The 216,170-nt window shown below is 42.6% G+C and overlaps 1 protein-coding gene across 12 annotated transcripts; it reads right to left on the reverse strand.

The window, feature by feature from the left end:
• Positions 1-20,895: 20,895 nt before the first annotated feature.
• On the reverse strand, positions 20,896-187,354 carry arhgap17a (Rho GTPase activating protein 17a). 12 transcript variants are annotated; one of them, XM_078240278.1, is made up of 22 exons: positions 187,021-187,345; positions 105,031-105,070; positions 90,584-90,688; positions 82,364-82,440; positions 79,640-79,751; positions 79,294-79,370; positions 78,044-78,161; positions 70,734-70,802; positions 70,475-70,556; positions 69,926-70,053; positions 66,345-66,456; positions 63,801-63,882; positions 63,608-63,688; positions 59,677-59,790; positions 51,000-51,091; positions 50,390-50,546; positions 44,091-44,318; positions 35,356-35,522; positions 31,177-31,809; positions 29,508-29,532; positions 22,587-22,634; positions 20,902-21,926 (listed from the first exon to the last, which is right to left on the reverse strand). In XM_078240278.1, the coding sequence occupies exons 1-21, from the start codon at positions 187,071-187,073 to the stop codon at positions 22,589-22,591; spliced, it is 2,598 nt and encodes an 865-aa protein (XP_078096404.1). In that variant the 5' UTR covers positions 187,074-187,345; the 3' UTR covers positions 20,902-21,926; positions 22,587-22,588. The 12 variants fall into 12 exon arrangements, with proteins under 12 accessions (XP_078096407.1, XP_078096412.1, XP_078096403.1 ...); XM_078240281.1 differs by lacking the exon at positions 29,508-29,532 and having other exon boundaries at positions 20,896-21,926; XM_078240283.1 differs by lacking the exon at positions 44,091-44,318.
• Positions 187,355-216,170: the final 28,816 nt, after the last annotated feature.

The following is a 216,170-nucleotide window of genomic DNA, read 5'->3' on the forward strand; positions in this document are numbered from 1 at the left end:
TGTCTAGGTCTTGCTGCATTTGGACATGAGATGCTTCAGTATCTGAGTCGTCACGAATGGGGCTGAACATTGCGCAGTCATCAGCGAACATCCCCACTTCTGACTTTTTGATGTGAGGAAGGTCATTGATGAAGCAGCTGAAGATGGTTGGGCCAAGGACACTACCCTGAGGGAGTCCTGCAGTGATGTTCTGGAACTGAGATGATTGACCTCCAACTGCCATCTTTTTGTGTCTGGTATTCCGTCCCCCCACCCCCCACCCCCCCACCGTCCGATTCCCATTGACTCCAGTTTTTCTGGAGCTCTTTGATGTCATACTCAGTCAAATGCTGCCTTGATGTTAAGACCAGTCATTCTCACCTCACACCTGACATTCAGCTCTTTTGTCCATGTTTGACCAAGCCTGTAATGAGGTCAGGAGCTGACTGACCCTGGTGGAATTCAAAATGAGTGTCTGTGAGTAGGTTATTACTCGTAAGTGTCGCTTAATAGCACCTTTGATGACCACTTCCATCATTTTGCTGATGATTGAAAGTAGACAATAGAGTGGTAATTGACCGGTTGGATTTATCCTGTTTCTTGTGTACGATGGCACAGTGGTTAGCACTGCTACCTCACAATGGACCCGGATTCGATTCTGGCCTTGCGTGGTTGTCTGTGTGGACTTCGTACATTCTCCCTATGTCTGCGTGGGTTTCCTCCGGGTGCTCTGGTTTCCTCCCACAGTCCAAAGTTAAGTGCATTGGCTATGCTAAATTGTCCGTTAGTGTCCAAAAGGCTGTAGGTTAGATGAATTAACCATGGTAAATGCGCAGAGTTATGGAGATAGGGTAGAGGGGAGGGCCTGGATGGGATGCTCTTTCAGAGAGTTGGTGTGGACTTGATGGGCGGGATGGCTTCTTTCTTCACTGTAGGGATCCTATGGTGCAGGATATACCTGGGCAATTTTACACATTGCCGGGTAGATACCAGTGTTGTAGCTGCGCTAGAATTGTTTAGCTAGGAGCGCAGAAAGCTCTAGAGCACAAGCCTTAGGACTATTGCTAGAATCTCATCAGGGCGCAGTATCCAGTGCCTTCAACCATTTGCTGATATCACATGGAGTGAATTGAATTGGCTAAAGACTGACATCTGTGATCATAGAATCCCTACAGTGCAGAAGAGGCCATTCGGCCCATCGAGTCTGCACCAACTCTCTGACTGAGTATCTTACCTAGGCCCTCTCCCCCGCCCTATTCCTGTAACCCTACACATTTACCATGGCTAATCCATCTAATCTATACTTTGGGATATTAAGGGGCAATTTATCTCCGTCTGGTTTCATTTCTTTTTATTTTCTTTGTAGTGGTTGAATACAACTGAGTGGCTTGCTGGGCCAGAAGGGATTTAAGAGTTAATATGTAGGCCAGACTAGGTAAGGATGGCAAATTTCCTTCCCTGAAGGACATTAGTGAACCAGATGGGCTTTTACGACCATCGACAATGGTTTCATGGTCATCAGTAGAATTTGAATTCCAGATCACCCATCATGGGATTCAAACCTGAGTCCCCAGAGGATTGTTAACCTGGGTCCAGCAAGAATATGACTGCACCACCACCTCCCCTTTATTCCATAGGCTTCAATTTACTGGCAAGCCAATTATGAGCCACTTTACCAAAAGCATTTTAGGAATCCACATTAAAAAAAATATTCATGGGACTTCGCTGGCTGGGCCAGCATTTATTGCCCATCCCTGAAGGCATTTAAGAGTCAATCACATTGCTGTGGATCTGGAGTCACACCAGGTAAGGTTTTTATCACAATCAACAATGGTTTCACCATTAGACTTTTAATTCCAGATTGTTTTTTATTGAATTCTAATTTCACCATTTGCCATGGTGGGATTCGAACCCAGGTCCCCAGAGCATTATCCTGGGTCTCTAGATCACTAGTCTAACAACAATACTACAACACCACCGCCTCTCCTTCATCAGCCTTCTCTGTTGCCTTATCAAAAATCTCAATGAAGTTACTTAAACGCAATTTGTCTTTCACAAATCTACATTGGCTGTTCTTAATTACTGTAATACTTGTTCAAGTGATTGTATTGTCTTGGGTAATTGTTTCAAAAACCTTCCCACCACAGTTATACTGACAAACCTGAAGTTGCTGGGTTCTGGTTCATCTTTTATGAACAAGGGTGTAACATGTGCAGTTCTCTAGTCTTCTGGGCCATCCCTCGATCTAAAGAGGATTAGGAGAAGATTATCGCTGATATCTGAACAATTTCTATCCTTACTTCCTGCAGCATGCACGATGCATCCCAACCAGTCTGGGTTCCGATCAACTTTTCATAGACAATATGATGGAATGGGTGAACACAGGGTGGATGAAATTGAACTCAGAAAAGTGTGAGGGGGTACAATTTAGCAGGGAGACTGAGGAAAGCTAATACAAGTTAATGGTACAAATTTAAAAGTAATCATCTAAAGGTGCACAAATCTTTGAATAGGTTAACAATAGTTATAATGACACATATGATTTTCAAGGTTTTAAAGGTAGACAGGCTGGAATTTTACTGGAAGCAAGGAAGGCCTGCCGCTGGGATCAAAAGCAGGTGGCGTGCCTGTGCAAGTGGAAGGCAGAGTTGCAATTGCAATATTCTCAGGGCTGGCAGGGGTTGACAGGTGGTGTGGGCTGTAGAAGTTGCAGAAATTCTGGTGCTGTCTTTAAAAGGCAGCCAGCAGGGCTTGTTCTCATAGCAGCCCCAGAGGAAGAAGTGCGGGAGCCCTGTCGACCATACCCATTGTTGAAATAGGATCATAGAATGATTACAGCACAGAAGGAGGCCATTTGCCCATCACGTCTACGCTGGTTCTCTGCAAGAACTTAGCGAATGCCACTCCTTGCCATTGCCTGTAGCCCTTCAACCTTTTCTCTTCAGATAATTATTCAGTACACAATTGAAAACCATGATTGTCTCCATCACACTCTCAGGCAGTGAATGCCAGATCCTGACCACTCACTTGGCCTAAGGGAGATCAAAAATCACTCAAAGAAAGGTACTCACTTTAGCTTCTCCAAGCAGAAAACTCGGCAGAGATGACTCAGACAACAATTGCTGATTGGCTGCACGCAGGAGGCATGCCTGTGATACCAAGTAGGGTGCCAGCTGCATAGGAGTTGTGCATCTCCTTGATGGCTGAGTAACAATGGAATTTATATGCTCATAGGTTTAAAAAAACCTCAGAATTCAGAGGAAAGTGCCAAAAACTGGAGGCGGCATGCCCTGTGTATCTATCCTTACTCCTATAGAAGAAGAGGTGGCACAGTGGTTAGCACTGCTGCCTCACAGTGTTAGGGACCCGGGTTCAATTCCAGCCTCAGGTCACTGTCTGTGTGGAGTTTGCACATTCTCCCCGTGTCTGTATGGGTTTCTTCCAGGTGCTCTGGTTTCCTCCCACAAAGATGTGCGGGTTAGGTTGATTGGCCATGATAAATTGACCCTCGTGTCAGGGGATTATCAGGGTAAATATGTGGGGTTACGGGAATAGGGCTTGGGTGGGATTGTGGTTGATGCAGACTCGATGGGCTGAATGGCCTCCTTCTGCACTGTAGGGATTCTATGATTCTATGAAGCTGGGAAAAATGGCAGCAGGATAGCAGTCTTAAATCGTGAGATGCATGTGGAGTCCTGAGAAATTGAGTGACCTAATGGATTGATACAAGACAACTTCTGGTGAATGTAAAGCATAGTACCCATGTGTACCACTGGTCATCTGGATGATGAGTAGTCAGTAGGATTTGTTGTTAAGCGCATTGCCCTCATCACTCCCCTCTGTTGCAGCCCACGGACAAAGGTAGTTAACATGTCAAGTCTGAGTGACAGCGCTTCACTTCTGAGGAGAAGACGCCAGAGTGTGCACTGTCACATCATTGCTTCACATCCGATACCAGAGCAGATATTCTTATGTAAATAGTTAATCAGTCTCATTTGGTTAGTAATGGGGGTCACAATCTGGTGCACACAGCATAGCTGTGCCCAAGCAGCTGACGGAAACAATGACAGTCAAGACCACTTGTATTCAAAAAGCTCTGAGGGTAACTGGGCTGGCCATCCTCAGGCTGATGGTATACCTGCAGAGCCATCCACAAGATGACATATTCTGAAGTTGCAACACAAGATGAACATCTGGCAGAGCCTCCAGCAGCTATGCACAGCTATGCAAGGATGATGGGGTGTCTGTCCAAGCAATGAATCCAGCTATGACTCTGGTAGATGCACGCATGGCTTTCTCCATCGGGAATTAGTGACCTTCATGGAGAGCCATATCCAACATACTACAAAGTGGATACTGCAAATGCATGTGACCTGCTTGCTTTCAGCCACTTCATGAGCTTTATGGAGCAATAGCCAGGTCCTCGAATTCTCAGATATGCAGTGAAGACCATATTGAAATTAAAAAGTAGCGAAATGGATGTCTGCAGTATCTGGGTGCTCCTCTCAGGGAGCTCCTGGTATGGATGGTGGCTACTCAGTCAATCTGATGGTGACACCAGTGCCTTAAGCTGTGGCAAAAACAGGAGTTTATGCACCTGCACACAAGACCTTCACGATGCCAAGGCCCTCAATGTTCAGGCTAGCAGAGGATGACCACCATGGTCATTGCCAGTCACTGAGCAGCAATGTCAGCAGCCCGTCTCCACCTCCGCTAACAGCAATGGAGGAATATCATGTAGGAAAATCTGCAAAGGCAAGAAAATGTCTACCTAACTGTACTTGGGTTTCCCAGTTTAATATTTTGATATTAGATGTCACCCGCTATGTGTGTCTCTTCAGTGAATTCTGAAATATGGTGCACCACTAAAGGAATCCTTTACTCTTTTAAACATTATGGGCCATTTACAGTTTCCTGGCTCCCACAAAAAGTGCGATGGAAAGGACCATGCTGGATGAAGCCATGCTGTTGCCTCAAGTAATGAAGGTTTGGGGAAATGGTAAGGACATTCATGGAAACGCAACAGGTTTGCAGACGGTTGAGGATTTATTTGGTTGACTGGGCGTATAAGTAAGACTTATGTGAAATGTACCTGCATTAGCAAGTTCCGAGTCTCCCTTATTTATACCTCATTGTGCCTTACCTGCTGTCCCTTGTGGTCTTAAACCTGTTGTGCATGGTCACCAGTCCCCTCCTCATTCATGGAAAAGGTACCACTTTTGAGGATATTCTCATTGTTCAAGGTTCCTCCTCTCTGTAGTGCCAGGTTGTGTCAAGCACAGTACACCACCACAATACGTGAGACCTTTACTGCAGTATATTGCATGACTCTACCAGATTTATCCCAGCAATTGCAACTCCATCTTTAGGCCTTTGGCATTTTCAATGGTCGCACAAGGTGTGCCATGGCAACTGTTGTATTTTACTGCTCATCTGTGCATGGGTTATTCACAGGCATAAGTAGCCATCTCTTCAATGTATACCCCTTATCACTCAGCATCCATCCTTGAAGGCATATGGGGGCTTGAAAAGATTGGGCACTGCCTCATAGAAACATAGAAAACTACAGCACAAAACAGGCCCTTCGGCCCCACAAGTTGTGCCGAACATATCCCTACCATTTAGGCCTACCTATAACCCTCCATCCTATTAAGTCCCATGTACTCATCCAGGAGTCTCTTAAAAGACCCTATTGAGTTTGCCTCCACCACCACTGACGGCAGCCGATTCCACTCGCCCACCACCCTCTGTGTGAAAAACTTCCCCCTAACATTTCCCCTGTACCTACCCCCCAGCACCTTAAACCTGTGTCCTCTCGTAGCAGCCATTTCCACCCTGGGAAAAAGCCTCTGAGAGTCTACCCGATCTATGCCTCTCAACATCTTATATACCTCTATTAGGTCTCCTCTCATCCTACGTCTCTCCAAGGAGAAAAGACCCTCAGCCTATCCTCATAAGGCATGCCACTCAATCTAGGCAACATCCTTGTAAATCTCCTCTGCACCCTTTCAATCTTTTCCACATCCTTCCTGTAATGAGGCGACCAGAACTGAGCACAGTACTCCAAGTGGGGTCTGACGAGGGTCTTATATAGCTGCATCATTATCCCCGGACTCCTAAACTCAATCCCTCAATTGATAAAGGCCAGCACACCATACGCCTTCTTAACCACCTCCTCCACCTGCGGGGCCGATTTTAGAGTCCTATGGACCCGGACCCCAAGGTCCTTCTGATCCTCTACCGTACTGAGAGTCTTTCCCTTTATATTGTACTCCTTCATCCCATTTGACCTGCCAAAATGGACCACGCGCATTTATCTGGGTTGAAGTCCATCTGCCACTTCTCCGCCCAGTCTTGCATCCTATCTATGTCCCTCTGTAACTTCTGACGTCCCTCCAGACTATCCACAACCCCACCAACCTTTGTGTCGTCAGCAAACTTACCAACCCATCCCTCCACTTCCTCATCCAGGTCATTTATAAAAATGACAAACAGCAAGGGTCCCAGAACAGATCCCTGGAGCACACCACTGGTGACCGACCTCCAATTAGAAAAAGACCCATCTATACACACACTCTGCCTCCTTTGGGCAAGCCAGTTCTGGATCCACCAGGCAGCAGCCCCTTGGATCCCATGCCCTCTCACTTTTTCGAGAAGCCTTGCATGGGGCACCTTATCGAATGCCTTGCTAAAATCCATATAAATCACATCTACCGCTTTCCCTTCGTCAATGTGTTTAGTCACATTTTCGAAGAACTCCACCAGGCTCGTAAGGCACGATCTACCTTTGACAAAGCCATGCTGAGTATTCTTGAGCATACTAAACCTCTCTAAATGCTCATAAATCTTGTCCCTCAGGATCTTCTCCATCAGCTTACCAACCACTGAGGTTAGACTCACCGGTCGGTAATTTCCTGGGCTATCCCTATTCCCCTTCTTGAAAATAGGAACCACATCCGCAATCCTCCAGTTTGAAGATACCGTGAAAGTTTCCCAGGAACCTTGTACAGACTTAAAGGATTCATTTGTGGTGGCTGTAGACTAGTTGTACATTGAGGAGTGGAAGCTTTTTCTGCTGATTAATGATGCTGCCTGGTCTCTCCTGCTTCCAAGCACATCATCAATGGGCTGGTAAAATTCAGTCCACGGAATACAAAAATCAGGAAGTTACATCAAGTACAAATTTGGCTCTGGTTGGAGTATTGCATCCAATTTGAGTGCTACACTTTTGGAAGCATGTGAAGGCTTTGCAGATTGTAGAGATTTATTATAATGGTTCCAGGGATGAGGGACTAGTTATGTTGCTAAATTAGAGAAACTGGGGTTGCTCTCCTTAGAGCAGAGATGGCAAAGAGGAGATTTGAAAGAAGTGTTTAAAATCATGAAGTAGCTCATTTCTTACCAGCTGCAACAATCCACTGGCACCATGTCCTCCTAACTTTTACTTTTAGATAGTTTCTCTTCATTTAGTCTATTTCCAATGGCTGAAGAGTCAATAACGTTTTGGCACAGATTTAAGGTGATTGGCAAAAGAACCAAAGGTGACATGAGGAAAATAAATTCTATACAATGGGTATTTGGAATGTGCTGCCTGGTAGGGTGATACATTCAGATTCAACAGTAACTTACCTTCAGATTCAACAATTACTTTCAGGAGGGAATTAGATGTATATCAGGAGAAGAAAATTGCAAGGATATGTGGAAAAAAGGACAAGAGGGATTAACTAGATTTCTCCTTGAAAGAGCTGGTGTAAACTCTTTGGACTGAATGGCCTCTGCCTTTGACATGCTGGCGGGTTTGATATGGTCTGTGAAGAAACACGTGACGAGCAGATTATTTGTGAAACCTCATTTTTGAAAGTAAGCTTCCCTCCAATTAATATTCTGCAACTCTTCTGCATCCTCAAGCTTCCTTAGAGCAAAAGCAATTCCCAGCAAAATGTCCACCCTACCAATATAAACTGTTTGATTTGAGAAAGAATTCTCTTCATTCAAAAGTGGAAAGAAAAATTAAATGTAATATTAAAAAATAGCTGCATAAATGCATCCAACAGCCAAATAGCATAATCACAATCTGCCCAAAGCACAGTTTAAAGAGAAATGCCAAGCGGCTTACCAGATGTACCGAGGGGACATTCGTGATGGACTTCAGCAATTAACCCCAGAAATGAAAAAGCAGGGGTTAGCCTTGTTTATACTTTTTTCAAGCTCTTAATGATGCTCACACACTCTAACTGAACAAGCCTTGTGTATCCTCAATGCAGACTGGTTAAAAAATCCAGGGCCTGATTTTGCTCCCCTTGGGTGCATGGGCTCGGAGGGCCAGGAAGCAGGCGTGAAATGAGCTACTGGCCGTGATAGGCCTTAAAACACGATTTCACTGGCTGGCCAATTCATGGGCAGCCAACCTGAAATGTGGAGGAGGGTGGGCATTGAGAAAAGGGAGGGTAGATAGGAACAGCCACTATGGAGCTGTCTCAGGGAACTGCAGACATGTACAAATTTAATCCCAATGAAAAAACACAGCAAACAGTGTCTAGGCAGCACATTCAACACAAACTTCAGTTCCCAGACACCTTTTTAAATTTTATTTTCAGCTCTTTTCATTTCATTCCACTCTTGATCGTGGTTGCAACTAAAACGTAAAGGCCACCTGGCCAATCGGCCTGCCCACCAACTGTAAAAATGGATGGGTCACGAAAAATTGCTTTCAACTTATTCCTTAATGGGTTAAATTGCCTACTTAATTGTCAGCAGGTGGTGCTTCTGATTCTCACTGCCCGACTGGGATCAGTGCTGGGACCTTTGCTGTTTGTAATATACATATATATATATAATATATAAATGATTTGGAGGAAAATGTAACTGGTTTCATTAGTAAGTTTGCGGACGACACAAAGGTTGGTGAAATTGCGGATATTGATGAGGACCGTCAGAGGATACAGCAGGATATAGATTGGTTGGAGACTTGGGCAGAGAGATGGCAGATGGAGTTTAATTGGACAAATGAGAGGTAATGCATTTTGGAAGATCTAATACAGATGGGAAATATACAGTAAATGGCAGAATCCTTAAGAGTATTGATAAGCAGAGGGATCTGGGTGTATAGGTACACAGGTCACTGAAAGTGGCAACGCAGGTGGAGAAGATAGTCAAGAAGGCATAGAGCATGCTTGCCTTCATTGGCTGGGGCACTGAGTTAAAAAATTGGCAAGTCATGCTGCAGCTTTATAGAACTTTAGTTAGGCCCCACTTGGAATATAGTGTTCAATTCTGGTCGCCACACTACCAGAAGGATGTGGAGGCTTTGGAGAGGGTACAGAAAAGATTTACCAGGATATTTGCCTGGTATGGAGGGCATTAGCTATGAGGAGAGGTTGGAGAAACTTGGTTTGCTCTCACTGGAACGATGGAGGTTGAGGGGCGACCTGATAGAAGTCTACAAGATTATGAGGGGCATGGACAGAGTGGATAGTCAGAAGCTTTTTCCTAGGGTGGAAGAGTCAATTACTAGGGGACATAGATTTAAGGTGCGAGGGGAAAGGTTTAAAAGAGATGTACGAGGCAAGTTTTTTTTTTAAACACAGAGGGTGGTAAGTGTCTGGAACTCACTGCCGGGGGAAGTAGTGGAAGCAGATACAATAGTGACTTTTAGGGGGCATCTTGACAAATACATGAAAAGGATAGGAATATATGGTCCCTGGAAGGGTAGGGGGGTTTTAGTTCAGACAGGCAACATGGTCGGTGCAGGGTTGGAAGGCCGAAGGGCCTGTTCCTGTGCTGTAACTTTCTTTGTCCTTTGTTGACTGAAATATTGCGTTATGATGTTGGGATACATACCCTACAAATTTTCGTGCAATTTCACATTCCTCCGCGTCGGGCGTGCACCCACTCTTTGAATGTAAAATTCTAGCTCATTTCTTACCAGCTGCAACAATCCACTTGCAACATGGTCTCCTACCTTTTACCAGAACCTCTTTGCTCTTCCCCACTCACCATCATCCCATGCACCCCCCACCCAATTGATCCTTTGCAGATGTAGTGTGTAGGGGAAAGAGTGTCCTTAAAATGAAACATGATGATCAGTTTATCCCCTGTATAAAAGGGGGAGGAAATGGCATAGGCCATAAAGAAAAGTGTCAGGAGCCACAATCACACATTGGAGTTACCTTTTTGAAGCTAGTGAATATGATTCTGCTTCACACTGCATGAATTGCAATTGTAATATCCATTTAATATGAAGTCAAAGCTGGAAAAGTACAAAGAATCTTGCTGATAAAGAAGCAACTTAAAGCCTTTTGTTAAGTTAAGTTGTGGCAGGTCACTTTTAAATATGGGTCAGAATTTGATCCCTATATTGAGTGAGAGAGAGAAATTATGACATTGTTTGAGATTGCAGGTTGTCTCAAGATTTAAAAGGAGGAACATTTATATTGCTTATATTAATTTTTCAACATAGTTCTTCGTACAGTGCTCATAAAATGGAAGCATTGGGAAATACATGGCCAAACTTTAGATTTCATCCACTTCACCATCAAGATCTGCAGAAGAGCAGAGGAGGGTTTCACTGTGGCTGGTTTTTCTTTGTCATTCCTACTGATTAAATGCAAACAAATGAAAAGTTTGATTCAGTTGTCTGGATATTTGTTATTTAATATAGCAGATAAGTGCCTATTACTATTAATCTCCAATTTTTGGATAAGTGACATTTTGAGATGTGATGCTCTAGCATCTAATAATTTTAAAGTAAGATGTTTCAGAGACCACACTTCCAGGTGGGACACCTTTAAAAGGTATAACAAGGCAAAAACTTCAACATGCAAGATTTTTAATTATACAGATCATTGAATGATACAGAATAGGAGGCAATTCGGCCCATCACACCTGTGGCATCTCTCTGAAAGAGCTATTAACTCCTGTTACATTTAATGACTCATTTACTCAGACGGCAATGCTTATAAAGTAACATTGAAGAGTAGACAAGTCTCGTGAACCTTGACCAGTATGTTAAATAGGCAACAGAAATCCTCCTTCCTTAATTTACTGGTGTGAGTTGCCAATGCTTTACCCAGAATTCTCCACAATCACAGTATGTATAGTTCTTAAAGGCACATTTGTTACTTCATGTAGTACCATCAGTCAGGGATAATCCATCACTAATCAATAACAAAAAGAACACAACACCCAGGCGATGAATGAATGTATAATTCATCTGTGAATCAAGACACCATCTTGAGATCCAGTGGATAATACCAGATTGCAAAAAATCAATGTTTGAAACAATAAACAAATAATGCAATACTCAGTTCCTGAAAATAGATTTAAGGATTTCTACCCAAGAAGTTAAAATATTTTTTCTCTTAAAATATTCAGGCCATGGCACTATACTGCCATCAACTGGTGGATTGCATAACTAACAAGCTTGCTGTCTTATTCTGTTCATTTAGTTCTAGTTATCAGGTACCAGCCGCTCTACTTGGCTGATGATGCATTAACACTGATGTCTATGCTGGAATATACTTAACTGACAGTGTGAAGTTTGTTAATTCGTTCTTTTTCAATTTGCAGAACTTGTTTGGCCATCTCCTCTTCATCTGTTCCTTGGGGATTAACAGATTCCTCTTGACTCTCTGTTTGAGACCAAGCAACCAGCTTCCTGACAGACTCCCTACACATTTAAACGCTTACAGTGAATTACAACTATTTTTATTATTACATTTAGCTGTTAGTTTTCAAATTAAATAATCTTGATCTTAAGCATCTACATAGTCATCTTTTGAGCTGTGTATGGATTCATTAAAGGGAGGAATCACTGATGACTATATGGTAGAGATATCCAAATGCTGTTGGAGAGAATTTCAGGATTTTGACCAGTGTCAAGAAAGGAACTGCGATATAGTTCCAAGTCAGGATTATGTGGAGTTTGGAGGGGAACTTGCATGTCATGGTGTTTTCATGTGTCTGCTGCCATTGTCCTTGGAAGTGGTAGTTATGGATTTGGAAGGTGCTGATCCTGGAGCCATGGCCAGTTTCTGTAGTGCATCTTGTGGATGATGCACACTACAGCCACTATGTGGCCATGATGCAGGGAGTGAATGTTTAAAGTGGTGGTTGGTGTGCCATCAAGTGGACTGCTTTATCCAGGATAGTTTCAAGCTTCTTGAGTGTTGTCGGAAAGGCATTCCTCAGGCAAGTAGAGATAATTCCATGACACTTGTGACTTGCACCATGCTGTTGGTTAACAGCCTATGTGGAGTCAGGAGCTGCCAGTCTTCCCAGCCTCTGACCCGTTTTTATATTTATATGGTTGATGCAGTTAAGTTTATGGTCAATGGTAACCCCGAGGATGTTGATGGTGGGGGAAGTCACTGATGATAATCTTGCTTAATTAATGTTAAAGGGGGATGGTTCAATTCTCTCTTGTTTGAAATGGTCATTGTCTATCACGTGCCGCTTATCAGTCTATGCCAAAATATTATCCAGGTCCTGTTGCATGCAGGCACCAATCTAGTTTGCTGTCTGAAAGGATGCAATCATCAGGGAACATCTCCATGTCTGACATTATGTTGAGGAGGGTTATGGATGAAGTAGCTGAAGATGGTACATGGTGGGCCTGGGACACCTCCCTGAGAAACTTGTTTTATAGCTGAAATGATTGGCTTCCAATACCACAATCATCTTCCTTTACGCCAAATATGATTCTAATCAATGCAGAGATTTCCCAGATTCCCATTTACTTCAATTTAGCTAGGCCTCCTTGATACCACACCCCATCAAATGCTGCCTTGTCAATGTCAGCCTCTCTCACCTCACCTTTAGCATTCAGACCTTTTGTTCATGTTTTGATCAATGCTATAATGAGGTCTGGAGCTATGTCACCATGGCAGAACACAAAAATAATTGTCATAGTGTGGCGAGCATATGCATTTGTTATGTCAAAACATTTCTTTCTAAACTCTCCTCTACTTATTTTGTGATTCTTTTACATTTGTGTACTTTTTAATGGCCCAAGTCTTGCTAGTTTCAAGGGCTCAGCTATTCTGTGGATAGAAAACCCCTGTTCAGTTTATGAGAGGGAATGAGATTCATTTTGCTTTTAGACTGTGATTGGTGATATCACCTGGTGTAATTAGCAAGATGTTTAACTGCTGCCCCCGAAAGCAGGAGAACAATAATCATCCAGCATTTTGCCTCGAACGTGCAATCTGATGCTGCTCACACACTTCATGGGCCTGTATAAGCGGTCCAGCTTGTAAATACAACACTTACCAAAATCTTCAGCAGACATATTGAGAACTTCAGTAGACAATGTCAATGCAGTACTATTAGTCTAAACCCTGACTAGCGTTATAGAGGTTTACAGCATAGAAACAGGCCCTTCGGCCCAACTTGTCCATGCCACCCTTTTTTTAAAAAAAACCCCCTTAGTCCCAATTGCCCACATTTGGCCCATATCCCTCTATACCCATCTTACCCATGTAACTGTCTAAATGCTTTTTAAAAGACAAAATTGTACCCGCCTTACTACTAACTCTTGCAGCTTGTTCCAGACACTCACCACCCTCTGTGAAAAAATTTTCCCACTGGACCCTTTTGTATCTCTCCCCTCTCACCTTAAACCTATGCCCTCTAGTTTTAGACTCCCCTACCTTTGGGAAAAGATCAAGAACAAAGAACAATACAGCACAGGAACAGGCCCTTCGGCCCTCCAAGCCCGCGCCGCTCCCCGGTCCAGGATTGAATCCTGAATCCAGGATCCCCGCCCAATTTTCCAGCCTATCTACATCTAGATCTTGACTATCTAGCTGATCTGTGCCCCTCATTATTTTATAGACCTCTATAAGATCACCCCTCAGCCTTCTACGCTCCAGAGAAAAAAGTTCCAGTCTATCCAGCCTCTCCTTATAACTCAAAACATCAAGTCCCGGTAGCATCCTAGTAAATCTTTTCTGCACTCTTTCTAATTTAATAATATCCTTTCTATAATAGAAAGTTGACCAGAACTGAACACAGTATTCCAAGTGAGTCCTTTCCAATGTCTTGCACAACTTCAACAAGACATCCCAAGTCCTGTATTCAATGACATCACATGACACTTCTTCATTAATTACACCTGCAGTGTAACTAGGCACAGCCTTTATATTATTTTCATTCTGTACACAGGGTTTCTCAGTTGTGTTTAGTTATAATGCAGCTACTATTAATAAGTAATATCATTGGTATATTAATGAAGTGAAATTTCATGCAGTCAGGCTGTACACTAACTACTGTATTGAATTCTCTGGAAAGCTAATCACTGAACTAGACAAATTATTGCTCTAAACACTCGTCATTTTATCTCCAAACTCATACCCATCTTTCACTGCTCTTGTATGCCTCCATCAATCAGCAATGGGAGACAGTTACCAGAGTACATTGCAACACATTCACTGATATTCATCTCTCCCTTGTCAGACAAGATGGCCCATAACCACAGGAAGCGGCAGAGAATAGACCAAAAAAGAAAATGCTGGAAAATCTCAGCAGTCTTGCAGCATCCGTAAGGAGAGAAAAGAGCTGACGTTTTGTCAAAGCTAAAAGGCATAGAAAGTGGGAAATATTTATACTGCAGGGTGAGGGAATGAAAGATGAGTCATAGACACAAAAACCAAGGAAATCAGTTACTAGTTGTCCACAGAGAGAATAAAGGATGTGAATGGCCAAACGGCAGAGAAGCTAAACTGAAGATGTTGGGGGGGAATGGATGAGACAGAGGCAAGATTTAGAAAAGGAGAAGCAAAGTAGGGGAAAAGAGTGGGAAGAAAAATGAAGAAAGACAATAAAGAAATAAAAGGTAGAGAACAGTAAAATAAAATAGAATGAGAGGAGTGGAGGTGGGGTAGAGCAAATCATCTGAAGTTGTTGAATTCGATGTTGAGACCGGAAGGCTGTAAAGTGCCGAGCCGGAAGATGAGATGTTGTTCCTCCAGTTTGCGTTGAGCTTCACTGGAACATTGCAGCAAGCCAAGGACAGACATGTGGGCATGGGAGCAGGATCGTGTGTTAAAATGGTAAGCAACCAGAAGGTCAGGGTCCCGATTGCACACAGACCGAAGGTGCTCAGCAAAGCGATCACCCAGTCTATGCTTGGTTTTCCAACATAGAAGAGACCACATTGGGAGCAGCGAATGCAATACACCAAATTGAAAGAGGTGCAAGTGAAACACTGCTTAACCTGGAATTAATGTCTTGGACCTTGGATGGTGAGCATAGAAGAGGTAAAGGGACAGGTGTTACACCTTCTGCGATTGCATGGGAAGGTGCCATGAGTGACGGGAGAGGTGTTGGGTATAGTGGAGGAGTGGACTAGGTTATCCCAGAGGGAACGGTCTCTACGGAAGGCTGAGGGATGAGGGTCGTAGCGTGGGAGATGGACCGCTCTTGAGGGCCCTGTTGACAACTGTAGGTGGGAATCCACGGTTGAGGAAAAAGGAGCACATATTAGAAGCCCACTTTGGAAGGTGGCATCATTGGAACAAAAGTGACCGAGACAAAAGAGTTGAGAGAAAGGGATGGAGTCCTTCTAGGATATAGGGTGTGAAGAGCTGTAGTCCAGATAGCTGTGGGAGTCAGTGGGTTTGTAGTGGATATTGGTAGATAGCCTATTGCCGGAAATGGAGACAGAAAGGTCAAGGAAGGGAAGGGAAGTGTCTGAGATGGACCAGGTGAAGGCGATGGAGGGGTGGAAACTGGAAGCGAAGTTGATGAATTTTTCAAGGTCTGGACGAGAACATGAAGCGGCGCTAAAATAGTCATCTATGTACCGATAAAGAAGTCGTGGGATGAGACCTGGGTAGGCTTGGAACAAGGAATGTTCCACATAACCCGTAAAAAGACAAGCGTAGCTAGGACCCATGCAGGTACCCATTGCTATTCCTTTGATTTGGAGAAAGTGGGATGAGTTAAAGCAGAGAATAGACCCAAGACAGGTATGCCTGCATCAACTGAACCCCCTTAGAGGAAGCAATGCTCCACATCATGGGTTGGTTGTGATCATGTTCTTTGATGCTGGCATCACTGAGAACATACAGGATGACAGTATTTTCCTGCCTTATGCCCCTTCTGAAATTCCATCTCAGCCGTATCCTGTTATCTGGCATGAAGTGCAAGCTGCAGATGGTGTACCAGTGAACATCTGGTTTTCCACCCCACCCTCCCCTTCTCCATTCTGGTTATTTATACACAAAAATGGTCACCTAGCCAGCTGTTGACACTGCAAGTACTTTAGAGGGATTTATGGTGAGTCACCTGGCATGAGTGGGCTGCAGCCATCCAAGGGAAAAGTATGCGCCAACTCAGAGGATAAGGTTGCAGATGAATTCTGTTGCAGAGAAATCAGAAGAATACATTGATGGGGTGGTATATAGAAAAACACTGATTTGCATGCAACTAAAAATGCTTGCCACATTGGCAGGCCTGCTACAGAACCATGTTGTTGTCAAGGAACATGGATGACTCCAGTTCAAACTTGGTACAGAACTTTCATGGAAAGATAGAAACTAGAAGCAGGAGTAGGCCATTCAGCCCACTCCGCCATTCATTTTGATCATCGAATTCAATATCCTGACTCCTCCCCCCCCCAACCACTTCCTCTCATATCCCTTTTTAGCCCAAGAGCGATATCAAATTTCTTCTTGAAATCAGATGCTTTGGCCTCAACTACATTCTGTAGTCGTGAATTCCACACATTCACCACCCTTTGGGTGAAGAAATTTCTCATCACCTCAGTTCTAAAAGGTTTATCTCTTATCCTCAGACTATGACCCCTAGTTCTGGACTCCCTGCACCATTGGGAACATTCTTTCTAAATCTACCCTGTTAGAATTTTATATGTTTCTGAGATCCTCTCTCGATCTAAACTTCAGTGAATTATAATCTGAACCGACTTAGTCTCTCCTCATATGACAGACCTGCCATCCCAGGAATCAGTCTGGTGAACCTTAGCTGTACTCCCTCTATAGCAAGGACAACCTTCCTCAGATAAGGACACCAAAACTGCACACAATACTCTAGGTGTGGCCTCACTAAAGCCCTGTACAATTGCAGCAAAACATGCCTATCCTCAAATCCTCTTGCTATGAAGGCCAACATACCATTTGCCTTGACTGCCTGCTGTATCTGCGTGCTTACTTTCAGCGACTGTTGCACAAGGACTCCAAAGTCTCGTTGAATATCCACCTCACTCAATTTACACCCATTCAAGTAATAATCTGTCTTCCTATTATTGTTACCAAAGTGGATAACCTCTCAATTATGCCCATTATATGGCATCCGCTGTGCAGATGCCCACCCACTCAGCCTGTCCAAATCACGCTGACGCATCTCTGCATCCTCCTCAGCTCACACTCCCACCCAACTTTGTATCATTTGCAAATCTGGAGATAATATATTAAGTTCCCTCTTCCAAATCATTAATATATAATGTGAACAGTTGGGGTGCTAGCACAGATCCCTGCGAACCCCACTAGTCAATCAGAAAAAGACCCATTTATGCCAACTCTTTGCTTCCCATCTGCTAACCAGCTTTCTATCCATCTCAAGACATTACCTGCAATCCCATGTGCTTTATTTTACGTAGCAGTCTGTTATGTGTGACCTTGTCGAAAGCCTTCTGAAAGTCTAAATAAACCACATTCACTGGTCTCCTTGGTCAATTTGACTAGCTACATCATCAATAAAATTCCAATAGATTCGTCAAGCATGATTTCCTTTTGCAAATCCATGCTGACTTTGTCTGATACCACTGCCTTCCAAATGCCAAGTTATGAAATCCTTGATAATACACTCTAGCAACTTCCCCAGTCCTGACATTAGGCTCACTAGTCTATAGTTCCATTTTCTATATACCTCCCTTTTTGAATAGCAGGCTTACATTAGCCACCATCCAATTTGTCAATAGGAACTATTCCAGAGTCCAAAGAATTTTGGAAAATAACCATCAATGGGCCTACTATTTGGTGACCATTCTTTCCAAATGAGCAAGTGGTGAGCAGCTCCATGATAGCACTTGTGGATGATGTCCCAGCTTTCACTGCAGAAGACTGTAGTCATGAGAGCAATGCAAGCTCAGACTGCTGCCATCATGGCTGCATAGATACCAATGATCAAAGGGACACAGACTCCTTCAGCAGTCTAGCAATTCGTCCTTCAACAGTTTATTGGGATTGTTGAGGTGCCTCACTCAGGCAGTGAAAGTGGTTCTGTGGTGAATGTATCTCCTGCCTTCTCAAAAGAGGACATAATTCATATTTCAACCACTGCTGCTCTATCTACACCCTCATTGCTGCCTCTCAACGAGTCAGCCGAGATTGCTGTCACCTATACTGACATCAAGTAGTCCAAAGCCAGGTTCACAAGAACTGCTTGAAGTCTTTGGGCAAAGCCATCTGCTATTTCCCCTAATGAAAGTCAACAGCATTCCATGTGACAGCACTGCATTGGAGCCCTGGGCCGATGAAGGCATCCATAAGTCAGGCACAAAAGGAATGCACTAGGGTGAATAGTTCAGTTTTGCATGCTTTATTGGAAGTGCCTTGGGTGAAGTTATGGAATAATTTATTGTGGATTTTATTTCCAGTTTTCTAACATGAGGATGCTGTGATGGTACAGAGCACATGCATTGAAAGGTGGGAAATTTGGAGCAATTTTGCTGACATCTCAGGGGAACTGGAGTCTGAGTATCCACGAGTTGATAACGTGATAATGTGTTGCCGGGCAAGGTGGTGGAGGCGGACACACTGGGAACGTTTAAGACTTATCTAGACAGCTATATGAATGGAGTGGGAATGGAGGGATACAAAAGAGTGGTCTAGTTTGGACCAGGGAGCGGCGCGGGCTAATTGTTCCTTGTTTCTCGTTTCAAGGCTTCATTCTATGATCATCTTGCTGGTGCCAGTACAGAGCGAGACTGCGGATAGTTGGGAACCTGTCTCGGGGGCAGGGAATTCATATGGTGTTCGTGGAAGTGGAAGTGACTAGGGTTGGGAAGCATTTTCCGATCAGAGCCAGTGTGATCTCCTGGACTCGTTTCGATCGCCTCAGGGGGTCGGAGAGGAATTTCCCAGATTTTTTTTCCCCCATATTGGCCCTGGGGTTTTCACTCTGGGTTTTCGCCTCTCCCTGGAGATCACATGGTCTGGAATGGGGGGGTGGGGGTGAGTTAATAGGTTGTGATGAACAAAGCATCGTAGCTGAGGGACAGCTCGGTGGATAGGATATTGGTATGTAGATAGGCTGAAAAATTGGGCGGGGATCCTGGATTCAGGATTCAATCCTGGACCGGGGAGCGGCGCGGGCTTGGAGGGCCGAAGGGCCTGTTCCTGTGCTGTATTGTTCTTTGTGTCCATAGTAGAGGTGTTCCAGATGCCTTCTCCTGAGGCAGTCTCCAAAGGCTGGTGGCAAGGACAGCAAAGTTGTGAGGATGCAGCAGACCACCACAAATTTGGGGACATGCTCCAGAGAGCACCACCAGCACACCGTGAACAGTTTAGGCAGCAGAATCACTGTTTCAGGATGCTGACTGCTTGCACATTGGCTCTCAATATTGTCCATCTGGGGTTGGATGGCAAAAGTGGTCATGAATCATGGCATAAAATAAGTATCCCTCATTGCCCCATGAGTCTTCGTAATTGACAAAAGATAGTGGTTACAGCTAATTAGCACAGAATGAATACATCTTGGCTGCTGCTAGCATAGCAGGCATTTACTGACAATCATGTATCAACCGGATGTTAATAGACTGGCAGCCCTTGCGGGTCAGGTATATCTCCTTATTAACATGAGGGACCCACTGAGCCATGCACGTAGTTGATTGTACCCTGCATCACTGACAATGCTGCTAGCTATGAGCTCTCTCTCCTTTCTGGTCAATGACAACACTATGAAATCCCCTCATACGCTGCCTCTGTCAGATTATTGATGTTGTGACCATGAAGGGACCACTAGCATAGAATGAACTAGGTGATCCTGATGGTCAATGACAACACCATCCTCACTCTGTTGTGTGGCAGAATGTAATACAGTTCAGTCACCACTGCTTGGTAAAATACAAACACCTACCTACCAGACAGCTCCTGGCTGAGGTGAAGTCATGCTTCCCAAAGATTCTTGGTGTGTTGGACCTCCTCCCTCTGCTGCTTGTGCATTAATTGCATCAGTAACTAACATGAAGCTTTGACTTCTACTTATGCACTTAATAAATAATTGTTTTCCACTATATGATGTGCGGGTTAGGTTGATTGGCCAGGTTAAAAATTGTCCCTTAGAGTCCTGGGATGCGTAGGTTAGAGGGATTAGCGGGTAAAATATGTGGGGGTAGGGCCTGGGTGGGATTGTGGTCGGTGCAGACTCGATGGGCCGAATGGCCTCCTTCTGCACTGTAGGGTTTCTATGTTTATATGAACAAAGTTGGCCTATCCAAGATTTGAGTACTGCTGTCACCTCTGGGACTTTTCTAATATTATACACAACTTGAACTAAAAGATTCTCTCTCAGGATAACTTTTCACAACTCTCCATTCTATTGAGATGACTGCAGTCAATGCACTTCAGAACTCTTCTGTCTTGTTTCTCAATCAGGAAATATATGGACCCACACACGCTTTCTTCTCACTGCATCCTCAATATGTTGACATGAAGATTACTTGTACTATCTGCTACTCATAACATTATTTTCCCCAGAACCTTAAAACTATGGAACTCCTTACCTTCAATAGTTTTCAGGGTTTTCCAAGTCCAAATTTGGTATGATCTATTCACCGCTTCCCAAGTTATTTTGCATCCTCTACTGCTCTTTCAGTTTAGGTGCTGTCTGAAAATATGAATCTTAGTCCTTCACCTGGGTGTGTCAATTTTTTTTTAAGTGCCATGAACACCAGGCACATGTCCAGAAGCAACCAGCTTAATGGTTTATTTTATTTCCTTTTTAGTACACAAATGTAATTTATACACATTTTCAGATGTTTATAATTCATAACAGATTTTCAGTTTAATGAAAACAGTAGTAAGATTATTTGTTCAGATTTAATCAGTTATAAAATTGCCTTGTATGCAAAACAAGACCGAAGGCAAGAAGTGCACTTTACATTAAACAAAACATAGCAAAGTGAATACCAACCGACTGCAATCAGTTTAGCATTAATCTTACAAGCAAACTGCATCAAGGATAAATACAAATGTACAGATTGAGCAGACTCAGTCTCAGCCCAGTACCATTTTCTCATACGTGTTGAACTCAACACAGAAATAATTAACATGTACAAAATCTGGATACAGCTCAAAGTACAACATTTAAAAAAGGGAAAAAAATGTAAAACCACAGTGAGTTTCCATCCAGAAACTTGGTGACAATTGAACAAGGCACTGTTTACCCAACTGTAACCAAATGATTGGCTGTTAACCCAGTCAAAATCCCAGAGAGAGATTTTCACGTAATCATAGTTACCTGCAATAAGTGAACGTCTTTCAGAAGCATCTCCTGTCTGAACCAAAAGCAAAAAACATAGGATCAGTCCAGAGATCATAATAGTGGCATTAATGAATCCATGATAGTGGCATTGATTAGATCATAGTGGCATTGATGAGACTGTGGTAGTGGCACTGATGAAACCGTTAATTATATTCCATGCAACATGAGCACATCCAGTAGAAGATAATGAAGAGGGATTTTTTTCTTGAGTTTTTTTGCAGATGGCATATCCTTAGAACAGCAGCAGAATCAAGCTTCTTAGAGGACAGTTTAGCGGTGCAAATGGCAGAGTGTTGGGACTCTTCACAAAGCAGTGCTCTCTGAGTCATCGTCAATGTCTTGCTGCTCGTGTTTTCTAAGTTCCATGTTGCCTGCAGCAGGCATCAACTCCACAGGAGACTTAGATTCGTTCGAGTCCTGCTCTTGAACAGTAGAATCAAAATCTAGCAACAAACACAAAACATCAGCGATATCTCATGAAATACTTGTACAGTCAGGATACCATTCCAGAATTATCTCCCCATAACCCAACCTTCTGAAACTTCCACCATCACAGCAAGGGCGAAGGCTTTAAAGACACACACCAAGAGGTAATTCAGTGAGTAGTGCACAACATTGAAAATCTAACCTTTATAAACTAAGAGAACATTCCTAGAATTTCACTACAAGTCCAGTTTATATAACTTTTCCCCTGGAAATAAAACATCATGGACTCTCTATCATCATAATTTTACTGTAGCATTTCTTGCACTTAACTGGTAGTATTTCAGCACCCTCCTACTGTATAGTTCATAGCACTAATATAACCCTATAAGGTATAAAAGTTGGTCACAATGATATTACACAGAAATTAAAGCAACCAAATTGCTGTCATTTGTACATTAGCCACTGAACAGCCTAGCTGGATGCTTTTAACAGTGTAAATAATTCAGCGTGTATGTAGGCATTTTTCCTGATGTCTGAGAATCTGCTTTACCCGTGCATCATTAGTACAAGTGCAGGCAAGCAGTGTGATGAATGGTTAGTAACAGGGCTGGAAAGCATGCACTAAATTAACATTAAATTAGCAGGATTAATTGGCCAATCACTTGCCTAAATCTTACCATTAACTCTCCCCATTCTGCTCAAACAGTACTTTCCTGGTCAAACATCTGCATTTTTTAATAAAATAGTTGACAATTAGAAGCCATATTGCTGAAAGGCTTTTTCATATTGACGGAAAGCCTATACAGTGGTTAGATGCACACTAATGCATATTACCATGCTATATGTATGCAATATCCAATGGCTCTGTGCCAGCTATAGGGCTGTCAGCTCTTTCTGAAATTAAAAAAATGCCAGTTCATCAACTATCAGGAAAGATCAACTTGTTCTCAGGCAGTGTTTCTTTGAAGTGATCACCATTGAAGACCTGGAAGTGCCCAACAGCCAACAGACCACAACTATCAGCACAGATCCACAACAGGGTAGCATGTTATTCAACTGGAGGCAAATTTGACCTCAAAGTAAAAAACTGAAGACTTTGAAAGCAACTTAACCCACTCAGCCTAAAGGAGCATAGAATTCATTGATTATTCAACATACACATCTTTTAATTCTGGTGTAGGGATCACACAATGTCTGTTCTAACATTACCTCCTGCCTCGTTACATATGAACAAGTGAATTAGGTGCAGGAGTAAGCCACTCAACCCCATGAGCCCTCTCCATCATTCAATAAGATTATGGCTGATCTGATTGCAACCTCAACTCCATATTCCTGCCTACCCCTGATAACCTTTCACCCTCTTGTTAATCAAAAATCGATCTAGTACTGCCTTAAAAATATTCAAAGATTTGTCTCCCATTGCCTTTTGAGGAAGAAAGTTCCAGACTCTCAACCCTCAGAAAAAATTCTCCTCATCTCCATCTTAAATGAGTGACACCTTATCTTTATAGTGATCCCCAATTCTAGATTCTACCAAAAGATGAAACATCCTCTCCTCATCCACCCCTGTTAACACCCCTCAAAATCTTAAAGGTTAAGACCAAGTCGCCTCTTACTCTTCTAAACTCTAGTGGGTACAAACCTAACCTCTCCAATCCTTCTTCAAAAAGCAACCTGTTCATTCCTGGTATTAGTCAAGTAAACCTTCTCTCAACTGTATCTAATGCATTTACAACTTTTCTTAGATCAGGAGACTAGTACCGTACACAATACACCAGATGTGGTCTCACCAATGCACTGTACAAGTGAAGCATAACCTTCCTAGTTCTGTAATCAATTCCACTCAATAAATGATAACATTCTATCAGCTTTCCAAATTACTTGCTGTACCTATATACTAGCCTTCTGTAATTCATGCACGTGGACACCCAGATCCCTTGGCATCTCATGAGCTTTGCAATCTCATACCACTTAGATAATAAATCTGCTGCCATCAGACTTTTGAATGGACCTACCCTGCATTCAGTTGATCTTTCTCTACACCTAGCTATGATTGTATCACTACATTCTTCACTCTCTCCTTTCCTTCTCTATGAATGGTATGCTTCGTCTGTATAGCACGCAAGAAACAATATTTTTCACTATATACTAATACATGTGACAATAGTAAATCAAAAAGTTTCTTTTTTATTCTTCCTGCCAAAATGGACAACTTCACATTTGTCCATATTATACTTCATTTGCCAGGTTTTTGCCCATTTACTTAACCTACATCTGTCCCTTTGTAGCCTCCTTACGTTCTCTTCACAATTTACTTTCCTATCTATCTTTGTGTCACCAGCAAATTTAGCAACCGTACCTTCAATCTCTTCATCCAAGTCATTTATATAAATTGTAAAAAGTTGAGGCACAGCACTGACCCCTGTGGCACGCCACTTGTCACGTATCTAAGGAAAGATATACTGGCATTGGAGGCAGTCCAGAAGTTCACTAGGTTGATCCCAGGTATGGAGGGATTTTCTAATGAGGAGAGGTTAAGTAGGTTGGGCCTGTATTCACTGAAGTTTAGGAAAAAATTGTCTTTTTTAAGACATATAGGATTCTCAGGGACATGTCAGGGTAGATGCCGAGAGGTTGTTACCCCTTGTGGGAGAGTCTAAGACTAGAGGCATAATCTCAGAGTAAGGGGTTGCCATTTGAAACAGATGAGGAGGAAATTCTTCTCTCAGAAAGTAGTGAATCTGTGGAATTATTTACTGAAGAGAGCTGCAGAGGCTGGGTTGTTAAGCGTGTTCAAGGCTGTGATAGACAGATTTTGACTCAGTAAGGGAATCAAGGGTTTTTCCGATAACACGGGGAAGTGGAGTTGAGGATGATCAGATCAGTCATGACATCATTGAATGGTGGAGCAGACTTGACAGACCGAAGTGCCTACTTCTGCTCCTATGTTTTACGGTCAGTCCTGCCAACCAGTAAAAGGCCCATTTATGCCAACAAACTAGTTTCCTAATAGCCAAACTTTAATCCATGCCAATATGCTACTCCCTATACAATGAGCTTTTATTTTGTTGCTCTACATTTTATCACCTTAATGGAGAAAAAAACTTGGGCAGGTAGTAATGGTTAGCTGTTTACCATGGGCTGCATGTTTTATATGAAGCAATCTTTTCTAAGGAGTCTTGAACCTTTGTGATGTCAGGGAGAACCTGATAATATGCAAACAAAAATGTAATATAAATTTTTAAGGCAACTGTACTCGAGTGGTCAGGAATCATCCCTTCTAAAATGTATGAAGCACTAGCAACTTAGCGAAAAAAATACAGATCATATAAAAGAATCACCACATCCAACAAGGCAAACTACAAATGCAAATCTTCAGGGTCTGGATGAAGCAAAATTTTTTTTGAAGATGGAAAGTTACTGTTTTTGGATTCTTACAATGATCTGGCTGATGCGCACTGAGGAGGTGCTGAAATTCTGGAATGCTAGAAAGATTTTAACATCTGAGAGCAGAAGGAAATCCTGTTCTGCTCTATTTAACAAAAACATATGCTTAAGCCTTCTGATAGCAAGAGTTTGATATAACTAATCTAGTTTAAACTCAACAAATATCCTCTGAATGATGGATTCAAAATTAGACTCAAATGATAAAGCATCAGGAGCAACATACATCCCCGGTACATTGAAAGTAATTGCTTTTCCTGCTTAGCACCTCATCATCTCATCAATGCACAGATAGCATCAATAGGCAGCTGATCAAAGTTTCATGGGGAGAAGGCATTGTGCATGTAGATGATGATGTAGAATTACGCTTTGTGAAGGGAGCTGTGAATATTTATAAGGTTTTATTTGTTTCAAATATTCAATTTAATTTGTCAACAATAAAAAGCAGATACTCGCTAGCAGCTGATTATGTTCAATAGTTTGACTGACATTCAGGAAAAGCAAAACAGGGTGCCTTTTATTATCAATTTTGACCCTAAAATGGAAAAATAAGCACTTGGTGAAAATTTTAAATAAACATATCTTGAACAATCTACTTAGCTTGTCAACCCTCCCAGTTTATTTTCAATCATTTATTTATAACTACCAAATGTAACCTTCATTTATTTCTATCATTAAGTTTAAAATGGCTTATTTACTTTCTTCACTGAGCTGCTTAGGTCCCATGTTTGAAAAACAGGACACCCAAAAACAGCCAAACAGGACTCCTGAGAGTACATTTTCATCGAATTGAGGTTTAGCAGTCAGCACTGTGAGCAGGTTGATTCCTACTGTGATCTCGTGTGTCTAAATAAGATCACCATGGGCAGATGTAACTAATCTGGAGTTAGTCATAAAGCCTGATTGTAATCTCTCATTTATGTGGTGTGAGGAAATACACTGAATACAGAATAAGCCCTCAATGACCAAAATAATTAAGAAAATATATGTGTACAAGTCACTGGGAATCTGTTGGCCCAAAACACCCAAAGAGTTAGTAGTGGAAGAAACTGAGGTTTTGAAACATCCACAATTCTCTGATGTATTATTCTCAGTAAGAAGTCTCACAACACCAGGTTAAAGTCCAACAGGTTTATTTGGTAGCAAATACCATAAGCTTTCGGAGCAATGCTCCTTCGTCAGATGGAGTGGTCTCTGTTCTCAAACAGGGCACAGACACAGAAATCAAATTACAGAATACTGATTAGAATGCAAACCTCTACAGCCAGCCAGGTCTTAAATGTACAGACAATGTGGGTGGAGGGAGCATTCAACACAGGTTAAAGAGATGTGTATTGTCTCCAGACAGTACAGCTTGTGAAATTGTGCAAGTCCAGGAGGCAAGCTGTGGGGGTTACTCATAATGTGACATAAATCCAACATCCCGGTTTAGACCGTCCTCATGTGTGCGGAACTTGGCTATCAGTTTCTGCTCAGTGACTCTGCGCTGTCGTGTGTCGTGAAGGCCGCCTTGGAGAACGCTTACCTGAAGATCCAAGGCTGAATGCCCGTGACTGCTGAAGTGCTCCCCCACAGGAAGAGAACAGTCTTGCCTGGTAATTGTTGAGCAGTGTTCATTCATCCGTTGTCGTAGCGTCTGCATGGTTTCTGTCACATTATGTCACATTATGAGTAACCCCCACAGCTTGCCTCCTGGACTTGCACAATTTCACAAGCTGTACTGTCTGGAGACAATACACATCTCTTTAACCTGTGTTGAATGCTCCCTCCACCCACATTGTCTGTACATTTAAGACCTGGCTGGCTGTAGAGATTTGCATTCTAATCAGTATTCTGTAATTTGATTTCTGTGTCTGTGCCCTGTTTGAGAACAGAGACCACTCCATCTGACGAAGGAGCATTGCTCCGAAAGCTTATGGTATTTGCTACCAAATAAACCTGTTGGACTTTAACCTGGTGTTGTGAGACTTCTTACTGTGCTTACCCCAGTCCAACGCCGGCATCTCCACATCATGAGTATTATTCTCACACATTAATTCAAGAATCTTCAACAAAAAAATGTTTTTTAACAGAAAAAAGTTAAAAATGTTAAAACTAAACTTTTCTTAAACAAGCTAACTAGATTTGTTTTACTTTGGCAGAACTATTTCTATCAGATGAATTTATTGTCAAATAGCAGATATAACAGGATCTAGGTACAGAAACTGTTGCAACTAAAGCTAAAGGGTCCACAAGATACACAAAATGCTGGTGAGGTCACATGCTCAAAGAAAGTAGAGGATTGCACAATTATTCTATATTATGGTAAGAGAGACTAATCAATATTAGAACATGCTCTAACATCCTCATGCAATATGTTGAACATTATTACAATTACAAGCAGCTGAAAATGCACTACATATCTCTTCAGGCATCCACAGAGCTGGCATTGCAGCCCATTCAATCCAAAAAACATTACTCAGTCTAGCACATCTGTGGTTAGGGCAGGGTAGGAACTCTAGCCTCTAGATTAGTTCAATACAGGGATAAAGACACAATACATAGGAATTTCAGAGGAAGAATCTGAGTTCCCAAATTTATTTGAAATATATCATTATAACACCCTACACAGTATTACAAAGATGACAACATTTCCAAAAATACCTAATTATCCGTAAAACACGAGTATTTTAAGGTTGCGAAAGGCATTCTATAAATGTTAGTATTTCCTCCTTTCACAACATTTGTTTGTGAATCAGCTGCCACAACACCATACTGTAACCTTTATTCTGCAACAGCTATTTTCTCTTCATCCTTGAATACCATCAGGTACCAAGTGCCACTCTCACTTCACACCAATGCTGATTAACATGGACTCCTAATCTCCAACATCTGTAAAAAGTTTGGATCTTTGTTTAAATTTTTCAACACCAATGCCATTAAAATCTCCATAACCTCTTCCAGTTCAGCAATATCTCATCGAAGACTCTCCTTTGACCTCTTGTGCATCCCCCTTCTCTTTACTACCACTGGCTGTTGTGCCTTCAGCCACCCTGGTCTCACTCTCTGTAACATCCTTCGTTTCCATGTCCTCTGTAAAACCCAAGCTTTTGATCACTCTCCTTAATCTTTCATGTAGCTCATGTCAGTATATCTCAAACTTCTGGGAAGCACTTTGGACATTTTTTTGCACAAAGGCACCATAGAAATGTAAACTGTTGGGCTTGTCTTCAAAGCTCCGAGTTTTGTTTTAGTTCTTTAACCAGTATGGATATCCTCGTGTGACATTAGAATGCTGAACCCAAACTCCTTTCTGTTCACAAATGCAAATTTTCAACAGGACCAACAGTAATGCATTCCGGAGGATAACCCAGTTTCCAGTGCCATCCAGTTGAGACAGTCTATGTCTAAACTTTCAGAGAGTGAAGCTGAGACTTTTCCAGTCTGCCTGCATGATACCATAACCCATTCTTATACGGAGCTGATCAGCAATGTGGTGTTTGGTGTGGGTTAGACATTTATTTTGAGGGGGGTGGGGTTACAAAAAGGAGCTGGAAAATAAGTTACAATACTGTTAAATGACACTACTCCATAAGTCCCACTCTTTATCATAAGACTCTGTTATAGGAATCTTGGACTCAAGAATGATTTCATATTCCAGTTGATTCTCCATTACTTGATCCTCCCTTTCACACAACAAAAATATGACATCTCCAGAATTCTAGGTTACAATACAAAATATTTTTTTTATTGTAGGCTTCATTATTGGGGTAAAGGTTGTATGATTTCACTTTCCTCTGCTCTCCCCAACATAGCCCTCACTCCACTTATACACTCCACTTATCCACAGGGTTGCTTAGTGAAAGGGTTGTACCTTGTAAAGGGTTGTAAATCATCACGAAACATAGCCATTCATATCAAGAGTCACAAAAACAAGCCTTTCACACTTGTCTCATGAGAAGTTATTCTAAAGGGAAGAATAGTACAGTACGAACATTGGGGAGCTTAATCTCCAAGTGTTGGACTTTACTTTGAACACAGATGTTGCAAAAAATAAATCAGGCGCTAATTTTAGCATGAATCAAAAGCACATCAGACACAACTTTGACAAAGCATTGCCCAGCGAGCAATAGCAGGGACTAGTTGCTAGTGCAAAGGGTTTGAAATTTACAAACCTCGACGCAGAGTCTCCTCCAAAACCTGTGAAGGCATTGGCAGGTAAAATTATTAGTCATGAATTAATCCACTGTATTAATATCAACTCAATCATATCTGGGAATGAATTTTCTTTAAAGACTAATCATTTCTAATGATTAAAAAACACAAGTTAAATTCTAGCTTTAGTTTCCAAGCATAAAAATCCAAACTTGAATCTATACAACTTCTTCAGGTGCCCCTCATTGAAACAATTTTTCAAAAATTCTTTCACTGTATCTGGGCATTGCAGGGCTAAGCCTGCATTTGCTGCCCATCTCTAATTGCCCTTGAGAAGGTGGCGGTGGACGACCACCTTCTTAACCGCTGCAGTCCATGTGGCATAGGTATACCCACACTGCTGTTAGGGAGGGAGTTCAGTATTTTGACCCAGTGACAGCGAAGGAACAGTGATATAATTCCAAGTCAGGATGGTGCCTGGCTTGGAGGGATACTCAGAGATAATGATGATCCCATACATCAGCTGTCTTTCTAGGTGTTAACAGAAGTCGTGGGTTTGGACAGTGCTGTCAAAGGAGCCTCATTGAGTTGCAGTAGTGTATCATGTACGTCAGTGGCAGAGGGAGTGAACGGGCTGCTTTGTGCTGGATGATGTTGAGTTTCTCGAGTGCCAATAGAGCTGCACGCATCCAAGCAAGTGATTGTGTTCCATCACACTCTGGACTTATGCTTTGTAGATGGTGGACAGACTTTAGGGAGAAAAGAAGCAGTGTTACTCACTGCAGAATTCCCAGCCTCTGACCTGCTCCTGTAGCCACTGTATTTATATGGCTAGTCCAGTTCAGTTTCTGGCCAATGGTAAATCTCAGAATGTTGATAGTGGGGGATTTAATGATGATATGAATGTCATGGGGAGATAGTTTGATTCTCTTGTTGGAGATGGTTATTGCCTGGCATTCGAGTGGCGTGAAAATTATTTGCCATTTATCAGGCCAAGCATGAATGTTGCCCAGGTCTTGCTGCATATGGACAGGAACTGTTTCAACGTCAAAATAGTTGCAAATGGTGCTAAACATTGTGCAATCATCAGTGAACAACCTCATTTCTGACATTATAATGAATGAAGGAAGGTCACTGTTGAAGCAGCAGAAGGTGGTTGGGCCTAGGACACTATCCGGAAAAACTTCTGCAGTGATGTCCTGGTGCTCAGATGATCGACCACCGACAACCACAACCATCTTCCTTTGCACCAGGTATGTCTCCCACCAGTACTTCTCCCACACATCTCTCACCTTCTCTTAAAGCACATATCCTAATACTTCCTTCTCATTCAGTGGCACCATTAGAGTCTGATCAATCATTTACTACCCTCCTATTCCACAGAATTTTCTACCTTGCGAAATGCCCCTTTGTCTTGAAATGTTTCCTTATAAACTTTTGGTTTTGGTGTCTTCCACTCCTCCCTATCATTGAGGAAGGTTTAAAGACCCCTCCAGAATTCCTGCTGTTAATTGACCTAATAGTTTAACTTTTCCATTTAACACATTCAATTTTCAAAATTAAAAGTTTTAGATTTCTTAGAAACATAATACAATTGTACTGGAGTGAGAATCTGGCGCCCAATTATTTCCCGTTTGCACATGTAGACAACAAATTATAAATACCTGCTGGTTATTTGAAAATACTCACCAGTAACTATTTTTGAAGCTGTAGCTGCCACACTTGATGCGTGCTCTGCAGGAGCAGAACAATTTGTTGCAGGGGCTGTTACAGGTGGCTGTGGAGGTGGTGGAACATTGGGTCGACTTCTTGGTTTTGGTACTGGTCGCGCTCTCGGCAAAGTGGCAAACTGTGGGGGAAGCGGATGTTGGGAATACAGGTCTTGATTCGCTGGGAAGACTTGGGCGTGTGTGGAGTGCTGAGTTAGGTTGAAGTTTGCACTATGTGCCCCTAATGGAGGCGTGTTTGGGGGGGTTGGTGTGCCAGGTGGGCTACTGGACGACTGATCCATTGCTTGCTCACAAGTTGCTTTACATGGATATGGATTGATCGGCTGTGGGGGAGGTTGAGGTGGGGGGTGACTGGGGGCATGAATAACCATTTGATTACTGGAATGCCTGCGTGGCTGGATTGTAGGTTGAGATAATGGCGGACCATGGGATTGAACAGGACTCCAGTTTCCAGGCTGACCAGCAACTTGGTTAGGCTGCTTTGGTGAATGTGAGGAAGCTTGGTTAGCAGGCTGGTTTGTTCCATGACCCATGGGCTGTCCAGGAGGTGGATTTGAAGGTTTTGGCGGAGCAGGAGCAGGCTTTTTTGTTGCTTAAAAGGGGAAAAAAAAATTCATATAGTTTGAACATTGAAGACCCACAAGATTACAAGTTAATTGTAGATGAGGAAAGCATTCATGTCATTTTAATTCATTTATTGTGGAAAAACTCTCAAGTCTCACAATAGTAACATCCAATTGTTTTCTTAATGATTCCTAAGTTATCCATACCCCATCTGTTCCAGTAGTTCGTTATGTCGGCAAAAAAGATTGTTGATCTCAGTCCCAAATTCACCATTTACTAAAATAAGCTTGTTTTCCAATATTCTGCTCTTGTAATTTAATTTAAAGTTCATGATTTACTTTCATCCATTCCCCAAACTATCATATATGGGTCTATTTGAGCACCCCTCTGAAAAAGGAAAAAGGAGGGAAGGTTAGGGCTTTTTCCAATGGAACAGAGGAGGTTTATGGCTCTGTTTATGAGGGAGAGACCACTGAATTTTTTTAAAAGGAAGAGTAGGTAAACATCTGAAACAAAGGTAATTATACGACTATGATGGAAGCATTCAGATTGTTTCAGAGTATTCTAAGAAAGTGCGAATACTTGATCTGGGATCTCTTAATCATAGGATAGCAATCCCCCACTCCCACTCTTTTCTTTCTCTATGTCCTTGCGCTTCTCTGGCTGATTCATGTAACCGCAATCCTTCAACCATGAACCTATTATAAATCTCTTTCCACCTTCTCCAAAGGCTTCACATGTGGGGTTATGCTGCAACTGTACAGGACCTTGGTGAGACCACATTTGGAATATTGTGCGCAGTTCTGGTCACCTCACTATAAGAAGGACGTGGAAGCATTGGAAAGAGTGCAAAGGAGATTTACCAGGATGCTGCCTGGTTTGGAGGGCAAGTCTTATGAGGAAAGGTTGAGGGAGCTAGAGCTTTTCTCTTTAGAGCGGAGGAGGATGAGAGGTGACTTAATAGAGGTTTATAAGATGATGAGGGGAATAGATAGAGTGGACGTTCAGAGACTATTTCCTCAGGTGGATGTAGCTGTTACTAGGGGGCATAACTATAAGGTTCATGATGGGAGATATAGGAAGGATGTCCGAGGTAGGTTCTTTACTCAGAGAGTGGTTGGGGTGTGGAATGGACTGCCTGCTGTGATAGTGGAGTCAGACACTTTAGGAACTTTCGAGCGGTTATTGGATAGGCACATGGAGCACACTAGAATGATAGGGAGTGGGATAGCCTGATCTTGGTTTCGGACAAAGCTCGGCACAACATCGAGGGCTGAAGGGCCTGTACTATGCTGTACTGTTCTATGTTCTATGCTTCCAAAAGCATGTTGCTCAGAATTAGATACCATACTCCAGCTAGGATCAAAGTGCTGTTATATCCAAGTTTACTACAACTCCCTGGCTTTTGACCCCTTTTATAAAGTCCAGGGTCACATACACCTTATTAATTCCTTTGTTAGCAAAATCATTTGTGCAAAAACATATCCCAGGTCTCTCTATTCTTGCATTACCTTTGAAATTGCACCATTTAATGTATTGTCTCTTCTCATTCTTCCTATTAAAATGTTGCTTCATGCTTCTTTATAGTGAAGCTAATTTGCCACACACTTCTCATTCCTCCTTTTGAAGTTGAACTTCCTCACTGTTTACAACACTTACATATTTCATCCCATCTTCAACTTCAAATAAAATAATGAATGCCCTTTACCCATCCAGTCAAAGTTTGTGATGTATATCAAAAATAGAAGTCCTAGCGCACAGAGGAACTCCAGTGTAGATCTTCCCCCAGTTCAAAGAGTCATTCATCACAACTACCCAGATGGAATTTAATGTCCTCCCTGGTGGAGTGTTTGGTGGCAGCAATAGGTTGGGGATTTTATCAGGCAGGCAGGTGGGGGGCACCTTCCCACTTTCAACCTGATAAAGACTTATGGGCTTTCCCCTTTTCCTCCATCCCCTTCCTTGGCTTAAAACCTGTTACATCTCCAAGTACTTCTAAATCTGACAAAGCATCATCAACTTGAAATGCTGGGCAGAATCTTAAGCCTGTTGAAACATTTCCAAGTCCTGACCCATGTGGCTCAGAGACGCATTCACAGTTGGGATCTTCCAGGACATGCATAATTAGTAGCCTGCCACCTCATCAGCCTCAACAGGAAGGTCATCTGACATTGGGAAGTTGGCACCAGTTCTGGAGCTGTCATCTGACTGAGGCTTCAGTTGCCCTAACAGAATGCCAGGCAACGTGGAGCCAGTTGTCGATTCCCACTGTCCACTCACAGTATGATCAAATGGAAACAGGAAGATGTGGAGGGACTATCCCAATGCATAATTTTTGAAAATTCCTTCTCCCTACCCATAAACCCCCCGCCTTTCTCCTGACTGCCTGATCAAATTCAGCCTGTAAACTGATTTTCCATGGATGCTGCATAATATGAATATTTCTGATTTTACTGCCCTTAACCAATCCATACTGGTTCTCTTTTATTAGTTAATGCTTGTACGAACACGAGAAACAGAATGAGTAGACCATACAGCTCTTCAAGCCTGCTCTCCCATTCAACACACTCATGGCTGATCTTCTGCCCAATTCCACCATCTTGCCCACTCCCAAAGTCCCTCGATCCTGAGATACCAAAAAACTATCTATACTGAACAAGGGAGCATAAGACTGGCTTATTCTTGTACTCCAATCCCCTAGCAATAAAGGCCAACATGCCATTTACCTTCCTAATTGCTTTCTGTACCTGCATGTTAACCTTCTGTGTTCCTTATATACCAAAGTCCCTCTGAACACCAACATTTCAAAGTTCCATGCCTTTTAAAAAAGTAATTTGCTTTCTCACAATGCAAAAGTGAATAACCTCACATTTCCTGAAATTATACTCCATCTACCATCTTATTGTCCACTCACTCACTGTCTATCTTTTTTTGCAGTTTCTTGAAGCCATCCTTACTTCTTAAATTTCCACGTTGTATTGCCAGGGTAAACCTAGATACATTATATTGTCCCAGTGGCTGTTAATTTTCTAAAAGTTTCCCATCATCAACTTTAAATTGACTGACCAGTAATTGCTAGGTGCAATATTCTCCCTTGTTTTAAACAAAGGTGCAATATTTGTAATCCTCTGGCGCCATGTCCTTATCCAAAGAGGATTGTGGCCAACACCGTGACAAGTTTTATCCTTACTTCTGGAAACTATATGGTTACTTGAGGGAATTAATTTTAGGCTATGAGGATAGACTGATGGGAATGACTGCATTGCACTACCAAGTGCTGTCATTGACTCGATGGGCCAAATGATCTATTTCTATGCTGTGATGACTCTATGACTATATTTCTTTCAGCAACCTAGGAGGCATTCAAAACAAGTGAGATAGCACTTTAATTACTTGTACATCCTCTTTATTTTTGTCCCATTCAGCATTTTAATAAAGCTTGGCAAAGATGCCATAGCAGTGAAATCTTCAACTTTAATACTAAACAAAAATCAGCTACATTACATGTTGTCAAACATACAACATGGTCCTAGTACATAGTTATAAATGCTAGTCATTTGTAATGAAAACTCACCTCTTCTGATTATATGTGGACTAGGACCAGTTGTAATTGACCCTGCTGCAACATTCAGCTGATTGGGCCCTGTGCAAGTTGGTTGTGACGGGCTGTGTCCTGCACTGGCCGTGCTAGCTTCATTTCTCACAGGTGGAGTGCTAGCAACATCTTTGGTCTTTGGAAGGCTGAAGGAAAGAAAGAGTATTGATACAAGATCTGAAAAGAATGTGAACTCTATAAAATACAACATTCCACAAAAGGCTGGAAGATCCAACTGTTTGATCCAGATACTTGGTTCTATTTTAATTATCCACTAGAATAATTGAAGATGCTTAAGTATTTAAAGTTCCTGGATCCCACAACTGTTAGAACTAAATAAAATCACTTTTAAACATCACCAAGGGTGAAAAGAGAGAGAGAGATCAAGTCAAATGTGTATCAAAAATAACCAGACATTTAAGTTCCCCTGAGAACTGCCTCATTAAATCCTGTTAAAGATACAGTTCAGCAATGCCATAATCGATGGCATGAGTGCAGGACAAAAGCAATTTTCTGAAATAATTTGTTTCCTAATCTATCACTAACATGATACAGTAACTAACGTGCTGATGAAAGGCAGTACAAGAATTCTTTGCCAGCTACAATGTGGGGTTAGGCACTGAAAAGATTAGGAGAAAAAGAGGACAAGAAAGGTAGGGATGGGTTACAAACCATAGAATCCCTACAGTGCAAGGAAGGAGGCTAATTCAGCCTATTGAGTCTGTACCAACCCTCCCCCCCTCCATCCCTGTAACCCATTGCATTTACCATGGCTATAAATCTTTGGCGTCTAACAACACCAGGTTAAAGTCCAACAGGTTTATTTGGTAGCAAACACCACTAGCTGGCATTTGCTACCAAATAAACCTGTTGGACTTTAACCTGGTGTTGTTAGACTCCTTACTGTGTTTACCCCAGTCCAATGCCGGCATCTCCACATTATAAATCTTTGGACACTAAGGGGCAATTTAGCACGGCCAATCCATCTAACCTGCACATCTTTGGATGAGGGGGGAAACCGGAGCACTCAGAGGAAACCCACGCAGATGCGGGGAGAATGTGCAAACTCCACACTGTCACCCAAGACCAGAATCGAACCCAGGTCCCTGGTGTTGTGAGGAAGTGGTGTGCCAGCATGCCGCCCTAAATACATTTCTATATAACCTAGTAAACCAAAAGGGGGAAAAAAAACAGATAAAAGATAATCAGTGAATGATTTGTTTTTAAAGAGTATAACTTTAGTGGAAATTTAATAGAGTTTATAGCAGTTTCTAGCCAAGCTTATATATTACACCTATCACAAAGGTTACACAAGATAGACCAGGCATAACTCACTAATTTGGTTTCAGAAATTGTGATGAATCTCATTCAAAACGAATCAACCTTTTCATCAGATCTGTAATCTGTCTCGATTTCACTTTAACATTCCCAGTGTTGGTAGCTCTGTCCCACCTTCATGAAAGCTACATAACACCCATCCTCCCATAGCATTTCAACACATCTTCAACTTTGAAAGCAAACACAGCTGGTCTTTCCAGTAACACTGGTAAAGCAAGTTTTTGCAAATTTGTACTCTGGGTTAGAATATACCCTAGAGTGGAACGAAAGCAAAGCAGAACATGTTGATGCACAGAAGCAACAAACCAGGCCACTGACAATCTCAGAACGCCAGTGAAGTGCTGAGGGAATGCCACAAATAAGTTTGGCTTGATTAGAAATAAAAAGACTACCTGCTGAAATGGGTAAACTCTTTTTAACCTTATCCATCCCATTGGAAACTACCCAGCTAATGGAATGGAAATGTAAGCCATTACAACAAGGCAGTTTAGAGGAAAAATCTACCATTTGTGTATTTAAGCAATGCTGGTAGTGTCACATTCAAGTGAACCCTTTTAACAGTTTAAAAATACCTGAAGAATTTCTGTAGTTGCATGAATCATGTCTCCATAACCAGTTACGCAAGAGAAAGCATGCCTATTTTACCCAATGCTGGAAATTGAAAATAAATTAAATTGAAATGCGGTTGCTATAACGCTAGCTTGAGCGAGGGGTCAAATATTTATGATTTTCATTTAAAATAAAAAACATCTGGAATTTTCATATTTCTTTAAAATATACTGGCCTAGAATTTCTTTGAGCCTGCGGTATATGTGAAAGCAGTAAGAAGTCTAACAACACCAGGTTAAAGTCCAACAGGTTTATTTGGTAGCAAATGCCACTAGCTTTCGGAGTGCTGCCCCTTCGTCAGGTGGAATGGGAGATGTGCTCACAAACAGGGCACACAGAGACACAAACTCAATGTACAGAATAATGATTGGAATATAATCAAGCTAATCAATGCTAATACAGCTAATCAAGTCTTAAAGGTACAGACAATGTGAGTGGAGGGAGCATTAAGCACAGGTTAAAAAGATGTGTATTGTCTCCAGACAGGACAGCTAGTGAGATTTTGCAAGTCCAGGCAAGTTGTGGGGGTTACAGATAGTGTGACATAAACACAAGATCCCGGTTGAGGCCGTCCTCATGTGTGCGGAACTTGGCTATCAGTTTCTGTTCAGCGACCCTGCGGTGTCGTGTGTCATGAAGGCCGCCTTGGAGAATGCTTACCCGAAGATCAGAGGATGAATGTCTGTGACCGTGACCACATCTCCACATCATGTATATGTGAAAGGACAGGATTTGGATATAGCATCTGAGTATGCCAGGTCTCTGTCTCAAAGTAGCCGCCACATGGATTCCAATTGGGAATGCTATACTTGTCCAAAGATGTGTGGGTTAGGTTGATTGGTCATGCTAAATTGACCCTAGTGTCAGGGGATTAGCAGGGTAAATGTGTGCGGGGTTATGGGAATAGAGCCTTGGTGGGATTGTGGTCGGTGCAGACTCGGCTGAATGGCCTCCTTCTACACTATAGGGATTCTATGATTGTTACCTCTGCCTCTCTCTGATGCATTAAAAAACAAGATCAGCCAGATTGGTCCAGCAGATGACACCATCTGTTGTGCCCCTGCATGTCAGGAAGGGCAGAAGTGAAACCTGCAGAAATGTTGCAGACTAGGTTCAGACTGAAACACACCAATTCAAGAGTTCCTCTGGTCCCAGTGTAATTGGCCTAGTTGCAAAGGAGATGCTTGACATGCGCTCTGCGTTTTCAACTAGGCCTATCAGACATGCCTCATGTAGCCTGTTTAGTACTGCTCCCCATCTCCAAGTAGCTGCCCAGAAGTTAATACCGGTGGAGCTGCCATTATGCATATGGTCTTACCCCAAGATCTTCAACTGTGTCAAGGGCTTGGGACAGCAGCAGGGCTAGTGGAGCAGGGTCACTTATTTTGAGTCCACTAATACATGATTTCAAATATCAAGTTCTAGTTCTTTTTGTTCAATGACTTCTGCACTTAGTGTAATCTTCCACAGAACAGCAATCAACTAAACTTGGGACAACGATGACTTCTAGTTGGTAAAAAGAACATTCCATGTCATATAACTGATATAAAAATATTTGATATTCAGTCTGCTGACGTTCTAAACTTGTTGCCACCATAAAGCTAGAAAAACCAGGCAAAGACCCAAAAACTTACCGTCACAACATCCTGCAACCTACAAGATGGTCAAACATTTACCATTTACTAGTTAAAATTGGTTTTAGAAGCCCCGCTCCCAAATGAGCAAGCGATCTTTAGAGGAGGAGGAAACTGCTCTGACGAGGTTGAATTTTGCACTACCAATGAGTTCCAGAAGCAGTTCAGACTGGAGCTGCCTTCAGAGTCTTGTCATACAACATTGGTGTGAAGGTCTGCTATTGAAGCTTTCAACAAGTATTCATTGCTGCAAAACTGGCCTATTGAGCAACTGGAAGTTCCATATCTTTGTTAAGACCAGTTGAATACAGATGTTCACAAACTGTCTGCCATAGGGTTCAGTGTGAGCATGCAAATTATTTTCAAAATCGATACGGAGAGTATGGCCGAGATAAAATCCTAGAATTTCACATATGCTGATGCCATAGCACTATTGGCATGGGCATCAACATTTGAGGAAGCAAGCAGGATGCTCACTAGTGACCTGGACTACTGCTTCTGTGCTTGGTGCCTCCACCCCAATTCAAAGTCAAAGTGTGTTCGCATTTCATTTTTGGAACAATACTTTCAGGTAAGAACTCATATTTCCTCTGTGGAATGCAATTTACCCATGACCCCCACGCAAAATACCTAGACACTCCCTTTGACAGGAGTCTCACTTACTAGATTCACCTCACCACCACTGTCCAAATGTAAAAAACAGCATAAAACTGATTCCAAAACCCACTGGAATGACATGGGAAATTAAGCACAACCAGAATATATCATACTTTAACAGTGGCTCTAGTTTATGCTGTAGAATAATACTCTTTTGCCTCATGGTCTTGTAGCCATGACACAAAGATCGTAGACCAGCAGCTAAATGTGGCCATGATGTTGTTTCAGGAATTCTCAAGTCCATTTCAACTAAGTGGCTCCCATTTTATCTCTCAATGCCCAGGTTGCATTCAGTGCTATCATGTTCCATGGGGTGAAACAAAACCATGGGCAAAATCATTGCTCGTGAAGACCTAATCAATCCATCAAGAAAACACCCAAAATTGTGCTAACCATTTTGAGAAGCAGCAGCTGATATTCATGCAGCTGGTATCAAACCACTATTCGGATAGACAAAATAATGGTACAAGGCAGCATAAAGAACCAGCATCTCAAAGCTGTACCATTGAAGACAATGGACAGCACTCAACCAAATCCATACAAGCCATGGACAATGCAGCCACTTGTTTTACAACTGGACAATGAGGGACAACCTGGTGAGATTGCAGCCAGGAGTCTCTGACCATGGAATACATTATGTTAAATTTCCAGCTAAGATCTGTTGCAGATGGCACTTTATTTCTCCACTTGGCATCACAGCAGACCATCAAGTGGATAGCCAACCAGATGTCCTATTATAAACTTTCCCCGTCATACAAAAGTAGTTGTACACTGATAATATTTTGCATCCGAGGAAAAGTTATTTTTAAACTTTAACTCCACCTAATTACTTTCATGTATTTAGCACTAAAAGATCTGTTGCAACAAATCTGCAAAATACAGTCAACAAACTGGATTGGATATTGCTATGACTTGTTGGACTGCTCATTAAATACACAAAGCCCTTTGGACAGATTTCAGGTAGTCAGTTTCATAAAGGATCCAATCTGACTTTTTCCTAGGATTGTTAGGTTAGGATAGGTGTTTGCATCAATTTAATGTGTTTGGATCCATTCCCAACCATACATAAATGTCAAAAGATCACATGCAGCATATCAAATATTGCAATCTGAAAATACCAACATTAATAGAAACCAAAGAATGTGATGGCGAGTTGCTGAGCAGTTAATGTTAAACATGAACTATTTGACTGTTTCTACAGGAGTGCATGCACTGACACACATAAACATAAGAATTTGAAAATCTAATTGCAGTGCGGGGACAATTCTAAATGGTTTCTATTAGAATCAATCATAAAATTATCTCTTTAAAAATGAGCTATTTGTGACTAATCAAGTGTGATATTAGAGGAGGTGGTGGCAATGTCACCTCCAGGGGCCTTGGCTAATGCTCGAATCCCATCATGGCAGCTGGTGGAACTTAATTTCAGTTAATAAATCTGGAATTAAAAATTGCCCCATCTGGCTAAAAAAGAAAATCTGCCATTCTTACCTACATGTAACTCCAGACTCTCAGCAATGTGGTTTACTCTTAACTGCCTTCTGAAATGCCACTCAACTATATCAAACCACGACAAAGTCTACAAAAGGGAATGAACCTGGACAGACCACCAAGCAACCATCTAGGCACCATAAATGACTATATAAATGACGAGGTCAAATTTAGCCCTGTCGATCCTGTAAAGTTCTCCAAACAGTGCAAGGAGAATGCAGTAAACAGAGTTAAGCACCATCAGATCAGGTCTAAGCTCTGCAGTCTTGCCACATCTAGATGTGAATTATGATGGACAAACAACTAACTGGAGGAGGGTGCTCCACAAATATTCAAATCCTCAATGATGGGAGAGGTCAGCACATAAATGCAAAAGACCAGGCCGAAGCATTTGCAACAATCTTTAGCCAGCAGGGTCGAGTGGATGAAACTCAGCCTCCTCCTGAGGTCCCATGCATCATAGCTGTCAGTCTTCAGTCAATTCATTCCACATGGTATAAAAAAAGGCTGAAGGCATCGGATACTGCAAAGGCCATGGGCTCTGACAATATTCCAGCAATAGTACTAAAAACTTGTGCTCCAGAATTAGCTGCACCCTCACCTAAGCTTAGGACAAAACAGAACACTGGCATCTACATGAACACTGGAATCTACATGGCAATGTGGAAAACATAATATAACAGCCAGATGTAGATGGAATTTGCAATTGTAATTTAATCCAGATAAATGCGAAGTGATGCATTTTGGTAGAACTAATGTAGGGTGGAGTTATACAATAAATGGCAGAGCCATCAAGAGTATAGAAACACAGAGGGACCTAGGTGTGCAAGTCCACAAATCCTTGAAGGTGGCAGCACAGGTGGAGAAGGTGGTGAAGAAGGCATATGGTATGCTTGCCTTTATAGGATGGGGTATAAAGTATAGAAGCTGGAGTCTGATGTTGCAGTTGTATAGAACGCTGGTTAGGCCACATTTGGAGTACTGCGTCCAGTTCTGGTCGCCGCACTACCAGAAGGACGTGGAGGCTTGAGAGAGAGTGCAGAGAAGGTTTACCAGGATGTTGCCTGGTATGGAGGGTCTTAGCTATGAGGAGAGATTGGGTAAACTGGGCTTGTTCTCCCTGGAAAGACGGAGAATGAGGGGAGACCTAATAGAGGTGTACAAAATTATGAAGGGTATAGATAGGGTGAACAGTGGAAAGCTTTTTCCCAGGTCGGAGGTGATGATCACGAGGGGTCACGGGCTCAAGGTGAGAGGGGCGAGGTATAACTCAGATATCAGAGGGACGTTTTTTTACACAGAGTGGTGTAATGCGCTGCCAAGTAGGTTGGTGGAGACAGACACGCTGGCATCGTTTAAGACTTACCTGGATAGTCACATGAGCAGCCTGGGAATGAAGGGATACAAACGAATGGTCCAGTTGGACCAATGAGCGGCACAGGCTTGGAGGGCCGAAGGGCCTGTTTCTTGTGCTGTACTGTTCTTTGTATGTCAGGTCTAGCAATAGTTCACCAATCACTTTACAAAAGAGATTTGGGCTTTAAATGAACAACCAACAAGATATCGTATTACAATGAGTTTTAGGACATTTGGCATAAAGGTATAATAAGAGACATCCACCTCTAGTTGATAAAGGAGAAACATCAATAAATGTAAGGTTCAAAGCACAACTGCCAATGTAAAGAATTACAATGATCTCCATAAAAAAATGAGAGAACAAGTAGGAACTGGCACACATTTATGCAATTAATTTAAGATGGCTCCCGAAAGCAGCGGATATTCAAATAACAGTATTTAGTATGTAGAGAAAAGGCAAGGAATTAGGATAAAAAAGACAAAGCTGCAAATGGCTAATAAAAATGGCAGAGCAGGATTTTAGAGTCAAGTTGGCTTTGTCCTGTTGCTATGATCAGAACAAAGTTTACAAATGCAGAAGTTCAGGACACATTATCAAAGTCTATAACATTCAATGTAACTGATGAAATAAACCCAGATTAGTACTTCTAAGTAAAAGGGGGGGGGGAGAAGAGTAGTTGTAGAGAGTAGATTCCAAAAATAGGTAAAGAGTAAATTTCAGAGTAATAGGATTTTGCTTCATGCCTGCATTAGTTTACTGAAAGAGCTATCCATTTTGTTCCACTGCCCTGACATTTCCTCATACTCTTAATATTTTCATTTTTCAAATTTGCATTCATTTCTCCGAAAGGGTATTATGAATGCTGTTTCCAACACTGTTTCTGGCAGAACATCTCTGTGCAAATATTCTAAACTCTCCTCCAAATTTATTTGATGATGCACTTTGAAGACAAACTCATGGAAAAATGGAAATACTTTTTCTCTATTTAGATTATTCAAACCAATTTAAACCAGTTCAAATTTTCAACATCTCCATGACCGAGAATCATAGAAGTTTACAAAATACAAGGCGGCTCAATGCTGGAACAATCACAAACTAATCCCATAGCAATCCAAAATTAATCCCAAAATCTCTTTACTCATATAACAATGAATATTGGAAATAATCTTAGGTGGAGAAGACAAAAGGACTAGGGTCATTCAAAACTCAACCAGATTCTTGGGATTTCGGAAGGAGAAACTTTCATGGATCAGATAGCCTCTTATTATTCCTAAATATTCTTTTTTGAAACATTATTAGGTTTTAGTCCATCATGTCCTGTACCAATCAGATGAAGCTACTTTTGCTCATTATCTTCAATGCAGGACATGGATGACAGTCAAGAGCGACAATGTACATAGGAACAGAAGAAGAAGGAAATTCAACACCAAGCCTGTTCTGCTTGCTACATTCAGTTTAGGATTGCTGTGGGAGGGGAGAGGACAGGTGAGGACACATCCTCAAATCTTATCTATACGGTCGATTCTTCAATGGGGATTGTCCTTCAGATTTGACGAGTGACGAAAATTCCCAGATTTCCCTTAATTGCTTTTCTTCTAGTACAATGTCTCCAAGTGGCATTTTCTTACCTGTATTCATCAGTTTCTTGAGGCTGAGGCTCAGTCACATTAGTAGCAGTAGGAAGAGCAGCAGCTGCTGGGTTAGAGTCAGGGCCCAACCCCGATGGCTGCTGCTCATTGTTAGGTACAGCCTCGATAGGAGGGGGAGGCGGCTGGACAGTTGGACATGTGTGCTTCCTGATCAGAGTACCAGCTCTGCGAGGATTCAACTGAGTCTCAATAACTTTTACACCCAGGCTACAGAGAGAAGAGAGAGTGAACACAGACCATGCATATCACAGCTAACAAAGTATTTCAAAGACAGGTACAATGAAGTGCCAGACAAGGGAAGAATGCACAGCACAACAAAGCTTGGACTTGGATGTGGGAAAGCTTTTAGTCATGATCTAAGGATGCAAGTTAATCCATACAGCCCACAGACTGGATGATTTGACTTGAACATGACAATTTCAAAAAAGCACAGGCACAAGCAGATGTGGAACATTACTGGGGTTTAAATAAGCAACATTGACAGGCTTCCCATTTGAGCTGCTTTCCAACAAGGATGAGCCACCAAGGCAAAAATCCAACTCCTCTTTGTTAAACATTAAAAGATTTGTGTCTCCAAGTTGTCTGCACATCAATTTCAAGTCGGAGCTGAACATTTGGACACCTATGCCATGGACTCAGTTGCTCAAACAGAAGATGCTTGGCCTTTTAAATCTGCTGTCTGTATGCCCAGGCATGCATCAACACATTGCTTTTACCATTAGCCACATAGAAGAGAGACACCCTGCAAAACATGGGGAGAGCTCAAATTATAATACCTTGATACCTTCCTTATGCTGCAAGAAGGGAACATTTTTTTTGGGGGGGGGGGCGGGGGCAGGAGAGGGGCACATAAAGAGAACAGTTATTGACCACCTGTATCAAAACAAATTAGTGAAACATTTATCAGTGTTAAGGTACGAATCAGAAACCCCAAGGATGTCATGAAGGCTGACCAGACCCCAACAGTTTTTCTGTTTTGGCATAAGCGCGAGGATAAGATGCTTCACTCTAGGTGTGATTCTAATGACACACTGGAAAGCTTTTATCAAAACAAACTTTATGTAGCAATACAGTTTAACTATAACGAATGAATTAGCTAAACATTTACCAATTGAAATACATAAACATACAAAATACAATTTTTAACTGCTAAACTATTAGTTTGAACTCAAGTAATATTCCTCTTACAGACTTAAACTTCTGTTCAAAATCAGTTAGCAACACGGAGGCTTATGTGCTTGTACTTCAGCTGCTAGTTCTTGAGCCTCCAGAACTCTCTGGAGAGTTCTGGGGGGGTGGGTGAGGGGGCACGCGAGAGAGAGAGAGAGGGAGCACAAGTGCACGAGAGAGAGAGAGGGGGGGCGCGCGCGTGAGAGAGAGAGAGAGAGAGAGAGGGGGCGCGTGCGAGAGAGAGGGGGCGCACGCGCGAGAGAGAGATAGAGAGGGGGCATGCGCGAGAGAGAGATAGAGAGGGGGCATGCGCGAGAGAGAGAGAGAGGGGGGGGCGCGCGCGCGAGAGAGAGAGAGAGGGGGGCGCGCGTGCAAGAGAGAGAGAGAGAGGGGGGAGGCGCGCGCAAGAAGGGGGGGGGGGCGCGCGCGAGAGAGAGAGAGAGGAGGGGCGCGCGCGCGAGAGAGGGAGGGGGGGCGCGCGTGCAAGAGAGAGAGAGAGAGAGGGGGGCGGGCGCAGAGAGAGAGGGGGGGTGTGCGCGCACGCGCGAGAGAGAGTGAGAGACAGGGGGCGCGCGCTAGAGAGAGAAAAAGAGTGGGGGCGCATGCACGAGATAGTGAGAGAGAGAGGGAGGGCGCGCGAGAGAGAGGGAGGGGGAGGGCGCGCGAGAGAGGGAGAGAGAGGGGGGGCGCGCGAGAGAGAGAGAGAGAGAGGGGGGGCACGCACGAGAGAGACAGACAGACAGAGGCGGGCGCGCGAGAGAGAGGGGGGGCGCGCATATGAGAGAGAGGGGGCGCGCATGAGAGAGTGAGCGCGCGCGAGAGAGAGAGAGAGAGTGAGACGGGGGGGCGCACGCAAAAGAGAGACACGGGGGGGTGCGCGCGAGAGAGAGAGAGAGACAGACAGACAGGGGGGGGAGGGGGGTGCTCGAGAGAGAGAGGGGGGGGCGCGCGAGAGAGAGAGAGGGGGACGGCGCGTGCGCGAGAGGGGGGTTCGGGCGCGTGAGAGAGAGAGAGAGAGAGACGGGGTTCGGGCGCGAGAGAGAGAGAGGGGGGTTCAGGCGCGAGAGAGAGAGAGGGGGGGGACGGGGGGGAGGGTTTGGGCGCGAGAGAGAGAAAGAGAGGGGGGGACGGGGGAAGGGTTCGGGTGCGAGAGAGAGAGAGAGTGAGAGAGAGAGAGGGGGGCACGGGGGGGAGGCGGGTTCGGGTGCGAGAGAGAGAGAGAGAGGGGGGGACGGGGCGCAAGAGAGGGGGGGCCCGAACTCTCCCAGCAGATTCCAAACAGCAGCCTCCAGAGAGAAAGATACCTCTTACTTCTTTCAGGACGAAGGAGGAACCACGTGCTTTTCCCTGTAAACTCTGTCAATCAACCTAATCAAAACCCTACTCTGAAACCCCAGGGAAGAAAAACAAAATAAATAAAATGCATTAAAACAAACACATACCTCGCTAAAATCAATCATTAACCTGCATTCTCAGCATATTTGGCATAGTGTAAACAGCCGAATTTTAAACATATCCCTCACTAGAAACATGATATCAGTCCGAAAGACGTGCTGGTTAGGTGCGTTGGCCATGCTAAATTCTCCCTCAGTGTCCCTGAACAGGTGCCGGAGTGTGGCGACTTGGGGATTTTCGCAGAAACTTCATTGCAGTGTTAATGTAAGCCTACTTGTGACACTATTAAATAAACTTAAACTTCAGGCACAGTGTCAACACATCAGTGACGTTCAGAGCAGAGTATAGCTCACTCACTTGAAACAATTCCCAAGTTACACCTGATGGAGTTGCAGGACTGCAGTGTGCATTTAATAGCTTCCTCCTGACTACCTTGTACAAGCAAGGCACAGGAATCGTGGTTAAAGTCTTCACACAATCTTTCTGAACCTTGCAAAGAACACCTTGTTCAGATCAGTACTCAGCAGCAGTATCAGCCTCTGTACCAACTCAAAGGCTATGATACTGAAAGCCACTTATTTGGCAGAGGATTTGTGATGGCAGGCTGGAGCAAGCCCATGCGTTCATCACACATTGAATCAACTTTACGTGAACCAAGAATTTCAATTCTATTGCTTTAAAAATTCTTTAAAATAACCAAAATGTACGTAAGCATCATAATCCTTTCCCAATGTTTAATGGGAATTATTTTGTAACTTTGTCTATGAAAATAAATGAGGCAAATAGATACAATGGAGAATTAAGTGAAAAATTCTCCAGTAAAATTTTTGGCTTTTCTGCAAATTGAAAAGCTGTTCCAGACTTGAGTGAAGTGGTGCATTTTTTGGGAAAGGCAATTAAACATAGTGAGGGTATAAAACTGCAAAGTACAAAATGAGCAAAAGCTTCCCTGCACCGTCAGTGCAATCTCTACAGATTTCTTGAATAAATGTAGTCTAAATCTAGTTGCCTGTTTTATGTTAGCTTAGTTTAATTGGTATTATCCTCAGCATAGAAGGTTGTGGGTCAAACTTCTGCAAAGATACAGGCATAAAATTCAGGTTAGCACTTCAGTGTTCCATCAGAGGTGCAGTCTTTCACACTAAGAATTAGACTAAATCATAAATCGAATCAAACTAGGACCCTTATCTCCTGCGGAAATTAACAAAGCGTTCCCTTTGCACTATTCAAAAAAGGCAGTCCTCCCAGTATCCTATACTGCCACCGTCAAAGGCAGATTATGTGGTTATTTGTTGATTGTAGGAACTTATTGTTCACAAATTGGCTGCTGCATTAGAGCAGTGATGCGCACTTCAAATAAAAGAATTGCAAACCATATTGGGACATTCCAAGGTGCGATATGATATTACACAGGAATGTAAGAATTAATAACAGAAATAGCCCATATAGCCCATCCATCCTGCGTGGCTATCAAAAAAGATCACGGCTGATCTCCAACTTCAACACCACTTTCACATTCAATTCACACATCCCTATATCGCTTGATTCTCTTGAAGTTCAAAAATCTTTTGATCTCAGCATCAATATACTCAACAACTAAGCATCCACATTTGTCTGAGGTATGGAATTCTAAAGATTCACAACTCTCTGAATTAAAAAATTTCCCATCTCAGTCCTAAATGGTCAACCGCTTATCCTGAGACTATGTCCACTAGTTCTAAAATCTCCAGCCAGGGGAAATAGCCTCTCAGCATCTACCTTGCCAAGATGCACTTGAGTGGGATCACCACCAATTTCCTGGAGGTTAACATTGACCAGAAACTGAACTGGTCTAACTTTATAAATACAATGGCTACAAGAGCAGGTCAAAGGATAGGAATCCGGGGAGAAGCAGCCCGCTCGATTGGTCCCCCCCCTTCCAAAAACATCATGGGGGTAGCACAGTGGCTAGCACAGCGCCAGGGACCCGGGTTCGATTCCCGGCTTGGGTCACTGTCTGTGCGGAGTCTGCACGTTCTCCCCCGGTGTCTGTGTGGGTTTCCTCCGGGTGCTCCAGTTTCCTCCCACAGTCTGAAAGACGTGCTGGTTAGATACATTGGCCACGCTAAAATTCTCCCTCAGTGTGCCCAAACAGGCAGGGGATTTTCACAGTTACTTCATTGCAGTGTTAATGTAAGCCTACTGGTGACACTAATAAATAAACTTAACATTAAACTCTATCCACCACTGATGTACTATGGCAGCAGTGTGTACCATCCACAAGGTGTATTGCAGTAACTCACCAAGGTTCCTTCGACTGCTCCTTCCAAACCCAGGCCATTACCATCTAGATGGACAAGGGCAGCAGAAATCTGGGAACACCATCACCTGGAAGTTCCCATCAAAGTCACTCACCATCCTGATTTGTAAATATTTCGCCATTCCTTCGCTGCTGTTGGGTCAAAATTTTGGAACTCCATGACCCCATCTTTCCCCACATTATATTCCACTTGCCCACTCACTCAATTTATCATGAGCCCATTTTCTATTGCACCAAACCTTTGAGACACCCCTTATGGAATGCCTTTCAAAAACCCAAATATACTACATCCACTGGTTCCCTTAAATCCACCCTGCTATTGCGCAAACACCATTTTCCTTTCAGAAAACTAAGCGAAAACCAAAATGATTTCTGCAGCCACCTCATTCAGAATGCAAGCCTGTTTCAGCAGACTTCTATTGTTAGCAAAGAAAATGTGCCATAGAAATTAATTACTTTCTCCCTTATTTCCCATCTCTCATTAGACACTTGCTTCCCCACTATTTGTTTTTTGTGTCTTCTGCTGTGAAGATGGACACTAAATAGCTGTTGATTTTCTCATTACCTATGACAGTTGTTCCTGTCTTTGCCTCTAAGGGACCAATGCTTACATTCCCCACTCTTTTTTTGCATTCTTCTTGAAGCCCTTACAATCTATTTTAACATTACTCGTGAGTTTTCTCTCACATTCTATTTTCCCCTTTTGTCAATTTTTGATCAATCTTCTATGATCTCTAAAACTCTCCCAAACTTCGGTTACAACTCTTCTTTGCAGTAGTAAAAGTCTCTTCTTTTAGTCAAATACAGTCTTTAATCTATTTTGCTGGCCAGGAATGGATCATTTTTCCCCAAACAATTTATATTTATCAATGAAAAGTATATTGAGAATTGTGAAATGCTAAAATGTTTGCCATTGCTTTCCGATTATACCTTTTAATATAATTTCTTAATTTACCTTAGCCAACTTGTCCCCTCATCTCTATATGATTATCTCAATTAAGTTTAATATTCTAGTTTCAGTCTTATGTACATCACTTTCAAACTCAAAATGAAATTCTGTCATATTACGACTATCCTTCCCCAGAGGGTCCCCAGAAATGTGATTACTAATTAACCCTGCCTCATTACACAATACAATATTTAAAATAACCTCTGCCCTGGTTGGTTTTATGGTGCATTGTTTTAGGAAACTGCTCTGAATGCATTCCATGAAATCTCCCAATCTACTTTGACAACTTGATTTGCCCAATCTATATGTAGATTAAAGCTCTCTACAGTTATTGCAGTGCCTTTGTCACAAATTCCCTTATTGCTTGATTAGGACCTGTCCTACAGTATGGCCCATATACTATCTATAAGCATAAATAAATTCATACATAAATTTAAGCTGTTTCCTTCGTACTAGCAAACATACCTTTCTTTTTTCAGTAAATCTTCAACTACTCCCACACTTACAGGCCTCTTTCTCTCCAGTGTGCTACTATCATAATCACCTCCAATACTGGATAAATTATTAAGGTGATTGGCAGGAGTCATTGGTGTAAACATGCCTGACACATTGAAATCCAAATCTATTGAAACAAAAGGAAAAAAAGGAGTAAAAACCTCCAAGTGCCACACAGCAGTCGTTAAATCAGTTTAAAAGAAACTGCAGCAGCAATTCACAAGCGAACAAATTGGTGAAAAGAAATGGTACTATTAAGATAAAAGCAAAATACTTCGGATGCTGGAACCAAACAAAAACAGAAAATGCTGGAAGATCTCAGCAGGTCCGACAATGTTAATGGAGAGAATAGAGCCAAAGTTTCACGTCTGAAAGCTTCTTCAGCTCTAACAAAGGGCAGAGTTCTGACGAAGGTTCATCCAGATTCAGAATGTTAGCTCTGTTCTCACTCCACAGATGCTGTCAGATCTGCTGAGATTTTCCAGCATTTTCTGTTGTTGTTGAATGGTACAATTAACATTGCTTGTCACTATATTGCCAAACAAACCAACACAAAAAGACAATACCAGTTAGTACTTACCATCTGGGAAGAACCAATCTGCATGCTGGATTATTGGCTCAATGATCGTAACTACATGGACAGAGGTAGCTGCGGCCATGTCTGCAAGCGTGCTTCGAAGAATAAAAATTGGTGCATGTTTATAAATGTTCAAAGATATAAAATTTGTTCATACTGGAGATCCCAAAATTATCATTTGCTCAATATCTGTGTTGCAATTTTCAGACACACATTATTCCTCTGAGGACACAAATAAGTGTACACAAAATGGGATTTGTGTTTGACCTCCAGAAATCCTGAAATGTTCATGTAGTTTGCCATTCAAATATCACCATAGTTGATGAGCTGGATCATGAATTCTATTGCAGCAGCTAATCTGACAATACTGAGCTTGCCAATACATAACCAACAGACGAATAAATCAAATGCTCAGAAGCTATGTATGCATGTGCATGAATGTGTGTTCCCATCACCCTGCTTACATGAGCTAGAGTGGTCTTCGTGTTCAGTCTCCCTGCTACTTTCTCACATTTCTAAAACATATTATTTTAGGGGAGAAACATCACTCACTTGATAGCAAATGTGTAAAGATTACAAGTTGCAGCAGGTTAATGGGGCTGGTCAGACTGGTCAGACTGCACTACGCAGAAGTAAAAACAAATTGAAGAAACAGATCAGGTGGTTAAGAAAAGAAAATAGGTAAGCAGGTGGCCATAATAAAGGCCACAAGTCAGGTCTCTGATTTGTGCTACATTAGCTGATCTCATTTGGGGTAGTTCAGAGGAATCGTGCAATTGACCTTAGACACCCCAGGAGAGGAAGAGTTTTATTTTTAATTCCTTCAAGGGATTTGGCCAGCATTTACTGCATACCCCTACTTCCCCCTGAGCTGCTGGTGGTGAGCTGCCTTTTTGAACTGCTACAGTCCATGTGGTGCAGGTATTAGCCAGTCTGCCCTTTCCAGTTCTGTCTTTAACTTCAGTGTACAGTAACCTGCTCAAACCAAAGTTCCTGTTTTCCTTTTCAATCTTCCCGAGAACCTCTCTTCTTTCCCTAGTTTCTAGAACTAACTGTCCATTAATTTCTGAACTACTTCTTGCCCATTTCTCCATTGATATGATTTTCCTGTTACTAGCAGAACTGAGAGCTGTTCACTCTCTAGCTTCCAAGCTCCAAATGCTATGAGTTCAATTAAAACACAATCGCAGGGTCTGTCTTTGCTAAAGTGGCTCAGGTTATGAAACATCTCATTCTTTCTCCAAGCTCCTGTTTACTTTTCACATCGTTAACTCTCTCAACACAATGAAGACACAATTTGAACTGAAACCAAAAAGCCCCATACGTACAAACACCTTCGTTTATAACATGAATCCAACTAGAATTTTACTGGTTCTTACCCAGAAACACTAAATTAAACCCACTGAAAATCTATATCTAATTTCTAGTAATGTTAGTGAGAGGACTACAATACAAAGCAGGGATGTACTACTGAGACTTTATAGGACTCTGGTCAGATCACATTTGGAATGTTGTGGACAGTTTTGGGCCCCATATCTAGGGGAGGATGTGCTGGCCTTGGAGGGGGTCTAGAGGAGGTTCACGAGAATGATCCCAGCAATGAAAAGCTTGACATGAGGAGCATTTGAGGATTCTGGACTTGTACTCAATGGCGTTTGGCGGGTTGAAGGGGAGATCTCATTAAAACTTAGGGAATATTGAAAGGCCTGGATGCAGTGAACGTGGGAAAGATATTTCCATTAGTAGGGGAGACTACAATCCGAGGGCACAACCTCAGAGTAGGGGGATGACCCTTTGGAACTGAGATGATGAGGAGGAATTTCTATGGAATTCATTGCCACAAAAGGCTGTAGAGGCTAGGTCATTGAGTGTATTTAAGACCATGATAGACTGGTTCTTGATTGGTAAGGGGATCAAAGGTTACGAGGAAAAGTCAGGAGAATGGGTTTGAGAAACATCAGCCATGATCGAATGGTGGAGCAGGCCTTTATGGGCTGAATGGCCTAATTCTGGTCCTATATCTTATGGTCTTATGGGAGGGAGTTCCAGAACTTTGACCAAGTGACAGAGGAAGAACACTGATACCACTGAATAGTCCTTATGGAGATAAAGTCCTATCTTCACATTGAGGATACCCTCCATCGTCCTGTGTGGCACTACACTGTGCTAAATGGGATAGACTTTGAACAGATTGAACAACTCATACTGGGCATCCATGAGGCGCTGTGGGCTTCAGCAGCAGCAAAATTGTACTCGACCACAATCTGTAACCTCATGGCCTGATATGAGGTGTCAACCTGGTGAAGCTACAACATAGGATTACTTGCATGCCAAACAGCATAAGCAGTAAGTAATAAAGCTAAGCAATTTCACAATCAACAGATCAGATCTAAGCTCTGCAGTCCTGACACGTCCAGTCATGAATGGTGATGGACAATTAAACAGCTAACTGGAGTAGGATGCTCCACAAATATCCCCATCTTCAGTGATGGAGCCCAGTACATCTGGGCAAAAGACAACGCTGAAGCATGCGCATCAATCTTCAGCCAGAAATGCCGAGTAAATGATTTATCTCAGCTTTGTCCTGAGGACTTCAGCACTGCATGTCAGTCTTCAGCCACTTCGATTCACTCCACATGATATCAAAAAATTACTCAAGGCATTGGATACTGCACAAGCTATGATCCCTGACAATATTCTGGCAATAATAGGAGTTGTGCTCCAGAACTTGTTGCACCCCTAGTCAAGTTGTTTCAGTACAGCTACAGCACAGGCACCTACCTGGCAATGTGGAAAATTGCCCAGCTTTGTCCTGCACACAAGAAACAAGACAAATCCAATCCAATCAATTACCCATCAATCTACTCTCGATCATTAGTACGGTAATGGAAGGGGTCATCAACAGTACTATCAAGCTTAGCAATTACCTGCTCACGGACGTTCAGTTTGGATTCTGTCAGGATAACTTAGCTCCTGATCGCATTACAGATTTGGCTCAAACATGGACAAAAGAGCTGAATTCCAGAGGTGAAGTGAGAGTAACTGTCCTTGATATCAAGGCAACATTTGACTGAGTATGGCATCAAGATGCCTTAACAAAACTGGAGTTAATGGGAATCAGTGGGGAAAAACTTCTGCTGGTTGGAGTCATACCTGGCATAAAGGAAAATAGTTGTGGTGTTGAAGGTCAATCACCTCAGTCCCACATCATCACTGCAGGAGTTCCTCAGTGTCCTGGGTCCAACTATCTTCAGCTGCTTCATCAATGACCTTCCTTTCATCGTAAAGTCAGAAGTGGGGAGGCTTGCTCATGACTGTGCAATGTTCAGCGCTATTCAGGACCCTCACATATTGAAGCAGTCCGTGTCCAAATACAGCAAGATGTGGACAGGCTTGCCCCCCCCCACAAAACATCCTGGGGGTTACCAGAAACTGAACTGGACTAGCCATATACAAGAGCAGGTCAGAGGCTAGGAATTCTGTGGCAAGTAACTGACCTCCTGACTCCCCAATGCCTATCCACCATCTATGGGGTACAAGTCAGGGTGTGATGGAATACTCTTAGCTTGCTTGGTACCCCTTCTAGAAACATTCAACCTCTCCACCATTGATGAATAGTGGAAGCAGTATGTAACATCTACAAGATGCACTGCAGGAATTCACATGGCTCCTTAGGCAACACCTTCCAAGGGCAGCAGAAGGACAAGGGCAGCAGAAACCTGGAAAGACCACCACCTGGAGGTTTCCCTCCAACTCACTCACCATCCTGAGTTGGAAAAATATCATTTTTCCTTCACTCTTGCTGGGTCAAGATCCTGGAAATCCCTCTCTCACAGAACTGTGGGTGTTTCTACACCTCAAGAACAGTAGTGGTTCAAGAAGGCAGGTCACCACCACCTTCTCAAGGGCAACTAGGGATGGGCAATAAATGCTGGCCAAGCCAGCGACACCCACATATCAAACAAATACGAAAGATAATAATTCCAAGTCAGGATGGTGGGCTATTTGGAGGGGACATTCCAAATTGCAGCGTTCCCATCCACCTTCTGACCTTGTTCTTCTAGCTGGTAGAGGTTGTAGATTTGGAAGATTCTGTTGAAAGAGGTACGGCAAATTACCACAGTGCATCTTGTAGATCAGGGGTCTCCAAACTTTTCAGTACGAGGGCCACATCGCATATTTTACACATTTTCGGGGGCCAAAGAAAAAAAAAATTAGTTTTATAAATGAACTGGCGAAGATTAAGCCCGTGAGATCGAATGAAATTCACTGTTGAAACAACAGGTTTCAGAACGGAAGACATATCCACATATTTTCCGCACAATGCTTGTTGATGGATAATGCAATGCAGAAACATGGGCTTTGAGAATCCACCAACCTCAAGCTTTTGTGATTTGTCCAACCAAACATTTCTTCACCCCAAACATGTTCTTTCCTCCATCAATTGTCACGCATTGCAGTTTATTCCACTCCAGGTTATATTCTAACAGTCTTTTGCAATTCTTTGAAGATGTCTTCTCTAGTTACTGTGCTGTGCATGCTATGCACTGATGCTAATTCTTGTGTCACATTAAATTCACTGTCGACGCCACGGATGAATACTAGGAGTTGTGATGTGTCACACACATCAGTCTATTCATCAAGTGCGAGAGAATACAACTGAAAATTTCTTGCTGTGTCTGCAATTTGATGAAATATATTGCTTCCTATATCCTCAATTCTACGAGCTACAGTATTTGGCGCAAGACTGATGATTTTGAACAGATTTGCTTTTTCTGGGCATAACTCTTCCACTGCTTCCATTATACACTCTTTGATGAGATCTCCATCGGTGAATGGCTTTCCTCTTTTAGCCAACACATAAGCTAGTTTGTAACTGGCCCTGGTTAAAGCTTCATTTTCAGTTATGTTCTGCGTAAAAAATAGCTTGTTGGGAAAGTAATCTGCGTTGCATTGATTCCAATTTTTCCGAACGCGGTGTTCCTGTGAATTGGGAATAACTTGGTTCATGTTTGGTCTCATAGTGCCGACGTACATTGTACTCCTTCAAAACTGCAACAGTTTTGTTGCATATGACACACGAGGCTTTATCACCTGCTTGTACAAAAGAAGTACTTTACACCCCATTCTTCATTAAACAGGCAGCACTCACTGTCCACTTTTCTTTTTTCCTTCCATAACTGAATTGGTCTTGAGTTGCCACCATCATTGTCATTGTTCTCGCTCATTTCAGACAGATGGAGCTTACTGATTGGATAAAGCAGCTGTCACTCAGTCAATGCAGAGCGGCAATTGGATAACAGATGTCTCAATTGCTGATTCGTTTAATGAACTGTCCGTCACAGGACGGCAGCTCTGATTGGACAATAGGCCAGTAAAGAGGGCGGGGATTCCCATGGGTCCATCAGACACCGCGCGTAGTGGCAGAAATGTCTGGCCTGTGGCTTCCATCCCCGCGTCTGGATCCTGAGTCAGCGGTGGGGCTCCGGACGCGGGAGTGTTTTTGGCAGCGGGAATCCTGTCCCGCCCCACTGGCTGCAAGCCAGATGTTAGCCCACTGCGGGCCCGATGTGGCCCACGGACCGTTGTTTGGAGACACCTGTTGTAGATGATGCACACTGCTGCCGGTGATGGAGCGCATGTATGCTTAAGGTTGTAGATGGGTTGCTAATTAAGTGGGCTGTTTTGTCTCAGATAGTGGTTAGCACTGCTACCTCACAGTGCCAGGGATCCAGGTTTAATTCCAGCCTTAGGTGACTGTCTGTCTGGAGTTTGCATGTTCTCCCCGTGTCCGTGTGGGTTCCCCCCGGGTGCTCCAGCTTCCTTCCACAGTCCCAAAGATGTACAAGTCAGGTGGATTAGCCATGTTAAATTGTCCCTTGGTGTCCAAAGTGTGTTAGGTGGATTAGCCATGGTAAATGCGTGGGGTTATGGGAATTGGGGGGCTTGGGCAAGATGCTCTTTCAGAGAGTCAGTGCAGACTTGATGGGCCCGAGGGCCCCCGTCTGAACTACAGGGATTCTATGGCTGGTGTCAAACTCGAGTGTCACTGGAGCTGCACTCATCCAGAAAAGGGAGGAGTATTCTATCTGAATCTTGATTCATGCCTTGTAGGTTCAGTGGAGTAAGGAGGCAAAATACTTTTGCAGAATTCTCAGCATTGACTTGCTCTTATTACCACACCATTTATGTGATGGGTGCGATGATACTGTGCTTTTGAGAAATATTTATTATGTTTCTTGTAAGGGGTATGTTTAAAATTCAGCTGTTTTACACAATGCCGATTTGTTTGCACCAGGCAGCTCACATGTTGAGAATGCAGGCTAATGATTGATTTTAGCTAGAGATGTGTTTGATTTAATCTGAGTTAATGCATTGTTGTTTATTTTGGTTTTTCTCCTGGGTTTTCAGGGTCAGGTTTTTATTATGTTGATTGACAGAGGCAGCGTTATGAGAATGGGCAGGCCTAAGCTTGTGGGGAAAACACACAGCTCTTTTATTTTAAAATAGTCAGTTACTGCCTAGTCCTGAAAGGAACAAGAGGTTTCTTTTTATCTCTCTCTCTCCGGAAGCTGTTAGAAGACAGGTGTCTCTCTTTCCACAGGTGTTCAAAAGGCTCTAAGACTGTTGAGCATAAACACGTAAGCCTGGATATTGCTAACTGATCTAGAGGGCTTTTAAGTCTGTAAGAGGAATATTGCTTGAATTGGAACTAGAGATTGATTAGCAGTTAAGAACTGTATCTTGTCATGTTTAAGTACTATTCAATTGGTAAATGTTAAGCTAATTAAGTATTGTTCAATAAAGTTTGTTTTGATAAAAGCTTCCCAATGTGTCAATAGAATCACACTTGGAGTGAAAAATCTTATCCTCACACTAATGCCAAAATAGAAAAACTGTTGGGAATCTAGTTGGGCTTCATAACATACTTTGGGGCTTCTGCTCCAGTACCCTAACAAAGGTCCAGTTAAGTTTCTAGTCAATGGTAACCGTCGGGATGTTGATGATAGGGGATTCAATGATGTTAATGCCAATGAACGTCAAGGGGATTCTGTAAATTCGGTCTATTTGGAGATGATCATTGCCTGGCACTTGCATTGTACAAATGTTACTTGCCATCTGAATGTTGCCCAGGTCTTGCTGCAGTTGATGCAGACTGCTTTGGTATCTGAACAGTTACAAATGGAACTGAACACTATGCAATCATCAGGGAACATTCCCACTTCTGACCTCATGTTGAAGAGAAGGTTAATGATGAAGCAGCTGAAGATAGTTGGACTTAAGATATTACCTTGAGGAAGTCTGTAATGATGTCCTGGACTGAGAAAACTGACCTCCAATAATCACCACTATGATTGCAGCCAGTGAAGCCTTTACCCGATTCCCATTGATTTCACTTTGACTCGGGTTTCTTGACACCATATTCCGACAAATGCTGCTTTCTGTAAATCTACAATCATTCTCTCCTCACCTCTGGAATTCAGCTCTTTGTCCATCTTGTAATGAGATTTGGAGCTGTGTGGTCTTCGCGGAACCCAAAAGGAGCATCAGTGAGGTCATTGGTGAATAAGTGCTGTTCATAACTTCCATCACTTGACTAATGTTTGAGAGTAGTCTGATTGAGCAGCAATTGGCTGGATTGAATTTGTTCTGCTTTTTGTGGACTTGAACATATTTGGCAATGTTCCATGTTATTGCACAGTGTAGCGATACTGGATAGGGGCATGGTTAGTTCTGGAGTACAAGTCTTCTGTTTTACAGCTGGGATGTTGTCGGGGCTCATATCCTTTGCTGCACTCAGCCATTTTCTTTCTTTATTTCACTGCAACAAAATCAAATTGAAGACCATCTGTGGCTCTGGGGATCTTGGGTGGAAGCAGAGACACATCATCCATTTGGTACTTTAACTGAAGATCGAAACAAATATTTCAGCTGTAAACCTTTTATGTGCTTGAATCCATTATTGAGGATGAGGATGTTAATGGAGTCTCCTTCCCCCCCTCCCATTAATTGTTTAATTATCCACCACCATCCACGATTAGGTGCGGCAGAACTGTAGAGCTTTGATCTGATTCATTGGATGTGGATCACCAAGCTCTGTCTCAACTCCAATTGCTTTTCAGCAACCTTTGTGTGAAGATAGAATCAAGCCAAGTTCTGATGCAGCTACAATTTTATATCCTCTAAGCTTACACAGAGGGAATAGAAAAGAGCAACTGATGTCCAAGGACCAGAAACACACATCATACATTCAGAGTGGTACCAGTGAGATATTACAACCAAAGGAGGTACAGTTCAAGCCTAGACTGAGAGAAAGCGACGGTCATCAAAACCAATTTAAAAATGAAACCTACATACAAGCCAGTACAAAATTGAATAATCCAATAAAAGAGAGAGTTTGATCATCTCACCCATGGATTTCTTTGTAATATCCTTTTTTGGGATATGGATTCTTGCAATTTTATTCCTCAAATACCCTGCTTTAAACTAAGGATCAATATTCCAGAGAAAGTATACATTAACTTTGGCTACATTAATAAATTCGAGTTCTGCTGCAATTCAGTCTCTGCTGTCCTCTGTATTCAACAAGCTCTTTTTCCATTAAGCCCTAATAAGAAAAGCGCCCCAAAGAAAACAGGCTATCCAGTGCAACACAATAATAAAAGCAGTAAACTCTTACCCTTCATTTTTAGCCCACAATAGGTTGGGCCCCAACACAATTGCAATGTTGCTAGGAGTCATTTTGTTGATGTCACTATTCTGTGCAAGTTTTGCGAGGAATTTTATAAGATACCTGTTCAACAAAGACAATTTAGATTACACCTCTGAGAACATCTCCATTTTGTAAGAATGCTCGAGTTTACAAATACTAAATATATTTTACTTATGTTTGAGGTCCCAGATACTTACGAAGATAATAAAGCTACAAGATTTCATGGTTTCTGAACAAATAAATAAACTTTACAAAGACCAGTGAAACAATTTTCAACATATATTGTGTACTCTCAACATTCAGAAGTAACACGAGGTACATGTGAATTAACAGCCAAACTATGGTCAAACCCGCTACACTATGCGACCAAGACAAATTCCATCAATTTTCCAGCAACCCAACCAGATATCAGCATCCACTGAGAGTTACACAATCTCATTAAAATTCTGTTTCCTTCACAAGGGATTTCGAATCTTTTCCTTCCTAGATCTAACCCTGAATTCCCTCTAGAAGCTGCTCTGACTTGGACTGCCTCAATTACATTGTCTACATGGACTTTAGCAAGGCCTTTGACAAGTTACCACATGGTAGGTTGTTGCACAAGGTTAAATCTCATGGGATCCAGCGTGAGGTAGCCAATTAGATACAAAATTGGCTTGACGACAGAAGACAGAGGGTGGTTGTAGAGAGTTGTTTTTTCAAACTGGAGGCCTGTGACCAGTGGCGTGCCTCAGGGATTGGTACTGGGTCCACTGTTATTTGTTATTTATATTAATGATTTGGATGAGAATTAAGGAGGCATGGTTAGTAAGTTAGTAAGATGACACCAAGATTGGTGGCATGGTGGACATTGAAGGTTATCTAGGATTGCAATGGGATCTTGATTAATTGGGCCAGTGGGCCTATGAATGGCAGATGGAGCTTAATTTAGATAAATGTGAGGTGACGCATTTTGATAGATCGAATCGGGGCAGGACCTACTCAGTTAAAGGTAGGGCATTGGCGAGAGTTATAGAACAAAAAGATCGAGGAGTACAGGTTCATAGCTCCTTGAAAGTGGAGTCACAAGTGGACAGGGTGGTGAAGGCGGCATTCGGCATGCTTGGTTTCATTGGTCAGAATATTGAATACAGCAGTTGGGACATCCTGTTGAAGTTGTACAAGGCATTGGTAAGGCCACACTTGGAACAGTGTTCAGTTCTGGTCACCCTATTATAGAAAGGACATTATTAAACTAGAATGAGTGCAGAAAACATTTACTAGGATAGATTGGGACTTGATGGTTTGAATTATAAGGAGAGGCTGGATAGACCGGGACTTTTTTCCCTGGAGCGTAATAGGCTTAGGGATGATCTTATAGAGGTCTATAAAATAAGGAGGGGCATAGATAAAGTAGATAGTCAACATCTTTTCCCAAAGGTAGGGGAGTCTAAAACTAGAGGGCATAGGTTTAAGGTGCGAGGGGCGAGATACAAAAGGGTCCAAAGGGGCAGTTTTTCACTCAGGTGGTGAATGTCTGGAATGAGTTGCCAGAGGCAGTAGTAGAGGCTGGTACAATTTGGGCTTTTAAAAAGCATTTAGACAGTTACTTGGATAAGATGGCTATAGAGGGGTATGGGCCAAATGCGGGCAATTGGGACTAGTTTAGTGGTAAAAATTGGGCGGCATGGACAAGTTGGGCCAAAGGACCCGTTTCCATGTTGTAAATCTCTATGACTCTAACGACTGTTCCCCTCCCAGGGTTTCAATCGTGTCTCCAGAGACTACGTGCCCCTGGATTCCTAAATCTGCACACCAACACCAACTCTCAGGCACAACTCCATCTCATCAACTGTGTCGAGCAGAACACTGCTGCTCCAAAGGGTTCAGCACCTTCGTTCTAACGCATCGCAGCACAGAATCACCAACTTTCTGCAGCCTTTTCAGCTCTCTAAGGTTTTTAATCAAGTCTTTGCTACTTGTAGCCTGCCAATAGCTGCACTGTTACTGCTTGGACCCTCTTTCTTTCCTCCTCTCCTCAGTAGTTCCTATACTTGGGTCTCCTCCTCCTGGTCCTCTCTCTCTCTCTGGGAACTCTCCCTGGATTCCCACTTCCTTGTCCTGGACTCTTTGGTGTTAGGGCTCCTGATTGAGATTTCACACTGTTTTGTATCCCACACAGGCGCATTGGGCACTTGTGCCTGACCTGAAGATCTCACAATACTGAATTGCACATGGTTAAGATCCGATTTCAGAATTATACAAACAATGGAAACAACCTGGTTTATAGAATTTAAAAAATGCTTACAAGAACATTTTTTTCATTGTTGATTAGTAACAGTGTTCAAGTCTTAATTGTGACACATCATTTCCATAGGCTCGAATTTTAAAATAAATTTTTATTGAAGATTTTTCCCATTTTTACACAAATACAACAAACCCTCCAGGATTGGTTCAGCATAGCATAATCATTTCTCCATACCCGCAACCTCGGCATCAAACCAGCCACCCACCTTGCTGCAGTGGCACCACTCATATTAGTCATGACAACAGCAAAGGATACCACATAGCATATACCACTATTATAAATGCAAGGGTTATAATGGATAAACATTGCAGTGTCTAGTGTCTTACAATCTACCCCGCGTGCTCCCAACACTCTCAAACTCTAAGCATATTAAACCACAAGTAGTCAATTTTGACACAGGACCAGAAGCAATGCAGGTAGTCCCCGCGCCACCTTGCACCCCTGGCACAACGAGGCTATAGAAGGGTCAAAACTGGGTCTTAAGCTTGTAGTAATTAAAGGAACATACTGACGGATACGTTCCACTATAAATAAATGGACGGCCCTGGTTTTCAAAGGGTGACAGGTGGAATTTCGCCTCGGTGCTCATATTAGATCTCCTCTGTCAACATAAATAATATCACAGAATCAAAAAAAGGAGTGTAATGACAAGGCGTTAAGTCCAGGATTAGCAATGAACTGCAGATTATGACTCCAAATTATTTCCACTCTGAGTTAGAGAGACCAAAGCCTCAGTAGGATTGTCGAAAAGCCTCAAGGATCCATCACATGTCACCCTCAGGGTAGCAGGATAAAGAAGGGCAAACAGCACTCAGATAGCTCTCAGACACTCTCCAGCTTCATCAAAACCTCTGCGACTGAAGCCATGAAAACCCTTGATTATAGGCCCATGATCAGGCCTTGCAAACAGGATACGATGTGCCCCTTAAAGGTTAATACACCCAGCTGCTGTGTCAAGATTGAGAAAACATGGTAACCAGTTCTCAAAAGATTTAACGAGGAGATCACCCTCAGCTCCTCCTGGAAAGCCGGTCACATGACACTCCTCCTCTGGCCCCAGCTCTCCAGATCGATCAGAATATCTGACATGCCATTTAGCTGATTTTCCAAGGATTGAAAGTGGGCATCAACTGAGGAAGCGACATTCTCAACAATACAGATTTTTTCCTCCTCTTCATCAAGCTTCTTATTGGTACTCTGCCGTTCAGCAATATGAGCATTGAAATTCTGTGCCATAAAGCCGAGTTTGTCTATAACCTTAATCATATGGTAGTCATCAGCAACAATGCCTTCGACGTCGCCAGGTTGAGAGCCTACTCACTGACCAAATCAGTATTTAGAGAGCTTGGCTCCATCCCAGCTGCCTCCAACTGTTTCTTTCCATTGAGGATTTTCATGACTTTTCTTGGCATTTTGTCCCAAAACTTAACCACAAGTCTTCTAAGGACACAATAGAGTTCTCACTCCAAGGCTAGGTACCTACAGGCTGTGCATCAGGATAAATGAAAGGATTAAAAGGGGAGTAGTGCCAGAGCTCACAGAAACATAGCCACTCCCATGTTCACATCTGCCCCAGATCATAGGCTCTATTTTTAGATTTAGAACATGTACCTGAAGTTGGAACTGTTTGACTTTGGCATTTTGCTGCAGGTTACCCAGAGGGCTTGTAACTTCTTGTCAGATTCTGGTACACTGTAACGGAATAGAACTGAAGTTGTAGTCATTGGGAAATTCAACATATCAACACTATTTACACAACACAGCATTGCATGAAATGCAAGTGCAACATGTGCTTAGTCCTCACCTTGCAGCCTGGACCCATTCATCATAGAGTTGGAATGTCATTAAAGGTTCTGGCAGCTCTCTCAGATATGATTTCAAGGCACCTTAAGGTAAAAGAGACGAAGGCCATCAGGAAGAAGGCACTCATCAAGCAAATCTAAATGTGGCAATGGTTTATTTTTATATGCACAACAGACACATTAATGAATAATGCAAGACAACAAAATGTGCCTCACGACACGAGTTGAAAGGGTAATTATTGTTACTTCAATGCTGCCCCCTTACCAAAGGTTGCTGGCTTATGCCAGGACATGTTTCCAATGGCATCAGCTGCCTTTCAGTCTCTCTCCCAAGTATCCATTCTTCATGAAGGAGCCTTAGTGAATACTGTTAGTGTTCAATCAGCCCCATCCATCAGTTTTTAATCCGAAATGTGGCTCAAATGTTCTATTCTGCTAACACTGTTGCCTTCCCAATCAATGGCATGGTTAAAGACTAAAGAAGTCACTCTCATTTTCTTGCTCCTCCCCAAATTATTAGTGTCCATCCTGCCTCAGCCAAAAGAATCTAATACTGCAGAGATGTGTGGAAAGTTAAAATCCATTTATTTGGCTGTTGGGTTTAACTACTTCACACTATCCCAAAGACATCAGCATCTACGACAGCAAATTTTCAAATGTCCTCTCCATTAACCTTCCGAGGTGTTGCCAATGATCAGTCACTGAGCTGGATCAGTCACATAAATACTGTGACTACAAGAAAAGGTCAGAGTTTGGATATTCTGAGACAAGTAATTCATCTCCTGACTCCCCAAAGCCTTTCCAACATCCACAAAGCACAAACAAGAAGACTGAGATAGAATATCCTCCCACTTGACTGGAAGGGCACAGCTCCAACAACACTCAAGGAGCTCGATACCATCAACAAAAAGCAGCCCACTTGATTAACACCCTATCCATCACGTTAAACATTCACGACCTCCACCAATGGCACAACAGGGCTATAGTGTATTACAAATGCACTGCAACAACTCACCAAGGTTCCTTTCGACATCACCTTCTAAACCCATAACTTTTACCATCTAGAGACAGCAGCCTCATGGAAACACCATCTGTATTTTCACCTCCAAACACCACCCCAATTTGGAAACGAATTGCTGTCCTTTCATTTTACGAGGTCAAAATTCTGGAACTCCCTATGGAACAGCACTAGAGTACAACCTATGCCACATGGACAGTTATGTTAAGTTATGCCCCTTGGCCAGACCCCGGGACATGGACTGGGAGATGTCTTTAGGAACCAATGACGGTTTATTTAAAGTAAATGAAGGTTGAGATACAAGACACCTACTTTTAGATAAAACCACAAGATTCCATGGCTCTTGAACATACAAAAACAAACTTTACTATTCAAGTTCAGAAAAATAAAACCTTACAATGTATATTTTACACTCTAATATTGAAGGTAAGAGGTACAGGTGAATTAACAGAACCATAGTTGAACACATCACACCACAAAGTAAATGACAGATGCAACTAAGACAGAGTCCATGGATTTCTCATGATCCCACCTAGATGTCAGTAAACAATCTCAGCCTCCTTTTTTTAAAAATAAGGATGTCACATTTTCCACATTCCAATCCACTCCCCACCACCATCATTCGTAACCTGCAATGTAAGCCATACAGCCGTCAACTTACGTCAAAGCATTGTCAGCCTTTCTAGGAAATCCTGCTCATCAGTTTTGCACCATACATTAAGTCAAACAATCTCATTGAAATCTCATTTAGGGATTCCCAGCGTCGAATTCGAAGATCTCTCCTTGGAATTCTCTCCAAAATGGGCGGCATGGTGACACGGCCGTCAGCACTGCTGCCTCACAGGCTCCAGGCACCTTGGTTCGATTCCCGGCTTGGGTCACTGTCTGTGTGGAGTTTGTACGTTCTCCCCGTCTGCTTGGGTTTCCTCTAGGTGCTCCAGTTTCCTTCCACAGCCCAAAAATGCGCGAGTTAGATGCACTGGCCATGCTAAATTGCCCCTTAGTGTCCCGGGATACATAGGTTAGCAGGATTAGCAGGGTAAATATGTGGAGTTACGGTGATAGGGCCTGGGTGGGATTGTTGCTGGTGCAGACTCGATGGGCCATATGGTCTCCTTCTGCACTGTATTGTTTCTATGATTCTATGAAAAGTTACCCCCTCCACTCAAGACAGCTTTAACAATGGCCCACCTCACAGGGATTCAATCTCACCTTCTGAGATGCCTTCTCTCTAGATTGGAAGCACACTCAAAACACGAGCTCACAAAAACAATTTCAGATCTATGGCCATGCCAAGCAGAACACCACTGCTCCAAAAAGGTACCTTTGCCCCAGTGGCCCTCTTCACTTAAACTCTGCTCCTTGCAGCCCTTTCACTTACTTAACTGGACTTGTTTCTATCTCTTGTGTATTTGTGACATTTGTTGGCTGGTAGACTGTCTCAAACCGATTGCGTCAAGAGGAGCTGTTCACTGACCCTTGAACTGGTCATCTTCAAAATGTTTGGACCTTTACACAAGTAACCTACCTGCAACAGCGTGTTGATCAGAATAGAATTCCTCAAGCTGGGAAGTGGAGCAGTCCAATGCAGCTTTTAGCTTTTTCAGTTTGGAGGCTCCAGCAGCAATCCTGAACAGCCCCTGAGTTACAACAGGGAAATGATCATCACACATGACGAGGGAGACAGAAAATATGATGAAATTAAAAAAGAGGATGCATGATGTACGTCAGGTGAATTCTTCAAGTGAGAACCAGGCCAAGAACAATCAGTTGAGAGGGGAAGTGAAGACAAAAATAAGACTGGCCAAGACGGAATATGAGAATAGAATGGCAATTAACATAAGAAAGGAAGCCAAAGTTTTTCTCCCAGCATGTAAAAAGTAAGCAGGCAGCAGTAAGAGGTGAGATAGCGCCTATTAGGGACAAAGGTCATATATGCTCAGGAGTACAGCAAGGCAGGAATGTATGATGAGTACTTCGTATTAGTGCTTACTAAGGGTGAGGATACTGACAAAAATATCTGTTGGAATAGAGATGGTTTGGAGGTAATGTATGGTGCAAAACTGATGAGCAGGATATACTAGGAAGGCTGACTATGCTTAGATGGGTAAGTTGACGGCTGTATGGCTTACATTGCAGGTTACGAATGGTGAGGGGGGGGGCAGTGGATTGGAATGTGGAAAATGTGACATTCTTATTGAAAAAAGGTGGATATGCCAAGTAACTACAAGTTGATCAATTTAACATCAGTGGTTAGTATGGTTTAGAATTAATCAAGGAAAATGAACACTTGGTGAGGTTTGAATAAGTTGAGATCATTCAGATTTTGTTTGACTATTCTGAATTAATTTTTTGATTAAGTAATAGAGAAGGTTGATGAAGCAAATGTGATCGATGATATTGATATGGTTTTTAAGAAAATGTTTGACAAAGTACCACTAAAAGGCTGGTTAGCAAAATTGAGGCTCATGGAATAGAAGTCTGTCACCAAAATAATTGGCAAAAGGATGAACGGCAAGTAGTGACAAATGATTAGAGGATAGGACACAGTGATGTTCCCAAGGATGAATGCCTGAAACATTGTTTTTTTTTGATATGTACATAAATGACTTGGATATTGGAATACAGAGTAAAATGTCAATATTTGCCCATGGTGCAAATATGGAGGCATGGCAAATGAAGAACATGTTACCAATTGACTACAGCAGAACACAGGCTAACAGAATGGGGGCCAAGCAGGAGATGGAATTCAATACTGAGAAGTGCGAGGTGATGCACTTCGCCAGAAGGGAAAGGAGGAGACAATATAGACTTAAAGGCACCAGTTTAATGATTGTGCAGAGACAGAGGGACCTCGGGGTTTTGCTTGCAAAAATCTTTGAGGGTGGTAGGACATACTGAGAGAATATTTAGCAGAGTATATAGGATCATGGGTTTAACGAATAGAGGGACCAAGTACAAAAGCTGGGAAGTTGCACTGAATCTTTCTAAAACTCTGCTTAATTCCCAAACAGAGTAGTGTGTCCAGTTCTAGTCACCAGAATTTAAGAAATAAAAACAATTTAGGAAAGATCGCAGGACTTTTGTGAAAAGGAGATTTATCAGAATGATTATGAGAGCAGTAATTTTAACTGTACGTTTAGATTGGAGAAGCTGGAGCTGTTGTCCTTGGAGTAAATGAGGTTGAGGGGACAATATTATGACAGGTTTAGGCAAGTAGGCAAAAAAGCTGTTCCCATTAGCTGATGGTACAAGGACTAGAGGAAACAGATTATGGGTTTGCGCAAAAGATGCAGGGGTGTAAGAAAGAACATTTACACACAGCAAGCACGACCTATTTCGTGTGGTGAAAGGTGGGTGATGAAAGCAGAGATGATCAATAATTTCAAAAGGAAAACAAACTTGCAGGATTATGGAGATTGAGTGGGACTGACCGGATCACTCTACCAATGGCTGCCATGGGCATGAGGGGCCAAATGGCCTTCTCTGCACTGATATGACTCTGATATTAGAATATCTTTACAAACTGCACTTTCCAAATGCGAACCCAGTAGGCCTATGTGGGCCAAAATCTCCCAAGCATGGTGTCTGCATTTAGTTAGACTTGGCCTTGCCAGTGATATTTTGCACTGCAAGTTGCTGGGGGTGTAAGATGGAAACGATATGGCACCCTCTACAGGGCAAACAACCATCAGACTGAAGCATTGTAAAATTAATAGTGCAATGACTGAGAAGGGTGTGTAAACTAAAATGGCTAATTTAATAACAAATAAAGTACAGAAAGAGAAATAAAGAGGAAAAAGCAAGACTGGATTGAGAGAGAGAAAAAGAGAAAGTAAAAAAAAATTAAAATTCTTCAACAATTAACACCTGAAAGAACGAATCTCTACACTTCTAATAATTATAATTCTCAGTGCCAGAATGTTTTACTAGCACGATTTAACTTTTATCACAACTTAGCAGAATACTTAGACATAAAATTACTTCACTTAACTCTCTGTGGCGCGTTTACCTCATATCTATGTTGCAAATATAGAAACTTCACACTGCTTAATCCACTTCAATGCTGATCGAGGTGCTGCTTTCATGAGTTAAGTTTCACCTCTGAAAGCAACTTTTGGATATATGTGTTTAATTACTCTGTTGTTCTCACCCGAGGTTGCTGTTAAATTTGAGCATAAATAACGGGTGAATGCTATGAACCTTGCTATAATTTTAACAGCAAAGTTTAGACCATACATATTTTGGACCGAATATGAAATTTATATCAGTTTCTCCTCTCTCCTATAGAGGTAGTTTGTTGTTGGGAAATTATTCCACTAATGTAGGTGCTCATGAGTGAACATTCTTCACGTGAGACCCCAAACAGTATCCTACTATAAGGATATTAAATCATTAGGCGTCACAGTCAAGGCTGACTCTTTTCCCTACAACATGCACATACATCCATTCTCAGCTGGGCTGCACTTACTCTCATTTGCTGCAATTACAAAGCCAAATGCAATTTTGCCACAAGACATCCTCACTGAGTTAGTTAAATTACTAGAAACCTGAACCCAGGACTTTGCACCAGTATGTTAATGTCCATTCGTTTATATTTCAAGCTAAATTTAGAGAATCTTAACATATATTACATTTTATGCAAGGATTTTCCTTCTAACAGCAGCTGTTGGAGTGAGGTCCCAGCACATTCACAGCTGAATGAATAAGCACTGTAAAAATAACTGCGCTTGTTAATATAATCAGATCGCTGAAACTGCTGCATCCAGGTCACATATTACACACATCAAGCATGAAAATCTCTGCTGCAAGTTTAATAAAACCCATGTTTGAAAGCTAAATTTGAACTGCAAAAGTGAACCACACAGAGATGGAGCAATGTAGCTCCAGCTCTCTTATGTGACAGGCAGAAAGGTGGAGCTGATATGCAAATCAGCCAAGATATGAATGAATGATAGAATAAGTTTGAGAACCTGCTGTTCCTAAAGTTTCTAAAATTGAATGCTGATTGTTAAAGAAAGAGAAATGGGATGCATATTCCTTAGAAAGGAAATGGGAATTTTGATTAGTCATGCTCGTGCAGATATGTTTTAAGCAACCAGCACTCACCTCCTCTTTCATACCAGTTTCTAACAACATCATCACACAAGCCTCCATAGGGAGTGCTATCTCACGACCACTACGCTTGAGGTGTTCCTCTAATGCTGTTCCAAATGCAGGCTTCTCTGTCCATGTATCTAAGTGAGATCAAGCAAAGGCAAATTAATCTGCCAATTAACAAAATAATTGCTTGAAGTTCCAGTTTATTCAGGCATCTCTGTAATATTTATTATTTAAGCATGCAGGTTACTTGAATTAGCCAATGTGTTACACAAAATACTTCCAATGGGGAGTTCACAGGTTCTCGACAGATACCCAGGAAATTTACCAAAACCGTTTAATGCTGTAATTAATTGATTTATTAAATCAAAATGGAGAAAGTACTAATGACTTCATATTAATCAATCAGAAAAAGAACTGGCTGAACAATCAGGTGGAAAATCGCAGAAAAAGAATTCATCCAGAGTAAAGGGCATAAAAGTAGTAAGAAAATAATACACAATTGAAGCTCATACAGGAATAATGCAACTAAAAAAGTTATTTTAGTTGATACTGTACCTTGCTGAGTTTGGATTGTAGGGAGAACTCGCTCTAAGACTGCTAGTGATTTTCTATGGTAATCTGCTTGTGCTTCTAATAACTGAGAACAGAACCGACATTGTCAACAAAAATTCCATTAGCTCCAGTGCTTACAAAAGCAGTAACCTTAAGTCTATCAAAAACAATTCTGGTAAATCTCAGCAAAAATCTTAAGGCTTGATGAATGAGAGAGCTAAATAATGTGAGTCAGTACCAATGCACCATGCAAAACACTCACCGTTACAAAATATCTTGCATAATCCCCTTCTTTAGAAATGAAGTTGTACATATCAGCTGCAAGTTGATCCTGTGAACAGAAATAACTTTTTTTGGAATTCTAAAACACATAGCGCACAGGTTTGATTGGTTAAAAATGGTTTTACTAAACAATCTATTAATGAAATAAAAAATTAGAAGAACATGCTGTTGCAGAATTTATTCCTTCACATTTGAAAATAATTGCATCCTATACTCATTTAAAAAAAAACAATACAGAAGTGATTAGTTCACCTTATAAGAACATAAGAACTAGGAGCAGGAGTAGGCCATCTGGCCCCTCAAGCCTGCTCCGCCATTCAATAAGATCATGGCTGATCTTTTTGTGGACTCAGCTCCACTTACCCGCCCGCTCACCAGATTTAACCTTTTTTTCCATAGAACCTATATCATCTCTCACTACCGCCCTGATATCATCCTTAAATATCAGAGCTACACCACCTCCCTTACCTTCCTGTCGGTTCCTCCAAACAGTTTGATACCCCTGGATATTCAACTCCCAGTCATGACCATCCTGCAACCATGTCTCTGTAATGGCCACCAAATCATACTCGTTTGCAATGATTTGTGCTGTCAACTCATTTACCTTGTTTCGAATGCTACGAGCATTCAGATAAAGTGCCCGTATGCTAGTTTTTGTACCTTCTTTTTGAATTCTAACACTTCCATTAATAACATCTCCTGAGTTCTCCTTCCTTTTAACTTTTTTTCTGATTTTTGATGCAGTTGGAACTTTCTCCCCACATTTTGTCCTTGCTCCCTCCTTCTCGGACTCCTTACATAGGTTCCCATCCCCCTGGCATATTAGTTTAAACCCTCACCAACCGCTCTGGTAAACACTCCCCTGAGGACATCAGTCCCACTCCTGCTCAGCTATAACCCGTCCAATTTATACAGGTCCCACTTCCCCCAGAACCGGCCCCAATGCCCCAGGAATCTGAAACACTCCCCCTGACACCATCTCTTCAGCCACGTATTTATCCGATATATGCTCTCATTTCTACGCTGACTAGCAAGTGGCACCGGTAGTAATCCTGAGATCACTACCTTTGAGGTCTTAACTTTCTTCCTCGCTCTCTGTATTCTGCTTTTAGGACCTCATCCCTTTTTTTTTAACCTATGTCGCTTGTACCAACGTGTACTACGACCACTAGCTGTTCGCCCTCCCCCTTGACCCTAGCACCAGGGAGGCAACATACCACCCTGGAGTCTCGTTTGCGGCCACAGAAACGCCTGTCTATTCTCCTTACAATTGAATCCCCTATAGCTATTGCACTGGCACACTTTTTACCCCTCCCCTCTGCAGCAGAACCAACCGTGGTGCAACGAGTTTGGCTGCTGCTGCTTTCCCTTGAGAGGTCATTCCCCTCAACAGTATCCAAAGCGGTATATCTGTTTTGCAAGGGAATGGTCACAGGAGATTCCTGCACTACCTGCCCATCTCTCTCGCTCTGTCTGGTGGTCACCAGAGGTTAGAGGTTTATAATTACAACCCCCAAAAACAGTCCAATGAGATGTAAAAAAAAAATCTCAAACATAAACCTGAACCAAATCCACCCCTTCTAGTTTTAATGGGGACAGGGCAGAGGAAGGTAAACAAACAGCTTCAAGAAGCAGTCCACTCATTTAAATATTTCCATCTGGAGACCCGTCCCGGTTACATTTAATCCTGGCTAGCTGGGTTTTCCAGACCATGGGAAACCTAACAGCTGGAGTGAGGGAGGCAAAACCTGCCGGATGGAAAAGCTAAGTGCCTTTCTGGTAATGTCTGTGGGGCAAGGGAAACAGGAGTGGTTCATCTCCAACTCCTCAAGCTAACCTGCTTCCATCCCTTTAAGCAGACCCACCCTTCCTTATGATTACTGACCAACCCTCATCCCCCAACTGATATCCAACATCCATGGTCAACCACAACCCCGATTCCAGCTCAAACAAGCCACTCTTTACTACCCCATAAAGAAACTAAAAGCTTCCATTTACATAGCGCTTTTCATAATCACTAAGCATTTTACAGCCAACTATGTACTATTTGAAGTGTAGTCACTATTGTTACGTAGGAAATGTGGCAGCCAATATGAGCAAACTCCTGCAAACAACAACATGATTATGGCGATTGGCTGTCAGACAGAAGGCAGAGAGTTGGGATAAAAGGTTCTTTCTCAGAATGGCAACCGGTGACAAGTGGTGTCCCGCAGGGTTCAGTGTTGGGGCCACAGCTGTTCTCTTTATATATTAACGATCTAGATGACGGGACTGGGGGCATTCTGGCCAAGTTTGCCGATGATACAAAGATAGGTGGAGGGGCAGGTAGTATTGAGGAGGTGGGGAGGCTGCAGAAAGATTTAGACAGTTTAGGAGAGTGGTCCAAGAAGTGGCTGATGAAATTCAACGTGGGCAAGTGCGAGGTCTTGCACTTTGGAAAAAAGAATAGAGGCATGGACTATTTTCTAAACGGTGACAAAATTCATAATGCTAAAGTGCAAAGGGACTTGGGAGTCCTAGTCCAGGATTCTCTAAAGGTAAACTTGCAGGTTGAGTCCGTAATTAAGAAAGCAAATGTAATGTTGTCATTTATCTCAAGAGGCTTGGAATACAAAAGCAGGGATGTACTTCTGAGGCTTTATAAAGCACTGGTTAGGCCCCATTTGGAGTACTGTGAGCAATTTTGGGCCCCACACCTCAGGAAGGACATACTGGCACTGGAGCAGGTCCAGCGGAGATTCACACGGATGATCCCAGGAATGATAGGCCTGACATACGATGAACGTCTGAGGATCGTGGGATTATATTCATTGGAGTTTAGGAGGTTGAGGGGAGATCTAATAGAAACTTACAAGATAATGAACGGCTTAGATAGGATGGACTTAGGGAAGTTGTTTCCATTAGCAGGGGAGACTAGGACGCGGGGGCACAGCCTTAGAATAAAAGGGAGTCACTTTAGAACAGAGATGAGGAGAAATTTCTTCAGCCAGAGAGTAGTAGGTCTGTGGAATTCATTGCCACAGAGGGCTGTGGAGGCCGAGACGTTGAGCGTCTTCAAGACAGAAATTGATAAATTCTTGATTTCTCGAGGAATTAAGGGCTATGGGGAGAGAGCGGGTAAATGGAGTTGAAATCAACCATGATTGAATGGTGGAGTGGACTCGATGGGCCGAATGGCCTTACTTCCGCTCCTATGTCTTATGGTCTTATGGCCAGATAATGCTTTTCTCGTGATGTCAATTGAGGGATAAACAATGGCCAGACACCAGGTTTAACTTGCTTGCTCTTCATTGAAATAGTCTCATCGAATCTTTTACATCCACCAGAACTGGCAGATAGGGTCTACGTTTAACAGCTCATTCAAAAGACCGTGTAGCTCTCCCTCAGTACTGCAGTTTTGATTTTTGGACACAAGCCCTGGAGTGGAGCATGAGCGAGAGTGCTACTAACTGAGCCATGGCTGACACCACTTCCTCAATTGCCACTCCAGCAACACAACCTACCTGTTCCTGTACTGCGGCTTCTGCTGCAGCAGTCCTGGCCTGACAGGAAGCCAAACCCACAAGCCAGGCAGGCCTACAGGCAGGGGTCATATTTAAAACAAAACACATGCTCTAGAATCAAAATCTGGCTGTGTCTGGGACTTTTGATCGGAATTCCTCCCGCCTGGCTTGGAATTCCTGCATCAATAAAGATAGTGGCCTTTCATTGCCATATTCAAACTAGAGGAAGTCCATTCCTGATATTAAAATCACTCCATGTAAAAGATTCTTAGGCTTAGGGAAAAGTTGGTTGGTCCCAACAGGAGTTAAAAGTCAGTTCAAATATGAATAATGTCTGATCCTGAGTCCAGTCCCTGCATTAAAATGTGGTATTTTCAATGAAATACTGAATCCCCCCCCCTCCCCAATTTAATTCAGGAAGCAACGAACCTCACTGCAATCATTTTTGTAGCTCAAACTACTTATCATATTCCTCGTACCCTTTGTGGTCCAAAATGCATCTAATTTTCTATTGAACATTCATAAAAAGAGAGATTTTTTTTCTGGAAGAAACATCATGATTTCTTAAATCTGCTGCAAGGTTTACCTGCAACATCAAATCTGAGAGGATACTGTTGCAATTAAACTTCATTTGTTTAAAATCCTTTCGCATGAATCAACAAAAGTTAGAATACAGATACAGCAAGTGATTAGGACGGTAAATGGAATGTTGTCATTTATTGCAAGGAGAATGGAATATTATAGAAAGGATGTTTTACTGCAACTACATACGACCTTGGAGAGACCACACTGGAGTACGGTGTACAGTTTTGGACTCCTTATTTGAAAAAGGATGTAATAGTATTGAAAGCAGTTCAGAGAAGGTTCATTCAACTCATTCCTGGGTTGAAGGGTTTGAAGAAAGGCTGAACAAGTCTACACCCATTGGTGTTTAAAGAATGAGGGGTAATCTTATTGAAACATATAAAATCCTGAAGAGATCTTTATAGAGTGAATATCAGGAGGATGTTTCCTCTTATAAGGAACATAGTGGATAACATGGATTTACAAATGGGAAATCATGTTTGATGAACTTGGGAGTTTTTTTAAGGATGGTACTAACGAAATTGAGAAAGGAGAGCCGATTATATTTGGACCTTCAGAGGGTTTTGCTGAAGTCCCCCATAGGAGGTTAATTATAAAAATAAAAGCACATAGGATAGAAGGCAATTCACAGATATGGATTAAGGATTGGCTAACAGGCAGAAAACGAGTAGGAATAAATGGGTCATTCTCATGTAAGCAGACTGTGGTTAGTGGGGTACCACAAGGATCAGCACTTGGACCCCAGCTGTTCACGATATACATCAATGGTTTGGATGTGGGGACCAAATGTAATATTTCCAAGTTCACGTATGATACAAAGTTAGGCAGGAATGTATGTTGTGCGGAAGATGTAAAGCAGCTACAGGCAGATTTGGATACTTAGTGAAAGGGCAAGAATGTGGCAGATGGAATATAATGTGGAAAAATGTGAGATAATCCACTTTTGTAGAAGGAACAGATGTGTAGAGTATTTCCTAAATGGTAAGAAATTAGAAAGTATAGATGTACAAAGGGACCCGTGTGTCCTTGACCATAGTCACTGAGCACTAACATGCAGATTCAGCAAACTATTAGGAAAGCTAATGGAATATTAGCCTTTAACACAAGAAGACTTGAGTACAGTAGTGAGGTCTTGCTTCAATTGTATAGGGCATTGGTTCGGCTGCACCTGGAATAGTATGTGCAGTTTTGGTCTCCTGATCTCAGAAAATATATTATTGCCAGAAAGGGAGTGCAACAAAGGTTCACCAGACTTGTTCTGGGGTTGGTGGGACTATCTTATGAAGAGAGATTGGGCAAACTGGGCCTGTATTCTCTAGAGTTTTGAAAAATGAGGGGTGATCTCAATGAAACCTACAAAATACTTAAAGGAATAGGTAGGATAGATGCAGGTAAATTATTTCCTTTGGTTGTGGAGTCTAGAACCAGGGGGCACCATTTCAAAATAACCACTTAGGATTGAGATGAGGAGAAATTTCTTCACATAAGGGGTTGTGAATCTTTGGAATTCTATACCCCAGAAAGTTATGGAAGCTCAGTCATTGGGTATGTTTAAAGTAGAGATTGATAGATTTCTGATGAACAATAACAAAGGGTTATGGGGATAGTGTGCGTAAAAGGCATTAAAGTGTCCAATCAACCATGATAGTATTGAATGGCAGAGTAGGTGCGATGGACTGAATGGCCTACTTCTGTTCCTATTTTCCTATGTTTCTAGTAGGCCACTCGGCCCCTCGAGCCTGCTCCACCATTCAATAAGGTTGTGGCTGATCAAATTACTCAACCACAGGGGACCCAAACTTGTACTCTTTTCTCCAGAAAACAAAGCTGCTTAAGGAGATCTGATAGAGATCTTTAGCTTTATGAAAATATTTGCAAAATAGATGCAAAGAAGTTGGTTCCACTTGCGCATTAACTGGAGGCCACAATGATATGATAATCACAAATAAATTCAATGGGGAATTCAGGAAAAGCTTCCTTATCAGAAAATGGTTAGAATGTAGAACTTGCGAAAACAAGGGAGGAAATTTTATGGCCCCTTCCACTGGCAGGATTTTCCAGTCCTGCTGAACTTGATGGACTTTTGCATGGCTCACCTCATTTTATAGCCCCTGAAATTCCACCCAAGGAGTAGTTAAGGCAAAGGGCATCAATCCATTCAAGGATAAACAAAATAAACACAGAGGAGGAAAAGGGATAGGTTGATATGTTGGAAAGAGGCTTAATTGGAGCATAAAACATAAAACAACAGCATAGTCTTGTTAGGCTGAATGGTCTGCTTCCATAAGATTAAATACTTTGTAGTATATATGAAAATATTCCATCTGTAACATTGCATTCATACAACCATCTCATATTCACTTGGCAATTGGTCAAAATTTCACAAAACTGCACAGGGTTTTGTCAGGTCTCTCCAGTCAATGCTTCTTTTAACACTCCCCACCTATCTCCCCATCATCTTGGATTATGGTTTGGCTTCAGGTTCTAGGTGGAGCTGATAACTCTGAACTGGGAGCTTCAGTCAGGAGCAATCTGTATTTGGACTTCACATGTAAACTGTCAAGATTTGATTTGGTCAAGAAAATTAAACTACCGACAGTATCTGCACTCACACATGCAGAATGACCATTTGGGTGACACTGGAGGACACCATAAGAACCATTGTCGCAGCAATCAGTAATTTCAGAGGGGAGAAATTTGGAGGGCAAGGGAAGAATGTAGGTGTTATTCAAACACAATCCCTAGATAGATATCATTTTAGCCCCTTCTAGATATTAGTGTTGTTTGTAACTGACCACGTGAACACTTCAATCTCTTTCACATAATACAGATTTACTGTACTTGTGAAAACAGATTTCACAGGGTAAGAAACTATAATTTTGATCTTCATTTAAAAATACCTCCAAGCAATGAGCAACGGTTTTAAACCTACCCATTGCCAAATTGAGAAAGGTCACCCAATAAGTCTATCTTCTTTTGCATAATGAACATAAGCTCATATTTGGAAGTCTTCCCTCAAAATGTAGGATCAAGGAATTTTCTGCAACCCTCTGTACCACTAAGTTACAGAACAAATTACTAATCAGGGAGTGGTAAGAGATCAAATGGGTAGTTTGGTGTGTATTAAAAATAAAACCACTAAACATCAACGGTTAACAAAACACGCTTTGATGTCTGCATTCAGATTGCCATGTAAACATACCTTACACAGTTCTACTTTATTTCCAGCTTCATCCATTTCCTCTCTGAGTGAGTCCACCTTTGCTGCTACTGCTGGGAAATTAGTTCCTGAAAATGCAGCTTTGTGTGCTTGATTATATCTGAAACAAACCAGGCTCATGCAATTACATTCCAAATCAAGTCCATTTCCTCAAAGCCCAAACCAGACTGCACCAAGCAAACTAAGAGCCCTGAGCTGAATTCATAACAGTGCATTATTTTCTTAGGCCTCAAATGCAAGCCTGTTCCCAATTCACCAAAACTCTAAATTCAAACTAGTCTGTTCACCCTTAAGGAACAGATCTAAACCCAGTTTCACTTTAAGCAGCTCATTTTTCATCTTTCACAAATTCTTTCAAAAGCTCATTTTGGGTTTTTTATTTTTTTTAAAAATGATCCTTAGTTTGGTTTGAATACAATGATGAAATTCATCTTAGAGTCATCAATGGCTGTTGTATTGTTACTGATGAGAATGCTGGCTAGTGTCAAAGCTGAAAAAAACATTTATAATTGCGTAACAAAATATTTTAAAACTTCAAAATCTAATCTCATTCCAAAATGTTACTTCTGAAAGGGTTAATAACCACACAAGTTTAAAAATAATAAGCTGCAAGCTACTAAACTCAGTCACACAGGGAAACTATGAGAAAACCACAGGTCTTGATTAAAGCAGCCCCAGATTAGCGTCAAGGGCCATAAAACTCCTAGTAACAAGTGAGGACTCAGTCATACAGCATACACACAGGAGCTCCATTGGATTATATACAGCTGTAACTTGTTCGTGCCTGTTCTAACAAGAGACAATGGGACAGGGCAGTTGATAAACTATTGGTTGGAAAGATAACTTCATTATTGTGTAGAAAGAAATATGTGCTTGGTGATATTATAATTAGGTAGATGTGCACAAGTTGAAATTGGACAAATAATTATGAGTGGATATAGATAACTCCTGTTTCAAATGTATATCTCTGATTGGTATATGCTAATTACTTGAAATCAAATCTGGAAGTATATCTGTTTGTATGAAGCTGTATCCAATGCCACCAGTTGGCATACTGGAGCCCTAGCTATAGCTTGTAATAAAAAGCCAATTTTAAAATTCCAAATTCTTCATCTGGTCACTTGAAGGGAACAAAGTTTGTAAACAGCTGAACACCATAGAGCCCCACTACACTTCCAACTACGGACTTTGGAGTACCTCTTTAAATTAAATTACAATGCAAAATCTCTCACCGCATTTTTGCAGAGTCCCAGTCTAGTACTAGTTTAGCCAACTGTTTCCTCTGTTTTTGAATGTTAGGAATCTCCAGCTATAAAAAAAAGAATAAAAGCCATTGTAACGAAACAGATATTTGCTTCCATTCCTTTCAGTATTATGTTTTGGCCTTCTGTATGAGCAATAAAAATAAGTGGCCTCAACCTGAAAATCTGGGCAATAAGTCCAAAGGTGGAGCTGGAGTGTCATCCACAGATGAAAGGTTATTCTGAAGCTGAGTGACTTAGAGATAAAACAAAAGCTAAACTTTAACGCAACTGTTTTGGGAGAACAAAAGGGGGAAGCATCCAAAGATTTACTCACTTCAGCCAGATTGCTGAATGGATCAAGGATATCTCTTTCAATTTGTGATTCGTAAGAGGCAAGCTCAAATGCCAGTTTATTCTCTGCTTCAGTGCATGTTTCCAGCAATTTCCTGAAACCAAAGCAAACATTACCATGGTCACAAAGTAATAACATTGACATTGCTCAGGAAAATATTCTTTCTGGACCAGCTCTTGTTTAAGAATTTCCCAATGCAAATGAAACTAGTGTCAGATTTTCCTTCTCCGTGTTTCTCCACTACACAGCTTTATAATGCTGACAGATATGAATACATTCAAAAGAAAATCCTAAAATCAGAAAAGTTACAACGATTCACCATGAAAGGAGATTCCTTAATCAACAGAAAATCAAACAGAAAGAAACTGCAGCAATGAACTATACAGCAAGTAAATGTACACGCAAGCTATTGGTTTGAATTGGAGACTTGGTGACATACACATCCAGGCCCAGAGAGAAAGTTGTCACTTTGCCTGAATAATCTACCACAAAATAAAGCAAGAAGAAAAATACTCATTTTTATCGAAGCTACATGGCCAATGACACTTGAATAAGGTGTCCAAGATGCGTGCACAAACTTCCAATAGGAAGTGGCCAGCCACAGGAGTTCCCGTGAGCACATAACAATGACTGGCATCACGTAGATGAGGCAGATTATGACATTAATTAGTGTGTAACATTGATTTGACATCAGTGCTACTATTTTCAAATTCCATATTCCAGCTTACACCCTTCCTTAACCTCACACAATTGAATACATCATCAAACAGCATAAAGCAACTTAGGCATAACCCCACATACCAAAAGTGTGGTATTCTCAAAAGGAGAGCTTCTAGTTATTCAGAAGTATACAGGATTTGATAAAGCAGAAAAAGAAAGCTTATAATAGTCACAAAAGAATGATACCCGAGAAAGCCTTGGATCATAGAAAGCAGAGAGATTGAGTAAATGTTTTATCAGTACTTAACAGCAAGAGAACAACTAAGTGTAGGGGCTATCAGGAAAGTGCAAGGAAACTTCTGCATTGATGCAGAAGTTTTGGACAGAGTTCTTAACGAGTACTTCACCTTTGTGTTCACTAAGGAGAGATGATGCAGATTTTTAAAAATACTTTTCCAATTCAATCAAATCAAGTCCAATTCAGAGTCTCAACAAGTTGAGACATTTCCGATCCAAGCTGACAAGACAGGGTATGCAATCCCTGTCTTGGGCCTGATCTACATGAGCCGAGCTGATTGGAGGAGGCACAGGTCTTCCTCCTCCAAGGCTTGATCTCATTTGCATCTTAGCCAAAAGGCCGAGATGCCGCTTTTAAAAATTGCTTCATATGAAAATGAAGCTTAAATGCAACCCAATGGCCATGACCAAGTGCAGCATCAGCAGACCACACTTGATCTTAGCCAAAAGGCCGAGAAGCGATAAGACAGATTTTAATTTTTTTTATACTTTTCCAATTCAATCAAATCAAGTCCAATTCAGAGTCTCAACAAGTTGAGACATTTCCAATCAAAGCTGACAAGACAGGGCATGCAATCCCTGTCTTGGGTCTGATCTACATGAGCCAAGCTGATTGGAGGAGGCGCAGGTCTTCCTCCTCCAAGCTTGATCTCATTTGCATCTTAGCCAAAAGGCAGAGATGCCGCTTTAAAAAATTGCTTCATATGAAAATGAAGCTTAAATGTAACCCAATGGCCTCAACCAAGTGCAGCATCCGCAGAACTACACTTGATCTTAGCCAAAAGGCAGAGAAGACAGATTTTTTAATTTTTTTAAATTTTTATATACTTTTCCAATTCAATCAAATCAAATCCAATTCAGAGTCTCAACAAGTTGAGACATTTCAGATCCAGGCTGACAAGACAGGGCAGGAGACCAAAACCACCCTGTCCTGGGCCTGATCTACATGAGCCAAGCTGATTGGAGAAGGGGGAGGTTCCTCCAAGACTTGGGCTCATTTGCATCTTAGCCAAAAGGCCGAGATGCCGCTTTTAAAAATTGCTTCATATGAAACATATGAAGCCCCAGCGCAACCCAATGACCTCAACCAAGTGCAGCATCCTCTCCATGCTACACTTGATCCTAGCCAAAAGGCCGAGAAGCGATGCAGAGAAGACAGATAGACAGATATTAGGAGAAATCTTTTCTCTTGAAGGTCGTTAATCTGTGGAATTCTTTTCTCCAGGGATAGTGGAGGCAGGGTACACATTTAAGGCAGAGTTTAGATAGATTCTTGATTAATAAAGGAGTCAAAAGTTATCAGGGTAGATAGGAAAGTAGAGTTGAGGCGACAATCAGATGTGTCATGATTTTATCATATACCAGCACAGGCTCCAGGGGCCAAATGGCTACTCATGCTCCTAATTTACATGTTCTTATGTATGTTCCATAGAAAAACGACTTTAAATAAAAACAAAAAGAAACTGAAATACATAGTAGGTCAGGTAGAATTTATAAAGGAAGGCAGATTTTGACTTCTTTGCAGGAGAGGAACAGCGCATGCATGCATATGTCCTTCATCAAGATCCCAAAACATCAATCTGTGCTTTCTCTTTAGATATTGAATGATCATTTATGTTTTTACAACAATTGTTTCATTTCAGATTTCCAGAATTTATAGATTTTCCCCTTTATTTGAAGGTGCGATGTTTTGATACAAGTATCCAAAAAAAAGCTTAAAAGCAGCTTCAACTTAGTCAAGTTACTTACACGATGAGAGAGTCATCCCCCAAGTAGGTCATTCCTTCCTGCATGCTTTGGGAGAGAGCCATCAGCGGCAACTTTTTCTGTTAACATTTAAAAAATTCAAATCATTGAGGAAGAGCATTTGAGATCAATCGCTTTGATTACTTTGTTAAGGTGTCGGCAAATCATATTGCCAACTTTACACAGTGGTCATCCCACAATTGACTCTTCACACTGAGTGGAGCAAACTCATCAAAAGATTTTGGATTGAATGGCAGAATATTTAGAACTCGATTTATAATTTTGTGAGTGAAATTCATATACCACGTTATTATTCTCTGCGATAGGCAGTGTCTTATTGGCTTGATGGGGGCACTCTGATGGTGAAACGCCACTCGTGTTGCCACTGTAGTTCTGTGGGGGGAGGTGGTGGTGGTATTGAACCGGTTATGTTTTTATGATATTCCTGATAACTTCATGGTCACTTATTGACCAATTTTGTTTTATTTATTTCTGTGGATTATTATTCCAGTACCATACCTGTGTATAAAAGGCAGGATCGGATTTAACTTTTTTTTGGTCAAGTTTGTATTTTGATTGATGGATTTTTTTCGATATTACAGGAGAAAGACAGTGCAAGTACAAATTGAAAACCATGGAAAAATTGAGCCATTTCCTGTCATAATTTCGTTTGGGCAACACTTGCGATTTCTAATGAAAATGATGATTTTATAGGTCCTTATACATTTCTCCAAATCCATTTTCAAATTTTCAGTACAATGGATTTAGAGTGATGTGTCATCTTAACAGCTGAAAAGTATCACAATACATAAAGCTGGGCAACATCTTTTACCATGGATGGTATTTAGAGGTAAAGCCTCTCTCAGTATTATGATATCCTGCAACTTGGTGAAATTGATGGTGAATAACTCGTACCATGTTGAGTAAATGACTACAGTTAGAAAAGTTATTCCCTGTGTAACTGCATTGAATTTCCCAACTCGTCTTGCTCGCTCTCCTCAGAGCTCACCACCCTCCTGTCCTCCCTAATCTCCACATAAATCTTTTCTATCCATAAACATGACCAACCCCTTGACCTTGATACCTCACGAAGAGTTCCTATTCCCATTATATGGATCACGTACCAGGGCATCAATTATGATCCCAACACCCATCACCGCTCATACCCTTACAACCTCAATTCCTTCTTGGCATTGAAAAGAATCCCATCCTTACAACAATACATTCAAACTCCCAATTGTCTGGTCTTCGGCCCTCCAATCACTGTAATAACTTCTATCATTATCACTCTGCTCAGGCATTCTCACCTCCACCTTTGACCCCAGCAAAACTCCTACTCTTTCCCATCCTGGTTGTTTTCCTATCTTTTCCCTATTATGTTCAAGAGGCACAGATTCTGAACATAAATTATATTATAAAAATGACAGGGAGACTACTGGAGAGGCTACAGAAAAGATTTATACAAATACCAGACACACATGGGTGCACATATCGGAAAGGATAAACAAGCCAGGTCTCTTTTCTCTTGAAACAAAGCTGAGGGGTGAACTAACAGAGCTCTTTAAACTTATGAAATGTTTCCTCTGGGGAGGAGCATAACTAGAAACAATCAAAATAAGAATCACCAAGAAATTACTAGGAATTCAGAAGAAACTTCTTTATCCAAAGAAGGGAATAGCATAGATATATTTAAGAGGAATCTAAACAAGTATATGAGCAAGATGGGAATAGATAGTTTGGTAGTCTTAGGTGAAATAGATAGGAGGTTTGAGTGGAGCATAAATACCAGAATGAACTGGTTGAGCTGACTGGCCTGTTACCATCTATCGTGCATATATAATGTACAACTCGTTTAGCCATTCATTACCAGGCCTATCATCAAACGCCATTGAGTTCTAAGTTCTTCATCAAAACTGCTCACTACACCAGATCAGCCTGGAATGCAAAGATAACCCCTCTTCCTCACCATGAACTGTGCCCTTAAAGGAAATAAGTAAGGGCCAAAAGGAATAGAGATGGTGCCCAAGTGGGAATTTAGCCTCCATCAGCTGGTGAGTCGTCTTCTTTTGTCCTCAAGCTAGGAGAGTGTCACTTTCTATTACTTTAGCTGTGCAAATGAATAATTGACAAATTAAATAAAGTAAGGCAGATGTGGCAGTGTGCTATGACTGCAACATGTGGGAACCTGTGTAAACAAGGGCAACCCCAGACAATCATAACCCCAATGTGCTCACAGAGTCCGAGTTACATACATTGTGAGGCATCAGGGAAGGGGAGAGTTACGTGGACACTTTGATCCAGGAGGCAGTCACACCCCTTAGATTAGGCAGAAGTTTAGAGTTGGCCACTGGTCAGAGGGAGGGTTGAGTGACTGAGCACCAGGCAGGTGTGGGGAACAAGCATGTAGTGACGGTGAAATGTCAGCCAACGACTTCAGAGGTAGGGGGCACTGGATGAAGTAAAGAATTGCAGGGTGGATGAGTGAACTGGAACTAACTGTGGCACCAAAATGCAGGGTAGTGGGAGAAGTGAAAAAGAATGCAGTCGTGATAGGAGACAGGAGAATCAGGGGATAGATATTATTTTCTGGAGTCAGAATTAGGTGCACCAAAGGTGTGTTGCCTACCCAATGCCGGGGTTAAGGTACCTCCTTGGGGCTGGAGACAAACTTGGGAGGAGGATCCAGTTGTTGTGGTCCACAGGGGAATCTAAGACATAGTAGAACCCAGTATGATGTTCAGCTGAGATAGTTTGAGAAGTTAGGATCCAAATTAAAATGCAGAGCATCCAAGGTAATTATCTCTGGATCGCTATCTGAACCACGCATCAATTAGCATAGGGTCAAGCAGAATAGAGAACTAAACTGGCTAAAAGAGCAGTGTGGTAAGAAGTGGTTTCAAGTCATGGACACTCGCACCAATACTCAAAGAGGGAGCTATCCCATTGGAATAGGCTCCACTAAAACCCCATAGGGCTAGTGTCCGAGCCACTTTTTAAAAATGAGGACTGTGGACATGGCTTTAAACTAACAGAGCTAGGTGGGAAGGTTCAGGTGAAGGGAGATGTGGAAATCCAAAGAGAAACATTGAGGCAATCAAATAGTGTAATGGTATGGGTAAAAACAAGCAGAGGGGCACAGGAAGAATCTGAGTGCATCACTGAGTAAGATTCATGCCAGGGATAGTAATAAAAAGCTCTTATCTGAATCCACAAAGCATCCACAATAAGATGGATGAACTAGTGGCACAGAATGGAAAAGCTGATTAGATTGAATTGCTATTGCAGATTCATGTTTACAAGATGATCATAGAATCAAACAGTGCAGAAGAGGCCCTTTGGCCCATCGGATCTGCACTGACACGTGAGAAACACCTGATCTCCCATCTAATCCCATGTACCAGCCCCTGGCCATAGCCTTGAATATTATGATGTGTGCTCATCCAGGTACTTTTTAAAAGATGTGAAGCTACTTGCCTCTACCACCCTCCCAGGCAGCGCATTCTAGACTGTCACCACCCTGTGGGTAAAGAAGTTTTTCCTTACATCCCCCTAAATCTCCTGTCCCTCACCTTGAAACTATGTCGCCTCATGACTGACTGAAGAAGGGGATTCCTAACCAGCTAATAAGGTTCATAGGCAAAATGCAGTCTTTAACGGAACAAGGGATCAGTAAAGAGTTAAATGATTATTAGACAAGCTAACACAAACAGTTTACACATGTGAATGCAGTAAATGAATCAAAACAAGTACTTATGATTTTAAAACTGATATGCTGATATTTTAAATGCATTGTTCACTTTGATCAAGCAAGGTTACCGAAAGGCATGGTGGTTAATGTAATTAGTTTAAACCTAGAGGTCTGGGAATCAGCTAGTCAGCAGTAGTCATAGTGGGAGGATTCCTATGAGAGGACATACTTTGCAACATTAATGAATAGGTACATTCACTGCCCAGACAGAAGGATAGATATGCCTCTGGACGCAGGAACACATGTCTATTCAACTTGGCAGTGTGCCATTGAGAATGTTCACTTTGACCTTACAGTAGCATCTGCCGTTACCAGGCAACAGTGAGATAGTTAGAACCAAGAAGGGAGGTGACTTCCGGACTTGTTGGACGAATAAAATATCACCATGCTATTAAGTATCATTTGGTTGGCTGAGGTACTTGACAGAGATTTGTATTGATGTACAACTGCTAAATGAAATTGATTTTAAGCTAATGAGAGATAGAATTATTGATTAGGAAACACTATAATTGATCTGTATTTGACTACGTAGGTCAGATCTCTCGGAGAGGTTCTTTAGCTCTATTCCCAGAGCCGTTTAACCCTTTGAGTGTCTCCGGTCAGCAGTATGTTTGTTCCATGTAAAATAAATTTGTTACATGCTTGCAGAGATATTTGTCTTGTGAGTTTTGAATTGTCTAAGACACAATTGGCCACCTTCAAATTTCCCCACAACACTGAACCTTCAACTAAGGGGAACAGCGGCTCCTTATCCACTCTGTCCATGCCCCTCATAACCTTGTACACCTCGATCAGGTCGCCCCCTCAGTCTCCTCTGCTCCAATGCAAACAACCCAAGTCTACCGAATATCTCTTCATAACTCAAATGTTCCATCCCAGGCAGCATTCTGATGAATCTCCTCTGCACCCCCTCCAGTGCAATCACATCCTTCCTATAATGTGGCAACCAGGACTGCACACAGTACTCTAGCTGTGGCCTCACCAAATATCTATACAACTCCAACGTGACTTCCCTGCATTTTTATCTGTACCTCGATTGTTAAAGGCAAGTGTCCCATTGGCCTTTTTCGCCACCCTATTAACATGCCATTCTGCCCATGGGCAAACACGCCACGGTCCCTTTCTTCCACAGAACTTCCAAGTGTCATGCCGTTCATTGAATACAACCTTGTCAAATTACTCCTTCCAAAGTGTATCACCTCATACTTTTCAGGGTTAAATTCCATCCACCACTTATCTGCCCATTTGACCATCCCATCTATATCTTCTTATAGCCCAAGACACTCAGCTTTACTGTTAACTTTACAGACAATCTTTGTGTCATCTGTAAACTTACTAACCCTACCCCCCACAGAGTCACCTATGTCATTTATACAAATGACGAATAATAGGAGACCCAGCACAGATCCCTGTGGTAGGCTACTGGACACTGGCTTCCAGCCCCTAAAGTAGCCTTCAGTCTCCTACAACGGAGCGAATTTTGAACCCACTTCACCAAAGTTGATTTGATTTATTATTGTCACATGTATTGGGATACAGTAGCTGATTGTGATGCAGAACGATGCCAACAGCGTGGGTTCAATTCCCGTACCGGCTCAGGTTATTCATGAAGGCTCAGCCTTGCACGAGATGTGATGACCCTTGGGTTAAATCACCACCAGCCTATAGTCATCTGGAACTATGACGAATTTACCTTTCTGGGTGGCACAGTGGTTAGCACTGCTGCCTCACAACGCTAGGGACTCAGGTTCAATTCCTGCCTTAGGTCACTGTCTGTGTGGAGTTTGCACATTCTTCCCGTGTCTGCGTAGGTTTCCTCCGGGTGCTCTGGTTTCCTCCCACAGTCCAAAAGATGTGCGGGTTAGGTTGAGTGGACACGCTAAATTGCCCCTAGTGTCAGGGGACTAGCAGGGTAAATGTGTGGGGTTACGGGAATAGGGCATGGGTGGGATCGTGGTCGGTGCAGACTCAATGGGCCAAATGGCCTCCTTCTGCTTTTAGGGATTCTATGAAAAGTGTTGTTTCTTCCACGCTATACAGACAAAACATACCATTCATAGAGTACATAGGGGAGAGGGTGGCGAATATAGTGTTATAGTCATAGCTAGGGTGTAGAGAAAGATCAACTTAATATATGGTAGGTCCATTCAAAAGTCTGATGGCAGTAGGGAAGAAGCTGTTCTCGAGTCTGTTGGCACATGATCTCAACCTTTTGCATCTTTTTCCTGTCAGAAGTAGGTGGAAGAGAGTATGTCCAGGATGCATGGGGTTCTTGATTATGCTGCCTGCTTTTCCAAGACAGCGGGAAGTGTAGACAGAGTCAATGGATGGGAGGCTGGTTTGCGAGATGGACTGGGCTACATTCACAACCTTTCGTGGTTCTTGCAGTCTTGATCAGAGCAGGAGCCATACTGCGTTACATCCGGGAAGGATGCTTTCTATGGTGCATCTGTAAAAATTGGAGAGAGTTGTAGCGGACATGCCGAATTTCCTTGGCCTCCTGAAAAAGTAGAGGCGTTTGTGGGCTTTCTTAACTATAGTGTCGGCATGGAGGGACCAGAGCAGGTTGTTGGCGATCTGGAGACCAAAAAACTTGAAGCTCTTGATCCTTTCTACTTCATCCCCATTGATATAGACAGGGGCATGTTCTCCTTTACGCTTTCTGAAGTCGATGACAATCTCCTTCGTTTTGTTGACATTGAGGGAGAGATTATTGTTGCCGCACCAGTTCACCAGATTCTCTATCTCATTCTTCTACTCTGTCTTGTCATTGTTTGAGATCTGACCCACTACGGTGGTGTTGTCAGTAAACTTGAAAATCGAAGTGATGGGGAATTTGGCCACACAGTCATAGGTGTATAAGGAGTATAGTAGGAGGCTGAGACTACAGCTTTGTGGGGCACCTGTGTTGAGGATGATCGTGGAGGAGATGTTGTTACCTATCCTTACCGATTGTGGTCTGAGAGTTAAGAAGTTCAGGATTCAGTCGGAGGGGGAGGTGCCAAGGCCCAGGCCTCGAAGTTTGGAGATAAGTTTCCTGGGAATAATGATGTTGAAGGCTGAGCTGTAGTCAATAAAGGGGAGTCTGATATAGGTGTCCTTGTTATCTAGGTGTTCCAGGGTTGAGTGCAGGGCCAGGAAGATGGCGTCTGCTGTGGACCTGTTGCGGCGATAGGCAAAGTGTAGTGGATCCAGGTAGTCCGGGAGGCTGGAATTGATTTGTGCCATGACTAACCTTTTGAAGCACTTCGTTATGATGGATGTCAGAGCCACCGGCCGATAGTCATCAAAGCATGCTGCTTGGTATTTCTTAGGTACCGGGATGATGGTCATCTTCTTGAAGCAGATAGGGACCTCAGATTGTCGTAAAGAGAGGTTGAAGATGTCTACAAATACTCCCGCCAGCTGATCCGCACAAGATCTGAGTGCTCGTCCGGATACCCCATCCAGGCCAGTCGCTTTCCATGGGTTGACCTTCAAGAAAGCTGCTCTGACCTTCAAGAAAGCTGCTCTGACATCTGCAACGGTGATCCTAGATACAGGTTCATCCAGGGCTTCCAGGGTGGAGGGTATGCTCTCGCTGACCTCTTGCTCAAAACGGGCGTAGAATGCATTGAGCTCATCAGGGAGGGATGCGTTGGAGCCGGCGATTTTACATGCCTTCATCTTGTAGCCTGTTATGTCTTGCAGACTTTGCCATAGTTGGTGGGGGTCGGTGTGGCTAGCCTAGGACTCTAGTTTGGTCCAGTGCTGTCTTTTGGCATCTTTGATGGATCCCCTTAGATCATATCTGGCTTCCTTGTATAGATCAGGGTCGTCTGACTTGAAAGCCTCAGACCTGGACTTCAGCAAGCAGTGGATATCCCTGTTCATCCATGGTTTCTGGTTGAGGAACACACGGATTTGCTTCTTTGGCACACAGTTTTCTACACATTTACTAACGAAGTCAATTACTGCAGTGGTGTAATTGTTCAGGCTGGTCACAGAGTTTTTAAATACGGACCAGTCCACTGACTCCAAGCAGCCCCGTAGGAGATCATCCGATTCCTCAGATCAACATTGCATGACTTTCTTTGATGGATTCTTGTGTTTCAGTTTTTGCTTGTAAGCCGGGAGCAGGAGCACGGCCTTGTGGTCCGATTGTCAATAGGGTTTCCCGTTGAATTCATCCCTTGCCGCCGTGACACCTGCGGCAGGAGTACACTGTCAGCAGGACTGAAGATCGTGCCAACGTGAATGGCCAGAAAGCTCTGACCATTAGCTTTGACCACTAATCAGTGGAACAAGGTTAATAGACTGTAAAACTGCTTGGGTTCCTGTTTACGGAGGAATTAAATATATTTAAATAGAGAATTGAAATACAACCCACATTCACAAAGACTTTGTAAACTTTGTTCACTGTACTTAGTGTAAAATACTTGTGGGCACATCTCTTATGCCAGACCCCTGTTGTTCAGTGTGATTGTATTACTTACGTGTCGTTTCTCCACTTCTGTGCCCTGCTGAACTTGCAAACATGCAGCCAGTCTCTTGTGGGTATTGTGGGAAATAATTCTTATTGCATCCATGCGCTTCTCAATCTAAACCAGAAACAAAAAGCAAACAACAGTTTAATCACTCTTAGTTTCGCCTTCTGCATTTCTTAATCATGGAATGGTTACAACAAATAAGGAGACAATTTGTTTTTTGCTGGCTTTCTGCCAAGTGCAACTCAGCCACTCTCACTCCCCTAAACCTTTTCTAGAGCTCTGCAAATAATTTCTTTTCAAGTGCTTATGCATTTTCCTTTTGAAAGCCATGATTCTGTCTGCTGGCCATTACACACACAGGCAGAGTGTTCCAGGTTGTCATAACTCTCTGCTTAAAAATGGTTGTCCTCCTATCATCATTGTTCCTTTTGCCAATCGCTTTAAATAGGAATGGCAATGTTGCCACAATCCCAGATGACCATTGGCTGCTCGTCCCTTTGAGGGGGAGAGTTGACAGGTGGTGATTTAACCTGAGGATCACCACACTTCAGGCGAGGGGCAAGGTTGAGAAGGCTGGGCCTTCATGAATAACCTCAGCCGGTACTGGAATTGAACCCGCGCCATTGGCGTCGCTCTGCATCATGAACCAGCATCCAGCCAACTGACCTAACCGACCCCAAAAATTGGTATCCTCTGATTCTCAACCTTTCTGCCAATGGAAAATTCTAGTGAGACATCATGATTTTGAAAATCTCTATCAAATCTCTTCTCAAATTTATCTTTGCTAAGAACAATCCCAGCTTTTCCAAACTACCCATGTAACAGAAGTCCTTAATCATTAGAACAATTTCCTGCGCCCTCTCTAAAGCTTTCACACCCTTTCTAAAGTGTGATGGGGTCCAGCAGCACAATATGGAAGTTTAGGCTGGACCAGCATTTTATAGAGGTTGATCATAACTTCTTTGCTTTTGTACCCATTGTTGCCACTTTCTCTACCTGCCCTGCCATCATCAAGGATTTCTGCACATTTACTCCCCAGGTCTCTCGGCTCCTGCACCCTCTTTAAAATTGCATCCTTTATTTTGTATTGACTTCCCTCATTCTTCTATGCAAAGTGCATCAACTTCACTTATAATGCATTAAATTTCATCTGCCATGTATCCAGGAACTCCAGCAGCCTGAACATATCCTGCTAAAGTTTGGTGTAATTGGGATTTTTCTGGTAAAACAGATTCTGACTTGGAACTTTAAAACTCCAAGCTAGTTAAGATACCTAGTTAATGGAAACTGCTTGGTAGTGGCAGACAACTGTCAATCAACCGACAGTGGTCACCTGAATAAGTGTTAATTACTGTGGCAGGAAACTGATTTCGCAGTCACTTGGGTGCGAGTCCTGTAATCCCTCCATAAACGTTGACAGGTTTCGCTAGCACATAGTGACAAAAAACAATGCTTTGTGAACCGAGTGCCAAGTTGGGAATTTGGAGCAGGGCAAAAAGTTGCTGCTACTGTTTATTCTTTTCTCAGCAATTCCTCTTCTCTCTCCTAGCTTAGAAGCTTTGTATTACTTTACTTATTGAATTAGTAACTAATTGACAAATTAAATAAGGACAGGCAGACAGACATGGCAGGAATGATGGTGCTTAGTGGCTGCAAAATGTGGGATCTGTGGAATGCTTACAGTCCCAAACAACCATATCTGTAATAAGTGTCTGAAGGTTGAACAACTTTGGCTCAGAGCTGCTGGCGTGGGCTGAGTTTCAGACACTATGGAGCAGCAGAAAGAAGGGAAGAGTTACCTGGACACTTCGTTCTCCGGCGTTTGAGCCTCTTGGTTGCAGTTCAGTAAAGGAGACACAAGTTCTGCTTCTTCATAAACTACCTTTATTTCTTTGATTCAACTCCACATACAATTCTCGCAACACCCAGTGCCATCTGTAACCTCTTTATATATCCCAGTGACTTCCATTAAATAATTAACATCCAATATAGAACTCAAGTGGAAGGTGACTATTAACCCATTCCTAACAGTCTCCCCTTTTCCATGGAGAAAAAAAATATTTTGATGAATATTGTTTCCACAGAAAAAACAGAAAACACAAAACACACTATTTCCCCTTCCCAGGAAAAAAACATACATTCGCAAAGATTCACCCTTCCTTAATGTCCAAAAGTTTCTTCGAACTAGTCCCTCTCTTAGTCAAACAATCGGATAACTGACAGCTACTATTAATCCATTTTATTTTTGATATTTCCCCCTTGTCCAACATTTGCTTTAAGCTGGCTATATCTATCCGCCACCTTTTCTCGTTTACACTCTCTGTAGAGAGCACATTTTCCCAAAGGAAATTATTGTCAATGTGACACTCGATGGGTATTTTACCCAAAACCCCTAACCTAAAATTTCTGTCAGTATCTGGGATATGAAAAAGGCCATATCCACTGCCTCTACAGGGCTGAGTGTCCCGGCTGCCAATGTGCTTTTTACCACTTTCCCTATTTTTTTTGCTTCCCATACAACAGGGCAACATTTACCATTTTCCCCCAAAAGAAAGATTATAAAATCTCCCGCGCTTGAAAACTCATCACACAAATTGGCATACGATGCATCACTATAAACTGAGTTTCAGGTGCCAAGATCACCCAAAAATGGGAACCTCAAAACACGCGCCTGCATTTTTATTTTGGCCAACGTTTTGTTTGCTCTCATTATGTCTTCCACCGTAGGATCATTCATTTTTGTAGTCAACTCTAGGATATCAAAACTAGCATCCGGTCTGGTCTGTCTGCCTAGCCAATTCAGTTGCCCAATCAAATTTCGGAGTTCCTCCTTTTCCGTCATTCCTTCTTTTCACCACGTCCTTTTGTGAAGTCCTACTGTGACTAATTGCTATTGGGCTGATATTCTCCAAATAAAATTGTCGACAAAGTAACACCTAACTCAGTCTGTCCAATTTCCAGCCCAACATATTTGAAAGCTCCTGAAGCCTGACTTCCAATCCTGAATTCCTTCCTCAGACCAGATATGAAAATAGCTTCAAAATCACTACTACCACCCCACAAAAAAAATCATCTACATGTATTATAAAGATACAGAAAGCTTTCCTTCATAGTGCCAGTAAAACATCACAGGATCTGCTTTCAACTGGCAACAGCCTAACTTTAACAAAATCGACTTTACTGAAAAATACCAAACTCTAGACACATCATTTAGCCCATATACACATTTATTTAAATTCCAGAATACCCCTTGCGTTAGCTGCCTCTTTAAGACAGAGGAAAATATCTCTCTCAAGCTGAAGCCCCTGCAAAAAGGCAGCTTTAATATCTATAGATTTGTATTCCCATGCTTTTGTAGCCAAGATGATCTTCAAAACGACCTTTTCTGCCGTAGGTGAATCCACTCTTAACTCCTGGTCTCCTAAATTTTCTTCAAATCCCCTTGTCATAAGCCTGGCCTTTGCCTGATAAGTTCCATCTGGAAGCATCTTTTCCGTGCAAATCCATCTGAGAGATAGAGCTCTTTGTCCCCTATCTGGTACCTCTGTGTATACCCCAAATTCTTGCTTTTTGGCATCTTTTATAACTTTTTCATCCAATTTATTGGAAGCCACCAAAGCCTCACAAGCATGTGGGCTTCTACTCCCAGTAGCATTGTAGTCTTACCCATGTTCCGAGACCTTGTGAAGCTACTCCCCCATCCTGTCAGATATCTCATTCTGAATTACACTGCTTGATCTTTCCCTCCTGTTGTGGGATGTTCTTTCAATAGTACTTTATCTCTTCCTGTGATCACGTTCACTATTGGGCTTACTCTCCGAACTGACACTACGTTTCTGTGCCCTCCATTTTTGAACTTCATGTTCCCAATCCATGGTCCTGACGGCCTCCCCTGTATTCTGTACATTCAACCAGTGTTTATATTTTCCAGTGGCCTTCCCTGCTCTATTAATGACAGCTGTATCCGTCCATTGACTAGACCCTTCAGGCAAGTAAGTCACTTTTGCACCAACCTTTGGCAGTTGTCCTTTAGCAAAAATGGCCCGTTTGAGTGCATCAGAAATATTGTGTTCCTCTACAGATACCCTGTCTATTTCAGCTAACTGGTCCTCATAATTCTGTAACACGTGAGTTTCAGATGACCCTGGTTCCTCATCATGTTCAGCTACTCTTTCTAACTTCGCAAGTTTGTAATCTGTACCCATTATCCTTAATGAATGTACCCTAACAGTCTGATTGCCATGTTGCAAAACAATTGTTTTGCCATGTATGCCCATCAGTTCCCTGGGCCTTTCCATTCATTAAAATTGTCTCTCTTGTAGTATACTATGTCTCCTTGCTGAAAAATGGTGTTTGATGGCTGTACATTGTGCCTTAAAGCTCTGTGAATTCTTTCAGAGACTTCTGCTTCCAAAAATGTTCTTCTACTTATATGCAATGCATTTAAATGCTCAACAAAGGCAGAGCTAATTTTAGTCCCTTCCCAAGCTGGAGGATGGTCATTCAAAATGGACGGAATTTTAGGATTTCTACCAAATACTAATTGACACAGACTATAGCCTCTGACCATCTGCAATTCTTTGCATGTACCGCCCATGCTAGGACTGAATTTAACTAGCAACTTAGTCTATCTGCCACCACCCCGCGCCCCCACCATTGTCTGTGTAAATTGTAACCAATTATTTGTAACCTTTATTTCTTTGATTCAACTCTCCACATACAATTCTTCCCAAACCCAGAACCACCTGTAACCTCTTTATATATCCCATAGAGTTCTATTATATGATTAACATCCAATTTAGAACTCAAGTGGAAGGTGACTGTTAACCCATTCCTAACATCCATGGCAGTCACATTCTCTCAGTTGAGTAGAACTTTACACTTGATCAATGGAGAATGAGACTGTGAATCAAGCAGGTATGGGGATCCAGCATGTAGTGATGGAGGAACCTGAACCTTTTATTTTGGCCAACAGATACAAGGTACTTGCTACCAATGTGGATGAAAACAAAGACTGTAGGTGGATGAGAAAACTGATCATGCATTGTGTGCAGGATGCCATTCAATTGGGGGGAGTGAAAAGGAATGTAGGGATGAAAGGGCATTGTCGAGTTGAGGGATAGGAGATAAATACTTTTCTCTCCAGCCATAGCCTAGCCATGAGCTCCAAAGGTTGTGAGGTCAGCCAGCTGCCAGGGTTAAGGACATTTGCTTATGGTCAGAAGTAAAGTTGAGTGGGTGGGGGAAGTTCCAGTTGTCATGATCCATTTAGGAACCAAAGACTTGGTGCAATGAGGAATGATGTTCTGCTAAGACTGTTTAAGGAGCTAGGGTCCAAATTAAAATGTAGAATCTCAAAAAGTCTCAGGAATGAGATCCAGGGCAACATACCAATTGACATCGGGTCAAGCAGATTAGAAAACTAAACGCATGACTCAGTATATGAGAAGAAGGCATTTTGATTCATGGGGCAGTGATACCAGAAAAGGGAAAAGGAAGCTGTTCCAATGGGATAGGCTCCACTTAAACCAGGCTTCGACCATCGATCTGGCAAACTGAACAATTAGGGCCGTGGATAAAACTTGTAATTAATGGAGGGGTGGGGAGTTTGGAGGAGACAAGGTCGGGTGTAGGAAGATTTTGAAATCTAATGAAAAAAGTTGAGACAATAGAACATTGTATCAATTTGCATAAATACAACCAGAATAGAACGCAAAGAGGGAGAGTTTAAGGGTAATAATTCATGAGTAAGGTCTAAACAGAGAAAGTAATTAAAAGAAAACTTTAAAGGCTCTTTATTTGAATCAGTGAAGGACCTTCAATAGAATAAATTAAACTAGTGGTACAAGGAATAAGTGGTTTGGATCCATTTGCCATTACAGAGACATGGTTACAAGGTGACCAAAACGGAGAAATAAATATTCCAGGGTACACAACATTTCAAACAGACAGACAGATAGAAAAGAGTGAGGGATAGTCCTGATAATGGAGTCCTTGAAGAACATCAATAAACTCAAATTTGCCTTCAACAATACATACGGTCTTTCCCAAGTATCCATACTTGGCAAAATTACAATGTTGTTTTGGATTATTGTTTCTTATCATCAATGTTAAACTGACAGGTCTGTAGTTGCTGGGTTTATTCTTGCACCCCTTTTTGAAAAAAGGTGTAAGCAACATTTGCAATTCTCTAGTCCTCTGGAACCACCCTCCCTATATAAGGAAATTTGGAAAATTATGGCAGTAGCTCTGCTTTCCACCCTTCCTTTCCTCAGCATCAAAGGATGCAGCCATTCCAATTCTGGCAACTTATCAAATTTAAGACAGCTTGCCTATCAGATACCTTCATCATTTTCTATTTCATTCAAAGATTGGTACAATATGACATTTCATAATGTCAAAATATTGTAGAAATTACAGAATTAAATACAAATAAAATATGTGGAAAATGGAGTTGAAACTGTTGCCGCTTTTAACTGGCCACCACTTGCAAATGAAATATAAGAACACAAGAAACATGCTCCACCAGTCAGTACAATCATGGTTGATCTTGAGTTACAACTCCAAATTCTTGCCTGCTCCCCATATCCCTCGAGTCCAGCCTATTGTGTCTATCCTAGCCTTAAATGTATTTAACGATGGAGCATCCACAACCCTCTGGGGTACAGAATTTCAAAGATTCACAACTGTTTGAATGAAGTATATTCTCCTTAGTTCAGCCCAAAATAATCCGGGACCAGTGCCTCCATGCTTTAGATTTCCCCAACCAGCAGAAACAATCTCAGCATCCACCCAATTAAGCGCTAGGGACCAATTTAATGAACCTTCACTGTACCAATGCAAATATATCCTTAAATGTAGAGATCAAAACTACACAGTTCTTCTGCTAAGGTGTCACCATGTAACTGCAGCAGGACTTCTTTATTCATGTATGCCAATCCCCTTGCAGTAAAGGCCAATGTGCCATTTGCCTTCCTAATTGCTTGCTGTACTTGCTAACTTCCTGCATTCTTTGTATAACCACACCCATGTATCTCTAAACATCAACACTTACAAGTTTGTTACCTTTTTAAAATATTCAGCTTTTCTATTTTTACGACCAAAATGAATAATTTCCCATTTTCGTACAGTCCACCTGTCATCTTGTTGTCCGCTCACTTAACCTGAATATATCTCTCTGCAGCCCGCATCCACCACCTCCCCGCCATCCCCCACTTGCAAAGCTAGGTGGGAGGATATTAGCAAACTTAGATACATTACTCTCTGTCTCTTCATCCAAGTCATTAATATAGATTGCAAATAGCTAAGGCCCCAACCCTGATACTTCTGGTACTCCACTATCACTGCCTGCCAATTTGAAAATTCTCTATTTATGCCAATTTTCTGCTTTCTGTCTGTCTACAAATTCTCTATCCATGCTAATACATTACCCCAAGCTCCATGAGCTCTTATCCTGCTTACTAACCTTATTTGTGGCACCTTAACGAATGTTTTTTGGAATTGCAGGTGAAATACGTTTACTTTTTTAAAAAATCTACCCCACCAGTTAGATCTTCAAAAAAAAACTCAAATTTGTGAAACCATATTTCCCTTTTATAAAACCATGTTGATTTGTTCTAATTGTACAATGCTAATCATACAATGCTTTACTAAGTACATTGTCATGTCTTTCTTAATAATAGATTCCAGCATTTTCCCGATGACTGATGTTGGGCTAACTGGCTTGTGGTTCACTGTTTTCTCTCTCTCCCACCTCTCTGGAAAAGCCAACATTTGCCAACTTCCAATTCAATGGGACTATTCTTCAATCTAAGAGATTTTGGAAAATCATAGCTACTGCATCCACTATCTCTGCAGCCATCTCTGTTCGAACACTAGAGTGCAGGCCATTAGGTCCTGGGAATTTGTGGAATCCAGTCAGACCACTATTGCCAATTTGATTGTCCCAGTTTAAGATAAAAACCTCCCACAATTATCACATTGGCTGGAATTTTCCAGCCATTCATGCCAGCGGGATTCTGGTGACACACACGTCATGGATTTCCCAGCAGCGTGGGGTGGCTTCAATGGAAATTCCCATTGACAGCAGCAGAACCAGAGGATTCCGCCGCCAACGAACAGTGCACCACCGAAAACAGCTGAGGGGAGGTCAGAGTATCTCACCTATTGGCATTTTCTTTACAAGTTCCAACTGTACTCTTTCATTTAGAAAGAAGAAAAAGAGATTGACAATCCCCACTACAAGATATTCAAGTACAATTGAGCAGTATGTTTTAAAGACCATCCTGCCCAAAAGGCTTGCACATGCACATTAGTGATAGCGTGCAGAAGACATTTTTTTAAAGCAAAATACGCACAACACCACAGTCCATGTTCCTGGTCACATCCCCTCCCTTTGCAAGCTCCATTGGCTTTTACACCCCAGATAATTTACTAAATTCTTATCCTAAAATCTCTCCAATACTTGCCCCTCAGTATCTGTGATTTCTTCTTGACTTATGTCCCATTGCACTCCCATCCCTAACAGCACTATGGGTGCACCTACAGCATGGCGATTGCTGCGATTCAAAAAAGCAGCTCACCATCACCTTCTCAAGTGCAATTAGGAATGGGCAATAAGTGCTGACCAAGTCAGCAATGCCCACATCCTGCAAATGATTTTTTAAAAACTCTTTGCTCCTCCAGAACGAGAACAAGCAAATCTTTTATTATATTCTTTGCTCATTCTGCTCCCCAATCAGTGGCAATTTGTCCAGTCACTGTGTCCCTAACTCTGCATCAGGATATTATTTTTCATTCTTCACAGTGAGCTGAGTCTAAATGGTCACCCCTTCACCTCCTCCTACTTGTTCATGTCTATCATGTTGTAAATTGTTCTGTATATGAAGATTGCTACAGATATATAAATTGTTCTACATTGGAACAACTATGCACCACTTAGTTCCTTGTTACTCTCAATGTAAAAAGATTGCTATCATTTTAAAATGTTATTTGAAGTCAGGAGACTAATCATTAAAGAGGGGAGGTTTAAAAAAAAAGGAAATGCAATTGAACATGTATTTTTTTAAGTTACTAAATTAGGAATATTCGATTGGCATCTCAGAAAATAATTTTCTTCAAAGAGACTTTTAGCAAAGAAATTCTGTGGACAGAGTTCAATATCTGATGAATTAAAAGAAGAAAATTAGAAAACGGGGTTAACTATTTATTTCAGCTAAGTGATTCACACTGAAAGGTGTTTGGTGCAGGGAGAGAAGATGAGAATCTGGTCCTAGACTCTATTCCTAGTCAATGTTGAGTTATGTTACCCCTGGCAGGACAGTTCCTGTTGCAAATATGATTGGTCTCACTTCTCCTAAGAAAGGGTTTTGTCAAAGTTCCTGATCTGTTGGGTGATTGTCAGCTATGGTATTCTCTATGCTTCAATGTCCTACTGACTTCTGCATTCTTAACACAAATTAGTCAAACAGCAGCCTGGCTTGGAACTATGCCACCGTTCCTTCACCATTGCTGGGTCAAAATCCCGGAACTCACTACCCAACAGCATTGTCATCACATGAATTGCGGCTCACCACCACCTTCGCCGGGTCAGGGTTAGACAGGGGACCAGGCCGATGCTGGGTTAGACAGGGGACCAGGCCAGTGCTGGGTTAGACAGGGGACCAGGCCGGTGCTGGGTTAGACAGGGGACCAGGCCGGTGCTGGGTTAGACAGGGGACCAGGCCAGTGCTGGGTTAGACAGGGGACCAGGCCGGTGCTGGGTTAGACAGGGGACCAGGCCAGTGCTGGGTTAGACAGGGGACCAGGCCGATGCTGGGTTAGACAGGGGACCAGGCCGGTGCTGGGTTAGACAGGGGACCAGGCCGGTGCTGGGTTAGACAGGGGACCAGGCCGGTCTGGGTTAGTCAGGGGACCAGGCCGGTGCTGGGTTAGACAGGGGACCAGGCCGGTGCTGGGTTAGACAGGGGACCAGGCCGGTGCTGGGTTAGACAGGGGACCAGGCCAGTGCTGGGTTAGACAGGGGACCAGGCCAGTGCTGGGTTAGACAGGGGACCAGGCCAGTGCTGGGTTAGACAGGGGACCAGGCCGGTGCTGGGTTAGACAGGGGACCAGGCCGGTGCTGGGTTGGACAGGGGACCAGGCCGGTGCTGGGTTAGACAGGGGACCAGGCCGGTGCTGGGTTAGACAGGGGACCAGGCCGGTGCTGGGTTAGACAGGGGACCAGGCCGGTGCTGGGTTAGACAGGGGACCAGGCCGGTGCTGGGTTAGACAGGGGACCAGGCCGGTGCTGGGTTAGACAGGGGACCAGGCCGGTGCTGGGTTAGACAGGGGACCAGGCCGGTGCTGGGTTAGACAGGGGACCAGGCCGGTGCTGGGTTAGACAGGGGACCAGGCCGGTGCTGGGTTAGACAGGGGACCAGGCCGGTGCTGGGTTAGACAGGGGACCAGGCCGGTGCTGGGTTAGACAGGGGACCAGGCCGGTGCTGGGTTAGACAGGGGACCAGGCCGGTGCTGGGTTAGACAGGGGACCAGGCCGGTGCTGGGTTAGACAGGGGACCAGGCCGGTGCTGGGTTAGACAGGGGACCAGGCCGGTGCTGGGTTAGACAGGGGACCAGGCCGGTGCTGGGTTAGACAGGGGACCAGGCCGGTGCTGGGTTAGACAGGGGACCAGGCCGGTGCTGGGTTAGACAGGGGACCAGGCCGGTGCTGGGTTAGACAGGGGACCAGGCCGGTGCTGGGTTAGACAGGGGACCAGGCCGGTGCTGGGTTAGACAGGGGACCAGGCCGGTGCTGGGTTAGACAGGGGACCAGGCCGGTGCTGGGTTAGACAGGGGACCAGGCCGGTGCTGGGTTAGACAGGGGACCAGGCCGGTGCTGGGTTAGACAGGGGACCAGGCCGGTGCTGGGTTAGACAGGGGACCAGGCCGGTGCTGGGTTAGACAGGGGACCAGGCCGGTGCTGGGTTAGACAGGGGACCAGGCCGGTGCTGGGTTAGACAGGGGACCAGGCCGGTGCTGGGTTAGACAGGGGACCAGGCCGGTGCTGGGTTAGACAGGGGACCAGGCCGGTGCTGGGTTAGACAGGGGACCAGGCCGGTGCTGGGTTAGACAGGGGACCAGGCCGGTGCTGGGTTAGACAGGGGACCAGGCCGGTGCTGGGTTAGACAGGGGACCAGGCCGGTGCTGGGTTTGACAGAGGACCAGGCCAGTGCTGGGTTAGACAGGGGACCAGGCCGGGTCAGCGTTTGAATCCCGCCACGGCAGATGGTGGAATTTGAATTCAATAAAAAACATCTGGAATTGAGAATCTACTGATGACCCATTGTGGGAAAAACCCAACTGGTTCCCTTTAGGGAAGGAAATCTGCCGTCCTTACCCGGTCTGGCCTCCAGAGCCACAGCAATGTGGTTAACTCTCAACTGCCCTCCAAGGCCAACTAGGGATGGGCAATTACTAGGGGGCATAACTATAAGGTTCATGGTGGGAGATATAGGAGGGATGTCCGAGGTAGGTTCTTTACTCAGAGTGGTTGGGGTGTGGAATGGACTGCCTGCTGTGATTGTGGAGTCAGACACTTTAGGAACTTTCAAGCGGTTATTGGATAGGCACATGGAGCACACCAGGATGATAGGGAATGGGACAGCTTGATCTTGGTTTCGGACAAAGCTCGGCACAACATCAAGGGCCGAAGGGCCTGTACTGTGCTGTACTGTTCTATGTTCTTAAGGGCAAGTAGCAATGGGCAACAAATTTTGGCCTTACCAGCTATGTTCACATCCCAAGAACAAATAAAAACCAGTTCACAGAGTATTACAGTACAGAATGGCCCATTCTGCCCATCAGGTCTGCTCAAGTGTCTTTCTTCATCCAATCTAATATAACATTTCTGCTCATTTTCTGTGTTTTTGCATATTTCCTTTTCATAAACAACTATTTAATTCTATATTAAAAGAATCTATGGATGAGAATGGTCACCAAGGTGAAGGACAGATGGCATTTGTGCCTGTTGAAATAGCAAGAGACAGTAGTTTTAGGATAGGAGGGGGAAAAAGTGTTCAATACAGTGCTTTGAGACTATTCTGTGCATTGAAGCCATTCAGGATATTTAAAGCACCCTGAAAACATAGCTCATCTTCAACCTTATTTTTAAAATGACATTGTGAATATTCTGGAGACAGCTCATACATAACTGCATAGTTTCCTATTTATATTGGCACATTTTTAAAAAAATGGAACTTCCATATAAGTCAGCATTTCAAAACTGATTCTGAAAACCAGAACCAAATAATGTCCCACATGTGTATTTTAGGTCACTTAGTTCAGTAAAATTCAACTGGGGCCTCCATTCACTTTGCTGTAACATTGGGGTCTGCACCCATTGTATTCAAGTATTCAAAATTGTGTGCAAGTACATATGAGAGTGGTCATATATCTTCAATTATTAATTAGTATTGGTAACAAACTGCTAACAACTAGAGTAGAATTTTCCGGCCAATGCGTAGATTTTGCACTTCAATCTGTGAATTAAAAGTACAGCTAGGTAAAAATGTGATTTGTACTGTAAGAGGGAGGATTCTTGCAAACTATAATTACAAATGAAAACAAGTTTGCAGAACAATACAGAACTAAATTAAACAATGATTTTATCAGAAGTCCACAGAAATGATTGCTTGGAAACCATGTGCAAAATACACTTTCCACAGGATAATCCAATCCCCGATGGACTTTAGTTACAGAGAAGCTCATTATAAATGTCTCTCATTTGGAAGTCATGCAGAGAAATTAAAGCGATTTTACAGCTTCTTTATGTTTTTCATAAAGCCACCTGGAAAGTTCCAAAAGCAGCAAGTTATGCTGAAGTTTACACTAACCCTCCTCTCAGTGAGTTATGCCATAATTTCCATTTAAAAGTGACATATTTTACAATACAAAAAGTTGCATCAAAAATTGAAACTGTTAAAATCATCAGGATCTGAGGAAAATTCTAAACTTATACTCCTTAATTTCCTCTCCATGTATAAAGATTAAAAAGATAGTAGAGGTGTACAGCACAGAAAAAGGCCCTTTGGCCCATTGCGTCAGCGCCGATTAAGGTACAGTAAAGGTACATTCAAACAACAAGGAAAGTTGGGACAAACAAAGTCAAAACTTGCTGAGTTTCCCTTGAGAGGGAAGATGAAACACAATAAAAGATGCTTATGACAGATCTCAGGTCGGCAATGCACATAGTGCCAGGCTGAATGTAGAAAGTTTGGAGGAGAAGTGAACAAAGTAATGACAGAAACAAAGAGTGTGTGGGGGAAAGGAGAACACTATTGCCCCAAAAGGAGTACCTCTACCCCCAACAGCCTGCAGCACAGGGTCACCAACCTTCAGCTGCCTCTTGTGTTACTCCCGAGCCCTCTTCAATTACCAGACTCGGATGACATCAACAGAGGCCCACCTCAAGGGTTTCAATCTTGTTTTCCGAGATTCTGTCCCCCGGCATTCCCGAGTATACACCAGAGCACAAGATTGCAGGCACAGCTTCAGAACTTAGGCTGTGCCAAACAGAACACTACTGCTCCAAAGTGGTGCCATTGCCCCAGCTCTCTTGAATGCCTTCGCCCCACAGCCCTTTCTTTGTTTCTTTCTTTTTACTTAACTGGAAGCCTTCCTGCATCCTGTCTTTGCTGTCCAAGGTCCATCAGGACTTGGAATTTCCAATCTGTGTACTCAAGATTAAGGGGTAACTTGGGTTTCATAATGAGACCAAATGAGATGTATTCCAGTTTTTGGTTATTTTCTAGGTTGGCAACTGCATCATAGATGCAAGAACCATGCAATACCTGGAAGGAGGCAACAAACTAATTACAGCAACCTTCCTTCACCCAGTTTATTTGCTTACCCCAGTAAATGCCACATTCTTCAGATGTTGCATTACATTTATGGTAAGTTGCTGTTCAGTTCGCGTTTCCCATGACATTCAGGACTATCAATCAAGTGAGCTGAGCAAAATCTGGCATCTGAAAGGGCAATGTCTAGGCTGTACATGGAAGACATTCACCATCTAGTACTATAAATGGAATAACAAAATTGGTAGTAATAAAATTAAAAACTATTTATCATCCTAACTCAGTCAGCCAAATGGGTCAATACTTTCAAATATCCAGAATCCAGGCCTTCCTCCATGACAAAAGAACATCTCTCTCATGTGCCCACATATTTTTAATTTTGCCTCAAATATATACACAGACATAAATATATACATACACAATGTTAATATAGGAAAATCATGACTTTCATAAGTGTGCTTAGTCATATATTTGAACCAATGTTTGTATCTATACTGAGGCTCTTCCCTCAGATTCAGCAAGCTTTTAATGCTATTCTCAATGCTGGGCAAATGTGTTCAGTTGCCTGACACCTGAAATCCCAATCCTCAAAACACAAATCAAAACGAGATGCTTTACCTGCAGAAGGTCCTCACTTAGTACCTCGGTTTTCTCAGCCCTGAAATATAAAAGTATGAGTGATTAGAATTGTCTGTTAAGTTCACAGGATCATAAGGAAGTTTGGTTACACAAATACCCCTCCCCTTTCACTTTACATGCACAGCTGCCTCAAATGTGGACTTTTTCCCCTCCACCTATGGCATTCATACTTTTACCTCAATCCCTAAGGAACTCAATCAAATCCATTAATATCTGGAAATTCATGATTCTCCTTCTTGATAGACGGTGATCAAGTTTTGTTCTCAGGGCAATTATGCCTGGTTTTGTGCCAGAAGTTACATATAGTCAAATCTATAAACTGATTCCTGTGGTGCCATTGGCATTTAAAGCACAACTGCCACTGTCACACAGGATGTCGAGAAAAAAGTATTGCTTAAAATACACACACTAAGGGATACTTGCTGTGCAGTCAGTAAAAGCCCTTTAAAAATAAATCTTCTAAGTACATTGAGCACTAAGCTGTCAGTCACAACCTGTACAAGAGCTAGGATGATGTTGAAAATCAGCTTTCAAATAAATTCTTTAAAACTTACTGAGAAAATGCTGTTGCAGCAATGAGGGGTTCCCTGGAGCGTATTCGAGACTATGTAAGAGACTTGATCCTAGCCACAAAGCACCCCTTTGAGCTATACAAGTCTCAAAGTATTCAATTCTCAAAAGTTACTCTCATCTCCTATCATCAACCACATTCACTACATCTTCAACCAGTCAAGTCAGTATAGATAAAAGTCAGTCAGGTCAGTTCTTCCATTTGCCTGACATGTCACTGCTTTAAACCCTCCTGCACATCAGCAGAAAGCAATACAGTTCAAAAAAATTACAAAAAAGACCCATTTCCCTATCTCAGCTCCCACAACCATAGCATAACACCATGTTAAAATCCAGAAAATCAGCTGGAAAGGAAAAACTGGAGTCAGTCTTGACTAATTTTTTATAGGCATTTATTGACAGATACATATTACAAACACGTGCCTCTTTACCCAACAGCCACAGTTTCAGATTGTTCCCATTTCTAGGAACAAGTGAATCCCCAATTAATGTCAATCACATGCAAACAATTAATATAGAAATAATATTCCCATCTTCTGCTCCACCTGCTTGTCCTTAGCTTTCGATTCCCTGGTCGATCCCCTCACATACTCCTGATGGAAGATATGGATGTGGGCCATGCCAACATCCTACCATTGGCTCAAGGAGGCTTTGCCTCCCTGCTTCCTTCTTCAGTCACCACAGAATCAATGGAAAAATCCCAGAATATATTTTCTTGCAGTAGCAGGTTGTTAAAATGCCAGCATTCAGACACAGCCCTCAAGGAGTTGAACTTCATCCACACAGAGTGATGGTCCAAACACAGGAATAAGTCAAGTGGAACACAGATTATGTATGCCGGAGAAATTTAAAGGCAGTCAATTCTGGAAGTAGAAATTATAGAATTGAGGTTTATATGGATTTTAGCAAGGCGTTCGATAAGGTCCCCCATGCAAGGCTTCTAGAAAAAGTGAGAGGGCATGGGATCCAAGGGGCTGCTGCCCTGTGGATCCAGAACTGGCTTGCCCAAAGGAGGCAGAGAGTGGGTATAGATGGATCTTTTTCTAAATGGAGGTTGGTCACCAGTGGTGTGCCCCAGGGATCTGTTCTGGGACCCTTGCTGTTTGTCATTTTCATAAATGACCTGGATGAGGAAGCGGAGGGATGGGTTGGTAAGTTTGCCGACAACACGAAGGTCGGTGGGGTTGTGGATAGTCTGGAGGGATGTCAGAAGTTACAGAGGGACATAGATAGGATGCAAGACTGGGCGGACAAGTGGCAGATGGACTTCAACCCAGATAAATGCGTTGTGGTCCATTTTGGCAGGTCAAATGGGATGAAGGAGTACAATATAAAGCAAAAGACTCTTAGTGCTGTGGAGGATCAGAAGGACCTTGGGGTCCGGGACCATAGGACTCTAAAATCGGCCCCGCAGGTGGAGGTGGTGGTTAAGGCGGTGTATGGTGTGCTGGCCTTTATCAATCGAGGGATTGAGTTTAGGAGTCCGGGGATAATGATGCAGCTATGTAAGACCCTCGTCAGACCCCACTTGGAGTACTGTGTTCAGTTCTGGTCGCCTCATTACAGGAAGGATGTGGAAAAGATTGAAAGGGTGCAGAGGCGATTTACAAGGATGTTGCCTGGATTGAGTGGCATGCCTTATGAGGATAGGCTGAGGGAGCTCGGTCTTTTCTCCTTGGAGAGACGTAGGATGAGAGGAGACCTAATAGAGGTATATAAGATGTTGAGAGGCATAGATCGGGTGGACTCAGAGGCTTTTTCCCAGGGCGGAAATGGCTGCTACGAGAGGACACAGGTTTAAGGTGCTGGGGGGTAGGTACAGGGGAAATGTGAGGGGGAAGTTTTTCACACAGAGGGTGGTGGGCGAGTGGAATTGGCTGCCGTCAGTGGTGGTGGAGGCAAACTCAATAGGGTCTTTTAAGAGACTCCTGGATGAGTACATGGGACTTAATAGGATGGAGGGTTATAGGAAATGTACACATTGAAGTGGCATGACCCCAGCCAGAGGTTGAGATGGAGCAAATGGCCTGGCACAGGGTCCTTGATGTGGAGATGCCGGCGTTGGACTGGGGTAAACACAGTAAGAAATTTAACAACACCAGGTTAAAGTCCAACAAGTTTATTTGGTAGCAAAAGCCACACCTTTTGAGGCTTTTGCTACCAAATAAACCTGTTGGACTTTAACCTGGTGTTGTTAAATTTCTTACAGGGTCCTTGACCATAAAGATCTCTGGCTGAAAATAGAGAGAGTCTGCAAGATAACCATCGGGCAGAATTGGAGGAAAGTTGCCTCCTGCAGACCCCTTCTTGCCTCTTCACATAGCCTTGTCTGCCAGAACTGTGTGGGTTTCCTATAGGAGCGCACCATATACTTCCCTTCCTTAACATGCAAGAGATTGAGAAATCTGTTAGGTCTCTTTCATGTCACTTCAATGTGTACATGTCCCAGACTGATATGGAGCATGTGCACTTCTTTGCAGAAGTGTTTGCTTTCTTGTCTTTGGTGAATGCGTCATCTTCAATGGTATGGTGGATTTCAAATGGCATCTTCGAGTTGAGGGACCAGATGGGGTCCTATGATTTGGTGGATGTCTGGTAGAATCTCCACCTTAATTCTATCATTTCTACTTCCTTGAATTGTCCAGAGGAGGGTCCAGAATTGACTGCCTTTAAATTTCTCTGGCATACATCTGTGTTCCACTGGCTCTTGACTCATTCCTGCGTTTGGACCACTACCTTGTCTGGACAAAGTCCATCTCTGTGTTGTCATTAATATGGAGGTTGACTGTACTTGTCTACATGCTAACAGTGTAGTGCAACCACCATCGGACAATTGATAATGGGCCAAGTGGATCTTGGCATAACGATCTCGGCAATTGTTATGACCAGAGCAGATGTTATTTGCTGAGCAAACCAGATTCCAGAGGGAAACCTGTCTCACTGATCATAAACTATTTTCTTATATTTTGAAAACAAGGAGAAAAAGCTACTGACCTCAAGAGTATAGGACTCCTGTAACAGCATTAGGATTTTTAAAAATTAAAAGATTTAGTAACCAAAAAACTTGCACACAGAAGATTAAAGTTATACTGTTAAAGCAATCTTACAGAACAATCCCCCCAAAAAAGTCAAAATACACAAGTAAACTACCTTCTTGGCAACAACTCCCTTATAGATTTTAATTATAAAAATCCACTAATATTACCCAAAGCAAAGAATTGTTTTCACTTTAATAAAAGGCATTCCACATGACATGGAGGTCTTGTAGACAGTATGTCGTATCCTTGCCTCAGAGCCAGAAGCTCCGGGTTTGAGTGCACTTCATGCTGGTGACAGACCAGCGACTTGTTCTGGGAATTACTAGCTATGGAAACAGAAAACAATCTGCCTTAGTGCGCCACTAGGTGCGGGAAAAGAATTGAAATACCACATTACTCCTCCAATGCTTCCACTCTAATGTGAAAATCCAAAATGTAGGTTCAGAAACAAATTGTTTTCTGAAAAACAGACTTTTCTGGCTTGAAACTAGCTGGCTGCTTCAAATTCACAACTTTCACACCTTCTTCCTAAATAGATCCAGTCTCCAGGACATTTTCCCTACACAGTGTTGTACCTGTTAATTCTCAGATACTTTCAACCAGTTTACTTACTCCAAGGTTTTATCCCAGTGCCCTTATTTGCAAGATGGACAAAGGACAAATACAAGTAAAAGTTCAACAAGTTCATGAATAATAACACTATTAACCCTCAAATTACCCACATAAAACAAGAGGATACCCCAGCAGATTCAAGTATACTACCCATAAAGATGGTTTGGTTGAACTGCAGGTCCGATTCTCTGAGTCCCTCTGGTCCGTCGTCACGAAGGTGAGTCTTGATGGCCGCTTCTTCCTTCCTTCCTTCTCTGGTCAGTCTTCCGAATGGTCATGGCCGTCTCCCCTGTCGAGTCTTCGTGTGCTGTGTGTCTGAAAATGTGTCCCTTTATCCCCCAGCCTGCTTGCCTTTCCAGAACCTTCTCTGGCTTCTGGCCAATGAGGTCCCAGGAGGGGGTTCCAATACCCAGTGGGTTTCTTGATGTCTGCCTGACAGGACACCAGGGTCCGCCCCCCAGGTGTCCATCTCCATGTTGTTGAACTTGTTATCAGATAAGGTATCTACAGGAACTCTTGGTGACAAAGTCTGGCTCGATCTGTGCTTCTAACAATAGGCCGATGCATTTCAATGAGGTGCCATGATCTCCTGCTAAGTCTCAAGTAGAGTGTAACGACCTTTGATGGGTGGTTGATGGGTCAGGCCCAGACACATTTGTGTATTGGTATAATTGGCCTGCCTGAGGTTTGACTGTGTTTGATTTCAATATGTCCAATTCTTTAATTTAGGATATCCAATTTTATCAGCCTTAAAACTAGGCCCTGTTTATATCACCACAACAGCCACCACAACCCAGCTAATCATCTGTTCTTAAATATCTTTTTCTCTTTTCATCTCAGATTCCATTGTCCTCTTTGAACTCAACTTATTCAAAACATAAATATCTTTCACGTTTTTCTACTTTGTCCTTTTCAATGCTCCAAGACTTCAGACTTGTACTTTTAGGCAGCTGTTCTCTGCTACCATGTTCTATTCCAGAAAGCTAGTGGCTGTAATAAAGGAACTGGTGCCATTATTTACAAACCTTTTTTGTAAGCACTTATTTACAAAGATACACATTACAAAGCTGCCCCTCCTATCCAAGTAACCTGCTTCAATCTATTCCTATTTAGAGGCACAAGTGAATCCCCAGTTAATGCCCACCAGTATAAAATTAATACGCCCAAGTGGTTGACTTTACTGGACCAGGCAGAAGGGAATCTTGGGACTTTTGAGCCACTCCCAAATCTCTGACATCAAAAAGCATTTCAACAATTACTGAGCTTCCAGTTATTGTCTAAATGTGCACATGGATCAGCGCACGATGCAGAAATTACAAAGGAAATCCTCTACGTCTCACACAAATAGCCCCAGTGATTACCCTGGAAACCACAGAACAGTACACATTTTAGTCACTTTCCCGCACATAATCTCAATGTTCAGCTAACTGGTTTGTGATCAGATATCAGTTTAATTTATTTGGGAGAACTCTTTTAGATACAACAGATAATCTGACAGGAATATACTTTATTACTGATAAAAGTTGAATCAAAAACAGGAAATATGGAAGAAATTGCCAAGACTGATGGTTTGGGTTTTCATGGAAACAATAAGAAATTAATCAACTTATTCAACTACTGTAAATCAGCAGCCCTAGTTAGTCATCAAGTGCTTTTATAGTTTGCTGAAATGTGTCAGTAGGAGAGGCTGTGGCATAGTGGTATTTTCACTGGACTAGTAATCCAGAGACTCAGGGTAATGCTCTGAAGACCCTGGTTCAAATCCCAGATTGGCCACTCAATCAATAAAAAAAAACGTGGAATTAAAAGTCTAATGATGATCACGAAATCATTGTCAATCAGATTCACTGGTGTGAAATCTGCCCTCTTGATCTGGTCTGGCCTATGTGACTCCAGATCCTCATCAACCTACATGCTGTAGATGCTTCAGTCCATGACAGTATCAGTCAGAGTGACTACTGCACAGTCCTTGTGGAGACAAAGTCCCGTCTTTACAGAGAGAATAATCTCCATTGTGTTGTGTGGCACTACCACTTTGCCAAGTAGAATAGATTTCGAACAGATCTAGCAACTCAAAGACTGGGCATCCAGGAGATGCTGTGGGCCATCAACAGCAGAGTTGTATACTCAACCACAATCTGTAACCTCATGGCCTGGCACATCCCCCACTTTATTATTACTGCCATGCCAGGGGTCAAATGGGAATCAGGGAAAAAATCTCTACTGGTTGGAGCCATATCTTTCACAAAGGAAGATGGTTGTGGTTGTTGGCAGTCAACCATCTCAGTTCCAAAACATCACTGGAGGAGTTCCTCTGGGTAGTGTCAAAAGCCCAACCATCCTCTGCTCCATTATTAATTACCTTCCCACCATCATAAAATCAGAAATTGGGATGTTCAATGATGATTGCACAATGGTCAGCACCAACTGCTCAGATACTGAAGTAGTCCATGTCCAAATGCTGCAAGGTCTGGACAATATCCAGGTTTGGACTGATAAGTGGCAAATAACATTTGTGTCAGTCAAGTCCCAGGCAATAACCATATCCAACAAGAGAGAATCTAACCATTGCCCCTTGCTATTCAAGGATATTGCCATCACTGAATCTACCACCAAAAACAAACACCTGGTGCTTACCACTGGCTAGAAACTGAACTGGACTAGTCATATAAATACTGTGACTACAAGAGCAGATCAGAAGCTAGGAATTCTGCAGCGAGTAACCCACTTTCTGACTCCCAAAGTCTGTCAACTATCTACAAGGCACAAGTCAGGAGTGAGATGGAATACTCTCCACTTGCCTGGGTAAGCGCAGTTCCAATGACACTCAAGAAGCCTGACACCATCCAGATTAAGCAGCCCTCTTGATTGGTAACCCATCTACAAACATTCACTCCCTCCACCCCTGACGTACAGTGGCAGTAGTGTGTACCATCTACAAGACACAGTGCAGGAACTCGCCAAGCCTCCTTAGATAGCATTGTCCGAACCCACGACTGCTACCATTTAGAAGGGCAAGGATAGCAGACACGTGAACCCTCAAGTTCCCCTCCAAGCCACACCACCATCCTGACTTGGAAATATATCACCGTTTATTCACTGTCCTTGGGTCAAAATTCTGGAACTCTCTCCCTAACAGCACTCTGGGTGTACCAACACCACATGGACTGCAGCAATTCAAGAAGGTAGCTCACCATTATCTTTTCAAGGGCAATTAGGGGTGGGCAATTAATGCTGACCTAGCCAGCGAACTCAAAAAAATTAAAAGCTAGTCTTTAATAAAGCATATTTTAATAATCCATTGTTAAAGAAATTTACTATGTTCAATCAATACAAGTTCACAGGAGTCAGAACAGATCATTCACCCTGGGAATAAAGTTGTCCATTCCTCCAGGAGTGTGATAGTTAAAAACTTCCACAATTAATTGAATTTAAAATTGAATCAGGATTAAACCAGTGTGTGGTCAGTGGGTCAACCCACAAACTGTCATACATTTCAGTTTCCCAGAAGTTACCTAGACTTCTGCAATCTCAGTATCACAGAAAGTGAAACTGTCACTGACACATTAAATGGTACAGTTGGCACTTCTAAGGAAACTCAGGAATCAGAGGTAGGTTTAAGTGATCTCTATTGCTAAATATTAGAAATAACATATAGATTTAAGTGATTTAATCTAGTATGTGTGTGTACAGAAGGGTACAACTCTAGTTAGATCCATGTTAAACAAAAAATGTTTGCATGTATGGGGGTTTTGGTTTCAGTTCAAGCTCTGTTTCTATTGTGTTGACAGAGTTTATGATGGGAAACGTAGATGTGAGCTTGGGGAAGAATGAGATGTTGTTTAGCAACCAGGAGCCACTTTTAGGGAAAAGACCTTTTTGAGTGTAGTTTTAGCTGGAAGCCAAAAAAGCCAAAGTTCAGGTGCTCTGGTTTCCTCCCACAGCCCAAAGATGTGCAGGTTAGATGGATTGGTCATGTTAAATTGCCCCTTAGTGTCCCAAGATGTATAGATTAGGGGAATTAGTGGGGTAAATATGTGAGGTTATGGGGATAGAGCAGGAGGCAGGTTAGGGTGCTCTGTTGGAGGGTCGGTGCAGACTCGATGGGTCAAATGGCCTCTTTCTGCACTGTAGGGATTCTAGAAGGAGCTTAGCAGTCAGAGTAAAAACTTTGCTCAAAACCTTGCTACAAGAAAAGCCATACAATGGAGTAAGGGACAAGGAAACACATGCCAGAAATCTAAAGAACAGCTAGTTAAAGGAAACTAGTAAAATGAAGGGAAGTTTCCAGCAAGCCTGAAGTTAAAGGAGCAGTGGAAACTGGAAAAGGGTACTTCATCAAAGTCACAGATGAGGGCGGCACGGTAGCACAATGGTTAGCACTGCTGCTTCACAGCTCCAGGGACCTGGGTTCGATTCCCGGCTTGGGTCACTGTCTGTGTGGAGTTTGCACATTCTCCTCGTGTCTGCGTGGGTTTCCTCCGGGTGCTCCGGTTTCCTCCCACAGTCCAAAGATGTGCGGGTTAGGTTGATTGGCCATGCTAAAAATTGCCCCTTAGAGTCCTGAGATGTGTAGGTTAGAGGGTAAATATGTGGGGGTAGGGCCTGGGTGGGATTGTGGTCGGTGCAGACTCGATGGGCCGAATGGCCTCCTTCTGCACTGTAGGGATTCTGTGAAGTTGAGGAGTTGGCTAGCGAGAAGCCAGAAAGATACATGAAGTGATTCTAAGGTTTGTGATTTCGTACTACAGCCTGTGAAGTGATAGTTGAAGTAATTGCGCAGCAATTGGTGGCTGGATCCATGTAGTAGCATTCAAGACAAATGGGGGGGGGGGGGGGGCGGGGGGTGGGATGATGGCTGAGGGAGGATTGTAGTATTATAGTCAACCTTTCCATGGTTAATAAATGTTTTTCATTGTTGAAAGCTCATTGGCATTCCTGTGACTCTGTTCCTCCACGTTTTCTAAAACAGTTATGATCTTTGAACCAAGGTTTCAGTCTAGGATCTTCCCACCAAACTATGACAAAAACTGAGATCATAACACTGGACTAACTTTAAACTTATATTGGCCAAGAACCAGCCAGTTATGCTGGATATCTTGTTTGTAAATAGAATCAGAATTAAAAGGTTAAAAATTAAAAATCTGATGTCATAGAATCATAGTCATCGAAGCTCCCATTAATAGCCAGTCTCACTAAAGAGAAAGACAGATATATCATAGGAGATATTTACTTCAAAAACCACCAATTTTGTAGAAGGCAGTAAACACCAATACATGCAAGGTTCTAGATAATATTGTATTTTAAACATTGGGCCAAATTTGTCAATGTGCTATCACTAGTTTTAAAACACAATCTATGATTGCCATCATCTACAAATGAGCATCTGTGTTATGCAGCCAACTAAGATTAAAAACTGTAAAACAACCTTTTTACTCCCTCCACATCTAATGAGAAGAAAACTGCTTCAGTTATACAATGCTTTTTGTCACCCATGCCAATCACACTGGGAAAAGACACTATAACTATGCATATAATTTCAATAACACCATGAGTGAACACCAAATTTGCCTGTACCACAATCATTCAGCGTGAGACATGGTACTTCAGACTGATCTTCTAAAGTTTCAGCCAAGTAAAAGCATCTTTTATGTAGCCAGACTAAGATTGAACAATGTAAAAGAGCCATTTCAGCCCCCACCCCTAATAAAATCACACCATGAGTAAACTCCACCTGTGTGCCATTAATTGTATGCATGTATGACATTTCACCCTCCATTTCCATCTTTCCCACGAGCATGCTCACTTGAGTGCACTTCATTCCAGGTGGATTTCACAGATCCAACGTGGTGGAAAGCTGCAGGTGAAATGGAAGTCGATACTGTGAATCCAACAAATGCCTCAATGACAAGTTTACTGTACTATCCTTTGTTACTTTTGATGTTAGTGGTTATGTGGGCACTGAAGATAAAGTCACTGAACAACAGCAGTTCAAAATGCTCAACTTTAAAACATTTCTCATACAAACGTAATTTGGTGATTTGGTGAAACGTGTTCACAAAATGAAAAAACAAGATGATTTTGGAAAAATAATTAATAGTTGAAATTGCAGCTAAAATATATCAACTGACGAATTGGAATGGATCAATGAGAAAGTATTCTTAATCAGCTCTTACAAGGTATGACATCACCTGGGAACTGTTAACCGTTCGAGTCCAACAAGTTCAACCTGTAAAGACAATGCTGGGGAAACACAACAAATAGTTCGACAAGCACCATAAAGATCAGGGAAATGAGTGCTGACATCATAGTTAAACATTTCAAAGAAAAAAATCTGGATAAAGTTGCAGCATGAACAGCATTGCTTCAAATCAGTGACACCTCCAGCCCATTCTTAATTTCTACCAGGGATCATGTGAGAAAAATCTCAATTTCGTAAACTCAAATGCTGTTCTCCAATTTTCTTCAGTGCAGGGAGAGGGAGAAGAAGCAGGAATTGATGAAGTAGAAACCCTAAAAGGGACTATGACAAGAGAACCATTATCTTCAGGACAAAGACACAACAGCTCCCCAATAAATGCCATAGGTAGAGCTGTGCTCTATTATAATGAAGCATACTGTTTTTGAAATTTTACAAAAGCAGATCAACCACAACATATGAAGTTAGCCGGAGTTAGTCAATCTTGCAGGACTTTTCAGTAGTGCCATTGTATATGCGCTATCTGGAGGAAGTCAAAAATTAAGTCACTAAACAAAGGAAAAAGTGAAGCAATCGAAAAGACAAAGGCAATCATTCTGAAGCATAATGTGGTATGCGCAATGATCTGTCGAGACCCGGCCATGACTTTCCAAACAAGCAAGCACCGTGTCCCTGCACTTCTAAACATAGCCTCTATGTCCAGTTGAAACAGAACTAAATAAAAAGGAAGTACTTTAGAATTACAGTGCTGACTTTAGACTTCAGGATGTATAAGCAATGCAGCTGAAAATACTCTTGTGCAAAATGAAACTGCAGCTTTTAAATGGCTGGTTCTGTTTTGGTATAAACTCAAGAGAACAGAAGTAGGGTCTTGTAGGAAAAAAATGCATTGGCATTCATCCCCAACACCAACACTAAGATTTTGCATTCACAGTAACCCTGGAGTATTTTGGAGAGAAATAATCTCAAATTACAGATTGGAAATACCATTCAGTGACCTATGATCCTAGTCCCAATTTTTTTTGGATTGATTACAGCTAGGTAAATGTCACACATTTATTGCATTACTGCTTTAACTATTGTGTTGAATTTTCAGCATCTTAGACATTTAGCTGTCATACAAGTGCAAATTATCCAGAATAGGTGCTTGCACTGGTTTGACTTCACATTAGTTGCTATACAAATGTAACTGACTCCATAGGAATTAAACTGAATAACACTAAAAAGGGTACAAGTCCCATGCGATGCAGTTAGCTTGTTAAATTCAGGCTGCTTCCTTCAGTTTTAAGTGGTTGCTACTTGCAGCCAGTGTTGCTTGCACTATTAATTGGATGCACACACCAGCAAGATGCCCAACCTTGTGAGTGGCCTGTGATAGTTAAAGACAACCTTCATCTTTTCTGATGAAAGGTCATCAACCTTAAAATGTAATAACAGAAAATGCTGGATAAACTCAGCAGGCCTGGCAGCATCTGTGAAGAGAGAAACAAATTATGTCTCTCTCTCCACAGATGCTGCCAGAACTACTGAGTTGATTCAGCATTTTCTGTTTTTATTTCACATATCCAGCATTTTGCTTTGTATTAATGCATTTAACATTGCTAATGATTATTCCAAGCCATTTGCTTCTTATACATGAAGAAACTTGTAATTATATACCATCTTTCATATCCTCAGGGTGTCCCAAAGTGCATTATTGAACTACTTTTCAATTGGAGTCACAGCAGTTTCGTAGGCAATCCTTGAAGCAAATTCACACACAGGTCACAAAATGCAATGTTTGATGTTAATTAACAAATGAACATTGGCCAGGATACCAAATAGCTCCCTGCTCTTCCTTAAAACCATGCCACAATATATTTTGAGTTGACCTCACTCAAGATCTAAAATGTGGTCTCAGCTTAACATTACATCTGAAGGACTACATTTAGCATTTCTGATACTGTAGCAGTCAGTACTGACAGCAAGTGAAAAGACGGCCTAGATCAGTGATTCCCAAACTTTTTCCACTGGGCCGCGCTTTCGGAATAAAAATTTGCTCACGCAACACCAAATTGTAAGAAATACATTCAAAAACAACTCCTAGCAGTGCTTGATTCATAACATAGAACACAACTACTTTATAATATCATGGGACATCCAGAAAGTATAAAACAATCACTTTGGAAAAATATCTAATCCATGTTTAAATGTTTCTTTGATTGTCCTTGAATCTTCCTGCCACACTTGCCATCCTCTCGCCACACCAGTGTGGCGCGCCGCACCCTTTGGGAACCACTGGCCTAGATTGTAGGGTTTGAACCTGAACTTTCTGACTTAGATACATGTTACCACTAAACCAAGCGAGCCGGCACACCTATTTACACAACAGTAAAGAGTGGGCAATTTCTTATTTGTTATTAAGCCTGGTTTCAAGAGACTATTTCACTCCAAGGTAAAACTAAACAATTTTCTCTTTAAAAAAAAAACTAGTACAAGAAACCAAAACCACAATCATGAGCAGGCTGTCTACTATAATAAGCAAGTCTTTCCCTGCTGAATAATCAGTAGTATTCACACCTGTCTGCAGATGTTGACAAGTTTACTACCAAGGCATGGACTAAAATCTAGCTTTCATTTAAAGACTATGTTCTCAAATCTACATCCTTGGCCTCCGACTGAGTTTTGGGGTGGTGGAAGGTATTACACACCAGGCACATATCCGCTGCTTTCTTTGCAGCAGTGATATCGAGGTGTCAGGGTGTCCGTCTGTGGAGAGGCTGGCAGTTCATTAACATATTTAAATTAAGCACTGATCATAGAATCCCTACAGTGCAGAAGGAGGCCATTTGGCCCATTGAGCCTGCACTGACAACAATCCCACCCTGGTCCTCACCCTGTAACCCCACATATTTATCCCATTAGTCCCCCGGACACTAAGGGACAATTTAGCAAGGCCAATGAACTTGACCTGCACATCTTTGGAGTGTGGGAGGAAACCGGAACACCCGGAGGAAACCCACGCAGACATGGGGAGAATGTGTAAACTCCACACAGACAGTGACCCGAGGCTGGAATTGAACCCAGGTCCCTGGCGCTGTGAGATGCTGCAGTTCAATCAATTAAAGTCTACTGCAGCTGCATAGGTTTCCCATGGTTAGAAAAACTGCAAGAAAGGGATCACCATCTCCATATAAAAATGCTTTCATCATCTTCAACTACAGTGAACAAAATGCTGTACCCAATACTATTCAGACCACACTACGAGTACAATATAGCTGCTCGAGACCTATATAGTGCAAAAGATTACTCTCTTGAGCAAGTTCAATGCCAGGCAAGCTTACTTCGTTAAACAATTACTCGCAATATACCATCCTCTTCCAACTGGTCACGTTAGTAAGCTAGCGTGTGCGTGCATGCGTGCGCGCACACACAGACACTTTAAGAGCTAGAACAACCACCTACAATCTTTAATCCCCATGCACACGAAGGATTCATTTAAAGAAAATCTGTTTGGGCACTCAATGGGTGGAATTTTACGAGAAAAATTCTAAGTGTCCAGCTAGTGTGAAAATGGGAGAGTTGCAGATCTGTTTTTTGGGCGAGTTTTTAGAAACATGGAAAATAGGTGCAGGAGTAGGACGTTTGGCCCTTCGAGTTGCACCTTCAATATTATCAGAGCTGATCCTGCACTTTCAGTCTCCCACTCTTGCTTTCTGTCCATACCTCTTGATCCCTTTGCCCACTAGGGCCACATCCAGCTTGCTCTTGAACCTATCTAACGAATTGGCCCCAACAGCTTTCTGTGGTAAGAGAATTCAGTAAGAAGTTTAACAACACCAGGTTAAAGTCCAACAGGTTTATTTGGTAGCAAAAGCCACACAAGCTTTCGGAGCTCCAAGCCCCTTCTTCAGGTGAGTGGGAATTCTGTTCACAAACACGGCATATAAAGACACAGACTCAATTTACATGAATAATGGTTGGAATGCGAATACTTACAGCTCATCAAGTTTTTAAGATACAAACAATGTGAGTGGAGAGAACATCAAGACAGGTTAAAGAGATGTGTATTGTCTCCAGACAGGACAGCCAGTGAGACTCTGCAGGTCCAGGCAAGCTGTGGGGATTACAGATAGTGTGACATGAACCCAATATCCCGGTTGAGGCCGTCCTCATGTGTGTGGAACTTGGCTATCAGTTTCTGCTCAGCGACTCTGCGCCGTCGTGTGTCATGAAGGCCACCTTGGAGAATGCTTACCCGAATATCAGAGGCCGAATGCCCGTGACCGCTGAAGTGCTTCCCAACAGGAAGAGAACAGTCTTGCCTGGTGATTGTCAAGTGGTGTTCATTCATCCGTTGTCGCAGCGTCTGCATGGTTTCCCCAATGTACCATGCCTCGGGACATCCTTTCCTGCAGCGTATCAGGTAGACAACGTTGGCCGAGTTGCAAGAGTATGTACTGTGTACCTGGTGGATGGTGTTCTCACGTGGGATGATGGCATATCTGTCGATGATCCGACACGTCTTGCAGAGGTTGCTGTGGCAGGGTTGTGTGGTGTCGTGGTCACTGTTCTCCTGAAGGCTGGGTAGTTTGCTGCGGACAATGGTCTGTTTGAGGTTCTGCGGTTGTTTGAAGGCAAGAAGTGGGGGTGTGGGGATGGCCTTGGCGAGATGTTCGTCTTCATCAATGACATGTTGAAGGCTCCGGAGGAGATGCCGTAGCTTCTCCGCTCTGGGGAAGTACTGGACGACGAAGGGTACTCTGTCCACCGTGACCCATGTCCGTCTTCTGAGGAGGTCGGTGCGGTTTTTCACTGTGGCGCGTCGGCACTGTTGATCGATGAGTCGAGCGCCATATCCTGTCCTTATGAGGGCATCTTTCAGCGTCTGGAGGTGTCTGTTGCGATCCTCCTCATCCGAACAGATCCTGTGTATACGGAAGTCTTGTCCATAGGGGATGGCTTCTTTAATGTGTTTAGGGTGGAAGCTGGAGAAGTGGAGCATCGTGAGGTTATCCGTGGGCTTGCAGTACAGTGAGGTGCTGAGGTGACCATCCTTAATGGAGATGGCTGTGTCCATGGTGAGTCTGATGGTGGGATGGAACTTGTTGATGTCATCATATAGTTGTTTCAGTGATTGTTCGCCATGACTCCAAAGGAAGAAAATGTCATCGATGTATCTAGTGTATAGCATCGGTTGAAGGTCCTGTGTGGTGAAGAAGTCTTGTTCGAACCAGTGCATGAAGATGTTTGCATACTGAGGTGCGAATTTGGTCCCCATGGCTGTTCCATGTGTCCGGATGAAGAATTGGTTGTTGAAGGTGAAGATATTGTGGTCCAGGATGAAGTGGATGAGTTGTAAAATTGCATCTGGAAACTGGCAGTTGTCGGCACTGAGGCGGTTGCAGCAATGCCATCGTCGTGGGGAATGCTGGTGTAGAGTGCCGAGACATCCATTGTGACGAGGAGCGCTCCTGGTTCAACTGCTCCATGTGTGCTGAGTTTCTGTAGGAAGTCCATAATGTCGCGACAAAAGTTGGGGGTTCTTTGTACAATGGGTTTCAGGGTGCCCTCGACATAGCCGGAGAGGTTCTCGCACAGGGTCCCATTGCCCGATACAATGGGACGGCCAGGTGTGTTTGCCTTGTGTATCTTCGGGAGGCAGTAGAGATCTCCAACGCGGGGAGTACGTGGGAGGAGAGCACGGAGGGTGTTCTGAAGGTCCGGATCAAAGGTCTTGATCAGAGTGTTGAGTTGACGGGTGTGTTCTTTGGTTAGATCTGCGGGTAACTGTCTGTAGTGTTCCTCGTTGTTTAGTTGTCGGTACACTTCTTTGCAGTAATCCATTCTGTTTAGTATGACGATGGCCGCTCCTTTGTCTGCTGGTTTGATGACAATGTTGCAGTTGGTCTTGAGTGCGCGGATGGCGTTGCGTTGTGCTTGGGTGATGTTCGGGGCTGTCTTGCGAGTGCGACTGATAAATGCGACTCATGCACACATGAGAACAGCCTCAACCAGGATATTGGGTTCATGTCACACTATTTGTAATCCCCACAGCTTGCCCTGGACCTGCAGAGTCTCACTGGCTGTCCTGTCTGGAGACAATACACATCGCTTTAGCCTGTCTTGATGCTCTCTCCACTCACATTGTTGTATCTTAAAGACTTGATTAGCTGGAAGTATTCGCATTCCAACCATTATTCATGTAAATTGAGTTCGTGTCTTTATATGCCCTGTTTGTGAACAGAATTCCCACTCACCTGAAGGGGCTTAAGGCTCCGAAAGCTTGTGTGGCTTTTGCTACCAAATAAACCTGTTGGACTTTAACCTGGTGTTGTTAAACTTCTCACTGTGTTTACCCCAGTCCAACGCCGGCATCTCCACATCGTAAAAGAATTCCACAGGTTCACAAGTCTCTGAGTGAAGAAGTTCTTCCGCATCTCAGTCCTGAACGGCTCACCCCTTATTCTTAGACTGTGACCCTAGTTCTGCACTTCCCCAACATCGGAAATATTCTTCCCACATCCAGCCTGTCCAGTCCCATCAGGATTTTGTGTGTTTCTATGAGATCCCTTTCTTTCTTCTAAATTCCAGTGAGTACAAGCCCAGTCAATCCAGTCTCTCTTCACACGTCAGCTCTGCCATTCCAGGAATCAGTCTGGTGAACCTTCGCTGGACTCCCTCAGACTAGGAGACCAAAACAATACTGAAGGTATGGTCTCACCAAAGCCATGTATAACTGCAGGAAGACATCCAATTTCATGTACTCAAAGCCTTTTGCTAAGACCACCAGCATGCCATTAGCTTTCCTCACTGCCTGCTTCAGCGACTTCATGACACCCAGGTCACGTTGCATGTCCGCTTTTCCTAAGCTGCTGCCAGTCAGGTAATAATCTTCCTTCCTGTTTTTGCCAAGTGAATAACCTCACATTTATCCACGTTATATTGCATTTGCCAAGTATTTGCCCACTCAGCCAGCCTGTCCAAGTCACCCTGCAGCCTCTTAGCATCCTCCTCACAGCACACACTGCCACCCAGCTTGGTGTCATCTGCAAATTTGGAGATATTGCATTCAATTGCTTCATCCAAATCATTAATGTATATTGTGAATAGCTGGGGTCCCAGCAGTGAACCCAGCACTAGTCGCTGCCTGCCACTCTGAAAAGGACTCATTTATTCCCACTCTCTGCTTTCTTCTGCCAACAGTTCTCTATCCACGTTAATACATTACCCTCAATCCCATGAACTTTAATTTTGCTCACTAATCTCGTGTGTGGGACCCTGGCAGAAGCCTTTTGAAAGTCCAGATACACAACATCAATTGGTTCACCTTTGTCCACTCTACTGGTCATATCCTCAAAAAATTCCAGAAGATTTGTCAAACACGATTTCCCTTTAGTGAATCCATGCTGTCTTGGACTGATCCTGTCACCGCTTTCCAAATGCTCAGTTATTATATCCTTAATAATTGACTGCAGCATTTTCCCCACCACCGATGTCAGGCTAACCCAGTCTATAATTCCCTGTTTTCTCTCTCCCTCTTTTTAAAAAAAAAGTGGGGTTACATTAGCTACCCTCCAATCCAATGGAACTCTTCCAGAGTCAATAGAATGCTGGAAAATGATCACCAATGTGTCCACTATTTCCAGGGCCCACTTCCTCAAGTGCCCTGGGATGCAGAGCATCAGACTCTGGGGACGTATCAGGTTTTAATCCCAGCAATTTCCCGACTAATAAGGATTTCCTTCGGTTCCTCCTTCATAGTAGACACTCTGTCCCCTAAGTATTTCTGGAAGGTTATTTGTGTCCTCCTGAGTGAAGACAGATCCAAAGTATTTGTTCAGCTGGTCTGCCATCTCTTTGTTGCCCGTTATGAATTCACCTGATTCTCATAGAATCATCGAATCCCTACAGTGCAGAAAGAGGCCATTTGGCTCATCGAGTCTGCACCGACCACAATCCCACCCAGGCCCTACCCCCATATCCCTACATATTTACCCGCTAATCTCTCTAACCTACACTTCTCAGGACACTAAGGTGCAATTTTAGCACAGCCAATCAACCTAACCCATCTTTGGATTCTAAATGTAAGCGACCTACATTTGTCTTCACTAGTCTTTTTCTCTTCACATATCTATAGAAGCTTTTTGCAGTCAGTTTTTATGCTTTCTGCAAGCTTACTCTCGTATTCTATTTTTCCCTTCTGAATTAAATCCTTTGTCCTCCTCTGCTGGAATATAAATTTCTCCCAGTCCTCAGGTTTGCTGCTTTTTCTGGCCAATTTATATGCCTCCTCTTTGGTTTTAGCACTATCCTTGATTCCCCTAGTTAGCCATGGCTGAGCCACCTTCCCCGTTTTACTCTTACGCCAGACAGAGATGTACAGTTGTTGAAGTTCATCCATGTGTTCTTTAAATGTCTGCCATTGCCTATCCACTGTCAACCCCTCAAGTACCCTTTGCCAGCTTATCCCAGCCAATGCGCATCTCATACCATCAAAGTTAACTTTCCATAAGTTCAAGACCCTAGTCTCAGGCTTTACTCCCAATCTTGTGCACTTAGTGCATGAAAAATGGTCTAGACAAGAGGCAGTGAGCGGGGCTTAAGTCACCAGCCAGCAGCAGAGAGTGCTATTGCACATGTGCAGACATCTGTCCCTCTGTCTTCCTCCCCTCCCCCACATCGATCTGATGCAGAGTGGCAGCAGGTCCCCCCTTCCTCCGATCTGACACAGAGTGCGCCACTCTCCCTGATCGGGCCACCCGGTCGCTCCACCCTCCCTGATCGGGCCACCATGTCCTGGCCCCGCCCTCTCCAGGCCCCACCCTGCGGACATTGCCAAGGTTCCAGGTTGACACTGCCCAATTGGGAACCCCCCCCCCTTGCCCCTGACCTCCCTGGGCGGATGGGCCTCAATGGCCTCCGATTCTATCGAGACTGTTCCCCATTCATGGGAAGCAGGTGTTTTCCTCGCTGGAGAGAATCTCTCCTGGCAAGGCCATAAAGTCAAATGAGTCCGGACAATTGAGCGCTGGGCTCACTAAACACATACAAATGAACACTTAAATATATTTAAATAAATTATTCGGCCTCTCACTGGAAATGGGTGAGGGGCTAAATGCACCGGATATCCGGTGCCGGTACGGTTGCGAGAGCCGAGAGATCGATGCACGATTTTGATTTCTCAGCTATCGTGCGATTTTACCAGCTCAGTCAGCCCGTCAATCGGCAGGATGAGCCAGTAAAATCACAGCCAACGTGCACTTCCTGTGAAAATTCCTTGGTCAATGACTATGGGAAACCTTACGAAGAACCAATGCCTTTTACAACACTCTTTGTGCACTAAAAGTAGGAGTGCTTCCCCCAAGTTCACCAAAAAATTCTCAGCTACTTTCCCCTAATCACGGGCCACTTGCATTCCAATCGTGATCCTCTTTGCCTCCCGATCCTGGTTCTACCCCCTTGCAATTGCCTGGAACCATCTCCAAGGATCCCCTGCTGCAATCACCTTTCTCTGGTGTCCTCTCCATCCTGCTGGCCAAATTGTCCATTTGGTCAGGTACCTTGCAGGAAACCGAGCTAAAAACTATTAATGAGCTGCTACCACTAACTTTGGCAGACCCTCAGTGACCTTGCCAGGCTCATTGGCAGTTTACTTGCATAATGTACATGCCCTATAAATCGAGGCAAATGTGTTACTAGAAAGTAAGAAATCGCTGCGAAACTTAAACTAACCCTGCAACACAGAGACAGAAAACAATGCAATAAATACAAATCAAGATCAAGAGTGAAACAAACTGGTTAACGAAAAGCACACAGACCCCATCAAGAGTATGAAAGACCGCTCCTTCCCATAGAAAACAATTAGTATTGTGTCTGCTGCGAGCACCACAGCCAAGTAGTGTTTACCCAACTCACACAAGAACGCTGCCTTAACAATAACATAATAGTTAGCGATTACTTTGATTTCTATAGCTAAAAACTGATAATGTAACAATGGTATGGAACAAAAGAATGATTGTGATGTCTAGATGCGTTTCATGTTAAACAGACCCAATATTTTATTGAAGTAATGGACTAACAGAAAAATAAACACAAAAGCTCTGAATCATTGATACCTTTCCCTAAAAGACATTAGTGAATGATTTAGATTTTTTGGTTATTGCAAGCTACTCACAGATACAGTACTTATTGTACTTCTTTACCCTACAATCAGAGGTGGGTCTGTAAACACAGAAGCATGAACACAGCTCAATAAATATACCAAATTTCATGAGAAACTTCTGGTAGCATTGTAGATTGAACACATTGAAATTTTACCTGTGACAAAACAGTGCATGTCTAGTCATTTTAAGTAACTCAGATCAAATTAATTAGTAATTACAAAAAAGCTTGTACTTGTATCTTAAGGATGCCCAAAAGGAGTTTACTGCCAATGGGTTACTTGCATATTAACTCCAGCTGTCTCATCCAAAACAAGGCAACTCCTTAACTTCAAAATGTCCCCAGTTCTACACTGAATCAGCCCAGATCACAGTCCAGAAAAGTACAATGCTTGCTATTTTTGATGCTGACAGGTACTCAGTTTTGTGGGCTTTTCAGCAGAGATTTGTTCTAACCTGGTGTGCTTTCCAGCATGGTGCTTCGACAAGACATCTGTGGCGTGAGAGAACAGAGCAAGCAACTGTATGATTTATTAATTAGTCAGATTAATGAATCCTCAGTGAAAGGTACATTTTAAACTAGGATGTATAAATGAGATTTAAATCAGGTATAGAAAGTAAAACAGAGGAAGAAAAAGGAAACAAAAAAGTTTAAAAAGTGAATTATTTTTTTAAAAATCAACACTAATTAAGTTCTGAAGGATGAACAAGACTCCACATTTGTAATATTAAATTTTCAGGATGAGGGGGATTGATTGGCAGTAGCATGACAGAGCACATCATTAAAAATTAATTTATACCCAAATGCACCAGCCCTTTTGCTGTGTTTGACTGGTAACTCGTAGGCCAGTATAACAACTTTGTACCCTTGCGTGGATTTCAAAGCAGAACTTAATATGGAGGTATTAGCGAGAACGAAGCAAAGCAATTTGGACAGCAACTTCTGGAATGCCATGTTTCATTGCACACGGAGAGTCCTAAAAGTTGCTGTCTAATGTATGCTATAAGTGAGCACTCAGCCTCAATGATTCTCAATGCAAAGTCGGAGCTTGAATGCATTACATTCTCAGAGTGCATTATCTACTGAGCTAAGTTTTACTTCTATTTGTCCCTTCCACACTTTCCTGCTCCGTTTTTTCAATATGGAAATATTTGAACAGTGCAAAAATACTAAAAGCATTGTACACTACAAATATCTGCCCTAACAAAACCAAAGCATATACAAAGAACAGGAACTATTCTGATTTCTCACCAGCAACAGATCAGATTGAAGGTCTGATGTCCTGCCACATCCAATTGTGAATGGTGGTGGACAATTAAACAACTAACTGGAAGAGGGGGCTCCACAAATATTCCATTCTCATTGATGGAGGAGCCCAGCACATCAGTGCTAAAGACAAGACTGAAGATTTTGCAACAATCTTCAGCCAGAAGTGTCGAGTGGATGATCCATCTCAGCCACCTCCGAAGGTTCCTAGCATCAGGAGATGCCAGCCTTCAGCCAATTCGATTCACTCCGCATGATATCAAGAAATAGCTGAAGGTACTAGAAAGTGTAAAAGCTATGGGTCCTGACAACATTGCAACAACAGTACTGAACACTTATACTCCAGAACTAGCTATTGCAAGCTGTTGCAGTACAGCTACAACATTGGCATCTACCCAATAACTTTGAAAAATGTCCAACTATGCTCTGTTTGCAAAAAAAGCAGGACAAATCCAACCCAGCCAATTACTACCAGATCAGTTTATTCTTGATCATTAACAAAGTGATGGAAGGAGTCATCAACAGTGCCATCAAACAACACTTACTCAGCAATAACTTGCTCGTGGATGCAAGTGTTGTTTGATGGCACTGTTAATGACTCCTCATCAGAAATGCATAATACACTATATATTATTTCAAATGGACTTGTATATAAATAAATGGCAATGCGTAATCCTTTAGTTCCAGTGCTCCTTGGTCTGAAGACAAAACTGCTAACCTATCACTTGAGGTACTTCCTATTCATTTTAGCCATCTTATAAATCTTAAAATGCTGAATACTTCAAAAATTCACTGAAAAATCAAAATAAACATATTTGTAAACATTAATAGAAAGTTTTGAAACAGATCACAAAACATTAACTTGATTACATATATTTCAAAATATGTAAAAACATATAGAAATCTGTGACATTCAAAATGTACTGACTACAAAAATCACTCCATATTGTTAGCATGTTTAAACTTCGTGGAATTAGAAAAAAATATCCTCTCAGATTGATAAATTAGTAAAAACTCAATTTTCAAATTCCCCAAATGTGTATTTCACAATCATCACTTGTAACACAATGATCTGATATTACTCAAAAGCAAATGTTCATTTTCAGCAAATAAAGCACTGAGTCAATTAGGAAATGTTTAAAATGTTTAAAGTAATTTATCACTATAATAAATTGCTGTTTCCAGAAATAGTAATAGGCACAGAGAGTTTCTTCCTCTGCCCATGTCAGAATATTGAGGGTCGCCAATGTAAGAGTTTTTAAGCAAATTGTTAGTTGTTACTATGGTGGCTGATGAGATCAATCCATGGCCTAGTACTATGACATGATCTCTGACTTGAAACATGTCAGCAGAATAGTGAACAGCTCCAGGACTTCTGTGGTGAAGCAGTCTAGACAAGTGTCTCTATATTCTGTTATCAACTGAACACATCGGTTTGGAAAACAAGTCTGCTTCCTGCTAGAATGAGAATCAAGTTTATTCTTCAACTTTCACATTAAGGCAAGAATTAAGCAAATGCATTCAAGGACATGGATTTAAGGTTTTGGGAAAAGAGATGCAAGAGGAATGTTAGAAGGAGCATTTTTTTATACAGCGAGTGGTAATGAATAATCTGAAACTCACTGCCCATTGGGTGGTGGAAAAGGAAACAGCCAATGATTTCAAAGGGAAATTAGATGGGCATATGGAAGTCAATAAAACTACAGAACTATGGAGATCGAGTGGGAGAGTGGGACTGATTGGATTGCTCCACAGAGATCTGGTATGATCTCAATGTACTGAATGGCCTCTTCCTGCACTGTAAATGACTTTATGACTCTTTTAACTGGTAAAGTTGCTCTTTTAATTTTAAATCACAGAATCCAGTCTTCTGCCAATTTCCCTCCACATGAAATATGCTGATGGGAACACATTTTCCTGGTCTTCCTGACCCAAACCTGCATTAAATTGTACACTGCTATCAAATCTCCCCTCAATCTCTTTTGCTCCAAGGGGAACAAATTCAACTTTTCCAACCGAACCTTGTAAATTAAATATCCCATCCCTGGAACCATTCTAGCAAATCCCTTCTGAAACTCACAAGGAGCCTCATATCTTTCCAAACATGTAGTGCCCAGACTTGGATGCAATATTCTAGTTTTGGGCCTAACTAGACCTTTATAAAGATTAGCACAACTTCCTTGCCTATGTACCCAGCGGCTTTATTTATGAACTCCAAGATTCCATATGCTTTGCTAACCATCCTCTAAATATGTTGTGCCATCTTCAAAGATTGGTGCACTTGCGCTGCCAGCTCCCTCGGTTCCTGCACACTGTAGAATTGTGCCATAAACTCTACATTGCCTTTCTTTACCCATTCTGCCAAAATGCATCACCTGACACTTCTCCATACAGTAATTCCTCACTTAAAGTTGTAGAAGTTCCTGAAACGTCCAATCAAGATGAAACGACATTAAGTGAATCAGATTTTTCCATTAAAATCAACGTAAAAGCTTTAGTTACGTTCTGTAGGACATTTCCTGTCAAAAAATATTTACAAGGTAAACCCTGCAAACTTAATACTGTACACTGCTAAATTACTATATTCAAAAACAAAATAACTTTCGTTCAGATACAGGTACTTGCACCCTATTTGCTGCCTCTTTTGCTCCTCTTCTCTCCTGTTTCCCCACCGTCTGCCTCACCTCTCACCTATTTCTGACACTCCCGCTGGCTCCTTTCCTACAAGCCCACCCTCCTGCTGATCGCTTCCAAGCTCCCAAATATTTGCTGTGAGCGAGCGCTCAGGAGATAAGGGGCAAAAGGAAGCAACTTAGGAGTTGGAGGGTCCGGAAGGCAAGCTGCAAGCTAGAAGGATGGCAAGTTGGAGAAAGAGTTGGCTGAACATTGGGAGGTTCGGCCAACAGGAAGTCACAGGCAGCTCCAAAATGGCAGAGATTAGTTCACACGACCCAACATCGCACCCAGTACAGAACAACAATGTTAATCCACAACACCAAGCGTGCCCCCTTAAAAATAATGTTAAACTGAAACAACTTAAAACAGGACAAATTAGGACTTACTGTATTAAATTCCATCTGCTGCTTGCATGCCATTCTTTCTGCTAGCCTATGTCATGTTGCAGGTGATTAGTATTATGTTTGCCACTCCTCCATCGGCAAATTTTGAAGTTCTACCATGTATTTCAAGTCATTTATTTGTAGCAAAAAAGCAGCAGTCCCAGCACTTCTAGAACACCGTGGTCTACCATCATCCAGTCCGAAAAATAGCCATTTAGCACAATTCACTGTTTTCCGTCCATAAGCCAATTTTTATCCCATCAGACACTGACCCTCCTATTCCATGATCCGCAATTTTGTTAACCAGCCTTTTGTGTGGTACTTCATCGAACACTTTCTTAAATTCATATAATGTTATAAGATTCTTGAGGAGTGTTGGCCATTTAGTCCCAAAAGACCTTGGGAATTTCGCACAAGTGGGCTGGGAATGGGTGGCGCACACACAATCCAGCAGTTAAAGAGTTCACCCATCTTTACAATGGTGTGCCTGTGTAAAAACAGAACAAAAAAGGTGCAAAAGCCAGTTACATGACCAGGAGTGACGCATCATAGTCAAAAAGGCTGAGGGGACAGGGAGGGGCCCCAGTTAAGAAGAAAGAGGAACAGGGAAAGAGGCTCCAAGCCAAAATGGGCTGCAGGTGGCAGACTTTAAATGGAGGGAGTTCAGGGGAAGCCCTGGCGATTAGAGGGCGCAGGAAAAGCACAGGCAATCAAAGGATGCAGCAGAAGGTTGGTGATTCCATTCTGAGGGCTCCGTTCTGAGGGCTGTTGGGGCAAAGGTACCCTTTTGGACAATAGGATTCTGCTTGGCATGGCCAAAGAGCTGTAATTGAGATTGGAAACTGGTGCTGGAGTGCAGACTTGAAAATCCTAGGGAATAAGATTGAAACCCTGCAAGGTATGCCGTCAGTGAAGTCACCCAAGTTGGAGCGTTCTTTGGAAAGAATTTCAAGGTGAGATCTTCAAAAGATGAAGACTGGAAACCCTCGAGTGGGAGACAAAGTTTCAATGAGATTGGTTGGTTGTGTTTACTGATTTCTAAGTGAATTGTTGAGAAATCCATTGAATCTCTCTTTGTCCCACCTGCCATTTATTGTGCAGGGTGGTGTGTTCAACCACCGTTAGCCTGTTAATTCACAAACATCTCATTAACCCTGAGAGTAAGACTATGAGATATTGTACATTTTTGACCTTGCATAGTAATGTTTATTTTTGTTCAAAAGCCATGGAATTGTGGGGCTTTATTCTCTTAGCTAGTCTCTTGAGCCTCAAACATAATAGACTTTAAACAAAAAATGACTGGTCCTGAATGATACCAAGAACTTGGGGGTCTGGTCCAAGATCATCACAACAGACAACATAAGAACATAAGAACATAAGAAATAGGAGCAGGAGTAGGCCATCTAGCCCCTCGAGCCTGCCCCGCCATTCAATAAGATCATGGCTGATCTGACGTGGATCAGTACCACTTACCCGCCTGATCCCCATAACCCTTAATTCCCTTACCGCTCAGGAATCCATCCGCGCTTTAAACATATTCAGCGAGGTAGCCTCCACCACCTCAGTGGGCAGAGAATTCCAGAGATTCACCACCCTCTGGGAGAAGAAGTTCCTCCTCAACTCTGTCTTAAACCGACCCCCCTTTATTTTGAGGCTGTGTCCTCTAGTTTTTACTTCCTTACTAAGTGGAAAGAATCTCTCCGCCTCCACCCTATCCAGCCCCCGCATTATCTTATAAGTCTCCATAAGATCCCCCCTCATCCTTCTAAACTCCAACGAGTACAAACCCAATCTCCTCAGCCTCTCCTCATAATCCAAACCCCTCATCTCCGGTATCAACCTGGTGAACCTTCTCTGCACTCCCTCCAATGCCAATATATCCTTCCTCATATAAGGGGACCAATACTGCACACAGTATTCCAGCTGCGGCCTCACCAATGCCCTGTACAGGTGCATCAAGACATCCCTGCTTTTATATTCTATCCCCCTCGCAATATAGGCCAACATCCCATTTGCCTTCTTGATCACCTGTTGTACCTGCAGACTGGGCTTTTGCGTCTCATGCACAAGGACCCCCAGGTCCCTTTGCACGGTAGCATGTTTTAATTTGTTTCCATTGAGATAGTAATCCCATTTGTTATTATTTCCTCCAAAGTGTATAACCTCGCATTTATCAACGTTATACTCCATTTGCCATATCCTCGCCCACTCACTCAGCCTGTCCAAATCTCTCTGCAGATCTTCTCCGTCCTCCACACGATTCACTTTTCCACTTATCTTTGTGTCGTCTGCAAACTTCGTTACCCTACACTCCGTCCCCTCCTCCAGATCATCTATATAAATGGTAAACAGTTGCGGCCCGAGTACCGATCCCTGCGGCACGCCACTAGTTACCTTCCTCCAACCGGAAAAACACCCATTTATTCCGACTCTTTGCTTCCTGTCGGATAGCCAGTCCCCAATCCACTTTAACACACTACCCCCAACTCCGTGTGCCCTAATCTTCTTCAGCAGCCTTTTATGGGGCACCTTATCAAACGCCTTTTGGAAATCCAAAAACACCGCATCCACCGGTTCTCCTCCATCAACCGCCCTCGTCACATCTTCATAAAAATCCAACATGTTCGTCAAGCACGACTTTCCCCTCATGAATCCATGCTGCGTCTGATTGATCGAACCATTTCTATCCAGATGCCCTGCTATCTCCTCTTTAATAATGGATTCCAGCATTTTCCCTACTACAGACTGTATTCTCTTCATCACGGTTTCTTCATCAAAATATTCAATTAGTCTTTGAATGATCTTTAAATTTTGGGCTCTCCTGTGTTACTGTTATAAATTTAAATAGTCAGTGAACAAGAATTCTGTGCATGCACTGCACAACCTCTGCTTTCCCCAACACAAACAGACAATGTAAATGCTGATCCCAAGTTGAGCTACTCAAAGGTACATACCAGAAATTACACAATTTGCAGTGAGATTAAAACATAAACCAAGATAGAAGTGCAATTATCAAAAGCTCATCATTCTGAATGTAAATGTAGTGCTCTATTTCCTACCACTGCACACTTCCTGCTTCCAATCATTCCACTGTTTGTTATGACAACATAACAAGACAACTTAGAAATAGTACTTGTTGGTGCAATGACACCAAGGAGTGATTCGTCATCATGCGTGGGCAGGGAAGATACCAATTCTCTGGTTGCTCAGGATTTATGACCTGAAGGGATTTTGCTAAAAACATTAACCTCTTGCTCTTTCTGATATTGACCAGCTTGCTTTATATTTCCAGCACTTTTATTTCAAATTTCCTGCATTGGTTGCTTTTCTTTTTATACGAATAAAAGAACAATGGCAGATAGGTCTGGTCCAGCCAGTCTGTCCCACACAATTGTGATAATACTTACATTCTCCACCCCAAATCCAAGTTGTTTCTACTACTGGTAATGTTTTAAAAGACTATACAATTTTTTAGCTCCAGTGAGCCAAAGGATAACATAAGATTCGATTCTATCAAGCCCAACACACAACGCAAGAATAGTCAAAGCTGATACAGATTTCAGTCCATTTTCCCCAGCACTCAGCATGCGAACAAGATTTTTAAAAATGCGGTCGAGCTGCAGTGTAAAGGAAAATAGGACCGTTTTGGGGAATCAAATAGTACGCAAACTTCCGTATTACTGATATGACATCAAAGATGCTTTTTCTTAGGGAGTCTTGGGATCAAGAATGACTTGCTTCTATTCCAGTTCAATGGGTATTGAGATGGTTGATAAATTCAATTTGCAGACTCTACCACATGTGGAGCAGGTGGTGCTTGGAGGATTGGGTAAGAGGTTTGTGCACTCGCTTTGATGCCTCGACATCACCTTTGTGTGTTTTTGATGAAGTCTCTAATGTGTCTGAATTTATTCCAAAATAAACCTTTTCCATTTTAGTTGGTCACAAGCCAGAGACTCCCGTGAGCTAGTGGGGATGTTTGAACTCTTCAGAAAGGCTTTGAGGACACCCCTAAAGCATTTCTGTTGTCCTCTTGGGAGTCTCCTGCTGTGACCTGGTTGTGAATAGCGCAGTTATTCCGGGAAGTTAGTGTCAGGGATACAAAGAACACATCCTACCCAACAGTTGTAAGTAATCAACATCTTCTTGGGAGAGAAACTGCTGGTGGATTGCCTTTCTTGCCACCAGATTTGGGGAATCTTTTAAAGTGACTGCTGGTGATCCTTCTCCAGTGTTTTGAAGTGCTTGCTCTATGTATGTTCTCCAAATCTCCAAAGCAGAGAATCACTGCTGTACAGCAAGCCATGACCTCAGTCTCAACTTTGAGGTCCTAGTCCTCAAATGCTCTTTTCTCAACTGACTGAACCTTTCCAACCTTGTGACCATGGCAATTAAATCTGAATGATTACCTCTATTTGTGCCATTAGTTGACCTATCTTATTGTAGATGTTGCTTTGTGCACTCATATCAAGAGCCTTCAATTTCATTTTTTGTATTGCTATTCCCTACATGGACCTTACTCAACAATGCACTGTTAAATTCTCAGTCGCTTCCTATGCCACTCTGCATGTCTTCATCTGCATTGCTAGATTGTTCCACTGCCTTGACTTTTTATCTTTTGATTTCTAAATTTCCCTTTACCTGAACCTTTACCCGCACCAAACCCCCTCCAATTAGTTTAAAGCCCTGTCCACAGCTCTAGTTATTTGATTGGCCAGGATTCTGGTTCGAGCCTGGTTTAAGTGGAGCCCATCTCAACAGAATAGCTCCCACTTCTTCGAGTACTGACACCAGTGCCCAGTGAATTAAAACTCCTCCTTCCAACGTTTAATTCTCTAATCTGATTGACTTTATGCCAATTGATGCATGCCTCAGGTAACAATATTTGATTGTCTTGGATGTTCTGTACTTTAATTTTGACCCCAACTCCTCAAACACTCTCCTAGCAGAACATGTTATTTGCTCCCATGTGGACCATGACAACTGGATACTTCACTCCCATTCCATCATTATCTCCAGCCCAAGGGAATGTTCTTAATTCTAGCACCGAGTTAGCAACATAACCTTTGGAGTTCCTGGTCACGGCTACAAGTATTATCCACCAACCTGATTCCCCAGCTTGGGTCACTGTGCTGAATTTGCACCTTCTCCCTGTGTCTGCGTGGGTTTCCTCTGGATGCTCTGGTTTCCTACCACAGTTCGAAAGATGTGTTGGTTAGGTGCATTGGCCATGCTAAATTCTCCCTCAGGTGTAACCGAAGAGGCGCCGGAGTGTGGTGACTAAGGGATTTTCATAGTAACTTCATTGCAGTGTTAACGTAAGTCTACTTATGACACTAATAAATAAACTTAAAAACATATTTAAACTATTGTCCCCTATAACTACCACATTCCTTTTCACTCCCCTCACTTGAATGATATCCCACATCATAGTAGCATGGTCAGTTCACTCTTCCATTCTGCAGTTCTTCTCCCACTCCACCCAGGTAGCAAGAACCTAGTACCTGCGAGTCAAATCCCCAGCTCCAACCAACTGTTTCAACCAGACAGAAAATTTCTGGGTCCATGAAGCTGTCATCATTTCCTTCATCAATCGAGGGATTGAGTTTAGGAGTCGGGAGATAATGATGCAGCTTTATAAGACCCTCGTCAGACCCCACTTGGAGTATTGTGCTCAGTTTTGGTCGCCTCATTACAGGAAGGATGTGGAAATGATTGAAAGGGTGCAGAGAAGATTTACAAGGATGTTGCTTGGGTTGGTTGGCATGCCTTATGAGGATAGGCTGAAGGAGCTCAGTCTTTTCTCCTTGGACAGACGAAGGACGAGAGGTGACCTGATAGAGGTGTACAAGATGTTGAGAGGTATAGATCGGGTGGATTCTCGGAGGCTTTTTCCCACGGCTGAAATGGCTGCTACGAGATGACACAGGTTTAAGGTGCTGTGGAGTAGGTACAGAGTAGATGTCAGGGGTAAGTTTTTCACTCAGAGGGTGGTGGGTGAGTGGAATCGGCTGCCGTCAGTGGTGGTGGAGCCAAACTCGATAGGGTCTTTTGAGAGACTTCTGGATGAGTACATGGAACTTAATAGGATTGAGGGTTATAGGTAAGCCTACATATAAGCCTAGGTAGGCAGGGATGTGACCGGCGCAACTTGCGGGTCGAAGGGCCTGTTTGTGCTGTATTTTTTCTATGTTCTATCATGCGAAATGTTTACAAAAAGGACTGGGATAAATGAGAGAAAACCATGCACCTGCCATCAGCCGTACTCTATGCCCTTGATTTTCAGATCAAGGGCATAACATATACAGATGGCATGATCTTAAAAGTTGGCAGTTCCTTTCAAATTAAATATTAATTTATTTTGTTATTAATTTGTTCAAGTTGAAGACTAATGAATAAAGTATTTACATCATTTATTGAACTTTGAATTAAAATATCTACAAATATGATCCTATAATACTGTCTCTTGAAAAAGTGCACAGTTTGTCAATGCATGGGCCCAGAGTTTAACCACAATTTGATCCAAAAAAGTAGCAAAGTGAAAAGGCCTGGCCACTTACAATTTCAGTCTGCTACTAAATTCTACCTTTACTTTTAAGTCTTCAACCACAAATACATAAACATGAAGCAACTGCTACATTTGATTGTATACACAGCCCCAATGCAATTATTAGCTAGGTTTTCACAGGAACTACTAACCACAGCTTGCACTGAGAGCAATTAAAACAGTCTTACCCAAGCAACTTTAGTGTTAAAGTTTAAGCTCTCATCTCACGTACTGAAAGTTATTTCTATAAGCAGTTTGAAGCTATATTGTCCAATATCTAACAATATAGGAGCTTAACCCAGGAATATAACAGTTATATTGGTGTCCCATGAAACTGTAATGAATGGTAATCATATTATCACAAGTGCAGAAATCTAAGTTTTTCCTCTTGTTCTCCATCAAGCTTCACACATGCAATGCCAACATTGAATTTCTATCCTGACTTGGTGTAAAGAGATATTAACAGCACCTGGAATAAAACAAGCCATCTCGGGCAGTGAGGTAGAGGTATCATTTGCCCTTGAATTGAACCTGGATCAAATTTGACCTCAAGTATCACAAACGGGCATCATCCAAAGTGATTGTCCAAATGTAGGAAAGGCTTAGTGTTTGGCTGTGATGCAAAATCAAAGAGGCATATACCTAGAAACCAGAGAACTACAGGTCCGTCAGTCTAAACCTCAGTGGTAGGGAAACTGTCAGAAATAATCCCGAGAAACAGAATTAATCTGCATTTGGAGAGGCAGGGATTAATCAAGAACAAACAGCATGATTTTGCTAAGGGGAGATCATATCTGACCAATTTGATAGAATTTTTCAAGAGGTGACCAGGTGCGGAGATGAGGACAATGCATCTGACGCAGTCTTCTTGGGCTTCAGCAAAACTATTGACAAGGTTCCACATGGGAGACTGATAGCAAAGATAAGAGTTCATGGGATCCAAGGAAATTTGGCAAATTGGATCCAGAATTGGCTGAGTGGCAGGAAGCAGAGGGAATAGAACAAAGAACCGTACAGCACAGGAACAGGCCCTTCTGTCCACCAAGCCTGCGATCACGTTGTCCTAACCGCCTGTATCCCTCTCTACCCTGGCCTGTTCATGTGCCTATCCAGATAAGTCTTAAATGTCACTAACGTATCTGGTTCAACCACCTCACTTGGCAATGCATTCTCGGCCCCCACCTCCCTCTGTGTAAAAAACTTCTCCCGCACATCTCTACTGAACCATTCCCCACTTACCTTGAACTTGTAGCCCCTTGTGATTGTCGTTTCTGCCCTGGGAAAAAGCTTCCAACTGCTCACTTTATCTATACCCCTCATAATATTATAAACTTCTATCAGGTCATTCCTCAGCCTCCGTGTTTCCAGGGAGAACAATCCCAATTTATTCAATCTTTACTCATAGCTAATACCCTCCATACTAGGCAACAGCCTGATAAACCTTTTCTGTACTCCCTCCATAGCCATCATGTCCTTCTGGTAGTGTGGCAACCAGAATTGGACACACTATTCCAAATGTGGTCTAACCAACGTTTTATATAGCTAACATAATTTGCCAACTTTTATACTCGATGCCCCAGCCGATGAAGTCAAGCATGTCATATGCTTTCTTCACCACCTTTTCCACCTATGCTGCCACTTTTAAGGATTGTGGACTTGTACTCCCAGATTGCTTTGTGTGACTATGCTCCTGATAGTTCTGTCATCAGGGAGATGTTTTTTTGTCTAGAAGACTGTTTCCAGTGGGGTCAGTCTTGGACCCTTGTTTTATAAATGATTCAGACTTGAACGTAGGAGGGTTGATCAGTCAGTTCGCAGATGATACGAAGTAGGGTAATGGATTGTGAATTCTGAAAGACGTGCTGGTTAGGTGCATTGATCTGAACAGGGGACTAGGGGAATTTCACAGTAACCTCATTGCAGTGGTAATGTGAGCCTTACTTGTGACTAATAAATAAACTTTACTTTAAAAACTTTTTTAAAAAGGAAGATAGCCTTGGATTACAGGAGGATATAGATAGGCTGATTTTAACTATAAGTGAATTAGCTTAACTTTTAACAATTGAACAATACTTAAACATGACGAGATACAATTTTTAATTGCTAACTTATCCCTATGTGTTACAATCAAGTAGAGTATTATGTACAGTTCTGGAATCAACATTATAGGAGGGATGTGCTAGCACTGGAAAGGTTGCAGAGGAGATTTACCAGGATGTTGCCTGGACTGAAGAGTTTTTGTTATGGAGAAAGATTGGATAAATAGATTATTTTCCTTGGAGCAGAGGAGACTATGGGGAGACAGGTCATGATTGAGGTATATAAAATTATATGGGGCATAGATAGACAGAAAGAAACATTTCCCCCTTGGTGGAGGGATCAATGACTAGTGAGCATAGATTTATGGTAAGGGACAGGAGGTTTAGAGGAAAAACCTTTTCACCCAAAGGGATTCTGCAATTCACTCCCTGAAAAGATGGTGGAGGCAGAGGCCCTCTAAGAATTATTTAGATGTGCATTTGCAATGCCAAGGCAGACAAGGCTATGGGCCAATGCTGGAAAATGGGATAAGAATAGTTAGGTAGTTTGTCTTTGACCAGCACAGATGCGATGGGCTGAAGGGCCTTTTTCTGTGCTGCATGACTCTAAGCCTATGTATTCTAGTGAATTTCCTAACATACTGAGCAGATGGGACTTCCAGCAGAATGGACAGCTTCCCTCATGATCACTCTACACTGTTGAATATAGGACCATTTTTTCATAGCCATGGAACTTCCAACCAAAATCACATATGATTTCAGGCCTTTTCTTTTTCATGTGCCTGTGACAGATCAGGCCTAGGTCAGCAGCAGCCTAGGTAAAAAGTCACAAATAAAATTGGAAATTAAAGTCTGGTTACTGAAAATTATATCTACATCAACCAAAATGGACACAATTTACAGTTTCATTGATTTTGATAAATGGCTGCAATATTATTGCACATACTTTTCTGAAGATAGTTGTTTATCTGATTTCTCATCAGCAACATCTTTCAAGTGACACATGAAATGAGGAAAACCTTCAAGGCATAGCGAAACAAAGCCAAATTCAATTTCAAGTTTCCCATTATACATTAGATACAGTTATTCTGGCCTTGGACGAAGCTCTGGACATTTATTACAGACCTTCAATAAAGAAAGCCCAAACAAACATCAGTATTTAAACTTGGGTCAATTTCCATCATCTCATTACTATAGCTGTACTAATCCTACTTCAGTTCCCATTACTAATTTATCCAAAGTAGACAGCAGATATTAACCAATATGCATATGACACCCCTAGAGCATCCATAACTTCTGACCATGTATACATGGTCCCCTCAATAATAACAAAACCATACAGAGCATTTTCTGTAACATAGATACAGCAGATCTTATACATAATCACCTCTTACTGAGATATTCAAAATAATGAAGGGCATAGATAAAGTAAGGAGAAACCATTCCCACTGGCGGAAGGATTGAGAATGAGAGGATATTGATTTATGATGATTGGCAAAACAACCAGAGGCAACATGAGGAAAAACATTCTGACTCAGCTGAAAGTGAGAGAGGCAGCTTCAAATGTGGCAATCAAAAGTTAATCTGAAACGATTTTCTGGGGCTATGGAGAAAATTCAGGGGGTGCAACCGGCTGAGTTGCTCTTACACAAGTAGCACGGACTTCCTTTTAGAACAATGAACAATACAGCACAGGAACAGGCCCTTCGGCCCTCCAAGCCCATGCCGCTCCCTGGTCCAACTAGACCATTCTTTTGTATCCCTCCATTCCCACTCCGTTCATATGGCTATCTAGATAAGTCTTAAACGTTCCCAGTGTGTCCACCTCCACCACCTTGCCTGGCAGCGCATTCCAGGCCCCCACCACCCTCTGTGTAAAATATGTCCTTCTGATATCTGTGTTAAACCTCCCCCCCTTCACCTTGAACCTATGACTGGATTTATACTGGAAACATTCTATAATTCTATGATACTGACTTTCAAACCTTCAGAGATATATTCAATGCATCTGTAGCTCAGACAACTATACAAATCACATAGCATGAGGTCGATTTTTAAGTAAAGAGATGAAGAATTGAAGTTTAGAAAGAGAGATCATAAGTTTCGGTTTCTTAGTGAAAAAAAATCACAATTAAACTAGTATTTCATGTGCTGAATCATTTCAAATGGTTTATGCTCAAAAGAAGATACAACAAAAATGTGTAATCAGAAACCTTACTTACAAATTACTCAGTGTAACATCTATAGAAAAGCATCTTTTTAGAATAGTGAAATTATGACAAATTTGTTATACTCTAACTATTTGGATGTTTGAAGTTTGAAGTGTCATATGTATCTCAATGAATTGCCTAACACAAAAATATCACACTTCATGTTGTCCCAGACAACAATAAGATAGAGAGAGATGCATCAATGCAGCTAGCAAACACTCATGCTCAGTGCTGGATTGCAGGTAGGATACAGAACCACCATCAGTTACAGTTCACTGACAACCTAGAAGGGCCTTTAACTTGAAACGTTAATTGAGTTTTTCCAGCGTCCTCTGTTCTTGTTTCAGATTCCAGCATCCGCAGTAATTTGCTTATTTTAAACCTTTATGATTTTCAGAACAAGTATAGTTGATTGGTTCCACTTGATATTGTGGCTTTTAAATTGTAACGATAAAATCATAAAAAGTATGTGATGCCTTTGTTGCCATTTTGAATTGAATTTGCATCTTAACAACGTGATTAGGATTGCTCTTGCTTCAGATGCCAGAAATAGCTGATCAGCAAGAACAGGAAACCAACAATACATAATAGACGAAGCAACAGAGTAGAACAGAATATTTATCTTTGCATGGTTATCTGAATTGATTATTCTAAACTATGCCACTTGCTTTTACACAAGTCCAGTATGTCAGGTGACAAGGGATTTGTCAATGTTAGAGAATAGAACCCATCAAAACAAACAAAGAAAAGTACAGCACAGAAACAGACCCTTCAGCCCTCCCAGCGTGTACCAATCATGATGCCCTAACTAAACTAAAAAAACCTTTTGCCCTTACTCAGTCCATATCACTCTATTGCCTCCCTATTCATGTATCCATCCAGGTGCCTCTTAAATGTTGCTAATGTGCCTGGTTCCACCATCTTCTCTGGCAGCGCATTCCATGTGTGTGAAAAACCTCCCCCGCACATCTCCTTAAACTTTCCCCGTCTCACCCATGCCCCCTTGTAATTGACACTTCCACCCTTGGAAAAAGCCTCTGACTATCCACCCTGTCTATGCCTCTCAATTTTGTAGACCTCTACCAGGTCTCCCTCAGCCTCTGTTTTTCCAGTGAAAACAATCTTAGTTTATTCAACCTCTCCTCATAGCCAACACCCTTGAGGCCAGGCAACATCCTGGTGAATCTTCTTTACATTCTCTCCAAAGCTTCCACATCCTTCTGGTAGTGTGGTGACCAGAACTGAAATGGCAGAGATGCTAAATCTATACTTTGCCTCAGTATTCACGGTGGAGGACACAAGTACCATTCCTATAGGAACGGGCAAGTCAGAGGTAATAGAAAGGGTAGAACTTAGAACAATCAACATAGATAGGGAAAAGGTACTCAGCAAACTATTGGGATTGAAGACAGATAAGTCCCCCGGGCCTGATGGCCTACATCTTAGGGTAATAAAGGAAGTAGTGGCAGAGATAGTGGATCCATTGGTTATAATTCCCTGGACACAGGAAAGATTCCAATGGATTGGAAAAATGCTAATGTAATGCCCTTATTCAAAAAGGGAGGGAGGCAAAATGTGTGAAATTACAGACCAGTTAGTTTAACATCTGTTGTTGGGAAAGTGTTAGAATCAATTATCAAGGAAGCAATATCAGGACATTTGGAAAGTCAAAATGCTATTCATCAGAGTAAGTATGGTTTTATGAAGGGTAAATCATGCTTGACTAATTTGCTCGAGTTCTTCGAGGAGATGTAACAAGCAAAGTGGATAATGGCGATCCTATAGATGTAGTATATCTGGACTTCTGGAAGGCGTTTAATAAGGTGCCACACAAAAGGTTAATTCACAAGGTTAGATCACATGGGATTAGGGGTAATGTATTAGCTTGGATAGGTGACTGGCTGATGGAAAGACAGGATAAATGTTTTTTTTCCTGGATGGCAAGAAGTAATTAGTGAGGTGCCACAGGGTTCGGTCCTTGGGCCCCAGCTATTTGCAATCTATATTAATGATTTGGATACAGGGATAGAAGGCTCTATAGCCAAATTTTGAGATGACACAAAAATAGGCAGGACAATAAGTTGCAATGAGGAAATAAGAACCTTACAGATGAATATTGATAGGTTAGGAGGGCAAAAATGAGGCAGATGGAGTTTAACGTGGATAAGTGTGAGGTCATGCATTTTGGTTGGAAAAATGGAAAGGCGACTTATTATCTAAATGGGGAGAGACTTCGGGGTGCTCCGGTGCAGAGAGATCTGGGTGTCCTCGTTTATGAATCACAGAAAACTAGCATGCAGGTACAGCTGATAAGAAAGTGAATGGAATGTTGGCATTTATAGCGAAAGGAATAGAATATAAAAGTAAGCAAGTATTGTTGCAACTATACAAGGCATTAGTGAGGTCGCACCTGGAGTATTGTGCACAGTTTTGGTCCCCTTATTTGAGGAAAGATGTAGTGGCATTGGAGGCAGTTCAGAGGAGGTTCACTAGATTGATTCCAGAGATGAGAGGTTTGTCGTATGAAGAGATCGAACAATTTAGACCTATACTCTCTGGAATTTAGAAGCATGGGGGGAGATCAAATGGAGGTATACACGATTATAAAAGCTATGGATAAAGTAGACGTGGACCGAATGCTTCCTCTTGTGGTGCATTCTAGGACGAGAGGTCAGAGTCTTAGGACAAGGGGTAGCAAATTAAAAAACAGAGTTGAGGAGAAACTACCTCTCCCAAAAGGTTGTGAATCTGTGGAATTCGCTACCACAAAGTGCAGTGGATGCTGGGACAGTGAGTAAATTTGAGGAGTTAGACAGATTTTTAATTGGTAATGGGTTGAAGGATTATGGGTAGAAGGCAGGAAAATGGGAATGAGGAGCATATCAGCCATGATCGAAAGGCAGAGCGGACTCGATGGGCTGAATGGTCTAATTCTGCTCCTATATCTTATGAACTTAACACAATACTCCAAATGCATTCTAACCAAGGTTTTATATAGCTGCAACATGATTTCACAACTCCTGTACTCAGTGCCCTGGCTGATGAAGGCAAACATGTCATATGCTTTCTTAATCATCTTGGCCACCTGTGTTGCCACTTTTAGGAAACTGTGGACCTACACACCCAGATCCCTTTGTATGTTAATGCTCCTAACGGTTCTGCCATTTACAGTATAATTCACACCTAAATTTGATTCTCCAAAACGCATCACCTCGCACTTGTCTGGATTAAATGCCATCTGCCATTTCTGTGCCCAAGTCTCCAATCTATATCCTGTTGTATCCTCTGACAATCCCCAGCATTATCAGCAACTCCACCAATCTTTGTGTCATCTGCAAACTTACTAATCAGACCACCCACATTTTCCTCCAGATCATTTATATATACACAAACAACAGAGGTCCCAACACTGATCCTTGTGGAACACCACTGGCTACAGATCTCCATTCTGAAAAACACTCTTCCACCGCTACTTTGTCTTCTATAACCAAGTCAGTTCTGAATCCATTTAGCCAGCCCACCCCAAATCCTATGTGGTTTTAGTTTTTTTTTAAACCAGTCTGCCACGACCATATCAAACGGCTTATCAAACGTCCATATAAACTACATCCCTTCCCTCATCAATTATCTTTGTCACCTATTCAAAAAACTCAATCAAGTTGGTGAGGCATGACCTTCCCCGTACAAAACCATGCTGCCTGTCACTAACTAGTCCATTTTCTTCCAAATTTGCATATAATTTTCTTCCAAATGTGCATATGTCCTATGTTGCACTAAACCCCCTTCCCTCCATCATTTAGACCCAATGTCTGAACAGAGTCAGTGCAATCACAAAGCACAGCAACACCAGACTGGATTCCGTGCTCATGTCTAAGGAATGAGTCCTGCACCCATGACCTGTGTATGATAGAATAGCTTCCATGATGAACAAGAGATTCACTGACTAAACATAGTTAGTTTCAGAAAGGAGCAAAAAGCAAATTGCTTTCATCTTAAGTGCTTTTAAAATGCTGAAGCAGTTAAACATATTCTTAGTGCATGGAATGAAAATTATACTGCTGAACGGCAAAGTAGAAGTGAAAAGAGTACATCATTCCAGGCGGTCCTCCTATTTAAAGCTATACAGTAGCTTTGAAAGAGAACTAGGAGGTGGCTTGACAGATAACACTTTAGTTTATTCCTGAGCTATAAACGGTAAATGTACAGTTCAAAACACAGCAGTCATTAAGAACTGATGTGTGTTTTAATTGCGCACCATTATACCAAATGTATGCTAATTTATTCCAATTCGATCTTAGCAAAGATCAGGAATACCTACTCACAGTAGGTGTTATAAATACCACCATGCACCCAATTAAAAGGCAGCTAATTCAGGCAGGAGAAAACAAGAACACAGGATTGAAGTCAGTAGAAACAAAATAAGCATCAGTAAGATGTGCCCCATGAAATTGCAAGTCCTGGCTTGTTAGAAATGAAGTAGCTTATTATTTACTGACAGTTGAAAGTTACATTCAGCAACATACATATTACAGAACTTAACATGAAGCACACCTTTAGAAACTCTAACTCAAGTTCCAATTTTGAATTACTGTACTGGAACTTTTTCTAATAGTAATAAATCAGAGCATTAACTTTACCTGATTGTCAGATGCTTCACAACATTATACTATTTTAAATCTGTTCTATGCAGATGATTGAACTCCCCTGTTGCATTATTGTTACGCACAGCACCCCATTTTTTTGTTTCTTGACTCTTGTGTACTTATTCACCAGAATCAAAAATACGTTTAGCAGCAAGATTTCTAGGAGTCTGCAAGAACACTAGAGTTCACCAATTTTCTTGGCCTCAAAACGAAGAACAACAACTTGTTTCTTGGAAGCGTTAACTACATATTTCTGATAGATTGCCATTATTGATTTAGAAATAGATTGACAATGGAATAAATTTGAGCCACCTGACCACCAATCTTCACATGAAATAATGCTGACTCCAGCACTCCTTTCTTTGCCCAAAGACCGAACTGATTCTAACACTTTGTACTCAATGTGTCCAATTCTATTCTCTTTCTCCTGGATGTGCTAATTTCTTTCTGGAATATGGTTCCTCAAGCACTTTCAAGTACCCTATCCAACCAATCATTATTTGTGCATGAACTGCAACAGTGACGAGCCTATCACAGCGACGAGCCTATTTAAACATGGGGACCTTATATCTATACACATGTACACACACGCACAGTTACACAACACTAGATAATTATCAGCAACTATTTTCCTTTCCCGAACTCAAAGCAGTATACATAAATTGATATGTTCATTATATAGCATAGTTATGGTATTCCAGTGTAACGGACTCCTTCAAATGGCCAAAATAAAACTCAGATTTATTGTATTACATAGTTCTACCATTCAAACATCGTCAGTAGCAGTTAACAAATAATGATGACAGAGTACACAACTATTTTTGATTTATTACAGAAGAGTTTTGTAATTCTGTATTGTCATTGCAGTTAATATTCAAACGCCTTTCAAATCCTTGGCTGAAACTGCACTTCAACATCAATGCCTAGATAGCTGAACTCATCGCTACTGGTTTATACAAAATGGAATTTATGTTTACACCACAGTAAAAGGATTCAGCCAACAACATCATTTCATTTTAAACCCTGGGGTTCCCAAAATATTGTGAATCCTATGCCATACAGTAAAGCAACAATAAATGTGTTGTGCTATATTTTCTAACATGCTATAAAAGTCACATACACAAGAGGCCTATGCAAATGCAGTGCTTGCAAACCAGTTTGGTTCGACAAGCATTTTTACATGATACAGGACTGCATACTGAAACTGACCATAAACCTACTGCTCGTATCAATACACCTGCAAGCTTCTGGTATACAACCTTTGCAAGAGAATGCAAAAGTTCAGTAACATTAGTGAAGTAAAGATTCTTCAGCCTGGAATGATGAATGTGGATAGCTGAATCAACCAACATATTTTATTTAACTTACCAAAGTTGCAAAATAAATTCTGCATATGAGTTAGCAGGTATGATGAAGCATTAGAGGATACTGCAGAAGTCTAAAAATTACAAATTCAGCCATTTTAGACATCCTAGCAATTTCCTTTGGTTAATTTATGAAGGGTGTCCAGCAGGGGCCATTGCTCTGAATACAGATTTTAAAACAAAGAATCCTTTGGGATTATATAATTTGTTAATAGCTTTGCTTTTCCTAAAACTTGGAATAGTCTCGCTGAAGCTTTCTGCCTTACACACACACATCATTCAAAGTTTATCAAACATGCATAGGTTAGAGGGATGAGCAGGGTAAATATGTGGGATTGTTGTTGGTGCAGACTCAATGGGCCGAATGGCCACCTTCTGCACTGTAAGGCTTTCATGATTCCTATGATTTATATTTTTTAAATAAAGTTTCAATTGTTCCAAAACTGTTAATGTATAGAAGCTGTGGAGTGGAATTTGGAGTTTGATTTTCGAATAAACATTTGTAAAATAGCATACTAAAACTGACACTCTTATTAAACCACAAAATATCTGATGCTGAACTAAAACTTACTGCGACACAAGCATATGAATAATAGTTGTTTTGTAATAAATTCAATCCAAGGTTTGTCAAAAGTTGCTATTACTTATTCAAAACTGATCAGAGGCTATTCACCACATGGCATAAAGATCACAATCAAGATAATTGCTGTTGTATTACTCCTCATTGCAGCATTTTCCCGCAATACTGCTACACGACATCTTTGTATTTTAGTTCACTTTTATTGTACATGCCTACAGTGCCAATACATTAGCCATGAGTCACATGTGGTTAATTGGAGAACTATATGAACAGGTGTAGGCCTGTTCTGCCATTCAATGATGTCATGGCTGATCTGCATTCTTTCACCTGCCTCGACTTCATTTCCTTTTCCACTTTCAAGCAAAAATCTATCATACTCTCAGACGTAAAATTATTTAAAAAGCATCTACTACTTTTTTTGAGAAAAGGTGCCACCACTTCAATCACCTTTCCCAATTCCAGTGACCCCCACCTCTTATTTCTCATCTAAATGCTGCACCTCAGCAACATCACCCAAAAACAGTGTTAGTTTTCACATGTACGCTGACGACGCCAAGTTCTACACGACCACCCATCACTCTTCTCAATTCCTTCACTGCTGCTAAAATATTAAACTGCTTATCCAACATACAGTACTGCATGAGCAAGAATTTCTTCCAATTTTGGGAAGACTAAAGCCATCGACTCTGGACCCCGTCACAAACACTTAACTTGTCACCCGAATGGCCTTACTCTTGTATTAGACACATTTCAGCAGAAGATTCTCTGCATCTACCCTATGAATTCCTTTCAAGGTTCTAAAAACCGCAACTAAATCACCCTTAAACCTTTATATTCCACAGAATGCAAGCCTAGCTCACTCAATTCTGCATCATAATATAATAGTTGTAGCCCTTGTAACATCTGGTGACTCTTCCTAGACCGATGGTCCTTTCTAAGATATGTACAAATTGTTACAGATGTGGTCCTTTTTTTCAATAATTATTTTTGAGTTTTTTCCTTTTCTTTTATAAGGAATACATCCATAAAACTAATACAGGTCAGCACAATCATTTCAAAGTATAGGAAAAAGAAGTTGGTTCATCTAACCCAGTGCTTCAACATAAAAAAAACAAATGAGAGAAAAAGAACAAAATACAATGAGGGGGAGAAGGGGGCACACACCCTCATGTACATTATATTAGGGACAGTGCTACATGTTCTACAGAAAGCCTTGTAGGAGTTAATCTGACATTATGGAACCTGTATAATTCAGATAGGGGCCCCGTACTTTTTGGAATAAGTCTGACTTAAATCAAAGCATACAAGTTAGAAATTCCATTGGAATACACTCCATAATAATTTTCTGTCAATTCTGTACAGAAGGTGACTTGTCATTGATCCAAGAACAAGAAATATTTTCCCATGCTGAAAATGTTAGAATATTATACAATCTTTTCTCATTGACATCAATTATATGTTTATCTGGAAGCTCCAGAATCAAAAACACAGGGTCCATCTCCAAGGTCAATTCAAATATTTTTCCAGCTCTAAGTATACCTGACCAATAGTTTTTTTATTTTGACACAAGACCAGAGTATCGTCCCCTATTTTTGGTGGGGTCCGGGTCCAGGTCCATCTTATGTCTTAAAATGGCATAATGTGCAAACGATGTAGAATTTTTAGTTGAATCGCCTTTGTTCTGTTACAGACAGAAGTGTTATCTGCATTCTCCCAGCTAACCCCCCCAGATCTCTTCATTAATATTCACTGCGAGGTCCCCTTGCCAAATCCACAATTCCTCTTGCATATTCATATTGGGTCTAGAACATAACTTGTCATGAAACGTATTAATTAATAGCTTTGGTTCTGTGAACACTAATTTTTTTTTATGGGAAAGACACTGGCATTAAGATGTAAAGTTGCTTTATTAAGAATAAAGTCCAAGTTGTAGGTATCTTAAAAAAAAAGAATGTCTGGGGATATCACATTGCTGACACAGTTGCCCAAAAGATAAGGATGCCCCTCTAAACAGATCCACCAATCTTGAGAATTCACAGAATCCTACAGTGCAGAAGGTGGCGATTCGGCCCATCGAGTCTGCACCAGCCACAATCCCACTCAGGCACTATCCCCATAACGCCATGCATTTACCCTAGCTAGCCCCCTGAAACTAAGGGGCAATTCAGCATGGCCAATCAACTTAACCCGGACATCTTTGGACCGTGGGAGGAAACCGGAGCACCCGGAGGAAATCCACACAGACACAGGGAGAATGTGCAAACTCCACACAGATAGTGCCCAAGCCGGGAATCGGACCCGGGTCTCTGGCATTGTGAGGCAGCAGTGCTAACCACTGTGCCACCGTGCCGCCCTAATCACTCCAAATATCAAAACCACAGTCCATGAGACCTGAAGGGAAATCAGGGTTCTCCTGTATAAGAGTGAGAGCAGAGGTTAACGTAGATCTTCCCTCTAAATCATTTTCCAAGCTCTGAGTATTAATAATTATTGGATTCTCACATTTGGTACGGTCTTAAAATCTCTAAGAAATAAAAGGATTTTTAAAGAATATTCAGTCTTACATACCTCAATATCAAGACAAATGGAAGAGGGAGCCCTTCTTATCCATTCTCACATAAATCTCAGATGAGAGGTTAGCTGACAATCTTATATTCAGCACCCCAAGTCCCCTTTTTGAACTTGAAATTTGCAATTTGGCCAGTTTTAGTGAGGTTCCTTTTTATTACAAATAAAAGAGTTAAACCCCTTCATTGAATTCCTTCACAAACTTAGCAGAAAGTAAAATTGGCAACATCTGTAGAGGGTAAAGCAACCATGGTAATATATTCATCTTAATCAATGCTATCCTGCCCAGCCACAATATAAGTAAAGATGATGTAGATCACACTTTTAAAATCTGAGTAATGGGGTAAAGTTTGCCTTGTACAACTGACAGAACGAGGGGGTAATACAAATACTGTACCTAAATGAGTGAGAGATCCTATGTATGCTTAGCCCTGTTTGCTTCAGTCTATGCAAAGACTTCATCAATGCAAAGACTTCATTTTAAGATATTTCTGCCTATGCAATTATTTAAATGCTAGACTGTAAGGGTTAACTAACACTTGACTACATTTTAAAACTTAGAAGACATGCTGGATTAGCTGAAAATTGATCGCATTCCTGAAAAGTACACAGCAAGCAAAACAAGTTTTGATAACAGCTGCAAGACCTGATTTCTCGAGACAAAGACAAATGCAAAGGACACACACAATAATGAGATAAGAATTAAAATATAGTTTGGAACTGTCTGTTCAGTTTTCAGTTTGTTTTTCAAGATCCTGTTCAAGCTCAGTTCAGTTTTCGCTCATCTCAGTACGTCTTTTTGTAAAGGGCTGACAGTAAAAGCCAGTCTCCAACTTCTCTCTTTCTTTTCGCTTCTGTAATGTTAATTTTAAGTTTGTTCAATAAAAGAAATTCATCATACCAAGTATTGTCCTCTCATCTATTTGAATGAATGAATGAATGAACCCTACAATAAGTAATAACAGAAAGGGGCCATCTGAAGGGGAAGGGAGCAAGGAGAGTGGGGCTGCCCTCTAAGCCTTCCTAACAGCATTGCCTCAGACTTGGCAAAAATTTAAGATCAGGTGTAGTTTTGTTATCCTGCACTTGGTTGAAGTCATGGGGTTGCACTGAGGCTTCATTTAAAGCAATTTTTTAAAAGCGGGATCTATGCCTTTTGGCTAAGATGCAAATGAGATCAAGCATTGGAGGAGGGGTAATGCCTGCTCCAATCTGCTTGAATCATGTAGATCAAGCCCAAGACAGGAAGTGGTAAGCCTGTCTAGTCAGCTTGGATCTGGAATGTCTCACTTGAGACTTTGAATTGGACTTTGAATGGATTGAATTGGTTATAAACAAAAAACATTTTTTACAACCTGAGGAGCCGCCAAACCATTCAATGTCAAGCATAGCGGCAACTGAAATTTCAATCCTATTCTGCCAATAACCAAGACCCCTTTATCAATCACCCAGTTCTCAAGTCTAAATGGCAGGTTTTTATGAATCAAAATCGCGACCTTTCGGCTACTAGTCGAAAATGAGGCAGAAACCTCTTGACCAACCCAATCCCATTTCAATTTCAGATGTTCTTTGTTGTCTAAATGTGTCTTTTGTATCAGGCCTATAATCAACTTTTTCCTTTATGAGAAAACAGAGAATCTTTCTTCTTTTAATAGGATGATGTATACATACATTCCACAAGCATTCTATTTCTATTTCTTCTATTAAGCAGATTTTCAGTGTAGCTACTGCCATTACTTATTCAATAGAAAAGAATGTAGGATATCGATAAAAATAAATTTGGCCTTTTACCCCACATTAAATTTCCCCTCCCGCTTGTGTGCACGCCAAAAGTCTTCACCCACATCCCCAGTCACGCAAGTGCCAGCGACATATGTAGTCATTTTCTAACAAATTAAACTGGTCCATACATTTACAAGAACACCAGTTACCAACTAAAGAGTCTTCAAACCCAAAATAAAGAGAACACACAAGAATTATTTTAAACAGAACAAACTATCTTAAGCAGTTAACTCTAAGGAAGTTTTTCTCACCGAATGCGAGGCTTTGTTTGACTAAACGAACATACTTTCCATATTTATAACAAGGAACCGCTCTCAGAAAAGAAAAATTGAAATGTAATATAAAGAAAAAGAGAATGAGGCGCCATCTCTGTAATCTAACTGCACCTATTGACTGAAGTCACACATCCATCTCCCAGCAGTGACGCCACTCATATTTAACATATTACAAGAGGAGACAGATAATATGTACAAAGTCACCATAAGTATATATATTTTTAAAAAGCCATTTTTCATACAGCCCCAGTATCATACAACCTGCAAAGCATATTCCTTGACTATAAAAAAGTACATTGCGAAATATTATTCAAAGTTATGTACGAGTCCCAGCATTTCTTAAGTACAATATGCACAGTAGTGCTGACTTACTAGGCCATCACCGTCAAAATGATAAGTACAAAATAAAAGAAAATAATAAAAAGGGACAAAGTCCAAATTTTACAGTCAACTGCAACCTGTTAATAATGTCATTAGCTGAGGGGCCCGAATTATTGCCTTCCACGGAGTTCATGAAAAACATGGCTTTAGCCAAGGTATCTAATGTTTCTGTAGAGTTGTTGAATGTCACCCTCAGTATGGCTAGATACAGTAGGGCATACTGTGCTCCAATGGCCTTCAGCCATCTTCTAACTTAGTTGAAACCCTCGTGTCTCTGTTGTATCACCACTGAAAAATCTTGATAGAAAGAGACACTGGATCCATCATGGAGTAAGGCCCCGTTACTTCTAGCTGCCTCCATCACTTTTTGGTGACCTCTGAAGTTGCGGAAACACAATTATGGGCGGTGGTCATTGATTATCCCTGAGTCTAAGAGCAAGTGGGCGCTGTGCCCTTTACAGTTTATGTGCCCAGCTTTTGCTTCTATGCTGAGAAAGCGTGGTAGCCAACTCTCAAATAAATTAACTGTAAGCTTACCCGTAGCTCCTTCTGGTAAACAAACAATTCAAACATTTTTCCTCCAGCCTTGGCTCTCTAGGTGTTCCGACATTGTGAGTAATTGTTTTTCAATACATTACCGATGATGTCGCATTTTTCACAGTAAAAACACTCCGCAGCTTCATCATCTTTTACAAGTATTCTGTAATTCTATAGCATGAGGACTGATGTTTTGTGCTAATAGACTGCGTTTCTTATCAATGACTTTGATAATATTAGTGATCAGTTGTAGTGCCTTTGAAAGTGACAGCTCAAGAACTGATTCAGTCGTCGAGCCGCATGTTGAAGAACCGATTCCTCTTCAGTTGACTCTGGCTGGTCTTTCCTGTCGTTGGTTTTCTTAGCATTTCTCTGCATTTTGTCAGTAGAGTTTGATCTAAAATCCTCCAGGGACATATGGAGTTTTCACTCCCGATTTAACTGTATGAGCACAATAAATGAAAGGATTTCTAGTAGAGCAGCAGTAGAGCTCACAGGAATCACAGTTATTCCCATGGCTCGCATCACATCCTCCCTGCACCCTCCTCCACAGATGTGGTCTAACCAAAACTTGGTATATAGAACATAGAACAGTACAGCACAGAACAGGCCCTTCGGCCCACGATGTTGTGCCAAGCTTTATCTGAAACCAAGATCAAGCTATCCCACTCCCTATCATCCTGGTGTGCTCCATGTGCCTATCCAATAACCGCTTAAATGTTCCTAAAGTGTCTGACTCCACTATCACTGCAGGCAGTCCATTCCACACCCCAACCACTCTCTGCGTAAAGAACCTACCTCTGATATCCTTCCTATATCTCCCACCACGAACCCTATAGTTATGCCCCCTTGTAATAGCTCCATCCACCCGAGGAAATAGTCTTTGAATGTTCACTCTATCTATCCCCTTCATCATTTTATAAACCTCTATTAAGTCTCCCCTCAGCCTCCTCCGCTCCAGAGAGAACAGCCCTAGCTCACTCAACCTTTCCTCATAAGACCTACCCTCCAAACCAGGCAGCATCCTGGTAAATCTCCTCGGCACTCTTTCCAGCGCTTCCACATCCTTCTTATAGTGAGGTGACCAGAACTGCACACAATATTCCAAATGTGGTCTCACCAAGGTCCTGTACAGTTGCAGCATAACCCCACGGCTCTTAAACTCCAACCCCCTGTTAATAAAAGCCAACACACCATAGGCCTTCTTCACAGCTCTATCCACTTGAGTGGCAACCTTTAGAGATCTGTGGATATGGACCCCAAGATCTCTCTGTCCCTCTACAATCTTCAGAACCCTACCTTTGACCCTGTAATCCACATTGAAATTAGTCCTGCCAAAATGAATCACCTCATATTTATCAGGGTTAAACTCCATTTGCCATTTTTCAGCCCAGCTTTGCATCCTATCTATGTCTCTTTGCAGCCTACAACAGCCCTCCACCTCATCCACTACTCCACCAATCTTGGTGTCATCAGCAAATTTACTGATCCACCCTTCAGCCCCCTCCTCTAAGTCATTAATAAAAATCACAAAGAGCAGAGGACCAAGCACTGATCCCTGTGGCACTCCGCTAGCAACCTGCCTCCAGTCCGAAAATTTTCCATCCACCACCACCCTCTGTCTTCAATCAGATAGCCAGTTACCTATCCAATCGGCCAACTTTCCCTCTATCCCACACCTCTTTACTTTCATCATAAGCCGACCATGGGGGACCTTATCAAACGCCTTACTAAAATCCATGTATATGACATCAACTGCCCTACCTTCATCAACACACGTAGTTACCTCCTCAAAAAATTCTATCAAATTTGTGAGGCACGACTTGCCCTTCACGAATCCGTGCTGACTATCCCGGATTAATCCGCATCTTTCTAAATGGTCGTAAATCCCATCCCGAAGGACCTTTTCCATCAATTTACCAACCACCGAAGTAAGACTAACCGGTCTATAATTACCAGGGTCATTTCTATTCCCTTTCTTAAACAGAGGAACGACATTCGCCACTCTCCAGTCCTCTGGCACCATCCCCGTGGACAGTGAGGACCCAAAGATCAAAGCCAAAGGCTCTGCAATCTCATCCCTTGCCTCCCAAAGAATCCTAGGATATATTTCATCAGGCCCAGGGGACTTATCGACCTTCAGTTTATTCAAAACTGCCAGATATCTATAGCAAGACTTCACTACACCCCCACCTTTAATTTTTAAAATATAGCAGCCAGACCAACATGTAACTAATTGCATTTCTGATCTGTGAATAAAAAAGTTAGCCATGTGGGGAGCGATTCTCCCAGCCCACTGTACTGCTCGAGTAACGCAGCGGGCTGGGAGACATTAGCGGGAGCCGTTTCACAGGCTTCCCGGTGGGCATCATGGCCTCCGCATGTCTCTGGGACCAAGACTTTCAGCATCGTCAGCCCCACGATGTTTGAATATGGAAATCAGTATTTGTGGGCCGGGCCGGGCCCACTGAACATTGGGCCTGGTGCCACTCTGCAACTGTGAGCGCCAGCAGAGGGAGGGAAGAGGGCAATCAGGGCTGGCCATCCAGGTGGGGCTGGCCCAGGAGGCCAGAGATGGGGGGGTTGTGGGGCTGGCCAGCAATCAGGAGGCCGGCAATGAGGGGCCACTGCGCATGCGCCAATCTCGGCATGCGCAATGGGCCACTCAGCACTGTACTGCCGGCCTCTCAGGTGGCAATAAGCCCCATCTCAAGATTTCCAGAGTGAATCCCGCTAGGGAACTCTGATGTACAGAGTGTCAGAGATTCATTCTGGAAATTAGGCTGAAAAAACCAGTGGGATTTACTCCCATTTTCCCACACGTTGGGAACTTAGAATTTTTTTGGGAGAACTCCAGCCGTGATCTCAACACTCATATTTGCGTGGTTTAGAAATACATCCTTTAACCTATTTTTGAGTTTGTTGACCCTGCTTGTAGAATACACACTCCACATGAAAGGAAGTTTCATGAACCTCTAATTGAGCCAGTCACTATTCTCCTGAACCTATTGTACAATTCCAGACAAGGATTTAAAGAAATATAGATCGATTGAGTCCAGTAAACCACAATGCTCTCGGCTGATGCATCATGCAGCAAATCCTTGCATAGATACTACGTTCACTTTCCAAACTATATCCATGAATTTAGCTTGATAAATTGTAACTGCAGTAATCATCTGTGTCATTGTCAAATTTGTGAAGTTGAAAAACTTGTTTTAATACATCTTTAATATGGTCAAGTGCTCCAAGGTGCTTCAAAGAAGCATGAGACATAAAACGTACAGAGTTCGAGTCAAGATTCTACACAATATTTCTTCAGTCATTTGTGGTTTCCCAGTGGTTTAGAACTGATTTATTGTCTCTACTAGGTATGACATATGCCTTGACGTATATAAAAATTGCTATGACAAAATGCCTGCGAATTCATGATTCAGCAGACACCACAGATTCACTTACAAGAGACTGGTGCATTTTTGCTCAGCAAAGATGCAATCTTGAATTAAGATCACTTCTCATTCCCACTGAAGCAAGTGATCCATAAAGCAATAAATGCCGAGTCAGACATCGGTTTCTGCAGACTGCATGATCGAATGCTTCCATTGGCCAGCGCATGGGACAACTGCCAGTTAGAAATAAGTTCGATGCGAACAAAATTCATTTGGGAATGTATTTGAGAAAATCAAATTAGTCACAATACTGTAAAGGAAGAATTCCTGGAGTGTATATGGGATGGTTTTCTGGACAAATACATTGAAGAACCAACTAGAAAACAGGCATTTTTGGACTGGGTATTGTGTAATGAGAAAGAAATAATTGGCAATCTAGTTGTGCAAAGCCCATTGAGGATGAGCGACCATAATATGATGGAATTTCTTCATCAAGATGGAGAGCGACATGGTTGATTCTGAGACAAGGGTCCTGAATCTCAGTCAAGGAGACTACGATAACATGAGGCACGTTTGGCTATGATGGACTGGGAAACATTACTTAAATAGATGACGGTGGATAGGCAATGGTAAACATTCAAACAGCACACGGGTGAACTGCAATAATTGTTTATTCCTGTCTGCCGCAAAAGTAAAGTGGGAAAGATGGTCAAACCATAGCAGACAAGGAAAATTAGAGATATTACATCCAAGGACGAGTCATACAAATTGGTCAGAAAAAAAACAGACCCGAGGAGTGTGAGCAGTTTAGAATTCAGGACCAAGGGTTGAGCGAGAAGGGGAAAATATAATACGAGAGTGAGCTTGCGGGGAACATAAAAACTGAGTGCAAAGTTTTCTGTATGTATATAAAGAGAAAAAGGTTGGTGAAAACAATTTAGAGTCAGAAACAAGGGAATTTATAATGGGAACAAAGAAATGGCTGACCAATTAAATACATACTTTGGTTCTGTCTTCACAAAGGAGGACACAAATAACATACCAGAAATGTTGAGGAACACAGGGTTCAGTGAAAGGGAGGGACTTATGAAAATCAGTATTAGTGGAGAAAAAGTGGGAGGAAATTGATGGGATTGGAGGCTGGTAAATTCCCACAGCCTGATAATCCACATCCCATAGTACATAAGGAGGTGGCCCTAGAAATAGTGGATGCATCGGTGGTCATAGCCAAAGATTCTGTAGATTCTGGAACAGTTCTGACAGATTGGAGGGTGGGTAATGTAGCTCCACTCTTTAAAAAGGGTGTTGGAGAGAAAACAGGGAATTATAGACCAGTCAGCCTGATGTCAGTAGTGGGGAAAATTTTAGAGTCCATTATCAAAATTTAATAGCACAGCATTTGATAAGCAGTGGTAGAATCAGACAGAGTCTGCACGGATCTGCAAAAGGGAAATTATGCAGGACAAATCTACGAGAAATCTTTGAGAATGTAACTAGTAGACTTGATGAGGGGAAGCTAACATGTGGTTTATTTGTCAAAAGCCTTCTGAAAATCCAAATAAATCACATAAGAGGTTATCACGTAAGAGTAAAGTGCATGGGATTGGGGGTAGTGTATTGAGATGGTTAGAAAACTGGTTGACAGACCAGAGTTCAATTCCGGCCTTGGCTGATTGTGTGAAGCTAGCACATTCTCCCAGTGTCTGCGTGGATATCCTAAGGGTGCTCTGGTCCTCCAACAGTCCAAAGATGTGCGAGTTAGGTTGATTGGCCATGCTAAATTGTCCCTTAGTGTCAGCATGATTAGCAGGGTTGATGGAATAGGGCTTGGTGGGACTGTCGTCGGTGCAGGCTCGACTGACCAAATGGCCTCCTTCTGCACTGTAGGGTTCTATGTTCTATTGAGCACTGCAACTACCAAAGAAAATTCCTGAAGTTGTAAGATTCACTCCCAAGAGCTTAAGCTTAAAGTTAAAGTTTATTTATTGGTCACGAATAGGCTTACATTCACACTGAAATGAAGTTACTGTGAAAATCCCCTAATCGTCACACTCTGGCGCCTGTTGGGGTACACCGAGGGAGAATTTAGTATGGCCAATTCCCTTAACCAGTTTATTTGAAATAATCATTTACCACACCAGGTTTCTACACCCACACTGCACCCACCAATATATTGGTTATCTTGAGTAGAAAGCACAAAAACGCAAAACAATCCTTGGGAGTTAGCAATTTCAGGATTTGAGCAACAGGTAAAGCTAGCCATTTCACACTGCTTCTAAGGAGTAGCAACATCAGTGGTATATGCTTCTGGCATCCAAAAAGACATTGTCTACTACATAAATGAACAATGTGGTAAATGGATTTTGATGCCAGTGCGATGCCAGCACATTCCAAACACTGGGGAATTGTATCAAATGGCATGTCCCTTTGGCTGTTCACGATAGGTAGAGTACTAACCAAACAGTAACTTTCATGCCACACAAGTGTCAGGCAATGGCCATCTCCAACAAGCGAGAATCTAACCATTGCGCTTTGACATCCAATGGCATTAGCATCGCTGAATCACCCACTACCAACATCCTGGGGAATACCATTGACCAAAGAGTGAACTGGACTAGCCATATAAATACTATGGCTACAAAAGCACGTCAGAGGCCAGGAATCCTGCAGCAAGTAACACAATTCCTGATTCCCCAAAGCCTGTCCACTATCTACAAGGCACAAGTCTAGAATGTGATGGAATGCACTCCACTTGCCAGGACGAGTGCAGCTCCAGCAACACTCAAGAAGCTTGATACCATCCAGCACAAAGCAGCCAATTGATTGGTACCCCTTCCACAAAAGTTCACTGGCTCCACCACCGACCGACAAACAGTGGCAGTAATGTGTACCATCTACAGAATGGACTGCAGAAACTCACCAAGGCTCCTTAGGCAGCACTTTACAAACCCATGACCACTTCCATCAAGGAGGACATGGTCAGTAGACACATGGGAACACCACCACCTGGAAGTTCCCCTCCAAATCACTCACCATCCTGACTTGGAAATATATCACTGTTCATTCACTGCCACTGGGTCAAAATCCTGGACCTCCCTCCCCACCAGCATTGTGGGTGTACCTATATCACAGGGGCTGCAACGGTTCAAGAAGGCTGCTCACCACCACCTTCCTGGGGGCAATTGTGGGGAGGGGGGCATTAAACACTGGCCTAACTAGCAATGCCCACATCCTGTAAATTCAGCAGAACTCAAAGATATACCACTGTACAAAATAAGTCACAGTGAAAAGAATGTTGCAGCTTATTTTCATAAATCTATCAAATCAACACACAACACAGCATGTGATTAACAAGTCTGAATAAATTATCAAATTAGTTTGTCCTCCAGAGGCATTTGAGTAGATAAACCCAAGGGTCAGATGATGGAATCCAGTCACATTTTTGTATGTACCTATTCATCATCCTATCCCAAGTACATTTTATAACATGGATTCAACCTTTCAAAGCTCAACACCCAAGATAGAAACTACAGTATTAGGTTTTAATTCTAGGATACTCTCAGATCACCTCACATCAACTTTAAATAGTCTTGAAAACTTGCATATATAAATCAAATATTACTCAAACAGCCAATTTACATAAACAATTCAAGGACTGTTCCAACTGCCCTCAAATGCTACAACTGAAATATGCATTTTTTTCAGAACATACCAGAGTGATGCCAAAATCAGATGGTGTCTAGAAGTAGGAAATGGTGGCTATTCTATCAAAGCAAAATAATGATGGGCTTTACTACAAATCAGATCTTTGCCAGAAATCAATAACTACTATCCAAAGTTTGGACTACCAACAAACTAGCTGTATGGTAGTTGAGCAAGCAACCGACGTGGGGTGGGGGTCAAATTGCTCTCCATTTCAAATATATTAATAAATTATTAGGTGGGTAAAGCACATGCTTTGAAAATAAAGCAATCAATTGTGCCTTTCACCAACTCACATATCCCTCACCTGCTTCAAATTATTAAAGACAAACTGGCAGAGCACAACAAATCCCAAGAGCTTTAAATGAGACCTCGAACTCCAAATGCTCATTACCACTGAGATCAGACAATAGAGCCATTTTCTATGCTCTATAATACTGGTTTATTTGTCTTTGGAAGTAAGATAGTATCTTGCCACACTCTGCCCACACCAAAAAAATGTTCTTCCACTTATTTGCAGCAACAGCAGGAATTATTATAGAATCATAGAACCGTCACAGAGCAGAAGGAGGCCATTTGGCCCAGTGAGTCTACACACTGAATCTCTGACAGAACATCCCACCCAGGCCCTATTTATTGCCGTAACTTAATGTATTTATCCCACTAATCCTCCAACTGACACATCTTGGGACACTAAAGTGTCATTTTAGCATGGCCAATCCACCTAACCAGCACATCTTTGGACTGTGGGAGGAAACTGGAGCACTAACCAGAAACCCACGCAGACTCCGGGAGAACGTCCAAACTCCACACAGACAGTTACCCAAGGCCGGAATCGAACCCGGGTCCCTAGCACTGTGAAATAGCAGTGCTAACCACTGTGCCGTCCACATTGTTATTTTAAATCAAGGGAAATATGCATATCGGACCAGGCACGTTAGGATTTCATCCCAAAGGTCTTACACAAACCCCCCAAGAAACAGTCTGCGCAGTACTGGATTGCTGAATAGAATTGGCTCAGCAATCTTGCTCTAGAATGCAGATGGCAGTGGCAAGAGGTGGCAAAGGACAGACAGCCTTCTTGTGGATTGTGGCACTCATATAAAGGGAAGTATATCAAAATCTTACCTGTTGTGCATGGCCTTCAGTGGGTCCTGGTGACTTGTCCACCTTTAGCCCCTTAATTTTTCCCAATACTCTATCCCTTGTGATTGGGATTTTTTTTAAAGTTCTACCATATTATTTGAAATCAGCCCATCTGAGATCTTAGGGATATCTGAAGACAGTGAAGACAGATGCAAATATTTTATTTAGCATATCTGGCATTTCTTTGTTTGCTGTTACCAATTCACCAGTTTCGTTTAGTAGAGGTCCCATATTTACCTTAGCCACCCGCTTCCTATTTTTATATCCATAGAAACATTTACTGTTTGTTTTTATGCTGTATGCAAGTTTCCTTTCAAAAATTATTTTCTCCCTTCTTATGAGTTTTTTTTTAGTCTTTTGCTACTGGATCTGAAAAACTTCCAAGCCCTCTGGTCTACCACTATCCTCTGCCGCTTTGTATATCCTGCTTTTCAGGATACATCTTTGACAACCTTTGAGAACCGGGGCATGCGTGAACGCCAGCGAGGCCAAGGCGTGTCTGCGTGAGTATGAGACAGACAAGTGTGTGAATGCGATGGAGACGTGTGTGAATGTGAGACAGCAACCTATGAGAGTGAGACACAGTGATGAGTGAGAGAGAGAGAATGGGAGGGAGATGTGAGCGTGTGGGAATGTGAGAGAAATGTGCATGTGTATGAGGCAAAGACATATGCTTGTGTATTTGAATGCGAGACAGATGTGTGCATGTGAGAGAGAGAGAGAGAGACATGGGTGCACATGTGTGAGACAGATATATGCATGAATATGATACAGATGAGATGAGAGAGGAACAGACAGACAGACATGTCTCCTATACTAGAGTCATTTTTCCAGTATCATTCCTCCCATTAAAAATGAGACATAATTGTTTTTAATCAAGAGAACTTATTAATTATTACCAGATTAATATATGCATAGATATAGTTAGAAAAGAATTGTTTACATTTGTTTTCCATGTTTGCACCTATTTTGCAACAAAACAAGGGGTGTCAACATTATGAGAATGTAAGGGGTACCCTGATGCTCTTGTGAGGTCACTAGGCGTTCTGCAACTCAAAGTTTGGGAAACCCTGTGCTAGATCTAACCAAATATCCCAGGAACTTAGCTTAAGACAGGCAATGCTTTTCTAAACTTCAGATTAACCCTTTAAATTACAGGACCCGCTCAGATCTCACAACCACACTTCCTCATCAGGAGGGCAGCAACCATGACTGTAGTCAGTTCAGGCACAGTACTTGCTCTTTCCGGTCAATCCAAGAATAGAGCGCGAGAACAATATGCTTCCTTAACAGTTTGCTTACTCAAACCACTCCAATTTCACTGAGATGTCTGCAAATAAAAATAGCGACTTTGCTATTCATCAAAATCGAAGCATTCACTGTTATTCAGTGATGGACTGCAAAAGATGGTGAAATGTCAAACAGAAAATCCAAACTATAAAAAATATATCATTTACAATGTCTTAAATATGAAGACATTATAAAGTATATACATCCATGGCAAAAATAGAATAGATCAATCAGTTCCTGTTTTGTTTAAACCAAGCCAATTGTGCTCGTCTCAGCCACCACTGAAAATGCCAAGACCAAAAGTAAAATATGCTATGCAGAGCCATATGATTTTGTTAAATCTGTTATGGAATTGTATTACATTCAGTGCTAGTTTTTACAACAGAAAGTTTATTTCAACCTGGAACCAGATTGTTTGAAAATAACATTTCCATTGCAACCCATTAATACATAGAACAAACAGGAGCACCCTTGCCCTAACAGTATGTCACACCATTCTCTTATCATCAGAGCATAGAAAGCACCCTTTCCGGATGTATCATAGCTTGACATGGCTCCTGCTCTGACCAAGGAACTCCAACTTCTTTCCCTCTCTCCTATGTACTCTATGAACGAAGCCCTGCCCATCACGCAAACCAGCCTCACATCCATTGACTCTTGTCTATACTTCCCGCTGCCTTAGAAAAGCAGCCAGTATAATCAAGGATCCCATGCACCACGGACATACTCTCATCCACTATCTTCCGTTGGGAAAAAGATACGTGACCTTGGACTTTTGTACCAACTGACTCAAGAACAGCTTTTTGCTGTCAGACTTTTGAATGGACCTACCTTATATTAAGTTGCTCTTTCTCCACACCCTAGCTATGACTGTAACACTACATTCTGCACCCTCTCCTTTCCTTCTCCCCTATGTACTCTATGAATGAAATGCTTTGTCTGTATAGCATACAAGAAACAATTCTTTTCACTGTATCCCAATACATGTGACAATAATAAATCAAATCAGTTCCCAGAAAGTATATGGCAGGAAAAGGAGCATTGCCCCCTAACATTTAAACATGCTCAGCAAAGGACGCTCCTATTTGATGCTTTACATATTGAAGCAGACACAAGGAGAATGGAATAGCATAGTTAGCATACTGGAACCTTTCACCTTTGAGATCGGAGTGTGAAGTGAGCAATGCCATTAACAACTTTATGGCATTGTTAACATTTCACAGTCTAATGGTGAGACAATCTTCTGGCCTCATATTTGTGCCATCACTAAGACCACTTATTTCTATCTCCATAACATGCCCCAATTTCATCCGTTTCAGCTCATCTGCTGCTACAATTCTAATTTGTGCCTTTGTTACCTCTACACTTGACTATTCCAACATACCTGACTGCTCTCCCACATTCTACTCTCCGTAAACTTGAGGTCACCCCAACTCTGCTCCCCGTGTATAACTCGTAGTAGTCCTGTTTCCCCAACACCGTTGTGCGTAACTGACCTACATTGGCACCTGGTCAAAGTAAGATTTTGATTTCAAAATTCTCATCTATCAAATTCCTCCATGATCCTGCCTCTCCATATCTTTAATCCCCCCCTAGATATCTGCAATCCTCTAATTCTAGCCTCTTGGGACAGCCCTAAATTTAATTATCCACTATTTGCGGCTGTTCCTTCAGTTGTCATGGCCCCAAGCTCTGGAACATCCTCCCTATACCTCTCCACCTTACTTTTCTCCTCCAAGGCACTACTTAAAAATTCTTTGACCAAGCTCTTGGTGATCGGACTAACATCTCCAATGTAGCTCCTGGGAAGTGACTTGGGACATTTTATTATTTTAATAGCACTACATAAATCGCTGCTATTGATATAGTAAAATATCCCAAGATGCTTCACAGAAGAATGTCTCAGGTGAACTTACCTCAAGAAGCCAGAGAGATATTCAGTGTTTTTTTTTAAAGTACACTGCAGTAAGGAATGCTCATCTGAAATTGTAATGTACAATGTTGCTGTACTGTAGGAGGAGCTAACTTGTGCTCTACTTTGGGGTGCTTAATGGTACAATGTAGAGGAAACTTTATTCTTCATCAAATCCATACAGTACGTGACATACAGGTGTTTGATGGGAATCAGAGAATGCATTACTTCTAAGATATCCTGCATTTGACCTGGGGGTGCTGCCATCAACACTGGGCGGCAGAAGGAAAAGTGTTCTTTTTTACAACAAATGGCTTCAAATTTGATGAGTACAAGTGAAGGGATATCATACCCGCAAAAAGAACAGGAAGTAGCCACAAACTGAATTCAAGAAGCCAGAAATAATGCAAATATCTACCAGGCATGTATGCAGCATATCGTTAGTGTTAGATTAACCTCCCCGTACAACTATGAAGTTGAACCTGATCTTATTTCAAGTATTAGTTGCAGCTTTTTCAGGAAACTTTAAACATAATCCAGACACAGCACCCCAGGAATTTAGAATCAACTCAATATTCCAACAGGGACAAAGATCGTTAAGCTATAGTAATAGAAGTTCTTGCTGTGATAGATTTGACTGGAACCTGAAAATGTATCTGACATCTATCATTAAAAACATGGGAAACATTCACAAAAACTTCAAATTGAACTTAATGAAGTCCAAATAGCTAAAAGCTATCAGTGACTATTGTTGTTAAAGAGACAGCCTTTTTAAAATTCAGAATACTCATTTTACAGGAAAGTTTGAAATTTATGAAAATAGGATTGATATATTTAAAACAAATTTCAATTTTCATTTCATGCAGACCCACAAGTCTGGGTCCTCTCCCTCCTAAGTCAATCAATGACATCAACAGCTTTCTACACTCATCCAAAACATCTCCATAGCATCCACAACTGAAGACCAGGCCGAATTAGAATGTGCTTGACCCCAGGAAACCACGCTGCTGTGTGGGTCTATTCTGATAGTGGGGAGTCAGTTAGCTGGACAGTTGGCTCGCGATGCAGAGTGATGCTAATGGCACAGATTCAACTCCTGTCCCTGAGGTTATTCATGAAGACCCACCTTCTCCACCTTGCCCCTCACCTGAGGTGTGGTGATCCTGATGTTAAAATCACCACCAGTCAGTTCTCCTCACAGGGGAGAGCTGCCGATGGTCATCTGGGACTATGGCAATTTTACCCTTTTTTATCTATTTTGATAGACCAATGAGGGTGACCAAGTGCCCCAATACCAAAGAATCACACCTATGCCCCTCTAAGAGCATGTTTAATAGAATCAGACAAAAAGATGCTAAAATAGGAAAAACTTTTACCTCCAATAATACAATACTCTCTCAGTACTGTACTGGATCATCAACCTAGATTAGGTACTTCAGTGCTAGGATGTATCTGGAGTATGCAACCTTCTCGCAGAGCCATCAACAGAGATAAGCGACCATAAAGTTCTGGATAGACAAAATTGCTTCATTTTGTTTCTCAACAGCCTCTTAGCTACAAACTGCTCAAACAAATTAGGAAGGAATAGATGCATGGGAAAGAGATGGAAGTGTTTCAGCAAAAACTTTGAATGGCTCAATACATCCTGTCTGATGTTCCAGTCTTACATGGTTTCCCATGTGCCTTTCTATGGGGGTGGGGGGGAACGAAACAAAAGTAGGTGCTTTCATCATTAACTGTGTACTTTTGAAATACATGAATGCAATAGTATCAAATGATCCAATCAGCAACCAGAGGTGAAAGAGAAGTCAATCCCCACCCCAGGCCCTGAATCTTCATCTAGTTTATGAGATCAGCATTCTTTTGCTGAGATTCAAAATGTCAGCTCTCCTGCAAGGGAAGGATCAAGGTCAACAACACCTTTCATTTATTTCGCACCTTTATCATCGTAAAACATCTCAACAAGCACCAAGTCATTACATTAGGATAGGTAACCAAATACTTGATCAAAGTTTTAAGGAGTGTCTTAAGAAGGGAATGTGAAAGCTTAGAGCCTAGGCAGCAGAGTGTACAGCTGCCAAAGATAAAACATTTAAAATTGTGATGCACAAGAAACCAGAATTGAAGGTTAGAGATCTCAGAGAATTGTAACACTGAAGGAGTGCACAGAGATAGGGAAGGACGAGGACATGAAGGAATCTGAAAATTGTGTTAAGTATTTTGAAGCAGAAGCAACACTGAAACCAGAAACCAATGCAAGCCAACTAGCATAATAATACGAGTTAGGATACAAGAAACATAGGAACACGAGTAGGTGATTTAGCTCAAGCCTGTTCCTCCTTCATGGTTGATCTATGACTGAACTCCACATATCCACCTTTACCCTATATTTCCCTTAATACCTTTGGTTCACAAAAAGTAATTGCAGATTTGAAATTAATAATTGATCCAGCATCAATTACTGTTTGTGGAAGAGCTCCTCCCTTTGTTTATTAGGGATCAGAGTGGGTGAAGACAAAAAGACCTCACTTGTTTGTGACAAAGGATCGTGCAGCATTATAGTGCAAAGTAGCAAAGTTATTGCAGTGTGAGGGGCCAGAAAATTACAGCACTTTTTTGATCTGTAGTGAAATACAAATGCTTCTAGGACTTTTCCAATGAGTGGAATTATTAGACTTCAAGTGGATAGAAACATTCGTCTTCTCTTTATTTACTTTCCATTACCGTCAAGATTGTGGACAAATGTATTTGTAAAATCGCTGGAGTGACCTCAGTATTTCAGCTTCATTGCAATTAGAGCATGTGCAGTACGTTTGGATGAAGTCCATACTAACAACCAAACGTATCTTTGCTGGAGTACGTCAAAACAAAACAAAGGACTATGGATAGGGGGAGCAGAAGTTGAAAAAACATTTTGAAGGGCAGAATTCCTGAAAGGGCAGAAATTTCTCACCCCTAGTTTATGGAAGTTCACTCCAAAGTCTGGCTCCAGTTTTTAGACCATATCTCCTAGTCCTAGACTCCCCAGCCAACTGAAATAATGTCTCATGACTTAACTTATCCAGTCCCCTCAAATATCTTGAAAACTTCAATCAAATCACCTCTTAACTTTCTAAATTCTAGGGAATGCAGGTCTAGTTGATGTGAACTCTCCTTGTAATTTAACACTGCGTATTAATGTTATGCATGCACATACTTTTGGTTCTTTGCCTACCTCAACTCATCCATTGCTGAAGTCTTCATTTATGAATTTGTTACTTCTTGACTTGACTGTTGATAGCCAGGAGACTATTGGCTAACACCTTTCAATTTCATAACCTAAGTTTATTTAAAAATCTGCTAAATCTACTTTGCACTCTCAAAGGCCAATATATCTTTCTTAAGGTGATGCCAAAGTATCTTTTCTAACGAAACAACAGATTTTTAAATAAACTTAGGTTATGAAATTGAAAGGTGTTAGCCAATAGTCTCCTGGCTGTCAACAGTCAAGTCAAGAAGTAACAAATTCATAAATGAAGACTTCAGCAATGGATGAGTTGAGGTAGGCAAAGAACCAAAAGTATGTGCATGCATAACATTAATACGCACAGTAGCCAGGGGCAATTCTGAAATGTACATACTAAGAGTACATATACTCACATACACACTAATCGTTGTCTTTTGGAGCAAAGGAGGTCAGATAGATGTATACAAAATTATGACTGTTTAGGTAAAGGTAGACAAAGAAAAACTGCCCCCATCAATTTAACCTATCCACTCCACTTAATTATCTAGGGAACTCAGATTTATGGTTCTAGGCAAAAGATACAGGGGAATGTGAAGAAAAACGTTTTGATGAAGCAAGTGGAAATAACTGGAACTCACTGCCTACAAGGTGGATGTAGAGACAGTGAATGATTTCAAAAGGAAATTCAATGAGCATTTGAGGGAAACAAACTTACAGAGCAATGGAAAGAGTGGAGAAATGGATTTGATTAAATTGCTCTACAGAGAGCCTACATGGCCTTGATGGATGAGCTGTCTCCTTCTATGCTATAATGACACTATGTTCCAACATCTCAGAGTGTATGTAATAGATTGCCCATCTTCAAGAATTAACCCACCTCAGAAAGTTAAGCATACTACTTTAACCTAAGTGTCATAAAATTTAAAAACACACTTCTGCATTTAACTGCCATACATGTAAACTCACGTTGTTCAGTAGCTAAGTGAAGTAGACATGATACACTCCCCCTAGTTAAAATGTTGAGTATTGGAGGCCGAATAACAATGAGCAGCAGACAGGCAGCTCAACTCAATCATGTGCTGACCAGGCGACAATAATCTAATTTGTTTACCTTAACAAGCAGAGAGAAATAAATTTAAAATGTCGTGTACTACCAAGCTGTTGGTAGAATTGGCACTCCATTATAGGGAATACTTGTCAAATGCAATAATTTCTAAAATATCCAACAAAGATTCTCAGGAAACTATGGCCAGCATTTTATGGCTCTTACCTTGTTTGGGGGGGGGGGGGGGGGGGGGGGCACACAGGCACAGCGGGGCCATAAAATCTTGGCCTACCAGCAAACAAGTGCTTACCATCTTTGAACTAGCTAACCCAAAATCAGTACATTCTGGTGCAATTCATGATGTTTTTTTTGTCCAAGTATGTGACACAGTAAAGCAGCATACTGTAGGTTCAAACTGTTTCAATACATTTTCCTTAAAACTAACTAGAAGGTCATGTGCAGTAATAGAGCTGAAGATCCCCGAGTTTGCTGATCAGAGAAGTAGTGGGATGAAGAAGTTGGCTTTGCATGCTGGGTCAGCAAATTAAAAAGAAATTGGCCAGTTTTCACACTCCAGTGACTCCTACCAGCAAATGCATATGAACCTCAAATGAAGGCAACACCATCAGGTCTGATTGAGTATATCCTTGAATAGCCCACTAATACTCAATATCCCCACTCACGTATGGGGAATTGGTTATGATAGCGGAGGCCAATTGCTGGATGTGAAACTGAACCCCCAATAAAAGCATTGCTTCCTGGAAAGGAAGTGATAGACCTGGCAGAAGACTTACAAACAATCTTCAATCTATGGCTATGAACAGAATCAAACCTTTTCTCTACCACAACAGTGTTGAAGAATGAGAAGTTATTGAAAGAAGGCTCGACAGGTTAGATACTGAGAAGATGTTTTCCCTCAAAAGGAACCTATAACTAGGGGACATTGCTTCAGAATAAGTGTCATCCATTTAAAACAGAGACGAGCTTGAGTTTCCTCTCTCAAAGTTGTGAACCTTTGGAATTCGCTATCCCAGAGATGCTGGGCTGCTGAAGATATTCAAGGCTGAGACAGACAAGATTTTTTGAACTATAAGTCAAGCATTATGGGGAATAGGTGTTGTTGAGTTGAAGCCAAAGGAAATCAGCCATCATCTTGTTGATTGGCAGAACAGGCTTACAAAGTTGTATGGTCTCCTCCTGCTCCCATTTCTTATGGGGCAAACTTTTCCTCTCATGCTATTTTAATTTTGACATGCTTTAAGTAGAAATCATCCCAAGAGAAACAGGTTACTAGATTAAACAATGACACGGAGCACTACCACCATGAGTGGCAAAGTGCCATTATTTAACAAAATGGTGCAGAAAAGAGTCACCATAAAATAGTATACTAGGCAGTTTATACTGCTGGCTACTGACTTGTCCAATTAACAACTGAATGTGGTAACAGCTGAAGCAAATAATGTTAACACGCTGATTAAAACAGTGAACTTTGGTAACATTAATAAGCAATATTTTTATACTCCCAACTATAAATTACCATTAATACCAGATCATAACATTGTATAGTAGTACATCAACATAAAAAGCACTCGGGATAGCAGTGACAGGAGAGACTGACTGTTTTTCCTACACCAACGGTAGATTTCACTATCCAGTTGTACAGTGCAACATTACCAATTTCGCAATAAAAATAATTGTGAAATAGGGCACTGACCATTAGCTAGCTATGACAACAGTATAATGAAATTTCATTCCAAAATCCTCCCATGCGCGGAGGCCACAGATGATCGGAGGGTAGTCGTATGCATTCTTTCAAAGCCAGGAACATTAATTATTAATTAAGCAAAGATGGAGACCAGAGTTTGTGAATAAAATAAAAAATGCTTGCAAGGAGGGTTATGGAATTCAATTGTTGTTTAGGTCAGAAATTGTGGAGAGTAATGAGTTGTTTGTGAAGATTAGTTAAAACTGCAAGATGAAAGCATCAAAAAAATTGCAGGAGCAACAAAAACAAGGGTCAAGGAGAACGTATTGAATAAGCATATGGCAGTGACCAATTATGGCTGGCAGCAAGTGAAAGTAAACATTTAGAGAACATGTAATTGGGGACGGTTTCATTAATATTTGGAAGTGTACTGCATATTGAAAGGCGGTTGCAAACAACTTCACAAACAGGAGTAATACCCTATTACTTCAACTCAGAAGCCTACAGAGAATGATGGGAACTTCTACAAAATGCACATGTTTGAAATCCACAAGTGAGGGCAAAATACTCTCTGGGAGTAAACTAATATTTTATCTAGGTTTTGCACAAAATATATAATTTTTGAAGGGTCTTTGAGAGATTTTCTAGAGGGCTACTTTTTGGTATCCAGGGTTTCCTTCTTCGTAACGACTTTGTTCAGTGATGCAGTTATGTAGCGACAGCTACTCTATTTGTGTTGAATTTTTAAGATTGCATAAAGATTGTATATATACATATATTAAATATTTTAACCTGAAATACTTCAATAATATGTTTTTTTGTTAATTTATTATAAATAAATCTCCCATACTCGGTTTCCAAAATGAAAATTCTGACTACTTGGCACAAAATAATTTACAGGAAATAAGTCACACATCTGCAGCCCCTTTTAAGATTTAATTCCAAGCAATTAGCACACTCCAGCATTCTTTGAGCTTGTTCTGCAACTTTTCAAGTTTCTTTCCCCTCAATACTTCTATTTAGAGTAATTGCTGATGTCCAAAGGAAGAGGAATATACATTATTTAATTCTGCAGCACCAAGCTAACCATCAAATAATGACTGGTTTAATTCACATCTACATCACATTTCAGTCATTTTTTTCCTAATGCATATCCTCACATGATCATCTGCACTTTAATGAGTATATATTGAATGGATAAAAGCAACATGAATTATATTTCTCAGTACCCATATTAAAAACAAGGGACAGATGTTTTATTCTTAAGTGGAACTGCATGAGGAGAACTAATATTTCACGAATTTGAAACAAAAGGGACTCAAATGAAACACAGCTGCAAGAGATTATAATTCCACAATTTGCATGTAAATATGAAAATCTGTGTTTTAAAGGTACTTTGTTAGAAGTTGTATTATATATTGGTGTAGGTTTCAGCTTAGCTCTCCATTTTCCCTGGTGACAGAACATTCAATAAAGCTGCCCCCTGCCCAAAAAAATTGTAATCAGCTCCTCTCGCCCCACAAAAATATATAATTTTTGAAGGTTCTTTGAGAGATTTTAGATGGTTACTCTAAAAAAAAAACCCCCCCCTCTTCCCAATCGCTCAGCAGATGAGACGCCGGATCCAATGTCACCCACCACCCAACCATCGCTCAGTCAAGATTCAGACCAGAGTCTTAACCCTTCCCCCATCCCACCAAGATCGGCTATGCCCTTGCCCCCACCCCCTGGTCGATATACAGGCCTGGTACCATTCTTGTGACCAAAACGTGCCTCGCTCTGGGCACTCACCCGCTTGATAACCTGAGGCTGAACGATATTTCCTACGGGCCTGTTCCAGCCTTGATACCAGTAGAAAGTCCTGCCATTTATTTCATTTTCTGATTCTTCTCTTCGACCTCCTAAAGGATACTTAACAATTGGTGATGGCACAGTCAAAGGTCTCCTGCATGACAACCGCAGGATTGGCCAGATTAACTCCTCCAAACACAAGCTTCCTCCCTTCCACTCTTGTTGCTCCTCCAATCATGGATTCTGTCAGGAACAGCAAGAGTTGAAGAAATGGAACGTGTAATTGGAGAAGCTAGCATGGGAAGAGACAGAATCTGTGACTGGAGCAGCAGCTTCTGACAGGCTGAGACTCTCCCATGTACAAACCTTTCCCTCATTGAATTTCTATTGGCTCGAGTAAAAACTACCCCCGCCCCCCATTTAGCAAAACTCCCTAGCTTTTGTACTCTGCCTCGAATTATAATACTCAGGATTCTGGATACCTTGAATTATAATATTCAGGATTCTGGATACCTTATTAGCTGCTTTGTTAATATGCCCTGTCATCATTAAAGATTTAGTAAGTCTCACAACACCGGGTTAAAGTCCAAGTAGTTTATTTGGTAGCACGAGCTTTCGGAGCGCTGCCCTTCATCAGGTGAGTGCAGGATTTGTTTCAGAAACAGGGCCCACATAGACACAAACTCAATTACAAGATAATGGTTGGAATGCAAGTTTCTACAGGTAATCAAGTCTTTACAGGTACAGACAATGTGAGTGAAGAGAGGGTTAAACACAGGTTAAAGAGATGTGTATTGTCTCCAGCCAGGACAGTTAGTGAGATTTTGCAAGCCCGGGCAAGTTGTGGAGGTTACAGATAGTGAGACATGAACCTAAGATCCAGTTGAGGCTATCCTCATGTGTGCAGAATTTGGCTATCAAGTCTCTGCTCAGCGATTCTGCGTTGTCATGTGTCGTGAAGGCCGTCTTGGAGAATGCTTATCCGAAGATCAGAAGTTGACTGCTCTTGACTGCTGAAGTGTTCCCAGACAGGGAGAGAACACTCCTGCCTGGTGATTGTCGAGCGGTGTTCATTCATCCGTTGTCATAGCGTCTGCATGGTCTCGCCAATGTACCATGCCTCGGGACATCCTTTCCTGCAGCCCATCAGGTAGACAACGTTGGCCGAGTCGCAAGAGTATGTACCATATACCTGGTGGATGGTGTTCTCACGCGAGATGATGGCATCCGCGTCGATGATCCGGCACGTCTTAGAGGTTGCTGTGACAGGGTTGTGTGGTGTTGTGGTCACTGTTCTCCTGAAGGCTGGGTAGTTTCTTACTTATGGTACATGCAGACACTATGACAACGGATGAATGGACACCACCCAACAATCACCAGGCAGTAGTGTTCCCTTCCTGTCAGGGAACACTTCAGCGGTCACGGGCATTCAGCCTCTGATCTTCGGGTAAGCGTTCTCCAAGGCGGCCTTCATGACACACGACAGCGCAGAGTCGCTGAGCAGAAACTGATAGCCAAGTTCCACACACGAGGACGGCCTCAACCGGGATCTTGGGTTCATGTCACACTATCTGTAACCCCCACGACTTGCCTGGGTTTGCAAAATCTCACCAACTGTCCTGGCTGGAGACAATTCACACCTTAGAAACACAGCACAGAAAGAGGCCATTCGGCCCATCGATTCTGCACCGACCACAATCCCACCCAGGCCCTACCCCCATATCTCTACATATTTACCCACTAATCCCTCTAACCTACGCATCCCAGGACACTAAGGGCAATTTTAGCATAGCCAATCAACCTAACCCGCACATCTTTGGACTGTGGAAGGAAACCGGAGCAAACCCACGCAGACACGAGGAGAATGTGCAAACTCCACACAGACAGTGACCCAAGCCGGGAATCGAACCCAGGTCCCTGGAGCTGTAAAGCAGCAGTGCTAACCACTGTGCTACCGTGCCGCCCATACATCACACCTCTTTAACCTGTGCTTAACCCTCTCTCCACTCACATTGTCTGTACCTGTAAAGACTTGATTACCTGTTACGCCTCACATTCCAACCATTATCTTGTAATCGAGTTTGTGTCCATATCTGCCCTGTTTGTGAAACAAATCCTGCACTCACCTGATGAAGGGACAGCACTCTGAAAGTTCATGCGACCAAATAAACCTGTTGGACTTTAACCTGATGTTGTGAGGCTACTTACTGTGCCTACCCCAGTCCAACGCCGGCAACTCCACATCATCATTAAAGATTAGTTCACAAACACCCCCAGGTCTCTGACCCCTTTTGGACTGGTCGTTGATGGGTGTCCTGCTCTTGGCCGATGCCATCCAAAGCCTTAAAATGGTGATGCTTGGCCCAGATGGCACACAAGGTCAAGGGCGCTCAGGTATGCGCTGGACTCCCGTCTGAATATACCCCTGCTTGGTCCGAATGTCACAGCGGCCCAAGCCATGAAACTTCCCTGAGATTCGAGTGCCACACAATGAGTTGCCTCCCATGTCCTTTAGTGTGGCACAGAGGGGTCCCTGGATCGAATGTAGACTGATGGAGTGTTAACTGGCTGAATTGGATTTTCCTGCTTTTTATGAATAGGACATGCTGGAGTAACTTCACACATTGTTGGATGGATGCCAGTATTATACCTCTTGTTGGCAGCAAAAACCAATAAAGTGCTCCATGTAAAAGTACACTACTAACTCACTTCAACAAAAACAAATATTTTTGAAGGAAATTAAAACTGGATTTCCAATGTTGATGATGCACTCCAGCCCTGGGTCACTGAAGGTCTCAAGCGTACTGGTGGATACTGCAAGCTTCCTCTCCAGGGACACCTGAAGTGGACTTAATCACGGAACAGAGGCAGTCAGACCAAATGACCCTCTTGGCCAGGTCCAGGAGCAGCCCCACAAAAAGAGGTTCTCTGATCTCCCTGTCCATCCTCCACACAAGTGGCTAAAGATCATGACTGCACTGGGTGAAGTACAACCAAAATCAGAAGCAGCCCCTTGATGCCAGTGTTATAGTTGTACTAGAATAGTTTTCATAGGAAAGTGGGTAGTTCTGGAACACAAGTCTTCAGTATTACTGCTGGCACACTGGCTGTAAACACTGCTTACTGCATTCTTGATATCATGTAGAGCGAATTAAATCAGCTGAAATCTGGCATTTGTGATGCTGGAGACTTCAAGAGGAAGCAGAGATGGATTATCCACTCAGCAGTTTTTGATCCACTTTGGCAGAAAATTGTTACAAATGCTTCAGCTTTGACTTGTCTACTGATATACTGGGTTCCCCATTGAGAATGGAGATACTTGGGGACTTTCTCCACTGATTAATCATTTCATTTTTTTCCTTTATTTTCACTCAAGGCATCGGCATGCCGATTAGGCAGCATCCTTAATTGTCCATGAGAAGATGGTGGTTGGCCACCTTCTTGAACCACTGAAATCCATGTGGTGTAGATACACCCACAATGCTGAAAGGCATTACTTTCAGACTTTATAATGGTTTTTGATACAACCGAGTGCCTTACTTGGCTGTTTCAGAGGGCATTTAAGAGACAACCACGTCGTTATGGGTCTGGAGTCGCATGCAGGCCAGGCGAGGTAAGGATGGCAAATTTCCTTCCCCAAAGAACAGTGGTGAACCAAATGGGTTTTAACAATTCATTATGGATTGATTGAAGCAAATTATATTTGACTGACTTGATGTAAGTTTTTTTGATAGGAAGTGATGATGACATAGTGGTAATGGCACTGAACTAACAATGATGTGGAGATGCCGGCGTTGGACTGGGGTGAACAAGTAAGAGTTTTAACAACACCAGGTTAAAGTCCAACAGGTTTATTTGGTAGCAAATACCATTAGCTTTTGGAGCGCTGCTCCTTCGTCAGATGGAGTGGAAATGTGCTCTCAAACAGGGCACAGAGACACAAAATCAAGTTACAGAATACGGATTAAAATGCGAATCCCTACAACCAACCAGATCTTAAAGATACAGATAATGTGGGTGGAGGGAGCATTAGGCACAGGTTAAAGAGATGTGTATTGTCTCCAGACAGGACAGCCCAAAGCCGCAAGTCCAGGAGGCAAGCTGTGGGGGTTACTGATAATGTGACATAAATCCAACATCCCAGTTTAGGCCATCCTCACGTGTGCGGAACTTGGCTATCAGTTTCTGCTCGGCGACTCTGCGCTGTCGTGTGTTGTGAAGGCCGCCTTGGAGAACACTTACTTGAAGATCAGAGGCTGAATGCCTGTGACTGCTGAAGTGCTCCCCCACAGGAAGAGAAGAGTCTTGCTTGGTGATTGTTCAGAGGTGTTCATTCATCCATTGTCGTAGCGTCTGCATGGTTTCCCCAAACATGCCGGATCATCGACACGGATGCCATTATCTCACGTGAGAACACCATCTACCAGGTACACGATACCTACTCTTGCAACTAGGCCAACGTTGTCTACCTGATACGCTGCAGGAAAGGATGTCCCGAAGCATGGTACATTGGGGAAACCATGCAGACGCTACGACAATGGACGAATGAACACCGCTCGACAATCACCAGGCAAGACTCTTCTCTTCCTGTGGGGGAGCACTTCAGCAGTCACAGGCATTCAGCCTCTGATCTTCAGGTAAACGTTCTCCAAGGCGGCCTTCACGACACACGACAGCGCAGAGTCGCTGAGCAGAAACTGATAGCCAAGTTCCGCACACACGAGGACGGCCTAAACCGGGATGTTGGATTTATGTCACATTATCAGTAATCCCCACAGCTTGCCTCCTGAACTTGCGGGCTATCCTGTCTGGAGACAATACACATCTCTTTAACCCGTGCTTAATGCTCCCTCCACCCACATTGGCTGTAGGGATTCGCATTCTAATCAGTATTCTGTAACTTGATTTTGTGTCTCTGTGCCCTGTTTGAGAGCACATTTCCACTCCATCTGACGAAGGAGCAGCGCTCCGAAAGCTAATGGTATTTGCTACCAAATAAACCTGTTGGACTTCAACCTGGTGTTATTAAAACTCTTACTGAACTAACAAACCAGAGGTCCAGGCTCTGGGGAGATAGGTTCAAATCCCACCACAACAGCTGGTGCAATTTAAATTTAAATAATTAATAATCTGGAATATACAGGTAGTCTCAGTGATAACTGCCAATTGTCATAAAAACCCATCTGGTTCACTAATGTCCTTTAGGGAAGGAAATTTGCCATCCTTACCTGCTCTGGCCTAGATATGAGGGGAAGGTGGTGTCTTAGTGGTAATGTGGTAACAAGTAAAGCAGAGACCCAGGCTAATGTTCTGGCGATATGGGTTCAAATCTTGGCAGCTGATGGAATTTAAACTCAATGAACAAATCTGGAATTAAAAGCTAGTTTTAGTAATGGTGACCATGAAACCATTATCGATTCTGGTCAAACCCAAATAAAAGCAAATATTGCAGTTGCTGCAAATCTGAAATAAAAACTGAAAATGCTGGAAAAACCCAGTAGTTTGGTAGTGTCCATGGAGAGAGAAGCAGAATTAACATCAAATCTGTGTGACTTTTCAGAGTTCCTAAAATCTTACTAGCTACCACTACTAATTGACTGACCTGCAGTGTCAAGTTTATTCTCCTCTTTTTGAGGGCACAATATCTAGTTGAAGCCTAAGCTGTACCTTGAAGACAAAACTTTAATGGAGATATGAAAAGACTGAAGTCAATGCACTTGATAGGTTTGTACATATTATAATGAAATATGATAATTGGAGGTTTATATTGTTTAAAACCTTATTTTGCAAATTATAAATTTCAAACATCAAAAAAGAGGTAGATTTGTTTTCAAAAAGTATTTGACTTACTTTCTTTCATTGGTAAATTCTCCTGACTAGTCATGAGATGGATTCCTTTCAATACTTTGAAAGTATTCAATGGCAGTACTCTAGATACTTTTGAAATGTGCGTTCCCTATTTGTGTGATTTGCTGTTATTTTTAAAAATATATTTTTATTGAAGACTTTTTATGAATAATGCAGCAAATTCTCAGTGATTGGTAACATGCAGCAAGATCATTTTCAAAAAAGTACACGTAGGAAGAGACAGAAAAAACCCAACACAGTTGGTTTGCAATATTTATTGTATCCAGCGGCTCCCATCCAAATAATAAAAGGATACAAACGGTAAAGGTAAAGTCACTTTAGCCCCAAGCGACCATGGGCTGCTCTGCCCTTTCGAAGGGGAGAGCTAATTGATGGTGATTTAACCTGAGGATCACCACACCTCAGAACGAGGGGAAAGGTAATGACAAGCTCAGCCAGTATGGAAATTGAACTAGTGCTGTTGGCGACGCTCTGCATTATGAAGCAGCTGTCCAGCCAACAACCCCCAATGAAAGGATAGATCGAAGGATGGAGGATATCAGGATGCAGCCACATTTGGCTCAGCGATGCACAACGAAGCTCACAGGATAACCGCAACTAATCTACAGAACTTATGGAAAACAAATATTTAAAGTAGCTACTACCATTGATTTTCCAACTATAGAAAACACAGGATATTAGCACAGGTAAAGCGCTAACGATTTTCAGGCTACATTGCACATATACCAAAGGATGCTTCCCCATCCCCAGTCACTTTGGCAGTGCCAACAATATCCAAAACAGGAATCAGAGATTCTATAACAAAACAACAAATGCAAAAATACGCCAGCCCATAAGTTCTAGAGGGGGTTTCCTTACCTGCTGTGAAGACCTATAGGGCCCTATCCACTACCTCCACATTAAACCACTTGCCCACCTCCCTGCAATGGTTTTACTCATTTTAATCATAATTGTAGTAAAGGATATCAGATGAAAAAGTCCACCACTTTATATGCCAGAATTATAAGAGAAGACTGATATTTTAAAAATCACACAGCTCTAGTACCATACAATCTGCAAGACACACTCCTCAGAAACGAGAAATACATTGCATGATGCAATCCATGAAGGATAAATGGATGTCACTAAATTCACCAGGACATCAGATGAAAATTCGCTACCATGCTCACATGGATCCACCCTATCAAAGGACGGCATGGTAGCACAGTGATTAGCACTGCTGCCTCACGGCGCCATGGACCTGGGTTTGATTCCTGGCTTGGGTCACTGCCCATGCGGAGTCTGCACGTTCTCCCCGTGTCTGCGTGGCTTTCCTCTGGGTGCTCCGGTTTCCTCGCACAGTCTGAAAGATGTGGTTAGATGCATTGGCCATGCTAAATTTTCCCTCAGTATACCCGAACAGGCGCCGGAGTGTGGCAACTAGGGGATTTTCACAGCAACTTCATTGCAGTGTTAATGTAAGCCTACTTGTGACACAAATAAATTAACCTTAAACTATCAATGTGATCTATCACAGAACAGGATCAATTAAGAGATAAAATTGCAGGGGCCACATTCAAGGATTAACAAAGAGCTGCAGAATATGACCCTAAATAGGATAATCGGTGAGATTCACCTCAAGCTCAGTTACTGGATTCCCCCCATCAATATAAAAAAAAGCACAGTACAGGATCAACACAAGGATATTACAGCGGATACAGTTCAGGATTAACGAAACCTGATTTTCTCAGTGCAACAGGATAACAAGTGACAAACGCCTTTGTGCTTGTATATCATACACTCTTGTCAGGATAAAAGTTAATATCACAAGGGAACGAAGTTCGTGATTAATAATAAACTGCACGATAATATAACCATCCATGGAGCTTGAAAAAGCAATAACAGGATAATTGAGCAATATCCAGGATCCACCTATAATTTGCCATGTCGTTGTCCTGAAGACCCATCGCTTCCGGCTGGTCCCAACACTTCTGGACGACACAGAGGACACGTGGTTGGAGTCTTCGACCAACCCCAGGCTTCGAAGATAGGATACAACATGTTTCATCAAACTCAAAACACCCAGCTTTCAAATTGTGATTCTGAAAGTATGGCAGCCCATTCTCAAATTCAACTAGGAATTCATTCCCTGCTCCCCTCTAGAGACTGAGCGCATGGATACTCCTTCTGTAGCCCCAAATCCGAATTCAGACAGGAAGTTCGACTTACCACGCAGCTAGATTTCCAAGGACTGAAGGTGAGCCCCCAATGAGGAAAATGTCGTCACCACTGACAGGATTCTCTTCTCTGCTTCATCCATTCTCTTTAGGAGACCTCATAAATGTGAACACCAATAGTCTGTGCTGGGGAGCTGAAACCGTCGTCCACAACTTCACTCACAATGGCAGCCATCATCTTGATGTCTATGACACTGTCAAAATGTAGGCCCACTCACCAGCGAAACCGCAACTGCAAACTAGACCCCACACATCTCCTACCGCCTCAACCAAATTGGGATTTTCCTGACTTTTCTTGGCTAAACTTTGGTGACGGGGAGCCAAGTTCTTACAGGAACGAAGCATAGATTATACACATCAGGATCAATTAATTATGGGTTGTGCATCAGGATTTTAAAAAGGGATTAAAAGATGAGTAGTGCCAGAGCTGGTGAAAATGTAGCTACTACTGTGCTTACATCACATAACCCCCCATTTGCTATTACTTTACTTTGAGTTAATCAACAAAATATGCAAGTGTTATAGGGAGTAAATAACACTTGAGGAAATGTGCACTATTTACAAAACCTTTACTATATATAAGATGTATGAAATCTACTGTTGTACTATACAAAGTAGTTTTAAAAATATACTGGTTAATAAGATCAGTACATTATACTATATAAAGTGTGGCTCTGTATCCCATTCACTTATGTTTAGTAAATGCTAGGCTCAAACAGAAGTCAATTAAGAGAATGCAGTTAAATAATAATTGGGTGAGTTTATACAGAAGCCAATGAAGGCATCCAGAATATAACAGTGCTTCTGACTTTTTGATTTGCTTCTTTATAATTTGTTTTTTAAGTGGGGCATGCAGTGAGAGAGAAGCTTGATGAACAGGAAATTCTTACTAATGATGCTCCTGTGAAGCATCTTGGAAAGAAGGTGCGACACGACTAAAAGCACTGTATTTGCAAGTTATGTTGTTTGACATACTACTTGTATAACAGTTACATCAGTCAATTTCCTGTAGCATCAGAATTGTTGATTCCAGAAGTGCAACACTACAGGATTTCAGTGCCAGGTGGGTTGAAGGAGAGATAGATATTGTTAGAGGTAAAGCGCGCAGTTCTTGTGATGGGGAGAATAACTATGGGAGTTGAATGCTCTGCTCAGGGATAAAGAAAGGTTTTAAATTACTAGTTCAGTCTGAAATGGTGGCCAGAGGGGCAGATGGAATTTATGTAAAGATTGTTTGTATCAGAGACTGAAGATAAAGGTTTTTACAGAAGGTTCGGGATTTTAAATTATACTACAGATACATGAACACATATCCTCGTCCTCCTAGACTTGCATGAGACATATGGCCACAATGGACAAATATAGTTCCACTATTTTTCAGACTCATGAGAAAATGTCAATTGACCCCTTTAACCACATTTTAGTTTGATGTTTTAAGTCTCCTTTCTATTTTGTCTTTTGTTTTGGGCGGTTGACAGAGGGGAACCAGTGGATGTGGCGTTTTTAGATTTCCAGAAAGCATTCGATAAGGTACCTCACAAAAGGTTGCTGCAGAAGATTGGGGTAAACGGAGTTGGGGGTAAGGTGTTGGCGTGGATTGGGGATTGGCTATCTAACAGGAAGCAGAGAGTTGGAATAAATGGGTGCTTTTCTGGTTGGCAGTTGGTGACCAGTGGCGTGCCGCAGGGATCGGTGCTGGGGCCTCAACTGTTCACCATTTACATAGATGATCTGGAGGAGGGGACTGAGTGTAGGGTATCAAAGTTTGCTGATGACACCAAGATGAGTGGGAAAGCGAATTGCGTGGAGGACGCGGAAAGTCTGCAGAGACATTTGGATAGGCTGAGCGAGTGGGCGAGGATCTGGCAGATGGAATATAACGTTGGCAAATGTGAGGTTGTCCACTTGGCAAGAAATAATAGTAAATTGGAATATTATTTAAATAGAGAAAAATTACATCATGCTACTGTGCAGAGGGACCTGGGGGTCCTTGTGCACGAATCGCAAAAACTCAGTCTGCAGGTGCAGCAGGTGATCAAGAAGGCGAATGGAATGTTGGCCTTTATCGCGAGGGGGATAGAATATAAAAGCAGGGAGTCATAGAGTCATAGAGGTTTACAGCATGGAAACAGGCCCTTCGGCCCAACTTGTCCATGCTGCCCTTTTTTTTAAAACCCCTAAGCTAATCCCAATTGCCCGCATTTAGCCCATATCCTTCTATATCCATCGTACCCATGTAACTATCTAAATGCTTTTTAAAAGATAAAATTGTACCCGCCTCTACTACTACCTCTGGCAGCTTGTTCCAGACACTGACCACCCTCTGTGTGAAAAGATTGCCCCTCTGACACTTTTGTATCTCTCCCCTCTCACCTTAAACCTATGCCCTCTAGTTTTAGACTCCCCTACCTTTGGGAAAAGATATTGACTATCTACCTTGTCTATTCCCCTCATTATTTTATAGACCTCTATAAGGTCACCCCTCAGCCTCCTACGCTCCAGAGAAAAAAGTCCCAGTCTATTCAGCCTCTCCTAGTAACTCAATCCATCAAGTCCCGGTAGCATCCTAGTAAATCTTTTCTGCATTCTTTCTAGTTTAATAATATTCTTTCTATAATAGGGTGACCAGAATTGCACACAGTATTCCAAGTGTGGCCTTACCAACGTCTTGTACAACTTCAACAAGACGTCCATACAAGGCACTGGTGAGGCCGCAACTGGAATACTGTGTGCAGTTTTGGTCCCCTTATTTGCGAAAGGATATATTGGCCTTGGAGGGAGTACAGAGAAGGTTCACCAGGTTGATACCGGAGATGAGGGGTGTAGCTTATGAGGAGATATTGAACAGATTGGGTCTGTACTCTGAGTTTAGAAGGCTGAGGGGTGATCTTATAGAGACATATAGGATAATGAAGGGGCTGGATAGGGTAGAGGTAGAGAGATTCTTTCCACTTAGAAGGGAAACCAGAACTAGAGGGCACAGCCTCAAAATAAGTGGGGAGCCGGTTCAGAACAAAGTTGAGGGGGAATTTCTTCTCTCAGAGGGTAATGAATCTCTGGAATTTTCTGCCCATTGAAGTGGTGGAGGCTACCTCGTTGAATATGTTTAAATCACGGGTAGATAGATTTCTGATCGATAAGGGAATTGAGGGATATGGGGAGCAGGCGGGTAAGTGGAACTGATTCGCTTCAGATCAGCCATGATCTTGTTGAATGGCGGGGCAGGCTCGAGGGGCTAGATGGCCTACTCCTGCTCCTATTTCTTATGTTCTTCAGAGGTTCAAAAAATGTGTGGGTTAGGTTGATTAGCCATGCTAAATTGACTGTGTCACAGGGATTAGCAGGATAAATGTGCAGAGTTACAAGAATAGGGCTTGTGGTCGGTAGATTCTTCTGTAGTGTAGGGATTCTATGACTACTACTTGCGGCAAAAGTGCAAGGTAATGCATTTAGGGAAGGCAAACAAAGCAAGGAAATTCTCAACAGGAGGCATTGAGAAAAGTTGAAGTGAGACACCTTGAGTACACGTATATGGTTCCCTGAAGGTGTCAGGTCAGGTGGATACGGTGGTAAAGAAAGCATTTATTTATTGAGCAAAGTACTGATTCAGGGATGTAATGCTGGAACTGTATAAAATGCTGGTTATGCCATGGCTGGAATTGTGTACTCAGTTCTGGTCACCACAGTGCAAGAGGGACATAATTTCTCTGGAAAGTGTACAGAGGAGATTTACAAAAATGTTGCCAGGGCTTGAAAATTGCAGCTATGAGGAAAGATTGGATAGGCTAGGGTTGTTTTCCTTAGAACAGAGGAGACTGAGAGGTGACTTAATTGAGGTGTACAAAAAGACAGGGAGGACCTGTTTCCCTGAGCCGAGGGGTCCATTAGCAGGGGACACAAATTTAAGGTGATTGGTAGAAGGATTAGTGGGGGCATGAGGAAAAGCGTTTTCACCCAGAGGGTGGTGGGTGTCTAGAATTCACTGCCCGAATTAGAGATTAAGGTTGAAATATTCAACCAAAGACACCTGGAACTGCACCTGAAATGGTGCAACCTGTAAGGCTACAGGTCATGTGCTAGAAAGTGGGGGTTTAAACGAGCGGCTAGTTTATTTTCGACTTCTTTCTTGGCCGGCACAGACAATGACTGAATGGCCTCTTTCTGTGTCGTTACCTTTCTGTGGTTCTCCAGTACATGGTCTTCATCCAAAAACTTTGCGTCTGTATTTTGAAATGCATATTAAACACAAAGGTTTCCTGCATGATCAGATCAACAGGAAATGTCCAAAAACAGGATTCTTTTCCCATATACTAATTTCAGAGAACCAGCCAATACTGTATTGGACAAAACCATTTCCCACCTGGCAGATATCCACAAAGAATCACAGTTTAAAAAATGATGGGTCATAGCCTTGGATGGGGTGCAACTTTTGGAAAGTTGGGCCAGCAAAGTGATTTGCTGTGTAAAATCTGAGATTTGTTTTTAAATACACTCTATTAAGGCAGTTGATACATATTAACACAATGTAGGTAGGTGGAATAATCTAAAATTTTCAGCTTTCAAGAGTCTGGCCAAATGTCTATAGTTAAACAGATAATGGATAACTTATTTCTCCTATATAGATCTAAGCTCTGGATCGCTCATCGTTTGTGAAAATTAAATGCATTATGGTGTTACTATAATACTGAGGTCATTGCAACACCTCAAATTGGTGTTAATGTGATTGCAACTAAGGCTCAGAAAAATATGTTGCAGAAAAGCAGGCCTAATGATGTTATTCAATCCAAGACTCAAAATAAATACCAATCCATCTGACTGTGGTACAGATATGAAACCTGATCAAGGCTGGGTCCTTTACAAAGCACCCAACGTTACGTGGTTCATAACTGTTTTGCTGCTATTATTCATGGCAATCTTCTTGACAAAATAATAATGGCCAACACAAGATTTAGTCTCAAACCACTGAGCAAATCTATGCAACACATAACCCATGATACGTGGAACAAATCCAAACTGGGAGACTCAAATGTGCAAAGAGGAAGCACACCACGATGAGCAGATCTGTTCCCACTGACTGGTTTCCTCCACAACCAGTTCCTGTTAACCTGTTACGTTTGTCAACATGAGCCAGAATTTTCCAGCCATTCATACCGACTGGATCTTCTGGTCCGCCAACGATGTATTACCGCTGCCGTTTTCGCGGCGGCAAGGGGTGCATTCAGTAGGAAACCCCAAAATTGATGACGGCGGGATCTTCTGGTCCTTAACATCGCGCCATCAACCAATGATGAGCCACCTCTGCTGCCACAAAACACGCAGCGGGTGTGCAGAAAATCCCGCCCCATAATCTATGCCGAAAATTTAAGATATTATTGCACCCTTGTGATGGCCCTTTTGAAATCTTTGTAACGTTCTCAGATATTTTACGTATACAGTATATTTTTACAAAAAGAAACTTTGCAAGCAGATTCTCTGCAACAATACATTTTAATGTTCCTGTAAAATATATCAAAATAGATCCAACTTAATTTCAGGTTCATGACACTTAAGCCATTTGAAAGTCACTCAATTTGTAACGCTGATTAAAGTCTCCCACACAACTCGGTTATTTCCTTCCTTGCACACATGACCACGTCAGAAAATCTCAATTTTTTGTTTCCCCTCAATGTTTATTCTTTAGAATCGTCAGCTAGAAGGCGAAGTGACCGTGTATAATTTGCATTCCATTACTAACAGCAATAAAATAGGCACTATTGAGAATTCCTGATCGCACATAAAAATCTGATATCAGAATAAAATTCACCTCAAGTTAACCGAAAGAAATCGTCGGATTTATTTCCACTAAATAGGACATTTACACTCAATTATTACCCAAACCGTGCACAATCGATTACAAGGCGTGAGACAAGAGGTGTTCAGGCAACTCTGTCCCAGGCTGGACAAACAGTAAGGTATCCCAACTCTAACTGGGTTCCTGCAAGGAGGCAGAACCGAGGACCAGCCAAACGAGGAGCCTGGAGTAGAGGGCGGCATCTAAAGGGGATCTGGTCTGTTGCTCAGAGCCCGGAACTATACGAGAGAGATCCTTGGATCACTTCTTCCACTCGGGGGTGAGTCAGCGCTTTGCGAGCCACAACAGTGCGGGTTGCAAGTTTAATTTCAAAGTCCCAACATTTCAACTTCCGAAGATAGACCAAACCACTCGCTCTCAAAGCGCACCACAACTCGTGAGCCACTAAATATAAACCCACTGCCGCCACTTTCTACAAAACTGTTTTGCGATGCTACCCAACTCAGAGTCGGCCTCATTTTGTGCACCGACATAGGGAGTCTGAGACTCTGATGTGCGTCCATCAACACTGCAGACAGTTTAATTAGCAGACATGCAAATCACCTCAACAAAGACAACAGGGCCGAGTGGCGAACCAGCTACTTTATTTAATAGCAAGATTTGCATTGCAAGTTACCATTTGATCTGCCGTCACCTCACTACTTTACATGAAGCCACAACATAATACATGGAAAACACGGAAGGCAGATAAACATCATCCTTAAAATCCAAAGTTCTGAGGCCTCCACCCTGCGGAAGGGAACTTTGAGCCAAGAATCAAAACTGATGCACCGAGTCCACCTTGGGGGTGACCACAGGCTGAATCAAACTCCAGCCGACGCCTTCCCAAAACGCGGAGATGAACGAAAGAAGCCAGCTGGAAGTTGTAGATATTTTACCCCCTCTCCTCCCCAGGAAGCGGAGAGGCGATACCACCACCATCCACCCACCCAACTGTACAGAGACCCCCCCCCCAACCCCCAACACGGCCCCCCAAAACTTGCTGCCTCCTCCGGAGGAGCTCGGGGACGGTACTTGCCTGCCGACAGTCTGGTTGGCGAGCTGCCGCATCCGATTAAACTGCTTCTTCATTGTGTCTGCCGGCCGTCCGGTTCCTCTGAAGTTTTGTTGAGTTTTAGTTAGCGCGTCCAGGCCGCTCTTCACATCATGGTTTGCGGCGCTGGCTGTCAGCGCGCCGACACTCGGGCTCTCGCCAGCAACTGAAGGCGGGAAACTCGGGCTCTGCTCATCGACCGACTAACTTTTCACCCTGACCCACAGCGGCTCCTCTCTCTCTCTCTCCGGTTGCTGTGAGGAGACACCGACACCCAACTGAGGGCCCGCCGGAAGTTCCTCTACCGCCCACTTCCGTTACCCGGGGGGGGGGGCGGGTAAACAACAACAAAGCTCGGCGGGGCTCGCGCAACTTCAGTTTACCATCAAAATCTCCAGACTGAAGTCCTTGGTCTAACCGTATTCCGCTAGAGAGTTAAGAGAACATCCATTGTTGTCAACATTTTCACAACAGTATACAGAATGGAGAAATTCCGGTCATGTTTCGTAACGTGTGTGTTTTTCATCTTCCAATAATGTTTTTTTTTCAAAAATGAAGTGAATTGTGTACTTGTGAAAAGGAGTGTTAATTTTGGGTTACCTCCAATGATTAGTAAGAGTGAAAGACGAAAGTACATTCCACCAGCAGAGTAACATCAGTTATACTTCCCCTGACTATTGCTGCAATTGCCTGAGTTTTTTTAAATTCCTTATAGCTGTTTGAGCATTCCATTTTCTCTCAAGTATACCTCTATAGAATGGGATTAGAATAGTTAGGTGATTGTTTTTCACGGTGCATACGTGATGGGCCGAAGGGCCTTTTCTGTGTTGTGGACCTCTATGACTCTATTTGTTTATTAAGATGGCCAGAAATAACCCATCTCCATCCATCCAGCTAGTTTCAAAGGCCAGAAACTCTGCCATTTCATCACTGATATCCTTCAATACACCATCCTGACTTGGAACTGTATTACCATTCCTTCACTGTCACTGGATAAAAATCCTGGAACTCTCCTGTCACTGGATAAAAATCCTGGAACTCTCTTCCCAATGGCAATGTGAGTATACCTACATCACATATATTGCAGTAGTTCAAGAAGTCATATCACCACCATCTTAAGGCCAATTAGGAATGGATAATAAGTACTGGTGTAGCCGGTGATGTCCACATCCCATGAACGAATTTTTAAAAAGTTGTCTTTCAAAAATCCTTTTGTGTGAACTTTGAACATCACTCTATGATCCAGCATATCCCCTTGAAGATTTTAAATGTAACAATAAAAACACTTTCCATCTTACGTAAACATACACATTATCTTTAGATTTTCCTCACTGTTGCCCAGTCAGATTTATCAACTCTGTTGTACTTCTTTGTACTCCCTCCAGGGCTAGGATATCTCATGAGGTACAGTGCCCAGAATTATGTGCAATATCATGATGGAGGAAAACCAGTACAAGCAGTCTAAATTTTTATTTTATTCTTTCATGGGATGTGGAATCGCTGGCTGGCCCAGCATTTATTGTCCATCCTTGAGGGGCACTTAAGTGTCTACCACATTGCTGTGGGGTTAGGAGTTACATATAGGCCAGATCAGGTAAGGATGGCAAATTCCCTTCCCGAAATGACCTTCGTGAATCAGATGGGATTTTACGACAAGCAACAATGGTTCCATGGTCAACAGATTTTTAAAAATAAAATTCAAATTTCATCATCTGCTGTGATGGGATTTGAAGTGGAGATGCCGGCGTTGGACTGGGGTAAGCACAGTAAGAAGTCTCACAACACCAGGTTAAAGTCCAACAGGTTTATTTGGTAGCAAATACCATAAGCTTTCGGAGCAGAGCTCCTTCGTCAGATGGAGTGGATATCTGTTCTCAAACAGGGCACAGACACAGAAATCAAATTACAGAATACTGATTAGAATGCAAATCTCTACAGCCAGCCAGGTCTTAAATGTACAGACAATGTGGGTGGAGGGAGCATTCAACACAGGTTAAAGAGATGTGTATTGTCTCCAGACAGAACAGTTGTCTGGAGACAATACACATCTCTTTAACCTGTGTTGAATGCTCCCTCCACCCACATTGTCTGTACATTTAAGACCTGGCTGGCTGTAGAGATTTGCATTCTAATCAGTATTCTGTAATTTGATTTATGTGTCTGTGCCCTGTTTGAGAACAGATATCCACTCCATCTGACGAAGGAGCTCTGCTCCGAAAGCTTATGGTATTTGCTACCAAATAAACCTGTTGGACTTTAACCTGGTGTTGTGAGACTTCTTAATGGGATTTGAACCCAGGTCCCCGTTTCACCCAGCATTACCTTGAGTCTCTGGATTACTCAGTACCACTACGCCACTGCCTCCCTTTATGTCAGCTTGGTTTGTGGTACCATTCTCAAGTTTCATTCAGAAGGTTGTGAGTTCAAGCCCTAACTCAAGGAATTGAGCATGTTGATTGTTCAGTGTACAACTCAAAGCCAGCCTCATGCTGTTAAAGTTAATTTATTAGCTGGAAATGCCTTCTTTCAAATCAGATATTAAACCAAGACTCCATCTGTCTATTGAGGTGAATATAAAAGATCCATTGATACTTTTCTTCAAAAAGACCACAGAATTCTGGTAAAGGCCTACACAAATGACCAATTTCCATTCTTCAACCAGCACTAACAAGACCGCCTGGCCAATTACCTCATTGCTGCTTTCAGGATTATTGGGCATATTTCAGCTGTCATGTTTGCTTCATATCAAGGACATATCAAAAATAATTTGTTTGTTGTGAAGCACTTTGAGATAGAGGACATGAAATGCACCAAATAAAAGAAAGCTCCTTCCTCCCTGGAACTTGTGCTCTAGCCATTTAGTTATACATCTAAAGAGCCTGATTAGCCTGCATATTCCTTGATCATGGAAAAATGTTTAGCAGATTAGGGTGTGCCTCCCTGAAAGGGACAGAGCTTCACCAAATAAATTAGCCTCCTCTACTCTAACCCTGCATCCACAAGCAGCTAAATTACCCCATTCTTATACTTCATCAAGTAAAGCCAGCAGGCATTTCAATTTTCCCTGCAGTAGCAGCACTCGCAATAGAGATCGCTGTGCAAGTGACAGAGCACTATATTTTACCCTATGTCGATGAAGTAATTCTCTATACATTAGATTCCCTCACTTCAATCCTCAACATCAGTAACTATTAAATTATTTGAAGCTTACAAGGTACAAAATAAACAGGAGCCATGCCAGTCACCCAGTGTCCTCCAACATTAAAAGCATTCTCTTTCAAAGGGTAGTTTAGGATTAATACAATCCATGCGCACCAAAAACTCAACAAAGGCCAATTTTCATGATTATTCCCCATGGCTTGTTGGCCCTGCAATGAATGTAGGAATGTTGCTATGTGCAAATCTTTGTCTTCTTATTTAACAAAAATTGAAATTTTTACATACCTTTTTTTGTTTGTTTTTAACCACAGTAGAAAAATGGATACCATCAAATAAGTATTCATAAAAATTGGAATGCCAAAGGACTTATCATTGATCAATCGTCTGTCATGTTAAAATTTGGTAAGAAGTCTCACAACACCAGGTTAAAGTCCAACAGGTTTATTTGGTAGCAAAATCCACTAGCTTTCAGAGCACTGCTCCTTCGTCAGGTAAGTGGGAGTTCTGTTCACAAACAGGGCATATAAAGTTTGTGTCTTTATATGCCCTATTTGTGAACAGAACTCCCACTTACCTGACGAAGGAGCAGTGCTCCGAAAGCTAGTGGATTTTGCTACCAAATAAACCTGTTGGACTTTAACCTGGTGTTGTGAGACTACTTACTGTGTTTACCCAAGTCCAACGCCGGCATCTCCGCATCATGTTAAAATTTGACAGTTGCCTTTCCTGCCATCTAATGGTATTAAATGGTATCACACAGAGTTATGATTAAAATAAGTGTCCTCACAAGTTCAGAGTACAAGTATCCCCAACTCGATCAAAACAGTTTCACCTATACTAAGGGTACCTGATCTACCAATGAAAATAACTAATTATTGCTTGTGCTTGGTAGTGTAAGTAACATGAACACTGATTCATAACCAGCCAAGAGAAAGAAACTAAAAGGTAGTCTTAAGCAAACCTTTAGAATTATATGAGTCATGTGCCCGAAGAGTGTTTTTTACAGCCACTCATTTATAAATGATCGAGATATACAATTTCAATCATTCCAGTATAAGTGGCAGACACCAAGAGGTTGGAGGTGCAGGCAATGAATTCAGAGGGAATGTTTGAGATCTTATAAAGTCCCTGTCCCATCCTGCTTTCATCTACTTGAATGACTTGCACATCCACTGTAACTCATCTATCAATGCTCTGTGACATCGTCATGCAACTACCCCTAGGTCAACCACTCTTTCTGCTGCCCTCTTCTTTGCCCTCTAGAAGAGATCTTTCTAGCTTTTTAACTTGAATCAAATGGCCAAAATGTTAAATTTTCTTTTCTGGATATCACTTAGAGTGCTTTTTGCTCTTGCAATTTCAAGCACCTCCTCATTTATCTTATGATCTGCAAATGAAATGTTAAGCATACCTCTGAGCATTAAGATTTCAACAACCTCTATTTTTTCCCACCGATCTTTGCTTATTGCCTGAGGAATACAAGAAGGTGATCTTATGGGAGTTTTCCTTGTTTCAAGCTTGAGTTAACTGATCCTTAATCTTCATGAAATTACTTCTGGCTATCTCTATCCCTCTTTTGACTTAAGCATTGCATCTACCATTTTATCACTTGTCCTAAGTAGGCAGACTTATCTATTTGTTCCAGTGCGATACCATTCAGTTCAATCATCGCTCTTATAATATATTCCTTCTGACAATCATTCATAGAAATCATAGAAACCCTACAGCACAGAAAGAGGCCATTCGGCCCATCGAGTCTGCACCAACCACAATCCCACCCAGGCCCTACCCCCATATCCCTTCATATTTGCCCACTAATCCCTCTAACCTACGCATCTCAGGACACTAAGGGCAATTTTAGCATGGCCAATCAACCTAACCTGCACATCTTTGGACTGTGGGAGGAAACCAGAGCACCCGGAGGAAACCCACGCAGACACGAGGAGAATGTGCAAACTCCACACAGACAGTGACCCAAGCCGGGAACCGAACCCAGGTCCCTGAAGCTGTAAAGCAGCAGTGCTAACCACTGCGCTACCGTGCCATCTTTCTGGTGTTCAGACTCAATCCATATTCTAAGCTTCTAGATTTTAGTTGATCCGCATTTTCTGATTCTGCAAGTAGTGCATCAGCATATGTTTATGTTCTTGCCTCCAATTTAATTTTCTTCTTTGACGGGATGTGTGTGTCGTTGGCAAGGCTAGCAATTGTTGCCCATCCCTAATTGCCCTTGAAGTGAAAGGCTTGTGAGGCCATTTCAAAAGGGCAGTTAAGTGTCAACCATATTGCTGTGGTTCTGGAGTCACATGGAGGCCAGACCAGGTAAGGATGATAGATCTCCATCCATAAAGGGTGTTTGCGAGCCAGATAGGTTTTTAATGACAATTTATAATAGTTTCATGGGTCACCATTTATAGCCCAGATTTTATTCATTTATCTAGTTGACATGGTGTTTCCAGAGCTTTAACCTCATTCTCTGGATTATTAGTCCAGTGACATTACCACTGTGCCACTGTCTCCTCCAAAACTACATCTGATTCTCTGAATATTTGTTATTTGTATAGATTGAATAGTTGAGGAGATAGTAGACAGCATTGTCGTACTCCTCTCTACATATTATATAATGATAGAATGGTTGCAACACAGGAGACCATTTAGCCCGTTATGTCTTGCCTGCTACCTATAAGAGTTACTCAGCCAGCACCAGTTTTCTGCATTTTTCCTGTCGCCCTGAAAATGTTTTCCCTTCAGGTAATTACCCAATTCCTTTTTGAAAGTCATAATTGAATCTGCCTCCACCACACTCTCAGGCAGTGCATTCCAGATCCTAACTACTTGCTGAATTATGAAGTTTTTCCTCATGTTGGCATTATTTATTTTGCCAATCACCTCAAATTGGTATCCATTAGTTCTTAACCCATTTACCAATGGGAACAATTTCTCTCTATTCTGATTGTGAAAGCCTCCTCTCAACCTTCTCATCTGTAAAGAGAACAATCCCAACTTCGCCAATTTATCTTCATAACTGAAGCCTCTCATCCCAAACCATTCTTGTAAATCTCTTCTACATCCTCTACAATACCATTACATCATCTCTAAAGTGCGTTGCCAAAAAGGGACACAATAGGGGCGATTCTCCCAAAAACGTACTAAGTGCTGAATTCGCGGGAAAACTGGTATAAATCACGATTGTTTTTTCAGTGGGAGTTCAGATCCGAATCTCCTACACTCTGTACAATGCAGAGGTCACAATCGTGAATCTTATTAAAAGCTCAGGGGGCGAGGCCTATTCACGCCAGAGGCAGACAGTTCCTGGCCTCTGCCCACACACAGTGGCCCCGATCTGTCAGCCTCTGATTTGCTGGCCAAAGAATTAGCGGGTTGGGATGGGAGAATCGCTGCCAATACTCTAGTAAAATCCAATTTTTAAAATAAAAGTTTGCCATGACTTTCTTACTTTTGTACTCTATGCCTTTATGTATAAAGCCTAGGTTTCTTTATGCCTTATTAACTGCTTTCTCAACATTCCGTCGCATTCAATGATTTATGCACATATACCCCCCAGTATCTCAGCTCCGGCATCCCTTTAAAATTGTATCCTTTTATATTACCTCTCCTCATTCTTTCTACCAAAATGTATCACTTCATTTTCTCTACCATGTATCACCCATTGCAGCAGCCTGTCTATGTCCTCTTGAAGTTTATCACTTGCCTCTCCACAGTTCACAACACCACCAAAAATTTTCTAACTTTATAAATTTAGATGGACTGGAAGCTTGACAACTTTTTTGTTAAAGTTTATTTATTAGTGTCACAAGTAGGCTTACATTAACACTGCAATCAAGTTACAGTGAAAATCCCCTAGTTGCCACACTCCGGCGGCCGTTCGGGTATATTGAGGGAGATATTAGCATGGCCAATGCACTTAACCAACACGTCATTTAGACTGTGGAAGGAAATCGGAGCACCCGGTGGAAACCCATCCAGACACAGGGAGAACCTGTCGACTCCACACAGACAGTCACCCAAGCTGGGAATCGAACCCGGGTCACTAGTGCTATGAGGCAACAGTACCATCCTAATTCCTACTGATCTCATTATCGTCACATTTGGAGGAGTGGGTAGGCTCAGTTGCTTTGGGAAAGATCTGTTGGCTTGGAGAATAAAGCGCAGCATTCTGTGTTTCTGGCACTTGCTTGCTTCCATCTAACCTTTTTGTGCTCCTTGAAATTGAACATTTCCTTATCAAGGACCCATCTGCTTTATTCAGTCACCTTAGGCTTGTCCCGTTCCTTCCATTACAATCCCAGTTGATTTTAGTACTGGACAAGATAGTCCCAGAATGGAACCCTGGCTCAGAAGACCGTAGCATGTTACTTTTTTTAGAAAATGTGAAGGAACAGAGTCACAAGGATGCTACTTAGCTTTTAATTACAAATAAAAATTATTAAACATGAAAAGTTTGACTATAATACAACACTCATTCACTTTCACTTATCTTCACAAATGTTCACAGGTTAACACAGGTTACACAATATGAAGTTTAAAGTTTATTTATTAGTGTCACAAGTAGGCTTACATTAACACTGCACTGAAGTTACTGTGAAAATCCCCTAGTCACCACACTCCGGCAGCTGCTTGGATATACTGAGGAAGAATTTAGCATGGCCAATGCACCTAACCCGCATATCTTTCTGACTGTGGGAGGAAACCGGAGCACCCAGAGGAAACACATGCAGACATGGGAAGAACATGCAGACTCCGCACAGACAGTGTCCCAAGCTGGGAATCGAACGCGGGTCCCTGGCACTGTGAGGCAGCAGTTATAATGGTCTCAATAACCACATAGTCCCTCTAACCCCATAGGCTGACTGTGGTCAGACACACTCCATTCTGAAACCAAGTGGCAAATGCCATTCTATCAATGTTCCATGGATTTCTCCTCAAGATCCCCCCCCCCCAGATAATTGTCACTCCAAACTCCACTCTCAAAAGGACATGCTTCTTCTTTCAAACATGTCCTGAGGCATGGTACATTGGGGAAACCATGCAGACGCTACGACAACGGATGAATGAACACCGCTCGACAATCACCAGACAAGACTGTTCTCTTCCTGTGGGGGAGCACTTCAGCAGTCACGGGCATTCAGCCTTGGATCTTCAGGTAAGCGTTCTCCAAGGCGGCCTTCACGACACACGACAGCGCAGAGTCGCTGAGCAGAAACTGATAGCCAAGTTCCGCACACATGAGGACGGCCTAAACCGGGATGTTGGATTTATGTCACATTATCAGTAACCCCCACAGCTTGCCTCCCTGGCTTGCAGAATTTCACTGGCTGTTCTGTCTGGAGACAATACACATCTCTTTAACCTGTGTTGAATGCTCCCTCCACCCACATTGTCTGTACATTTAAGACCTGGCTGGCTGTAGAGATTTGCATTCTAATCAGTATTCTGTAATTTGATTTCTGTGTCTGTTTGCACTGTTTGAGAACAGATAACCACTCCATCTGACGAAGGGGCAGCGCTCCGAAAGCTTATGGTATTTGCTACCAAATAAACCTGTTGGACTTTAACCTGGTGTTGTGAGACTTCTTACTGTGCTTACCCCAGTCCAACGCCGGCATCTCCACATCATGACTACCATGGAACTAACTAGACAGTGCAGACTCGATGGGCCAAATGGCCTCCATCTGCACCGTGGATTCTATGGTTCTTTAGGTTCTGGACTTGTTTTCTTGCTAATTACTCCATTGTATAACTTTTCTGATTCTAGTAGAGCTGAGAGCTGTTGCCTCTCTAGCTTCCTAGCTCTGACTACCTGGATTCAGTTAAACGGTTAACTCAAAAAGGTCTTTTCCATAAAAATGGCCCTTGATTGCTAAGCAACATTTCATTCTTTTCCCAATTTCTTATTTACTTTTTAGGTTGTAATCTCTCTGAGCACAATGTAAATACAGTTTGGACTGAAACCATGCAGAAACTTTTGTTTAATGTGAATCTAACTATAGGTTTACCCTTATGCAGAAACACTAAATTAAACTCACTTCAATCTATATCTTTTTTCTAATATTTAACAATATATATATTCCTTAAAATGTTTCCTGACATTTCCAAAGGGAGTGTTCACTCCATTCCCTCATAGTATGAACATGGGTTTTCTTTGTCCTTGGGGTCCACCATGATCTTTCTGGGAGATGAAGTTGTATCTCCATTCTGTTCGAATATTTCTCATCCATGAGTTCAACCTGCAATTTATCTTTCATCGCTACAATGTGTTCTTTTCTGAGCCCTTGTACTCATTGAGGTGTACTCTGATGAGTTGACGGTCACTACTCTCCTGCTCCTGCATTGCCTTGTTGCTATGCACTTCTGTTGAAAATTGCAGTTTTGTTGCCATGGTCCCAGTTGTGTGACAGTAACTGTTGGAACCTGAGATTGGGGCTCATCATTCTGTTGCTGGTCATTCTCATGTATATCTTCCACTCAAAGTATGGTGGTACTTATCTGAAAGTTTGGCTTGTCTGACCAAAGAGGAGCTTTTGTCGTCTGCAAGGGAATTGGACAAACCGGCACTGCAAAGAATGAAGACAATTCAGAGCTGAAGTCCCACTCAACAGTCTATTCACTGGTGGACCTCTTGGGAACTGGTAGTTCCATGTAGTTGACAACCAAGTTTGTTTTGACGTCTTCTGCCATTTTAAGGTGGCTAAGGGCAACACAGACTTCCTGCTTGCAAGAAAACAGGATTTGTTTTGGATGACATGCAAAATTTTGAATATTTGCTTGTCATCATACCAGAGTGGTTCTAGGAACATACCAATGACTGGAAATCTAATTCCTCCAGGGTCATAAAGCAGTGTGAGTGTCATTCATAACCAGAGGTCTTTCAGCCATGGTTCCTTTTCCGAGAGGACCGAAATACTGGCTTCCATGTTTAAATTGAAATTGGTGAGGTGACCATTTACCAATATATCAGCATTCCAAAAGGAGCATCTGGGATCCTTGATATCACCCAAGAATCACAGTTTGGACCTCTTCCTGGTGCTGAACCTCAAACTCATAGACTGTTTTGGGATCCACCACACATCTCAATGTCTTAGACTTGCAAAGTATCCCACCTGGTTGCAGAGATTGCTGAACGTTGCTCTTGCCTGTGAGGTCTTATGGCTCCTGTTGCAAGTCAGTTTGGATACTTCAAGGTGTTCTCTGAAGATCGCCTGACCTGTAACTTTTTACATTGAATTTGGCTAGGATGAGCATGAGAGGTTTCACTTCAGGTGTGATTCAACTGACCCACGAGGAGCTTTCATCAAAAACAAAGTTTAATTAAGAATATTGTTGACATGTATAGTAAGACAATTAGCAAGAACTTTTAACAATTACAAACAAGAAACACAACAACCACGATAATGTATAACGCTTCAGAAATATCTCTAATGTGTTCCAACCAAAGCCAATATCCTATATACAAAACCCTCCAAATAAGCACAATACGGCATAGGTTAATGACCACTTGTTAAAGGAATCCAGCCTCCGAGGTTGAGTGCTGAAAATCCTTTGTGAAGAAACTCAGAAGAGGTTGTAATCAAATATGTTTCCCAAAACACAGCTTCTTTAAGACAGGATGCTAATAAGCCTCTCCTTCAGCAAACTGATAATGTTTCAGAACCAAACAAAGAGAAGAACAGGGAGAGAGAGAGACACTGTTTCTTAGGTTTCTACTAAACTGCTTTCAACACACCCCAAAATGAAACTGAAAGCCCAAAGGAAAAAAACCCTATCACCTGATTGCCACAGCTTAGCTCCACCCCCCAATGACATCGCTGAAGCTGGAAGCTGTAAGCTGCATGATTTTTTAAAAACTTTCTTAAAGGTACACTCACATGACACTCCACAAAGCTGACATGGGGCCCTATTTTACCATTTTGATTCTAAGTTCTGGGCGGACTTGAAACTGGGAGTGTTTCAGATCCGACGTTTAGACCCGTTCTCAGGCGCCCCCATATGCATTCTGCCTGAAAAAATATCAGCAATTCTGAATCGCGATGCACAAGCCTGTGGGCGGGGCTTAATGCACCCAAAATCCTGCAGCTCCGATCGGCGCTTCCAACTACGCATGCACAGAAAAAAAAAATAGAATGCAGCTCCCCTGCCACTCTTTCCCAGACCAGATAATGCCTCCCCATGGCCCCCCACAGACATTGCCCCACTCCCACAACATAAATGAACCCCTTATCCCCCCACCCCCCTGCCACCTAGACCGATCATGGGCTCCTCCCCCCCCACCAATCTCAGGCAGAGTGGCAGCAGACCCCCTTCCCCCCACTGATATCAGGCAGAGTGGCAGCGAACCCTCCCTTCCCCCCTACTGATCTCAGGCAGAGTGGCAGTGGACCTTCCTTCCCCCCACTGATCTCAGGCAGAGTGGCAGCGGACCCCCCTTCCCGCCCACTGATCTCAGGCAGAGTGGCAGTGGACCCCTCTTCTCCCCCACCAATCTCAGGCAGAGAGATCCACCCTCCCTCCTCCACCCTACAGATATCAGGCAGAGTGATCCCTCTCACCCCCACCCCTCCCGCACAAGGCCTCCATCTCTTCCGGACTCCGATGGCTGTGTGACACCTCCCTCTCTCTCCCCTGTCCCCAATCATTGAGGTACTGATCCAACCCCCCTTCCCCATCAGCACACCTGCAAGTGCTCACTTGCCTTCCTCTCAATGCTAACAAGTAAACTGCATGTAACTTAAATGCTCTGCCAAACTGCCTGCAGCTGATCTGCCCTAATGAGGGGCAGCTCCATTTAAAACTCAAGAATAGACAGGCAGGCAGGCATTCCTGCACAAAATATGTGCACGACCCGATTTACTATGGGCGGCCTTGGGAGGCTGCTGGATGCAGCAGAGGTGAGGTGGGACACCCTCTTCCCCTCAGGAAGTTGCAGACCCAGGGACTCTGATGGAAATGTGGCCTGGGAGGAAGTCGCCGCCTCGGTCAGTGCCAGGGCACTGGAGCCCCGAACCGGGAAGCAGTGCCAGAAAAAACACAATGACCTCATCCGTGCAGCAAGGGTGAGTGCTGAACCCCATCTTGCATCTTCCCCCAAATCTCCCCAGGCCCTCCCATCCCCAACACCCTGCATGTTTCCAGCCCCTGACCCCCAAACAGCTCCTTCCTATCCCTCTCAGGAGCCCCACTGCGCTTGCCTCTAAGGGCCACAACCTGATACTCTGCAGGAGTCACGCCACCATTTCTTTCATGGCTCCTTCTGTCTCCACAGGAGAAGACCGACCATAACGCCTGTGAGATGATGAAGACAGGGGGTGGTGAGCCAGACCTCCGGGTCCTCACCCCCTTTGAGGAGTGGGCGCTGGAGCTCTCAAGAGAAGGGGAGATGCGGGCTGTCAGTGACAGCATGGTCGGGCTGCCGTCAAGACATGAGCACCTGTCATTCCCCCACTCACTTTGAGGCAACTTCTCGGGGGCACCAGTTTTGGGTGTAAGGGGCAAGGTTTAAAGGAGATGCACAAGGCATGTTTATTTGCTCAGAGAAGTTAGTGGGTGCCTGGAACTCCCTGCCGGGGAAGGTCATGGACTTAGATACGATAGTGACCTTTAAGGGTGTCTTTACAGCTATGTGAATGGGATGGGAATAGAGGCATTTGGTCCCCGGAAGGGTAGGGGGTTACAAATCAGATGGGCAGCCTGGTCGCTGCAGGCTTGGAGGTGCGAAGGGCCCGTTCCTGTGATGTAATTTTAGACCATAAGACCATAAGACATAGGACCAGAATTAGGCCTCTCGGCCCATCGAGTCTGCTCCCCCATTCAATCATGGCTGATATTTTCCTCATCCCCATTCTCCTGCCTTTTCCCCAAATCCCCTTATTAATCAAGAACCTATCTATCTCTGTCTTAAAGACACTCAATGACCTGGCCTCCACAGCCTCCTGCGGCAAAGAGTTCCACAGATTCACCACTCTCTGGCTGAAGAAATTCCTCCTCATCTTTGTTTTAAAGGATCATCCCTTTAGCCTGAGGTTGTGCCCTTTGGTTCTAGTTTTTCCTACTTGTGGAAACATCCTCTCCACGTCCACTCTATCCAGGCCTTGCAGTATCCTGTAAGTTTCAATAAGATCCCCCCTCATCCTTCTAAACTGCAACGAGTACAGACCCAGAGTCCTCAACCATTCCTCATACGACAAGCTCTTCATTCCAAGGATCATTCTTATAAACCTCCTCTGGACCCTTTCCAAGGCCAGTACATCCTTCCTTAGATATGGGGCCCAAAACTGCTCACAATACTCCAAATGGGGTCTGACCAGAGCCTTATACAGCCTCAGAAGTACATCCCTGCTCTTGTATTCCAGCCCTCTCGACAGGAATGCTAACATTGCAATTGCCTTCCTAACTGCCAACTGAACCTGCACGTTAACCTGAAGAGAATCTTGAACAATGACTCCCAAGTCCCTGTGTGTTTCTGCTTTCCTAAGCATTTCCCCATTTAGAAAATAGTCTATGCCTCCATTCCTCCTTCCAAAGTGCATAACCTCATATTTTTCCACATCATATTCCATCTGCCACTTCTTTGCCCACTCTCCTAACCTGTCCGAGTCCTTCTGCAGCCCCCCTGCTTCCTCAATACTACCTGTCCCTATACAAATCTTTGTATCATCTGCAAATTTAGCAACAGTGCCTTCAGTTCCTTCCTCCAAATCTTTAATGTATATTGTGAAAAGTTGTGGTCCTAGCACTGACCCCCGAGGCACACCACTAGTCACCGGCTGCCATCCTGAAAAAGACCCCTTTATCCCCACTCTCTGCCTTCTGCCAGTCAGCCAATCCTCTATCCATGCCAGGATCTTACCATTAACACCATAGGCACTTAACTTATTTAACAGTCTCCTATGCGCACCTTGTCAAAGGCCTTTTGGAAATTTAAGTAAATCATGTCCACTGGTTCTCCTTTATCTAACTTCCTTGTTACCACCTCAAAGAACTCTAACAGATTTGTCAGACATGAAGCCATCAGTCCTATTTTATCATGCACTTCCAAGTACTCCATGATCTCATCTTTAATAATGGACTCTAAAATCTTGCCAATGACTGAAATCAGGCTAACCGGCCTACAATTTCCCGTCTGCTGCTTCCCTCCCTTCTTAAACAGCGGTGTTACATTAGCTACTTTCCAGTCCTCTGGTACCCTCCCTTCCTCCAGTGATTGCTGAAAGATCACCACCAATCCCTCCACAATTTCCTCAGCTATATCTTTTGGTATGCTGGGGCGTATTCCATCTAGTCCAGGTGACTTATCCACCTTCAGACCTTTGTTTCCTCAGAACCTTCTCCTTAGTGATGGTCACTACACTCACCTGTGCCCCCTGATTGTCCTGGAGCTCTGGCATCCCACTGGTGTTTTCTACCGTGAAGACTGATGCAAAGTAACTATTCAGTTCCTCTGCCATTTCTTTGTTTCCTATTATTACTTCTCTAGCCTCATTTTCCAGTGGTCCAATGGCTATTTTTGCCTCTCTCTTCCCTTTTATATATTGAAAAAAACTCTTCCTATCTTCTTTTATATTACTAGCTAGCTTATACTCATATTTCATCTTTTTCCCCCTTATTGCCTTTTTAGTTGTCCTCTGCTCGCTTTTAAAGGCTTCCCAATCCTCTGGCTTCCCACTAATCCTCGGCACTTTATATGCCTGTTCTTTTGCTTTTATACTGTCCTTGACTTCCCTCATCAGCCATGGATGCATCATCCTCCCCTTAGCATGTTTCCTCCACTTTGGGATGAATTCCTGTTGTGCCTCCCGAATAACTCCCAAAAACTCCTGCCATTACTGTTCCACAGTCTTTCCTGCTGAGCTCCCTTTCCAATCAACTCTGGCCAGCTCCTCCCTCATGTCTTTGTAGTTACCTTTATTTAATTGTAATACCGTTACATCTGATTCCAGTTCTCCCTCTCAAACTGCGGGGTAAATTCTATCATATTGTGGTCACTGCTCCCTAAGAGTTCCTTCACCTTAAGTTCCCTCATCAAGTCTGCCTCATTACACATCACCAAATCCAGAATTGCCTGTTCCTTAGTAGGTTCTGTCACAAGCTGCTCTAAAAAAATCATCTCTTAGACATTCCACAAATTCCTTTTCTTGGGATCCACTACCTACCTTATTTTCCCAGTCCACCTGCATTTTGAAGTCCCCATGATTATTGTAATATTGCCTTTTTTATATGCCTTTTCTATCTCCTGATTCATTTTCTGCCCCACATCCTGACTACTGCTAGGGGGCCTGTACACAACTCCCATCAGGGTCTTTTTACCTTTGCGATTCCTCAACTCTACCCACAGAGATTCTATGCCTTCTGATCCTATATCACTTCTGCTATCGATTTAACTTCATTCCTTACTAACAATGCAATCCGGCCCCTTTGCCTATCTGCCTGTCCTTTCGATAGGACACATATCCTTGGATATTTAGATCCCAGCCTTGATCCCCTTGCAGCCACGTTTCTGTGACGTCCACAACATCGTACCAGCCAATTTCAATGTGCACAACAAGCTCATTTCCTTGTTCCGTATACTGCGCACATTTAGATACAACACCCTCAGTCCTGCATTGACCATCTCCTGTCTCATACTTGTCACCTTTTTTGCTTTGCCTGAGGTTAGATTCCCGCCATCTTCTATACTCTCTGGTCTGTTAGGTGGTCTTGAAACTTTACTAACCTCTCCTGAGCCCTCGGCTCCTTTAACTAGTTGAAAGTCCTCAACATTAACCTGCACTTCTACACTCTCCTTTAACTTTGATTTTCTAATTCTCCATACAATTGAATCTTCCCCCCCACTATTTAGTTTAAAGCCCTATCTACAGCCCTAGTTATACGATTTGCCGGGACTCTGATCCCAGCATGATCCAGATGAAGACCGTCCCATCGGAACAGGTCCCCTCTTCCCCAATACTGGTGCCAATGCCCCATGAATTCAAACCCATTCCTCCCACACCAATCTTTGAGCCACGCATTTACCTTCTTAATCTTATTGACCCTGTGCCAATTAGCTCGTGACTCAGGTAGTAAACCAGAGATTATTACCTTTATGGTTCTAATTTTTAATTTAGCTCCTAGCTGTTCATACTCCTTTAGCAGAACCTTTGTTCCTGTTCTACCTATGTCATTGGTACCTACATGGACCATGACAACTGGATCTTTACCCTCTCACTCCAAGTTCCTCTGCAGCCCAGATGAGATATCCCAAACCCGAGCACCAGGCAGGCACCACAACCTTTGGTATTCTTGATCCTGGTCACAGAGAACAGTCTCAATGCCCCTAACTATACTATCCCCAATTACGAATACATTTATTTTTTCTTCCCCCAATTGAATGGCTCCCTGTACCACGGTGATGTGATCAGTTTGCTCCCTGCAGTACCTGTTCCCGTCCACACAGGGAGCAAGAATCTCAAACCTGTTGGACAAGTTCAGGGACTGAGGCTCCTGCAACCCTACCTCCTGGATCCCTCTATCTGCCTCACTCACAGCCACACCCTCCGGTTCCTGACCACTGGCCGAATTCAAGATATTTAATCGAAGGGGTGTGGCTGCCTCCTGAAACATAGCGTCCAGGTAACTCTCCCCCTCCCTGATGTGTCGCAGCGTCCGAAGCTCAGAATCCAGCTCACCCACTCTGAGCCGGAGTTCCTCAAGCAACCAACACTTACTACAGACGTGCTCACTGGGAACCACAATGGGGTCCACTAGCTCCCACATCAATTGTCTTAGTGCTTTGTTCTATGTTCAGTGGAGAAATGTGAATCACGTGCTTGGCATCCCGGATTCCTCTCCCTCCCTTGCAGTTAACCTTGGAGGATATGGGCGAAGGGACCTCCAGAGGCGACACCGCTTTGGTATCAGCTGCCACCTCACAACTCACCATCTCAGATACTGACACATCGGTGGGTCCAGTTAGTGGTGAGGCTTCTGGGTCACTCTCTGGTGAGCACGACACATCTGATAGTGTACATCTTGTGGAGGAGGGAACGTCCAAGACCTCTGGCATGTGGGGGCCTGCCGGAGGCGAGGACTCAGCTGGCCCCAGGCTACATGCTGGGCCTCTGAGATCACTTCTCCCTCAGCTGCTGGAGATGCAGCAACAGAGCCAGGGAATGCAGGAGGGGCTGACGACCACACTGGACCAACTGCGAGGCTGTTGGGAGGAGTCCCAAAGCTTTCAGGTGGACCAGCTATTGCCTGTCTTGCGTGCTTCCCAGGCCAACACTGCAAGGGTGGCATCTGCAGTGGAAAGCCTGGGGCAGGGGATCCTCACCATGAGCAGCAGACTCCAAGCGATGGCCAAGTCACAGCAGGCCACAGCTGAGGGACTGAATAGGATTTTCGAGGTTCTGTGGCACATGACTGAGAGGCTCGAGAGCTTGCAGGAGACCCAGCGGGACAGCGCTGAGACACAGCGGGCTACGGCAGCAGCTCTTGAGAACATGGCCCAGTCTCAGAGGGCCATGGTTGAGGGGTTGCAAAACATGGCCCATTCCCAGAGGGCACTTGCTGCGGCCATTGAGAGGTGGCTCCTGACTCAAGTGGCCATCGCAGAGGGCTCGACCACCATGGGTAGGACGCCATGTGACGCTGGAGCTTCTGGAGGTCACTGCAGAACCATCGCCGTCCCATGGAGTGATCCACGAGCCCCAAGAGAAGAGGAAGGACTCGAGCCCATGCCGGGAACTTCCAGCCAGGAGACTGTGGCTGTGGCAACACCTTCTGACTCCCCCCTTCCTGACACCGGGGCATCTCAGGGGCAGCAGGATGAAATGGGTGTCATGGAAACATCCCAGACACCTGGAAGCAGGCCAGGGCCCTCAAGGTCCAGGGCCTCCAGAGGACGCCCGCCATGCGCATCACAGGCAACGGGGCGAGGTAAGCAGCTGGCCCCCTCCACCTCCGATGTACATGCTGGGGAGTCAGTGAGACATAGTGGTGGGACACGTAAGGTTAGGCATTTGTAGTTGCACTGAGATGGCACGGGTGAAGGGCTGCACTAGTTAGAAAGATATTTAAGCACCATAACGTTTTCTGTTCACAAGTTTTTATGTTACAACGTCTGATTTAAACACCTTTATTGCAATTAAATGTTCTTGCACCACTCACCTGTGACTAATTTGTTTCAGATTTGTCTCGAATAGGAATTTTCTTCCATTGATGATCACCAGAACGATGCTTCATGTTGATGTCAGTTGGGGAGGCCCCTCAATGCTGTGTCCCTGAGGAAAGGAAGGCATTGGTTCCCCAGACCCCACGAGCAATTCCCTCCCATCCCCCACCCACCCGCCCCAGGGCCCTGTATAGAGGTTTCAGATCCCTTACCCACTACAAAGTGGGCCCAGGTGTCAGCGTGCATGCGAAGCTCAGGTAGGAGTCAGACTAGTTGGCACCAGGGCATCATCATAATGGTACTTAGCAAGTCGTTATCACCCTCCTACCTGCCAAAAAACTCACTAACACAGAATTATCAGGCCCACCACTCTGGTGTGACAACGTTGCAGGAGATAGAAGGAATTTTGGGATGGGGGGGGCGGATGGAACCCACAGACATGTACCCTAACAACTGAACCGCCTGGTGATCAGGGCCTCCCTTGCCCCCCTAGCATACCTCATTTGAGCTGCCAGCCCTCCAGCGCCTGGTTGGTGTTCCTCGGCATGCTCTTCCTCTTCTTCCTCCTCCTTTTCTTCCTCCTCCTTCCGCTGGTCATTTTCCCCAGCGATGCCTGACTGGTCAGCCTCCACGTCCTCCTCCAATATGTCACCTCTCTGTAGAGCCAGATTGTGCAAGGCACAGCACACGACCACTATGCGGGAAGAGATCACTGGGCTGTATTGGAGGCCCCGCCAGATCGGTCCAGGCACCGGAATCACATTTTGAGGAGCCCATTGCACTCTCCACTATAGCGCGGGTGGCTACATGGGCCTCATTATAGTGGATCTCCACCTCAGACGCGTCTCCGCACAGGCGTCATCAGCCATGTCCGAAATGGGTAACCCATATCATCCACGAGCCACCCCCGCAATTTGGGCTCCTCCTCAATTGCCTCCGGGATGTCCGAGCTCCTGACAATGAAGCTGTCTTGCACACTACCTGGATGTCTTACGCAAACATGCATAATGTTCATGTTATGGTTGCACACTAGTTGAACCTTCAGGGAGTGGAACTGCTTTCTGTTGATGGATCTCTGGATTCTGTAGGAGGGCCCCCTGTACATTAGGCATCCCAGCAATGACTGCGAACCCTGCAGCCCGGGCTTCCTGATGGGCCTGCTCCAGGTTAAATTTGATGTACTGCCCAGCCCGGGCATACAGGACTTCTGTGACCTGCTTGACACAGGTGTGCACAGCTGACTGGGAGATGCCACAGGCATCTCAGCTAGGGGTCTGGAAGGAGCCAATCGCATAAAAGTTCAGAGCGGCCGTCAATTTGGCAGCCACCAAGAGTGGGTGTTCTCCCCCCCCCCCCCCCCCCCACTCCCAGCCCCCGCCTCTCGGTGCTAGGTGCCAGGTTGCACAGGTGTTGCACTGTCTCCTTTTGGAAGTAGAGACGTCGGCGGCACATGGTGTCCGACATCTATTCAAATGACACTCATGCACGGAACTGCCGGGGTCTCTGCTCCCTCCTTCTCCTGCCTCCCCCCCCCTCCCGGGTGAATGGCGGCCACCTCTTGCTTCTGGTGGTCGTCTCCCTCTATGCCTGAAAGTGGCAAGGCCCGGGCCTCCTGTGCCCACAATTCTTCCTCCATCTCCTCCTCCTCAGCTCCAGCAGCAACCAACAGAACAGCAAGATCGATTGGTTGCATTGCAAAAGCCATCTCGTCACTCTGAAAGGGCGGGGGGTGCGGGGAGATGGAGAGGAATGCATGTAGACGTTAAGGAACACTGCTTGCCCCTAGCACATCAACAGTCATTGTTCATACAATGCACATCTCTTTAACAATACACATCTCTTTAACCTGTGCTTAATGCTCCCTCCACTCACATTGTCTGTATCTTTAAGACCTGGTTGGCTGTAGAGATTCGCATTCTAATCAGTATTCTGTAACTTGATTTTGTGTCTCTGTATGGCAGCGCTCCGATAGCTAATGGCATTTGCTACCAAATAAACCTGTTGGACTTAACCTGGTGTTGTTAAAACTCTTACTGTGTAAACAATTTATACAGAATGGCCAAAGGCTGTGACTACTGGCCATTCTATGAAACCGAATAGTAGTCTAAAGAGCAGGGAGACTCCAAGCCATGGAAAACAATATCCATGATGTGGAGATGCCGGCGTTGGACTGGGGTAAACACAGTAAGAAGTTTAACAACACCAGGTTAAAGTCCAACAGGTTTATTTGGTAGCAAAAGCCACACAAGCTTTCGGAGCTCCAAGCCCCTTCTTCAGGTGAGTGACTCTTACTGTGTTTACCCCAGTCCAACGCCGGCATCTCCACATCATAAATTGTTTATGAAAGAGTCAATGGGTTCTCCAGGTTGTTGGACTCACTTCTTGAACTTTGCTCATTCTAAAATGTTATATTCTTAAATTAATTTGTTCTCTTACTCAACAATTCTCCTTTAACTCGTCTCATTTCCTCCAAATAAAAGGTGTGGCTATGGGCACCCAGTTATGCCTGTCTCTTTATAGGGTATGTGAAGCATTCCCTGTTCCAGACCTACTCTGGCCCCTCCCACAACTCTTTCATCGGTGCATCGACGCTATTTCGGTGCCGCTTCATGCTCTTGTTTGGACCTGAAAAAATTTATCAATTTCGCTTTCAATTTTGCTTCCAGTTTCCAACCCTCTATCACTTTCACATGGTCCATCTCTGATACTTCTCTTCCCTTCTTTGACCTCTCTGTCTGCATTTCAGATGATAGACTGTCCACCAGTATCTATTATAAGCCCACCAACTCCTACAGCTACCTTGACTACAGTTCTTCACACCCCACATCCTGCAAGGACTTCATCTCATTCTCTCTGTTCCTTCAACTCCGCCACATCTGTTCCGATGATGCCACTTTCCAAAATGGCACTGCCAATATGTCTTCCTTTTTCCTAAATCATGGTTTCCCACCCACTGTGGTTAAGAGAGCTCGCAACCATGTCCGACCCATCTCCCAGGCAGCTCCTCTCACTCCCTCCTCTCCCTCCCAGAACCAGGATAGGATTGCCTTTGTCCTCACTTTTCACCCCACCAGCCTCTGCATTCAATGAATCAGCCTCCGCCATTACCACCAACTCCAGCATGATATCACTGCTCAACACATCTTTCCCTCACTCCCCCCTGTCAGCATTCTGCAGGGACCATTCTCTCTGGTCCACTCCTCCATCATACCCAACACCTCACTCCCTGCCCACAGCACCTTCCCATGCAATCGTAGAAGGTGCAACACCTGCCCCTTTACCTGCTCACCATCCAGGTCCCAAACACTCTTTTCAGGTGAAGCAGCGCTTCATGTACACGTCCTTTAATCTGGTCTATTGCATTCGCTGCTCCTAATGCAGTCTTCTGTACATTGGAGAGACTAAACGCAGACTGGGGACTGCTTTGCAGAACACCTTTGGTCCATGCAGGACCCAGACCTCCCTGTCGCTTGCCATTTCAACACACCACCCTGCTCTCCCGTCCACATGTCCGTCCTTGGCCTTTTGCAATGTTCAAGTGAAGCCCAACGAAAGCTGGATGAACAGCACCTCATCTTCTAACTGGGAACTTTACAGCCTTCCAGATTGAATATTGAGTTCAACAACTTCAGAGCATGAACTCTTCCCTCTACCTTCACCTCATTTCCATTTATTTTATTTCATTTCTTCTATTCATCCCATTCATCCATTTTTATCACTTTTTATTCTTTTTTATTTTTCCACTTCTGAAATCTCGCTCTCCATCATGTCTCAAACCACCCCCCCCCACTCCCCCCCCCCCCCACCCAACCACCCCCCCTCCCCCCAGCCCTCGGAACCAACTGCCACATTCCTAAGGTAGTCCCCTAATAATCTGTACCTTTCTTCTGCCATTTACACCAATCCATTCCAATCACTTAATGGACACTTTTAGCACTTTTCTCAGTCTTTATCATCACCATTTACATTCCCTTTGTCCAATTGCAGCACCCCCCTCCCCCCCACCATTGTATAAATCTTGTCTGATTTTCCTTCTCTTCAGCTCTGACGAAGGGTCATCCAGACCTGAAACATTGGCTCTATTCTCTCTCCGCAGATGCTGTCAGACCTACTGAGTTTCTCTAGCATTTTCTGTTTTTGTCTTAAATTAAAGTAGGTATCAAAGGATTTCAGAGTATCTTCAAACTTATCTGAAGATTCATGCCTTGCAAGGGACTTACTGAGTATAGTAATGTATTCACTTATTCAGCCTTTGTATTCTTATCTAATCCTTAAATGTACGGTGATAGGGTGTGATAGGATGACAGTGTTTTTCCAACATAGTAATCAAACTATTAAGGTCCATTCATCTCGGTCCATTGGGATTGATTACAAACGTCCAAAATCTGAGCAATGAACAGAAAGCCACGAGGCACCCTTTACCTCACATACTTGTATATTTGACTAATATGAGGAACCGAATATGGTAGATAAGGGGCTGGATGATGCTAGACAAAGTGTTACTGACACATGGCACAGGGCTATCATATCTAAGGGACAACTCCCTAGAGTGGCTACTAGGTTGATGTACATATCAGAAGGATCCATTGAATGAAGAAATCATAGAATCCAAACAGTGCAGAAGGAAGCCATTCGGCCCATTGAGTCTGCACCTACCCCATCGCACCCAGGCCCTATCCCCACAACCCCATGTATTCACCCTAGCTAGTCCCCCTGACACGAAGGGCAATTTAGCATTTCCAATCCACCTAACCCGCACATCTTTGGATTGTGGGAGGAAACTGGAGCATCCAGAGGAAACCCACGCATCACAGGGAGAACATGCAGACTCCACACAGACAGTGACCCAAGCTGGGAATTGAACCTGGATCTCTGGCGCTGTGAGGCAGAGTGCTAACCACTGTGCCACCATGCCACCCATATGTGACCATTGTAGGGAGAACAGGGAAAGCCATTGGCTAAATGTCCAAGATCACGGATAAGAGGTAAGATCCATGGACTGCAAAATGAGGTGAAACAATGGGAGGCAATAAAATGCAATGTAAATACCCTTAGTGCAGGCTTGTTCAACCTTTGTTTCCTCGCTTGAGAGACCAATGAACAAATTACAGAAGGATAAGGTTTGGCACAACATTAAACATGGGTGCATAGTGGTTAGCACTGCTGCCTCACAGCCCAAGCGAACCAGTCGGCCTCGGCTGACTGTGTGGGGTTTGCACGTTCTCCTTGTGCTTGCATGGGTTTCCTCTGGGTGCTCCAATTTCCTCCCACACTCCAAAGGTGTGCAAGTTAGGAGGATTGACCATGTGAAATCGTCCCTTAGCGTCAGGGGGATTAGCATGGTAAATACATGAGGTTACGGGGATAGGGAAGCGTGGGATTGTTGTCAGTGCAGGCTCGATGGGCCAAACAGCCTCCTTCTGCACTGTAGGGATTCTATGATCTATGAAGTTCAATGGAAACTGATGTACAAAAGTAAAAGAAATGAATTGATTATTTAAAGAAATTAGTAATAAATAAAGGTGACAATTGGAGGATGAGTGTGTGTGTCCGACTCACTCCCTGTCTCAGGTTGCTGACTCACTCATCCACTGGGTGAGAGTGCATGTTGGTGTGTGGAGGTGTGGGTGAATAAAAATTCACACACACACACACTCCCCTTCTCTCACATACCAATGTATCCTGCTTTCACTCTGAGCTCCACACTCCCATTCCCTCTCATTCTGTGGTCCACTCTTCTCTCACTTTGGGATCTGCTCTCCCCCACGTTCTCTCTCTGGGGCCCACTCTCCCTCTCCCTCTTGCCCGCCTCTGAGGCCCACTCTCCCTAGACCCTCTTGTCCTAGGCCCTGGAACTTATCATGTAAACTTAGCTTCCGACTGTTTTCTGTTTGTCCAATCACAGGCTACAGCAACAAATGCAGGGAGAAGGCTGCCTTTGATTGGACAAACAGCTTTACAGCATTTGTCAAATGTAAGTCAGCTGACTGTCCAACAAGTTTGGCAGGCTGAGTTCAGAGGGTTCGGGGGTCGCAATGTGACCTACAGGCCATAAGTTCAACAAGCTTGTCTTAGTGGATCTGGGAGTGACTCTCACATTTGGAAATAATCACAAGCTGGTAACAAAACATCTGATCATGGGAGGGAGAGATCCTGTAGCAGTAATCCACAAAGAGGTAGAAGGGCAAGCAGAGCTCGTAGCTTCACTAGGCTATGGAACAAGGACAGCAGAATTATCTGAGAACACGACAAAGAAGTAGAAGCCCTCATTATTGGGAGGTTTGAGTGGCTGCAAACAAATGAGAAGGTAATTTAATAAAAGAGGCCAAACAAAAAGTTGGATAATTGAAGGAATTTGGTATCAACTCTGTGGTGGACCTCAGTTGTGCCTTTGTCCTATATGGACCACCGTTGTGTGTGCTTGTCATACCTGGACACATCCCCTTCCAGTTTGGTTCCTCCCCTCGGCACCTAGTATAAAGGTGGCTGTCTCCTCCCCCTTGTTCAGTCCAGGTTGGTTATTTGTTGGGATCTGCTCCTGATTCTGTTGTGAATAAAAGCCTACACTTGTATTGGCACACCGGTAGTCTTTCGCCTTATTGATAGGGCATCAAACTCTGAAAAGACAGATAGAGAAGAGCCAGCCTTACCACAGAGGACCTTCTCCTTCAACAGCACTTTCCAAACCGGTGACCTCGACCACTGAGGAGCAGAAGGGAAGCAGATGAATGGGAAAACCACCACCTGCAAGCTCCCCTCCAAATCGTACACCATCTCAACTTGAAACTATTTCATTGTTCCTTCATTGCTGCTTGGTCAAAATCCTGAATCCCTTCCCTATCAGCACTTGATTGCAAAGGTTCAAGAAAGTGACTCACCGCTGCCTTTTCAAGGGCAATTATTAATGGGTAATAAATGCTGGTCAAGGCAGCAATGCCCACATCCCGTGAAAATAATTTAAAAATGGATATGTACAAAAAAATACCCCAGATATGACATATAAAGCTAAAGAGAGACGAGTGATTTGGGGTTTTAAGAAGAGACTTGGAAATCAAAATTACAGTGTTAGAGTAGACTCCCCCATGGCAGGAAAAGTAATCTTGAAATTTTTCTTAGCTCTGTCAGCCTCATGTTCCTGGGAATGTAGGTTGATCCATACAAAAGCCACAGTTTTGTAGGGTGAAAAATTTCAGAGATAAGTGTTTTTGGAACCACCTAAAGAAGAAAGTGATGTAAAAGAGAAGCTGTAGAAATTAAACAAATGTGTTTAAGGATTGAATGATGTCAAGGATATGGTATTTCTCAATTAGTTCTGTCTTTCTGAAAGGCTATACTCAACTGAAAACAGATCCAGCAATGCCCTACTGGTACCACAAAGAGAAACTCTTGGGCATCTTTATGATGCATGTTGATGATTTTCTATGGGAAGGTTCTGCGGAATTTGAGCAATTTGTTAGATAACTTCAAAATAATTTAAAATTGGAAATTAGGCTTAGGGGGCCTTTATATATATATACAGGTTTAAGCATTAAGGAGAATAGATCGGGAGAAAGCTTGGATCATCAATCATAGCTAGAAAGTTTTACTTGTATCCCAATAAATCCGGGAGATTATTTTATATCCAAATAAGAAGCAGAGCAGTTAAGGAGTTTTATTGGACAGTTAAATTGACTATGCACTCAGACAAGACAAGAAATAAGTACTATGGTGAAACATGTTACAAGTGAGGAAGTTTTGAGGGCAAATAAAACATTAAACAAATTAAATTCAGAGAACTGAAGTTTCTAGCCTTGGATAACATGGAGCACCTGATATTTGTTCTTTTTAGTGATGCTTCCCATGCCAGTCTTCTGGATGGGTATTTGAGTACAAGTGGAATTATAATATCCTTGGTGGGTGGAAATGGAAAATGTTGTCCCTTGACCTGGGAAACCAAAAAAAAAAGGGGTTAAAAGTACCTTAGCTGTGAAAACACTGGCTCTGGTAGAAGCAATAATGTAGACTTTTCCTTTTCAAATATTTTGTGGGAAATTGTATACAAGAGGCATTCTGAGAAGAGTTTGCCCACTGAATGCTATGTAGATAATCATTCCCTATGGAATAATGTACTTTTAACAACGAGTGTGACTGAGAAAAGGTTAAAAATTAATCTTAAGATAACGCAAAATACTGCAAATGCTGGAATCTGAAACAAAAACAGAAAAATGCTGGAAAATCTCAGCAGGTCTGACAGCATCTGTGCAGAGAGAGTAGAGCCAACGTTTTGAGTCTAGATGACCCTTCATTGGAGCTGAGAGCAGAGAGAATCAGCAGAGATTTATACTATGAGTGTAGGAGGGGTGGTTGAATTGGACAAAGGGAATGTAAATGAGCATGTAGAAGGCTGAGAAGATGTTGAACTCAATGTTCAGTCCGGAAGGCTGTAAAGTGCCCAATCGGAAGATGAGGTGCTGTTCCTCCAGTTTGCGTTGGGGTTCACTAGAACATTGCAAAAGGCCAAGGACGGACATGTGGACAGGAGGGCGGGGTGGTGTTTTGAAGTGACAAACGACAGGAAGGTCTGGGTCCTGCTCATCCGTCATCCAGTCTGCATTTAGTCTTTCAGATGTAGAGTAGATCACATTGGGAGCAGCAAATGCAATAGACCAGATTGAAGGAGGTGCAGGTGAAGCGCTGCTTCCCCTGAAAGGGGTGTTTAGGACCGTGAACAGTGAGCAGGGAGGAGGTAAAGAGGCAGGTGTTGCACATTCTGTGATTGCATGGGAAGGTGCTATGGGCAGAGGATGAGGTGTTGGGTGTGATGGAGGAGTGGACCAGGGTGTCCCTGAGAGAACAGTCCCTGTGGAATGCTGACGGGAGGCGAGTGAGGGGGAGATGTGTTGAGTAGTGGCATCATGCTGGAGTTGGCCGAAATGACGGAGGATGATCCTTTGAATGCAAAGACTGGTGGGGTGAAAAGTGAGGACAAGGTGGACCCTATCCTGGTTCTGGGAGGGCGGGGAGGGGGTGAGAACAGTGGCTCGGGGGATGGGTTGGACGTGGTTGAGGGCCCTGTCAACCACAGTGAATGGAAAACCACAATTAAGGAAGAAGGAAGACATTTCAGCTGCGCTAGTTTGGAAAGTGGCATCATCAGAACAGATGCAGCGGAGGTGAACGAACTGAAAAAATGGAATGGAGTCCTTACAGGATGTGGGATGTGAAGAGCTTTAGTCAAGGTAGTTGTAGGAGGCGGTGGGTTTGTAGTGGATGCTAGTGGACAGTTAATCACTAGAAATGGAGACAGAGACGTCAAGGAAGGGAAGAGAAGTGTCGGAGATGGATCATGTGAAGGTGATAGAGGGGTGGAAAGTGGAAGCAAAATTGATAAATTTTTCCAGGTCCTATTGGAGCATGAAGTGTCAGTAAAATAGTAATTGATGCACCGATAAAGAAGTTGTGGGAGGAGGCCGGAGTAGGACTGGAATAGGGAATGCTCCACATAACCCATAAAGAGGCAAGCATAATTGCAACCCACGCCGGTGCCCATGGCCACACCTTTTATCTGGAGGAAGTGAGCCGAGTTAAAGGAGAAATTGTTGAGTGAGAGAAATAGTTCAGCCAGACGGAGGAGAGTGGTGGTAGTTGGGGATTGTTCAGGCCTCTGTTCGAGGAAGAAGCGAAGAGATTTGAGGCCATCCTGGTGGGGAATGGAGGTGTAGAGGAATTGGACATCCATGGTGAAGAGGAGATGGTTTGGTCCAGGGAACTGGAAGTTGTTGATATGGCGTGGGGCATCGGAGGAATTGTGGACTGGACAAGAGAAGAGAGAATGGAGTCAAGATAGGAGGAAATAAGCTCAGTGGGGCAGGGACAGGCTGACACGATGGGCCTACCAAGGCAGTCCTGTTTGTGGATTTTAGGAAGGAGGTAGAAGCACCTGTCCGGGGTTGGGAGACTATGAGGTTGGATGCTGTAGAGGGAAGATCTACAGAGGAGATGAGGTAATTGACTGTCCTGGAAACTGTGGCTTAATGTTTGTTGGTCAGGTCATGGTCCAGGGAAAGGTCGAAAGAAGCATCTGAGAGTTGGCATGCAGCCTCTGCAAGGTAGAGGTCCTTATGCCAGACAACAATGGCACCGCCCTTGTTGGCGGGTTTGATGACAAGGTCAGGGTTGGTCCTAAGAGAGCAAAGTTCAGAAGGAGACAAGTTAGCGTGGTTGACATCGTTAATACAAAATAAATGTTAGAAAGAAAAGAGATCTCTAAGATATAATAGGGCAACACAAGTCATCAATTAGTGAATTTCTTTACAAAAGAATGCTTGCTGTAAGAAATTATTGGAGGTCCTGGAAGAAGGATGTTTTGTATTATGGTGTGCTGAACTAAATATGGAAAATAATTTTTTATTTTCTTTGATTTGTTTTGAAGTTGTGTGTTGTAAAGTTTTTAATTTAAAGATAAGAGGGGCAGTTGTTAATTTTATGTTAATTATATTATCAAAGTTTTAAGACACAGATGAAGGGCAGTGTTTAGTTAAGTACCTCGGCCACTTTTAATGCATACTGCTGTGATACTGTTGAGTCTCATATTTCCAGAAAGAGACAAAGTCCGGTAGTAAGTTCGGATTGAGTTTTTTTTGTTTATATCCAATTCAATCCAATCAAAGTCCAATTCAAGGTCTCAACAAGTGAGACATTCCAGATCCAAGCTGACAAGACAGGCTGGCCGCTTCCTTTCTTGGGCTTGATCCACATGATCCAAGCTGATTGGAGTAGGCATTGCACCTTCTCTAAGGCTTGATCTCATTTGCATCTTAGCCATAAGGCCTAG

This window comes from Mustelus asterias, chromosome 23 (assembly GCF_964213995.1).
Source record: "Mustelus asterias chromosome 23, sMusAst1.hap1.1, whole genome shotgun sequence".
In the NCBI taxonomy this organism is placed as follows: domain Eukaryota; kingdom Metazoa; phylum Chordata; class Chondrichthyes; order Carcharhiniformes; family Triakidae; genus Mustelus; species Mustelus asterias.

What these genes read in the sequence shown, in the direction of transcription:
- arhgap17a (XM_078240277.1), bottom strand. Translation starts at nt 187,073, where the DNA reads ATGAAGAAGCAGTTTAATCGGATGCGGCAGCTCGCCAACCAGACTGTC. An exon ending in ATGCAAGATATTTTGTAACG is followed by an intron (nt 70,557 to 70,733) that starts GTGAGTGTTTTG and finishes TTCTGTTCTCAG; the next exon opens with TTATTAGAAGCACAAGCAGA. An exon ending in GATTTACTGAAAAAAGAAAG is followed by an intron (nt 44,319 to 50,389) that starts GTATGTTTGCTA and finishes TTCTCTCTGTAG; the next exon opens with CCTGGGTGTAAAAGTTATTG.